We start from the raw sequence: 288,358 nt of genomic DNA on the forward strand, positions 1-288,358 counted from the left end.
TACAGATCGGAGCGTCGAATGTCAGATCCCTTAATCGGGGAGGTCGGTTAGAAAATTTAAAAAGGGAAATGGATAGGTTAAAGTTAGATATAGTGAGAACTTGCGAAGTTCGGTGGCAAGAGGAACAAGACTTTTGGTCAGGTGAATACATGGTTATAAATACAAAATCAAATAGGGGTAATGCAGGAGTTGGTTTAATGATGAATAAAAAAAATAGGAGTGCGAGTAAGCTACTACAAACAGCATAGTGAACACATTTTTGTGGCCAAGATAGACACGAAGCCCATGCCTACTACAGTAGTACAAGTTTATATGCCAACTAGCTCTGCGGATGATGAAGAAATTGATGAAATGTATGATGAGATAAAAGAAATTATTCAGGTAGTTAAGGGAGACGAAAATTTAATAGTCATAAGTGACTGGCATTTGATGATAAGAAAAGGGAGATAAGCAAACGTAGTAGGTGAATATGGATTGAGGCTAAGAAATGAAAGAGGAAGCCATCTGGTAGAATTCTGCACAGAGCACAACTTAATCATAGCTAACACTTGGTTCAAGAATCATGAAAGAAGGTTGTATACATGGAAAAAGCCTGGAGATGCTGACAGGTTTTAGACAGGTTATATAAGGATTTAGGAACCAGGTTTTAATTTGTAAGACATTTCCAGGGGCTCATGTGGACTCTGACAACAATCTATAGGTTATGAACTGTAGATTAAAACTGAAGAAACTGCAAACAGGTGGGAATTTAAGGAGATGGGACCTGGATAAACTAACAGAACCAGAGGTTGTACAGAGTTTCAGGAAGAGCATAAGGGAATGATTGACAAGAATGGGGGAAAGAAATACAGTAGAAGAGGAATGGGTAGCTTTGAGGGATCAAGTAGTGAAGGCAGCAGAGAATCAATTGGGTAAAAAGACGAGGGCTAGTAGAAATCCTTGAGTAACAGATGAGATACTGAATTTAATTGATGAAAGGAGAAAATATAAAAATGCAGTAAGTGAAACAGGCAAAAAGGAATACAAACGTCTCAAAAATGAGATCGACAGGAAGTGCAGAATGGCTAAGCAGGGATGGCTAGAGGACAAATGTAAGGATGTACAGACTTATCTCACTAGGGGTAAGATAGATACTGCCTACAGGAAAATTAAAGAGACCCTTGGAGAAAGGAGAACCACTTGCATGAGTATCAAGAGCTCAGATGGAAACCCAGTTCTAAGCAAAGAAGGAAAGGCAGAAAGGTGGAAGGTGTATATAGAGGGTCTATACAAGGGTGATGTACTTGAGGACAATATTATGGAAATGGTAGAGGAGGTAGATGAAGATGAAATGGGAGATATGATACTGTGTGAAGAGTTTGACAGAGCACTGAAAGACCTGAGTCGAAACAAGGCCCCGGGAGCAGACAACATTCCATTAGAACTACTGACAGCCTTGGGAGAGCCAGTTCTGACAAAACTCTACCATCTGGTGAGCAAAATGTATGAGACAGGTGAAATACCCTCACACTTCAAGAAGAATATAATTGGGAAGAAGAAGAGTTTGTGGCACAACATGACTAGAAGAAGGGATTGGTTTGTAGGTCATGTCCTGAGGCATCAAGGGATCACCACTTTCGTATTGGAGGGCAGCGTGGAGGGTAAAAATCGTAGAGGGAGACCAAGAGATGAATACACTAAGCAGATTCAGAAGGATGTAAGTTGCAGTAGGTACTGGGAGATAAAGAAGCTTGCACAGGATAGATTAGCATGGAGAGCTGCATCAAACCAGTCTAAGGACCGAAGACCACAACAACAACATGGACAAAGAACAATACATCACAAAAACCAAGGAATACATAATTAATCCAACAATACGATTCCAGGTAAACCTGAAACGAACACTGAAAAATATTGAACACACACTCACAGATGAATGGAAATACTACATAACACAGAAAAATCCACAACTACCAATACTCCACAGCCACACAAAGATATATAAAGATGGTATGCCAATGAGAGCCGTTATAAACTTCAGGAAAGCCCCAAGTACCATATAGCCAAACGTCTCCAAAATTTGATCACAAAACACTATAAAATTGAAAACAATAGAACAGTGACAAACACAGGAAACCTAATAGAACACCTATCCAGAACATACAGGTACCACACGCACCATCGCCACGTAAAGTTTTCCGATATGATAAACGTGTTCAATGTGGAAAACATTGATAAGAGAGAGAGAGTATGAAAACTGGATCAGGAACAGATGATGTAAGTATTTATTTTCCTTAGATTTGTCTGTTATAATGATTGTATTTACTAGCAATATAAATTGCTGCTTGTTCTTATAGTATTTACTAACGAAATAAATAAATCACTGCACCATTTTTTAAGGTGTACACACGAAGTTTACGGTATTTTAAAAAATGATATTCGTGGAGTAACATTATGTGCCACGGAGAACGAAGGCAACTGAGGTGCCTTTCATGGCAATTCCCCACAATTTTCAGGTTTGTATAAGTTTAGTTTTTAGAGTGTAGTGTTTGTAAATGTCGTCTCGTTGCAGTTGGTGGCGTCCTCTGGTGGTCTGTGTACGGCCCGCGTGTGATGTGGTGTATTGGGTTCATTTCGGTGTCGGTGCCTGAAGTGTGCATTCATCGGTCGTGGCTATAGAAGAACAGAAATTGGTTTCCGTGAGTTAACAATTAAGTTTCTGTTGTGTTTATGTTATTGCGGTGTCGTTTGATGTCATTGGTTTGCTTGTTTGTCACGAAGTAAGTCGCTTAATTCAGTTTGTAGCTTCTTTTGTTAAGTACGGATATGACTTCTAAGTTTAATAGTGCACGTCTGCGGGCTGAAATAGGGGACAACATGTTGTCCGTCATAAAGGTTCTGCAACTTTTTGTGCTTGTGGTGGTGATAGTGAAATGCGGCATATGCAAACAGAATATTCGGCCGGCTAGAGTTCCGGCATCTCGGACCAGGGAGTGTTGGTGGATATTTGTTTATCCCTTTACGCCCCTACGCCCACGATCGTTAGGGTCTGGACGACTTCCTACTTTTGGAGCTAGAATGTAATTGCAGCCGTAAACGAACGATCATGAGGGTACTTTGGTTCGTGTAGTACCGCCGAACGTCAATAGATCGCAGCTCTGTCCACTCCGCTGTTTTGGCGGGCTTCTTTGTCTTCCAGTGTCATTGCGTGACGTGTAGTGCCTTTGTCTTGTCTGTAGCAGTTGTGTTTTTGTGTAATTCAGAGGAATTGTTTGGATTCAGTCTGTTTTTAGACATCTCAAAGAATTTGTGTATTATCGAAATATCCATTTTGCGTGATTATTGTGGCTGTGGTGCTCGAAATTGTCTCCACCGTCACAATCGTGAGGGTTAGGCATTGCTGCAGTTTTCACTTATTGAGGTTAGTTTTACTCAAATACTTTTTTTTGCATTCTTGCATGCTGATTAATGCAATGTATATGGTGTAATGAACCATGGACCTTGCCGTTGGTGGGGAGGCTTGCGTGCCTCAGCGATACAGATAGCCGTACCGTAGGTGCAACTACAACGGAGGGGTATCTGTTGAGAGGCCAGACAAACGTGTGGTTCCTGAAGAGGGGCAGCAGCCTTTTCAGTAGTTGCAAGGGCAACAGTCTGGATGATTGACTGATCTGGCCTTGTAACAATAACCAAAACGGCCTTGCTGTGCTGGTACTGCGAACGGTTGAAAGCAAGGGGAAACTACAGCCGTAATTTTTCCCGAGGGCATGCAGCTTTACTGTATGATTACATGATGATGGCGTCCTCTTGGGTAAAATATTCCGGAGGTAAAATAGTCCCCCATTCGGATCTCCGGGCGGGGACTGCTCAAGAGGATGTCGTTATCAGGCGAAAGAAAACTGGCGTTCTACGGATCGGAGCGTGGAATGTCAGATCCCTTAATCGGGCAGGTAGGTTAGAAAATTTAAAAAGGGAAATGGATAGGTTGAAGTTGGATATAGTGGGAATTAGTGAAGTTCGGTGGCAGGAGGAACAAGACTTCTGGTCAGGTGACTACAGGGTTATAAACACAAAATCAAATAGGGGTAATGCAGGAGTAGGTTTAATAATGAATAGGGAAATAGGAATGCGGGTAAGCTACTACAAACAGCATAGTGAACGCATTATTGTGGCCAAGATAGATACGAAGCCCACACCTACTACAGTAGTACAAGTTTATATGCCGACTAGCTCTGCAGATGACGAAGAAATTGAAGAAATGTATGATGAAATAAAAGAAATTATTCAGATTGTGAAGGGAGACGAAAATTTAATAGTCATGGGTGACTGGAATTCGAGTGTAGGAAAAGGGAGAGAAGGAAACATAGTAGGTGAATATGGATTGGGGGACAGAAATGAAAGAGGAAGCCGCCTGGTCGAATTTTGCACAGAGCACAACATAATCATAACTAACACTTGGTTTAAGAATCATGAAAGAAGGTTGTATACATGGAAGAACCCTGGAGATACTAAAAGGTATCAGATAGATTATATAATGGTAAGACAGAGATTTAGGAACCAGGTTTTAAATTGTAAGACATTTCCAGGGGCAGATGTGGACTCTGACCACAATCTATTGGTTATGACCTGTAGATTAAAACTGAAGAAACTGCAAAAAGGTGGGAATTTAAGGAGATGGGACCTGGATAAACTAAAAGAACCAGAGGTTGTACAGAGATTCAGGGAGAGCATAAGGGAGCAATTGACAGGAATGGGGGAAATAAATACAGTAGAAGAAGAATGGGTAGCTTTGAGGGATGAAGTAGTGAAGGCAGCAGAGGATCAAGTAGGTAAAAAGACGAGGGCTAGTAGAAATCCTTGGGTAACAGAAGAAATATTGAATTCAATTGATGAAAGGAGAAAATATAAAAATGAAGTAAGTGAAACAGGCAAAAAGGAATACAAACGTCTCAAAAATGAGATCGACAGGAAGTGCAAAATGGCTAAGCAGGGATGGCTAGAGGACAAATGCAAGGATGTAGAGGCCTATCTCACTAGGGGTAAGATAGATACCGCCTACAGGAAAATTAAAGAGACCTTTGGAGATAAGAGAACGACTTGTATGAATATCAAGAGCTCAGATGGAAACCCAGTTCTAAGCAAAGAAGGGAAAGCAGAAAGGTGGAAGGAGTATATAGAGGGTCTATACAAGGGCGATGTACTTGAGGACAATATTATGGAAATGGAAGAGGATGTAGATGAAGATGAAATGGGAGATATGATACTGCGTGAAGAGTTTGACAGAGCACTGAAAGACCTGAGTCGAAACAAGGCCCCCAGAGTAGACAATATTCCATTGGAACTACTGACGGCCGTGGGAGAGCCAGTCCTGACAAAACTCTACCATCTGGTGAGCAAGATGTATGAGACAGGTGAAATACCCTCAGACTTCAAGAAGAATATAATAATTCCAATCCCAAAGAAAGCAGGTGTTGACAGATGTGAAAATTACCGAACTATCAGCTTAATAAGTCACAGCTGCAAAATACTAACACGAATTCTTTACAGACGAATGGAAAAACTAGTAGAAGCCAACCTCGGAGAAGATCAGTTTGGATTCCGTAGAAACACTGGAACACGTGAGGCAGTACTGACCTTACGACTTATCTTAGAAGAAAAATTAAGGAAAGGCAAACCCACATTTCTAGCATTTGTAGACTTAGAGAAAGCTTTTGACAATGTTGACTGGAATACTCTCTTTCAAATTCTAAAGGTGGCAGGGGTAAAATACAGGGAGCGAAAGGCTATTTACAATTTGTACAGAAACCAGATGGCAGTTATAAGAGTCGAGGGACTTGAAAGGGAAGCAGTGGTTGGGAAGGGAGTAAGACAGTGTTGTAGCCTCTCCCCGATGTTGTTCAATCTGTATATTGAGCAAGCAGTAAAGGAAACAAAAGAAAAATTCGGAGTAGGTATTAAAATTCATGGAGAAGAAATAAAAACTTTGAGGTTCGCCGATGACATTGTAATTCTGTCAGAGACAGCAAAGGACTTGGAAGAGCAGTTGAATGGAATGGACAGTGTCTTGAAAGGAGGATATAAGATGAACATCAACAAAAGCAAAACAAGGATAATGGAATGTAGTCGAATTAAGTCGGGTGATGCTGAGGGAATTAGATTAGGAAATGAGGCACTTAAAGTAGTAAAGGAGTTTTGCTATTTGGGGAGCAAAATAACTGATGATGGTCGAAGTAGAGAGGATATAAAATGTAGGCTGGCAATGGCAAGGAAAGCGTTTCTGAAGAAGAGAAATTTCTTAACATCCAGTATTGATTTAAGTGTCAGGAAGTCGTTTCTGAAAGTATTTGTATGGAGTGTAGCCATGTATGGAAGTGAAACATGGACGATAAATAGTTTGGACAAGAAGAGAATAGAAGCTTTCGAAATGTGGTGCTACAGAAGAATGCTGAAGATTAGATGGGTAGATCACATAACTAATGAGGAAGTATTGAATAGGATTGGGGAGAAGAGAAGTTTGTGGCACAACTTGACCAGAAGAAGGGATCGGTTGGTAGGACATGTTCTGAGGCATCAAGGGATCACCAATTTAGTATTGGAGGGGAGCGTGGAGGGTAAAAATCGTAGAGGGAGACCAAGAGATGAATACACTAAGCAGATTCAGAAGGATGTAGGTTGCAGTAGGTACTGGGAGATGAAAAAGCTTGCACAGGATAGAGTAGCATGGAGAGCTGCATCAAACCAGTCTCAGGACTGAAGACCACAACAACAACAACAACATATGGTGTAATGTATTGGAACATTTTTAGATAATGAAGGGCCTTACTGAGGAAGATATTTTGAAGTTGCTTGATGCATCAGACTTAGAAGTAAGGGATGAAGAAGATTCTGAAGATTTGTTTGTGCCAGAAAATATTGGTGCATTCAGTTCTGATTCTGATACAGATGAAATACCAGTTCAAACTGCATCAGAATCGTCAAGGAATAATAATCAACCGAAAGCAGACACTCTCAGTTCAACCACAAGTTATAAAGAAGAAAAACCTATTAGGCAGAAAATATCTGTGGAATAAGAAATTATTTAAATCTACGCATCACCCAGGACCATTGGACTTTTCTAGAATGCAGGTGAAATATACACCTTCTCTCTGGGTTACTGTAATATATTTTGTTCTGTAAATGAAAATTTGGTCCATTGTAAGCTGTTTGTTCTGTTTTCAAATCAATTTTCTTTTCAGTTTCCGGATCCATTGCATACTCCTCTCCAGTATTTTACCACATATTTTACAGATGAATTCTTTAAGATTGCTGAAGACCATAAGAATCAGTATACTGTGTGGAAGCATGGAAAAACCATTAAAACAGATGCAACAGAACTTTTTAGCTGTCAACCTGATTATGGGTTGCATCAAACTTCCTCGACTGAGATTATACTGGAGCACTGAGTATGGCTATACTCCAGTTTCGAGAATCATGTCAACAGACAGGTTTCTGGCACTCAGAAATGCTTTTCACATGGTTGATGCTTCCTCTGCCCCAGATAATAATAGTAAAGCATGGAAAGTACAGCCAGTTCTTGATGGAGTAAGAAATGTGTGCCCGAGTCTTCCACGGGATCACGTTACTTATTCAGTTGACGAACAAATGATACCATTTACTGGTGCTGCCCACTGAGGCAGTTTGTAAAAAACAAACCTCGACCAGTTGGATTAAAGAACTTTGTACTTACTACATCAGCTGGTCTTGTATTCGACTTTGAAATATATCAAGCTGATTCAACTCTTCCACAAACTTTACCTCAAGAAAGCTTCATCTACTTTGATAGATATTTTATATCATTGCCTTTACTGGAGAAATTGACTGAAATGAAGCTCTATGGAAATGGAACAATAATGGCCAACGGACTAAAGGGCTCGCCTCTCACCGACGCAAGCAAGATGGTTCGAGGAAAGAGTACAGAACATGTTGCTGAAAACTGTGATTTAGTAGTTGTAGAGTGGAAAGACAGCAAAAAAGTAATCACAGCTTCAAACTGCTGTGGCTCCACACCAACTGAACCTGTGCAGCGTTGGTCCAAAAGTGATAACAAACACATTGAAGTCGATTGTCCTTCTGTGGTACGCAAATATAATCAAAACATGGGTGGAGTTGACCAACAGATGGAATGCAACAGAGCCTGGTTCAGTGGTATGGAATGGGCATGGAAAGTAATTTTGCACTTTGTGGACCTTGCTGTGGTAAATGCATAGAACGAATACATGAGAAGCATGAAAGGGAATAATATTCCAAGAAAAGAACAGAAAGATTTGCTAGACTTCAAATTAGAGGTAATGGATAATTTGCAATACCACATTATTTTATGTTTACATTGATGTTATTTGATACAGATATTTGAAATTATGTTATTTGATACTATTATATGTTTCTAGGTAGCAGAAAGACTGCTTGCAGTTCCACCTGAGGATAGAAGGGTATTAAGTGACAGTGAAACTTAACAAGAAGGAGATGCACTTCCTGTGGCCAAAAGGTCTAAATTCGTTAATCAACCTGCAAAGCTTCCATGCAGTGACAAGCGCTACGATAGATATGAACATTTTCCAATTGCAGATACGAGCCATGCAAAAGCCGCAGCAAAATGCGGTGTGAAAAGTGTAACGTATACTTGTGCTTGTCTAAGGACAAGACATGTTTTTAAGGACTTTCATGTTCCTCCCAAATAGAAACAAAGCAGACAAACATTCATTTAAAACAGCTACAACAAGAGTTTTGTGCATTTTTGTATAGTTATACAAGCACAATAAATGTTGCGTTCTCTAAAGTATTTTGTATTAGTATTTACCTGATTCCCTCGGGAGAGCCTGTAACTCCTAGAGGGCGCGTCCCCAGGTGGCGGATCGGGGAACGCCTCCCAGATATGGGTGGTAGGAGGGAAATCAAATACCTCCCGCGGACCAACAGGCCGGGCAGAGCAAGTTCGTTAGCTGAAGTGAAAGCAACTGCTCTAGGGGTAGGCATCCCCGAAATCAAGACCCTGGTCCTCCAGGTTGGGGGTTATGCTTAGGGCCAGCGACCCTATCACAGGATCCTGTAGGAGAAAATGGATTGCTACGAATCAGAATGACAAGAATGCTGGGCCACCAAACTTGATGACGAACTTGCAAAATTTAAAGGTTATGAATATGGGAACATGGAATGTATTAAGTCTCTATAGATCAGGATCACTGATAAATGTCATACAGGAACTTGAAAGGTATAAAATGGATTTAGTTGCAGTACAAGAAACCAGATGGACGGGTAATGGAAGTATAAACAAAAATAAGTATACAATAATGTATGGGGGAAATGATACACAAATACATGCACTAGGGACAGGATTTATAATAAACAACAAATTGTTACCTTTTATTAGGAAATTTGAGGCAGTGAATGAAAGGATATCTCACATTACGATTCAATGCAAATATAAGACTTTAAATGTTATAAATTGCCATGCTCCAACAGAGGATAAAGAGGACAATATTAAAGAAGAATTTTACAACAAATTGGAACAGGTATATGATACATTCTCGAAAAATTCAATTAAAATAATTCTAGGAGATTTCAATGCCAAGTTAGGACATGAAAATCATTATAAACCTACAATTGGACCTCATAGTCTACATCAGCAGAGTAATGAAAACGGAACAAAACTTATTAGCTTTGCCACTTCCAAAAACATGTTGATCAAAAGTACATATTTTGCACATAAAGATATACATAAACAAACATGGGCTTCAAGAGATGGCATCACAAAAAATCAAATTGATCATGTATTAATCGAAAAACAACATCATAAATGCATACATGATATCAGAAGTCAAAGGGGAGCAGACTGTGATTCGGATCACTTTCTTGTAAAAGCCAAGTTCAAGATCTCACTCTCAAGACATAAATGGTCTAAATTAAATGGTGTTCCTAGGTTTAATACAATGAAACTGAAAAACCCAAACATTCTCAACCAGTACATTAGAGAATTAGAAACACACAAACCTGAAGTGGAAAGTAAAATTAACAATGATGATACTAATCAAGCCTGGAACGCTCTGAAAGAAAGTATCACACGAGCAACTACCTCAGTTTTGGGACATTTTACTACAACTAAGAACCCCTGGTTTGATGCCGAGTGCTCGAACGCTATCGAAGATAGAAAATTAGCAAGGGAAAAATTCCTACAAAAACCAATAACACAAAACAAACTTATTTTTGAAGAGAAACAGAAACTTGCCAGGAAACTCATTAGGAAAAAGAAAAGGGATTTTATGAATTACAAATTAAAAAGAGCTGAGAATGATAATAATAATAATAATAATAATAATAATAATAATAATAATAATAATAATAATAATAATAATAATTTACCTGATTCTTATACATATATTTTAACAACGCGTTTCAAGAGACAATGCTCTCATCATCAGGTTGTAAAGTCTATGTCATGAAATGAAACGGACTAAAAAGACAAAATGCCATATTGGCGAGAAGAGAAATAAGTTTGAAAGATCGGGAGTTTATAAGATTCAGTGCAGAACTTGTGATGCAAAATATATAGGGCAGACAGGAAGATCATTCGCGATCCGGTATGAAGAACATAAAGATGCATTCAGGTTACGAAATTATGACAAATCAGCTGTTGCGAACCATATATATGAAACAGGCCATCCCCTTAATAGCATAGAAGACAACGTAGAAATATTGCACGTAGAAAAGAAAGGGAGGAAACTTGATTTACTAGAGGAATTCGAGATAGCTATCCATGAAAAGAAACAAAACAATATTCTAAATACACAAGATAATTTTAAAGAAATGAGACTTTTTAGCAGGTTTTTAGAATTATTTTAGGGTAGGTATGCGACTTTAAAACTCGTAGCATGTCACTGACGGAGTTGCGAGAGGCTGACGATGGCAGACCAATGCAATAAGGAAATAAAGCGCCCAATAGCATAGCGCTACCGTCAAGCACACGGCTGTAACCACGCCACAACACCTAGGCACGTCAGCCCACAACAGCTCCCGAGCCGGCACAGTGCGACAGCTGTTTGGTAGCTATGGGACGGCCATCGACTTGTGTCAACAACTTCAATGTAAGACGAGGACCCACAGTCCAATATACTTTTAATTCTATTTTACTCTATGGACTTCCCAACTATTTCTGATTGTATTTTGTCTTTTTAGTCCGTTTAATTTCATGACATAGACTTTACAACCTGATGATGAGAGCATTGTCTCTTGAAACGCGTTGTTAAAACATATGTATAAGAATCGCGGTTGAATGCTAACAGTGATGACCAGTATAACGACAACTGCTACCCCGACTCCATAATGGATTATATTAAATTATTTTATCGCCAGTAGGCTACGCACGCACCTGGAAACTACCGGCTTGAAGGGTTAAGCTTTAGGCCTACAACTTTTTTTTTTTTTTGCACGAACTTTGCTAGGATCGAGTGAGGATTTCTCTGTGATTAATGTATCACCCATCAGCTTCCACGGCGTAAAGTGTTCACAAATGTACACATTATGAGCTATCAGCCTCTCTATGCGCACATTTTAAAATGACTGAGTGAGGCGATCTGAAGAAAACATCCCATGAAATGGCAAGGACAGTGGACACTGCATCAAGACAATGCCGCCTCCCACACAATGCCGACTGTGGGGGGACAGCTCGCAGAACCTCTTGACAAATTGCATATTGTTTTCCCGATCACTTCTTGTTCCTCGCTCGGGAACTGCGTCGGAACATCTCAGCTACGACAAAAGTTGAGCAGAGTGGTTCTGTTACAACACATTGACTGACAAAAAGCTCAGGACTGACGTTCTGGATTTGATGTCACACAAAAGGAGATACCTTTCTAGGTTAAGCTGTGATTGGCAACGAGACCTAGATGTGTCACATCACCGAGGGGAACCAGTGCAGATCCCTCTAGAAACATCATCCCTCGTAAGCAAAATCCGAGAAAATTCAGACTGACGCTCTCACCACGGAAGGTCACGACAACCATCTTTCGGGACTATAAAGGTGTTCTTTTGGTGCCTTTCTTGCCAAAAGGCATTGCCACTAATACAAATAGTTATTGTGAGACTAAGAAAATGATGGCAAGCCATCCAAAATGGGAGGTGAGGAATGCCTTCTAGAGGAATTGTGCATCTTCACAACAGTGCCTTCTCTCACACTGCTGCTGCTACTGATGAACTGTTTGATCAATTCAAATGCAAACTTATTCGTGCAGCCTATAGTGTGGGTCTTGCAACTAGCCATTAGTTCTGTAGCGTACATGAAGCCTGTTTCATTTCTCTACATAACCATCTAGTTTTCCAGTGAATGTATTGTTTTTCATTTTGTATAACTAAATGGTCTTTTTTCTGCATGACCATCTCCATACTGTCTGGATGTAGCAGAAATGGCATATCACCTTCCCAGACACATAACCAGTTTGAAAATGGGAGTGTGATCACTGGATACAGCATGTTCTTGTGCCAATGAAATCAAAGATGATTTTAGACAAGTTGAAAGTGAAAACACACTAAGAAAGTCGGGAATACAAACAGTAACAAGTTTACCCAAACTCATACAAGGATAGCAGTAAGGAAAATCTGCACTACGTAAGTTTTCAAGTTTTTACAAATCAACACTTATTATTTCACGCAATTGGGTACTATTGCTAGTAATACATAGATCTAAGAGCAAGTAGAGCGAGTTTCAGAATTATTGCTGGACAGAGACAGCTGGAAAACTAAAAACAAGAGAAAGTTGATGGAAATTAGGTCTACTGATAGAGAGGTGATGTTATCTGCAGAATCAGAGGAAAAAAAATATCTGCAACATAATTAAAAGAAGGGATATGATGCAGAATTCAGCTGAATTAAATTTGTGAATTTCCTCATGAACCTTAGTGGTGCAAAAATTTCTGTCCCCCTCATTGCCCATAAATGAACAAAGGTGTGTACAACTAATTTTATTATACTTTTAATTGCAATTGAATGGGACCAAGAGATCATTTGTATGTAAATGATATCCTAGAAATGTTGAAATATTTGCTTTGTATTTCATAGCTGGTTTGAGGTACTGCTTGCGCAACGTGTGACAGAGTTTGTCAAGCATAAATCCCAATATGACAGCAGGTGCTGCATGGAGCTACCAAAGTCGTGCCAAGTGTCAACAAGGACCTCAGAATACTACGCCATAATGCGCTTCAATGAATGAACACACACACACACACACACACACACACACACACACACACACACACACACACAGCATGTAACACCAAACTAGATCTTGAAAAACAAAGGTGCATTAATGACAGAAACAAGGTAACGAAAGAGGTGTGAATTTTATATCCATTGTATGGTTATTGGCTTCAGAAATTCAGCTCTAACACTGGCAAAATTTCATCTTTCAATAGGGCACGTAAAGACAACGGTGAATAACTTCTATAGTACTAGAGGGAGCTATAAAGGTAAAAAGTTTAGGGGAACAAGAATACTGGAATATGTCCAACAAAGTTGCCCAGAGCACACGATCTGTTCTCTCCGTATCCCTCCAAAGCTCGATTCTGAATTGCCAAAAATGGAATTATATATTAAAAAGACCACCTAAAAATATGTAGATATACATATACACATATATAAAATATTGAAAACAAAGAGTAAGAAAGCTATAGTACACGCTTCATGGTTAATACTTATAGTCCTCAGAAGCTTACATACTTTTCATACTGCAATATTATTAGACACACAATACACACAAGTATCACGCCCCTTTTCTATGTGAAGATTTCTATGACATCACTTAACTTGTTGCAACCAACAGTCTGCTAATATTTGCCACGACTGCACAGGGCAACGCCACGTGTTCACAGTACAGCATGCAATTCACAGTGCTAATTGCACAGTAAAATTTAATTACTCACAAGTTGGCACCATTAACCTCTGCTTTTATTCTGTAGCAGCAAACTCAAAACTGGAGGCTCAACATTGAAAACTGGTCTCTAATGAATGTTACTGTGCCAATGAGACTGTGAGTTACATATCACAACAAATGTTCAGTTACACACACCGTGTGTGGAGTCTTACAGAGGTTTTTCTAAAGTCTTCCCCGAAAATAGAAACAAAAAAGCTCTCTCAACTAAGTACAATGTATACACCCGGAATCATATGACGTAAGGCAATCTAAACGCCACGCCAGACACCTCGCACGAGCGGGCGAGGCCTCACACTCCCAGCACGCCGCTGTTAGCAGCTGCACATTTGCTTTCTCACAATACAAATGACAATTGGCACGTCACCCCACAGGTGTGCGAGACTGTACGTGCCCGATTACAACGGCGGCAGTGTAGGGTTTGAGGACACTCGGACACGTGCTCGGTACACATTACGAATACTTCTTCCGTCTTCGCGAGGTATTGTCCGAGTTTCGTACTCTTCTGACTCACGAGATTCCGGTGCAGCACTCGACAACAGCACACGTCATTCTCCGAGCTGTTACCGCTACCCGTCTCCACGTCAGTGGCGAAACGTATTCCTCACGTAGCTCCCGGGCTTTTGCGAGTTGTCTTCTTCGTGTAGCTCCAGGGCCTCGTGTTGACCTGTGGGATTGAAAACAAATTGAAGCGAGGGGAAGAAAAAGTATTACACAATATAGAATGTCTGCAAAAAATGACAATTCCCCAAAATTGGGACAAAGGTTTACTACTTATGCTTCACAATAAGTAGGACACACCATACATCTTGCAGAAGTTTTTTTAAGCCACCTCTCTGAATTCTTACATTTAGTTCCTAACACCTGTCCTCCTTAATAGTTCTCACTATTGCTGATGGAACAGTTCAATGTAACTCCGAATTATACAATCGCAATAAGAGATAAAAGTTCTTTAACAACAGTGGAAATTCATGGCTGGAGCAAAATGTAAAATAAGGGAAAAGCAACCACTCACCTACAGGAGACTCATGCGTGTAGCACAGAATGTCTGACTGTGTGAACACTGTCTAGAAATAGAGCTAGTGTCAAAGCTGTTTACTGTTAAATGTTTGTGTTCCACCCATCATTCTCCACAGAAAAGAACAAGGTAGTTATAATTAAGCTTTTAAGATTGTAGGACAATGAAACTCTGTGGAAACATCTGGAAGAACATGTGGATGACATATAACAACTAAACAGGAATCATTTATTAATGCTCCATGTGACCACAACCCACATTGTCGACAATCTGAAACCACAGTAGAGGTTGCACAATTACTGTCCACAGCACTTTTTGAACGGAGGACCGTGGAAAGTTCGGCTGTCAGGACGGTTCGTGCACTGCTCGAAGATTGCACATTGCAGCCAGTTATCTCAGCTGTGGCAACAAAAACCTATTCAACAATATGTGGCACAATTGGCCATCAGCCTCTCCCACGAGCAATTCTCACACCGTCAGTTAATACCGACTTCTGAATTGCGTTCTTCCACCACAGTGTGGAAAGAGGACCTTTCCGTATTCTTTTAATGTGTCGATACTCTAAGAACAGCAGCACTACTGCTGCTGTAATAAAACAGCTTTACGAGTAAAGCTCTGCTTGCCTGGTCCAGGTCCGTGTTGACTGTCTGCAGCTGTAATGTACGAGGCGTGTTTTTTAAGTAAGGTCAGTTTCATTGTAGACACTAGTAGTTTACACGCATACCGCAACGAGTGTGTGGGTCGTGTACCGGCACGTCTCGTGAACAGCTGTGTTCAGTTTCAGCTCTGTAGCTAACCTGTACAGTTCTGTTCTGTGCTTTCAAAATGTTTAAGACTATCAAATCACCCGTCACGTGTGAGGTTCACTCGGTGATACGGTGTTTGTCAGCAAGGAACCTGTCTGCTGCAGAAATTCATCGACAGATTTGCGAAGTATACAGTGCTACTGTTACGAGTGAAAGCAAAGTGCGTAAGTGGGTACAAGAATTCAAAGATGGCCATCACAATGTCCACGGCAAGAACTGGTCACCCTACTTTGATTACAGACAATTTGGTGGCTTCGACTGAAGCGAGGTTTCGTGAGAACAGGCGCTTCACAATAACAAGTCTCTCGAACGAATTTCCTGACATGTCGAGATCAGTGCTTTACAACATTGTTTCTGAATACCTTAAGTTTAGGAAACTGTGCTCACGTCGGATCCCTAAACTCCTTACAGAGGAGCACAAAAACCGAAGATTTGAATGTGCGATGAAGTTCTCGACTAATTATCACGACGAAGGCGACGGCTTCTCGAGTTAGATCGTAACTGGAGACAAAATACGGGTTTCGCATGTCACGCCCGAATCGAAGCAACAGAACACGGAATGGATACACACATACTCACCTGTAAAGGTGAAGGCCAAACAGACCCTGTCACAGCACAGAATCGTGGCATCCACGTTTTGGGATAGGCACAGTGTTTTGTTGGTCAACTTCATGGAATGAGGAACCACTCCAATGCAGAAGCATATTACCAAACCCTCAGAAAGCTACGCAGAGCAATTCAAAGCAAAAGACGTGGCATGCTGACAAAGACAATTGTCGTCCTTTGTGACAATGCAAGACCTCACAGTGCAGGTCACACGCGCGATTTATTGGCCAGTCGTGTCTGGGAAGTTTTAGACCACCCACCCTACAGTCACGTTCTCGCGCCGAGCAATTACCATCTGTTCCGCCACCTCGAACGACACGTCAGTGGCAACTGTTACAATGATGACGACTCGAAAACGGCAGTTACCTCTCGGTTATCAGAGCAGGTGGCAATTTTTTATGAAAAGAGTATTTTAAAATTGGTTGGAGATATGATACATATTTCAACAAACTTAACAACTATGTCAAAAAATAGAGTGAAGTACGTAATTTCTGAAAATAAATTTACATTTTTTGAAATAACCCTTCGTTGTGTACTTATGTTCAAACAGATCTTACTTAAAAAACACACCTCGTACACTCATTTTCACGATTCAACCCTACATTGCCATACCGGTACCAGCACCTAACAGTAACTCGCGGCACTAACATTGCTGAAAACACAAATCTTGCAGTGCACAGTCTCTCATTGCTATAAAGTTGGGTATCCAAACGGGAAACAGTTTTCCGTCTGCACCGGTTCGAGTAGCGAAAGTTTAATCGTAACCACCCTGTACTTGGGCAAATAGAAAACAACAGGTTTTATATTAATTAATTCGTACTTCATTTCTTAAAACTGCCAAAAGCTATTACATTAACTATTAGTTTCCTGCCGTTATGTAGACAGGAGTGATACCATCAGAAGTTGACCAGTGGTGTAAATGCGCAGAAGATGGCCCGTATGTCCGGTTGAAACCGGTTGGCGGTATTTTAACGATAATAAATGCGATTAAGACTGTTTTAGAATTACTGATTAATCACACTATTAATAATTTTGATCTTAAATCATCCATCTCATCGACATTATTTTTTAGCCGGTTTGCAGCACGCCCTAATTGTATTACGTATAACATATACATATGTTACACATTGCCTCATATCATACTATGTACGTAGATAAGTACGAGGGGTGTTTGAAAAGTCCGAGAGATGGCACCACTGGCACATATCGAGGTCATGTTTAGTTAGTAGCATCTTTGGAAAGAACGCACACCGAGTTTCAGCCATATTGGTGTATTTCTTTGTGTTTGGCATTCATGTGAATCAAGGAAGTCGAGTGATTTTCAAAAAATGGACGAACAAGAATTTCGTCTGGTGATTAAACATTACTTTCTGAATGGCAGAACACCTCAGGAGACTAAAGAGAAGCTAGATAAACATTACGGCGACTCTGCACCTTCGATTAGAACAGTTTATAAGTGGTTTAAAATTTCTGAAGTGGCCATATGGGCCCAAGTGATGCTGAATGTTCTGGACGACCTGTGGAGGTTACGACTCCAGAAATCATTGATAAAATTCCTGATATGGTTATGTATGACAGAAGAGTTAAGGTGCGTGAGATTGCTAGTGCTGTGGGCATCTCGAATGAAGGGGTACATAATATTTTGCATAAACAGTTGGACACGAGAAAGCTATCCGCAAGATGGGTTCCGCAGTTGCTCACACTTGACCAAAACCGGAATCATGTGAAGTCTTGCAAGGATGGCTTGCAGCTGTTCAGGAAGAATCCGCAGGACTTTAAGCATCATTTCGTCACTGTGGATGAAACATGGATACGGTACTTTACTCCTGAGACCAAACAACAATCTAAACAATGGGTTACCAAGGGAAAATCTGCACCAAAAAAGGCGAATACCACTCCTTCAGCCAGAAAGGTTATGGTGACTGTCTTGGGATTCACGAGGGATAATCCTCATCGACTATTTGGAAAAGGGTAAAACTATTACAGGTGCATATTATTCATCGTTACTGTACCGTTTGAAAACCGAGCTGCGAGAAAAACGCCGGTGATTGGACCGCAAAAAAGTCCTTTTCCATCACGACAATGCACCAGCACACACCTCAGCAGTTGTGGTCGCAAAATTAATGGAAATAGGATTCCAACTCATTTCACATCCCCCCTATTCTCCAGACTCGGCTCCCTCGGACTACTATTTGTTCCCCAATTTGAAGAAATGTCTGGCGGGACAAAGATTTTATTCAAACAAGGAGGTGATTGCAGCAACTAATAGCTCTATTATTCTGAAGGGATCAACAAATTAGAACAGTGTTGGACACACTGCATATGTCTAAAAGGGGACTGTCGAAAAATAAAAAAGTTTTACCTCAAACACGTAAGTAGTTTTTATTTTTCCATGGACTTTTCAAACGCCCCTTGTAAGTGTGTGTGTGTGTGTGTGTGTGTGTGTGTGTGTGTGTGTGTACATACTTCATACAGGCTGCACAACATCATGAATACAAAGCAGTGGAGTTCAGTTTGTTGACATCAAATGAACTAGTGACATTTTCCAAGTTTATTACGCAAAGTTGGCTGTGCATGAATGAAACTATTAAGCCATGGTTCTGGACAGTGTAAAGCTCATATCACTAGGAAAAGCAAACTTGTCCTTGGCCAGCACTCCTTGCACTCACATCAATCTTTTCAACACGTCCACTGCCTGCAGTAGTTATGTGGTCCAACTAAATTTGGCATCATACCTTGTAGTGTGAACAGAAATGAATTTAACTGCAATACGAATGACCGAACCTCGTCCAGCTCGCTTGAATACTTCCAACAGACACGGTCTTTGACTTTGCTGAACAAAACTGAACCACTAAGTGTCAGACTGGACGAATACGAAGACCAATCTGTGCTCGCACCGTTCAATTTAGGATAGCCCGACGCAATGACTATTTCCGAAATATTTGTCTGTTCTGTGTGATGCGGTCAGGCCCCATCTCACACTCAGTGTCTAGTCAATCTCTGAACACATGCTGTGGTGGCGAACTGTTCCAAAATTGCTGTGCAACATTCACCGGTCCTCTCATAGCAAAAAGGAGCCGACAATGGATCTGTCGCATATCAAAGCCCAAACGACAACTTTGGAAGAACGAAGTTGTTTTGTTTGACACAAATGTGGATTTTCAAAATCCCAATACTACCAGATTTTCTTGTTCACAAATCCATTCATTTAGAAGTGTGCTTCATCTGTGAACCAAATGCAGCCAACTTCAAATCCTCATTACCATTCATTACGAGAACCTGGATTGCAAAACCAGCTGTTTGCCACACAGCAGGTGTGAGCGCAACCTGGTGACTTTGGATTTTGAATGGAAGCATTTAGACTGTTTCCCTGAACTGTATTTGTGTTGAAGCACTTCAATCCAGTCTCTGCTGCAATTCTTTGTATGAATTTCCTTGAATGTTGCTAATTATCCAGAAACAGTGATAACATTTTCTGCAGTAAGTGCAGTTGTCCTGGGGCCAACCTCACTAAGTAGATCATCGCTGCCCGCCCATTCTAATTTATCGAAAGCTTGAGAGTTGTTTTGATGTAGAGTCCTTTTGTAGCATTAAACTGTGTCTGAATATGGCACCTCATTGCCATAGTACTTTGTTCTAAAGTGTGATTTACCAGTATCATAAACACACACTGTATAATGAAATACAATATTCGCCCAAAAAATTTTATTTTATTCCCAGTGTATAAGCCCCAAACACAGTTCGACACAGCTGCGTCACTGTTTGTGAAACAAAGGGGACGGCAGCTAGCTGCAGGCCTGTAAAACTGTGTCAAATCCACTTCACCTCAGGGCTGGTTTTCAGGGATAACCTGTGGTGTGAAAACTTTTTACATTCAACTGCATTATTTCATGCCAGTATTTAATATTCCCAGTATAATCCACTAGATCCAGATTTGCAGTGCAGTGACACCGGTTTGGTATGTATACCAATCAAAAATTTATCAAGCCAAATATCAGCTCAGGAAGAGGAACAATAAACTAGCCGTAACATTCCTCTGTGTCAGCCATATTTCTTTTTTCCACAAATGTGATAGTATTCATTCGAGTATGTGGATACTTGAGTATGTCGGGAACCCAAGTTTCTCAGAAAACAAATTAAAGTAAGCGCAATATAATCCACACAAGAAGTTTATTAACACTGAACATAAATTTAAGTGTTTTCTGGAGGTATTTGCATGGAGTGTTGTCTTTTATGGAAATGATTTGTGGGCAATAGGCAGGTCAGACTAAGAACTGTGGTGCTACAGAAGAATATTGAAGACTAAAGACTACATTGGTAGATCAAGTAATTATGAAGAGGTATTTAAGAGAATTGGGATGGGGATGAAGATATTTACAGCAGAGGTTGACCAATGATGGGGTTCGTTGATAGGACACATTGGGAGTTATCTAGAAATCGTCAGTTTGATAATGGAGTGGAAGAATGGGTGGATGAGTGAGTGAGCGAGTCGTTTAGGTTAGGTTAGGATGGTGGGTGAGTGAGTGAGTGAGGGATCAAGTGGATGTACACTGTTATGCTGACATGAAGAGGACAGAGTAAGGGGGAGAGCTGTACCAAACCAGCCTTCAGACTGAAGGCAATGACAACTCTTTACTCGTGTGATTCTTTGACTCCTCCTGACATAATTCATGATTAAAGTTCACAGGTGGACTGAAGGATGTCAGATATTTTGAAGAGCAGCCACATCTCTCTCATCAAGTGGCGTGGTGACCTGATTACCTAGGAGCTAGTGAGCGACTCGACGAACTGTATCACCGCAGGAGCCGTTTGTAGGCAATCAGTTCACCAGTGCACTTCATGATGGAAATGTGGTCAGCTCACTGAAATACTGTGCCCGGGAACTATTTCATTAACTGAAACTTCCTGACAGATTAAAACTGTGTGCCGGACCGAGACTCGAACTCGGGACCTTTGCCTTTCGCAGGCAAGTGCTCTACCAACTGAGCTACTCAAGCACGACTCACGACCTGTTCTCACAATTTTACTTCCACCAGTACCTCGTCTCCTACTTTCCAAACTTCACAGAAGTTCTCCTGTGAAACTAGCAGGACTAGCACTCCTGGAAGAAAGGATATTGCGGAGACATGGCTTAACCACAGCCTGGGGGATGTTTTCAGAATGAAATTTTCACTCTGCAGCGGAGTGTGCGCCGATATTCTTCCAGGAGTGCTAGTTCTGCAGGTTGGCAGAAGAGCTTCTGTGAAGTTTGGAAGGTAGGAGACGAGGTACTAGCAGAAGTAAAATTGTGAGGACGGGTCGTGAGTCGTGCTCAGGTAGCTCAGATAGTAGAGCACTTGCCCGCGAAAGCAAAAAGTCCCGAGTTCGAGTCTCGGTCTGGCACACAGTTTTAATCTGTCAGGAAGTTTCATATCAGCGCACACTCCATTGCGGAATGAAAATCTCATTACATTTCATTAACTGCTCACTACTTCTGATGTGGTGTACAACTTGTTGGATGAAAACTTACTGGATTGAGTCTGACTCATTAAAACACCGTAAATGGTTGTAAATACATACCTGTCTCTTCTGCCTTGCTCAATCTGTCTGCCATGCTACAGTCACTACTACCAGCAGGTCTGCAAGAATTCAGAAATGGGATTATATAATAATTAGCCGAAAAGTTGAACGGTGCAACTAATTACAAATTCAAGTTTGCCAGAGAGAGGGAGAGAGAGAGAGAGAGAGAGAGAGAGAGAGAGAGAGAGAGAGAGAGAGAGAAGGGGGCAGCCAGAAACTGGCCATACGAGTGCTTATTTGGCCTCCAGATGAAAATATAAAATTTAAGAGTAGCACAAACCTCGAGTTCATTTTCGAACTGAAGGCAGATCACCCATAGCTTTTCTCTCGGTATTATCATTGGACAGACTAATCAAGTTTAACAGCTTATAATGCAAGAGTTTTTATTTCTTGATTAATAATGCTGTTAATTACAAGTGTTCTGCTCAATTAACCCTTTTGATATAAAAACAATATGCAAGAGAATGAAAAACTGTGTTGGCCATAAGTGGCAAAGATTTACATCAAAAGCACTGAAACACTATACCGAGATGGCTAAAGTCACGGGATACCTCCCAATACCATGTCGGACTTCCTTTTGCCCAGCACAATACAGCAACTCAACGTGGCACGACTCGACGAGTTGCGGGAAGTCCCCTGCAGAAATATTGAACCATTCAGCCTCTACAGCCGTCCAGAATTGTGAAAATGTTGCCAGTGTAGAACTTTATGCACGAACTGATCTCTCGATTACATCCTACGAGATTCCTATCCGACAACCTGGGTGGCCGAATCATTCGCTCGAACTGTCCAGAATGTTCTTAAAACCTATTACGAACACACTGTCATCCGTTAAAATTCAATCATCATTTGAGAAGGAGAAGTCCTCGAATGGCTTCAAATGGTCTTCAAGTACCCAAATAGAAATATTTCGAGCCATAGATCGGTTCAGTCGGACCACAGGACCCGGTCCTTCATATGTAAACACAGCCCACACCATTACGGAGCCACTACCAGCTCGGAAAGTGCCTCGTCGACAACACGGTTCTGTGGCTTCGTGAAGTCTGCACCCCACACCAACTCTACCATCAGCTCTTACCAACTAAAATCGGGACTCACCTCGCCAGGCCACAGTTTTCCAGTCATCTAGCATCCGACCGATATAGTCATGAGCCCTGGAGAGGCGTTGCAGGGGAAATTGTGTCGTTAGCAAAAGCACTCTTGTCGGCTGTCTGCCGCCACAGCTCTCATTAACGGCAACTTTCACCACAATGTACTGGTGGCATTGTCGTCATACATTCCACACTGATTTCTGTGATTATTTCAAGCAGTATTACTTGTCTGTTAGCACTGACAACCTCTATGCAAAAGCACCTACTCTCTAGTGAACGCCGTCGGCCACTGCATTGTCCACTGTGAGAGGTAGCGCCCGAAATTTGGCACACTCTCGACAATGTGGATCTTGTAACATTCAATTTCCAAAGGATTTCCGAAATGTGCCACGCGTCTGGCTCCAACTGTCGTTCTTCATTCAGAGTCTGTTAATTCCCAGTGGGGCCATAATCACGTCAGAAATCTTTTCACGTGGATCACCACAGTGCAAATGACAGCTCCGCCCTTTTATACCTCGTGGATACGATACTACCACCATTTGTATTCGTACATATGACTACCCCATAACTTTTTTCATCTCAGTGTGTAAAGGGTGAACCAGAACTCCACCAAAAAGCTTTGAGAGGTTGTTCAGGAATACCTTCAGAGTATTTTGGTATATGGGACCTACGGTCGCCAATGGACCATTACACAGTAATTCTGCAATATTCCTCCGGATCTCCTTTTCCAGGATTTCAATGCCTCCTCTAGGTAGATCTTAAAGAGTGTAGGAGTGAGGGTGCATCCCTGGCGTACTCCCTTTTTCACCTCAAAATCTTGAGATAGTCGATTTCTCACTATAACCATTGCTGTACAACCTCATTAGAGGAGTCTGACTGCTTTCACACAGCTCAGTGACACGCCGTTATCAATTAGACTTGTCTGTAGCTTGTTCTGTGGAACTGTGTCACAAACTTTCTGGAGGTGTACAAAGTCAAGGTGGGTCATAAAGCCCCTTGCTGTCCTCCTCTCCACTAGGTTTCTGAGGGTGAATACTCCATCAGTACAGGAGCGACTGGATTTGAATCCATTTTGTTTTTCTGATTCAGTTATTTCTTCTTCTATCCTCTTTTTTTAGGATACGGCCATATACTCTCACTGTGTACGGCATCACACAATACCACAATAGTCTGCACAAGTTCTCCTGTTGCCCTTCTTAGATACTGATGTAATTACTGCCTTTTTCCACTCCTTTGCGGCTTCGTCACCTCGAAGGGACTTGTCAAACATCACTGCCAAAATCTCAAGAAGTTTTGACGGAGCCACTTCAACCAGTTCTATATAAATTAATCCCGAACCTGGTGACTTTCAGTTTTTTTTTGTGGCATTAATTGCATTTTGGACTTCCTTTGGGTTATCGGTGATATATTATCATTACTTATTATTATCATTACTTATTTCAATGTCTGGGGGTTCTCAGTGACAATGAGATCTTGTTCACTTTATTTTTTGCTGACGACCAAGTGTTAGTAGCTGAAGATGAGGAAGATGCAAATTATATGCTCCACAAATTAAAAGAAGAATATGATATTGTTATAAACATATCTAAAACAGAAAATCTGAAAGTGGAAGAAAATGCTTTTAATGACTTACAACTCGGTGCTGATACTGTTGAAGGGTGTCATAATTTTAAGTATCTAGGAGTGACACTGTTGTCCAATGGTAGAAGTAGGGATGATATAAACAATAAAATTGGCCAGGGCAAATGAGCCATAAAACACCAAATGGTATTCTCTGGAACAAAAACAGAATGCTCAGAACAAAACGTACCATCTACCATACAATTATTGAAATCATCGCAACATATGGTGCAGAGTTGTGGGAACTAACTCAGAGGCAGAAAGATCTGCCTGCTAAATGTCGACATGGATTTCTGAAGACAGAGCTGTGGACATTCAAGGCTTGATCGTATTAGAAATGATAGGATCAGAGAGGTTATGAATGTCGAAAGCACAATCCTAGACTACATAGTAAGGAAACGCCTACTCTGGTACAGTCACTTACAGACACAAGACGGCCAAAACGTGTATGGCAATGGACTCCACATCAAAGAAGAAAGCAAGGTAGTCCTGCAAGATTCTGGAAAGACGACATCAATGAAACAATGGTGGCGAGAGGTCTTAATAAAGGAGACTGGAATGACCGTGAACGATGGAGATTGGGATGCGAGTGAAGACGCCGGCAATATGCGACGACCCTCAGACTAAACACCTCATTACAATAATGTGTGGCTGCCGCTGCTGCAGGAACAGCCCGGCACAGCATCACTGTGCCTTCCCCATAAACACACACACAGTACTGCTGTACCACTGTCAATCCACAATTGACACTGTTGGAAAGCGAAAGCCTAGACAGAACCGATCAGCACTGAATGCTAACTTCAGGGCAATGCTCTTAACAGTAAGTAACATTGGCAAATGGAAACCAATCTCACAGCGTGCAATGTTGATGTTTACACTGTTGTGCACTATTTTCAGTGGAATGCAGATACAACACTAACTGAGACACAAAACCGAACTAAATGCAATAAGTCTGTAACGAGCTGCCAGAGACTGTGGGTCCCTAATATCAAAACACTCAGAAGGTACCTGAACAACCTCAAAGTTTGTTGTGGGGCTCTTCATCATCCTGTATACATGCACACATACATTCAAATATAACACGATATAGTACACAATGGTTATAACTACACTCTCAATTTTACAGTCAACTAGATTCTGAAATAGTTCAAAAATAATTAAAGTTCACCATCCCAGGTCAGTGCCTCAGTAGGTGTCAGGTGACACATTTGAATGTCTCACGTTCAACTGCCAGTCAAAGATTTTCATCGCTCATTCATAACTTCTTTCACCTTTGTCAATGATTTGTCAATCTGAAAAACCCTAAAATGTACAAAAGGTCAGAGTTCCGTGTCAAACTGCAGGTCTGCTGTAAATGGCTGACTAAGTCATTATGAGGGTTGGTGAAAGGCATTCTGGGAATCAAACCTAGGTCCTTCTGTACCAAAGGAAGCAAGGAAGCAATGCTAACCATTCGACTACAGAGTCCGTGCGATATATGACCTGCCTAAGTTATTGATTACAAGCTGATAATTGCAATATTATTGGTGTCAATAAATGAAAATCTCGGCTGTAAACCGTGATAATGGCCAATCAATGAGAAACATTGTAAGAGACGTGCTTTATTCATACCAGTTAATAATTCAACTATAAACCGAGAGGTCGCAATACTACCTCCAATTTCAGGTTCTCACTATTCAAAACTATATCAGGATTACGCAAGTAAATAGCGGTAACTGCCAAATGCATGGCCGACAGCAGTAGTAACGCAACTTGTGTTTGTGGCAGAAATATGATCTCCAGGGACTTAATTCAACTATCTTCTGAGATTTTATTGAAATTTTACTGTGCACTTTCTTGAAACAAGCATCTTGTCCCCCACCATCATTTACTGCTAAGATCTCCAAATATGAAAAGTTTTCAAGCCAACCACTGTAGTGTTGTGTGATCATTTAAAAACCTGTCACTAAACCAAACAACTGCAGGAAGCTTGGCACCTAAGAGAGTCAGCACTACTACTGAGGTAACATTGCCAACTGTTCCCAGCAAAACACTGCAGTGTTATTCTAGAGAGGTGTGTACGAGAACTTGTGTCAGGTTTAGAAGGCAGCAAATGAAGTACTGGTGGGAGTGAGGGTGTGTCACGAGATGTGGCTCGACAGTCAGTCGGTAAAGCAACTGTTCGCGAAAGGCAAAGGCAGGTTCAGCCCAGGTTCGGCACACGGTTATTCATTTGACGGGAAGTTCCAAATTGGCACACAGTCCGGTGCAGAGTGGAAATTCATTCTTGAAGTAATAAATAAGATTATGAGGAAGCTTTGAATATTTACCACCAAATTCTGCAACTCTGAGCAATTTATTTATGACAGCAAACTTATATAAATTAACTGGAAGAGCTGCTAGTTACAAAGAAAGAGTTGGGCCTTCTAAATTTAATGCAATAGACTGACGTATGATCAACATTAACTGATGATTTTTGAATAAACTAAAAAAGGTGAATCATTTTTCTGACCTCTTGTTATTCTGAATTTCCTTCTTCAAATGGTACAGAAATTTGGCATGCAATCACAGTTATTCAGGCTGCGTGGTCACAAAAAGTGATGTACAATTAAGCCCCCCCCCCCCCCAATTAACTTGCCACATGCCTAAAATTTTGATGAATTCTAATAGCAAAAATTGATAGCGAGTATAAAACACATAATACATCACTTCCCAGCAAAACTGAGAATTTACAGGGTATGAACAACTTTTAGAATTTCAGAACTGCTCACTTCCACACTCCATAATTCAAACCTTACTTATGACAGTTTCATTGTAGGTATTCTAGACTATCAGTTACAACTCTGATGGGAGTTTGTGAGCTGACCAGATTAACAGTCTTTTTCATGTAGTTCAACAACTGAGGGATTTGACAAAATGACTTCAGTTTAATGTGCTATCGTTGGTTATCTTTTAGGAACATCGTAACCGGAGATTTCAGCAACCGTTTAAGTCTCACTTATATGTTTGTCAAGGGCTCAAAAGTATGTCACTGACCGATTGGTTACCTCTACTCCATCTACTGTTTGTATCCTGCCACGAGCATTTCCGTATTAGACGAGAGATTATTGCCGAACATCGAGGCAACATCGAGGTCATTAAAGACGGAGCACAACCTCGGATTAGGGAAGGCTGGAGAAAGAAAAAGACCGTGCCCTTTCGAAGGAAGCATCCTGACATTTACATCGAGTGATTTAGGGAAATCACGGAAAACCTACATCAGGACAGCTGGACGTGGGTTTGAAACATTGTCCTCCCAAATGAGAGTCCAGCGCCATTTCTGTATTGTACAAGTAGCTCAGTTTAGGGAAGGATGCAGAAAGAAAGCAGCCTAACCCTTTCAAAGGAACCATTCCGACATTTGCCTCATGCGACTTAGGGAAACCACAGGAAACCTAAATTGGGACGGCCGAACAACGTTTTGAGTTGTCATCCTCCCAAATGATAGCCCAGTGTCATTTCAGTATTTTATAAGTAGCAACATAACCTCATTAGATATTATCTATCTTACCTCTTCTGAAAAGCTGAGTGGATCGGTGTAATCATCACAGTCCTGCAACAAATATGCAAAAATTATGTAAAACACACGAGTCAACTATAAAAAGTATCGAATTCACAGATCACCTGGCAGAAAGGAACAGAAACTCAACCAGAATCAAAAGGCAATACTGATCAGGGCATTAAAACCACTAAGCATACACATACTAGCTCATCAACATTATTCAGACATCTATTAATGTACTTCAATATGTGGTTTGAACTTCGGTAAAGGCACTTTCAATAATGTGATTCAACACTTTCCAGTTGGGCCACAGGAACTGCTGAAATCCCTTAGAAGTCTTACACTTTTGCACCTTTTTTGCATGGCTCCTGACCAAAACATAATGATGACAAGCAAAACCTTTTAACTGATGTTTGGATTATCATTCTATATCTCAACATTTGTTTAAAGTTTTTGAAAGATATCACATATTCCCAGAATCATTATTTTTGAAAATTAGAAGATTCAGAGGCAGAAAAAAATTGTAATTGCAATAAACCAGAATTTGTTATAAAATAAATGTAAAAACTATTTCATTGAATTTATACAACTCTTTTCATTGAACAAAATATTTCTTGGCGTGAAGATTTTTCAAGCAATATCACACAACCATTTGGTCTCCCTTCCCATTCGTCTGCCAGTACTGCGTGCGTCTTTCTCAGAGCAAACAATGCAGTACCCTGTTTGCTGCTGAACCCTGCTTTTCATCTTCATTGAAACCTTCACCCGATTTCTCGAGTACCGTATTAGTTTTCCCAGGTTCACCATAAAAGTAAACAAGCTGGTTTGTATGTGAAAGACAGGCCGAAGTTTCTTGTACAGAATTGACCACGCACATCACAAATACATGAAAAAAAATACCTTTTTCCACCATTTCATTGTTCGTCGTTGAAAATAATAGGAGGTCACTAGCTGATCTCCATAATCAACACCAGTTTTATTTTTATTATAATCAAGTATGAGATCAGGGTTCAGTTTTTCTACCATCCCAGCCTTGCATTTTGTCTTTGTAACACTACTTGTCATTCTATGCTTGTACAAAGGGCAATCATATCCCTAGTATCTTTCCAGTGAAGTGCTAGCATGGAATTTTTTCTTTCTAATACTATTTCACCCGTTCTGAGCTTATTATGTTTGAATTCCTGTGCTAGGCCTCTTCTGTTTCTCATTACTGTGCCAACAGCAGATGTGCTCTCATCAAACAATCTTCCAAATAATTTTACAAAAGTATAAAACCTGTCCACATCCAGTGTAAGACCCGAATGTACACTGTTGCACAAACGTAGCACCACTTAATCTGCAGTGTTGTCTTTTTCAGCTGCACCAGTGTACACTTCACAGTTCAAAACATATTCTGTTGCTGATAATCACTTAGAATGAAAATTTTTTATCTCAGTTTGTTCTCGATATATACTCGAAATCGAATTCTCCCTCCGAATGGACACATACCTTCAACTGCGAGATTCTTGCCAGGATAAAAACTGTTCTTGCTTTTCAGTACAAAGTTATAAAAAAAAAGGTCAGATTTTGTGTATAGGATCACAGTTTGGTTAACCCCTTTGTACGTAATTCTCATTGTTATTCACCCGAAGCATAAAGTAAATTGATCTAAATCTGTCTCTTTTTCACGATTTTTGGAGGTAAAGAGGAATCTAGCATTAGCTCATTGCTCCAATAGTCCGTAACATTTGGTTTGTGTACAAGCCACATGTGAATAATTATAGCAAAAAGCTGATACATCTCACGTAGTGTCATAACAGACCAATTGGCTCAAAGCAACCTGGAAGTTATCTTATTTTGCCTCCACAATTTGGAAATTGTTGCTCCAACGTAGCGGTTTGTTTCTGTCTTTATGTTTTTTATGACATTTGCATCAATAAAGATGCTCCAATTGTCAAATTAAGTATCACTGAAAATACAAGAAGGCAGTACTTGCCTTAAAGAGGCAAAATTCCATGTATCACTGATAGACACACAAACATACAAAAAACTGTCTCAGCTTTCAGAAGTGTCAGTTTGATCCTCGACAAGGACAGGAGGACACCTGACGATGACCCACCCGTTGTCGCGGCAAGAGGGACAAAGATAAAAGAGGAGCATCACAAATAGGTTAAATGCAGACCGACAGTAAGCACTGTGATGAATGCGCTTGTATACACCAAATTTTGGTGAACTTCCATAATTTCAAAGCCCCCTTCCCCGATATTTCACCCCAGTAAGAAACTGATGGCTACTTCACATTGCAGGACGTGTGTTGCCAACTAAGCTGATACGCATCACCGTAAGAGTGTGTGTGTGTGTGTGTGTGTGTGTGTGTGTGTGTGTGTGTGTGCGCGCGCGCGCGCGCGCGCGGTGCGGGGTGGGCAGTCACCTGCGCTTACTGACAAATGATAACTCATAACTGAACATTATAAACGAGATTTTGTAGGTAAAAGTACAGATATTGTGCAAGGTGGTTGCTCCTTATTTGCACGTAGCAGTTCACATCAAGGGATGATGCACGGCCAATCGGATGGCAAATGCACTAACTTCACAAGATGGCATACCTGTTTAGGGGGAGACTGGAAGCTGTGAGGACTGCTGGCCTGCTTTCGTGAGGCACAGAGTTCCGAAGATGAGACACACAAATGAACAACAGAGAATAAGATTTTCAAACAAATGATGTGTTTTTCTGGTTTCCTCCTTTGATTGATCTCGAGAATTGAAAGAAGGTACAGATAATGTATACTAGGGAAGTCAATAAATGGTAAAAAATAATTAGTTTTTATATTATTTGACGGAAGCTTCGAAAGATGTGTTGTGGATTATCTAAACAGCAACAGAAATACAGTCAGAGTCCGTGAAAAGGCTTACAAACTAACACGGTTGAGAATGAAAAAGGAAAGGAAGACATAAAGTACTAATATTCCACAACACCGTCCACCAAAACACCACACAACCAGCTCCTTCTTTTAGTTACATCGTGCCACGGATATGCTTTTTTCCCCAATTCAATTCATAATCTCCTCATTAGTCATTCGATCTACACAACGAATCTTCAGCTTTCTTCTGTTGCACCACATTTAAAAAGTGTCTAGTCTCTTCCTGCTTTAACTGCTTATTGTCTATATTTATTTCACTTCCATTAAAGATTACATTCCAGAAAATAGTTTTAGAGAACACCTAGTACACTCGAATTTATATTACATGTTCATCAATTTGTAATTTTCAGAAACACTTTTCTTCCCAGTGCCAGTCCGCATTTTATCCTGTTTACTTCAGACGTGGTCAGTTATCTCGCTGCCTAAAGAAACAAAACTCCGTTACTCAATTTAATGTAATTTCTTATTGAAATACCCCACAGTATCGCCCGTTTTCTTCTAATCCGTCACGCTACAGCGAAAAGCATCAGTGGCCAGATTGCGTACTGGCTACACCGTTTTCCAGTGATTACTCACTGCAAACAACCCATAAACACTTCTCAGCCCACATCCGAGTCAACATTTCCACGAGACTCCTACTGAGAGACTTCTCTATCGACCACAACAAACACCTGCACCCCACGATTAGCGTAGAGGTGCAAAGCTGTGGAAATTGCGAGTTGAAGCAGTGAAACCCACGGCAGAGGTAGAGGTAGTCCAACTAGGAAACACAGTGGTGACAAAAACCAGTAGGACAGCCAAACATTAAAATAGAACAAAGTTATTAGTAACAAAGTCTATTAAACCATTAAGTGTTGTCCACAACATAAGTTTTTCTCTAGACGAAGTTAAAAAGTTTGTCAGTTTTGTACGTGTACGAGACAGCTACACACTTATCTCATTACCCTGTTAGAGTTCTAATCTATTGCCTTCCCGTAACCTCATTAAAATGAGTACACACGCTTAGCACAAGTCGCAGTAACCCTTCAGACTATCTGCTCCCCATCTGACAACTGGGTTACTTAGCAGTCTGCGTATTTCGCCAGTGGTACGAGCTCAGGTGCCGTCTACTGGTCGATCTGAAAGCTCCACTTGCAACCTCCTCCTGAGCTATTATCAGCTGTGTCCGGACTCTGGATGTAGTGCACCACGTGCCAAAACAGTGCGTGTCTATTCGCACCTGTCATCTTCCGAGCCCTAGGTAACGGTGCCGGGTCATTTTACTGGAACTGCTATGACGCACGGTCGATAGCACCACATTGAGACGGCAAGCTGCACGGGACTTCAGAGCAACCCAACAGAGGCCAGATGTGGCCGACACCGTCTCGGCAGAGGGTACGTCCAGCTTACCTGCTGCAGGTCACACGTAGACACGATCTCTAGACCCGGATGCCACAGACATCTCTCAGGGTGTGTACGTGGACAAGAAAAACAAATTCCCAGATTTCCCAGTTGAAAATACACTTTCTCCCAGATGAAAATACAATTTTTCCGTGTTAAGTGACAGTATATTTTTCCTCGGCACTGTAAAACTTAGCAGTCCTTTCGATGTTTATGGTTTTATACACCGACGTAGAATTTCCCGGCACTTAAAGAAAGGAATCTCGGGGGGGCGGGGGGTTCCCAGATCTCCCGGTTGTACCGGGTCGTATACACCCTGATATATTATCATGGGTTTTCCCACGAATGTTTTCATCCGGGAAAAACCCGGGAATTTTTCATCGTTTTAGTTTTCAGTTAAATTTTTGTGATTTTTACTGCCTTTGAAGCCTGACATGTGTCACATGACTCTGTCCTTCCTCTAATCAGTGTGCCTCACACAGTTCTTTCCTCACTTCCACCTAGCCTACTTTATTTTTCAGCAGCGTTCTGTATGTCGCATCTCAAATTGTTTAATTCTCTTCTTTCTCGGTATCTCCACAGACCACGATTCACTTCCACAAAATGCTGTGTTCCAAATGTTTATTTTCAGAAATTTCATTCTCAAACTGAGGTCTCTGTTTGATGCCAGTGAACTACTTTAGGCTTCTTATGGTCACATTAAAAGAAAGATGGGTTTATAAATAACACACTGACTTGCGTGACAAACAGAATGACATCACAGCACAATGTAAAATAGCTGCACTACCGTACATTATTTGAACACTGTGTACACCAGGAGAAAGTCTGGCATACAAAAGCACATTGTATGCCTCTCCGTATCAATAGATTGCCCATATATTCTATACTGGTACTGTTAGGTAGACGCTAATGAATTTCTTTGAAGAAGATAGTCAACAAATTTGGCCAATGTATACTTACAATTTCTTCTTTGATGATAACTGGCAGTTCCTGATCATGACCCACTTGTTCACATGACTGAAAACATACAAACAAACAATGATACACAATACCAGTAATAGTATTACTACTACTACCACTACTACTACAGCTGCAGTCTACAAGCCACCACATAACATGAAAGTGCGCAAAAAGTCAATGGGATCATTTTCATCCAAAGCTGTTTCATTAGCAAAGTAGTAAAATTTCAGTACATCTCCATAAAAATGCCAACTTCTCTGACGCAAAGAAGTCCCCAGGTGTGGGATCAACTTTTAGAAACCACCTACACAGTAGTGTAGGGTAGGGTCACAGGTAACACATCCTGCAGCCATTCACCCTAGTTGGCTCTCATTTGTGAGTAATTGATGAAAAACAATTTTGCGTGATACTCTAAGAGCCTTCGAAGTAATAGTAATTTCCAGAGCAGTGGTGTAGGATAGTGGTTGAGATATATACCTGATGCACTGGAAGCTATGCGTTGAATGCCATCACGAGGGTTTTACTTTCAAATTCTTATTGAAATGACTGACAAATTTTATTTAGTTAATTGGTTTAAATGAATTTTTTTTAAATTTCTAATCCTTTCCAACATCATTTTAATCTCACTTTTTTCCGTTGGAAATCATTGTACATATGATTCTAATTATTTTTATATTTTAACTTCAATTTAATTTCTTCCCAAGTTGTTATATGTTTTCTTCTATGTTCATTATTTTCATTCCTCAATTTGCTTGAATTCCATTTTATCTATAATCCTGTCTTTCATTCAAATCCTCATCTGCATCATTTTGTCCACTATGCAACAAGAAATTATGTTTTAAAAGCTTGCATGAAGATTTAATGTAGAAAAATGTACACATTTTAACACACACATATTTGGCACCACTTCTCAGCCAGTATAAATAAGTTATTTTGTATTTTGTTTTTAATGAAAGCACAATTTTCAGACATTTAAATATTATCATAGATCAATAAAAATAATTACAGTTATATGCATAAATATGCCAAATAAAAAAAATAGGAAGGAAACAAAGAAATTAAACAAATTTAAAACAACAATTAAAGTGACGTGCAAAGGATTAGAAATAACATGTTAATGAATTAATTCAAAAAATAATGACTACATAATTTTCATAAAGATTTTATAATCTTAATGCATTCACTTCTATATGTCACTGTGGCTCCGAGTATTACATTATTTTGAAGGGGTGTAACTCATCACACAAAATACTTTTTGTCGATACTTGGAAACGAGAGACCACTTGGGTGAATGGCTGCAGAATGTGACATCTGTGACCCTAACCTAGACCACCACCAAGAAGTTCATCCCTCCCCTGGGCACCTCCCTTTATGAATGTATCACTCCAGACGTATGAACAAGAGATCAATATGTTCATTGAATTGCTTTAGGAACTGCACTATTTGAAGATAATGTCACTATAGTGCACAGTATCTTTTGTAATAACTCTTGCTGCTGCAAGTTGTTGATTATATCAACCCACACACTTATATCCCCCCCCCCTCCCTCCCTCTCCCCCTCCCTCTCTCATGCACATGTTTCTGTAATTTATTTCACACACAATACCATTATAAATGATATCAATATAATGGAAGGAAACATTCCACGTGGGAAAAATTATATATAAAAACAAAGATGAGGTGACTTACCGAACAAAAGCACTGGCAGGTCGATAGACACACAAACAAACACAAACATACACACAAAATTCAAGCTTTCGCAACAAACTGTTGCCTCATCAGGAAAGAGGGAAGGAGAGGGGAAGACGAAAGGAAGTGGGTTTTAAGGGAGAGGGTAAGGAGTCATTCCAATCCCGGGAGCGGAAAGACTTACCTTAGGGGGAAAAAAGGACAGGTATACACTCGCACACACGCACATATCCATCCACACATACAGACACAAGCAGACATATTTAAAGACTGTCTGCTTGTGTCTGTATGTGTGGATGGATATGTGCGTGTGTGCGAGTGTATACCTGTCCTTTTTTCCCCCTAAGGTAAGCCTTTCCGCTCCCGGGATTGGAATGACTCCTTACCCTCTCCCTTAAAACCCACTTCCTTTCGTCTTCCCCTCTCCTTCCCTCTTTCCTGATGAGGCAACAGTTTGTTGCGAAAGCTTGAATTTTGTGTGTATGTTTGTGTTTGTTTGTGTGTCTATCGACCTGCCAGTGCTTTTGTTCGGTAAGTCACCTCATCTTTGTTTTTATATATAACAATACCATTATACAATCACAACAATCAAATTTAGCAAGTGCTCACAAAGTGATGAACAATACTCAGTAGCAAGCTCCATGACAATTCTTCCATTGAATATCTGCATGTGATTTCCCTTTTTTACACCTGTAATTGATTAGAGTGTGCCTGTGTTTATGACAAGGCAAACAAAACAAGAACAATAAATACATAAAGGAAGGGCCCCATTGTCAGAATCAATGCAATTAGGCTTTAGGATTATGAATACCTTGGAACACCATGCAAAGATGAGTTGGAGCATCTTCAAAACAATAAAACAAAAACCAAGAAAATATACCTCTTTGAAAAATCAAACAAATTATATTCTTAAAGTCACTGAATTAACATATGAAATAAACAAACATACCAATATTTCCATAACAATAAGAAATAAATAAGCAGATCAACGATATTAAAAAAAACCTAGAAGAAATGAAAATTTTCTTAGTAGTAAATAATGACAGAAGATACTGTAGCAATCAGTTTGAAAGAGTGTCTTTAATTATTTATAAATACTGAAAAAGTAGTTGTAGGCATGTAATAATGAAGATGAAGTTCAACTTGGATACACATTATATAGTAGTTTGTTTGTTTTGTTTGCAAATTCAGAAAGGAAAAGAGCTTTAAAAGCAAATACAAATGATTTTCTTCTCAATTCCTCACTGTATGTAGTCTTGCCTTTCAAGCTGCTGACAGAATCAAAGAAGTGTATGTTGAATGAAACCCTAAAGCATAGATACAAAAAGCTCAATTATTTGGTATGATAACAGACAAATGAGTGTCACAGGGAGCTTAAACTGTTGAAGTTGTAGATGTTATCACAAATCACTGCTCGGTCAACAGGAGAACATCATGCGCAAATGCTAAAATACACACAAAACAAAGGCAAGCGAGAGAGAGATATTGTGTCAAATGGCTGTATGATGGTAGGAGTTACCGGAGTAACAACACAGACAAATTCCATTGTGGTCACACTTTCGAACTATTGTCTGCATATTTATGGAGTTCTCATGATGAATGAGAAATGAGATGCTGACACAGTTTGCTTGTTGAAATCTGGCAGCCTTCCCTAATGTTCTGAATGGAATGCTGCTACGTCAAGCCTCAACTATCAGCCTAGAGATCGGATGCACCTATCGTGGAAACACAAACAATCTTGTTCACGGAGGTCCAAGTGAGAGTCAGTTTTCAATTTCATTTTACTTTTTTCCATTCTCAACTCTTGAGAGCAGTGTGGGCAGTCATGGGACTTCACAATTTTGAGCCAAATACCTCAGAATGCATGGAGTGTGACAGTTTACAACCTCAAATACTCCATCCATCATCTAACCACTGCTCCATGCGAATTTTCCATTGCTCAAAGGAGTGTTTGAAGTTATCTTCTGATAGCTCGTCTATGGTCTAATCACTTTTTCTTTCACAGCTTCAGCTGCCTCAAATCTCGCTCATTTCAGTGTAGATTTCACTTTTGGGAACAGAAGAAAGACACTTGGAGCAAGATCTGGTGAGCACGATAGATGTTGCAACATCGGGAACCCACACTTGACCAAAAGTGATTTAACAACCCACGCAGTATGTGTCCTGGCCTCGTGCAGAATCCAGACTTGTTTTGGCACAATTAAGGTTGTTTCCTTCTGACACACTGACAGAGCATGGATTTACAGTTTGAGCTTCAGGTACCTGATTAAAATACACTGTCTCATGTGCAAGGAAAAACAACAATCATTCCTTTGAATTACAATCTGACATTCCAGCATTCTTTAGTTTTAGTAAAGTGGGGGTCTTTATGTGCTAATCAGTGCACTAGGTTTCGAAATTGTACGAGGGTGGTTTGAAAAGGTCTCGGAACAGAATAGAAAAAAAGTACTTACATCACTGAAACTTTTTTATTTTTCAATGTAGTCTCCTTGTAGATTAATGCACTCGGTCCAACGGTGTTCCAATGCCTTGATCCCATCTCGAAAATGAGTTTCCTCCAGGCCTTCAAAATAGTTGTCAATTCCAGCAATCAATTCTTCATTCAAAGTGAATCTTCAACCACCAAGAAAAATTTCCAGTTTTCGGAAGACATGGAAGTCTGACATAGGTGTATCAGGTGAATAAGGTAGGTGTGGCAACAATTCATACCTCAGTTTGTGTAATTTTGCCATGGTGACGACACGTGTCCAGGCAAGCATCAAAGAGTTGCGACACTCATCTTGCAGAAAATTTTTTCATTTCTAATTCTTCAGTTAAAATGTGATATATAGATGACATGTGGCCAGTGTGAGCAATTTCATGCACTTTCAATCGGCGATCTTCCGTGACCATTTTGTGCACTTCTGCGACGATTTCTGGAGTAGTGACACATCTTGGCCGACTGCGGATCACCATCTAAGCTCTCCCGACCAAATTTAAATTCATTTGTCCACCTGCCAACAGTCGAATATGAAGGAGCAGAGTGCCCCAGTGTATTCCAGAAATCGGCACGAATGCCCTTAGCTTTCATGCCGTCCTTTACGGAGCACTTAATCACTGCTCAAATCTAGATTTTTTCCCCATCTTCACAAATCACTACACGGGAAAAACAACAGAGCTACGTCACTGCCACAGCTCTCTTCCAAGATCACTGACGTAGCACGTGTTTACAGCCAGCAGTCCAACGAATATCGTGTGAACAACTCGTTATGCTGGCACTGATCTCTCGTGGCGATTCAGAGAGAGCTTTTCAAACCACCCTTTCAAGTTAAAAATGACAATTCATTGCATGTTATTACTATTTCAAAAAATTTACAGTCATTTTTGATGGTTTTCAGAGAGTCAGCACAAATGTTCACAAGAAAATCTTTTTGTTCAGGCATCAGGCTCTTGGACACTATTTTTGAACAAACTTCCATCACATAGAAATATGCATGCAAGATGTGCGTAACTGTTAGTCAATAACTGCGATATAAGCAACCACACGAATCCTGAACTAACGTTTTTTTTTTTTTTTTTCCCCGATTAAATCTCCGATTTTTCAATGCTTCAGTACATTGCTGATCTTCAGGGTTACCAGGGACGTGACTCGTCTTTAATCTCATCTCTACCCTCTTTGAATCACTTGAACCACTCAGAAACCTGTGCAGAAAAACAAATGGGCCTCTGTGGCAGACTTCAAATGTTTCACTAAAAATTTCACCGTACTCTGTTACTCTTAAGACACTAAGCATTTTTTCAATTGGCTGCAACAATCCGACACAAACAAAGTCCTCTGGCCGGCTGAGGGGTCGGCAGGTGAACACGTAAGGGGAATGAGGAGGGGAGACGTCACGCGCCTCGGCATTTGACTTTGAGGTCTGTGGTACTTTTCTATTTTAAAAAATGTTTTATTTTTAGCCAAACCTTGCATCTCCTAAAGATAGAGTTACGATCCACATCTGACTTGGTCCGAACACCAAAAAATGTTATAAAACTGATACTACTTTTTATGTGCCTTTTCGGCAATTTTGGAATAACCCTTCTGAGATGTGAATTACCGGGCACAGCTTCTTTCAATATTTAACTTTCCCTCACAGGCGTGTCCGTGCGCATCCAAGTGCTCAACTTTCTACATACTCAGTTTTAATGGAAGCTACAATCTTGGTAACAATTACCAATTTTTTTTAAATTTAACTGAATATTGACTCACAAAAAAGCTGACAAAAATATCTCTGTATCCACTTATCATCACTATCTACTTACCATCAAGACAGCCACTTTGAAGCAAAGATAAACTGACATGCTGATCTTTCTAATTATTAATTACCAAAGTTTCTGTTTTAATTTTTAGGCTCAACTGTTTTATTTCCTTTAGGCTAATTAATTTTACATTTTTATCACCATCTCCTCAAGGGTGTGTCACTGCTATGAGACTCAGAACAAGTAAAATGATATTAAAAATGTGTAGTTCTCACCTCTTCATTTGCTGACAACGTGGATTCGTCAGGGTCTTCTAATGGTTCCTCCCTGACTGACAAGTATTCAAAATCCTGAAAAACACGAGTTTGACTTGCTAAGCTAGAACCACAGGCAGTTACAGTAACGACAAATCTTTAGCAATTCTGAGAAATGTAATTCCAAATTAACATCAATGATATATATTAATCGTACAGCCACTGGTATTCATTTACAGACAAGATACACTATCAGTACTATCCTACGGCATAATATTCTGAGGGAAATGCAGCTAAGACCAAAAACTATTCTAGGCCCAAAAAAAAATTCTTTGAAGTGTTCAGAACGGGTATTGCATTATCCAATAGCCAGACCTATTGTAGAGCCTTCTTTAGGAACCTTGGAACCCTCACATTCGTGTGCTGAAGTACTTTTGCATACTCAATTCGTTGTTAATAACAAGAATAAATTTAAGATAAACTATGAAATTCACAGCCGCAAGACAAGAATAAAAAGGAAGATTAGGGTTTAACAACCCCATCAGCACCGTGACATACACACCAAATGCTCGGATTCTGGTAGATTGTGACTAGAAATCAAACTACTTGTTCTCAAAGGAACCCTCCCAGGATTTTCCTTATGCAATTCAAGAAAACTATTTGAAGTCTGCCGAGTGACTGCGCCAGGTTCCGGACACTTCCGACAGACAGCGTAGCGGAAGGACAGCTTCAAAATGGTGTCTGTACGTAATGTACATTGCAAGCGACATGCCGTCATTGAATTTCTCACTGCAGAGAAAATAAACTATGGGGAATATTCACAAATGCTCGTACGAAGTCTACGGAGCATCTGCTGTTGAGAGAAGTTTACTTGCTGTGCACAGAGGGTGGGGTCATCAGAAGGCGGTTCGGCGGAGCTCGACGATTTGCAATGGTCAGGGAAACCACCCGTGGCTGTCACACCTGACAAGTTGCAGCAAGCTTCAACTCGTTTGGCCCTTTAACCCTTTGACTGCCAGGGACACGATAACTCGCCACGCCTCGCCCTTCCCCTGGTGGACCTGATGTGTTTATGTGTGGCCCTTTGGCTCTCCCTACAGCGCTAAGGACGTGTTGATGTGCACCGTGCGCCGGCCTTTTCACTGCTAGGGGCGAGTTTACACGTGCTGAGTCACAGCTACCAGAGCGCGACAGACGAGTAAACGTCCAGCGCTGTCTTTCCACCCTGCTCTTCCAGTAGCTGTTCAGTGATCTTACTGTATAGTTCGAGAGTGCGTACATTTGTTGCTGTGTTCCCTCTTTGCAAAATTCAACTTTACTTCCCGCGTTTTTGTCAGTTTTCTTGTTTTCTACAGGAGAAATGTTACGTCACCGTGGTTCCACAGATAAAGAGATCCTGGATACGCTCACTGGGGGCGACAGTGAGTGTGAATTATCTGACGTTGCTAGCAGTGACGAGTCTTTGACAGAATCTCGAAGCTGTAGTCCTTGGCCCTATACATCAGAGTGGAGAGCAAGAATTACAGTCAACAGTTTCTCTGAATCCAAGGAATCAGGAAGTGACATGTTTGACAGGAAAGAAACAGATTTTCAGCTATTAAAACCATTACTTTGATGCCTCAAGTTCAGGACACAAATGTCAACTAGATACTGACCCCAACCATTCTTTCATTTTTTCAGATATTTATTCCTGAAGAAGTGTTGCAATTTATTACAGATGAAACAAATTGTTTTTATGTTTGCATGAGAGAAAATACTACAGAATCTGTGAATTCTCAACTGCTAAAGTGGAAAGACACTGGATCTGAGAACATGTATTGTTTTGTTGCTATTTGCCTTCTAATGGTGCAAGTTAAGAAGTTCTAATTAAGTGATTATTGGTCCAGAGACACACTCTTGAACACACCAGTTTTCAGAGAAATTATATCCCGAGACCGTTTTTGTCTACTTCTGAGAACGCTACACTTCAGTGAAAACTCTTTTGAGTACTGGAGGAGACGGTCTATTTAAAATTAGAACAATTGTTGACAAAGCTCCCAAGACATTTCTTAGTTCATTTCGTCCACATCACAAGCTTTGTATAGATGAAAGTGTCTTGCTGTTCATAGGACTATTATCTTTTAAGCAACTGATTCCAACAAAGCAGATTCAGAATAAAGCCATTTGTACTTTGTGACTGTCAGAGTGGGCATATTTAGGATTTTACTGTATATACATGAACAGAAATTGGGTTCCACAATTTAGGGAAAAGTTGTGGCGTACTGGCTACTCTTATGGGACAGCATTTAGAACAGGGTCATATTCTGTATGTTCATAACTGGTACTCCAGCCCAGACCTCCTCTTCTGGCTTCACAACCACGGAACAGCCACACATGGCACTGTTCGTAAGAATAGGCGCAACATGCCAAAACTGCAGAAGAAATTAAAACGAGCAGACACAGTAAGTCCACTGACAAGATCCTTACCATCGAGTGTTGCGATAAGAAAGAGGCGACACAAATGGTTGAAACAGAGAAGATTGACACAAATACTGGTAAAAAAAAAAGAGAAACCACAATGAATTGTAGATTACAAATAGAGTATGGGTGCAGTTGACCATTGTGACATGTTACTGAGCTCAGTGACATCAGTGCGTAACACTGTGAAAAGGTACAAGAAATATTTTTTTCACATTCTGGATTTGTGCATTCTGAATGCTCATGTTATCTACCAGTCGCTAACAGGGCAAAAAACGGCACACTCAGAGTTTTATCTTTCTCTTGTAAGGGAGACTGTCGAAAAACATGCTACAGAACAGAAAAAAGCTGGTAGGGGAAGGAGCTACGATGACGAGAATCCTCTGCAATTGACAGGGAGACATATTCTGGCTCTTATTGTGAGTGAACATTTGCAGAAAAGTGTGCAAATGCGTGGTTTGCACACTAACACCAGCCTGTCAGAACTCCGGAGATGGGAACTTGCCCTTCAGTATATCCTCTCTTCTCGTTATCCGCCAGGCCTCAACCTCCACTAATTTCAAGTTGCCGCCGCTCATACCTCACCTGTCTTTCAACAACATCTTTGCCTCTGTACTTCCGCCTCGACTGACATCTCTGCCCAAACTCTTTGCCTTTACAAATGTCTGCTTGAGTCTGTGTATGTGTGGATGGATGTGTGTGTGTGCGCGCGCGCGAGTGTATACCTGTCCTTTTCTCCCCCTAAGGTAAGTCTTTCCGCTCCCGGGATTGGAATGACTCTTTACCCTCTCCCTTAAAACCCACGCCCTTTCGTCTTTCCCTCTCCTTCCCTCTTTCATGATGAGGCAACAGTTTGTTGCGAAAGCTTGAATTTCGTGTGTATGTTTGTGTGTCTATCGACCTGCCAGCACTTTCGTTCGGTGAGTCACATCATCTTTGTTTTTAGATATATTTTTCCCACGTGGAATGTTTCCCTCTTATTCACATCATTAGTTTGAACCCAACAATTACGTTTGTTATTGTCACTGTTACATTCCGAAATCTTTCCTGTCATCTTATTTTCTCTTTCTGTTTTTGCAAGTAGTTTCACTTTTTATTCACCCTTCTCCTCTTTACCGAATCTACCATACAATTTTATCCCGCCTATATATACTCAATAATACGTAACCCACTTCCAAACCATAACCAAAAAAATTTTTTTTCCGCTTTCAACACTACCGCTGCTACAAAATCCACCGTTTCCAGTTCACAAACAGTTCCTTTCAGCTATTAAACAGCCATTTCAGCTAGTTCTAATAACTTTCGCTTTTTTTCCATTTCCGTTTTTCCCACATCACGATCTTTTTTAGCCGCTTCCCACAGGTTTTAACGTCATTATTTCTTAGTCAGACAATTGTTAGCCTCATTTTCACAATCTGCCACCACAAAACCACTCCTTTTAATACATTTACACGCAGTTTTATCGAAATTTTCCTGAATTGCTACACCCTTTAACGTGTTTTGGCGGCAACACAACCACATAACCTTTGTGCACATCGTTGTCTACCAACCCAAGTTCACCACAGGATCAACATAGCCCAGCTATAACCAACACTTTTTCGCCTTTTTTCACACCAGATCTCCAGTTGCTTTCTAGTTCACCTTTATCTCTCGCCATATATTTTTATTTCCATTTTCATTTCAGCCTCATGTTACACTTTCCACCTTATAATACCATGTCACCCTCACAACATCCCCACAACGACCCACTTCTTTCAGGAGTGCTAGTTCTGCAAGGTTCGCAGGAGAGCTTCTGTAAAGTTTGGAAGGTAGGAGACAAGATACTGGCAGAAGTAAATCTGTGAGTACCGGGTGTGAGTCGTGCTTCGGTAGCTCAGATGGTAGAGCACTTGCCCATGAAAGGCAAAGGTCCCGAGTTCGAGTCTCGGTCGGGCACAAAGTTTAATCTGCCAGGAAGTTTCAAATAAAAGATTACTCAGTTACCCACTCCTAGTCATCTATGCTGCTGCTGCTGCTATGTTATTAACAAAAATCTTGAAAGTTGTTAACTTCAGATATTTACCAGATACTCTAATATACATTTGCATTGACACTGGTTACATATTTTTTAACATAGAAGGTGCAACAAAGTAATGAGACTTATTTTCCTTGCAAGATGTGGCAACCCTGCAGGCTTGCGTAGACACAATATCCTTGACCTCGGTCTATAAGCTGCTTCTAGTCCAAGCAGCACATCGATGCAACTGCTCAGTCGTGAGTTGTGCTGTAGTAAGTTAACACGTGTTTGTGTCTCTCATCATGGAAATGGAACTGCATAATATTGCGCGAGGGTACGCCATTTCTTTTTGCATTAAATTGGGTGAAAATGCGGCGACAACTTACGGTAAGCTTCAGAAGGCTTTTGGAGAGAAGGTTATGTCAAGAGCTAAAGTTTTTCGTTGGCATAAAATGTTTAGTGAAGGCAGAAAAAATGTTGAAGATGAAGACCACTGTGGACAACCATCAACCTCACGGACGGATGTCAACTTGGCCAGGGTGCGTGAACTCGTACGATCTGATCGAAGATTATCCGTGAAAATAATTGCAGAAGAACTGAACATCAATCTAGAAACGGTTCGTCTAATAATAACTGAAGATCTTGGCATGAGAAAGATTTGTGCAAAAATGGTCCCCAAAAATCTCGCACCACAACAGCGAGAAACACGGAAAGATGTGGCAGCCGACCTGTTAGAGCAAACGGAAATCAATCCAGAATTGTTGAGCCATGTTATCACTGGTGATGAAAGTTGGTTTTTTTAGTATGCTCCAGAGACAAAACGCCAAAGTTCGCAACGGTGCTCAAAGGGATCACGCAGACCAAAAAAACCTCGCATGTCGAAGTCAAAAGTGAAATGCATGCTTGTGTGCTTCTTTGATTCCAAGGGTATTGTTCATAAAGAGTGGGTGCCTCCTGGACAAACAGTTAACCAATGTTACTACAAAGAAATTTTAGAAAGATTTCGTAAAATAGTTCTGTGTGTCCATGCCAAAACATTACTAATAATTGGATTCTGCATCACGATAATGTGCCATCCCATACTGCTCTGTCAGTACAGCAATATTTAACCTCAAAACAAATTTCAGTACTACCACAGCCACCTTATTCACCAGATATTGCTGCGTGGGACTTTTCTTCTATTTCCAAGAGTCAAAACGGCGGTCAAGGGACACCATCTTCAAACAACACAAGATGTCCAAAAAGCTGTGATGAGGGTCTTTGAGGATATTATGGAAGATTAGTTCCGGAAATATTACCATCAATCGCAGAAGCACTGGAATAAGTGTGTGTGATCAGAAGGGAACTACTTTGAAGGATCCAGAACGAGATTTTCACTCTGCAGCAGAGTGTGCGCTGATATGAAACTTTCTGGCAGATTTTTTCATATCAGCCTCATTACTTTATTGTCGGATCTTGTACATGGTATACATAATGTTGAAATCATGACTGGTGCCAAACAATGAAAATGCCATGTTCCCCTTCCCATTTCCTCATCAGTTGTTCGTTGCCACTTTTCTCTACACGTGTCTAATTTAGTTGACTTTGTGTCACGAATATATCAAAGTCATGCAGAAAAGTTCAGTTTGTTGTGTTATGCAGTGTTTATTCTTATCCTCCCTTCTATTGTGTGGACCGAGAGAACAATACTGCTGGGCTATAACACTGGTTTTATTTGCAGTTAATCTATTTAGAAAGGACAGACATCAAAAGAGACAAACTGCCTTACAGGTCAGCATGGACCAGAAAGAAGTGGCTCATACTTTTAAAAAGACAATATTGGAACAACTGAAGTGTAGAACGTATGTCGATGTGAACATATTAAACAATGTAAAGTAAAGAAGCTAAATAACAAGATGTCTGCACAAGTAGGTGATACGAGTTTTAAGATTGTCTTTATCTCATTCACTCAATTTCAACAAGGACTTTTTCATGCATGCTGACAAATGTGACTTGGAGCCCAAAAGAAGAAAATTGCTCCAAAAAATGCTGTGCAATGGTAAGCTTATTCTCCACATCTACATCTATATCAACATCACTACTCTACAAATCACAATGCCTGACAGAGGACACTGAAACATAGTTTGCTTGAGAAAGCAGACACACTCAGTGGTGATTACAGTAGGGAGGTTCCCAAACATATTGGCAGTGTTTTGGAATCAGTGGCAGAAGCTCATTATGATCGAGACTGGTACGCTAAATTACTGTTGAAACCCTCCTCTGCTCAAGAAAGGAGCCTCCCTCGTGACACCCATTTTGATGCTGCTTTCCAATAAACATGCACTTCTGCAGATTTTTCAGAGAAATGTCAATTTTCACTGCACTATTTACTGCTGAAAGTCAATGTATGTCTTCCCGAAGCAGATACGATGACCATAAAAACTCTAAAAATGGAACTGACCGAACACTATACGGTGGTTGAGTACTGTTTTATTTGCTCAACAGATATTGCAATATTTTAGTTGTGTAGGTGTTGTACATAAGGATTGCTAAAATATTAAAAGAAAGTAATTGCTGATTAACTTTCATTGCAAATTATTTTGATTCCAATGTAAATGTTAAGGTGTGTAACACTGAACAAAAAAACTGTATAATAGGACTGTTCTGAATTAATATATGTCATTTTTAAAAGGACATTCTTTTTCTTCCATCAGATTTTAATAGTAACATTCATGTGCCACACAAATGAGTCTATATGCATAAAAAGCAAGTAGCTGTAGAGAAAAAGAAAGAAATGTTTAAATGAATTCTTATCAAGGCTGAAAATTATGCATCAAAGGCTAATGCGTTTTTTATCTTCTAGATAGAATACCTCGAAAACTAGTTATCTTGCTTAGACAGGCATATGATCCCCTTTGAATAGAACTTCACTAGAAACATTTTTTGTCACTGTTTGTACTGTCTCCAGCCGGGTGCAGTCGTTTTGAAACCACGATATTTCGACAGCGTTCCTTGCCATCATCTTCAGGTGATACCTGCAGACGGAGCCTCTATTGAATCTCCTCCCCTTTATACCCTTGCCAACATGTTTTCAGCACTCCCATTTGCTGAATAGCTGGGATTATCTGGTATTTCAAACCCGTAGTTATCCTCATGCGGTCAAGCTCTATGATTAGCTCGAATATGCTAGGTCAGCTTAAAATAGTAAACTCATTGCTCCCTTCACTTTTGACGTCCAACAAATTATTACGAATGTTAAAGACAGTCGATATATCTTTGTTCCTTGGGAGGATAACGTATACATCAATTTCATTAGTCACACCTGGTTATTTGTAAAATTTTAAGTTTAGGAGTACATGTTGGTACCAGTGTTAACAAGCGCGCGTGAGACACTATCGCGCACGGGCTCTCGAGGCTATAGCGAGTTCCAGTACAACATCCGTTTCCGCCGTACTGTGGTTGCGAAGTGGGGCCGAGGCTGTTTCCCAGATAAGTTATTGCAATACGATGATGTATTACTATATTATAGTTTTTAGTTTTTGATGTTGTCCATTATGGACAAATCTTAGTTCCTTTTTTCTGAAGGAGGTTGGGTTATCCCGACTGAAACCTAGGTAAATCTAGGTAAACATTGCAACTGAGGCTGTTGTTAACATAAAATTAACAAGTATAATTATTCTTTATGGAACACTATCTTCATTCCACCTTACCTGTTGTCTACCTGTGTCCACCACATCTTCAGAATCAGACTCGACTTCTCTCTTTACAATTATTTCGTCTTTTACGATCACATCCTGATGGTTCTGCAAGCAAAAATACGACCACCTCGGTGAATGGTGAGAACAACTACATAAAGCACCCGTGTAATATTTTTTAAAGATGTGAATAGTAAAATTACTTACAGTAACATTCGTCCTTGACAGCTATCCGACACAAAATGACAAAACAGCAGAGACACATTCAGCTCACAATTTTTTCAGGGCAGACGCAACAGGAAGTAAATTCTTTGCTCCCAAGTAAACTGCTAATTAGATAACGATTTCTCCCAACCACGTATCACGAGGCTCACATACTGTGTGTTACAATTCCAGTCCTACGTTTTATTACAAGAAGGCTAAATATAGATAAAATTAAACTGAGAGTGAACAGGAATGTTGCAATAAGTAGTAGCTGCATGCAGATGAGAAACAGGAAAGAAGAAAGATAGGTGCAGAGGAAATCATCTAATCAAAGTGGAAATGGGCCACAATTTAGCGAAGTGAACTGAACACAGAATACACAATTTCTTTTCTGGATTTCATATACTTAAAGAGCCAACATAAAAGATGAATATACTGATGTAGAAAACTGAACATATGTGGGAATAAACAGATGCAAAAACTGCAAGTTTGTAATATGGGGAAACATTTTAAGGGCACAGAGTCGAAAAAATTTTTCGATGATGAACACCTACACAAATTTGACACACAAATTGTAAGTCCCTCTATTACAAAACAGTGCTCCCCTCATAAGCTGTAATCACCTTTGTTATGTATCTTACACCCTGATCCACTGCACTTGAAACTGTAGTCTATCATGCTGCTCTTGTGTGAAAGAATTCTAAATCGAGTAACTCACCACTGGTATTTTGTGTACAACAGCATCCACGTTGTTGTTGTCACTGTCATCGTAATCACAGCGACGTAGCTTCTTTCTTCTGCGTCCTCCTCTCTGAAATTTTAAATTCATTTCTGTTAGCTCAGTCACTAGGCTTTTGCAATGTCTAAGCAGTCATCAATTTAATAAGGAAGTTTAACTCCCACTTTTCAATAACTTTTTCACACGTACAGGATATCATTCATCAAAATTCGTCCCCCACCACCATCACCACACCAACAAAAATGTCAGCAACACGTAGCACTGTTGGAGGATCCACAAACCAAGTACGAGAGGCTTTCAAGAAGATGATGGAGAGGCTTATGTTCCCCAAACAGACCTGTCCAGAGGCTGGAAACTGTCCAGGATGATGATGATGATGATGATGATTGAATTGCCTCATTTTCCAGTGGAGGGGGAAAAAAAATAAAAATAAAAAAAAATAAATATGAAGTGCAGGAGACTTTCTTCAGTGGTAATACCGTGGGAGGCAGTTGTGCAAATGCTGTGAATATTTTTCCCACCAGCAGAGATTGTCAATCAGCCTGTGAATGAGGATGTGTGGCAAGTGTTCACTGGATTCCATTTAAGAGCAGCAATATAGCATGAAACGTGCCAAAACATTTATGATGCATCTATATCTACTCCCTGCAAACAACTGAAGTGCATGGCAGAGGATACTTCCCACTGTACCAGTTATTAGGGCTTCTTCCCCATTTCATTCACATACAGAGCACAGGGAGAATGATTGAAAGCCTCTGTATGTGCTGTATTATTCTAATCTTGCCCTCTCGATCCCTATACAAGTGATACATGAGGGGTTATAACATTTTCCTAAGAGTCAACAGTTAACATCAGTTCCTTGAAGTTCACACTTAGGATTTTCTCAGGAAAGTTTGTGTTTACCATCTGAGTGTGTGTCAGCTCAGTTTCCTCACTCTCCCATAGGTCCAACAAACCTCTGACCATTCACACTGCCCTTCACTGTGTAAGTTTAATATCCCCTGTTAATCCTACTGTTTCTGGTACCATATACATGAGTAATATTGTAGGATAGGTCGCACGAGTCTTTTTGTGTGCAGTTTCCTTTGAGGACAAATTGCCTTTCCCTAGTATTCTACCAATGAACTGAAGTTTCCACCTTATATTTTGCAGGACGATGCTCAAGCACGTACAGTGCAAGCTGTTACTGATTTGTTTGACTGTTGGGGCTGCTAAGTGCTGTACCACCTACAGCACTCCCCTGACTTCAGCCCTTGTGAGTTCAACTCGATTTCTAAACTGAAGGAAACACTTCTCAGCATTCGCTTCAGAACTGCTACAGATTCGTGTGGCGTCAGACCGTGGCGCTCGAACTGTCAACAGAATTGTCATTGCTAAGCATATCCTACGACTTCCACATCACTGGCAACGGGTTGTACTCAATGCTGGTGACTACTTTGAAGGCCAGTAAAACTTTGAAATAGGTATCTGTTTAGTACGAGCTGTAAATAAATAGTTGCCACTATTGAAGTTCCAACACTAAGACTTAAGCTCGAGTTCCATTTCTAATCCTTACCAAGTGTTACACCCACATATTTGTATAAGTTTACCGATTCCAACAGTGACTCATTGATACTGTAGTCATATTATGCAACTTTTTTTTTCCTTTTTGTAAAAAAAAAAAAAAAAGGGCAATTTTTAGACAACTCTGAATTCTTGTGAACACCTGACTGAACATTTGTGTGGCTTTTTTTGAGGTAATACTTTATTGTAGTGAACTACATCATCTACAAAAAGTCTGAGGTTACTATTAATATTGTATGTAAAGCCATTAATACACAACATGACCAGAAGGTGTATTAACACATTTCCCTATGGCACACCTGAAGCTATTTCTATATATGTCGATATCATTCCATCCGAGATAACATGCCTCGCCTTCTGTACCGAGATGTATTCAATCGAGTCACTCGATACTCCACGAGACCACACTTTTGACAATAATACTTCACGAAAGACACTGGAGTGCAAACCGTTCAAAACATTCAACTGCTCTAGGGAGTCAATGCTAAACATGAGCAACTCACAGATAAAGAAGTGGTAAAACAGTTTCAAAGATGGCCACAAAGCAGTGGACAGCCAAAAGTATCAGGGCAGTCCCTCGACAAGTCGAAATGACAACGCCACGCTGAGAAAGTGCCGACCTGTCACAGTGTAAGCACTAGAGATGGGCAAAACTGTTCTTTTCAGAGATCGGATCAGAACTGTTCACTCCCTGAAATGAACTAGCTCTTTTCCATGACTCACCACTCATTCACAACAGAAAATAAATGGAAGGCACATTGCCCTTTAAACTTGGTTTATTCCAGTACTATACCTGTATTTTGATCTTATTTGATCCTATTTTGAAGTAACACAGGTAATGAGTAAGAATTTTGTATTGTTTATTGAAATTCCCACGATATGACAAAGTTTTTGATTATTGATTTATTTTGCACTATCGTGGTTTTTTGGGTGATCGGAAAATATTGTAACTTGAGATTTACATTAACAATATATTTGGCTATAATGTATTAAAATTTCATTAACCTCGTACAAATACATCGCAAGCCATATATTTTTAAAGTGAACATTTCCTTCCGAAGACGCCTAAAATCGCAAAATCCGTACTAAAATAAGAAAAAAATATATAAATTTGACTGTAAGACCAAAGTGCTGCATATAGCCTTCCGCAGAATAAAACAAGGAAAATATTGGTGTATCACTTTTGCTATACGTTTATCGGTTCGCTCGTAATTAAAGTGTAAATTCGAGTGACTATAATAAAAAATCCTATAGTAAGAGGAGCCGTCAGGAACCTGATCTGATCAGTTTAAACAAATAAAAATAAAATAAAAACAAATGATGTATACATAACATAATTATGTAATATACGTAACGGTATTACTACGAAGAACAATATCCAGTAGAGACGAACTCCGATGCAGAGGCGCTGAGTCAAGCAGGTCGAGACACGAGCTGTATTACTGCGCGAGGTAAGACCGCAGAGACCAGAGTGACACCTGAGTTGCTATGCTCAACGCTCTGGCTAGAGTCGAGAACGGTGGGGTGAGCGTTGAGCGGGCGAGTTCCGAGGGTGGGGGGAGCGGTGAACGGCCACCACTCACCCGCTCGGAGACAAATCGTCCGTTCTCTTGCGAGCAGGTTGTTGCAAGTAGTTCTTATGTTCTCTGCTAGGAGGCTCTGTCCTGTTGCTCGCATCAACTGCCCAGAGGGCAGGACGTGCGACTGAAACGATCGCCGATGGAATGCTATGATAAAGTGCGCCAGACACTGCACGCGGCAGAGGAAGCACAGAGACGGCATGGCATATGTGAAACACAAAATCCAATGGGGCACTGCACAATGCAGGCAGCCAAGGCAGAAGCAGGGCAGAGGCCGGCGCTGGCTGTGTTGTGGGGCGTGCAGTGTGCTCTGACCAGCAGAGGCCCCACTGGTCTGCTCCGACTCTCTCTCTCTCTCTCTCTCTCTCTCTCTCTCTCTCTCTCTCTCTCTCTACTGTGGGAAACGTTTGGAGCTACCGTTCTTTTTTTCTGAATCACTGATTGTTCACTCCTTTGAAAGATTCAACTCTATGAATTAGTTCAGGAGCGGATCCCCCATCTCTAGTAAGCACACGCAAATGAGAAAGGGGTAAGCATTGGACTGGTACATTCAGTTTAGATGAACAATTGGTGCACCAGGAGAGTGTCTGCAAAATTCATACCAAAATCCCTGACACTGAAGCAGAAGCAACACTGCCTGAAAATCGAACAGGCCATTTTGGAAAATACAAACAGTAGCCCACAATTTTCCAAGCACTTTGATCACGGGTGATGAGACACGAGTTTATGGGTACGGCCCAGAAACTGAGAAGCAGCCATCAGAATAGAAACACCAGACATCCCTGAAGTTTGTGTAAAAAACAGCAGCCAATAACAAAGTCAATGTCACACTGAACATTCTTTTTGATTGTTGCCGGCTGGAGCAACAGAAGTATGCAGCCACAAGGACAAACCATCACAAAAGAATCATCATCATTTAACAGTTCCAGTTTCCTGGGTACTGGTAATGAGCCTCTTCCACTTCTTCCCGTCCAAATACATATGTTCATGGAAATCATCATCCACTGTCCATCCTCTGGTCATTACATCAGCCCGAATCAAGTTCATCCATTGGGTTCGAGGTCTTCCTTGAGATCTTTTCCCACCCACCTGTCTTTCCAAATATATTTTGGCCGTTCTAGTTGGCTCCATTCTCATCACGTGCCCTTACCGCCGAAGTCTAGATGTGCCAATTCGATCTAACAGGGATGTCTTTATTCCAGCTTTTTTCCTCATCTCCTCATTCCAGGACTTGTCCATCTCGGTATTTTGGCTGGTGGATTAAGAAATTTCATCTCTGATGCTTGCAGCCTTGATGATTCTCTTTTTGTGATGGTACATGTTTCAATATCAATGTCAATACTGGTTTGAAATAGCTATTAAACATCACTAGTTTGGCTGTTTTTGGAATCAAGTCATCCCATAAAAGTGATCTTACTTGCTGGTAGAAGACAGATCCTTTGTGCACTCTGTTGGTGATTTCATTTCTGACCAAATTATCACTGGAGGTTACACTTCCAAAGCAAGGAAAACTGTCCACACACTCTAGTTGGTGGTCTCCTAGTTTAACACTTGCTGCTTGTCCATCTCTTGACTGCTGTCTTGGTCTTGCTTATGCTGAGGTTATATTTCTGGAATTTAGATTCCCATTCATCGAGTCTGATCTGTATTTCCTCTTCAGTTTCACCCTATATCGTGATATCATCAGTGAATGCAAACGCATTTAGTTCACCTGACTTCTCCTTGATGTTCATCATTATAGTATCCGTAACAGTGACGAATAGTAGTGGAAACAGTGCACTTCCTTGCTGAAATCCACTATCGGTCTCAAACCGTAATGATCGTCCTTCCCCAATTTGTACACACTTGTGGAGTTTGCCGGTCTCCCATCGGGCGCCTCCGCAGGTGGCGGATAAGGGAATGCTCACCACATATAGGGGGTACCGAGGAAATAAAATACCTGTGGTGGACCAAAACCAGCAGCTACTGCCTTGTAGTATGATGTTGGCTTATCAAAGGCTGAGGGAGTTAACCCTGAAAGAAAATCCTCAATTACCTTAGGCCTAACAAGCCAGTAAAAAAGCTTATTTGTAGTCGCTTACAAGACACATAAGAGCCTCAGAACACAAAAGAATATTACCAGAAAGTCCTTCATCACCATTGTAATGCTGTGGGCATGAAAGATCTGAGCTACGCACAAAAAAAAAAGGGAGCTCCATTAAATACTGCAACCACCAACACTGTGCATCTGATTCAGACTTCCGTCACACCAAAGAGATCATTCCCTACACATCTGAAATGGCTTCATGTGACTTTTAGCTATTTCCCAAGCTTGAACTGCCCGTAAGAGGATCAGGAATTGATTCAAAGTAAAATACTGTGACGAATGTTATGGCCCAAGTGATCATAATTCCAAAAGAGTAGTTGCAGGAATGTTTCCAACAATCGCAGGAGCACCAGCAGACATGTGTGCATCGTCAGGGAGACTGCTTTGAAGGGGATTAGGGTTCTGTACCTGTAATTGATACATGTATTCCTGCTAACTAAAGGTTCAGTATCTTTCGAACAAACCTACTCTTACTTCACTAAATGAGGTTTTTTATGGCTTCGTGCCAAAAACAGAACAACACTATGACAAATTAGTCTGCAAACTTACAGATAAGAGACAGCAATAATAAAATAAGCAGCACGCTAGCAAATAATGTTAGAAGTGAAAATACGAGGGCGGTTCAGAAAGTAACCTCCGATTGGTCACAGTGCGGGTTGTGGGGGGAGTAGCGACGCCATCTGTGCGTTCACGCACTCAACAGGTCAGTCGGCATCAAGCCGTGGTCGAGTGAACGTCGTACCTGCGCTAGTTTAGTTTTTGTGGCAGTTTGAAATGTGTGCTGCAATAGAAAACCCCGCCAAATGTGAAGTGCGTGCTGTCATAAGGTTTTTTACAGCCAAAGGATATTCTGCAGCAGCTATTCATCGTGAGCTTTGTGCCGTGTACGGACCAAGAGTTATGAGTGAAGGAGTTGTCCGTGAATGGGTACGTTTATTTAAAAGTGGACGAGAAAACGTTCATGATGAAGAGAGGAGTGGAAGACCATCATTGGTGACTGACGAACTCCTTCAGACAGTTGATGCAAAAGTTCGTGAAAATCGACGTTTCTCAATGTCGGAGTTGTCTACTGGTTTTCCACAGATTTCTAAGACTGTCTTGTACGAGATAGTGACAGCAAGATTGGGTTACCGTAAGTTCTGTGCACGATGGGTGCCCAAAATTCTTACCGACCACCACAAAACTCAAAGAATGGCCTCTGCATTGAACTTTCTGTCACGTTATGAGGACGAAGGAGAACCATTGTTAAACAGAATCGTGACCGGTGACGAAACCTGGATTAAGTACGTGAACCCTGAGACAAAAGAACAATCAAAGATGTGGGCACATTCAAATTCGCCTACCAAACCAAGAAAAGCCTCGCAAGATTTTTCTGCCAGAAAACTGATGGCAACGGTGTTTTGGGATGCCAAAGGGGTGTTGTTGGTTGAATTCATGGAACGTGGTACGACCATTAATCAAGACGTGTACTGTGAAACAATAAAAAAGTTACGCCGGGCTATACAGAACAAACGCCGTGGTATGCTGACTTCCGGTATCGTTTTTTTGCACGATAACGCCCGTCCTCACTCTGCTCGCAGAACAACGGCCCTTCTTGAGTCCTTCAAGTGGGACGTTATCAACCATCCACCTTACAGCCCAGACCTGGCGCCAAGTGATTATCACCTCGTCATGCATTTGAAGAAATGGCTCGGGCACAGCGGTTTGATGACGACGAAGAGCTCAAAGATGCGGTCACAGGCTGGCTCCAGGCACAAGCGGGTGATTTTTATGCAGAAGGAATTTCAAAGCTTGTGAAGAGATACGATAAGTGCCTCAATCGCTATGGAGACTATGTAGAAAAATAGTGCAAAGATGTAGTTGTAAGATGTATATATTAAAATATTTTTATTTAACTTGGTGTATTTTTTTAAATCAACCGGAGGTTACTTTCTGAACGGCCCTCGTACTTGCCGAAGTTCAGCATAATGTATCCATATTCAGAGCCTCAAAAACAAAGTGTTAGATTTACAACAATATTTAAATAATTTTGTTGATACCTTCTTCATGCGTTTGTCTGAATGCTGAGGAAGGTTAGTAAATTAATACTTACCAACACAAACGATTTTAAATTAGCATCTCATTAATTCCTGAACGCTTTTTAAAATGGTGGCGTGTAGGTTTACACAGAAATAGCACAACAATTTAAAGCAAAAAGGAAAAGTGGACTAACGAAATAGATATAGAGCTTTCGAAGAGAACAATGAACAAGGAACTGAAATAGAAATTTGCGTGAATAATAATAATAATAATAATAATAATAATAATAATAATAGCCTAGAGCTGTATGTTTTTTTTTAAATATAAATGTACCACTGGCCACGAAAATTACAATCTCAGGAATGATGGCAAATAAGAAATTTTTACTTACTACCGACCCGCTCCGGTAGCACTAAACACATATGGCCAGAAGACTTATTCATAATACACAGCGACGAGCGATACAATGCATGACGCTCTCTATCAGAATTACGCCGGGTCTCACTTTGAGAAGACATTTCCAAAGAGCGAGTTCCAGCAACGCCACCTACAGAGAAGGCCTGTGCGCTGAGCAGCTCGCCTGCCAAGAGTAGTCATACAAGTTCCGTCCGTCCAAGAGCGGCTTCTACTGGCAGGAGCTTCTAGAAACGCTTTTCTCTGGCTACACGTTTTATTTCTAGTGTCGTACATCGCTATTTCAACAAAATTTCTCTTATATCAATTATTTCACACACTAATACATTAAAACTTACCTGTTTTTACACTGCAAATCCAAAACTTGTAACGGGATTGATGGCTTCATTAGGCCTATACACATGTTCTTAACTACACACAAATTAGCATTTTTAATAATGAAAACATCAAGATCTCTCAATGTGAAATCCATCAATACAAAATTTAATTTAACATTGATGATTTTATTCTATCAAAAGATGAAAAATCCAAAATTGAATATTTTTTGTGCTTTTTATTTTAAAGTTCTTAATTTTTAAAATGACCAAAATTCTGCCACTTTTGACTTGCTTTATAACCTTAAAAAGGTTCCAACCCCAAAACCATTTGACTTACAGACCTGAAATTTGTACCACTTTATTCAGTTTCTTCTACAGTTTAAAGATGTGTGCTACTTTACTACATTCACAAAGACGCTGAATTCTTCCAAACCCAATTTTTTAATCCTTAAAATTTAAAAATTAGAGTTTCTTGAAATAAATTTTATTTAACTGCAATTTCCTTTGCCAACTGTATCACAACTTTTGCAGACTGGTTCATGACAGTTATGTTAAAATGAAATAAACAAATTAATTGTGGTAGCAGTTTTTGCAGATGATGTATATAAATGGCAGTAGTTTAAAAGAAAAAGGCCTTTTGCAAGCTACACATGAAGTGTTTTCTATTTAACTTGTGCACACAGACCCATTTTGCCTTATTTACAAGGTGTCTTCAGTGGGTGTCAGATCAGCGTCTTAAAGCTGTTTGGCTTAAGAATTGTAACTAACACAACAGTAAATAAATACTATGGAATAAATAATAATAAAACAAAACCATTCAGTTTTATTGACACAATACTGAGCTTCAAGAGATATCAATTTTTGAAAGAAAATTAGCAAAGCACTAGAGGGAGAAAGGGGAGCAGGTTGCAGCAATGCAACACTTATAATGCACGAGTCAAGCATACATACAGCAGCCTTTTAAAATAGTAGTAGTGGCATTTTACACAGAATGCAATAAGATTCAGTACATTCTGAAAACTCCAGCACTAAACTTCACTGTCAGGCATTACTGTTTGAATAATGGTATCTCAAAAAAGTGTTGCTTTAAACTAACGAATTTTAAATTTTTATATCTCTTGTCTGTTTCATCTTTTTGATAATTGTGATTTATCCTTCTATGATTTCTTAAGAGGACAAACTGTGGATAAAAAAATGGTCAAAATTTTGTTGTAATCCATTCAAAAGAAACTTACACTGCACGAGTAAATGTTGTGGAAATGTAACTCATGGACGATCAATCTGAGCTTGCGTATTTAAGAAAGATTTCATGTAGAGTGAAATCATCTAATGAAAGAAAACCTGAACTACTGATCATTAAAAGCAAAAAATCTTATGGAAAGGTACAACTGAGTTGAAGTATGTCTAATGGCACTGAGTTTGTGGATGCTGAAAAAGGCTTGTATTTGTTGAAAGCATCTGCCTTCATTACAGAAATCCTCAGTAATAAAGAAATGTTTCGTCTCAAAAAATATTGTAAAGATAAAGCTGACAAAATAACATTGAAATTAAGAGAAACCTTCTTTCAGGAAGAAACTGGTGAAAATCAGGAAATACACTCCTGGAAATGGAAAAAAGAACACATTGACACCGGTGTGTCAGACCCACCATACTTGCTCCGGACACTGCGAGAGGGCTGTACAAGCAATGATCACACGCACGGCACAGCGGACACACCAGGAACCGCGGTGTTGGCCGTCGAATGGCGCTAGCTGCGCAGCATTTGTGCACCGCCGCCGTCAGTGTCAGCCAGTTTGCCGTGGCATACGGAGCTCCATCGCAGTCTTTAACACTGGTAGCATGCCGCGACAGCGTGGACGTGAACCGTATGTGCAGTTGACGGACTTTGAGCGAGGGCGTATAGTGGGTATGCGGGAGGCCGGGTGGACATACCGCCGAATTGCTCAACACGTGGGGCGTGAGGTCTCCACAGTACATCGATGTTGTCGCCAGTGGTCGGCGGAAGGTGCACGTGCCCGTCGACCTGGGACCGGACCGCAGCGATGCACGGATGCACGCCAAGACCGTAGGATCCTATGCAGTGCCGTAGGGGACCGCACCGCCACTTCCCAGCAACTTAGGGACACTGTTGCTCCTGGGGTATTGGTGAGGACCATTCGCAACCGTCTCCATGAAGCTGGGCTACGGCCCCGCACACCGTTAGGCCGTCTTCCGCTCACGCCCCAACATCGTGCAGCCCACCTCCAGTGGTGTCGCGACAGGCGTGAATGGAGGGACGAATGGAGACGTGTCGTCTTCAGCGATGAGAGTCGCTTCTGCCTTGGTGCCAATGATGGTCGTATGCGTGTTTGGCGCCGTGCAGGTGAGCGCCACAATCAGGACTGCATACGACCGAGGCACACAGGGCCAACACCCGGCATCATGGTGTGGGGAGCGATCTCCTACACTGGCCGCACACCACTGGTGATCGTCAAGGGGACACTGAATAGTGCACGGTACATCCAAACCGTCATCGAACCCATCGTTCTACCATTCCTAGACCGGCAAGGGAACATGCTGTTCCAACAGGACAATGCACGTCCGCATGTATCCCGTGCCACCTAACGTGCTCTAGAAGGTGTAAGTCAACTACCCTGGCCAGCAAGATCTCCGGATCTGTCCCCCATTGAGCATGTTTGGGACTGGATGAAGCGTAGTCTCACGCGGTCTGCACGTCCAGCACGAACGCTGGTCCAACTGAGGCGCCAGGTGGAAATGGCATGGCAAGCCGTTCCACAGGACTACATCCAGCATCTCTACGATCGTCTCCATGGGAGAATAGCAGCCTGCATTGCTGCGAAAGGTGGATATACACTGTACTAGTGCCGACATTGTGCATGCTCTGTTGTCTGTGTCTATGTGCCTGTGGTTCTGTCAGTGTGATCATGTGATGTATCTGACCCCAGGAATGTGTCAATAAAGTTTCCCCTTCCTGGGACAATGAATTCACGGTGTTCTTATTTCAATTTCCAGGAGTGTACTTGGCTGTGATGATACACAAACAGAAATGATTGCCAAGTTTAAACACAATTAGTAAAAATGAAAAATTTTCAGTGTTGACTTTCCTACCCAACTCATATAGAAAAAGAGTCTGGAGTAAGCAACTGCAGGGTGTGAAACAAAAGTAGTAGAAGAACAGGGCCTGCTCTTTACTTCTGACCCTAGACCTTGACAGTCTCTGTCTGCTAAAACTGTTCTGTTAGTGAAAAATTTCACTGTAATGATAATAGCAGGTGAACACCTGACTAACATGGTTACATTTCTATGGGAAAAGATGGTGACAGCAAGCCAATGTATGTTGAAAACAAATTAATTTTAGGACATCTAAGAGAAGTGTACAAACTTTTCAGATAAAATTGCATTCTCAAAACATGCTGTATTAAGGCCAAAAAATTGTATTATAGCTGGAGCTAGTGGGATACTTACTGTACAAAAATGTATGAAAATCTGAGGTTTCAAGAACCAGACCAATGGTTGATTTCACATTTACTGACCAATTAATCAGTATTCTTTTTTAAGTAAAAGCTTTATTAATCACAATATTTCAGAGAAATACAGGGTAGTAATGAATAAAAATATTCTTACAATGTGTGTGTGTACAGTATGTATTCAAACTGCATAAATTCAGCATTCTGTTTACAATTAATGTTCAATTCAGGCTTCACTTACTTCTGTTGAATATGTTTTTCTTTCTAGGGACAGCATCCTTCACAATGCTTTGATTTTTCTCTTTGGTAAAATTATTAAGAAATGCATTGGTTGATATCCATATTACTTTTTTGCAAGTATCTTGAGCACTGTGACTACCACATTCTCTTTCCCAGAGCAGTTCATTCATTAAAACTGAATTCCAAGCCAGGTGAAAAACCAGTTCTCTTTGGTTTGGTACTTTAAGGAACTCAGCTTCAAATTTATGACACAATTTCATAACAGTCAGGTAAGTAGTGACAACCACACTGATAATCTCAGAGCTAGGAATGAGTAGTTTTCCTCTACTTACATTCTGTATTAGGGAATACATTTCTTATCATCTAAAATGTTATCTAACACCAGAATATCTTTACAAAACTCACATTTAGTATTTTTCCAAACAGAGTAGCAACAATACCCTGCTATATATGTAAGAACAGGCAAATCTTCACTGGAATTTTCAGTAAGTTCTGATGGATTGACTACTATTTCATCATATATGGAAGGAATCTCAATGTCAGTATTTGGGTCATCTGAGAAAACATCCTGTATGGACTGTATACTTATTTCGCCAAAAGCAGTTGATTTTAAATTTAGCCTAATTATAGACTGCAAGCGAAGCTTCTTTTCTACCTCATACACCTGCCTGATACTGACATTGTACTGGCCTCCACATAACTGCCTATACTTTCCAAATCTCTCTTCGAGCAAATCAGTTTGAAATTTTCCAGGTAAAAAGTAGGAAAACTGCAACTCGTTAATACAATATTCAGACAATTTTATAATGGCCTGTGTTGTTTGAATTAATGCTGAACATGTTTCTTTTGTTAGTGAGCCCTCAGGATATCGGATGTTTATTTTTTTCCCATCTGCTTAGCCATTCTAACATTCCTGTAAGATATGCATACTTGGGGTCATCTATTGTACATTGTTTTAAAGGGCTCATGAATTCATCGTTTAACCTATTACCCTTAAATGGTGTTTTCACATTCGCTATTTTCCACCATTTGGTAAACAAACTAATGTAATTTGCTGTTTCCATACAGTGAACTAAGGAGTGTTTTGGACCCAATGTTTGAAGGGCATTAGCTGTGACATCAAAGAAAATTTGCAGAGCTAGTTTAGCATTTTGTTTTTCAAAGTTATTTGGTCTTGTGGCGACTATCGACCAAGTCGCGTGTAAAATCTTTGTTTTTGGCAAGCTCTTTGCCCCAGTCTGTGGTCGCGCGTGAAAGTGTACGGACGTGTACCGAGAATTCAGAATGTAAACAACTCTATATGTGTGCTTACGAGAAATAAAAATAGTGTTTATTACACGTGGTGTAGCGTGCATCATTGGATTCGGCAACCCTACCACGCTAAACCCATACTGGTGACCCCGAATTTTGTTCGCGAGTGCTACAACGAAATCTTATACCGTCGAGCAGTACACAATGGATCGCTTGCCGCCTGCTACACCGAACACGTGCCAACTAAGTGTTCCAACGGACGCTTCGGCATGGTTTTACAATTATCCACCGGGCGTCCGCAATAGTTCTACGCAGTTTCCGAACACATCGACTAGCTGTACTCAACAGGACAGTGTTTATACAATTTCACAGCCACGTGCGCCGGCATCAGGTACGAACAATAACTTTCCGTTACCGTACATGAGTCAGCCGTCGTGTGACAGTGTTCCGTACCATCAGAACGTTTTCCGCGCACAAAACTTTGAATATGAACGTATTACGTCCAATACGAACTTTCCACGTGTTCCGAGTGCTCAACAGCCGACACAATGTGCTCAAACCCCAGTGACTATGTTTACAGGTTTCCCAAGTGCAAGTGTGAATTTTCCACCCGAATCAGTGACTGTACAAATCGAGCCGGACGCTCAAGACAGGAGAGTTCATATTTCTGCCGGAACTCCGGATTTTGCACCAACCCCCCCTACACCACCAGCGTCCGCTTTACGAGTGTTTCCAACGGCACACGCCGTTCCTGCCACGTGTGTTCCACAAACATTAGGTGATTTTAACTATTTTAATGCACCTGTAGGGGAGGGGCCCGGAAACTGTATTCCGTCGTTCGCCGCACATCGGTCGACTACGGTCGATTGTACCGCGCCGGTCCATTCTACGCCCGTCGGCGTTACTCCGTCGACCGCTCGATTCGTTGATTTCTCGACCGAGGTCGAGCCAGCCGCGCCTACCGTGCCGCGTGCCACTGACAGTGGCGGAAGCTGGTGCACCGCTACTGCACCCGAGACAATTACGTTGCAGAACTATGGACAGGGAGAGAGAGTTTCTGATAAACATTTATGTCAAGACTTTCCCACCCGTTGGCCGAAGCTACCACCCCTTCGCAAGGATCACCCACGCACACGGTTTGCCTCGGTCGACCACGTCCTGCAGCTACACGGCGTCGCCGACGACAGTTCGAAGTTCCTATGCTTACTGTGTCACCTCCATGACGAACTGGATCTGATCTGCGACATTGTGGCTTCGCCCCCCGCTACGGACAAATATGCGTTCGCCCGACGCACCATCCTCGAGCGACTATCCACATCGACAGAGGAAGCTATCCGCCTCATCAGTCAGGAATCGCTGGGATCCAGGTCCCCGTCGCAACTCTGGCGTCATCTCCGCGCTATGATTGACACGCATCACATGCCGGACATTACACTTTGGACCATCTGGTTGCTGAAACTTCACCCGCAAGTTCAACTTCACCTTCTACATGTAACTTCGGCCCCACTAGATGCCAAACTGAAGATCGCAGACCAGGTTTACAACATTCTGGCCCCCCCGCATACCCTCCCAGGGTGCCCTCAGGCCTGAGGGGTTGGCACACCTGCGCGGCAGTTCCCATCCTGCAGTACAGAGTGCGCACGACTCGCTCCACGCATGCGCGCGGAGCCAACGCCGCCTGGCAACCGCCGCAGTAACTCCTCTCCTACCAGCACTACTGCAGCGTCGCCATCGGAGGGAACTACAAACAAGTCCCCCTCCACTGCCGCTTCGACCTCAACCAGCGCGACGGGCGACGCCACGCGCCGCCCCGCTCGGTGTTATTTCCACTCCCGCTCTGGCGACGCGGCTAAGAAATGTCGTTCTCCATGCGCGTTCCCAAACTAATAACGCGACCCAATTCAGGCGCTACGGGCCGCGTTGCACCGCACAGACGCCTATCACTAAATACTTCTTCTCCTCACGCGCCAGGACGCTTGTACGTGAAAGATGCAGTGTCTTGCCTTTCATTTCTAGTCGACACGGGGGCAGAGGTTAGTGTGATACCTTTGTCCGCAGGTATTAAATTCGAGCTTCAGCCTTGCGCCCCGCTTCGAGCCGCCAATAATTCCCTGATCCGCTCTCATGGAATAACGAATTTAAGCCTTAAACTGCAGGACATTAATACGCCCTTACAGTGGACTTTCGTTATCGCGGATGTGGATGAACCCGTGCTTGGGGTAGATTTTCTCTTAGCCCACGCACTGTCACCCAACCTACAACGAGGTACACTAACCTTTAACTCTGGAGACCGTACCACCAGTTCAGATATCTTACCCCTCTCATCCGAAAGCGCCATTCTGCTGTGTGAGCTAGCGGAAACTGCTGTTGCAGTGCTTTCTCTTAGATCACACAACGACGAACTTCGGGACAGCAATGGGGCCCTCCGCTTACGCATCGCCGCCGTGCAAGCCAAGCTCACGGACGCGCGTAAGCAGACCGCCCAGCTGTCGCACACGGCCACGCCCCCAACCCCCGCACCACTTCCTCGCACCTGCAGCCGACGCCGCGTGACATTTCTACTGCCGGACGGAAGCTGTACCCGCGACGCTACCAGGTACCCCACCGAGCTCTTCGACAGGGACTACCAGTGGATCACCGCCACTGCTGCTGAACTGCCGGCCTTGGACACACACACGTGTGCATTACAGGTTAGTCACAGTGCAACGGGTGCTGGTCCAGCATCCCCATCGGTGTTCGCGATCAATAACGGTACTGTCCACAGAATAAATACCACAGAAGGCCCACCGGTACGTGCAAAGGCTAGGCGTTTAAATCCGGAAAAACTTAAATACGCTAAAGCTATTGTTCAGGAACTTTTAGATAATAAGACTATCCGCCCTTCTTCTAGTTGTTGGTCGTCACCCATTCATTTGGTGCCCAAGAAAGATGACACTTTCCGCCTCTGCGGTGACTATCGGGCGCTTAACGCCAGAACAATTTTAGATAATTATCCCGTCCCAAATATTCAAGACTTTGCCTCCCAGCTGCATGGGGCACAAATTTTCAGTGTAGTCGATTGTCATAAGGCGTACCACCAACTGCCAATGGCACCTGAGGATGTTGAAAAGACCGCTATCATCACCCCGTTCGGGTTGTTCGAGTATTTGTTTATGCCATTCGGCCTTAAAAATGCTGCACAGACGTGGCAACGGTTCATCGACTCGCTGGTTGGAAAACTGGACTTTGCATATGCGTACCTGGACGACTTGTTAATTTTTTCTTCCTCCCTCGAGGAACATGAACAACATTTAAATACAGTGTTCCAACTATTAAAAGCAAACGGTATCGCAGTGAACAATACTAAGTCACAACTCCGCCGCACCAGTGTCACTTTTCTGGGCCACAGAGTTTCTGGCGACGGCATCCGCCCCCTAACTGAACGGGTGGAGGCCATTAGTACGGTGCCTTTGCCCAAAGATTTTCAGGGCCTCCGCCGCTTCCTTGGAACGGTAAATTACTACCGTAAACATATTCCCCGCGCCGCCGACATACAAGCCCCACTGACGGATGCCCTCGCAGGAAAAAACACATCAGGGTCTCGGGCGGTCACGTGGACTCAAGATATGCGTCGCGCATTTGATAATCTAAAGTCAGCCTTACAGACAGCTGTTACGCTTGCTCACCCCATTCCTGATGCTCCCATCTCGCTTACTACAGACGCAAGTGATACAGCAGTGGGGGCAGTACTTCAGCAATCCGTGGGTTCTGTTGTACAGCCGCTCAGATTTTTCTCCCACAAACTGACCGCTTCCCAACGTAAATGGTCGACCTTCGACCGGGAACTGTTTGCTATTTACGCTGCTATCAAATATTTCCAAGACGATATCGAAGGTCGCCATCTCGTGGTATTTACCGACCACGAGCCATTGGTTTACGCTTTCCGTAACCCAGGTAAGGACTCATCCCCGAGACGTTTTAGGCATATGGACCTTATATGTCAGTTTATGAATGACATACGTTACGTCAGAGGCGCAGACAATGTCGTCGCTGATTTTCTGTCTCGGGTGTCGGTTTTATCTTCACAACTGGACCTCAGTGAGCTCCCTAAATTGCAGACAGAGGATACTGAACTCGCAGCATTGCGTTCCGATATCAAAACAGGACTCAAACTAGAGTTACGGACACTTGCTGGGTTTTCATCACCCATCTGGTGCGACATTTCAACAGGACGCATACGCCCGGTGATTCCTGCACCTCTCTGCCGGGACATATTTAATAGTATCCACGACTTGGCACACCCTGGCATTCGCGCCTCCGCACGTCTGGTATCTGAACGTTTTGTTTGGCCCGGGGTGATAAAACAGTGTCGCAGTTGGGCACGAGCATGTGTGGCTTGTCAGCGCGCAAAAGTAGGACGTCATGCACAGCCCCCCATGGGTACGTTCGATGTGGCAAAAAGAAGATTCCAGCACATATACATCGATATCGTCGGGCCCTTACCCCCCTCAGGCCCCTTCCGTTACATACTGTCCGCAATTGACAGGTTTACCCGCTGGGTAGAGGTAATTCCTCTCACTACTATCACAGCCGATGCAGTGGCCCGAGCCCTGCTGTTAATGTGGATCTCGCGCTTCGGCTGCCCAGTCTCTGTCACCACCGACCAGGGCCGCCAGTTCGAGTCTGCCCTCTTCCGACAGCTTTGTGAACTGTGTGGGGTGAAACGATTTAGGACTACAGCATACCACCCCCAGAGCAATGGGCTTGTGGAACGCTGGCACCGAACGCTTAAACCTTCCCTGATGTGCCACGGAGGTGAGTGGGCCGATGCCTTACCGTGGGTAATGTTAGGCGTTCGGGCCGCGTACAAAGAGGACCTTGGCGCATCCCTGGCAGAGGTACTGTATGGAGAACCCCTCACACTCCCAGCAGAGTTAGTCGAGCCTTCACTTCCTCCAGATCAAATCTGCGACTCGACATTCGTCGGGCAGGTCAGGGAGCTAATTGCTAACATCCGCGTGCCGCCTCCTCGACCACACACGCCCCCTCCCGTATTTCTGCATAAGGACTTGGCGTCGTGCACTCGTGTCATGGTGCGTGATGACACCATCCGACCGGCACTCAGACCTCCATATACGGGCCCGCACAGAGTCATATCACGGCGTACCAACACGTTCGAAGTGCTCATTAACAGCACGCCTCAAACGGTATCCGTCTGCCGCCTCAAACCTGCATGGACTCTGGGAGAACTGCCCGATACCCCACCCAGTCAGACCCCATCCCCTGCTGCACCCACCTCGCATGAGGCATCAACCGACAGTCCGTGGATGAGCGACGCCCATTCCCACACGTGTGACGTTCCCCACTCCCAGTCGTGTGACAGAGCTACAGGTGCGTGTGACATTCCTATGCAGAGTGATGCGTGTGATGACTTACCCTCCTACAGGCAGCCCCTCGCCTCTCCCCTGTTAGGATTCAGTGATGTATCAGGGACCAGCCTCAGAGCGTGTGATGTCACCGATGACGACTCGTGTGGAGATTCTGTCAACCCGTATCAGGAAGTGGTAGTGAATGTCAACACAGATCTTATTTGCAGCTCTAATGTGTTTTTTGTTATGCAGCCGGGTAATGTGTACATCTTCTACGAACAAGCCAGCTTCCCCAGTGACAACTTAACTCACATTCATCTCCTCCAGTCTGTCCCCTTGCCTGTTGGTACTGACCCATCAACGGTCAAAGTCCTACGTACCGCCACAGGCATTCAGATCCGCTATCCTGGCCCCTCACAACCCACCATCCCCTCCCCAGATCCCTCAACTGCTGTACGAGGATTCACCCGGTCAGGCAGGACCATCCGCCCCCCTCGCTGGCTCGAAGACTTCAATTACTAATGTATCGTAATGTAAGGTATGGTTTCTGATTAAACATCCTCTCCTTGCCCCCTGGGTGTTCCCTTTACATGTATGCCCCAATATTTATGTTTGTGCTCCACACTCTAGGGGGGGGGGGGGGGGGGGGGTAATGTGGCGACTATTGACCAAGTCGCGTGTAATATCTTTGTTTTTGGCAAGCTCTTTGCCCCAGTCTGTGGTCGCGCGTGAAAGTGTACGGACGTGTACCGAGAATTCAGAATGTAAACAACTGTATATGTGTGCTTACGAGAAATAAAAATGGTGTTTATTACACGTGGTGTAGCGTGCATCATTGGATTCGGCAACCCTACCACGCTAAACCCATAGTCTCATAGCTTTCAAAGTCAGACCATAACAATATTTTGCCAGTTTTTCATGTTCAAGGTCATATAGCCTCAGTAAGGTATCAAAACAGGCATAATGTATGCAAGAATCATTTTTTTTGAAATGTGGGATAAATCATACAGGAAATATTTTTTTGCTTTAACCAATTATGCCAAATGCACTTCATAATGTGTACAGAGTCAATTACAAAAAACAATGGTCTCATTGAATCTTTAGGATGGTTATATACATAAGAGACTCAAGAGGGATTTGAAAATGATGACATTGCCCTTCTATTAATGGAATTATTATCTGAAATTACAGACAGTACTTTGAATCCTGTATCTTCAAGACCAATATTATTCCTTTGATCCACTGATGCAAATTATCACCTGTTAATTTCTTGACTGGTAAAATATGGTCAACATATCTAAAGTTACTCAGTATACTGCTGATCATGAAAACATATGCGGAATTTGCTGTCAAACATTCACCATTAACCATATCAACAACACTTCCTCCTTTATAGTCAAAATATTCTTTTAGATGTATCTCATCTATTAAAAGGTTGACATGATATTCATGTGGTTCAAGCAATTTAAATTTACCTTTTGTATATGATAAAAAATTATTTTCACATTGCTCTTTCTGGGGGCCTATGTTAATATTAGAACATACTCTTTGAATTGTTGATGGATGAGGGCCCACAAAAAAAACCATAATCTCTATTAAACCTATAAGCACATGGGGAAATACTGTAAGATAAACAAGAAAATATCATGAATGATGGAGTGTATGAAATTTTCTTTGATGATAGTAATTTCAACTGTTCAATGATAAAGTGTATGTATTTGCTCTTTTCATACTCATAAATTAAGTGTCTGCAGAATGTCACATACATAACTCAAAATTTGTTCAATATTATTTGGAACATTAATCTGCATGTCAGCTTTTTCCACACAGTCTAACAGATTACCTAATTCAACAATGCTTGAAACCCTTGTTAAAACTTTGTCCCCATTTAGTCCTATTTTGTTTCTTTGCTTGTTCAGGACAAATACTGATACATCAAGGCCTTCGCTAACAAGAACAGAATATTTTATTACAGGAGAAGGAACTGTCTCAACGTTTGCAAACAATACAGATGTAGGTTTTGTAATGATACTCCAGAAATCAGATAGCTTTAACATTGACAGTTTTGCCTTTAACTCACACAGTGATGCAATGGACTGAGCTTTTAAATATACAGGGTGATTCAAAAATGCATGTAAATATTTCAAGGGTGTATTTGTATTTGGACTAACAACGCAAACTGATAAATAAACGTGACGTAACAAACTGAAACAATTCCTCGCGAACACTGTATTAATTTAGGTCCTGTTGATTGAACTACAGCAATGCACAATAACTAAGGAAAATTGAAGCATTTTACAGACTGTACTGTACTGTACTGTATTTGCACAAATCTTAATGCAATGCATGTTCAAAATGCTATGTTCTATACAATTTTTTCCATACTTGGCTTATTACAGAGTTATGAACAAAACAGGATAATACATTCAATACAACGTAAGGTATTTAATTCCCAGAGTTCACAGTTTAATTACAGTGCATTTGGACTAACAACGCAAACTGATAAATAAACGTGACGTAACAAACTGAAACAATTCCTCGCGAACACTGTATTAATTTAGGTCCTGTTGATTGAACTACAGCAATGCACAATAACTAAGGAAAATTGAAGCATTTTACAGACTGTACTGTACTGTACTGTATTTGCACAAATCTTAATGCAATGCATGTTCAAAATGCTGTCCCTGAACTTGCAGACAGACCCGTGCTCGTCGCATCAATGATCTCTGCACATTACACAGTCCGTTCAACTCTCCACGAATAATTTCACAATCACCTTCAATTCTTTGTTGTAGCACTTCTCTGTTCGGTACTGCAGAAGAATACACCAATGTCTTTAGTCGGCCCCATAAATAAAAGTCTAAAGGGTTCAGGTCAGGTGATCTGGCTGGCCAAGCAATTGGTCCTCCGCGACCTATCCATCGATGTGGATACGCAGAATTGAGGTACGCCCTTACGTTGCGGCTGTAATGGGCGGGAGCACCATCGTGCATAAACCACATGGTGGCTCGTGTTGCAAGAGGGACATCCTGTAACAATCCAGGCAATTCTCCCTCCAAAAATTCGCAGTACGCGTGCCCATTCAGCCTTGGAGGCAGAACATGAGGTCCGAGTAAGTAATTCCCCACAATACCACACCAAATGTTTATGGAGAATTGATGTTGATATCCACGCACAATTCTCGCGCCAGGATTCTCGACAGCCCACTGGTGCATATTATGCGAATTGATTACACCCGCACGAGTAAACATGGCCTCATCTGTGAATAATATCCGCCGAATGAACATTGGATCATTCAAATGACGCTCTTGTAACCACTGGCAGAATTGCTGACGGCGAGGATAGTCTTCAGGTGTCAATTCGTGCACTTTTTGCACGTGAAATGGATGCAACTGTTGTCTCCGAAGCAGCCGCCATACAGTAGATTGTGGAAGTCGTACAGCTGCACTAATTTGTCTCGTACTGATAGATGGATCTTGGTCTACCAGGTCCAAAACATGTTCCTCGACGTTCACTGCATGCTCAAGTGGTCGACCTGAATGTGGCCCAGGACGAATGCCATACTCCCACATACGTCTGTCCACAGATACAAACGTCTGATGACTTGGTAACCGTCTTCCTGGAAACAGCTCACTGTACCTTCGTCTTGCTGCAAGTGCATTTCCATCTGCTGCACCATACACAAGGTGCATATCAGCATACTCACTGTTTGAGTACATCATGTGCACGAAACCTTTAGCCTTCCGACGATGAATGAACGACAGGACGTACTTTTCCGTTACCAACAACATCAGCGCCATCTTCCGTACAGTAGGAGTAAACATCACGTGCAAACAAAAACAAACACTATTCATGCAGTTTCGAATCAACTGTTGGGAGATACGTATGTGAATTACGTACCAGAATATGGCATCCTGCTGCTTGCACTGCCGTCGTTTTGATACGGACATGACTTTCGTATTTAACGATAACTCTGGAATTAAACGTTTATGGACAAACATTTATAGAACATTTTTGTCTTATATTTACCTCACAAATACACCCTTAAAATATTTACATGCATTTTTGAATCACCCTGTATTTCCGTTTCCTTCAGACTATCCTGAAGAGCTGCCTGAATATTTTTCTCTTCAAGTTTCTGTCTCTTTACCTCAGGGCCAATTCTGTAACTTGAAGGTTTGCTCAAATAGTGAGGGCAGTTTGGAAAAACAGAAGGAACTGCTGTTGAAAGCAAACTTGGTCTTGCAAGTGTGCGAGGAACGTCTCCATTTCTTCTGATATCTTGAGATGATGTTATAATTTCATGAGGGTGAAAATGCTGTTCACACACCTACAACCAATAATCCACATGACAATGCAGGACCAATTATAATGATCTTAGTAAATGAACTAATATTACTGAGGGACTAAATTAAAAAGAAACTTTCATATATATAAATACTGAATATTACATTTTATAACTATTTCTGGCAGATATTTAGGAACTATTAGTTGAGTTATCTTTGACCTCATTGTCTGACCATTCATATAAGGCTACCTGTTCTTTCCCGAGTCACGTTATTAAAAAAGCTGGTTGAGATCATCATTACTTTTTGCAAATATCTTGAGCACTGTGAGTACTGCATTCTCTTTCTAGAGCAGTCCATTCATTAAAACTAACCCAAAAAGTATTTAACATGGGAAATAATAAATTGACCTGCCCTAGCAAGTAGTACCACATGTCTCAACCACCAGAACTTGATCAGAGAAATGTATAAGCCTAACAAAGTCAGAGATATATTGGTCTTGGCAATGACAAAGAACATCAAAACATAGTACAAAAGACACACTAAAATTTAATAAAAAAAACTAGGCCCACTTCCTTGTTGTAGCAAAAATGAGCTAATTTTGTTACATGTAAATGTTCAATCCTTAAGTAGTATAGTTACTAAATTCCAGTACTGGCTGGATGAAATTAAGTGCAGCAATCTCTATTTGACTGATCATTGGATTAAAAGTACAGACAAAAACTTGTTTGTACAATTTGCCTATTCAGTGACAACAAGTTATGTTTTTGAAGCATCTGCTGTGGCATTTCACACTCACAAACTTCTTATTGCATCTATTTACCAAATGCCAGATACTGATGAAGAAACAGTCACAAGAAGGTTTTCCACTTTAAGTCTAATGACTCCAAAATATCATCATTACAAAATTTTTGTCACTGGGGATATTAACCCAGAAATAAAAAGTAAAGAGAAAAAATGGTATTTGCTGAATGTGGTAAGCTCAATGAATTTATGTTGCTTAAATAAAAAAACCAATCAGGATGGAAGCACGGCATGGCAATGAGCAGAAATAAGCAGAATGTGATACCATCGAATTAGGAATATATGACATGATGGCATATGGCTCGAAGATGGAAAACTGTCTACTGATAATTTCAAGATGTTACAGAATTCGCAATGAAGAGAGCACTGAAAGAATGATAAATGACTTCAAACTAATTGAATGGTCCATTATACTGACCAGCTTCTACACATTCATTTCCATCATGAAGCACACACTAGGCAGTAACAGCTCTCTTGTTTCTAAAGATGACACACTGGCAATACCATAATCACTAACCACACACTAAAAAATTTACCCACACCACAACTCAGTAAAATGAGGATATTGTACTGCTGGTGAAGAACGTAACTGCTGACAGTTGTAAGAACAACTCTGTAAGCTTGAGAGAAATGTACATATTTGAAATTAAAGCAGCAAAAATCAAAGCTAATGAGTACATTTTAAATTCTAAAAAGAAATGTAAACCATCCTGGAACGTGATAAAAAGTGAGATAAACATAGGAAGGGAAGAAATCACTGTCCCAATTAACTTGAATGAATATTTTGTGAATTCTGAAAGTTTCCTTGTATCACAAAGTGATGATGCATCTTATGTGGGGGCCTTCCTTTTGCAATTACAGGGTAAAACAAATAAAAGAATCACTTGGAGAAAAACTACTGCTACAGATCTTCCCAACTCCGAAAACAAGCTGAACAGCTCCAGAACAGAGAACTACCATGGGCACAGCAACTCTGTTCTAAAATGTATACTTATGGAAATTAGAAAACCAATGCTCCATATTGTAAATAAAATTATTGATAATAATCCTTTCCCTGAATGCCTTAAAATTATAGTTACACTTTCACTACACAAAAATGGTGACAGAGACATACAAGGTAACTATAGACCAATATCAGTTCTCCCTATAAGAGCCTATTTAAAATCACAGAGAGCTGCATACATATATAACATTAATTGATGAAGCTATGATAAACATGGTGAAAAGCTAACAGGCCTAAACGTCTAAACCTGCTAAACACAACGCCTTGTTAGATTTAGAAGAGCAGGTCTGCTGACATAGTAATGTAACTCCTCAAATGCAGTTCTCTAAATCAATAACAAAACAATCTCTTTAAACACATTACGTGGAAAACGCCGAACCACATAATGATTCGCTCTTATTCCATATTAGGCTTCACTTTCATGGAAAGCAAACACCTAAAATCGGACAGGAAATAAAAACAAGTAAGTAAATATTAGTGTTACGCTCATAACTCAACAGAAATTGGCGTTTAGTGTCCTTTAACTTCTGAGAATTCAGCGAGAACGTAGAAAATCAAAATTGCAATGGACACGCTTTTAGCTTTAATTTCCCCTTACAGAATTTAAGGTACATTAGTGGCGGTAATAATAATACAATACTCTCAAAAGATTAACACGGTAAGTGCCAGGGGATGTGTAAATTTAAGGTTATGGCTCACATTGTTTACTTTATATAACAGTATAATCGTAAATGAACTTAAATTAGTTACCTTTGTTGTTTTGCTGATTGTTAAATTTTCCCTTGGGATAGCCCGTTTCCACATTTCTAATAATTTTTCTTCCTTTGGAAATGAAAAAACTTGCACTTTTGGTCCCGTCGGGTAATTGCCTTTACACCCGGTCACACAACATCTGTACGGCATTTTGTCTGTCACTGACACAAATTCGAACTGTGCACCACATAAATAACGTTAAAAACGTTCTAAAACAGTTACGTTGTGCTGCATTCACATACTCCCATGCACAGCGCAACGTTATAACACACTTCTCGCTTCCTTTTGTTATGACTACTCTAGGCTACCCGTCATGCTGTTCGCAGGGAGCACCGCAGAGGGAGCACTCAGGCCTTCTCTCTAGATGGTGTTGACTCAGGCCTTCTCTAAAAAATGGTTCAAATGGCTCTGAGCACTATGGGACTCAACTGCTGAGGTCATAAGTCCCCTAGAACTTAGAACTACTTAAACCTAACTAACCTAAGGACAGCACACACATCCATGCCCGAGGCAGGATTCGAACCTGCTACCGTAGCGGTCGCGCGGTTCCAGACTGTAGCGCCAGAACCGCTCGGCCACCAGCGGCCGGCAGACCTTCTCTCTAGGTGGCGTTGGTTCCAGGCTGATGTTCCCGAGCAGCAGCAAGCCTCGTCTCACGATTTTCACATGATTCTTGAGATCGCATAGACGTCAGCCTTTTAGCCGTCCTAGTACACTCGACCGTTTTCTAGTCATTTTGGTTCGTAAATGAAACTAAATCAAAATGTAATACGTAGGTACTCAAATCACAAAGTCAACTCAATAATTCGTTTTTCCTAGTCAAGGAGCAAACTATAAATAAAACCTAACGAAAGAAACAAAGCAATTTCATTAAGTTTACAATACACAAAGCGAAATCAGTAAATCTATGTCTTTCCGCATTCGGGAAGGTAAGATTGCGGCGCTTAATTCTGTCAGTGATGTAAACTTCCGAAAATACTTATGTCACTGTGGTAAAAGAATAGAAATCCTGTATACAGAGAGACCACGGCCATAGGTGAAGTTGCCCGTGATTGGTTGATTAGCTTTGACGCCATTTTTCTGCCAAACGTCTCTCGAACTTCCTATGTTCGCCGTGCTTTTGAGTTGTATTGGTAACGATTAAAAAGTATTTGAATTATTGAGAGACTTGTTATGCGTTGTGCATGCATGTTAGATTTAGTTGTATATCGTTTTTAGTGCGTAATTAGCGTTTTCGATCTTAAGTACGAGTTGAAATCGCAGTCTAACATCTGTTAGACTGTGGTTGAAATAATGAAGCATTTTGTAGGCCTACATCTTTGAAGTAAACACGTTAGCATCTGTAATTCGTTCTGCAGACGTTCGTAAACGATGCCAGGTTGTGCTGCATTTGGTTGTTCCAATAGAGGCGAAGGTGGATTTCGCATGTTAGCATTTCCACGCAATGAAGAAAGACGAAAGCAGCGGGCAGTCGCAGTCAACAGGGCTGATGTGGTGTCACCGCCAGACACCACACTTGCTAGGTGGTAGCTTTAAATCGGCCGCGGTCCATTTAGTACATGTCGGACCCGCGTGTCGCCACTTTCAGTGATAGCAGACCGAGCGCCACCACACGGCAGGTCTAGAGAGACGTAATAGCACTCGCCCCAGTTGTACGGACGACGTAGCTAGCGATGCACACTGACGAAGCCTCGCTCATTTGCAGAGCAGATAGTTAGAATAGTCTTAGCTAAGTCAATGGCTACGACCTAGCAAGGCGCCATTAGTAACATTGCATGTATCTACAGAGTCTCACTTGTCTCATCAAGAACGATGTATACAAATGATGGATTAAAGTTAAGTATTCCAGAAGCTACGTACTTTTCTTTATAGCATTCATTACGTATCCTGTTGCAGACCTATCTCTATTCTGCGTGAGCTTATAGCGTGTATTTCGGTCTCCTCAAATCACACTGTGTCGGCACTTCTGTCGACACATCAGCTGACATAAATCAAACAAGAGCCTTGTGGAAATCAACCAAGTACTCTTATCTATGCGAAGTAGTTTTTGCTTTTTACTACATATAAAACAACTTGCAATATTAATAGTTAAATTGAAAACAGACCTGTAAATTGGCTATGCGAAATTATAACATATTCTTATAAACGTAGAATTAAAATGGGATTGTGTATCTAATGTGTAAGAATTTTGCTAAGCTGCAGACGTCATAATTACGCCCTTCAGTGTCATAAGGTGGTTTTAACAGTACTGTGTAGTGAAAATATAGGACTACATGTAGATTGTGTGACATCAGATATGGGTGCTGCAAATCAAAGTATGTGGAGACAATTTAGAATTGTCTGGAAAAAAAACTCTGTCATTCAGAATTATATTGTAAACCCTGAAGATCCATCAAGAAAAATATATTTCATTGCAGATGTGCCACACCTTTTAAAAACATTAGACAATGCTTGCAGTCAAACACTATTATAAACATTCCAGAGAGGATAAGAGAAAAGTATAAGCTGCCATCCACAGTTGTTGACTGTAATCACATTAAGGATCTACAACATTTTGACCAGGAAAATGACTTGAAACTTGCTCCAAAACTAACAATGGATGTAATAGAACCAAATAAATTTAGCAAAATGAAAGTTTCTGGGGCACGAAATTTTCTCTATCATGAAACCAGTTCTGGTCTGAAGTTCACAGCCTATCCTCAGAAACAGAAAAAGCAGATTACACAACAGCCTGGTTTGTGGAGATGGTTGATAAGTGGTTTTCCACAATGACTTCCAGACATCCAGTCACTGCCCTCAGCACATTCAACCCAGAAAAATAAGAAGAGGCTATTACTTTGCTGAATGAAGAGATGATATTATTTGAGCATATGGCAAATGGAAAATATGGTCACTGGAAACCAGTTCAAAGTGGTGTAAGACTGTCCACACAAAGTGTTCTTGATTTACAGGAACTCTTTTTGATCAACAAAAATTACAAATTTTTGCTTAGTGCTAGATTTACACAAGATTGTCTCGAAAATTTGTTTTCATGTGTTAAAGGCATTCAGAAGGTACCCTCAGCATTACAGTTCAAAAATAATTTGAAAGCAATTTGTGTTGCTCAGTATTTCACAGATGTAGATGACAAGTGTGATTCTGTTTACTTTTCTAGTTTTCTGGACCAATATTCAGATACACACACACAATCATCTGTTGTTCAGCCGCTGTTTAAGGTTCCAAAAGACTGGAATGAACATGTTATCAATTGTGAAGATGAATTAAGTAATGCTGAAAGAAATGTGTTATATCACATTGCTGGGTATGTTATAGGGAGAGCAAAGAAGTTTGACAAGTTGTGTGGTAAATGCCTGAATGCAGTAGCTTCTTGTAACAGGCAAAACAAAGACTATCGTAAATTTGACAGTTCAGCCAAGGCAAAGACAGCCTTATCTATGCATCAGAGGATTGTTTCTCTCTTTTTTAAATGGAAGTGATTTTTAAAAATATGGCCAGTACCCTTGAAAATACAAAGAATTTGAACTGAACTGCTTATAATTTGAAACTTCCTGGCAGATTATAACTGTGTGCCGGACCGAGACTCGAACTTGGGACCTTTGCCTTTCGCGGGTAAGTGATCTACCAACTGAGCTACCCAAGCAAGACTCTCACCCCATCCTCACAGCTTTGCTTCTGCCAGTCCCTCGTCTCCCACCTTCCAAACTTTACAGAAGCTCTCCTGCGAACCTTACAGAACTAGCACTCTTGAAACAAAGGATGTTGCAGAGACATGGCTTAGCCACAGCCTCAGATTTTTAATTGCTGAATATATGCAGTTGTGATGTAAATGTATGATTTCTGGGTAATATCATAGTCAGTGGGCAGCCGATCAGGCATCCTCTACCCAATTACCACCTTTTCTTTGAGATAGTGTAAATGATGTGGTGCAGTACGTGTACACACACACACACACACACACACACACACACACACACACACACACACACACACTTTCAATTTTTTTCATTTGTTTAAGTCCTGTATACCATTAACCTTTTTGACATAGTGTATTTGATGTGGCGCACTAGCTCGAAGATCAACTTTGGAGTATAGGTGTGCTAACACACACTCTTGTAAATGTATTTTACTTTTCTTGGTTAGTTTAAGCCATGTATATAGTGCACCGATTGACATAGTGTATGGTATCAGATGTGGGGCACTTGCTTGCAGATCTGCTTTAATGTGGAGGTGTGCTGACACACACACACACACACTCTAAATATATCATATGCCTTATTGACACATACTGATATGTGGCACTGTATCTTGTAAACCACCTGTTGTACAAACATTTATTAATAGTATACACACATGTAAACTGTACCTTTCTGGTTTTTGGTAATATTATGTGTATTTTACGCCCTGTATATCATTCATCTTTTTGACATACTGTTACTGGTATGGTGCACAAACTTGACATGAGCTTTTGTATATATGTGTTAACATATATCCACATTTCTGATTTTTGTTGTGTAGGTCATGCTATGTACTCGTATGTGGTGCACTAGCTTGTAAATTACCTTTTGTACAAAAGTGTGGTAATAACATACTTGATTATTGTAGCAATGTGTTGAATTTTGAATTTTTTAATAACCATATTGCACAGAAATTTCTGACACTCATTTGTGTTTGGAGCAGTAGCATATGAATCACATTTTGTTGATAGACTACAGTTCTTTAAGCCTCATTTTTATAGAATTTTATGGACATTATTCCATACAGGTACTGTTAATTGTGTTAACTGAAAATCAATTTAAGTTATTCTATCCAATAAATCTATTTTCTCTTATTTCCTACATTGTTACTGATATTGTAATGCTATATATAATTTTGTTATAATGAAGTGACAAATTTGAGCCATTCTGTGTTCTTAATACTTCTAAGAATCGTGTAACGTTTACAGGATTTTTTGTTGCCTAGGATACCTCTATTGCTGGATAGCTCAATTAAGTATTTCAGGTGCTTCGTCACACACTATTTATGAGTGGAAGGACTTTTCTTTCTGGTGACAGGGAACTTTCCTTATCTGTTTCTTCTCCATAATGTGGGCCTATGGCCTAATGAGTCGTATACTTCAGTGCTTATGGAAGAGGCCATGTGGCTAGCAAATTATTTAAGAGACAAGAAGAGAGAGATGACCAAAATTCCACGCCATCCTTTAGGTATTCAATGCATAGACTGGTTGCAGACTGCTACTCATTACTGATATATTAAACTTGAAATCTGATGGTTCATATTTGTGAGAAACAGAGGTTCCAAATATCTACTGTACTAGAAACAAGAATATTTTGAATTTGGTAATCTTTGGCAAAATTTGTAACTTCTTGATGCAGTATGAAATGCCCACTCAGGAAGGAATGAGTAACTCATAAAGTCGATGTACAACTTTCTTAATGGTATATATTATCCGAAATATTTATTTGGTTACACCTATAAAAATGTTTGGTTCTTCACTCTGCTCAGAGAACTCTGATTTTAAGGTGTCAGTTTTTTTTTTTTTTTTTTTTTTTTTTGAAAAATATTTTTAGTCATGCAAAACAGGTAGGCCTATTACAATTTACTGCATTTTTAAGATCTTATTTCTTTAACAGTCTGTGCATACTGGTAGCATCACAAGCTTTTCTGAAGCCAATATCTGACAGTCCTTGCTGGAAACGGCTGTAATTGTTGTGCCATGCTCATTCGACTTTATAGCGCCAAACTTTATTTAGTTCCGAATCAGAACACCCGGCATTATTTTGGTTTCAGTATTATTGCCTGACTTGATGCAGGCAAGTTGTAAGCACGTTTTCCGCAGTTGTCGTGGTTGCTAAAACATTATTCGTAGTCAATAAGTGTAGGTACTCTTGAAGACAGTTTTTAATAGGCCTACTTATTGTGGGTTAGAAGGAAAGAAAGTCGTAAGCAGTTGTTTACTTGTGACATGCAAAAAGTTTGAAGACGTGACAAGTAGTACTAATGTCTCACACTTTTTGCACGTCACAAGTAAACAACTGCTTACAACTTTCATTTATCTGACGTAATACAGGTACGTTAAATCTTTAGCGTTATGCACTTCCGATACAAAACAAATGCTATACACTATTTTTTTTATTTACGTTACTTTCATTACAATAAGTCTAGTAAACGAACTTATTAAAGGAGATAAATGCAAGTAACAAATAATTTTTACAGCCACTGTATCAAATTTCCCTGTGCTGTACGTAGTAGGCTATGAGTATATTATAGCTGTAAAGAAAGGCCTTTAACGAATGATTTCGCCATATTGTCTTGTGCTCTTGATTCGGTGAGTGTGTACTCCACTACTGGCCATTCAAAAGTCCCGCCCGCAGTTTGGCAGAAAAATGGCCGCCGTATCGTCCGGTTGGCCACTCTCTCTCTCTCTCCAGGCTCTCTAGTAAAAGAAGCTGTTTGTGTGCCACCTACCGGCTCTGCACTACGCCGTGTTCAGATATGACAGTTTTGAATAAAACCTTCAAGTACAATATCTTCTTTCTGTGATCCAATTTCGATGAGATCAAGCTTATATGTTGCCCAAACTACCCTAGAGTTGCCTGAGAAAACCCCATAAGTAATCGCCAAGTAGTTTGGAGAGTAGCGTGTTCAGACACACACACACACACAGGTCGGTTACACAGTTTTATTATTAGTATAGAAGGTGAATATTTTGAACAAATATGTTAGAATTCCTATATTATTTCAACGTAAATGTCAACTGTATGTATTCCACATAAAATACCTTTCTATAATTCATAATATTTGTATTTATGCAATTTGGTGTGCGGTACTGTGAAGGGTACACATAACGCTACATACAGCCTTGTATTTTCTGACGAAATCCATGCACTGTATATTGTCTCTGGATGAATATACAACAGTACTACTACCACCACCAAATCTACGATACATATTCATCCATGAGTACGTCCAGGGATTAAGAAAACGACCGCGCGGAAACAAGACAGAAAATAGACCCACATCAATGGACGGAGCGTTACACAGCTGCTCAATGCACGCACCGGTGAACATTAATAAGAACTCACACACGCCGAACATCTCTGCTGGCAGCCGGCCTACCAGCCAGCCTGTTCTCTCACCTCTGAACCTGTTACACCACCCATGGATTGTTTTGTCTGTCTGAGCTTTTATTTGATATTTATATTTGGTAGAAACTCTTCGCTGAACCGTCACAACTGACTCAGCGAATTCGAGGACACAAAACGCACGCATCGCTCCATTATACGTCATGTTTTTGACACGTCTGACATCTAGTTGCACACTCCGGAACTACACCATAGCGCATATTTCTAACCCGAACTTTGAGGAGAATCGACTCGTATGTGATTTTTCTGTCTCGTGCTTTTCGCGCAGTCGTCTGCGATGCGCCCGAAGTAAGGGTACTTACGAATAACACTGCATATACTCTAGGTTATTCGACAGCTATCAAGTTACCCTGACAGCAGGAACTAATCATAACTTTCTTGAAATCATTACACACACTGGTTACTTCCACGACCGACCTGGCAGCCTGAATATTGGAATGAAATTACATTGAAATCGAGACCATGAGCTGCTTACGGGCGACGATAAATATCAACGAGGGACAGTTGAAAATGTGTGCCCCGACCGGGACTCGAACCTGGGATCTCCTGCTTACATGGCAGAAGCTCTACCGACTGGGCCATCGAGGACACACAGGATAGTGCGACAGCAGGGGCTTATCTCTGGCACGCTCCCCGTGAGACCCACATTTCCTGCTTACTGTCCATACACTTCCATTTGCAGTGCCCCTGCCCACTATACTCATTACTCCCGGTCGGGGCACGCATTTTCAATTGTCCCCGTTGATATTTATCAACGCCTGTAAGCAACTAATGGTCTGGATTTCATTGTAATTCCATTCTTCGAGAGCTGCAAGATCGTATTATACGAGTATTGGAATGTGGACCTGCTATTATATCCTCCAACAAGTCATACGAAATGTGACCGTCTACTTTCGTTAATTGTCGAAACTGCTTGCCTCTCTGGGTAGAAAGGTTTTCAAGTAAGCCTTCAATAAAACAATGTCTTCATTCATATGGAGTCCATGATAAAGGACACACTATTGGGCATATGCGTATGATTTTGGGACCTGAAGTGAATGCAAGAGCAATATCGTGAGAATTCCATTTTAGCTATAGTCCCTGTTCGGACAGACGTATTTACGCTGGCATAAAACATTTGGACAGATCACTGTTGTGTAATGTGGCTCTACCTTCCGTGTCAATGCATTTTTGTCCCTCTAAAGATAAGACAAGACGAAGAGCATTTGTTTTGTTTCTAAATGCAATGTCACTTCATTCTGACGACCACACCAGAGGCTAAATCGTCTGTAACTGAGCAGTGTCCCGGGAAATGCTATTTATAGCAGCTGTGGCCGTTTATCTTTGTATTACCACGAATATCTGAAGAAGAAAAACTGAAATTTATTGATCTCATTACACAACTTTCTTCTTGGAAACTGTATGTATGTTACAGAATACATTGTATTTTTAGTTGAAGCCAATTGGATTGTGTAAATCTTTCCTGTGTGCCGATACAATTAGTTTTTCATTTATTAGCCCTCAATTCCTTTTTCATTTATCGATCTCGTTATTTTAACGTCACTGTTTTTCAATACCGAAGCATTTATAGATATGTCAATACCAGCACATTCGATTTCGGTAACACTTTTACATTCTGTGAGGGTCAGTTAAATTACATGAAACAAAGTGCGTGATTATAGCTGTTCATAAATTATCGATATATCTACGTATTACACAAAAATATCGATATACATCTGCGGTACATTTCCACCAACATATCGATATGGCAAAGACGATATCGAGAGTAGTTTTTTATATTTTTTCACAAATTTTGGAAAATAATTGAAACCGTTCTTTGGAAATTGTACAAGGACAGTTTTATTTTCACTGTGTGATGGAGTCTTACTACTTTTTGAGCTTTCACGAAGTTCAATCTTTCACTTTGGCTGTGTGAAGCAAGTATATGTGGCACAAAAGAAGAACTGAGATTGCACTGGGGGTGGCGATATGAATTGAATAACAAGATTTCAGATGCGAAGAAACAGCGCACCAGTTGCGTTAAAAAACAAGTTTTAACGCTATTACTATACTATTTCTTCACATAGACAATCTTCAAAAACAGTTGCTAAAAATAATGAGCAAAAATCTAAATGACAAGATAGGTCGTTACAACGGTCGGAGACTTGAGAGGGTAATTGCTGAGTTAGTCGGAGCTCGGTGTTACCAACACATACTGAAACAATTAGATTCACTACGTGACATATTCTGAGGCATCAAGAGATCACCAATTTAGTATTGGAGGGCAGCATGGAGGGTAAAAACCGTAGAGGAAGACCAAGAGATGAATACACTAAACAGATTCAGAAGGATGTAGGTTGCAGTAGGTACTGGGAGATGAAGCTTGCACAGGATAGAGTAGCATGGAGAGCTGCATCAAACCAGTCTCTGGACTGAAGACCACGACAACAACAACAACGCTATTTTGACATTACAACTGCCAGGTCGCTAGGGTTTTCAGAAAAGCGAAAGTAGGGAAGTCGACATGAAGTGTCCCAGGAAAACCCAATGTAGGACCCATCAGACATGTTTTATCGTGCCACTTACATGCAGTTACCATTGTTAGCGGACTAGTTATCGCTAAGAGTGCATGCAAGTGTGTCACTTACCTTTCAATTTTTGCTCTATGGGGGATAGGCAGGCCACTAGCATATTGAGTTAGAGAATATAAATCAATACTTAAATATGCAGCTCTACAACTGGCAGTATATTTACAAGGTGCAGTCAATACTTTTATAGACAAGTACCTAGATATTTATTTCGCCGATATATCGATAAATTATTTGAATAAATCGAGAGAGAAAAGTTACAGTTTTTTAAATATCGATATATCGGTATCCCGAAATTTTTAAAAATAGCAACAGTCCTATCCTAAGCCAGAGCCAGCTAAGATAATGCTGCACAGTATCTAAAGTGCGTCACAGGTGCGCGTATCTCAACCAGCGGGCAAATCAGAACAGCGACATCTGTGACTATACTTTGTTCATCATAAAAAAAAACCTGATGTAAACATTATGCCATGTATTCTTCCGCGTCTGCTTGAATCTCAACCTCATTGGATTTCGTTACACGTGGAGCGGAAGACAAGCTACACTACGTAATCAAAAGTATCCGGACACCTGGCGCCCTCCATCGGTAATGCTGGAATTCAGTGTGGTGTTGGGCCACCCTTAGCCTCGATGATAGCTTCCACTCTAGCAGGCATACGTACAATCAGGTGTTTGAAGGTTTCTTAGGTGTTGGCAGCCCATTCTTTACTGAGGAGAGGTATCGATGTCAGTCGGTGAGGCCTGCCATGAATTCGGCGTTCCAAAATATCCCAGAGCTGTTCTATAGGATTCAGGTCAGGACCCTGTGCAGGCCAGTCCATTACAGGGACGTTACTGTCTTGTAACCACTCCGCCACAGGCCGTGCATTATGAACAGGTGCTCGATCGTGTTGAAAGATGCAATCGCCGTCCCTGAATCACTCTTCAACAGTGGGAAGCAAGAAGGTGCTAAAAACATCAATGTAGGCCTGTGCTGTGATACTCTATGCAAAATAACAAGGGGTGCAAGACCCCCCCCACGAAAAACACTACCACACCATAATACAGCCGCCTCCGAATTTTACTGTTGGCACTACACACGCTGGCAGGTGACGTTCACCGGGTATTCCCCATACCCACACCCTGCCATCGGATCGCCACATTGTGTACCGTGATTCGTCACTCCACACAACGTTTTTCCACTGTTCAATGGTCCAATGTTTATGCTCCTTACACCAAGCGAGGCGTTGTTTGGCATTTACCGGCGTGATGTGTGGCTTATGAGCAGTAGCTCGACCATGAAATCAGAGTTTTCTCACCTCCCGCCTAACTGTCATAGTACTTGCAGTGGATCCTGATGCAGTCTGGAATTCCTGTGTGATGGTCTGGATAGATGTCTGCCTATTACACATTACAACCCTCTTCAACTGTCGGCAGTCTCTTTCAGTCAACAGATGAGGTCGGCCTGTACGCTTTCGTGCTGTACGTGCCCCTTCACGTTTCCACTTCACTATCACATCGGAAATAATGAACCTAGGAACGTTTAGGAGTGTGGAAATCTCGCGTACAGACGTATGACACAAGTGACACCCAATCACCTGACCACGTTCGAAGTCCGTGAGTTCTGCGGAGTGCCCCATTCTGCTCTCTCACGATGTCTAATGACTACTCAGGTCGCTGATACGGAATACCTGGCAGTAGGTGGCAGCACAATGCATCTATATGAACAATTGAATGTCCGGATACTTTTGATCACATAGTATATTTCTCTGCACGTCCGGACATACATACGAACGTGCTATGACATCAGAAACTCGGCACGCTCAACCCTGATAACGCTCCGATGCACGGTCCGTGTGCTGACGGTTTTAGCTCTACAAGGAAGACACAAAGGCCGCACGTGAACACGTCGGGCGCGACAGGGGAACTGCGAGGCATGAAAAGTTAACACATCCCGCACAGTCAAAGCGTATATTCCTCAAAGATAAAAATCACAAGGATTTACATCTGGAGAACGAGGAGGCCAGTCAACTATCCTACCATAAAAATCACTGCGTATTCCTGTCATGCGAGGGTGGTTTGAAAAGTTCTCTGTATCACCACGAGAGGTCAGCGCAAGAGCAACGAGTTGTTCACGTGATATTGATTGGACTGCTGCCTGCACACATGTGCCACGTCAGTGCTCTTGGAAGAGAGCTGTGGCGGTGATGGCGCTCTGTTGTTCCCACGTAGCAATTTGCGAAGATGGAAAAAAAATTGAGATTCGAGCTGTGATGAGGTACTTCGTAAAGAACGGTATGAAATCAAAGGATATTCATGCCGATTTCCAAAATACACTGCGGGACTGTTCCTTCATATTCAACCGTGCCAAGTGGAGAAATGAATTTAAAGTTGGTCGGGAGAGATCAGGTGACGACCCACGCAGTGGTCTTCCAAGATGTGACGCTACTCAAGAAATCATTCCGAAAGTGCACAAAATGGTTACGGAGGATCGCCGTTTAAAAGTGCGTGAAACTGCTCACGCTTGCCAGATGTCAGCTGAAAGGGTGTAAGACATTTTAACTGAAGAATTAGAAATGAAAAAATTATCTGAAGATGGGTGCCGCGACTCTTGACGCGCGCCCGCACGCGTGTACTGTTGCGATGGCAAAATTACACGAAATACGGTATGAATTGTTGCCACACCCGCCTTATTCACCTGATATGGCTCCGCCAGACTTCTGTCTCTTCCCAAAACTGAAAATTTTTCTTGGTGGATGAAGACTCCCTTCAAACGAAGAACTGATAGCCGGAGTTGACAACTATTTTGCAGGTCTGGAGGAAACTCATTTTCGAGATGGGATCAAGGCACTGAAACATCGTTGGACCAAGTGCAGTAATCTACAAGGAGCCTACATTGAAAAATAAAGTTTCAGTGATTTAAACACTTTTTTTCTATTCCGTTCTGAGAACTTTTCAAACTACCCATGTAGAATTGGCGACGCGTAGTTTTGCATTGTCCTCCACGAAATGACTGCTAATCTTTTCTTTAGGTCAGAGATCGGCAACATGCGGACCGCGGTCCGTATGGACCGCCAAATATTCTTAAATACAGTCCGACGCCCAATTAAGTATCCCGGCGTCTCTTTCGCACTAGGCTAGTAATTTAGTCTAATATTGAGCAATTTAGTAACTAAACGTGTCTGAAAAACAAAAATTTAGTCAAGTGGATTAGCAAATCATTTAGTCGAGTCGATCCATTTCATTCTACACTACCGGCCATTAAAATTGCTACACCAAGAAGAAATGCAGATGATAAACGGGTATTCATTCGACAAATGTATTATACTAGAACTGACATGTGATTACATTTTCACGCAATTTGGGTGCATAGATCCTAAGAAATCAGTACCCACAACAACCCCTTCTCGGCGTAATAACTGCCTCGATAGGCCTGGGCATTGAGTCAAACAGAGCTTGGATGGCGTGTACAGGTACAGCTGCCCATGCAGGTTCAACACGATACCACAGTTCATCAAGAGTAGTGACTGGCGTATTGTGACGAGCCAGTTGCTCGGCCACCATTGACCAGACGTTTTCAATTGGTGAGAGATCTGGGGAACGTGCTGGCCAGGGCAGCAGTCGAACATTTTCTGTATCCAGAAAGGCTCGTACAGGACCTGCAACATGCGGTCGTGCATTATCCTGCTGAAATGTAGGGTTTGGCAGGGATCGAATAAAGGGTAGAGCCACGGGTCGTAACACATCTGAAATGTAATGTCCACTGTTCAAAGTGCCGTCAATGCGAACAAGAGGTGACCGAGACGTGTAACCAATGCCACCCCATACCATCACGCCAGGTGATACGCCAGTATGGCGATGACGAATACACGCTTCCAATGTGCGTTCACCGCAATGTCACCAAACACGGATGCGACCATCGTGATGCTGTAAACAGAACCTGGATTCATCCGAAAAAAATGACGTTTTGCCATTCGTGCACCCAGGTTTGTCATCGAGTACACCATCGCAGGCGCTCCTGTCTGTGATGCAGCGTCAAGGGTAACCGCAGCCACCGTCTCCGAGCTGATAGTCCGTGCTGCTGCAACGTCGTCGAACTGTTCGTGCAGATGGTTGTTGTCTTGCAAACGTCCCCATCTGTTGACTCAGGGATCGAGACGTGGCTGCACGATCCGTTACAGTCATGCGGATAAGATGCCTGTCATCTCGACTGCTAGTGATACCAGGCCATTGGGATGCAGCACGGCGTTCCTTATTACCCTCCTGAACCCACCAATTCCATATTCTGCTAACAGTCATTGGATCAGCACGTTGTAGGTGTCGCGACCGGCGACAACCTTGTGTGAATGCTCTGAAAAGCTTATCATTTGCATATCACAGCATCTTCTTCCTGTCGGTTAAATTTCGCGTCTGTAGACGTCATCTTCGTGATGTAGCAATTTTAATGGCCAGTAGTGTATTTTTCTTGGCGAGTAGCGCCTCCCACCACGAGTCACTGCTCACTAGCGTTCATTTGTTAAACAAGTCCGAACCTGCCGTTTCAGTCAGAGAGAGCACAGTGGGCGGTCTGTCTTTACTTCGTTTCGTCAGTCGCCAGCAGGCCGCAGAGCAATTATTCATTTGTTTTACAATTTGTCGTGTGAAAAACCTTTTCGTACATACACACCTACATTAATAATGGGTCCTAAAAAGCGAAAAGTGGACACTGAAAATTGGAGATTTTTGACTGAATGAATTGAAAAATATTGTTTTACGGTGCCTGACAGTTTGCTTAATATGTAATAAAACTGTCGCTGTTATTAAAAGTGGCAATTTAAAGCGACACTATGAAACAACTCATCCGCAATTCCACAGAAACTTTTCTCTTGGCAGTGAGACTCGTAAAGAAAAACTACAGCTAATATAATTCTATTAGATAATGTAGAAATGTGATTTGTATAACTGCTTTCTAAACTTATCACGATAAAATTTAAATTACAGGAATATCTCACTTCTAACGAAAAAAAGCACGAAATTGCTGGTTCGCTGCACGAGTGAGCAAGAAAAATCGGCAGAAGCAGCGTTACGTGTGCGCTGGGCACTTTGTAAACACCAAAAACCATTTTCAGATTCTGAATTAAAGAATGTACGTCAGAAATAGCCTCAGCAATCTTTGGAAAAAAAAAAAAAAAAAAAAAAAAAAAAAAAGGGAGGAGGATGTTGTTGCCGCAATTCAAAGTATTCCAATGTCGGCAAGAAGTAATACAAGAAGAACGGAAATTTAGCTACTGATATTAAAAGCACTCTACTTGAACTTTTGGAGAAGGCATCATGATGCTACAGCATTGCACTTGACGAATCTTGTGACACTGTTGATGATGAACAAATATCTATTTTCATGATATTTTTCGACACTGAAAATAAGATATTCAGGGAAGAATTGCTCGCAATATTGCCTTTGAAAGGTAACACTCGAGGAGACGATTTATTCAAAGCTATCGACGAATTTATTAATAATTCCAACATTCGTTATGACAAAATAGTGTCGCTTTGAACTGACAGCGCCGCAGCGATGATTGGCGAAGAAAAAGGTGTAGTGAAGAAAATCAGGGATCTGAATCCATGTCTAATATCGTATCATTGTATAATTCATCAGCCTGCCCTTGGATACGCAGGGAGCAAAGAAGCACTTAGAGTTCTTAACAAACGAGCGCAATATGCTAGCTGTGGCTTGTGTGATGGATACTGTGAAATATTTAAATGCGCTCAACATATAGTTACAAGGGAATGGGAAATTAATATGTGATCTGATACAAAACGTTTCTGCTTTTCGTCCTAAGCTGGATATTTTTGAAAAAGATATTGCAAGGCACGAATTTCTTCACTTCCCAACAATTTTCGAGTACAAAAAAATAACTCTGAAGAAGAGATTGCAGTGTTTTTAAGATTTCCGTCCGATCTAAGAGACGAATTTGCTACAAGATTTCAAGACTTTTCCCAAAATTTCCTTATGAAGTTGATGCATCGCCAGAATGGACTGATGTGGCTGCTAAGTCGTTCAGCGTTTCAAAGTCTTCACTTCAAGAGGAGATAATCGACTTGCAAGAAGATATTTCTTTGCAAATGTATAAAACTGTATCCACTGAAGAATTTTGGGGTAAACATGTTTCAGAAAAATATGAAAATTATAAGAAAGTAGCTATCAATGTGGGCACTATGTTTGGTTCGACATATACAGGGTAGTCCATTGATCGTACCCGGGCCAAATATCTCACTAAATAAGCGTCAAACGAAAAAACTACGAATAACGATAACTCTTCTAGCTTGAAGGGGGAAACCATATAGCGCTATGGTTGGCCCGCTACATGGGGCTGCCATAGGTCAAACGGATATCAACTGCGTTTTTTTAAAAATAGGAACCCCCATTTTTTATTACATATTCGTGTAGTATGTAAAGAAATATGAATGTTTTAGTTGGACTACTTTTTTCGCTTCGTGTGAGATGGCGCTGTAACAGTCACAAACATATGGCTCACAATTTTAGACGAACAGTTGGTAACAGGTAGGTTTTTTAAATTAAAATACAGAACGCAGGTACGTTTGAACATTTTATTTCGGTTGTTCCAATGTGATACATGTACCTTTGTGAACTTACCATTTTTGAGAACGCATGCTGTTACAGCGTGATTACCTGTAAATACAACATTAATGCAATAAATGCTCAAAACGATGTCCGGCAACCTCAATGCATTTGGCAATATGTGTAACGACATTCCTCTCAACAGCGAGTAGTTCGCTATCCAAATTCACAACCTTATTCTCCATGCACAATATTGTAAGAAACAACACAAACAATAAATAAAGAATGTTTTAATATTATTGAATGTCTATTCAGTATGAAATGAAGCAAAACACTTGTCGGGTACACCAACATTGCACCTATCACAAATTTTTGATGTTTTTTCTTGCAGTAAACACATTTCTTCTGTTTTCCTTGGCACAATGAAATGATTTCCTGGATCTAGTCGTACATCTGTGCTCACCCGTCCTCCCATAAATTTGCTTCCTTGTGGTCCTCTGAGTTTTGGTACTGATCCTGTATTCTTTGATAGGTAAAACATCACTATTCTCTGTCGGACAACCAAAAGTGAGAGCTTGTCATTAGAGATAGCAACTTGGTATGCACGCCATGTGTTACCATGCAGATATCTATCTCATCTGTGTGAATAATGGCCACCACCATTTCTTTGACCTTATCCTCATCCTATAAAGTGATATCTACTTGTCCAGTAGATCTACGCCACTCATATGGGCATTGTATTCTTTAATTAGATGTGGCATTGTCACATATTTCCTTTTTCTTTGTCCGTGAGTATCTTTTAGTAGAACTCAGAGGAGTAATAGTACATCTTGTACAACAGACTCGCTGTTCAGTACATTTTCGTCAATGTCTTCTTCATCTGTTATTACATCTGCATCGGGTGGAATAATGACCAATTCTACGTCATCATCTTCGTCACTCTTGATGGTTCTTCAGTTCTACTAGAATTTCTTCAAGTGTACGTCCACGTGGCATTTTTTATCCCGTTGGAGTCGTAAAATTCGAATAGAATATGAAAAAAGCAGATATAAAGAACGTAAAATGCAATTCTTCTGTGTATAATACGTGCATACAAGAATAGGGCACATCAACAATAAATGATAGTGTAACATGCCATTGTCCCATTATTGGGACACACAAAATATATTGATATTGCTCTTACTTGAAAAAATCTGAAGTATACTTAATCTTACACGGACATCCATATGTTCATAACAAACACGACCAGACAACTAAATCACGGCTCATTGACGTCCAGGAACTACCAGCAGACAGTGTGCCAAGTGCGAGAACAAAAAAATCGGCAAGTTTATAATTTTCCTGACGTGAAGTACTTAGAAAAAAAGTTATTTATTTTACATTTACAGGCATCATAGCAGTTAGTTGAACCTACAGGTGCAACAATAAAGGCTAAAAGCTCCATTGCTTACGTGGAAATAAGTAAAATATACGTGTCCCAAAAAAGGGACAATGGCCAGTAATGGGTTAAGTTGCCATAGCATGAATATTGATCCACGGTTTTCATATACACTTTTCATAAATTTTTGGGTAGTTTTCCCACTTAGAAATTTACGGTATGTTATTCTTTATAGTAATACGATCGGAGAGGTTTTATATAATACATGACGCTCAGGACATCACCCCATTCCTTTCCGGTCGACACAGACATTGTACATAAATCGCTTCACAGCATTACCTCGACACACACACACACACACACACACACACACACACACACACACATGGTTACTAAATAATAAGGTTGGGCAGTAAGCGCTCTGCTTTGCCATTGGCTGGCCTAGTGACGTCAGCGTGGAAGCAAGCGCTCACAAGCAGACGACACGGTATGCGCGTTTACGTCAAGTTTTTGGCGGAAGATTTTGTTTATACCAGAAATGAGATGTCTAAACTGCTTTTCTGCTGCTAAAACATTACAGTTAAAACTGATGAGTTATATTCTTTCGCAGCTTATGCCTCACACATCCGTAAAATGTCAGATCACAACCACACTGACACACACTTGAAATTCGAAACCTAGCCTCAAATAAATCAGAAACTATTCATTTAATCGCATTGAGATGAATTTACTTAAGAGCTCGAAGCTGCACACATTTGTTTGTAAGAACAGCATTCCTTCTTTTTACAGCCGCTATAGTGTTCATCGAAGTAACTATCTGTGTCTGAAAAAAAACTGTCATCTGTACATGTGCTCTTATTATGATGATTCTTATTTGGTGACAGCTTTTCCAGAGATCTCTTATGTAGTTCTCGTTTCTTATACCGTTTGGTTCTGTCTTCTGTTGCGGGTGACACATTGACAGTCGCACTACTGCACGGCAAATTGCACGAAGGAACTGCATCTGGCTTGAGCACTCTTTTTCGGGGCAAATTAAGCAATTCAGACTGAAAATCCCTTAAGTAATCTGTTTCTGCGAAATGGCGAGAACATAGTCGTGCATGCGCAACTTTTACACTGTCTTTCCTACAACATTTCGACAACCATAGTTTTTGTAATGTTTCATTACGCGGGAAACTGTATCACATTACGTCAGTTCCCTTTGTGCTCCGGTTGTAGGAAAAACAGCCCGTAAAAGCAGAGCCTGGCATTGTAAAAATTAATTTTCTCACTCACTTGTAGATTCTCCAATAAGAATTTCACAATACGGACCATAAACTGTAGAGCTGGCGAACACAATGTTGATCCCGCTGTCCACTATCGCTAACTATTTCGGTTCCGAATCAAATATCACTTACAGCAAAAACCTTTAACACTCCCGAATTCCGAATGTTTCCGCTGTTGACTGAGTACCTCAGAAGAAAGAACTCAATCAAAATACTCCTTCAAACACAAAACAACGCAAGAAAAACAATCACAAAATTCGAACTGTATACTGTTTGGCACAGCTGCTTCCACCGTGACGTCATGCGCACAACTGAGAAAACACGTTGCTTTCCGCGCATAGCTTTCTGCGCCCACCTGCACACACGCAAGCCCCAGCTGTCTGTCGTCTGCAAAAAAGCGTAACTTAACGCATGGCCTACATTTCCAAGAAATAACGCATGCGCAAATGCGCTTGCGTATTAACAGTTGCGCCGTTGGAAATCGCTGCGCATGCGCAAAGTAGAACACAAAAAGGCATTGTGCGGACGCACCTTTTAACAGTGCGACGACACGAAACTATGTAGTCGTTAAGATAGGAGTGAGACAGTGATGTTGCCTATCCCCGATGTTATTCAGCCTGTACCTTGAGCCAGCACTAAAGGAAACCAAAGAAAAATTTGAAGAAGGATTTAAAATTCAGGGAGAAAAAATAAAAACTTTGCAGTTCGGCGAAGACGTTTTAATTCTGTCGCAGACGGTAAACGACGGTGTACGCAGTTAAACATAATGGAGAGGATGTGAGATCAACACCAACAAAAGCATAAAACAGATAAAGGAACGTAGTCTAATTAAATCAGGCGATACTGAGGGCATAAGATTAGGAAGCGAGACAAAGTAGATGAGATTTACTGGTCGGGCACCGAGGCCGTGAAGTTCAGCAGCGCAAGCGCGATAGGATTGATGCGGTTGTTTTTGACAACGATAAAAGGCAACACGAGAGGCTACCACATACGTATGCTTTTGAAAATAGACGGACAGAAGTGAGCACATTTCAGCAAAGGCCAAAGTCGCAGGATCTTTCATAGGAGCCAATTGCGACAACAACCGATACATTTGAGGTGAAATCCATGAAAGGGACCTACATGTTTGCTCGTCCGCGACACGAAATGACAAGAAGTGCTGTCGAAGACGTTTTTCGTAATCGGACCCGTTTTCCGCCGTCTCGTCGTAAGGAGGAAAATGAGGTAGAGACAACGACGAGAGATGCCGCGACGAAATCACGAATCGCATTTGTGAGAAGCGTTAGCTGTTCTATGAGACCTTGCAATAGTTGCTCTAAAGTAGCCACGGAAACACGTGGGTCAACGATGGAAAAGAAAAATCCCATCCTCGTCGGCAATCGTTATAACTTCAAGTCGAACAAATATATTTCAAGGAAGACGCAATACATGAAAGTCACAGATCAAGTAAACAGAGTAAGAGGTGTGTTCACTTTAACAGTCAAATCATAACTGAGTCGTAAGTCTAGCGGCCGCTGGCTGGCTGGCCGCTTAGGTGCCGCGGCTGCTGCACGGCTGGCAGACAGCGCCGCACGTAGAGGATGCACGTAACTGCGCGGCGGCACTTTGAAAGATCGCCGAGTCACAACAGCAGGCCTAGACGTTTCTACATTTCAGATACAGTTTGAAATTCACTGATGACAGAGGATGTGTTTACAGCTGGAATAACCGAATATTCGTTAACAGTAAGTCAATTTTATTGGAATTTTGCATTTCAATTTCATGTATGGTGAATTGAATGGCAATTTACCATTGACCTACTGCTCATGTAAATGAATGCAGACAATACACACATGCCCGCAGCTCGTTGTGTAGTGGCTAGCGTTGCTACCTCTGGATCACTAGGTCGCGGGTTCGATTCCCTACCGGGCTGGGATTTTCTCTGCCCGAGGACTGGGTGTTTCTGTTATCCTCATCATTTCATTCCCATCTTCTTCTTCATTTGTTACAGTGACTAGATTGGATTGTGAAAAAATTGCGACTTTGTATCGGCGGTGACGACCGTGCAGCTGTGTGCCCCACAAACCGAACATCATATATGGATTTGTGTTCATTTAACAATGTCTATAACCATTACAGAAATTACGGCCTTACTGAATAAAGATGAGCTTGCAGATACCATCAGGTGCACATTCATTCCACCAGATGTACGAAGATGATCTTACTGAGGAAGTGGAAGCAACTGATACCTACATTTTAAATATATGCACATAGTGAGCAAGACCCCCCGCCCCATCAACCATGGACCTTGCCATTGGTGGGGAGGCTTGTGTGTCTGAGTGATACAGATAGCCCTACTGTAGGAACAACCACAACGGGGGGTATCTGTTGAGAGGCCAGACAAACGTGGGGTTCCTGAAGAGGGGCAGCAGCCTTTTCAGTAGTTGCAGGGGCAACAGTCTGGATGATTGACTGATCTGGCCTTGTAACAATAACCAAAACGGCCTCGCTGTGCTGGTACTGCGAACGGCTGAAAGCAAGGGGAAACTACAGTCGTAATTTTTCCCGAGGGCATGCAGCTTTACTGTATGGTTAAATGATGATGGCGTCCTCTTGGGTAAAATATTCTGGAGGTAAAATAGTCCCCCATTCGGATCTCCGGGCGGGGACTACTCAAGAGGACGTTGTTATCAGGAGAAAGAAAACTGGCATTCTACGGATCGGAGCGTGGAATGTCAGATCCCTTAATAGCGCAGGTAGGTTAGAAAATTTAAAAAGGGAAATGGATGGGTTAAAGTTAGATATAGTGGGAATTAGTGAAGTTCGGTGGCAGGAGGAACGAGACTTTTGGTCAGGCGAATACAGGGTTATAAATACAAAATCAAATAGGGGTAATGCAGGAGTAGGTTTAATAATGAATGAAAAAATAGGAGTGCGGGTAAGCTACTACAAACAGCATAGTGAACGCATTATTCTGGCCAATATAGACACGAAGCCCACGCCTACCACAGTAGTACAAGCTTATATGACAACTAGCTCTGCAGATGACGAAGAAATTGAAGAAATGTATGATGTGATAAAAGAAATTATTCAGGTAGTGAAGGGAGACGAAAATTTAATAGTCATGGGTGACTGGAATTCGACAGTAGGAAAAGGGAGAGAAGGAAACGTAGTAGGTGAACATGGATTGGGGGTAAGAAATGAAAGAGGAAGCCGCCTCGTAGAATTTTGCACACAGCACAACTTAATCATAGCTAACACTTGGTTCAAGAATAATAAAAGAAGGTTGTATACATGCAAGAAGCCTGGAGATACTGACAGGTTTCAGATAGATTATATAATGGTAAGCCAGAGATTTAGGAACCAGGTTTTAAATTGTAAGACATTTCCAGGGGCAGATGTGGACTCTGACCACAATCTATTAATTATGAACTGTACATTAAAACTGAAGAAACTGCAAAAAGGTGGGAATTTAAGGAGATGGGACCTGGATAAACTAAAAGAACCAGAGGTTGTACAGAGTTTCAGGGAGCATAAGCGAACAATTGACAGGAATCAGGGAAAGAAATACAGTAGAAGAAGAATGGGTAGCTTTGAGGGATGAAGTAGTGAAGGCAGCAGAGGATCAAGTAGGTAAAAAGACGAGGGCTAATAGAAATCCTTGGGTAACAGAAGAAATATTGAATTTAATTGATGAAAGGAGAAAATATAAAAATGCAGTAAATGAAGCAGGCAAAAAGGAATACAAACGTCTCAAAAATGAGATCGACAGGAAGTGAAAAATGGCTAAGCAGGCATGGCTAGAGGACAAATGTAAGGATGTAGAGGCTTATCTCACTAGGGGTAAGATAGATACAGCCTACAGGAAAATTAAAGAGACCTTTGGAGAGAAGAGAACCACTTGTATGAATATCAAGAGCTCAGATGGAAACCCAGTTCTAAGCAAAGAAGGGAAAGCAGAAAGGTGGAAGCAGTATATAGAGGATCTATACAAGGGTGATGTACTTGAGGACAATATTATGGAAATGGAAGAGGATGTAGATGAAGATGAAATGGGAGACATGATACTGCGTGAAGAGTTTGACAGAGCACTGAAAGATGCAAGTCGAAACAAGGCCCCGGGAGTAGACAACATTCCATTAGAACTACTGACGGCCTTGGGAGAGCCAGTCCTGACAAAACTCTACCATCTGGTGGGCAAGATATATGAGACAGGCGAAATACCCTCAGACTTCAAGAAGAATATAATGATTCCAATCCTAAAGAAAGCAGGTGTTGACAGATGTGAAAATTACCGAACTATCAGTTTAATAAGTGACAGCTGCAAAATACTAACACGAATTATTTACAGACGAATGGAAAAACTGGTAGAAGCCGGGGAAGATCAGTTTGGATTCCGTAAAAATGTTGGAACACGCGAGGCAATACTGACCTTACGACTTATCTTAGAAGAACGATTACGGAAAGGCAAACCTACGTTTCTAGCATTTGTAGACTTATAGAAAGCTTTTGATAATGTTGACTGGAATACTCTCTTTCAGATTCTGAAGGTGGTAGGGGTAAAATACAGGGGGCAAAAGGGTATTTACAATTTGTACAGAAACCAGATGGCAGTTATAAGAGTCAAGGGGTATGAAAGGGAAGCAGAGGTTGGGAAGGGAGTGAGACAGGGTTGTAGCCGCTCCCCGATGTTATTCAATCTGTATATTGAGCAAGCAGTGAAGGAAACAAAAGAAAAATTCGGAGCAGGTATTAAATTCCATGAAGAAGAAATAAAAACTTTGAGGTTTGCTGATGACATTGCAATTCTGTCAGAGACAGCAAAGGACTTGGAAGAGCAGTTGAATGGAATGGACAGTGTCTTGAAAGGAGGATACAAGATGAACATCAATAAAAGCAAAACGAGGATAATGGAATGTAGTCGAATTAAGTCGGGTGATGCTGAGGGAATTAGATTAGGAAATGAGACACTTAAAGTAGCAAAGGAGTTTTCCTATTTGGGGAGGAAAATAACTGATGATGGTCAAAGTAGAGAGGATATAAAATGTAGACTGGCAATGGCAAGGAAAGCGTTTTTGAAGAAGAGAAATTTGTTAACAACGAGTATAGATTTAAGTGTCAGGAAGTCGTTTCTGAACGTATTTGTATGGAGTGTAGCCTTGTATGGAAGTGAAACATGGACGATAACTAGTTTGGACAAGAAGAGAATAGAAGCTTTCGAAATGTGGTGTTACAGAAGAATGCTGAAGATTAGATGGGTAGATCACATAACTAATGAGGAGGTATTGAATAGAATTGGGGAGAAGAGGAGTTTGTGGCACAACTTGACTAGAAGAAGAGATTGGTTGGTAGGACATGTTCTGAGGCATCAAGGGATCACCAGTTTAGTATTGGAGGGCAGCGTGGAGGGTAAAAATCGAAGAGGGAGACCAAGAGATGAATACACTAAGCAGATACAGAAGGATGTAGGTTGCAGTAGGTACTGGGAGATGATGAAGCTTGCACAGGGTCGAGTAGCATGGAGAGCTGCATCAAACCAGTCTCAGGACTGAAGACCACAACAACAACAGTGAGCAAGACTAAGTAAATACAGTTGTAGGGTCAAAAGCTAAGGCAACGGCTAATAAAAGAAAAATTCTGTGAATGTAACAAAATGGAATGAAGATGTTCTGAAGTAGAGAAGGTACCAACTTACACTCTTTCACCGACAACACAGGAGTTAACAAGGTCTAAAGAATAGAGCACAGGGTCTATTGCCTTATGAATTTTTTTCACTTTATTTTGACTCAGAAGTGTTTTCATGAATTACTAAATACACAAATAAAAATGCACACAATACTAATTTCCATTAATTTCAAATGACTCTTCGGGTGCTAAAGCAATTTAAAGGAATAATGATTCTTTCAGTACATCACACATTACCTGGAACAAAACTGTACTTGTCAAAGTATAAGGACAAAGGTTTACAAATTGTTAGGAAATGTGAGTTGTAATACATTCTTGTCAGTCAAACAAAACCTTCATTTTTCTGCTAATGCTACACTGGATGAAAATGATAGATCTTCTGAAGTGAGACTCATTTTAATATAATCAATTAACAATATCTTCAGTTTGGAGTATGTTCATACAATTCATCTGTTTGTGAAGAAATGGTCCTTATTTTGGGAGGCATTTATGTGAGTTGTCCATCAGAGGAAAACCTATCAGAATTCACTTCAAACGTGCCTACTTGTACAAATTCATTCCTTACGGTGGAAAGACGGCAGGTGGTGAAACATCTGAATTTCTTTGGGTGAACAAGTAAAATGTCATTTCAGGTGTTGAACACCCATCATTGTATATATTTTGATCATTTCTTTTCTTCTTAATCTGTATTTTGTACTTTAAAACTTTTCCAATGGCATTATTCATGAGACCTGCACTGCCAAGTCCCCTTTGCAATCCACCTCAACCACGAAGAATAAAGGGAGGAGTACGATTTTCTTTTTGATTATGAAGCTCAAGTCATGATGGTAAACGAGAATGACAGCTCCATTCTAACCAACAGCAGCACTGTGCAGCCTTTAGTGAATGTAGAAAGGTACATTTGAACAGAAAAGAAAAGTATTTCTGTCTCACCCCAAAGTGATGTTTTGGTTTGTGGGGTGCTCAACTGCGCGGTCATCAGCGCCTGTACGAAGTCCCAATTTTTTCACAGTCCAATCTAGCCTCTGTCACGAATGATGATGATGATCATGAAATAATGAGGACAACACAAACACCCAGTCCCCGGGCAGAGAAAATCCCCAACCCGACCGGGAACCAAACCCGGGACCCCGTGATCCAGAGGCAGCAACACTAGCCAATAGACCACAAGCTGCAGACCCACCTCAAGGGAGTATATCAGTATAATCGGCACACGCGTGGCATTGATTCACACAATAATGCTGTTGCTAATTACAGATTTTGAATAAGAGACAAAAAAGGGTGGTGGCCTCTCTTCACCAGCTTTATAGACAGTGTAACTGGCAATTCTTGGAAAATATGCCATCTTACGAATGATGAAAATTTGTCCCAACTCGAATTTTGATCATACTTACTTAAGACTCTAACGACATCTGAAGATACTGCGGTTGAGAATGAACAAAATAATGAAACTGCAGTCCCTCAGGGCAGAGAGAAATTCACTTATGTGCAACATTACAAAATTTCTCTTCTGAAGAAAGCGAGCTATTATGATTCAGCACATATAACAGAAGAGGGAAAACAAAGCAAGGGAAAATGTAGGTCGTGTAAAAGTACGCCAGTTTACTAATGTAAAACACGTAATGTGCGGCTCCATTCGAACTGACGAAACTGTACGGTTCCAGAGACCCTGACAAGTCTCTAACACGTATGACATATACATGTGTGCTGACAATGAATAAAAATTTGTACAAAGGCTAGAATTCGCCGTTCGCTTAGTGGTTAGTGCAACTGCCTAGCAAGCAGGAGACCTGGGTTCGAATCGTGGCGTTTGTACAAATTTTCATTCATGACTTCAGACTGCATATATACATTGATTCAAACTCTTTCTCAACAAGTTCATAAGAAACAAAATAAGGCTCCTTACATACCCAAAGCTGCATAAATGCAACATTTTGCTACAGTGTAATTATGACCTGTCTATTTCTTTTTTGTATAATTTTGACTGTATTAATGTACAATTAGATCAAATAAACATGTTTTAATCATTGTTTTAATGCTTGGCCATTAATGGGTTAATGACCTACAGAAATTGACATTTCCAACACCCAGCACAGTACTGACAGAGTTGCAGTATACCGGTCACCAGATTCCAGAAGAACAGCCCATTTGCTTGTGCACATCTTAAAATCAACATTAAGTCTGCACCTGTTCTGCCAAAGCTTAATGAGATTTCACCCACTCACGCAGTAGAAGGATTGTAGCAATGTATGAAGAGCACGGTCATGCTATACTGTAGTTGTACTCACCTAAACTTCACCTGTGGGCCCCACATAAAAAAAAAAAAAAAAAAATCTGCCCTCGATGCCTGGGGAAAATGGTGAAATATCGAGGCCGAAAATGTGTATGGGCCTTCTTAATAGGTGAGTGAACCTACATAAGATCCACTCAGAGTTCTCAGTTCTGTAGTCCAGTTGCCATGTCAACACAATAATGTGCCAAACCAGGGAGACAATGTACACTATGTGATCAAACATATCCGGACTTGTGCTGCCAGGTACTCCATGTATGCAACCTCAGTGGTCTACATCTACATCTACATTCTACATTTATACTCCGCAAGCCACCCAACGGTGTGTGGCGGAGGGCACTTTACGTGCCACTGTCATTACCTCCCTTTCCTGTTCCAGTCGCGTATGGTTTGCGGGAAGAACGACTGTCTGAAAGCCTCCGTGCGCGCTCTAATCTCTCTAATTTTACATTCGTGATCTCCTCGGGAGGTATAAGTAGGGGGAAGCAATATATTCGATACCTCGTCCAGAAACGCTTCCTCTCGAAACCTGGCGAGCAAGCTACACCGCGATGCAGAGCGCCTCTCTTGCAGTCTGCCACTTGAGTTCGTTAAACATCTCCGTAACGCTATCACGGTTACCAAATAACCCTGTGACGAAACGCGCCGCTCTTCTTTGGATCTTCTCTATCTCCTCCGTCAACCCGATCTGGAACGGATCCCACACTGATGAGCAATACTCAAGTATAGGTCGAACGAGTGTTTTGTAAGCCACCTCCTTTGTGATGGACTACATTTTCTAAGGACTCTCCCAATGAATCTCAACCTGGTATCCGCCTTACCAACAATTAATTTTATATGATTATTCCACTTCAAATCGTTCCGCACGCATACTCCCAGATATTTTACAGAAGTAACTGCTACCAGTGTTTGTTCCGCTATCATATAATCATACAATAAAGGATCCTTCTATCTATGTATTCGCAATACACTACATTTGTCTATGTTAAGGGTCAGTTGCCACTACCTGCACCAAGTGCCTATCCGCTGCAGATCTTCCTGCATTTCGCTACAATTTTCTAATGCTTTAACTTCTCTGTATACTACACCATCATCCGCGAAAAGCCGCATGGGACTTCCGACACTATCTACTAGGTCATTTACATACATTGTGAAAAGCAATGGTCCCATAACACTCCCCTGTGGCACGCCAGAGGTTACTTTAATGTCTGTAGACGTCTCTCCATTGATAACAACATGCTGTGTTCTGTTTTCTAAAAACTCTTCAATCCAGCCACACAGCTGGTCTGATATTCCGTAGGCTCTTACTTTGTTTATCAGGCGACAATGCGGAACTGTATCGAACGCCTTCCGGAAGTCAAGAAAAATAGCATCTACCTGGGAGCCCGTATCTAATATTTTCTGGGTCTCATGAACAAATAAAGCGAGTTGGGTCTCACACGATCACTGTTTCCGGAATCCATGTTGATTCCTACGTAGTAGATTCTGGGTTTCCAAAAACGACATGATACTCGAGCAAAAAACATGTTCTAAAATTCTACAACAGATCGACGTCAGAGATATAGGTCTATAGTTTTGCGCATCTGCTCAACGACCCTTCTTGAAGACTGGGACTACCTGTGCTCTTTTCCAATCATTTGGAACCTTCCGTTCCTCTAGAGACTTGCGGTACACGGCTGTTAGAAGGGGGGCAAGTTCTTTCGCGTACTCTGTGTAGAATCGAATTGGTATCCAGTCAGGTCCAGTGGACTTTCCTCTGTTGAGTGATTCCAGTTGCTTTTCTATTCCATGGACACTTATTTCGATGTCAGCCATTTTTTCGTTTGTGCGAGGATTTAGAGAAGGAACTGCAGTGCGGTCTTCCTCTGTGAAACAGCTTTGGAAAAAGGTGTTTAGTATTTCAGCTTTACACATGTCATCTGTGGTGTCACCGCCAGACACCACACTTGCTAGGTGGTAGCCTTTTAAATCGGCCGCGGTCCGCTAGTGTACGACGGACCCGCGTGTCGCCACTGTCAGTAATTGCAGACCGAGCGCCACCACACGGCAGGTCTAGAGAGACTTCCTAGCACTCGCCACAGTTGTTTGCCGACGTTGCTAGGAAAGGTTCACTGAGAATTACGCTCTCATTTGCCGAGACGATAGTTAGCATAGCCTTCAGCTAAGTCAATTGCTACAACCTAGCAAGGCGCCATTTATCCTTTGCTATGTATCTAATGAAGCACGTACAGTAACAAGACCAATGTTCACCAATTGAGGATTAAAGTTAAGTATTCCAGCAGCTACGTACTTTTCTTTATACCATTCATTACGTATCCTGTTTCAGACCTCACGCCATCCTGCGTGAGCTTATAACGTGCATTTCGGCTTCCTCAAACAACACGGTGTTGGCACTTCTGCCGAAATCTTCATCATCCTCTGTTTCAATGCCATCATCATCCCGGAGTGTCTGAATATGCTGTTTCGAGCCACTTACTGATTTAACGTAAGACTAGAACTTCCTAGGATTTTCTGTCAAGTCGGTACATAGAATTTTACTTTCGAATTCACTGAACGCTTCACGCACGGCCCTCCTTACGCTAACTTTGACATTGTTTAGCTTCTGTTTGTCTGAGAGGTTTTGGCTGTGTTTAAGCTTAGAGTGAAGCTCTCTTTGCTTTCGCAGTAGTTTCCTAACTTTGTTGTTGAACCACGGTGGGTTTTTCCCGTCCCTCACAGTTTTACTCGGCACGTATCTGTCTAAAACGCATTTTACGATTGTCTTGAACTTTTTCCATAAACACTCAACATTGTCAGTGTCGGAACAGAAATTTTCGTTTTGATCTGTTAGGTAGTCTGAAATCTGCCTTCTATTACTCTTGCTAAACAGATAAACCTTCTCCCTTTTTTTATATTCCTACTAACTTCCATATTCAGGGATGCTGCAACGGCCTTATGATCACTGAATCCCTGTTCTGTACATACAGAGTCGAAAAGTTCGGGTCTGTTTGTTATCAGTAGGTCCAAGATGTTATCTCCACGAGTCGGTTCTCTGTTTAATTGCTCGAGGTAATTTTCGGATAGTGCACTCAGTATAATGTCACTCGATGCTCTGTCCCTACCACCCGTCCTAAACATCTGAGTTCCCAGTCTATATCTCGTAAATTGAAATCTCCACCTAAGACTATAACATGCTGAGAAAATTTATGTGAAATGTATTCCAAATTTTCTCTCAGTTGTTCTGCCACTAATGCTGCCGAGTCGGGAGATCGGTAAAAGGAGACAATCATTAACCTAGCTCAGTTGTTGAGTGTAACCTCCACCCATAATAATTCACAGGAACTATCCACTTCTATTTCACTACAGCGACAAACACTCCACCACCGGTTGCAAGCAATCTATCCTTTCTAAACACCGTCTGTATCTTTGTAAAAATTTCGGCAGAATTTATCTCTGGCTTCAACCAGCTTTCTGTACCTATAACGATTTCAGCTTCGGTGCTTTCTATCAGCGCTTGAAGTTCCGGTACTTTACCAACGCAGCTTCGACAGTTTACAATTACAATACCGATTGCTGCTTGTTCCCCGCATGTCCTGACTTTGCCCCGCACCCGTTGAGGCTGTTGCCCTTTCTGTACTTGCCCAAGGCCATCTAACCTAAAAAACCGCCCAGCCCACGCCACACAACCCCTGCTACCCGTGTAGCCGCTTGTTGCGTGTAGTGGACTCCTGACCTGTCCAGCGGAACCCGAAACCCCACCACCCTATGGCGCAAGTCGAGGAATCTGCAGCCCACACGGTCGCAGGACCGTCTCCGCCTCTGATTCAGACCCTCCACTCGGCTCTGTACCAAAGGTCCGCAGTCAGTCCTGTCGACGATGCTGCAGATGGTGAGCTCTGCTTTCATCCCGCTAGCGAGACTGTCAGTCTTCACCAAATCAGATAGCCGCCGGAAGCCAGTAGGATTTCCTCCGATCCATAGCGACACACATCATTGGTGCCGACATGAGCGACCACCTGCAGATGGGTGCACCCTGTACCCTTCATGGCATCCGGAAGGACCCTTTCCACATCTGGAATGACTCCACACGGAGTGCACATTGGTTTTCTTCCCATCTCTTGCTGCCATATCCCTAAGGGGCCCCATTACACATTAGACATCGTGAGAGTAGAATTGTGGCACACGTATGTGCATGATATTTCCACACTCCTAAACATCTCCAGGTCCACTGTTTCCGGTGTGATAGTGAAGTGGAAAAGTGAAGGGACACGTACAGCACAAAACTGTACAGGCCGACCTCATCTGTTGACTGACAAGAGACTGCCGACAGTTGAAGATGGTCCTAATGTGTAATAGGCAGACATCTATCCAAACCATCACACAGGAATTCCAAACTGCATCAGGATCCACTGCGGGTACTGTGACAGGTAGGTGGGAAGTGAGAAAACTCTGATTTCATGGTCGAGCAGCTACACGTAAGCCACACGTCATACCGGTAAATGCCAAACGACACCTTGCCTTCTGCAAGGAGCGTAAACACTGGACGATTTAACAGTGGAAAAATGTTGTGTGGAGTTCGAATCATGGTACACAATCTGATGACAGGGTGTGGGTATGGCGAATGCCCGGTTAACGTCATCTGCCAGTGTGTATACTGCCAACAGTAAAATTCGGAGGCAGTGATATTATGGTGCGGTCGTGGTTTTCATGGAGGGGGCTTGCATCCTTTGTTGTTTTGGATAGCACTATCATGGCACAGGCCTACATTGATGTTTTAAGTGCCTTCTTCCTATTGTTTGAGAGCAATTTGGGGATGGCGATTGCAACACAATCGAGCACCTGTTCATAATGCACGGCCTGCGGCGGAGTGGTTACACGACAGTAACTTCCCTGTAATGGACTGGCCTGCACAGGGCCCTGACCTGAATGTTACAGAACACGTTTAGGATCTTTTCGGATGTCTCGGTGCAGCACTGCCATTTCCCAAGAAACCTTCTAACACCTGACTGAAAGTACAGTGTGTTAACTGTAAGACGGCAGAGTTGTGAGGGGAGTGCGGGGAGAGGAGGAAACAAGCATTGGCTGGCGAGGAGAGAGGAGCAATTGGGTAACGGGGGAAATGGGGGGGGACAAGGCACGCCTACCGGTTGCAGTGCTGGCACTACAAATTGCGCGTCATGCTTACACGAAAGCAGACGAAAGGCTTGGAATTAAAACTCGCTTTAAATGTTGTTCGTAAACGAAACTGAAATTGTCATGTACATTAAAATCTATATAAATAAAAATGAATGTATGTATGTTTGTCTACTATGTGCTCACAAACCATTTGGAAATGTACTGTAAATTGAATGTGTTTCGAAATAATACAGTAACCAGTGGTGTTTCCACACAAAGCAATATGGTAGCAAGGAAAAATGAAATATAAGGTAATTCGGACGAAATAGGGGGCTCCTTCAAAGTGATCGCGAACAAAATATCTGAAATGGGAACTCACCTTTTCTTGCCAGGCGTCTGTGGTGATACGCCAGGATGATTCTTGGAAAACTGTTTGAATCTTCCAATGCTACGCATGCTTTTTCCTGTGTAAGTAGCAGCTCTCACTGAAGATTTGTAAATGGGGCGAAGCAGTTTTTTCTGCTCCCTTTCCCTTTCGCAGCATTCAATCACACGCAATATAATTTTGCGAGCATCGCTACGTAATACTGGTTTCCTTCTAACCGTAGGCCTACCGGTAGGGGTTCTTGGCGACTCCCGAGATGGGCCAGCAACTGCCTCTTCACTCATTTTGATAATGTTTAGCACAACTGCACAATAAAAACACGCAGAACAGTACAGCGCAAAACAATAACGAAGCAGACGACAATGGCTACCTCGTACAACACAGTCGGCTATGTAATGTTGGCAGCAGTCGAAACTGCGTGCCTACCGAAGCCCCCCCCGACGTTTACCGCCTTCTACCGATTCAGGACTGGGGAGACGTCTGCCATCTAAAAGTTTACACACTGTATTCCTGCAAGAGTTGAAACTATCATCGAGGCTAAGGGTGGGGCAACACCACACTGAACTCCAGCATTACCGATGGAGGACGCCACGAACTTTTAAGTCATTTTCAGCCAGGTGTCTGGACACTTTCGATCACATGTAATACTTTGAAGAATTAGCTTAATTGTTAGTCTGCAAACAAAGTAAATACTGGTGTGATGATGTTCAGTAAACAGTACCTAGCCACAAATAAAAATATCTGCACTCTTACCCCTAAGAGACTGTAAAATCTATCTAGTATAAAGCGTAAAAAGCTCTCTAAGGCTACCGACAGATTATGTGGTTGTCTGCAAGAAGGTAGCAATGCCAGAAAATGTAGCGATTTGCAGAATGACCTGTAGAGGAGTGATGAATGGGGCAGATACTGTACTTCTACATTATTGATGACGAATTGCTGCAAACAGTATTGAACGTAAAATATTTAGGAATAACAATGCTGAGTGACCTAATGTGGAATGACCACATAAAACAAATAATTGGAAAAGCAAATGCCAGGCTGAAATTAATAGCGAGAATCTTAAGGAAAGTACAGGTCATTGACGAAAAAAGGTGGCTTGCAACACACTAGTTCTACAAATTCTGTACAACAATCTGGGACTGTTACTGAGTAGGACTGAAAGCAATGACAGAGAAGATCCAGTGAAGATCAATGCATTTTGTCACAGAATCGTTTGATTGGCACAAGAGCATTATGGAGATAATTGACGAACTGCAGGACAGACGCTACAAGAGGTGCGTTGTGCATCACAGAGGCTTACTGCTGAAATTCTGAGACAGTACGTTCTGAGAAGAGTCTGGCAACATATTCCTTTCCCCAACGTACATCTCACAAAATGTGACATCAAGAAAATCTGAGAGATTATAGCTCCTACGAATTTTTACTGACAATCATTCTTCCCGTGTACCATTTGTCAATGGAACAGGGAAGTGAGCATCAGATAGCACTACAAGAAGTACCCTCTGCCAAATATCACCTTCAGAGTATAGATGTAGCTGCCAAACTCTCATACTTTTTCACCATCCTTCTGAGAAATCGCAGTCCTTCTCTTTTTAACTATTGTGTACTGCGCGTGTGTCTATTAGACCTGAACTGAATCTGTTCATCAGTCCCTTTGGCACCTAAGGTATCTCTTAGCACCGTCAATCCTCTCATAAACACCTGGCGGCTTGACCTTTTTGATCAATGGACAAGGTCTGTGACAAACCTGGTCTTGCAACACTGTTCTGTACTCAGCAACTCCTGATTACACATGTTTTAGTCAGTTGGTGGGGCCACTCTCCTTTCCAGGTACAATGCCAGTTACCTATTGGTTACTTTAGCTTCTTCAATCTTCCCACAGCGACTCATCATATTCTCTGGCACATCCGTGACCATATACGAGGTGTGACAATAAAGTAATGAGACTTATTTTCTTTGCAAGATGTGGCAAGCCTGCAGGCTTGCGTAGGCCCAATATCTTTGACCTCGGTCTATAAGCTGCTTCTAGTCAAAGCGGCCCATAGACACAACTGCTCAGTCGTGAGTTGTGCTGTAATAAGTTAATGTGTGTTTGTATCTCTCGTCACGGAAATGGAACCGCACAATATTGCGCAATGGTATGCCACTTCTTTCTGCACTAAATTGGGTGAAAATGTGACGACAACTTATGGTGAGCTTCAGAAGGCTTTTGGAGAGGAAGTTATGTCAAGAGCTCAAGTTTTTGTTTGCATAAAATGTTTAGTGAAGGCAGAACGAATGTTGAAGATGAAAACCACTATGGACAAGCATCAGCCTCACGGATGGATGTCAACTTTGCCAGGGTGCATGAACTCGTACGATCTGATCGAAGATTATCCGTGAAAATGATTGCAGAAGAACTGAACATGAATCGAGAAACGGTTCGTCTAATAATAACTGAAGATCTTGGTATGAGAAAGATTTGTGCAAAAATGGTCCCCAAAAATCTCACACCACAACAGCGAGAAACACAAAGATGTGGCAGCCGATCTGTTAGACCAAACGGAAGTCAATCCAGAATTGTTGAACTGTGTTATCACTGGTGATGAAAGTTGTTTTTCTTTTTTTTTTTTTTTTTTTTTTTTTTCAGTACGATCCAGAGACAAAACACCAAAGTTCGCAATGGTGCTCAAAGGGATCACCCAGACCAAAAGAAGCTCGCATGTCAAAGTCAAAAGCAAAATGCATGCTTGTGTGCTTCTTTGATTCCACAGGAACTGTTCATGAAGAGTGGGTGCCTCCTGGAAAAACAGTTAACAAATATTACTACACAGAAATTTTACAAAGACTTTGTAAAAAAGAGTTCTTTGTGTCTATGCCAACATTGCTGATAATTGGATTATGCATCATGATAATGCGCCATTATACTGCTCTGTCAGTACAGCAATATTTAACCTCAAAACAAATTTCAGTACTACCACAGCCACCTTATTCGCCAGATATCACTCCATGGGACTTTTTTCTATTTCCAAGAGTCAAAACAGCAGTCAAGAGACAACATTTTCAAACAACACGAAACGTCCAAAAAGCTGTGACGAGGGTCTTGGAGGATATTACAGAAGATAAGTCCCAGAAATGTTATCATCAATGATAGAAGTGCTGGAAAAAGTGTGTGCAATCAGAAGGGAACTACTTTGAAGGAGACAACACCAAACTTGACTAAAACGGTAAGCACTCATTAGTTTATTGTCGCACCTCATATGTACTTGTTGCCTGGACTCAAACCAGACTCAACTATTGCCAGTCGTGTACCAATTTTTATAGCCGCATCAATTTTTATAGATGATTGAGAGTTTGAATCTCCCTTTTACGCTATCCAAATATCCAGAAAGATTCGTTCGACTCCTACAATACATAATAATCAGCATATTTCACTGACCAGTATTGTGTTGCAGACACTATGTTTCTGGGAGAGCTTAATTGTGCAGTCTAACAAAGTAAAGGTGAAGGAAAATTTAACAAACATGGATGAGATTTCAATTTAAAAAAGGCTTGGGTACAGTACTTTACTTATTAAAACCTCGATAGTCACCACATCCACCAGAGCTGGGAAATACTGAGAGACAGTGCTCCTTTCTCGGAATGTCAGTGAGAGATTTGAAAACCAGAAGAGCATAAAACAGTGTAGAGAGCACTAGGAGTTGGACTTAGCTATAAATAGCAGCATGAGACTGACAATATGCCATGTGCCGAGTCCAGGCAGCAAGAACATGTTAACAGCACAACTATCAGCAACTCGAGAACCCCACTGGGTTTGGCACTGAAATACTGTGCATGACATGGGAACAACAACTCACCCGAAAGTACACCATCAAAATGTAATTTAATTATTGGATTACTGGATGTGAGGATTCTCTATAGCCTCGGGTGAAAAGGCATCGCTGGTCAACGCTATAGCAAACAAATAATCAAGAACACACACTCTATGATGTCATGCAGACTGTTACAAATCTTTATCATTATAATATTCCCAGAAAGAACCTCCCAGTTAAGGGGACCACACTGTGACTCAGGGGAATAAAAATAAAAAAAAAAAAAATCGATTTTCGGTTTTCATCATATTTTGATAGATTAAGGTTTTATTTAAGTATTCTGAAAAGGATTTTACTGAAAAATTTTTTTTTGAGCATTTAAAGAGCATTTTCCTACCACGTGTGTTTATGTGCCACGCCCACTTTTTTGTCACCCACTTTTCTGCATATATTTTAGATCTTTATATCCCCTACATTGCACGTTAGGGATATTTTTTTACTCCTGAGTATGTTGGCTATCCTTGGAATGCAACGGTCAGTATTACATGTTTCTGCTGTTTGTAAACAACATGCTTTAGAACGTGCGGTTAGTTTGGTTTAAGTGAGATTGCGAGTTATTATATAAAACTTACAGGTATACTATGGGCAGGTAATTAGGAGAAATAAAGAAAATATGGAGACAATGAAGAGAGATGTTTGGGCCATATTCTTCCACAAGTCCTCTATTGATGATAAGCCATGTCATGGATTGTGTCCATCAGGAGAAAATTCGTGGTACAAATACAATAGGACTCAGGCAACTGGAGAATCTTATTCTCACCAGCACTCTCTTCCTGCTGCAGTTATTACATCAGTTAAACCTATTTTCAGAGACTTGGCTCATCCTGACCTTCTAAGGAAATGTCTGCACGGGCAGACACAGAACCCAAATGAATGTCAACAGCATAATTTGGAAACGCCTTCCTAAAATTGTAATTGTAGGCATGCAAACAATGATGCTGTTATTACATTCAGGTGTGGTAATATTGGAAAGTGTTGGGTACTGAAGAAGCTGGGACTTAATCCTGGTGAAAACATGATCAGTGGGCTGCAACATTGGGATAAAGTGGGGATAGCAGATGCCGATAGGTCTGCATCTAATATGGCCAAAAAATCAAGACAAACGTCCAGGAAGGTGAAAAAGAAGCTGGAAGACCTGCTAGAGGCCAAAGAAGGGCCATCATATGAAGCAGGACAGTTTTAATTAACTGTAAGTAACAAATTTCAAAACCTTTTTCTTTGAAGTCAGTTCCCTACAAACTAAAATTTTCAGTACATATGCCCCATTATATCAGAAACTATCATAGATAAATGAATGAAATTTTCAGAGACTGCATAACTTAAAAAGCCACCTCTGGTACTACATTCATTAACATTCCCACATTAGGAAGTTCACAAAAAAATGTTTTCTGCAGAAAAAACCTAATATTTTTTGTTAATAAATTTAAAAAAGTATTTCTTAGAAATGATAAAATGGATAAAGTAGATTGTAGTACAGTTGACTCTGTTAGCATCATGTAATATACAGTAAAAATATTAAGGTCCTGCATCAAATATTTTTTTCAGAAATGGGTCAAATACTTGCCTAAATTAACATGGGTTAGATAGGCAGGGTGTGGTCCCCTTAAGAGAAAACACACAGAAGCAAAGTGAGCAATATAAAGCTGAACCCATCGCTTAATCACTGCAGAATCGGTAAATTATGTTGGAATGAATTATGTGTACGAGACTTGGAACTTAAATAGTGGCAACTATTTATTCACAACCGATACCAAAGAGCTACATGTTTGCACCTGTTACTGTCCTTCAAAGTAGTCACCAGCATTAGGTAGAACCCGTTGCCAGCGATGTGGAGGGCATAGTATACTGTTAGCAGAGCCTGTCCTGTTGACGGTGCGAATGGAGCGGTCCAAAGTTATGGTGATTCTCGTGTACGACTGATGGTGTTATCCTAACGCATTACATTCCTCCATGGCAGACCACCAATGCACAGTATTTCTGTTCGTTTTTGGAGCATCACCTGCAACCAGCTTTGCAAAAGAAGCGGCGACACTTCCCGCACAACCCACCCATCATTTTGCACGACAATGTGCGGGCGCATACAACACAAGCTGTGGCTGCTCTGTTCAGTCTATGGGACTGAGAAGTACTGTACCATCCACCGTACTCCCCAGACTCGAGTCCTCGTGACTTTGATTTGATTCTGAAGATGAAGGAACCACTTCGTGGCATTCACTTCAGAACTGTTCCAGAGATTCGACAGGCAGTAAGTAGACCGCTCGATTCGCACCATCAACAGAACAGGCTCTGCTAACGGTATACTATGCCTTCCACATCGCTGGCAACGGGTCCTACGCAAGGCTGGTGACTACTTTGAAGGACAGTAACAGCTGCAACCATGTAACTCTTTTGTATAGGTTGTGAATAAATAGTTGCCATTATTTAAATTCCAACCCTCGTAGTTCAAATGTTGCATTTATTAACATTATTATAACAAAAGATATTCGCAAGGATCACCCTGGGATCAACACATTTTTGTTCTCAACTTATGCTGAGAGTCGTCTAAAGTAAAACATTGTTGTCGAATACATCGGTTTCTCGCCTGATGTTCACTTTCAGTTCATCAAAATTTGGTAATTACATGCAGAAGTAAGTAGCCCAAAGGTAACAACCAGAAGTCGATAACTTTGGAGAACACAGAAGCTACTGTCCACTGCATGAACGGATACAGTGAAATGTTTCGTGTGTGACACGTTGCCCCGTCTTATTGGAAGAAGCTGTGCTTTTTTTCCATTGTCAGTTAACTGTACACAGAATTCTTGGAAAGTAACAATGTACAAAATGTGCATTATCAGAAAATAGTTGTCCCACTATACATTACCGGAGATGACAGACCGTACACTAACTTTCTAACAGTGAAATGGAATGTTCGAATATCTCGTGAGGGTTCGTCACCGTCCAGCACCTGGCATTCAGTAAATTAACTTGAACAGGAAGGGGTTAGTAACTCTTCTTTGAACATCAGCAGTGCCATTTTGTTTTGCCTTTGAAACCAAACGCATCTTTAACTACATCTTATAAGCTACTCTTCACTGGGATACCGACAGTCAGAAATTTTTCTACCAATACTTTACGTGTTTCTTGAAACGACTGAGAACAAATGTAGGGTACAACTATAGCTATCTTTCCTGAATTGAATAAAACATTTTCCACGAGCAGAGCTGCGCTCCTCATACTGCACTGATGTGTAACCATCTGACAAAAGACAATCTACACCAGCTAGTCACTAGCTGAGCGAGAGTCTTTCATAAATAGTCGTGGGAAGTGGTAAGCTGTGAGTTTTGTTGTAGCTAACTCCGTATATACAGTTAGATATCAAAATATACAGCACCACAAAATATAGTTTTTGTGGTAATCACAAGCACAGCGTACCATAATTTGGTAAACCCTAACTAATTTATGCAAAACATTTTTAGCATTAATAATTTCAAACACTGACTTCTTACCTTTTTGCTCATATCCCTGCATTCCATAATTTCACCTTCGTCCCACCTCGGAATGTTCAGACTGGGTACTGCTGTGGGTACTAATTTCTTTCTCAAGGGTAATCCGAGAAGTTCGTTTCTCAAATCTCGTACGTAGTCCTCTGGCTGAAAATGTACAGAACACACCCGCGCAGTTCTCACGTTGATTACGTCGGGCCGCCTGCACCTCGCAATCCACTCGCGCCGCAAGTGTTCGTCTTTGGGGAAGGAGTGACACACGACACCTGGCATCTTGCGGGCATTGGTAACACATCGAAACACTGCACAGTGATACTGGCTGCAGGACGGACTCCGAGACGGCGGAGGGCCAGCGGATTGGCGAGCCCGCGGCAACCGGCTGGTGCAACTGCGGAGCCCGTCTCTCCCTCTCGTGACTTTGGATTTGCAGGCGGCGGAAACACTGTTGTCCTGTCAGTGCAAAAGATAACAAAATGTCACCATAAACAGTTTCTTGCACTACGTTCGACATTCACATACTGGCCTCGCTATACCAAAGGGGGGATGGGGGTGGGGTGGCAGAGGGGGTTTATTTTATGCCCAGCTTTTGTAAATATTGTACTCTAATCATATACCCTTCATTTTAAAAGTGTTGGTGAAAATACTTATTTTTTCAATGAAATCTTCTGCCAGACTGCAATTGCTTCAACTTTTTCAGCTAATCTTAGTCTAAGAACTGAAGCCCGATTGATATGTCTTAGTATATGAAACTTTCCACAAGAAATGTCATAGTCTATATTTTCAGGCTCTGGGCCCTAATTACACATAATTAAATCCTTCAAAAATATGTTGTTCAGAAAAATGACAAACAAATAACAAAATTTGTATTTTAAATTTTTTTTTGGATAAAGTACCACTTGTTGGCAGTACACATTATGTAAATGGCATTGGTATTGCTAGGGTTAAACATTAAGAGCTAGCAAAAACAAAAGGGATGGGGGCATCAAGTACAGGCCGATTCAGAGAAGAAGAAATTTTTAAAATTTGTGCTGATAACCTTGGGACATTCTAAGCATTGATTAACAAACAAAAACTAGTTCATGCCGAAGTGCCATTTAGTGACCAGCAGTAAACCTTCAACCTCACCACCACGACCCACCACCCCGCAACCCCTGTTATTTGAAGAATCAAACTCTAGTGTATAAAACAGCTTTAGACATCGGATTACTTTTTAAATAAGTAAAAATGCAGAATTTTTGACGATAAGCATGTAAGAAAGTTTAGAAAAGGTCTGAAACTATGTTTCAAATTTGTTGGAAATTACTCAAGTGTTCCCATTATCAAACAATGCATGAATTTTAGTGAGAGTAATTTTCACTCCATTTTATGCAAAAGCTAATTTTTAGTGCATCTCAATGTTTATGACATTATATTTCCTAAATTATGTGTCGTACAATGTTATAATTTTGGAAGCACGTTCCATGGTATATGTTGATAGTGTCGGTAAACAGAGTTGGTATGAAAGAAGTAAAAGTAAAACATAATGAATGATGCGGCAGTTTCACTGTAGGAACAGTGAAAATGTAGTGAGCAACATACATTTTTCCTTTCATCATTTGTTGTGTGTGTGTGTGTGTGTGTGTGTGTGTGTGTGTGTGTGTGTGTGTGTGTGTGTGTGTTTTGTGGAGGGGGGTGGGGGTGGAGATTGAAGTTAAATAAAGATCTGAAATATTATGTGAAGTTTCTTAGAAGCCACTAAATCACACTGCAACACATTACTATCATGCACTTCACATCTTGAGACAGGATTCTCTTGTACATGCAGTAAACTGAGATAATCTGTTTGTAATGCGACAGAATAATCTTTCATTATTCACCACGACTCTGAGTCCCCTAAGTAATCTTTAATCATTGCAAATATGTGCTATTAATGAATAATGTTTTAGCTGCCTTTTTGATGTCAAATACATAGTAATGTTTCCCTGGTATGCAACACAGATTTGTAGATGTACTTAGTTGATGCAGTAATTATTGTTTGTTATTTTTATTACTGATATTGTTATCATCATCATCATCATCATCATCATCATCATCTGGGTATGGACTCTGTTCGGTTTAGCCATGTTTTTCTTTCATTCCATATGGTTCTCACTCGCTCTCCATGGGCTAATCCCTCGAGTACACTTGGTTCGAGATCTTCGTTTTTAACTGCATTCTCTTCCTGTCCTACCAAACAGTTTATCTTTAGACAATGTTTTACTATCTACTACACACACTGCTTCCATCTGCATTACATAGGTCCTTTTTAGCTCGTTGCACCCATGGGACCTCAGTGAGCTGCCATGATAGAAATAAAATTTCCTGCCCAATCACCAAAGTTAAACGGTGTAGGGGCCACCGAGTACTCGGCTAGGTGACATGACTGAGTATGCTGGGTGCTTCATTGGCCGGGGAATTCAAGTCACTGAAATGGCGTACAATTGAAAGGTTCAAACTATGCCAGATGGCCATTTGGCATCATCATCATCATCATCATCATCAGCAGCAGCAGCAGCAGCAGCACCCGCATCCAATGCATATTCTTTAATTTTCCCATGTGTGTGAATCTTTTGTGTAAGCCTCTCTGTTTTGAGTCCCCAAACATCGTCACAAACTTTCAGTTTTTGTTTTCTAAAGTTGCTGTCGGGTCTGACAATTCCTTCATCGCTCTATGGGATTTCAGTCATATCTGTCCTTCGTATATCTTGAGCAGACAATTTTTTTTCCTAGATTTTATTCTTCCTTCAGGATGTTTTCCGGATGACCTTTGCTGTTGAGGATTTAAAGTTTTGCTTCCATACAGAGCTTCAGCTTTTGTTCACTGTGTTGTAATGTAACACCTGTATGCGTTAACTTATACTTGCCATTATGCTCTGTTGTGTTGCTGTAATCAAAAACTCTGTGCCTTCTTTCTGAGGACCGTCGGTTCTACGATATTAACGGAAGAGAGGGTGATTCGAGGAAACAGGGTATTGAAAATAAGACTTAGCTATCGTTACAAAAAACAAATTTGTCATCTAATATTAAAAACATCCAATTTAACAGAACACAAAAGCAAATTCATTTCTCAAACATGATATCTTGCAGGCAGGCTCAATTTTTGTGTAATCATACCTGCAATTTCTTCGATAAATTATGTACAGTTTGAAGTAACATTTCAACAGTAATTTCAGCGATTGCTCCTCAGATCTTAGCTTTCGACCAGTAAACTCCTGAATTCTTTAAAGAATTGAACTCCCTTATAACACAGCTTCAGGCTTTTGATTACTTTACAAATGAGTTGAATTGTTAAATATTCGACATTAAGGATGTAAGTGAGAAAAAGTTAAGAAAATATTTGAAATAACATTTAAAGTTTCTTGGAAGTCGCTAAGTGTTTCATTATGAAGTACTAAATGAGTATAGTCAGGGAAGTTGTGCTCCATTTTAAGCAAGAGCTAAGTTTTCACACATTGATATGTTCATGACATCACATCTTTTGAACTGCATGTTGTACAAAGATATAACTTTTCAAGGTTATAGGGATATTCAGTGGTATACGTGGGTGCTGTATGCTAACTGTGTTGCAAATAGTTTGAAGTAAAGAAATAATAAATTAGAATGGTTGCCTATTTAATGGTTTCCATGAGCACCAAAAACAGATTTTAGTGTCTCCTATAATTATTGGTAACAATAATAATGCACAAACTGGACTCTATGTGCTACCATTCTTAAATACTGGATTCAGTTCTGCCAAATGCCAGGATGGAATCACTCATGAATGCTAAGACTGATCACCTCTCCCCATCCTCAAACAGAGAGAGAGAGAGAGAGAGAGAGAGAGAGAGAGAGAGAGAGAGAGAGAGAGAGAGAGAGTGTGTGTGTGTGTGTGTGTGTGTGTGTGTGTCAGGGCTCGGGGGAGGAGGGACACTTTTCATTGTATGACCATTACAATTCCAATATCATTGTGAGAATCATTGGATGAAATAAACTAATAGTAAGACAAAAAGACCACTGACTTATTTTGGTAAATTAAAAATAAATAGACACCCAAATAAGGCATTAAGAGGAAATTTATTGAAAAAGAAATGTATCACAAGTGTTGAGAAAAAGATGACCGGAAGATACAACCTAGTTGTCTGCTACCGTAGCCGAGTGGACAGTGCGTTGGCTTGTCATGCCGGAGGGCCTGGGTTTGATTCTGTTGGGTTGGATATTTTCTCTGCTCAGGGACTGGGTGTTTGTGTCGTCGTCATCATCATCATCAAAGACTTGCAACAGGCGATCAGGTCTACCTGCTGGGAGGCTCCCACCACACGACATTCATTTACACAACATAGTTAACCAATTCTTCCATTGCTTCTTGGTAGAACAAGACAATACTAAATGAAAAGCAGTATACTATTATATTCTACAGGATTACTTTACTCAGGTTAACCAATTTTTGGCTTACAAAGCCATCTTCAGTCCAACTGGTTTAAGTTGTCAAAGAACTCAATCTTTTTACCTTGGAAAATGATTTTACTCATCTACACTGAGGCATAAACATACAGTAAATGCCATGTTCCAACACTGTGGTGGTAATGCAAATTAAAAGGTAAAGCTGAATACATATCTAAGGAGAAAACCAGGAAAGAGAGAACTCAAAAAATAGTATCTGCATGACTTTTACATTACATAACTGTTTTTTCGCATTTAGTGTTTTTTTCCATTTTCTCCATTTACATTTATTTTTCATTCAACTTTACCTTTTAACCTGCATTACTACCGCACTGTCAAAGATGATATGTATATGTGTGTGTGTGTGTGTGTGTGTGTGTGTGTGTGTGTGTGTGTGTGTGTGTGTGTATGTATGTGTGTGTGTGTGAGAGAGAGAGAGAGAGAGAGAGAGAGAGAGAGAGCACGCGCGAGTGTGCGTGCGTGCACTTGCTCCTCAGTCTAGATGAGTAACATCTTTTGCAATGTTGTTTACAAACATTGTAACTTCTCTGATGACAACAGTTAAAGACTAGCGACAGCATTTTAAGCTGAAAACTGGTTAACCTGAATAACTTAATCTTGTAGAATAGCAATATAGTGTTCTTCATTTCCTAAAAACAAAAGCGAACAGCTGAAAGAATACTGGAAGAAAACAAGAGAACAATAAATAAGGAACTGAAACTGAAATTTGAATCTAATTCTGAGATGGCCCGATGAAGAAAATAATACTACTAATACTAATAATAATACTGACATAGTGCAGTACGAAGACTACATGACTAATCTGCATGAGATTTGTGGCAACCCAGTGCACATTAAGTCTAAATAAGCTCGAGTAATATGAGTATATGAAAGCCAGTCTCTCAGGAACCTGTGACAGGTGTTTTCAGTGGGTGAGACATCCAGACAACGTGCCAACCACACTAGCAATCTAACATCGTCTGCATCAAAGTGGATCTCAGGATAGCAGATAAAACACGCAGTCTCGTATTGTGTTGTTAAAAGGTAACGTCACACACACCTCAAAGATAGGGTGCAGATAAAAGCCTTAGCACTTTAGAAATTTTAACGTGGGCTATCCAAGCCACGAGTTACTGTGTTGTGTAACTAATTCTATCACACACCAGCATGGCGCGTGCTGCTGCTGCTGCATAAACGTGCAATCTGCCAATGTTCATTCTCCCCTGAGACTCCACACAAATCTAGAGTTATACTCGGCAAGCCACATTACGCTTTGTAGCGGAAGATATTCTGTCATTGTCACTTCTCCCTTTCCTGTTCCAGTTGCGAACAGTTTGCTGGAAGAACGATAAGTGGTAGGCCTCCGTCTGATCTCTAAACACACTCAGTTTTTCCTTTGTGATCTTTTCGCAGGACATACAGATGACGAAGCAATATATTGTTTGACTCTTCTAGAAACATATGCCTTTGTAATTTTGACAATAAACAACACCAACGCCTCTCTTATAGTGTCTGCCGCTGGAGTTGGCTGAGCATCTGCGTGATATTTTTAGTGGTTTTTAAACAAACCTATAATGAAATACACTGCTCTTTTTTGAATCTTCTCCATTCCCCCTATTGTCACACTTTGTAAGGATCCCAGACTGACTAGCAATTGTGTGATCATGAAGTAATGAGTCTTTCTGGCTATTTACCCACAACAGAAGTAATTTGTTTACATTGTGGAGGGGGGGGGGGGGGTGCAATTCACTACAATTCTCAAGCCTCACATCTTCTCTCAAGGACTTCTAGACTGCAGTAAACAAAAGGGGGGAGATTCCTCTGTTACTGTCACTCTCATAGTATCCTTTTATCTTCCTTTTAACACCCTGTATACTGTGAAAAGAAATTATCCAAGAACATTCCCTTAGGGTACACGTAAGGTTACTTTTCCATTGAACACAGCTCTCGACTCACAATGGCATGCTATTTCCATTCTAATAAAGTATACAGATCCAGGACTCATCACAAGAGACCTATCCTGAGTCCAGTGCGGCAACTTTCTACAGAACTGATTTGGGTGTCTATGCCGTTTGGAATCTCCCCACCAAATTAAATGTTATGTCGACCAGGAGTCTAACCAGAAACGTCGACCAGTTCCTCACAGGAAACAACATTGTCACGCCTGAGCAGTTTCGTTTCCACTCTGACAGCTCCATCATTCAGCAATCGTTTCACTTGGTAGAACGTATCTGTATAGCCAGGATGAAGAAAAAATACACAGGAGCAATACTCCCGAATATAGAAAAAGTGTTCTACCAGATGCACAACGGACTCATTCACAAACTAGATCAAATAGAATGCCCAGATCATATAATCTGATCATCGATTCCTTTCTTAAGAGGCGATGGGTGGAGGTATGACAAGGTTTGGTCTTAGGTCCCCATCCTATACATAATTTACACACCGAGCGAGGTGGCGCAGTGGTTAGCACACTGGACTCGCATTCGGGAGGACGACGGGTTCAATCCCGTCTCCAGCCATCCTGATTTAGGTTTTCCGTGATTTCCCTAAATCGTTTCAGGCAAATGCCGGGATGGTTCCTTTGAAAGGGCATGGCCGATTTCCTTCCCAATCCTTCCCTAACCCGAGCTTGCGCTCCGTCTCTAATGACCTCGTTGTCGACGGGACGTTAAACACTAACCACCACCACCACCACCACCACCACCATAATTTACACCAAAGACACCACTAAGCAAGTCAGCAGAGAGACCGAGCACTCTATGCCGATGACACAGCTATCTAGAGGAAACTGTAACAAAATGCAGGAAAACTGGCATAGGATCGACGTTTCGTGCAGGGACTGGCAGTTGACCCTCAAACCAATGTAACATACTGTGCACTGTACGTTTACATGTCTGCAGAATGATCATTCCGAGGAGTTAGTTCCGTGAAACTACCTTCACTTCATAAAAAGACGACGACAACATGACAGGTTATGGCAGTGGTGGGCTACTGGGCAGTGGCAGGGTCCCACGGCCAACTCAAACGCAGCACTTTCTTTTCTTCACCCTCAGTACAGAACCTCTGTTTCTTATTTATACAGGCACCAATTGAAAAACAATTATGTGAGTCTCCCATAATATTATTAACATTGTGTCATTTATACTGCCCGTAATCTTTCGAGCTTCTTACCGTTGCTTTCTCAAAATTATCACTTTCTGCACCGTACGGCCTCCTGCACGAGGGTCCAGCTGTTGTCGTGTATCGGTGCAAATTTGGAAAAATCGACGGCACTGCATCTGGTTTTAGTTTTGGAACACTTCTTACAAATGTTTTTACTTCTCCGTCAACTACGAACTGCTGTGTTTTCACTATGCAGTCTTCACTAAAATGCTTTATGCATATTATAGGGTTCTTTAACTCTGAGAAGTCAGTCGGAATTTTTCTCAGCCACTTTTTCTTTAGTTCTTCATCACTGGGTAAAGTAAATGTGCTGACAGATTCATTTTGTGATTTGTAATTACTTTTACAGCCAGCCACACTACAGCACCTTGGCATTTTGGTATCTGAAAAAAGGACATTCAATATGGCAATAATTATGTAAATATACACAATCTTGCAAATTATCTGTACATATTTTGTTAATTTATACACTAACTTACGACATAGCCTCGAAGCAAAATCTGAGACTCCCTCGAAAATATTCACTGATGGCTAACAAATTATAAGAAATATCTGATGCCCAAGTTTTACAGCACAAAAAGTGAAAATGTACTAAATGATAAACATTTTTCCTTTTGTCATCTGTGGAGGATGGCAGTGAGAAAAAGTTTGGTGAATGTTTGAAATTGTGGGTAAAATTTGTCGGAAGTCGGTAAGTGATCTCATTCTATTTTATTTGTTTCCTCGAGTATAATTGACACGGCACCACATATCGTCAATTCTTCCTCTTCACTTGCAATAGTGTCGCTCTCAATGCAGATACACAATATTAAATGTCTGCTGCCAGATCAGCATAGCTGACAATACAAATACACTGGTGTTCAAAATTAAAGCAAAAAAGGAAATTTTGCAAGGTTGCATTTATTTTGTCGCAAAACAGTATAAACACGTGAGAGCAGCGTAGAAACAAAGTAAAAATTACAGAACGTAAACAACTCCAACGTGCATAACAAGAGACGAAAATGTTCTTAGTTTTTCCCAACTTTACAGATTTGTGCACACATTGCAAAAACTGGTTAATGTGCTCAGTGTGGGGTGTGACCACCTCTGGCAGCAATAGAGGCATGACAGTGATGGAGCTTGCTGTAAACAACGTCACCAATGTCACAATGCCGCCATTTTGCTGAGATTTCAACCTCCTCCCTCTTATTCTCTGAACCGCGAGCGCTACAATGCCGCCTTCACTACGAGGGAGCTGGATCGTGCTCTTATTTCATCCCGATCCACTGCTGCAGGGCCAGACGTGTTCACATTCACATGTTGCAGCACCTTTCTCTTGTGGGCAAGCACTTTCTGCATAATATGTACAACTGCATCTGCCCATACGGCATGCAGTTTCAATATAATGAATTTCCTTGAGACAGAGAAGTTGCTGTCCATGTATCAGCACAGCTTTATAAAAGCATCGCTCCTGCGAAACGCAACTCGCCCTTTTTCACACGATATCTTGCGAACCGTGGATGAAGGGTATCAGACGGATGACATATTCGTTGACTTCCAGAAAGCATTTGACTTGGTTCCCAAGTATGCGAGTGGCTCGAAGACTTCTCAAGTAATAGAACCCAGTACGTTGTCCTCGACGGTGAGTGTTCATCAGAGGTGAGGGTATCATCTGGAGTGCCCCAGGGAAGTGTGGTAGGTCCGCTGTTGTTTTCTATCTACGTAAATGATCTTTTGGATAGGATTGATAGCAATGTGCGGCTGTTTGCTGATGGTGCTGTGGTGTACGGGAAGGTGTCGTCGTTGAGTGACTGTAGGAGGATACGAGATGACTCGGACAGGATTTGTGATTGGTGTAAAGAATGGCAGCTAACTCTAAATATAGATAAATGTAAATTAATGCAGATGTATAGAAAAAAGAATCCCGTCATGTTTGAATACTCCATTAGTAGTCTAGCGCTTGACACAGTCACGTCGATTAAATATTTCGGCGTAATATTGCAGAGCGATATGAAGTGGGACAAGCGTGTAATGGCAGTTGTGGGGAAGGCGGAGAGTCGTCTTCGGTTCATTGGTAGAATTTTGGGAAGATGTGGTTCATCTGTAAAGGAGACCACTTATAAAACACTAATACGACCTATTCTCGAGTACTGCTCGAGCATTTGGGATCCCTATCAGGTCGGATTGAGGGGGGACACACAAGCAATTCAGAGGCGGGCTGCTAGATTTGTTACTGGTAGGTTTGATCATCAAGCGAGTGTTACGGAAATGCTTCAGGAACTCGGGTGGGAGTCTCTGGAGGAAAGGAGGTGTTCTTTTCGGGAATCGCTACTCAGGAAATTTAGAGAACCAGCATTTGAGGCTGACTGCAGTACAATTTTACTGCCACCAACTTACATTTAGCGGAAAGACCACAAAGATAAGCTAAGAGATTAGGGCTTGTACAGGAGGCATATAGGCAGTCATTTTTCCCTAGTTTTGTTTGGGAGTGGAACAGGGAGAGAAGATGTTAGTTGTTGTACGAAGTACCCTCCGCCACGCACCATATGGTGGATTGCGCAGTATGTATGTAGATGTAGATGTTTCCCGGACACTGGCATGAAGCCACAGTTGTACCCATACTGAAGCCCAATAAGGACAGAAACCTTCTTTCTAGCTACTGTCTCATTTCTCTCTCCAGCTGTGTTTTCAACATGACGGAATGTACTATTATTGTCTGGCTGGTACGGTGGCTCGAGTCTCGCAATTTACTGACGAATGCACAGTGTGGATTCGAGCGCGGCATTCTGCAGTTTGACACAAACATTCAATTGGGAATTTAAAATCTTCCAGTAAAAGAAAACAACTTGTCAGAGGCTACATATCGCTTCACGTCTTCGAACCCTTACGACACTTCAGGAGCTCCGACAGGCACTAGTGCAAGAATGGGAGGCTATACCCCACCAGCTGCTCGACTACCTGATCCAGAGTATGCCAACCCGTTGTGCGGCCTGTGTACGTGTGCACGGTGATCATACCCCATATTGATGTCGGGCTACATGTGCAGGAAACAGTGGCGTTTTGTAGCACATGTTTTGGGATGGTTTTCTCAACTTATCACCAATACCATGGACTTACAGATCTGTGCTGTGTGTGTTCCCTACGTGCCTATGCTATTAGCACCAGTTTTGTGTAGTGTCATGTTGTGTGGCACAACATTTTGCATTTATCCTTAATCTATGAGCACGAGTGTATTTTACTGCAGGCCTTAGTGATGGTTAAGATAGCTTCCAATCCAGCAAACTGAATCGTCTTTCCTGTCCTGGCCAGCCTACCAGCTTGTTCACTGCCGGGTTTCCCGAGTGACCGGGGACACCACAGCAGGTTTACCCTGTTGTTTCCCCATAGCCTCACAAGGTTACATGGCATTCTGCAACAATCTTTGACCCTGTTGCAGACGGTGGTGAAAACTTCAGAGTTGCTCGGATGTCCGAACGAATGTAGATGCCACAATTTTTGTAGAAAAGATGTAGATTTTCCTCCACACAAGCCAGGAGCAAATATTTCCACCTGGACTCCTGTGGCCAGCTTCTCTAGAGAAACTGCTCTCTCTAGTCTAGGCTGTACCCGTTTATCCCAGCCCCGGCACCCGAGTCTGCTTTCCATCTATCAATAAATCAGAGGTTTTCCGTACAGTACCGTGGTTCATTATTCTACTACACACTACTTTTGAGTGTTACTTAGAAAGATTTACTGAAGCAGCTGGAAGTTACTGTACAGTCATCCAACATTTCCTCGACCATACCCTATTTCTCACTACCACTATTTTATGAGAGATTCTGGATATCCTAAAGGTTTTCAGTTTTTAGCCTGTGTGCCAGTGCTGTTGCCTCCACTGTAACGATGGCGTAACAGGGACATGTCCGACCGGCACGGTGTCCGTCCCAGCAGTGGGTGTGCTGTGAATTCCACCTGTTACAGATGAGGAGGCCAGTCTCTGCATCTTCCCAAAATCCTTAGCAGGCACCTTTTGTTCTACTGTATTCCACCATACTATAGCCCCGTGAATTAACATAGGACACATTACAGATTTCAATATGTAGTACATGCTCCTGGTCTTTAGAAACCTGTTTTTACCACTTCCCAAAGAATTTAGACATTAAATGGACAACAGAAGATGATACTGAAGGATTTTACATGGACCAGCAACATTAATCCTCAAGCAGGTGCACCTATGTATAAAGTGTGTCAACTGCATATAAATTTTCTTTCCCATTCCTTTCTTGTTTTACATTTGTGAGCCCAAAGTTATTCCGTCAGAATTCCAAGTCAGCAGTGGTAACATAAAATAAACAGTGAGATAGGTGAGAGAAAAAAAAAAATTGCAATCTGTGCAAGAAAATAACCTAGATTACAAGCTAGCAGCGCAACTCCATAATGGTGCAGTTGTCTACAAGATAATTAGCAATCTAGTAAGTGGTTGGCTGGGATCTGATGCAACTGCACTGTTTAATGCTTCGAGTGGATCAGTGAGTGGTAGAACTTGCACATGCCAACAGAGTGATATAGTAAAAGTTTATTTTGTTTGTTTGTTGTTGTTGTAATTGTGATCTTCAGTCCAAAGATCAGTTAGATGCAGCTCTCCTCCATGTTACTCTATCCTGTGCAAGCCTCCATCTCTGAATAACTACTGCAACCTACATACTTTTGAATCTGTTTACCGTATTTATCTCTGTTTCCCTCTACGATTTTTAACCTCTGCACTTCCCTCCAGTACTAAACTGGTAATCCCTTGATGCCTCAGAACATGTCCTACCAACTGGTCCCTTCTTCTAGACAAGTTGTGCCACAAACTCCTCTTCTCCCCAATTCTATTCAATACCTCCTCATTAGTTATGTGATCTACCCATCTAATCTTCAGCATTCCTCTTGTCCAAACTATTTATCGTCCGTGTTTCACTTCCATACATGGCTACACTCCATACAAATACTTTCAGAAACGACTTCCTGACACTTAAATCTATACTCGATGTTAACAAATTTCTCTTCTTCAGAAACACATTCCTCGCCATTGCCAGTCTACATTTTATATCCTCTCTACTTCGACCCTCATCAGTTATTTTGCTTCCCAAACAGTAAAAATAATTTTCTACTTTAAGTGTGTCATTTCCTAATCTAATTCCCTCGGAATCACCAGATTTAAATGACTACGTTCCATTATCCTCATTTTGTTTTTGTTGATGTTCATCTTATATCCTCCTTTCCAGATACTGTCCGGCCCATTCAACTGTTCTTCCACGTCCTTTGCTGTCTCTGAAAGAATTACAATGTCACTGGCAAATCTTTAAGTTTTTATTTCTACTCCCTCAACTTTAATTCCTACTCCAAATTTTTCCTTTACTGCTTGCTCAATGTACAGACCGAATAGCATTGGGGATAGGTTACAACCCTGTCTCACTCCCTTCTCAACCACTGATTCCGTTTCGTACCCCTCGACTCTGATGACTGTCAGCTGGTTTCTGTACAAATTGTAAATAGCCTTTCGCTCCCTGTATTTTACCCTTGACAACTTTAGAATTTGAAAGAGAGTATTCCAGTTAACATTGTCAAAAGTTTTCTCTCAGTCTACAAATGCTAGAAACGTAGGTTTGCCTTTCCTTAATCTTTCTTCTAAGATAAGTCGTAAGGTCAGTATTGCCTCACGTGTTTCAAAATTTCCACGGAATCCAAACTGATCATCCCCGAGGTCGGCTTCTACCAGTTTTTCCATTCGTCTGTAAATAATTCGCGTTAGTATTTTGCAGCTGTGGCTTATTAAACTGATAGTTCGGTAATTTCCACATCTGACAACACCTGCTTTCTTTGGGATTGGAATTATTATATTCTTCTTGAAATCTGAGGGTATTCCACCTGTCTGATACATCTTGCTCACCAGATGGTAGAATTTTGTTGGGGCTGGTTCTCCCAAGGCTATCAGTAGTTCTAATGGAATGTTGTCTACTCCCGGGGCCTTGTTTCGACTCAGGTCTTTCAGTGCTCTGTCAAACTCTTCATGCAGTATCGTACCTCCCATTTCATCTTCATCTACATCCTCTTCCATTTCCATAATATTGTCCTCCATTACATCGCCCTTGTATACACCCCCTATATACTCCCTCCACCTTTCTGCTTTCCCTTCTTTGCTTATAACTGGGTTTCCATCTGAGCTCTTGATATTCACACAAGTGCCTCTCTTTTCTCCAAATCTCTTTAATTTTCTTATAGGCAGTATCTATCTCGCCCCTAGTGAGATAAGCCTCTACATCCTTACATTTGTCCTCTAGCCATGCCTGCTTAGCCATTTTGCACTTCCTGTCGATCTCATTTTTGAGACGTTTGTATTCCTTTTTGCCTGCTTCATTTACTGCATTTTTATAATTTCTCCTTTCATCAATTAAATTCAATATTTCTTCTGTTACCCAAGGATTTCTGCTAGCCGTCGTCTTTTTACCTACTTGATCCTCTGCTGCGTTCACTATTTCATTTCTCAGAGCTACCCATTTGTCGTCTACTGTATATCTATCCCCCATTCCTGTCAATTGTTCCCTTATGCTGTCCCTGAAACTCTGTACAACCTCTGGTTCTTTCAGTTTATCAAGGTCCCATCTCCTTAAATTCCCAACTTTTTGCAGTTTCTTCAGTTTTAATCCACAGTTCATAACCAATAGATTGTGGTCAGAGTCCACATCGGCCCCTGGAAATGTCCTACAATTTAAAACCTGGTTCCTGAATCTCTGTCTTACAATTATATGATGTATAAGTATGGATGTACATGTAGATATTTTATTATTGATAAATTAAACTAAGACTAAAGTGTGATTTGGCGATACATTTTTACCTCTGTAACATAAAGGTAGCTATTCTCTACACGTATATGAAGAACGCCATGCACCCACACTCGTTACAAAAATATGGCGCATCTGCTATAGGATTAATGTGACCACTGCCCATATTCAATAAAATAAAAAAAAATGGTGTGTGACGAGGGCCTCCCATCGGGTAGACCGCTCGCCTGGTGCAAGTCTTTCGATTTGACGGAACTTCGGCGACTTGCGAGTCGATGGGGATAAAATAATGATGATTAGGATAACACAACACCCAGTCCCTGAGCGGAGAAAATCTCCGACCCAGCCGGGAATCAAACCCAGGCCCTTAGGATTGACAGTCCGTCGCGCTGGCCACTTAGCTACCGGGGCAGAACCCATACTCAATGTCGGCGTGCAACAATACTCACAGATGGCAGATGACAGCGCTAGCAGTGGAGGGTATATGAAGTGTGTCGGGGGATGTGGAAAACAGTGCAGTAGTTGTCATAATGTGGAAACGGAACAGTTAGTCTGACACTGAAGAGAGAATGACCATTCGGTTTCAGGCCAAGATTGGAAGCATTTTTGAAATAGCTAAGTTTGCAATCTGGTTCCATGCCACCATGGTTAAAGTGTATTGTGCATGGCAAAATGGCACTTCCCAAAACCGGCATTTGATAACTGTGGTGCACCACAGACCACACGAATGAATAACGGCTGCGGGGATATGTACAAGTGAAACGATGTGCAACCGTTGAGCAACTAACCACCCAGGTGCACAAAGGGGCTACAGACAGTATTTCCTCAATGATTGTTCAGCGAACATTGCTGCACCTGAGTTGACTTCTGTTCATTGGTGATGAAGGCTGGAAATTCCACACCAATACCGTAATTGGATGTCCAATGAGAGGTGACAGGTGCCTCTTCAGATGAATCGCATTTTATGCTCCACTGGACATGGCATTGGGGTGTACGGCCCTCAGTAATCAGAAGGGTCCAGGCCAGAGGAAGGAGTGCTCTCTGGGTATGTTTTCAAGGCATTCCTTGGGTGATCTTGTCATTGTGGAAAGGACAATAGACAAACACAAGTACATTTCTATCACTGGGAACAATGTCTATCTGTACATGCAGTTTGTTTTTTCTCTGGCACAATGGCATCTACCAGCAGGACAATGCAACATGTCACACAGCTTATTGCACTGCAAATGTGTGGTTCAAAGAGCACCAGGTGAGTTTATCATATCCACCTGCTCACCCAACACTCACGATTTAAATACGGGGGAGCACCTCGATTGGGCCGTTTGAGCCGTGGAACCTCAACCGAGAAAGCTCGCACAGCTGGCTACGGCACTGGGGTCGGCATAACTCACACCCCCCTCAGTACATTGCACAACCTCACAGACCCTTCCTACAAGTCAGTGCTGCAGGAGGTGGTTATTCAGGCTTCCAACAGGCCGTCACAATAACGCGACCGGACCATTTATGTCTGTGATTAGACACTGAATATCCATCCGGTTTGTCTATATAACTGACAGTTACTCTGTGACTAGTCCATAAGTATATAGTAATAGAGACAATGTAAAAATAGTTCTGCATTCAAACTTTGGAGGACCAAATCTTATCTCAAGAACTTAAATGCATACTGAATGTATGCTACTCTGTCACATTGTTTATGTAATTTTGATCAGTTTGCTTCAATGTCAGGTAAACTGCAGTAACTGATTGTTAAAGGTAGCAGTAAGTGGGTAGTTCAAGCCGAGTTCTCTATGAGCACTGGACATGACTGGAAATGGACTTACAGCACAGCACCTATTATCGCAACATAGGCCAACCGAACAACTCAAATTGACCGAACTGCTACTTGGTTGTGTATATGTCCAAATCAGTTCAGAATTACAAATATTCTTCGTGTATTTGGGTAATAAGATGATTATGGCATCATTTGTCTAAGAGGAGCAATATGTGGTGTAATATCACTTTGAGAAAGGGAGATTTTATCCCTTTTTTACCTAACTGACGAATAGTGTTTGTGACATTTGGAAGTGTTTTTATTTGATAAGAGGTGAGTTTGGAAATGACTCCTGTTTGGAAGTTTATTCATATTTGAGGATGTACACAGGTCTGAATGGAAGCAGTAAGTTTGCAAGGTGGGACAACACTAGCACATTTTCCCCACTTTGCAATACCCGCTGGTTAGGTGGTTTATTCTGTGCTGCCACATCTCGGCTCAGATACGCACTATGCACCACAGAGCATCGAGTACTGTGACAATGTGGTGACATCACAGAAGATTGTCTATTATTAGCTTTCAGATTTTGTACCGTCTGTAAGGAGTGAACATCTTACAGATTATGTGTCAAGATCGATTAATGTTCACGTAGTTTATAAGAGGTAATTCCGTGTTGTAAAGGAAAGAGTAACATGCCAGTACCTATGAAGAAGTGCTTTCGTATCTTTAGTAGAGAGCTAGTTCAAGAAAACTTTACAGATTACAACACAGGAAAAGTTGCAGAAATGAGGAAGCCCATAGCACAAAGCAAAAATTTAACACTATTATCCTGAATGTTGAGTGAAGAAGTAATAGTTCAGGATATGTTTATGATGCTTGTAATCCAAACAATGCCTGCATGCACACACACACACACACACACACACACACACACACACACACACGGACACCATAATATAAACATATGGATCATTACAAGATCATTCCAAGGGATGATATGCACTTCAAAGTAAGACAGCAACTGCAGTGACTTCGCGAGAGAAGTATCTGTGCAGGGCCGTATCTGTGCAGATGGCCCTGTCAATCACTGGCCTACACTGGAGCAGCATATTAGCCAAAAAATAAATTAAGGCAAACATAAATAACTGTAATGAGTTTGAAAAACAAATTAACATTTTCTTGTACATTCTTCATCCTTCTGCACTCTTAACTAGTTGCTATATGAAGAATACTATGATTATTTTGAGAACAAATGAAACACATGTACAAGAAGTGTCAGTAAAATTACTGAAGGAAAGTAGAAATAGTTTTATGCCATTGCCTTCCAACATACGCTGCATGATAAGGAGAACATCTACAGTTACAGTCTACACAGAAGAGTGAGGTAAGCAGAATAATGAACGATTTCCACCAACTGAGATATGCAAACTATAAATTTCGAAATCTGCCAGGACCACTACACAACACTGGCTTAGCCATACACATTCACATCCTGGTAACTCTTGTTGCAAATATGCATTTTTTTCTGCTGTCTTTGCCAAGATCCTTACACTTCAAACCAAGCTACATGAACCAAAATGACAGTAACCTTAAGTTCTACCAGGTGTACAAGTACGAAATGCAGATTTTTGTTTGGTCTAAAATACATATTAAATTCAGAAGACTGATAAATAGTGCTCTATTCAAAGTGTGCTCTGTCGTTTGTTATACATTTTTCCCATCTTTTGGGCAACTTGTGAATAACCCAGCAGCAAAAATTTTCCCATTTTGCTGCAAACCAGTCATCGAGCCATTTTTCCAAATCTTGATATGAACCAAAGCTCTGCTCAGCAAGTGCGTGGCCCGACGATGCAAAAAAGTCTTATTCAGAAGGTGCCAAGTCTGGTGAGTAAGACATAAGCCGCATGGCGTAGAATTTTCCAGTCCAATGTTTCCGACGTGTCACAAACCCTTTTTGCCGTATGTGAAGGAGCACTGTCACAAAGAAAAATGACTGTTGCCTCTTCAGGTTCTGTGGCCTTTTTTCAAGCAGTGAACGGTTCAGATCAGTCACCTGTTGTTGGTAACGTTTAGTATTAATTGTTCACCAGGCTTTAACAGCTCATAATAGACCACGCCCCTCTGGTGCTACGACACACGAAGCATCGTCTTTCTGCCAAAGCGATTCGGTTCCTGTGGTCGATGTGGACGGTGTGGTCCTTTCACAATTTTTTGTGCTTGGGATTCTCATCGTAAACCCACTTTTCAACCCCTGAAGTATACAATGCCAAAATGACTTCCTTTTGTACTGCGCGATCAAAATCACTCAAGTTTTTGTGCTTTTCTATTTGCCTGTCGTTCAATCCATCTCTCGTACAAAATGGCAGAGTGTCAAATCTTTAATTGCATTGGTGCAGCATCTGTTGTCTGAAATTCACATTTAATATTTGTATTCTATGATGGATTGCTGTACTATTTTGAAACTCTTTGCCTTTGTAGAAAGGTTGCACTTTATCAAGATCCTACTGAAGACCTGAAATCTGGATCCTGCTTTAATTAGGACGGATCCCATGTGTTTTTCCACATTATATCCCCACCAATTATTACAATCAGTTATTTGTATGACTTTACTCTTACTGATGTTCTTTGCTGGATTGATAATTTTTATTTGCAGCTCTATATATAAAATGAGACCAAAATGTTATGCAGCAGTAACAACAGAAAGACAAAGCAGTTACAGAACACGTAACAGACAGAAAAGAAAAGCCGTAAGTTAGAGGTCATCAGGTAACTTTCAAATGAGAACTCACCTCATCTGCAAAATGCGGAGAATCCAAGTCGTTGACAGAACCGTTGTCAGTGTCACAATCCTGCAACAAACAATGTCTAAATACATCTAACAACAACCAAAATTTCAGGTGCTTCAAGAGAAACACACACTAGGTGAGACAGCAGATTGAAACAACTTAAGTGTTATGTATGGAGTGAAAATTTTAAGTGGGTTCAATATTATTCTTTCAATGGAAGCCGAGTTCTGCACCTTGGATGCATTTATGTTTAATTTTCTTCTGGCAAAGAACTGTAATTAAATTATGTGTCAAAATTCTGGTGAAACGTTAGTCTGACCTCACTTTTCCAGCGGTATGCTGGCCAGTATGTGTCACCACGATTTTGCTTTCTAGGAGTGTTTATCTTCAGCTCTACACGCAATAAATAAATGCAAACCATTTGTCGATTTAGCACACTGTTAGAAGAGTTATACTACTTCCCTCAGACAAGAACGGAAATGGTATCAAAATATAGCCATAAAAATCGGTTGACATAAGCGTAGTAAATACAGTTTGCATTTTTGATGACATTTTAAATCAAAGATGCATGTTACTTAGTTCAAAGTATGCACAGATCAACAGTTAAGAGGTTTCAGTGTAAATTATCACGATATTCACACACAACTACAACAAGTAACGTCCCACCACCCAAAAGACACAAGTAGGGAAGATGCCGAAAAAGATGAAAATTTGCAATAGTCCACAAATAGGCAGATAAAATTCTCATTTTGTTTTACTATTCCATTCGAGCAACTTCTCGAGTTAGTGTCAGAGACAGATTCAGTCGGCAAAAGTCCACATCACAACAGGTGCTGCACAAAGCTACTGACACCGTACGGAAAGCCGAGTGGGACATCGAAGTACTCTGATCTCCTCTCTGCCTCCATTTAGGTAATACAAATCACGGCTGCTTATTCTGCTCGGTGTCTGTTCTTTCACGTCCGAAGGACAGACATCGGGCGTTTATATAATCGATTTGCCTCTACGGGCCACGAATCCACCACCTTCAATGGGGAAGCATAATTCCGTTCGACCTCGGTAGGAATCTCAAACTAGTGAGTGTGGAGGACACTGAAGAGGACTGTGGATAAGTGGCATCCTGTGGAAACGTGGGTCGGCACCGAGGTGTGCCGAGACAGTGCACACAATTCTGATAGACACCGTGTCTGGATGCGACTACCTAGTAAGCAGGAGATATAGCGGCCAAGAGACAGTCTGGTACACACGTTCACTCGTCGCCACCACTTTCACGTAAAGTATTGGTGCAGCTGACAATAATTCCTGCCCTTTCCTTTCTCCCCCCTCCACCTTAATTTACATAATGTGTATTACAGGTGTGGATTCCTTGTGATGTCTGTTCTTTCGGACATGTCCAAAAGAACAGACACCGTGCAATTGTAAGGTTTCATTACAGAAACTTTGACATTAACTTACGAACTACTGTTCCCCTCGATGGCGTATTTTCACCCACACACTAATTTTTTTCTTTCCAATGACGTTACCAACTTCTCTGAGCTGTGCCAGCTTTTCAGCTATTGATATTCGTTCAGAGATGCTAACTTTTCGGCGCCTGTGGGTGTGTCGCGAGGCACGTCGAGATCAGAGGAAGTGACAGCAGAGAGCGATGGGGTTAACAGAGTCCTCAGGGCCACGTGAAAGGGCCAAACGAAGCTGCGGCCGAGGCGTACACCGTGGAGGCGTACGTGAACAGACCGCAAGTAGAGGTGGTAAAAGGAAGGACTCCAGTTCGGAGAGAAGGGACCGCAGGCGAATCGCAATCGTTAGGCCCAATCTGGGCCGCCGAAGCGGGAGACTGACTGCCGCGGGCGGGAAAAGGAGACGGTAATTTGGATGCTCGGGGGAACTATGAACCCCGAGAAAATGTAACGCTGAAGGCACTGCCGAAATATAAACCACACTCCCAAAGTCAATTCGGGATTGGAAAAGGGCTCTGTAGAGCTGCAGCGGTGTACAGCAATCTGCACCCCAATTGGTGTTGCTCAGGTAACGGAGGGCACTGAGGTGCTGCCAGCATTTCTGCTTAGGCTGACGAAGGTGAGGTAGCGAAGTCAATCGAGTGTCAAAAACCAGTCCTAGGAATCAATATGTCTACACTACAGTGAGTGGATCATCACTAAGGTAAAGTGTGGGTTTTGGGTGAACGTAACAACACCGACAGAAGTGCACGACACACGACTTTGCGGCTGAAAACTGGAAGCCGTGGGTTAGAGCCCATGACTGCACCTTGTGGATGGCTCCATGCAGGCAGGTCAGCAGCACCAGTACTGGAGCAGCAGTACGAAATGCAGAAGTCGTCTGCGTAGAGCGAAGGTGAGACGGAGGGCCCGACAGCTGCTGCTAGACCGTTAATGGCTCCTAAAAACAGAGAGGCACTCAATACAGAGCCCTGCAGGACTCCATTCTCCTGGCTATGGATGGAACTATGGGAGTCACCAACTTGGACTCGGAAAGTACGGTGCGACAGTAAGTTTTGGATAAAAATCTGGAGCGGTCCCCGGAGACCCCACTCGTACAATGTGGCAAGGATACGATGTCACCAAGTCCTGTCGTATGCTTTATGTAAGTCAAAAAGGACGGAAATCGGGTGTTGCCGTCTGGAAACGGCTGTAAGGATGGCAGACTCGATGGACACAAGATTATCAGTGGTAGAGCGACCCTGGCGGAAACCGCCCTGACACGGAGCCAGCAGGCAACGTGACTCCAGGACCCGACCCAACTGCCGACATACCGTATGTTCCAGTAGCTTACAAAGAACGTCGGTGAGGCTGGTGGGCCGATAGCCATCCACATCGAGCAGGTTTTTACTGAGTTTGAGCACCAGATTGATATAACTTTCCCGCCATTGCGATGGAAAGACGCCATCACAGATCCGGTTGAAGATGACGAGAAGGTGTCACTTGTAGTCAGATGAAAGATGTTTAATCATCTGGCTGTGGATGCGATCAGGCCCACGAGCTGTGTTGGGGCAATGTGCAAGGGCATTGAGGAGCTCCCACTCTGTAAATGGGGCGTTATAGGATTCACTGCAGTGTGTAGTGAATGAGAGGATGTTTCCTTCCAGTCGTCGTTTGAGTGTGCGAAAGGCCGAGGCATAATTCTCCGACGCAGAGGTTAAAATGGCTCTGAACACTATGGGACTTAACTTCTAAGGTCATCAGTCCCCTAGAACTTAGAACTACTTAAACCTAACTAATCTAAGGACATCACACACATCCATGCCCGAGGCAGGATTCAAACCTGCGATCGTAGCGGTCGCGCTGTTCCAGACTGGAGCGCCTAGAACCCCTCGGCCGGCTTAATTTATGTATATTTTAATACATATATTATATAAATACATATAATATATAAAATGGTAACCCTGTTATCAAAAATCTCAATATGTACTTCAAATCTTTACCAATTACTGTAATAAATGTTTAGATGCACAAACTAATATATGTCCATTTCCTCCAACCCCTGTGTCCATCTCCTGTCTCCACAGCCTCTCTCACCTCAAGCCTTGTTTGTTATTGCAAATCTAGATTCTGTAGTAGTATTTAAACCATAAATACAACTTTCCCGTTTGCTAACAGTGTTTCACTGTGTGTGTGTGTGTGTGTGTGTGTGTGTGTGTGTGTGTGTGTGTGAGAGAGAGAGAGAGAGAGAGAGAGAGAGAGAGAGAGAACAAGTGACTTTCATTTCACAAAATGTTGAAAGTTATCTTTGCCTGACAGCGACCTTTACTGAACGGTAGTCCAGTGGCGGCTAGCATGCTGAGAATAGTTGTAGCTCTGAAATGAGAGCACAAAGAAGATAATGTGACCTGTTGTTGAAATATGACAGGTGACCACTGCTGCTTTCACAGTAATTAAAAAATGACATTAGTGAGAATCTCATTCTAACTGCACCCCTTTTAAAATAAAAATTATTCTTTGAATACAGTTTGCCGTAAAATTAACCTCTTACTGCAATACATCACTATTCTTTTCCAATACCTGTTGCTGCTAGATAATTACAAGTTCAAACTAATTCAGATTGGTTATATCAATTAATATTTGGGATTTATTGTTAGCAAATTTCTAAATTTTGCATTTATTCCGTACTGTTAGCCATACTGTACCAACATTGCAGTAACAGTGAAGTTTAATGGTACTGCATACACAAACACACACTTTATGAAACTGAATGCTACTAAGAAAAAGTGTAAGGGAACTAATCTATTTAAGCCTGTTTCATCTGAGGCATGTATCCACTACTGTGTAACTTCCACAATCAACTTGTGCAACCATTTCCTGAAGTATTCACATTAAAACAAAAGCTTGCACAGGTTATGTTGCAGGAACTTGTTGGAAGTAATTGCAGAAGTGTTTTACTTAGTTGAATCACGGGTAGACAAGAGCAAGGATACTGTATCATGCTTAAGAACAGCAACACTGTTCGTGCAAAACAAATCTTGATGAAAAAGATTTCAGCAAATAAGGAAATGTCTGGGTGAAGAAACAGATACAGAGGGATACATATTTAAATTCTCAAGAAACAATATCGACAAACTAAAACTGGTGAGCGTTGCTCAGACTAAAACCTTTCTGAGAATGTCTTACACAAATTTTGAATGCCTCTTCTCTATTTTACAATTAAATAATTGGAAACAGGACACAAAAATGCAACAACCTACTGTATACCATCAATTGATCACCTTTCACTTCTCCACTTTTCGCAAACAGTACTAATTTCTTTTATTACAAACACAAATGCATTATGTCTGCGGTAACATTAAAAAACTCAGCTAAAATTTTAAGACACCCGTACTGCTATTCTGCTGCTTCTTGTAAAAAAAAAGTAATCAGCAGTGGCAAAGTCACTTCTCACTTCACTGGCTGAACTGGCCGTTATGTATGCTTCAGGGTTTCAATATTACATTCATTTTGGCCCATCCAACTTTATGCTTTTCTCCTTTTTGACACAGAGATGTTCAAACTGATACTGAACTCTCAAATCTTCTGGAAGTGTGAGGAAACTTCCAGCAACTGACAGGTACTTGCAGCAAGAAAACACTTCCACTAACTTGCAGAAGTTACTTCTGGGAGTCTTGCTGGAGGGGGGTACTTCAACATCAAAAAATTTGCAGAAGCAGCTTTTCTACAATTACCTTGTGGAAGTTTACTTGAAAGAGGTCACTTGCCTCTACAATGTGTTCCTGACAGATCTCTCTCTGGGGTAGTATTCTGATCTGCCACCAGTCAGTTTAACGACCTCACATTCAAAATGCATCATAAAAGGTAGTTCTGAGTTTTAAACTTTTAGTATATTGCCCTACCCCACCCTCCCTCTCTTGTACTTGGCTACGATTGAATCCACCGATGACCATACACAAAGTGGACCACTGGTATTAAAATGCAAGTTTTTACATTAGATGCCTGTAAATATTTAGCAAAATTTGCTGTACCACATAAAGTTAGAAGAATATTACAGTGAGCAGAATTTACGAAAATAAATAAATTGACTTTAATGAAATAAAAAATTTCAATGAGTAACAAACACAAAAGTACTTACAATTTCCTCTTTGATTATTATCTGTGCTGATTCATGATCATTCTGAAACGTAGAAACCTGTGAACAAAACAAATGAGTACATTAGCCTCCTCCTACAGAATTACAGCTGCTTTAACTGAAATGTAAGCAAATGCTAGAGTGTGATAATGGTCCCCATCCCCTGAAATATCTGTTGTGATGAAAGCCTGATCTGTGGTGTAGAGTGTTTGGGTTAAGTTAGCACGTAATAAGTTAGTTATGAGTTGGTGAAGCTACTGAATGTGAATGCCAAATAAAGGTTGTCAGGCTAAAGTCTAGATCAGAGACAGCACTGGTCACAACGGTCTTTCCCTACTGCTCATAGGTTGGCAATATGTCAGCTGCATGTACCCAATGGGATGATAGTTTCACATAACCAACGAGAGGTGAGAAAAGATAATATATTTGTACGAGCTGCTTTGAAATTTATAATCTCGGTTGTTTCTTCCAAGTACGTCACAATGTCTGAAGCGGTTGTTAGGATGGGACCTGGGAGCACAGATTCTTTTTCCGTAGTGGATTTCACATCACTATTGACTTGACAATATCGCAATACTCCTCCATACCTTGCTTGGAAAAATGTAGTCTGCCCATTGCCCTATCAGTGGTGGTACAGAGACAGCAGCTAACACAACTCCTTTACTTCCCCCGCCCCCCCCCCCCCCCCCAATACGACACTGCGAGTGTTGAGAATACTGCTGCATGCAGTAGGTACCAAGATAAATTGACATAACCTGTATTAGATAATTGGTAAGTCCCGAAGTGTACGAGGGTCACTCCAAAAGAAATGCACACTATTTTTTTTTTAATCCATCTTTTACTCTACATGTTTGAAAGTTTTACAGTGTGTAGATACATCCTTTAGGAACAATATTTTCATTTTCCACATAATTTCCATCCCTCTCAACTGCCTTACATCATCTCGGAACCAGCGCCTGCATACCCGCACGGTAAAATTCTGGACCAACCTGTTGGAGGCACTGTTTGGCGGAGTGCACAAGGGAGTCATCATCTTCAAACCTCGTTCCACGAAGAGAGTCTTTCAGTTTCCCAAAGAGATAATAGTCACACAGAGCCAGGTCAGAACTGTAGGGCGGGTGTTTCCGTGTTGTCCATCCGAGTTTTGTGATCACTTCCACGATTTTTTGACTGACACGTAGCCGTGCATAGTCGTGCAACAGCAAAACATCCTGCTTTTGCTGATGTGGTCAAACGCGACTCGATCGAGCTTTAAGTTTCTTAGCTGTCGTCACATATGCATCAGAATTTATGGTGGTTCCACTCGGTACGATGTCCACAAGCAAGAGTCCATCGGAATGGAAAAACACCATAGCCGTAACTTTTCCAGCAGAAGGAGTGGTTTTGAATTTTTTTTTTTCTCGGGTGAATTTGCATGATGCCACTCCACTGATTGCCTCTTCATCTCTGGTGAAAAATGATGGAGCCAAGTTTCATCACCTGTCACAATTCTTCTAAGAAATTCATCTCCACCAGTCTCGTACTGTTCCAAAAGTTCGCTGCATACTGTTTTTCTTGTTTCTTTGTGAGCCACTGTCAACATCCTGGGAACCCATCTGGCAGGAACCTTTTTTAACGCCAACACTTTCAGTATTCTGCGAACACTTCCTTCCCCCTATCCCAACGTAGCGTGACAATTCGTTCACTGTGATGCGTCTGCCAGCAGCCACCAATTCGTTAACTCCCCGCACATTGCCTGGAGTGTGTGCAGTACGAGGCCTGCCGCTGCGAGGACAATCCTCAATATTGCCGTGCCCGCTTTCATCACGTAACCTGCTTGCCCACCGACTAACTGTACTGCGATCGACAGCAGCATCTCCGTACACCTTTTTCAACCTCTTGTCGATGTTTCCCACTGTCTCGTTTTCACAGCACAGGAATTCTATGACAGCGTGTTGCTTCTGACGAACGTCAAGTGTAGCAGCCATCTTGAAGACGTGCTGTGACGGCGCCACTCACGGGAACAGGTTGAACTAAGTTTGAAAACAAGCGGGAAGGATGTATCTACAAACTGTAAAACTTTCACACATGCAGAATGAAAACTGTATTTTTACAAAAATAGTGTGCATTTCTTTTGGAGTGACCCTTGTACTTTTATGCGTATTATTTACATACATCATATGCAGACAATCGAAAATGGATGTGGGTGATAGTCCACTAAATAACTTCTGCCAAACCAATGTACAATTCACAACTTAATATCTTCCTTACACAGGGTGTTCATTTTATGTAAAGACAACGAAATTACTCGACAACTACAGATCAGATCAAAAAAAATTTTGATATGACGACAGAATACAACATTGTGGATGGGATTTCCAATTAGAAGTTATTGAATATTGTCCTGTACTACCCTCACAGCACAGAGGTGGGTCCATGTGCCACTGAATATTAAAGGGCTATTGAGTAACATGTTGCAAATTATGACTGCGTATCCATTTCTATTCCTCCAATTACAGTGCCTTCTGTGGCAAAATGAAGAAAATGCTTCAGGCCAAACATATGCAGATTTTGCTGCATAAATCTTAATCTGCAATTAAAAAAAACAGGGGTCCCCATTGAAGATTCCAAAACTTCTCCCCCCCACCCACATGCATGGTGGTGGTGGTGGTGGTGGTGGTGGTGGTGGTGGTGGGAATTGTGGTATCAGTGAAAGTCACCCTCCAAGATAAAGAAATTGGAACTGTAACTTTTTTTGATCTAATTTTTAGTTTGAGATATTTCAATGTCTTCAATTAAAATGAACACCCTATATATTACGTACTCAAGTACTGTATCTGGAAGGGACATAGCTTACCTTGGCACCATTTGTATCGGCTGATACACTTGTCAGACCCAAAAGCTCTATCACCTTATCCCCAAATTCCTGAAACAAAATGTCTTATCTTAGTAAAGGCTCAACCCTGACATTGGCTAGTATCTACAAATTGCACACCTTAAAACTGCACACCTTACGTGTGAAAGTTATGATAAATAGTACATTTATTCATTCATCTGAATAATATTTTGATCCCTAAACACACACTTGCAATCATTACTAGCAACACAGGTGTTTTTGCACAGAAAACAAATATTGGAAGAAATAAAATTAACTACAAACTAACACACAGCTACTTTTTCCCAGCACCACACCTTAAGTTGACAGTTACTTCTGAATAATGACATTAATCGGACGCTTATCACTGATTTCAGCTGTATTTTTACGTTTGTCAACAAATGCCTCTCTACTATGAAGAATACAGTTGGCTTCACTTCTTGCATTTTGTCCTCAGTCTAGAAGGAGTTCCACATACTGCAGCTGTCAGCAGTAGTCTACACTGTGCAAACCTCTATGTCTGCATGACTTCTGCAAAGCTACGACCACTTTACACCAGAGAAAACATACAACTTAAGAAAGTTAAAGACAAACTGGACTTCAATACCCCAAGACAGACTGACATACCGCAAACTCACATAAAATAACACGCTTAAAACTTTTTAGTAAATTTCCAATATCTGCTCAACACTTGCTATGTAATATTTTTAACTTTCTGAATTATGACTTGTTACTGAAAACCCATTTTACAAGATATCAGAACATTACCAATATTTCTTAAAGATGTGGAATTGAACTATAAGAACCTCACTGTAAAGCTGTTAACTGTACATTTAATGTCTAAACCTATTCTTCTATAAGAGGTCAATGGTGAATAAAGAATATAACTGAATTGGATGCATTGTCCAACAGGTGCTGCTATCTTCTTATATATAAATATATAGTGAAGTATATACCTTCATGCCAACAAATTTGTAAAATCATAAATACACTTTTAAGTTCCCAATACCACACCCTTGATGACTGGTATTGTTTACTGATAATGAGATTCACATTTTTATATTAGGTGGTCATAGAATTAATTTCAACAAAATTTGTCACAGAGTATTTAGTTGTGAGTGTTACATCACTTTACAGATACCTGAATTTCAGAAAGTAAATAAATAGAACATACAATACAAAAATTACAATGAAAAACACAGTAGTATTTACAGTTTCCTCTTTGATTATTATCTGTGCTGAATCTTGATCATTCTGGCGTGTCGAAATCTGCAAACAACAAAACAAGAGAGTATGGTAAGACTGACTCTACAGATTGGGAGCTTCTTTAACTGAACAAGAATCAATGGCAGGAGTGTGGTATTGGACATCAACCCCTCAAGTCCCGGTTTTGGTGACAGAACGATCTTTAGCATAACTGGTTGTCTAGGTTATGTTGGAAGGCAGCATTTGGTAGCCAGTTGGCGAAGCTGCAGATGTGAATATCACACTAACGTTCTCAGGCTAAAGTGTAGATCGGCACCAGAATCAGCCACAGTAGTGTTTCTTTACTGCTGACAAATTAGCAATCGTCAGCTTCACATACCCAATGGGACAACAATTTCACATAACCAAAGGGAGGCAAGAAAGGAGGCAACTTATTTCTATGAGCAGCATTGGAATCTATATACTTGGTAGCCACGAATACTTGATTGTTTCTTCCGAGTACGTCGTGATTGCTAAGGTGGTTGTCAACGGTGCAATTAGAGCTTAGCTGCTTTTTTCACATACACAGCAGATCTCACATCTGTATTGATGTGAGAATGTGCCACTTTGTCTCTTGTTTGGAAACACATCTGCCCACTGTTCCCTCATTGGCTGTGCAGAGCCAGCTACTGACACACCCCTTCCTTCTTCCCATCACACCTCTCAGCTAATGCTCACAACACTGTTGTGCAGAATACTCACGTACACCACTAACCTGAGCTATAAATTTCACCACTTTACATTGCAAAAACTTTTAAAGTCCTAGGTAAATTCAGCAAACCTATATCAGATATGGAAAAGTCTCTGACAAGTGTTTTGATACAGGTTTTGTACATGTATTGTATGTAAATTATAAAAATTGAAGTGTTCCACTACGTAATTCTTAATGAACCAATCTACAATTCCCAACTTAATATGCTTCTTACATATTACATACAGAAGTTTAAATCCGGAAGGGACATAGCTTACCTTGAGACTATTTGCATCAGCCGATACATTATCGAGACCAAACAGCTCTATCACCTTATCCCCAAATTCCTGAAACAAAATGTCTTTCCTTAGTAACACACACACACACACACACACACACACACACACACAGTTTGTTCTGCATGGAGTATGATCGATGAGGAATGACACTGAGCAAAAGCTCATTGGTGATTTCAGCCTCATTTACATGCTTGTCAACAAACTCCACCTCTACTGTGGAGTAACTAGTTAGCTTTACTCCTTATACTTTGTTCGCAGTCTGCATTTAATGCAGCTCTTCACACTAGCCTGTCATTTGCAAGCCTCTCCATCTCTGCACAACTCCTGTATGCCACACCAATTAGAAGCTGCTTAATGTATTCCAGTCTCAGTCTCCCTCTACAATTTCTACCCCTGCACTTCCTTCCACTATCAAATTAACGATTCCTCAGTATCTCAGAATGTGTCTTAGTGACCAATTGCTTCTTCTGGCCACATTGTGCTGTAATGTTGCTTTCTCCTCAGTTTGATTCATAACCTCTTCATCAATTGAATCGGTCGGTGGAGAAAGGAACTGTGTAACTTTTCCTTACTTTTCAGGAGAGACAAGAAACTTATTGATAAACTATTTGACAGACTGAATTGAAATTTTTGACATTTGTTGCTCGCTAATCATACATACTGTGAACGAAAATAATTTTCATGTCTTCTAAAAATATCTTATGGGGGGAAAAAAAAATATTTGTAACATAGTTCCCTTTCTCCAGTCGACAAGGGACTTTAGTACTTTTCATAAGTATATGTTCAAATTCACGGCCAAACTTTCAGGAAACATTCCTCACACACAAAGAAAGAAAATATGTTATGTGGACATGTGTCCGGAAACGCTTACTTTCCACGTTACAGCTCATTTTATTACTTCTCTTCAAATCACATTAATCATGGAATGGAAACACACAGCAACAGAACGTACCAGTGTGACTTCAAACACTTTGTTACAGGAAATGTTCAAAATGTCCTCCGTTAGCGAGGATACGTGCATCCACCCTCCGTCGCACGGAATCCCTGATGCGCTGATGCAGCCCTGGAGAATGGCGTATTGTATCACAGCCGTCCACAATACGAGCACGAAGAGTCTCTACATTTGGTACCAGGGTTGTGTAGACGAGAACTTTCAAACGCCCGCATAAATGAAAGTCAAGAGTGTTGAGGTCAGGAGAGCGTGGAGGCCACGGAATTGGTCCCCCTCTACCAATCCGTCGGTCACCGAATCTGTTGTTGAGAAGCGTGCAAACACTTCGACTGAAATGTGCAGGAGCTCCATCGTGCATGAACCACATGTTGTGTCGTACTTGTTAAGGCACATGTTCTAGCAGCACAGGTAGAGTATCCCGTATGAATTCATGGCGGTGAATCGAGGAAGTACAGTATATACTGACGAAACTAAAATGAGCTCTAAGATGGAAATTAAGCATTTCCGGACACATGTCGACATAACATCTTTTCTTTATTTGTGTGTGAGGAATGTTTCCTGAAAGTTTGGCCGTACCTTTTTTGTAACACCCTGTAGAATATTTCACAAAGTTACACACAGATCATCTACAGCATGCCTTACGAATCACCGGTGACACAGTGTCTAGATGTGCCTCGGAGGGGGGGGGGGGGGGACATTTATTTTGCATTAACAGTACATGAAATAAAAATATTAGTTACTAATAATACTGAAGCAAGAAACACGTACAGACAGAATCTACGCAAATCTCTGCATGCTGTTCCACCCTGCTACAGGGGAAATTGATTCTTAGTCATCCTGTACGGCAGCAGTTGCATCTCCTGGGAGAGGTGACTTCCTGTGCCACAAGCACTGCTTGCTATTTAGTTTACAGACAGTCTATACCTCCCCAGCATTTCTTGCCCAATTCTCTTATGAGAGTAAACAAATAAGTTCAGTAAGCTCATGTTTATCCAGAGGAGTTATTCTGAGATTATTAACTGAGTGTTTACTTGCACTCAATTGGATTTTATCTAAAATATGTGGCTATAAACAACAGCTGAGAAATGCTCAATTTGTACGTGTGATATCAGTGACTTACGTAGTTTTCTTGGGAAGGGGATTGGATCAGTACATGTAGCACCTTGCTGCTGTCTGTCATTGACAGCACATTTTCAAGCTGTGTAACCATGCTGTCACTTGACGATGAATTAATGAATGACCAGAAAGTTATTGCACTTCTCTCGCCATTTACTGTGTTACTGGTAGGCTGCACGAATCTCTTCCACTCAGGACTTTCTGGCACTCTTAGAGTAGGCTACACAGAGAGGGGTCACTTACCACACATCCACTGTACGTCTTCTGAGGTGGGTGCAAGTACATCTGAAGTTCTATAACATCTAGGTGACTTACATCTGTTACAGAGGGAGCCAACTTAGGCCTCTTCTTACGCTGGGAGAGTTAAGGCTGGGGTAATGCATTTGATACCATCAAGCTGTGAAAGTATTCCAGCCATTGATAGTGGAGACAATGAAATCAGTATTGTAAACATAGTGACAAAGTTATACTTGGGGGCATGCTCTTCAGTGCGGTAGACAACTGAAAGATCCAGCTGTTGAGCTTTTTACGTAACAGTTCATTCAACGGCTGCAAATAAACATTCAGTAATTTGAAAATAGCTCCACTACACAAGCAAAAGGACAGTGAAGTTATTCTGTCTATTCATATATGGGAACTGGACAGAAAATGCTCGGGACGTACGTATGTAAGCAGCACTCGTGGTGTGGGAAGCTGCCTTTCCTCAAAGAAGACTACAGCTGCCAAATGGGCTGAGATATAATCACTTTCCCCATAGGAGTGTAGAACAGTGTGCTGAGGTTCATGTAGATTCTGCCTGCATGCCTTTCTTGTACTTCTATTATTGGTAATTCATACCTGTAGTCTATGAAGCTTTACTACCCTCTGTGGAAAATAAACAATCCCAGGTAGGTCTGCACATTGTGTCACAAGTGATTCCTAAGGCAATCTCTGGAAGTGTTGCTATCATTTTGTCAAGTACCCCATTGTTACTTTTTGTGGTGAAATGTGGTAGAGAGGATGGGGAAGTGCCTGCTCACTCTTCATTTTGCAGACCTAAGGAATGGGGAGGTGCACAACCGCAATCTGGCAACTTACCTTCCCTCAACTTTTCACACTTCTAACATCCACCCCCATCTTCCCAGCCTGATACACCCCCAGAACACAATTTACCCCTCAATATCGTCTTACTGCACTCCGATGTGGTACAAAAATTTTGTTCTTAACCCGCATTATTTAAGAATATACATTAATTTTAAGGTGTTAAACCACTGTTTTTAATAAGCTGCAATTTTTCCAACCCCTGTGATGCTGAAACTATTAGCCCCAGAGAAAAATGAATGGGACCTTTCACATAGGAAATTTAATGTAGTTTTCCCTTGTTGTGGGAACCATTTTCAGCAGAAGCCATATTTTTTGAGACTCAAGAAAAATCTAAATCATTAGCTTTAAATGACCCACACCAATTCTCACACCCCATTACTCAGGTTTTTTGTACATTATTCGTAGAACCCCCCCCCCCCCCCCCCCCCCCCCCCCCCCGCCCCTCCACTGTAACTGTACACATTCTTTCCCCTTATCTTCGTTCACTGACTGAACTGCAGCTGCAGTGTAGTGTAAACCTGCACTTTATATGTACTTCACTTCTGTTGTCATCAGTTATTTGCTGCCCGAATAGCAAAACTCTTCTATTTTCAGTGTAGCATTACCCGATCTAATTGTTTCAGCATTGCGCGATTTAATTCAACAGGTTTTATAAAATTTCAGTAGTGTTTCTTTCTGTGTTTGGTTTCTCAGGCACCCATTTATTGTTCCACATATATTTGAGAATTCTGCCCGCTTCTTTGTATCAATGCACATGTAACATTTCACACCTTATATAGCAAAATATAAGAGCAAGTAAAATATTTTACCGACAACAATTGCACCCTGTTGGGGTCTTTTCACTTGAATGCCATTGCTTTTCACTTTCCTGTTGATATTTTTGGGTTTTATTCTTTACATACGGGGTGTTCAAGAAGACTCTCAGCAGTGCCGTATGATTGTTAGCCACGTGTGCCGTATGCCACAGTGAACGTACCGAAATGAAACTCAGTGAAATAGAAGTTATTAATTTATTGAATATTCATTTCTACTTACAAATTTTGACATCAAATGTTGAAAGTGTCCTTGTTGTTGAACACACAATTCAATTTGTCTGATCATGTTTCCAAACACAAGCAGTAACATTTCTTCTGTAACAGAAGCAGTGGAAGTGGATATTGCAGTTTTCAGTCCATCGGGATTCTGGACGGTTTTTGTAGCAGTTTCTTTTGCTGCACCCCAGAAGGAAAAGTCAGGTGGTGCTAGGTCAGGCAATCATTGACGCCAAAGTCCCTGTGAAATTATGCGATCACCAGAAACATCAGCAATCAGTGACACTGAAAATGCGAGCTGTATGGGTGGTTGCATCATCTTGTTGAAAGTAACTGTTCAGTATTTCACTTAATCAAGTTCTCCTATAAATGGGTACAGAATATCACTGCACTATCGTGGTGTGTGTATTGTTCTGTTGAAAAATATGGAACCCACAATACGATGTCTAGAAATTGCAATCCAAACTCCTATTTTCACAGAATGAAATGGTTCCTCATCAATACACAATGGATTTGCAGTACTCCACATACGAGAATTTTCCTAGTTCATGTACCCGGATAAATTAAACCACACCTCATCAGTGAAAAACATTTCATTAAGAATATCCCTGCCATCTTGTTGAACAAAATTTTTGAACCATTGACAATAATGCCGTCTCTTGCCATGATCAGTATGTTTCAGTTCTTGCACGACTGTCACTTTGTATGGGGAAAGTTCTAATTTTTTCCTTACAGCTGTGTGGGACATTCTGACACTAACATCGATTTCCTCGGCGAGTTTTCTTACTGACTTGTTCGGACTCGTGGACATTTTATCGGAAATACCGAGTAGTTTATCCTAAGACAAAATGCTAGGACGACCACTTCTCGGTGCATCTGTTACTGAAACCGTACTTCAAAATTTGTTAATCAAATCTCGCACAGTATCGCTATGTGGGAGTGCTGTCTCCGGGAAAACTGAATAAAATATTTGACAAACTGAAAGTGTGTATTTACCGCCAGCTTTGAACACTTGTTCGACTAAAAACAAACGTTCCTCAGTGGTTAGAATTTTAACAGTGACAAAAACGAAACAAACAAAGGAACTACACTTAAACATTCCCGTTACGTGTAACGACACACACCAACGATACTACTGATGCTGGCTGAGAAACGAAACAGTGGAATGTTGGGAGAGTCCACTTGAAGGGAAGTAATTCAGGCAGGAGAACAATCATACAGTACATGCGGTTAACAATCGTACAGCACTGCAGAGAGACCTTTTGAACACCCTGTATTTGAGAATTCTGCCCGTTTCTTTGTATCACATGCACATGTAACATCACACCTTATATAGCAAAATATAGGAGCAAACAAGATATTTTACTGACAACAATTGCACGCTGTTGGGGTCTTTTCACATAAATGCCATCGCTTTTCACTTTCCTGGTGATATCTTTGATTCATCAGGTTTCAAAGCACTGGTGATTAAGGAGTATACAACATACAAAGATGAATGATACATGAAGCAACAGATTGTTGTACATTCTACAAATGTTCAGTGTACATGCCCTCTATCACCCTTCACACGTCCAAATGGTAATCCAGGTCTGTCCATATGATCACTAACACATTTCTGTCAATATCCATCACAGGAGCAGTAATGCATTCAGCAATTCTTGCAGCATTAGGTATACATAAACTACGTCCTTAACGTAACTCCACGGGAAGAAATCTGGCCAGTGAATAGAAGCTCCGTCCTCTTGAAAGGTAAGAGTCTAGGAGGTAACAGTCAGTTGTTGCAAGAAACACAACTGCAACATATCCAGGTAGACAAAACCTGTCCCCATCTGGTCAGGGGGGGGGGGGGGGGGGGGGGGGAGGGAGGGGGGGTCCACACACCTCTGTCTCGGATACGGCACATGGCACCGAAGACGTCCACTTTTGGCAAATCCCTTTCCAACTTCGCATGGACCCACAACAATTCAGTATCCCACCCTCTCACATTGTGACGATTCACGTTTCCCGACAGATTGAATATCAGCTCTTTGCTAAATATCAAAAACACTTTTCTTGCACTGTCACCTCCTCATAGAGTGCCGTCTCAGGTCTACCGTCCAGTGTGCCAGGAGGAGGGTTTTCAAACTTTGTGAGCATCTCTTCACGTGTCACAGATTTTTTTTTTTTTTTTTTTTTTTTTTTTTTTTGTGGGGTTTAAGGGCGCTCAACTGCTGAGGTCATTAGTGCCCAGTCACTGGTGTTAGAGCACATGGAATCTAGTAAAACTCAAGGGGATGGGGGGACACCAGAAAGTCCTGACAAAGATGCAGATAAAATAAGTAAAAAAGTTAGATGTCTTTGGACAAGCCAGTCAAAGTTATAAAACGCAGAACACGAGCAGCTGCTCGAGCGTCATCAGCTAAAATATCCGGTAAAGCAGATGGCAGGGACAGGACAACACGAGATTGACTAAAGCGGGGACACGACAATAAAACATGGCACACTGTTAATGCCTGACCACAAGGGCACTGCGGGGCTGGGTCACCGGAGAGCAGGTAGCGGTGGCTAAACCGGCAATGCCCAATCCGCAACATGGTCAGAAGGACCTCTTCTCGCCGAGATGGTCGGGAGGAGGTTGTCCAAGCAGTTGGGAGCGGTTTTACTGCCCGGAGCTCGTTTCCTTGGAGGGATGACCAAACATCCCACCACAACGACACAAGCCTCTTACAAACATCCCCACGAACGTCAGATGACGGGACACAATGGGAGGCTGGCCGAAGCAGGGGGACTGCAGCCTTGGCTGCAGCATCCACAGCCTCATTCCCAGGCACTCCTACATGTCCGGGGACCCACAGAAGGCTGACAGGAGAACCATTATCAGCGAAACAATGGAGGGACTGCTGGATCCGTTGAACCAAGGGATGGACCGGATAGGGAGTCCCAAGGCTCTGAAGAGCACTGAGTGAGTCAGTGCAGAGTACATACGATGAAAGGCAGTGGCGGCGGGCATACTGAACGGCCTCATGGAGAGCAAAAAGCTCGGCCGTAAAGCTGGAACATTGGTCGAGGAGCCGGTATTTAAAGGTGGCAGCCCCGATGACAAAGGCACAGCCGACACCATCGTCAGTTTTGGAGCCATCGGCGTAAATAAAGGTGTGACCGGCAAGGCGAGCACGAAGTTCGACAAACCGTGAGCAATACACTGCAGTCGGAGTACCCTCCTTCGGGAGCGAGCTGAGGTCGAGATAAACATGAACCGGAACCTGGAGCCAAGGTGGTGTCAGGCTCTCACCCTCTCTGAAGGTGGTAGGGAGGGCAAAATCCAATTGTCGAAGCAGGCGATGGAAGCGGACTCCGGGGGGCAGCAGGGCAGACACATACAACCCGTACTGACGGTCGAGAGAATCGGCGAAGAAGGACTGGTAAGAGGGGTGGTCGGGCATAGACAACAGCCGGCAGGCATACCGACACAGCAGTACGTCGCGCCGGTAGGTCAATGGTAATTCGGCAGCTTCAGCATAAAGACTCTCGACAGGACTAGTGTAGAAGGCTCTGGTCGCAAGACGTAACCTCCGATCGTGGATGGAGTTGAGACGGCGTAAGAGGGATGGCCGAGCAGACGATGCTCCCATAATCCAGCTTCGATCGGACTATGGACCGATACAAGCGAAGCAGGACAGTGCGATCCACTCCCCAAGATGAACCACTAAGAACTCTGAGGACATTAAGGGAACGTGTACAACGGGCCGCCAAATAAGAGACGTGTGGAGACCAACACAGTTTCCTGTCCAACGTGAGCCCTAGAAACTTAGTTGTTTCCACGAATGGGAGAACAACGGGACCGAGATGTAAGGATGGCGGAAGGAACGCTTTATATCGCCAAAAGTTGATACAAACCGTCTTCTCTTCAGAGAACCGGAAGCCATTTGCCACGCTCCATGAGTAGAGGAGGCTGTCTAGACAACGCTGAAGGCAGCGCTCCAGGAGGCATGTTCTCTGGGCACTGCAGTAGATCGCGAAGTCATCGACAAAGAGAGAGCCTGAGACATTAGGTGGAATGCAATCCATAATTGGATCGATCGCGATGGCAAAAAGGGCTACGGTCAAGACGGAGCCCTGAGGCACTCCGTTCTCCTGGAGGAAGACGTCGGACAATACGGAACCCACACGTACCCTAAACTTTCGATCCGTTATAAAGGAATCGATAAAAAGGGGCAGGCGACCGCGTAGGCCCCACCTGTGCATAGTGCGGAGGATACCTCCTCTCCAACAGGTATCATAAGCCTTCTCCAAATCGAAGAACACGGCTACCGTTTGGCGCCTTCGCAAAAAGTTGTTCATGATGAATGTCGACAAGGTCACAAGGTGGTCAACAGCGGAGCGGGAGCGACGAAAGCCGCATTGGACATTGGTAAGTAGCCGTCGAGATTCAAGAATCCAAACTAACCGAGCATGAACCATGCGCTCCATCACCTTACAAACACAGCTTGTAAGAGAAATGGGGCGGTAACTAGAAGGAAGGTGTCTATCCTTCCCGGGTTTGGGTATAGGAACAACGACGGCGTCACGCCAACGCATGGGTACCTGACGTTCGGTCCAGACGCGATTGTAGGTACGAAGAAAGAAGCTTTTGCCCGCCGGAGAAAGGTGTGCCAGCATCTGAACGTGAATGGCATCTGGCCCCGGAGAAGAGGACCGGGACAGTGCAAGCGCACATTCGAGTTCCCGCATAGTAAAGGGAGCATTATAAGTTTCCAGATTCAGCGAGTGGAAGGTCGCCGAGCCTCTTCTGCCTCTTTCCTGGGAAGGAAGGCAGGGTGGCAATGGGCGGAGCTTGAAACCTCCGCGAAAAAGCGGCCGAAGGCGTTGGAGACAGCCACAGGATCAACGAGGACCTCACTACCTGAGATCAGGTCAGGTACCGAGGAATGGGCCTTAATGCCCGACAGCTGGCGCAGGCCACCCCATACGACAGGAGAGGGAGTAAAACTGTTAAAGGAGCTGGTGAAAGAGGCCCAACAAGCTTTTTTGCTGTCTTTGATGACTCTACGGCATTGCGCTCGCGTGTCACTGATCTCTGTATGCCGTGCACTTGTCAATAAACAGTGCTTTTCAGCCTGATTAATCTTTAAGGGTATCACTGTAATTACAGACTCATAGTTCAGTATCACACGTCAGCGCACGTCACCTTTCATACTGGGGAACACAGCTTTAAGTCTGACAGCATTTCACCTTCGTATATCATACATACAAGCTGGAACACTTATAACCGAGGTCTGTTCTCCCAAGAATCTTAACAATCCTGATCTCCAGACTTACCACCACCACCACCACCACCACCACCACCACCACCACCCACAGTGACAAAAGGAATATTGAGAGAATCTCCAGAAAGAAAACTAGGAATAAATAGATACTTAAAAAAAAGATGCACCACAAACCTGAATGACATGTTGGTAGATGTGATGTACATGTACAGAAAAACTAATGATTACAATTCCAGAAAAATTGGTTGATTTATTCAAGAGAAAGAGTTTCACAAGCTGAGCAAGTGAATAATGTGTTGGTCCACCACTGGCCCTTACGGAACCAGTTATTCAGATTGGCAGTGAGAGTTGGTGATCCTCGAGGTATATCGTGCCAAATTCTGTCCAATTAGTGCACTAGATCGTCAAAATTCTGAGCCGGTTGAAGGGCCCGGCCCCTAATGCTCCAAACATTTTCAACTGGAAAGAGATCCGGTGACCCTGCTGACCAAGGGGTAGGGTTTGGCAAGCACAAAAGCAAGCAGTAGAAACTATCACAGTGGGCAGGCATTATCTTGCTGAAATGTAAGCCCACAAGAGCTTGCCAAGAGGGGCAACAAAACGGGCCGCAGAATATCATCGACATAGTGTTGTGCTGTAAGTGTGCTGTGGATGACAACCGAAGTGGTCTCGCCACGAAATGAAATGCCACCCCAGACCACAACTCGCGGATGTCGGGCCTTACGGCGGGCAACAGTGAGGTCGATACCCCTCTGCTGTCTGGGATGCTCCAGACACGTTTTCACCGGTCGTCTAGGTTCAGTTCGAAGCAAGCTTCGTCACTGGAGACAATTCTACTTTCGTCAGTGATATTCCGGGCTGAATGGGCCACAAACCACTGCAGACGGGCTTTTCGGTGTACAGAGGCCGTCAGTGCAAGTGGCACTACGAGTTCAGCCTCCTTTCTGTGAGTTGCTCTTTAACTGTCCTTGTGGTCACTGAAACACCAATTGCACATCAGATAGACGATTATTTGTTTTGTTTTAAGGAGCTAAAACAACTACCGTCATGCACATCCGTGCCAAAACTGTAGAACACGAAGACAAAGGTGGGAGTTAAAAAAAAAAAAAAATACATGTCAATCCCAATCGACGGAAGAACGCAACTAAAAACAGGGACGTGCTGAAAGGTCTATAAAATATGCCATAGAGAAATGGAGGTCCAGAACTAAAAATTAAATGGCCTTCGTCAGACTGCTACGACAGATAAAAAGTGATTTCCACATAAAACTATTTGTGACACGGGTGGACAAAGTGACCAGACGGTCAACTGCAGAACCGCACGCTCGAAAGCCAAACTGCGCAATAGTTAGTAAACTGTGAGACTCGAGCCACCGTACCAGCCAGGCACGAAGAATACTTTCAATTGCCTTGCAAACACAGCCGGTGAGAGAAATTGTGTGGTAACTAGAAAGATAGTGTTTGTACTTACCAGGCTTAGGTACGGGTACGGCAGTGGGTCCACACCAGCATGTGCGAAATGTGCCCTCTGTCCAGATGTGGTTGTACGTATGAAGCAGAAAGTGCTTGCCCACAAGAGAAAGGTGCTGCAACATCTGAATGTGAACACGTCTGGCCCTGGGACGAAGGATCAGGATGAAGTAAGAGCATGATCTAGGTCCCTCATAGTAAAGGTGACATTGTAGCACTCACAATTCTGAGGAGAGTAGGGAATCGCCTGAGCCACCTCCACTCTTTTCCGGTTAGGAAGGCAGGGTGATAATGGGAGGACCTCAAAATGTCTGCAAATGGAGGCCCGAGGTGTTTCAGATAGCAATAGGGTCCACTATGGTATTGTCTGCTACCATCAGGACGGAAATTGGGGAACGGATCTCGGTCACGGGGAGCTGTCGGAGGTTGGTCCACAGGATGGAAGAGGGAGTGGAACCGTTGAAAGAACCAGAGGATGAAATTCATCTAGCTTTTTTCCTATACCGAAGAATGCGAAAATACTGTATACCAACTGTTTATAATAAATGCAGTTTGCCATCATAGAATGACGGTTAAAAACACTGAGAGCATCTCTCTGCACGTGTATTGCACTGCGGCTCGCCTCATTCCACCAACCGACCAGGACACAGTGTGGTAAAGAGGAACTGTGAGGAATGGAATGTACCGCGGCAGTGAGGATAATGTTTGTAAGATATTCTATGTGGTCATCACAACTGGGGAAATTTTGTTCATCAAAGGTTGCTAGAGAGGAGCAAAGCCTCCAGTCGGCTTTAGTAATCTGCCATTTGGGTATGCACATAGGTGAGGTAGGAGTCAGCAAACCGATACCACACGGGAAATGGTCACTAATATGTGTCAGAGACAACAGTGTGTGTGTGTGTGTGTGTGTGTGTGTGTGTGTGTGTGTGTGTGTAAGGAATGTGGGTGCTCCGGTGTTAAGGCGGAGGAGGTAAAGTTGATTGAAATGGTCAGCCAAGAGCGCACTTTTCTGACAGGTTCTGCATGAACCCCAAAGCGGATGGTGCACATCAAAGTCATCAAGCAGCAGGAAGGGGTGAGGTAGCTGTCCAATGAGTAGTAGTAGTAGTAGTAGTAGTAGAGGGGTTTTGTGGGCGCACGACAGCACGGTCTTCAGCGCCTGTGCAGTATGATAGTGAGACGGGTGTCAAGGAAAAAACTCCTCAGAACATTTACATAAAACGGAACATAAAACACAGGGAAGAATCATTGAAAAATATGTGCTCACCCACACCAAAGCGTGGGATCCCAGATCACGTAAGAAACAGATTGACCGTCCTTACGGCGGAACAGGCAACCGTAAAAATAGTTTTCCCGTCGGTCAACAGATGTCGCAGGCGACGCTACAATGCTAACTGACCTGTCCATGTCAGGGAATTGGCAACGCTGTATATTCGGTGACGTGAATTAGGCTGATTTGCGTTCAGCTAGAGCGTTGCGCGCGAAATGCATTCGTCACACAGCTGACTGTAGACTATGATCGGCTATGGTTTTTCCCGAGTTTTCAATCGAAGAATGTAGATTAGCTCCTGTAATTCTACAAACCAAGTTTATTTCTACTATAGGGATACTTCTCAAAATCATATGCGAAATTAAATAAATGAAAAGTAACACACAAATATTTCTCGTGAGTTACTGTTTAAATCCAGACTGTATTGCAGTCACATAGGTTTTACACTCGCCTTCCATGCCGTCTATTTCCTCTTTGTTACACAGCTCTTCTGATACGGATTATGGTGGTAAAAAAGATCTCCACGTGCAGGTTAACACTAGAAAATTTTCAAAATCTTTTCAACGTCTTTGAAATATAATCCGTTAATTTACTGACAAATATTGCAGTGAGCAGTGGGTTTCGCGTCCTGACATTACCGACATAATTATTTATTTTGCGTAGAGTATGTATAGGGATTAGGTGAGTTATAACTACAAGATATTTTTCACATTCAGACTGTAAATAAGTTTAAGAAACAGATTTTGCTTCCTTTCATGTACGCACTTAACAACGATATCTTCGAAAAAAAAAAAAAAAAAAAAAAAAATATTGTGAAATTTTAAATATCGTGAGTAAAAAAAAATTCTGTGATGGTAAACATCTTAACTTTGCGGTCAGCACATCTACTATTGTCACAAGCTGTACTGTTTTGCTCAGATTTAACACATTACATCTTTCCAGTTAAACGTGGTAGAGTGATCAAGGAAAGGCAACGAAACTTATTTGTGCAGCCTAACGGAGAGTCTTTATTTGGTACTTAAATACAATATGAATAAACTGCATATTTTTTTATAATTTTCAGTTTTGAGACAGTTCTACTACACTTGTCTTTGAACATTTAAAAAAGTCCAAATCGCAGCAAAGATTTCATTTAAAAATTATATGATATGATTCTTGTACAGGAAGGGCTGCCACATTATATCAGAATATAAGATCGACAAAATGTAGATAGGATCGAATGCTTAGGGCTCTTCATTAATTCTTACTCGTAACTAATTTATTGATTTACCTGAATTTAAAATCCACTCGCGTAACCTTTCTTTATCTTTGACGGGAAATCTGAACATTTTTAATTGAGGATTTGTTCGTCTACTCCTTCCACAGTTGATATACTCGCAGGCCCTCGGCATGACGACTCCATCGACTACCACTGGTATGTCAGAAACAGCTGTACTTCACAGACGCCAAATAGTGGAAAGCTGCACGCGTTCGGCCGATGTTGCCACATATTTCACAGAACGGAGTGCCATCTAGTGGTTGATTCCACAAGTAAGGGTGCGACGCTGTTGCCGCCTGGTGGCCGTTCCCTGACAAGGGTTACCTGCTAGACCAAGCAATCGGACAATTTGTTTCTTATGTGATCTGGGGTGGGATGAAGCAGGGCGTCAGCAGTAAAACATGGACAACACAGGAAGAAACTGGTAGAGGGAGCTAAAACAATGTAGCAGATGGAAGTGGCTGGCTGACCGCAAGGAATAAAGGGAGGAGTCAGCCACTCTGCAATACACTAAAACCTCCAGCCTAAAAGTTTAGGCCAGAGTCCAGACACATCACAAAACTTAAAAACCCTAGACACACACGTCTCATCGTTAGATAAAACACAAGGCAGATCCCCATCAACTCGTGCTTCTGCCCTCGCATCACGGTATAAAACGCAGTCTGTTAAAATGTGCCGGACAGAGATGTGCACACCACAAGCATCACAAAACGGAGGATCCTCCCGCCGTAATAAATAGCTATGCGTCAGAGGACAGTGCCCGATCCGCAGACGTGTGAGGGCCACCTCTTCCCGCCTAAGCAGCCGGCAGGAGGAACGCCACGGCCGAGTGGTGGACTTTACCGACCGCAGTTTATTGGCCGTCACCGCCAGCCATTCGTCCTCCCACAACTCCGTGCACTTCCTGTGGAGTGCAGCGATGACTGACTGCTAGGGGATAGGACACTGGAGCACATCCTGCTCCCTGCAGGCCTCCTTGGCAGCCCGATTGGCCTGTTCATTGCCCCATATGCCGACATGACAAGGCACCCAGCAGAAGGATACCTCTTTACCCCGCTGTTGGAGCAAGTACAGCTGGTCATGTATCAGCTGGACCATCTCCTCAGTCGGGTCTAGGTTCTGCAGTGATTGTAAGGCACTAAGAGAATCGGAGCAGAGAAGAAATCGATCACCCCGAACACGATTCATCTGCTCCAGTGCCTTCAGGATCGCGTGGAGCTCCGCTGCGAAAACGGTATATTCAGCAGGGAGGCGAATCCGGGTAACATGGTCAGGGAACACCACAGAACAGCCAAGGAAAGTCTCCTGTTTGGAGCCATCACAATGAGTAGGAGGAAGTCTGCCATGCTGAATGTCGAATGACGGAGGGATGTAAACGATACAAGTAAGGAAGGAAAAGGCGAAGGCGGACAGTCAGGAGACGGGTTGACTATTAACGTCATCCCATATGAGCAGTATGACTTCCCTATGAGGTGGAATGACATCCTGGGGGGGGGATGTCAAAATATAGACTGGGAAGAAATATGAAAGCTCAGAGGGGCCACAATTTTGTTTGCTGGAGGCAGAGAACTAATGGATGCTGCGATTCTAAGAGAAGCCGTACATCCTCGTTGAAGGCCACGAACGTTCCATTCAAGGAGTCATAATGAGGAAAGGAGAGGAAGGAAAAAATGAAGGAGTGTCACCTCGGCAGCTGCCAAGTGCCAGCCTTCAAAGATTCCCTGTTACATGGCACAGAGACTGGAGGATCTTGCTCCATCAGATCTACAGAGGTGTAGGCATTCTCCCTCTGTCAATATGCGAAGTCGAGGGCAGAGAAACGGTTGGCGGTGCACACCGGTGACACAGAGGTCAGCCAAGTGAGGGTATCACGTGGCGACACCGTCGAAGAGGCTCTCCGAGAAGACCGTTTGCATTTGTTTGACTCCTTGGAGCATTTTGGCTTGGCAGAGAAAGACTCAGATGTTTATTAGCCAGAGGGATGTAGAAGTCTTTGAGGGAGTATTCCTTCTGACCTTCCCAGCCTGCTGGTAAGTAGCAGGCGGCTTCACCCCGTGAGGTGGAAGTTTGTTGGGTTGCTGAACAGCTGGAGGAGGAGACGGGGATGCTGCCGTGACACTGGCCGATTTCGCAACTGCAGTGCTGAATTTGAGGTCGCACGTCTGCATGGGCACGTCCTTCGTGGAATGACATGTAGTAAGAACAGTACTGTAAGTGCCGGATGGTAGAACGCAAGGTTTGCGAATAGCTGACAACTTGTGAGCAACCGGGTAAGGCACTTTTTCTTTCACCCAGATGTCCCAGACAGCCCGCTCATCGAGATACAAAGTAAAATCTCAGAACAAGCCTGCACGGTCGCCGTTGCAGTTGATACAGCGGAGAGGAGGCGGACAATCGGCCTCGTGATCACCCCAACCACAGGTTACACATTTGGCCGGATGTCAATAGGACAAATCACCTGGTCTCACTACTTGTAGACCTATTAAACCTTCAGGTAACTAATGGAATGGTTCATCTGTTGAACTTATTGCAGGCCTATTTGTTATAATTGAGTTTGGTCTTATTGGTACAGGACAATGCAATGCAGCTATGGGCAAATACAGAAATCCAAATAAATATTGAAATTACCATTCTGCACCAAAAATAACGACATACAGTGTAAAGTGGACAAACGAGTTTGCTGGTGACAGAATAAACAGTATATTACAGAAGGTGATTAAATGGCAGATAGGCTGTATGCAAAATTATGTAACACCGCAACTACTGTAAGTCAATAACATAGGAGTTCCATGTAATGTGGATACAGTATTTCATAAACGATTGGAAGAGTCTGGACAAGGTCGATCGATATATATATATATATATATATATATATATATATATCACACACACACACACACACACACACACACACACACACGGCAATAGGCCAAAGGGAGGCATACTACAGTGGGCAGTAAATTTATCTACCAATATAGTCTTCTAGCTCTTAAGAAATTAGATGCTTTGGCTGGAGTGCAATTTTGAATTCCCTCCCTTCCATCAAAAGTTAGTTGTGATGACACACTGATCTGTAGCGTAGCCCGAGGTCTTGGTTCTACTGAAAGGCGATGATTTGTAACTTGTTTGTGAGTTGGTGAAGTCAACTACTGAATGCCAAACAAATGTTTTGACAGTCTGACCTGTGGCGTAATTTAATGTCCACATTTACGCCATATTTAAACGCACTTCACTACATTTAACGCAGTTTTTGTCATAAAAACTGAAACTACGGTAAATCCGGCAAACGCATATTACATAATGGTCAAGTCTCTTGAGTATTTTGGTGTTCATTAGGCTTATGTACATAAACTGTAAATGAACTGCGAAAAATTCAAGGGGGAGGGCACTACGTAACTTCGTACAATGTTGTTTTAGACAACATTAGACAGTTTAGATATACAAAACATATCTGCTTGAGCCAGGACTACACATTTCGTAGGGAAATGCACTAAGTGAATCCGGAGTTGGCGATTACACAAATGAGCCTTCGCCTTGGCACACTTCTGTCCCACATTTGGCAAATTTCTCGGCTTTTTTCGTTCCAACGCAAAAAAGGGCACTGCCGAATAATTGTTTGATGTCTACGTGGGCCTAAGTTCTGTTCTGTATAAGCGGAGCATCACGAGTATAAAGCCGGCGAGCTAAACATTCATTCGATATCTATAATCCTACGTCGTACGTACGTCGTACGAAAGATGACATGCCCTCAAAGGTAAGATACTACACGCGCAATCTTAGTTGACATAGGCGCTGTAGCTGATGGGAGCGACTGTAAATGCATTTCCCATGTAAGCGGGTAGTCTCTCCCACCTGCCACCTCGCGAGTGTCAACTTTGTTTGCGCAATTAATAAAATTTACGACTGACTGCGGCGGCGGCGTAGTGTACTGATCGGTAACGACCGGAGATAAACGATTAATGTCCTTGCTGCTCTACGGTTGACAGGTTCTTGTATTTACTATTGTCCGCTCAGTAAATTAATTATTCCGGTAAAGCGAACATTTCACAACAAAATGTTTGCGTTAATATGAAATGATTCCCAACATTCAACGGTCTTTACCAACATCAGCTGACTACGCTTATTACAACACGGATAATCCAACAAGGAGTCAAATCTTGGATAAAATGCACTTTTAGTGGCATTTGTCATTACTTACGTCGATATGATAGCAATGATATTCTACTAATTTCTTCAGTTGCAGTTGGACAGACGCATATACTAATTTTCGACGTTTTCCGCATAAGTTTCAGTTTCTGTTTATGTTAATGAAATACGGCTGCTGTGTATTCCATGGTATTGACATTCCATCGTCTGAGTAACACATTAAAAGCACTTCTCATTTACTGTCGCTCCCAACAGCCATCGGGCCGAGTGTCAACACAGTTTGTGCGTATAGTAAGCTGCGGCGGAAACTCGCGGTCTGCGTGTTTGTTTATCATCAACTGACGCCATCTTCCTTTTCTTCCATACCCAGCATTCCACGTGACATGCGCAGAACAAGAAGTTTGACTTGACTTCGGTAATTTCGAATTTGTTCCGGCAAGGCATCCAGCTGGCCTGGTGAAGTTGCCAACTGGCTTTCAAGAAATATATATTTTTTAAGAGTTCTTCGTGCGTATAGCACAGTTCTCTTTACAAGATCTGAATAGTTCTGCAAAATTTCGCGAAGAAAACAATAATAAATACTTGGTAAAATTTTAACCTTGTACAAAAAAGTTAATTGCCCGAATTGCGAATACAATAACCACTATTCTGAATAGCTCCTGGGGAGATAAATATATTTTTACATAGTTCTTGATACTTATGCTGTATTAAATGAAACAAGTAGTTTACTGTTACCACTCCCTGTTTGAAAGTGAAGTTGCTGTGTCGTCATTACGAGCTTTTCTGCACTGTTTTTGTGTTCGAAAATAGCCTTGATTGCCTGACTACGCAGATTAACTTTAAATGCGAACATGTTCGCATTTAACGTATGCTGTAGTTCTACAGTTCTCCATAAAACATTTTAACAGCGCTGCTGAATTTTTCAAAATTATGATGAAAATTTTGAATAGCTGATTTTTCGAGAAATACGCATTTTTTAAAGTTTTGTTATGGATATGCTACAGTTCTAGACTTTTCTGTGCTGAATTTGAATAGTCCTGCGGAATTTCGCGAAGGAAACACTTGTAATTGAGAAAATTTTAATCTTAAAAAAATTATTTTCCAATTTGCGAAAATAAATGTGTGATCACAATTCTGAAGAGGCCCACAAGAATTCTACAGGAAACCTTAATGACTTTTTTGCACAGATAATAGTTTTCGAGATAACTTCAATCATGAAGGATCCATTTTCACTGCATAAAATGTACACATTGCTCAAGACACACAGCAAAAGACACAAAGCGGCGACCCTAGGGGAACATTGTTCAATAGGGTGAAACAGGATCTTGGATATGCAGATGATATTAATTCGTCATCCAGGAGGAAACAGGACCTGGAAGAAAAGCTTGAAAAATTAGAAACATATGGAGTGAAGATGAGGTTTACAGTCAAAGTATATGTTAGCATCTAGGAAAATGTAGAGTGAAGGAGAAAGAAGGATCGGAAGAATTTGAATGCTGAGATAGCTTTAAATATCTTTGGTCACTGGTAACTGAATAATCATGAGAGGGAAGAGATACATACAAGGTTTACAGTTGGTAAAAGGACTTACTTCGCACTGATTAAAGTATTTAAAGCAAGAAGCCTTAGTAGCAATCTGAAACTGTCAGTGTATTCTAAAGTAGTGAGACCTGTAGTGATCTATGGTATGGAGACATGGACAGTGACACAAAATGATGAGTTGTTGCAGAGATGGGAAAGGAAGATAGTTAGGAAAATCTTCAGGCCAGTGAATTATAGGGGGGCTTTGGTGAATCGGAAATAATGAGATCAGAGAGTTGTACAACAAACCTGATATCGTGACAGAAATAAAGATTAATAGACTATGTTGGTTGGGATATGTAGAAAGAATGATGGAGAGCAGCACAATTAAGGAAGATTTCAAAGGAAAACCAGGTGGATGCCTTATTAAGGGGCAGACCGAGGACCATATAGCTAGACGACATGAAGGATGACTTTAGATGAAGGGAATTAGAAGATGGAGAGCCAGGGCAACCAGCAGAGGAGAATGGGCAGAGATTTTCCAGGGTGCCAAGATCCTACCTACATGAGCTGTAGCACCAAGCAGTAAGTAGTACAATATTGCGCTAGATTTCTGAGTTCTGGGTGGTGCCCCAAGAGTTTTAACGAAAAACCTAATGTAATTTCTTGTGAAGATATTTATAACTGCAATAATGTGGGACCCACTTCACCAACATATAGTTGTTTGATCGAAAGGTGAGTGTTGCTGCCCTAGTTGTGATCAGTGCATGTCGGTACAAGTGGGCACACATCGTGTTGAATGTCATTTATCCGACTGCGAACAACCTGAACAATCGACGGATAGTTGCCCTTTCTGGTCTGCTTATTGCGTTGCACTATGACAACTCGATCTTGTTGGTCCTGACAACAACTTTAATTTAATTTGATGTTCTTTGCTACACAAAATTAAGTACCGGATTTGAAGATAGCTGACTCTATAATGTGCTTTCACAAACTCTTGTTACTTCTGCGTTGGATACATTTTGGAATTTTCCACCATTTAGCAAGGCATATGCTATTTCTGTCACAGAGCAGTTCAGATGCTTCATACTATTCCAGCACCTTTTGGACCTTCACACATTCATTGTTGATGTTGGAAGACAAGGGCATATCTTGTGGAATTAGAGGAGGTAAAAGAATAACTGACTAATGAAATTAAATCAACTGATTTAAGTTAGTTAAAAGACACACCAGCTGGAGCACAAGACATTATCAGTTGGAAATCACAGTATGGGAACGGGATACGATTATCGGTTGAATGCAATAACTATCCCCATTAAATTCCACATAGAGATATATTTCGTAGTTAGTCATAAACATACACACAGCTTGAGATACAGAACAGAACTAAAAACTAACACGGAGGCTCGGCAGAGCAATCAGAGTCAAAAGATGGTGTTAATTGTGGACAATACGACCTGTCGACGCCACAATAGTTTTGACGAGAGGGTGAGTACTGTCGTGCTGCACTTATCAGATGTTGCAGAGTGTTGTTTGGTGAATATCACTAAGGGCCAGAGAGAGAGAGAGAGAGAGAGAGAGAGAGATATGAGTAGTCTAGTCCCAGCACATGAGTGTCTTCAGACAGAATTAACACTTTTAAATAGTTTAATTTACGTACAGGGTGATTATAATTAAAGGTAAACTTTCAAAACGCTGTAGAAATAACACCACTGGTCAGAATGATGTCAAATTGCAACAGAATGTTATCAAAGAAAGGGGAAAACAAATGGCATAAGAAAAAAAAGTGTGAAAATTGATCAATAGATGGTGCTGTGTGTGTCAGAATAGGTAAATGAAAACACCTGTCATGCGCACGACCCACTGAAGACCGTATAAACATGCCGGGTGCACGGCTTTTCCTCCTTTCGCATCTGCGACGTTCGCCGTGACTGTCTCAATGCAGGATCGCACACTGCTTAGAAAGCTGTATTACAGGAATGACGACTGCGCATTACAGGAATGACGACTGCGCACACTTCGCTCTGCAGAAGTTCCAGACACTGAAGGTTTGAAAAAAGGCGTCGGTCCGATGACTGCCGTGGATCTGTAGAAAATGATTCAGAATTTCGAAAAGATGGATTCTTTTGGCCTGCAACCTGGTAGAGTGAGGAAACGAATTGATTCGACGTCAGAAATGCAGGAGGAGATGAATAGTGGTGTGGAAACATGTAGTGCACAGAGAATTACCAAAACATTGGACATACCCATGAGCACAGTGCATAAAATCCTAAGAAACATGCTTCTTTGCTATCCACTCAAAATTACCCACGTGCACGAGTTGCTGCCTGTTGACCTGCCAGCAAAAGAGATTTTGTAGACAGACAAAGCCCACTTCCATCTGACAGAATATGTTGATGGACAGAATTGTCAAATATGGGGAACAGAAAATCCTCACACACAATCAACCGGAACTACTTCATCCTGAAAAGGTCACTGTGTGGTGCGGGTTTACGATATCATTTATCAGAGGGCCAAATTTTTTTGAAGCTCCTGTTACCTGTACCATCACTGGTAAGCGCTATGAGTGTCTTTTGTGCAACCACGTCATTCCATCTCTCCAACAGCATGTATGTGTGGATGGGATCATTTTACGCAAGATGGCACACCTCAACATATTGCAAATGCAGTTAAGCAGCAGCTGCTGAAGGGCCATTTCAGAAATGCTAGAATTATCAGCCGCCATTTCCCTACAGCCTGGCCGTTCCGATCACCCGATCTTAATCCGTGTGACTTCTCTGAGGCTATCTGAAAGACGTGTTCAGTGTTGTGACTGCAAACTTAGCTGCATTGAAGGCACGCATTGTGCAACACATTCTGAACGTGATCCGGAAACACTTTGATCAGTTGTGGAACAGGTTTCTCGGTTTCAACTTGTTGCAGAAAATGGTGGACAGTGTATTGAACATGTTTTGGGCCAGTCACACAGAAATTAATAATCCAATTAGATTTTTATTGATGCTTTTTAGTTTATGGCCTTAGGACAATTAAAAACCGATTTTTCCCATCCAATGTGATATGACCTTGCTGTGGTGGGTGGGCTTGCGTAACTAACAGTATTGCACCTGTACATCCATCCACACTGAGTAGTACAGTTTGTTTAACGTCAAACGTATGCCTTAGGGTTTGTCATATGATTCATTTGTCATTTGTAGTTGACCACTATTAAATTATGATGCTTACAGCGCCATCTATTGCTACATTTTGTAACTATTTATTTTTCTTCTGCCATGCATTCTGCCCCTTCTCCGATAATATTATGTTGCAGTTTGACATCATTCTGACCAGTGGCGTTGTTTCTACAGCAGTTTGCAAGTTTAACTTTAATTGTATTTATTTATAATTATAAACAACATCTGTTACAGCACAAGAACCTTACATACCATTAATTTGAGACTTTTATCCATGACGTTTGCCTTTAATAAATGTTATGGTTGAAAAGGTAGTGATCTGCATGTCATCTCAAAGAGACATAAGCTTATATAACTATGTACAAATGTTCTTGGCTTTAGGAAATGTTCACCGCATAATTAATGTAAGAAATTAATTATGACAGGATCATTCTGATATTTTTAAGAATGAAATTATTTTTAAATGAATCAGCTCTATTTCTGTGTTCCTGGGAATCTGCATTATATTTTGTTCAATGCCTAAAAATGGGTCTAAAACTTCAAATGACCCTTGCAATATTTAAGTTTTTCAGAATATTTGGTCACATTACTGTTATCCGCAGGACATTCACTCTGTTTTTTCAGGTATGAAAATTAATTCGAATCCTCATTTTATAACCAAGAGATGATTAGTTTTAATATAATTTTAAACCTTTGCCTTCAAGTTTTACATTTAGGCTTTGAGATGGCAACTAAATACAACTAAAAATGCCAAACAAAATTGCTAACTGTCATAGGTGGTGTTTTTTTTTTAAGAAATACTGCATCTCACAATGAAGGCCAAGTTCACCTTACTCCAAATCCAACAATGTACAATAACCTCAGAATTCTCATGCTGTGAATGCCATAGCTCTAGGTTTAGTCCCACATTTCAGAAACAGTGGCGTAGCACGCTGTATATTTCAGCCTTTAAGGTTTGTCCACACTGCGACTCTGCGTATAGTACAGTAATATTTTGGTATAGCATTTAGCAATGTTGCAGTGCTGTTGGTTTTACCCATCACTGATGGCTCTCCATCAGTACACACACTGATGACTTTTAGTATAATCTACTACTAAATTTTTGTAGTTTACTTTTTCAAATATTTCCGATCCTCTTGTTTTAGCATGCAGTGTCTCCAGACTGGCAAGATCTTCAAAGACATTAAAATTAACGCCAATTCCAGGTATAAATAGTAAACTGGGCATCATCATGTACATTAGTTGATCTATCCAAAGCTAGAAAACAAAGTACAGTAGCTGAGATATATTCTGAGAGCATTTGTTTCGTCTCTTAACTGGCTGCCTTCATATAGCAGTTTTCTTGCTTTCATTTCAATACCCTTACTACCAATATAGCAAGCAAATATTTGGAGACCAAGCATAACAGTACCTTCCCCATCAGAGAGAATTTATCTTATTTCACCAATGCTAATGAAGATTGATAAGTCACTTATGTCATTGCCAGCTCTACGGAACTTACTTTAGCAAATATAATGTGTCTTTTTCTGGTTCCTTCATTTTTCTAAGTCGCATACTCTTTCTGTACATGAGACCCAAGTGCAAGCTTATTTCTTCCTTGTTAGTCTGGTTTTGTGCTCTGTAGCATCTTCCACAGGGAGAGACTAATTTTATTATTATCATTTTAGTCAGTCGAGACATACACACGAATGATTACAAAATGTATGTATCCATACAGTGTCAAAAACTGTATACATCAGTGGTATTTGCGCATCCATTTTATAATATTTACAACAGCTGTAATCGTCAAAACAGTGTCTGTTTCTTAAGACATGCATGCGTGTCCGAAGGACATTGGAATGTAATATACAGACACTGTACAAATACTGGCATTATGTAAATCAAATATAATTTCTCTCAAGCATAATTCCTGGAATTGTGTGGTATTACAAACCACTCCAGAGGAGTGATACGTGATCCTTTCCTACAGTTGACTCATTTTTAGCTGCAAGGGGTGATCTGTGATAAGAGGTGAGAGAAGATAAGCTTCTTCGCCAAGATCGCTAATAATAACCTTTATTTTCGATAACCAGTTTTGGTAATTAGTGTTATCGTCTTCAGGTCTGGAAGGCATTTATATGTGTAACTATATACTAAGTAGTTGTAATAAACAGTTATCAATAATAAAGCTATTATTAGCGAGTTTGGCAAAGAAGTTTATCTTCTGTAATCTAGTATCCCTATCCATTATTATCGAGGAATGATGTGAATGACAGGCATAAAATAATTTATTGTAGAGGAGAGTACAAATACTGTGTGGATCTGTTAATTATTTGCATGTGTAGAGAACCATGTCAAGGGACAATATATGTCTTCGAGATCGGATGGTGATCGCAGTAACACAGAAAGGAAGTACCTGTACAGAGGTTAATACATCAGTTCCTAGCACTATCGGCCTAATCTGGATAACTATAAAGTCCTTGGAAAACACTTATTTTTGAAAAGAGTTAAATTGTTGATCTGAAAACTGAAATTTGCTTGAGATTATTCAGTCATCCTTGTATAGATGTGAATGTAGAGGTTTCATGTTGGACATTATGATTTGACAGAAGTTTGATGTTATCCATTTGATTTTGTACACATTTGAGTACAATATATATGGATTATAAATATGAAAGGCAGCCTTAGACAAGGCCGCTATTGAGCAACTAAGACATAATGAAAAAACAATATTAAATAAATCACGTCCCACATCCAACAAAATGGAACACTAAAATCACCAGAGTTCTTTCCCATATCTTCCAATGTTTCCACAGTTCATATCTAAATGTCGATATCATTCAAATCAGAGTCTGTGAAATTAACCAGCAAATCACATGCATGTAAACTTTTAGAAAAATTATGCAGTTTCCACTGGTGTCACATTTTTCACAATTTATCTTTGTAAGATTGAGATAGTTAACTGGATTTCACATTACTGTGGAAACTCCAGGACCTGCTCAAAGACAGTTCTTGTCAGCCATATATGAATGGAACACAATGAATATTAATTCGGATTTTTACTCCACCAATGTCATTTACAGGGTGTTTCAAAAATGACCGGTATATTTGAAACGGCAATAAAAACTAAACGAGCAGCGATAGAAATACACCGTTTGTTGCAATATGCTTGGGACAACAGTACATTTTCAGGCAGACAAACTTTCGAAATTACAGTAGTTACAATTTTCAACAACAGATGGCGCTGCGGTCTGGGAAACTCTATAGTACGATATTTTCCACATATCCACCATGCGTAGCAATAATATGGCGTAGTCTCTGAATGAAATTACCCGAAACCTTTGACAACGTGTCTGGCGGAATGGCTTCACATGCAGATGAGATGTACTGCTTCAGCTGTTCAATTGTTTCTGGATTCTGGCGGTACACCTGGTCTTTCAAGTGTCCCCACAGAAAGAAGTCACAGGGGTTCATGTCTGGCGAATAGGGAGGCCAATCCACGCCGCCTCCTGTATGTTTCCGACAGCCCAAAGCAATCACACGATCATCGAAATATTCGTTCAGGAAATTAAAGACGTCGGCCGTGCGATGTGGCCGGGCACCATCTTGCATAAACCACGAGGTGTTCGCAGTGTCGTCTAAGGCAGTTTGTACCGCCACAAATTCACGAAGAATGTCCAGATAGCGTGATGCAGTAATCGTTTCGGATCTGAAAAAATGGGCCAATGATTCCTTTGGAAGAAATGGCGGCCCAGACCAGTACTTTTTGAGGATGCAGGGACGATGGGACTGCAACATGGGGCTTTTTGGTTCCCCATATGCGCTAGTTCTGTTTATTGACGAATCCATCCGGGTAAAAATAAGCTTCGTCAGTAAACCAAATGCTGTCCACATGCATATCGCCGTCATCAATCCTGTGCACTATATCGTTAGCGAATGTCTCTCGTGCAGCAATGGTAGCGGCGCTGAGGGGTTGTCGCGTTTGAATTTTGTACGGATAGAGGTGTAAACTCTGGCGCAGGAGACGATACGTGGACGTTGGCGTCATTTGGACCGCAGCTGCAACACGGCGAACGGAAACCCGAGGCCGCTGCTGGATCGCCAGCTGCACTAGCTGCGCGTTGCCCTCTGTGGTTGCCGTACGCGGTCGCCCTACCTTTCCAGCACGTTCATCCGTCACGTTCCCAGTCCGTTGAAATTTTTCAAACAGACCCTTTATTGTATCGCTTTTCGGTCCTTTGGTTACATTAAACCTCCGTTGAAAACTTCGTCTTGTTGCAACAACACTGTGTTCTAGGCGGTGGAATTCCAACACCAGAAAAATCCTCTGTTCTAAGGAATAAACCATGTTGTCTACAGCACACTTGCACGTTGTGAACAGCACACGCTTACAGCAGAAAGACGACGTACAGAATGGCGCACCCACAGACTGCATTGTCTTCTATATCTTTCACATCACTTGCAGCGCCATCTGTTGTTGAAAATTGTAACTACTGTAATTTCGAAAGTTTGTCCGCCTGAAAATGTACTGTTGTCCCATGCATATTGCAACAAATGGTGTATTTCTATCGCTGCTCGTTTAGTTTTTATTGCCGTTTCAAATATACCAGTCATTTTTGAAACACCCTGCACCAGTACCACAAAAAGGACTGATAAGTATGTCCATCTCCAAGTTGTTAGCAGCCGTACAAAAAACTGAACCTTTATTCCCTTAATATTGTACAGTCACTGAAGAACAGATTTTAAGTTAAAAGACTACATGAATGAACCAAATTTTATTTTTGGTGTCAGAAATGAAGAGAGAGAAATGTACTGAAGGTATGTTACCCCTGTCCAACCCTGTGTAGTGTAATGGTAATGCTGACTGCGATGAATATAATGGATAAATTACTGCCTATGGGTTGATCATCGTAACACTAAAGGTGTCAATGAATGTGGAAAGGTGTTGCACTAACTACTGCACTGTGTTCGTCATTTAAAATCTTGTCATTACAACAAATTCCAGTAAGGTGGCAAACACCAGAAACCAGCAGAACTATCACTCAGGCATAACCTACGAGGGGTGTTTGAAAAGTCCGTGCAAAGTCCGAGAGATACACACCAAGTTTCAGCCTTATTGGTCTATTTCTTTGTGTTTGGCATTCGTGTGAATCAAGGAAGTTGAGTGATTGTCAAAAAATGGACAAAAAAGAATTTCATGTTGTGATTAAAAATTACTTTATGAAAGGCAAAACGCCTCAGGATACTAAAGAAAAGCTTGATAAACATTACGGTGACTCTGTACCTTTGATTACAACAGTTCATAAGTGGTATCAAAATTTTCGGAGTGATGCTGAACGTTCTGGACGCCCTGTGGAGGTTACGACTCCAGAAATCATTGATAAAATCCATGATATGGTGATGGATGACAGAAGAGTTATGCTGCGTGAGATTGCTAGTACTGTGGGCATCTCGTGTGAAGGGGTACATAATATTTTGCATAAACATTTGGACACGAGAAAGCAATCCGCAAGTTGGGTTCCATGACTGCTCACGCTTGACCAAATATGGAATCATGTGAAATGTTGCAAGGATGGTTTGCAGTTGTTCAGGAAGAATCCGCAGGACTTGAAGCATCATTTTGTCACTGTGGATGAAACATGGATACATTTCTATACTCCTGATACCAAACAACAATCTAAACAATGGGTTACCAAGGGAGAGTCTGCGCCAAATAAGACGAAGACCATTCCTTCAGCCGGAAAGATTATGGCGACTGTCTTTTGGGATTTGCAAGGGATAGTCCTCATCGACTATCTCTAAAAGAGATAAACTATTACAGGTGCATATTATTCATTGTTCTTGGACCACTTGAAAACCAAGCTGCAAGAAAAACGCCGGCGATTGGACCGCAAAAAAGTTCTTTTCTATCGCGACAATGCACCAGCACACACCTCAGCAGTTGTAGTCGCAAAATTAATGGAAGTAGGATTCCAGCTCATTTCACATCCCCCCTATTCTCCAGACTTTGCTCCCTCGGACTAGTATTTGTTCCCCAATTTGAAGAAATGGCTGGTGGGACAAAGATTTTATTCAAACGAGGAGGTGATTGCAGCAACTAATAGCTATTTTACACACTTGGACAATTCCTATTATTAGGAAGGGATCTACAAATTAGAACAGCATTGGACAAAGTGTATAAGTCTAAAAGGAGACTGTGTCGAAAAATAAAAAAGGTTTACCCTGAACACGTAAGTAGTGTTTATTTTTGCACGGACTTTTCAAACGCCCCTCATGCTACTGTAATAAGAGGAGGCACCACAACCCTGATTGCAAGTCAGATAAGACGTTGCTCTCCAGCTGAGGTTGCTAACACACGCTTGTTCAGTAGTGTCCCTCTTGGAAATAGCCGATTCCGTTCCTGGCGGGGGAAGAATGTTTGGTAAACTCTAAACACCAGCCCAATAAGAATGTTGGAGTAAGCTTTGACTACATGCCCCTCGTATGTTAGTCACCACCCATACTGTTCTTACCATCTAAGCACTCACAGGTCAGAAGACACCAAAATGTCTAATTTAGAATGAAGTTTTATGCACTGCACATAAATAATTTTATCTTGATGCAGTAAGTTATTCCATTGTAACTCGTGCTTTGTAAAAGTGTATTTCTTTCCAATTTGTGTGATATGTAAGGGCGACATTTGACAGTGCGTGTTACTGTACACACTACACTTTACAATACATGTGACAGTCAGTGATCACGAAAACATCCACCATTCAGTGATGCAGACAGTTCTATGCATTGTATGAAAAGGAAAATAATTGCATGTTCCTTGTCAGCAACATCTGGAGAAACAAGCAATATCAAATACGGAGTTCAAAACCCAAAAGTGAAAAGGTGTCAGGTACCTGCTGACAAGCTCCACAATTATCACCATCCTCAAACCTACACATCTGTGGTAATTACCGTGGCATATACTTGCTCTCTCTGTGTGGTAACATTGTCGCTAGAATTTAAACAATGCAAAGTTCAGGTTGGAATATCAACAATATTATGGCAGAGAGCTGCTCAAAAAGCAGGTGAGACGATGTGAAATGAGAGAAGGTGATATAGTTGGGTGCAGGGTGAGGGGGCTGTAGGTCACAATTGGTTGAGACCGAGATATTTTGGGAACAGAGACACTGTTGTAAAGATAACTCCCATCTGCGCAGTTCAGACAAGCTGGAGGGGAGGACACAGATGGGCCGGGTTGTGAAGGAGCCATAAAAATTAAGCATGTTGTGTTCAGCTGCATGTTGTGACACAGAGTAGTCAAATTTGCTCTTGGCCCCAGTTTGGCAGTGGCCATTCATCCTGGTGGACAGATGGTTGGTAATTGTACCAATATAAAAAGCTGCGCAATGATTGTAGCAGAGCTGTTGTGTGACACGACTGCCTTCAGAGGTGGCCCAGCTTTTAACGGAGTACGACTGGCCAGTGACAGGACGAACAGAAAATGTGTGGTAGGTGGATCGGTCAGGTCTCGCGCCAGGACATTCTGCAGGAATATGATCCCTGTAACAGGGGATTAGGATTGGCACAGGGACGGACTAGGTTGTTGTCGAGTTTGGATGCCCGACAGAAAACCACTTCGGGAGGGGCAGAAAGGATCTCGCATACGATGTCCATTTAAGGTCGTGGTGATAAATAAAGCCCTGATGAAAGATGTGGTTCAGTTGTTCGAGTCGAGGGTGGTACTGGGTGACAAAGGGGATGCTCACTTGCAGCTTATTATTGGGTGTGGTAGGAAGATTGAGGGCGTGTGTGAAAATTTACAGCTTATGTCCATCCAAATGTTGATTGAGTATTGTGTAAGAATTCGAAGTAGATTGTTCAGGAACTTTTCGAGAGTTTTGGTAAAAATGTTTCCCGTGCATGATTGTACATAAATACTTCTGTATCATATATATTAAAAAATATGTAACCTATGTCCATCCACGTGTATATCTGAGTACTGTGTAAAAATTGAAAGTAAATCAGTCAATAACTTCCTGAGATTTTTGGTAACAATATTTAACACTGTCCTTTCTTTGTATAATAGTAGAGATTTTAAATATATATTTATATACATGGTGGGGCAGATGAAAGTGGCCCAGAGAGCAGAGTTCCAGGGTGCAAAGAAACAAATCACTAATGAGACTATAGCAGAAAGTGCACACCATTCATCTCTTGGCACTTTGGAGCCCCGGTCAGCAAGTGGCTGAAGGCAGATTGAAGCTGGACCGCTGGAGTTGCTGCAGTTCTGGAAGACTTTGAGGGTTGTTGCAATACACCTCGGACCTGAGAGCTCTCTACACCAAGTAACCACACACTGACAGATTAGGTGACCAGGGTGGCCAGCCAGCTAGGGCCTCGACCAGAATGACCTCTTAACAACACTGCCAGATGTGAAGGCCGTGTAAATGTGCTCCAAAGTTCGGCCGGGTGCACGGGCAGTTGCTCCATCCTATTGGCTGTAACTGCAGGTCTTTTACTCCTCTGTTAACGGTGCGACAAATAGTTTCAAAATGTTGACAACATAATGCACCGAAGTCGGCACCTGACGAAAGGAGATGGGACCGCTAATGCGGCACGCAGGCACTGAACACCAGACACCAACATCCTGAGTGCAATAGTGTTTGTGAAATTTGTTAGCATTCTCCACTGCCCAGAACCTGTGATTCTGTAAGCTGACATAACTACCCTTATCTCAGTGAGCAGCCACTCACAAAGCTAGCGGCATTGAGGAGCATCTACTGATTGTAATGCACGAACAACACACACTCAAAAAGAGGGATGCACGTGCAGGTCCAGGTGGAGCATTTGTCCGCACGATCGACACGATATGCGAGTCTCTCGAGACGGGCATCGGGTCGATTTGGTAGTATTTTCTTGTGAACTGCAGCCACATTTTCTGGAGTTTGGGCATGCTTTGGAATGCTTTTTGACTCGCTCAGAACAGATCGTGTCTGATGCCGTTTTCAGACTAAGCATTGCAAGGCACTCTCTGCTGGCACTTAGACACGGAACAACTGATCGCACCACTTCCACTACTTTGCTGTCACATAACTTTCCATAACGAATGCCCACTGCTTAAGTGTGAGCACCGTCGTCCCCTTTGCACTGCTCCACTCACACTGACATAGCCGGCACTACGCTCTGAACCAGTGCGGATCGAGCGGCGGGCACACACACGGTGTGCGTATCGTGGGGTGTTGTTATATGCACACATTCGTGCTCCATCGTATACACTCCTCTGGCCCACTATGTAACATATATATTAAAACAAGATGTAGCCTATGTCTGTACAAATATTTATTACAGTATCATGTAAGGATTTGAAGTAAACTAGTCACAAACTCGTCGACGTTTTTGGTGAAAATGTTAAAGAACGACTTGTCTTCATGCAGTACTGTCGATGATTTTCTTCTTTTTAGTCTTGTGTGCGTGTAATTTTTCAATTCCTTTCAAACATTTTGATGAGATTACAACAAGGACATGTGGTACAGTGCAGTTTCTCTTCAACCGATATATTGCTTGCTTCTATGTATATCTCACAATAAGACTGTCATTATAAAAATTTAGAGGGATTCAGCTCACACAGAGGCTTTTCAGGAACATTCCTTTATGCGAACCATTCACGACTGAAACAGAGATGGCGGAAATGGTAGTGGTACACAAAGTACCCTCTGCCACACACCTCAAAATGAAGTGATTTAATATCGCATTGTCATCCAGTTCTGAACTATACTGAAAGTCAGAAGTCTCTAGTACATCTGAAAATTAGTTTAAAATCCACTGCAACATTCATACCAGACACACAACGAAGCACCGAATACAAACGTAAAATAAAAACTCTGATACGCTAATGTTCATATGTACAACGCCCCTTTGTTGGAAGAGAGCTGTTCGGAAAGCAAGTTTCAATGCTGTCTGGTGCATGAGGGAGACTGACTTCAGCACAACCGTGTCACTCTACTATGTACGAGTCTGGCAGTGCAGTGAAAATGTTATTCTACCGTCGTTAGCACCGTAACTGTGTTTTGCAGTACTTACTTTCCAAATAGCCCCCATGTGATATTTAGGACAAGAACCAAGAATCTACAAAGCCATGTAGAAGAACACTTCCAGAAAATTATTTCACTTATTTCAAATTTCACATAATTCATGACCAAATACTAGTAGTGTTTTGATTTGTGAATATTAAGTAATGGTGACAAAGAAAAACTAATAATTCATCAAATACACAGCACTAGCTATTCTGAATTATTTAGTATCTCTGAATTTCCTCTCTCAAAAAGAGAGAGAGAGAGAGAGAGAGAGAGAGAGAGAGAGAGAGAGAGAGAGATATGATGAAGGTACTATCTGAAAGAAGCTGCATAAATATTCAGTCAGATCTGGATAAGATTTCAAAGTGGTGCAATGATTGGAGACTTGCTCTAAATGTTCAGAAATTTAAAACCATACACATCACAAAACAAAAAAAAGCAGTATCCTATGACTATAATATCAATGAATCACTAATGCAATCGGCAAACTCTTACAAATACCTGGTTGTAACACTCTGTAGGGATACACACAGGTTCAGTCATGGGTGAAGCAGGTGGTAGACTTCGGTTTATTGGTAAAGTACTGGGGCAGGCTAATCAGTTTACAAAGGAGACTGCTTACAAATCACTTCTGCAACAGATTCTAAAATATTGCTCAAGTGTGTGGGACCTGTATCAAATAGTACTAACTAGGGATATTTAACGTATACAGAGCAGCGCAAATGGTTACAGGTTTGTTTAATCTGTGGGAGAGTGTCACAGAGATACTGAAGGAACTGAACTGGAGGACTCTTGAAAACAGATGTAAACTATCCCGAGAAAATCTATTAACCAGCTTTAAATGATTACTCCAGGAATATACAAAACCCCCTGTATATTGCTCACAGAGAGATCACGAGGACAGGATTAGAGTAATTACTGACACACACACACACACACACACACACACACACACACACACACACACACACACACACTTTCTTCCCGCTCCCCATATGTGAGTGGAACAGGAAGAAAACCTAATAACTGGGATGTATCCTCTACTGTGCACCTCACGGTGGTTGGCAGAGGAAAGGTGTAATGTACATGCAGGACAACATATATCTTATTAAAATCTCCAAACCATTAATACAAAAACATCTAAGCATTTAAAACAAACAGTTGTGAGCATACAGATTTTTTGTGGAATTAAATAGTATATTTTCCCTTTAAAAGTCAGAAAACTTCGAAATTCTATATCCTCATTTATAAATGAGTAAACAACTTGTTAATTAATGTTATTTTGAAAAATATAGCTTTCAATTAATGTGCAAGTGCATATTTTTATACATACGATATTATGTGGTAGGGCAAATATTTGATTTGCTTTCCATTATTTGCTTCGGATACACCTCGTGCGGTTTGGAGAAGTTTGAGTAAGCCAGCAGATGCTTCCCGTCACAGTAAGCACTTGCACATCACAGAACTTCCACCACTGCACAGTCTGGTTAAGGGGAGTGTCAGAATATGTGATATGAAGAGCCGTCAATTGAGAATACACTCGAGAATGTAAATATATAAACTCTTGCGAAAAATACGTCAGCTTGTTTTAGTGTAATGATACCTCTGCTCGGGGAATATACCTGTTGTGGTTGCATAATCCAAATGAAAGTTAATTCAAGAGTAAGGAAGAATAATGTGTAATTAATACTTCAAGATTAAAACTGAACTAATACATATAAATTAGTTTTTGCCACCCAGAACCCTCTCACAGTGAGTATGTATTTGTGGATTATGACCTGTTGTAACCTCTTAAATCACTACTCCACACACAGATGTACAAGAAAAGACATCTTTAAGCAAGTAAATACAATTATCAGGTGTAACAATACACTATGCAGCAATACAGTGCATTCACAAATGTCACAGAATAACTGTGACATATTACACATATGAAATGAAATGATACTTACAAATTCTGCAAAACAACTTGGCACCACAGGACTTCCACAGTGAGAGACTTTCTCATTAGGTCCTTTAGCTACAAGCTGGTGTCTTTCTGCTGTCCAACTTGGGCTAGGATCCGCAACATCTTCATCTTCATAATTTGTCTTCGTTTTGGAAGGACAAGACCGAGCGTAAGTGTGATCAGACAGGTAGAAGGCGTGCTCGTGTGCAGTTTCCTTCACATTGTCTACAATAAGAAAATTAAACATATAAATTTTTTTTTTTTTTTTTTTTTTTTTTTTGGGGGGGGGGGGGGGGGGGGGGGATCACCAAATAAAGTTTGTGGTTAATGAACTGGTGCTGTCAACTTGCGGAGATTCAAACCTTGAGGAATGAGCGAAGGATGACATAACTAAACAATACGAAATTATTACTGTACTGAAACAAAAACCAACAAACGGATGGGACTATAACTGTAACAGGTGGATATATTAATATTAAGGCCTTCAAAAAATCAAAAACAACCACACAACAAGAATAAAGACTAACTGGAGGACACGGGGATAACTACTGGATGCAGAATGCACTGTTGCACCACAACCTTCCCTAGCAGACCTCACAACCCGAGGCCAGGCAAAGCAGTCGGCTGCCTGCAAAATTCCTCTGTCAGGGACAGAATAATGGTGAAGCGGCCTGCTGCAAGACACAAGCCCAGTTGTTTTATATTTTTATTTTATATTTTTATTTTCATGGTAAGTGAAGTTCAGAACTCATACATTAAAGCTTCAAAACAGTTCTATGCAACTCTCAAATACTGTTGAGGAAACTGACATTGAAGAATTCAGAGTATCATTAAGACCCTAAAGGAAGAAGCCTGCTGCAGGATCCCTCCGTGGCTGTTTTCAGCTCAGCAACGATTTTGGGGTTATTGCTGTACACCTCGTCTTTAATATAGCCCCAGAAATAGGAGTCGCACGTGTTCAGATCCGGAGAATACGGCGGCCGATCTGGGTACCCAGAGCCGGAATGCAGTCCCCCGAAGTGCTCCTCCAGGACATCAAACACCCTCCTGCTTCGACGGATTCGAGCTCCGTCTTCCCTGAACCACATCTTGTCAAAATCGGGGTCACTCTGGATAATGGGGATGAAATCATCTTCCAAAACCTTCACGTACCACTCAGTAGTCATCATGCCGTGAAGGAATACCGGAATGAATATTCTGTGACTGAACATTGCACAACACAGAGTCACCCATTGAGGGTGAAGAGACTTCTCGATCATGAAATGTGGATTCTCAGTCCCCCAAATGCGCAAGTTTTGCTTGTTGACAAACCCCTCAGAATGAAAGTGGGCTTTGTCACTAAACCAAACCGTACAGCTCGTACTAATTTCCATCGTGCCCTGTAGCCAACCGTGCAATTCGAACGTTGTAACACAAACCGTTCAGAAGTTATGACAATTTTATTTCATATAGTTCAGAAACTGTCACCCCTGTATCTTTCTGCTTGTTTTGGTTTCCTTTGTGCTTTCGTGATCATTGTTGCCACAACTGTGCCTTGGTCACTGATACCAGTTTCAATGTGGACATCCTCAAAGAGGTGAGGTCTATTTGTTGTCATTAGATCCAATATGTTCCCACCACGAATAGGGTTCCTAACTATTTATTGTAGGTAGTTTTTTCGGAGAAGGCGTTTAGTAAAGTTTCACTGGTTATCATGTCCACTACCAACAAAGCAGTGATTTTCACAATTAATTGTTGGATTATTGAAGCCTCCACCAATGATTACAATATGAGTGGGGAACTTACATACAACTGTACTGAGGGTTATGTCTAAAGTTTTTGATTTCATCAGGAGTTGACTCCGGTGGGCGATAGAAGGTTCCAGTTATTTTATGCCCACACCTGATACTGACTCTTGCCCACACAATCTCACATGCAGCTTCAATTTCTATCTTGGTAGATCTGAGTTTTTTATCTACTGTGACAAATACATCACCTGCATTTCCCATTTGCCTATCCTTTTGGTATAAACTTGAATTTTCCCCAAATAAGCTCACTGCTATCCATTTCAGGTTCCAACCAGCTATTATGTGAGCTTCACTGCTTTTCAGGAGTGCTTCAAACTCTAGCACTTCGTTGCGAGTGTCCCGGCAGCTTACCATTATGATCATAATACTCTCACCCGTGAGAGGAATTTCTTCCAATCTTGCACTAATACTTCTGGATTTCCTACAGCTATCATTATCTGGATTGGATGGGGAGTTGCCTACGCTATAAAGCACTGTTGGGCACCCCACACACACTCAACTACAAGTAGCAGCCTCTGATGTGTAGTGCACACCTGACCTATTTAGGGGGACTCTACAGCTCTCAACCCTATGGTGCAAGTCTTGGAAGTCACAGCATAGCTTGTCACAAAACCTTCAAGGTATCCGATTCATTCCTTCCACTTGAATTGGAACCAAAGGGCCAGGATCAGTAATGGGGACATGCTGCATTTGTGAGCTACCAGGCATCTCGGAGTGAACCAAAGTGATGTTGTTCGGACACGGAGGAGATACAGAGACAGGAACTGACGATGCCATGCATTGCTACGGCCGCCCGAGGGCTACTACTGCAGTGGATGACCGCTACCTAAGGATTATGGCTCAGAGGAACCCTGACAGCAACGCCACCATGTTGAATAATGCTTTTCGTGCAGCCACAGGACGTCGTGTTACGACTCAAACAGTGCGCAATAGGCTGCATAATGAGCAGCGTCACTCCAGATGTCCGTGGGAAGGTCCACGTTTGCAACCACGACACCGTGCAGCACGGTACAGACGGGCACAACAACATGCCGAATGGACCGCTCAGGATTGGCATCGTGTTCACTTCACGGATGAGTGTCACATATGCCTTCAACCAAACAATCATTAGAGCAATGTTTGGAAGCAACCCAGTCAGTCATGCTGAACGCTTTAGACACACTGTCCAGCGAGTGCAGCGAGGTGGGGATTCCCTGATGTTTTGGGGTGGCATTATGTGGGGCCGACGTACACCGCTGGTCATCACGGAAGGCACCTTAACGGTTGTATGATGCACGAATGCCATCCTCCGACAGACAGTGCAACCGTATCGGCAGCATTTTGGTGAGGCATTCGTCTTCGTGGACGACAATTCACACTCTCATCGTACACATTTTGTCAATTCCTTCAGGATAACGACATCGCTCGACTAGAGCGGCCAGCATGTTCTCCAGACGTGAACCCTATCGACATGCCTGAGATAGATTAAAAAGGGCTGTTTATGGACAATGTGGCCCAACAACCACTCTGAGGTATCTACGCCGAATCACAGTTGAGGAGTGGGACAATCTGGAACGACAGTGCCTTGATGAACTCGTGGATAGTATGCCACGACGAATACAGGCATGCATCAGTGCAAGAGGACGTGCTACTGGGTATCAGAGGTACCGGGGTGTACAGCAGGTCTCGCTGTATGGTGGTGGTTGTTGTTGTGGTCTTCAGTCCTGAGACTGGTTTGATGCAGCTCTCCATGCTACTCTATCCTGTGCAAGCTTCATCCCCCAGTACCTACTGCAACCTACATCCTTCTGAATCTGCTTAGTGTATAAATCTCTTGGTCTCCCTCTACGATTTTTACCCTCCACGCTGCCCTCCAATGCTAAATTTGTGATCCCTTGATGCCTCAAAACATGTCCTACCAACCGATCCCTTCTTCTAGTCAAGTTGTGCCACAAACTTCTCTTCTCCCCAATCCTATTCAATACCTCCTCATTAGTTATGTGATCTACCCACCTTATTTTCAGCATTCTTCTGTAGCACCACATTTCGAAAGCTTCTATTCTCTTCTTGTCCATACTAGTTAACGTCCATGTTTCACTTCCATACATGGCTACACTCCATACAAATACTTTCAGAAACGACTTCCTGACACTTAAATCTATACTCGATGTTAACTAATTTCTCTTCTTCAGAAACGATTTCTTTGCCATTGCCAGTCTACATTTGATATCCTCTCTACTTCGACCATCATCAGTTATTTTACTCCCTAAATAGCAAAACTCCTTTACTACTTTAAGTGTCTCATTTCCTAATCGAATTCCCCCAGCATCACCCGAATTAATTTGACTACATTCCATTATCCTTGTTTTGCTTTTGTTGATGTTCATCTTATATCCTCCTTTCAAGACACTGTCCATTCTGTTCAACTGCTCTTCCAAGTCCTTTGCTGTCTCTGACAGAATTACAATGTCATCGGCGAACCTCAAAGTTTTTACTTCTTCTCCATGAATTTTAATACCTACTCCGAATTTTTCTTTTGTTTCCTTTACTGCTTGCTCAATATACAGATTGAATAACATCGGGGAGAGGCTACAACCCTGTCTCACTCCTTTCCCAACCACTGCTTCCCTTTCATGCCCCTCGACTCTTATAACTGCCATCTGGTTTCTGTACAAATTGTAAATAGCCTTTCGCTCCCTGTATGGTGGTACAACATGCAATGTGCGGTTTTCATGAGCAATAAAAAGAGTGGAAATGATGTTTATGTTGATCTCTATTCCAATTTTTTTTCATGTGTGTATTTCTATAACCATCACTTACAGGAAAATTTTGAAACTATGTCAACAGACTTTTACGAGATGGTTTATGTCATTGTCCGAGAGTCTGCCAGTTAAGTTCCTTCTGTATGTCCGTGACATTCTCGCATGAACCAAAAATGTAGTAAATGACAAACTTTTTTTTTTACTTTCATCATTTTGTGGGGAGTGCCAGCATGACAAAGATTCTTAAGGTTTGAAATCATCTGTGAAGTTTGTTGAAAGTTGCTAAGTCGTCTCATTCTGAAATACTGGATGAAGTAACTTCAGGTGTTTGTATAATGTCCACTACACTTCCCCATGATAAACACAGAGTACTAACTGTAATACTCATCTTATTGTGTTAAAATTTTAACATCAGATTATACATCTTAATGAGTAGGTTATCACAGCATTTAAAATCTCGACATTCAGTGAATAATTACACAAAACATTGAAAATTAAAATTTTCTTGCTCCCTACACTGTGACTGGTACCATTTATGAGACAGTGTTGCAGTTATGTAGTTACAACATGCCTGAAACTGTAGCCCCCCCCCCCCCCCCTCCTCTGTATTCCAGATAAGAATTATATCAACTTCATCTACATTCAAAAGAGCATTAACATCATAGATATCCAAAACAGAAAGTGTCTAGGAGAAAAGGGAAGCAGGTGTACGAATATGAAGAGCTTAGATGGAAAATCAGTACTAAGCAAGCAAAGGAAAACAAAGCTGAAAGAAAAATATGGAGGGGCTATAGAAGAAATTGAACTTTAAGTAGTCTTATAGATATGAAGAGGAAGTAGTCAATGAAGATGAGATGGGAGATGTGATGCTGTGAGAAGAATTTGACAGAGCACTGAAAGACCTAAATGGAAACAAGGTCCCTGGAGTAGACGAAATTCCCTCAAAATCAGCAATATCCCTAGGAGAGGCAGCCATGATAAAACTCTTCCATCTGGTGTGCAATGTGTATGAGACAGGGGAAACAGACTCAGACTTCAAGAACAATTTAATACTACCATTTCCAAAGAAAGCAGGTTCTGACAGGTGTGAAAATTTCTGTACTATCAGTTTAAAAAGCCATGGTTACAAAACAATAACACGAATTCTACACAGAAGGCTGGAAAAAAAATGGTAGAAGCCAACCTTGGGGAAGATCAGTTTGGATTTGGGAGAAATGTAGGAACAAGTGAAGCAATACAGACCCTACAACTTCTCTTAAAAGGTAGGTTAAATAAAGGCAAACTTATGTTTATAGCATCTGTATACTTAGAGAAAGCTTTTGACAATGTTGACTGGAATACTCTCTTTGAAATTCTGAAGGTAGGAGGGTAAAATACATAGAGCAATATGGTATTTACAACACGTAAAGAAACCAGATGGCAGTTACAGTCAAGGGAGGTGAAAGGGAAGCAATGGTTGAGAAGGGAGTGAGACAGGGTTGTAACCTATCCCCAGTGTTATTCACTCTGTACACTAAACAAGCAGTAAAGGAAAAAAAATTGGAGTAGGAATTGAAGTCCAGGGAGAAGAAATAAAAACTTTGAGGTATGCTGATGACATTATAATTCTCTGAGACAGTTAAGAACTTGGAAGAGCAGTTTAACGGAAAGGACAGGGTCTTGAAAGGAGAATAAAGATGAATGTCAGTAAAAGCTAAACAAGGATAAAGGAATGTAGTCAAACTAGATGAAATGAAGCTGAGGGAATTAGATCAAGAAATGAGATGCTTACAGTAGTAGATGAGTTATGTTATTTGGCTGTACAAAAATTGATGACAGTCTAACAAGAAAGGATATACAGGGTGTTTCATAAATGACCGGTATATTTGAAACGGCAATAAAAACTAAACGAGCAGCGATAGAAATACACCGTTTGTTGCAATATGCTTGGGACAACAGTACATTTTCAGGCGGACAAACTTTCGAAATTACAGTAGTTACAATTTTCAACAACAGATGGCGCTGCAAGTGATGTGAAAGATATAGAAGACAACGCAGTCTGTGGGTGCGCCATTCTGTACGTCGTCTTTCTGCTGTAAGCGTGTGCTGTTCACAACGTGCAAGTGTGCTGTAGACAACATGGTTTATTCCTTAGAACAGAGGATTTTTCTGGTGTTGGAATTCCACCGCCTAGAACACAGTGTTGCTGCAACAAGAGGAAGTTTTCAACGGAGGTTTAATGTAACCAAAGGACCGAAAAGCGATACAATAAAGGGTCTGTTTGAAAAATTTCAACGGACTGGGAACGTGACGGATGAACGTGCTGGAAAGGTAGGGCGACCGCGTACGGCAACCACAGAGGGCAACGCGCAGCTAGTGCAGCTGGCGATCCGACAGCGGCCTCGGGTTTCCGTTCGCCGTGTTGCAGCTGTGGTCCAAATGACGCCAACGTCCACGTATCGTCTCGTCCGCCAGAGTTTACACCTCTATCCGTACAAAATTCAAACGCGGCAACCCCTCAGCGCCGCTACCATTGCTGCACGAGAGACATTCGCTAACGATATAGTGCACAGGATTGATGACGGCGATATGCATGTGGGCAGCATTTGGTTTACTGGCGAAGCTTATTTTTACCCGGACGGCTTCGTCAATAAACAGAACTGGCGCATATGGGGAACCGAAAAACCCCATGTTGCAGTCCCATCATCCCTGCATCCTCAAAAAGTACTGGTCTGGGCCGCCATTTCTTCCAAAGGAATCATGGGCCCATTTTTCAGATCCGAAACGATTACTGCATCACGCTATCTGGACATTCTTCGTGAATTTGTGGCGGTACAAACTGCCTTAGACGACACTGCGAACACCTCGTGGTTTATGCAAGATGGTGCCCGGCCACATCGCACGGCCGACGTCTTTAATTTCCTGAATGAATATTTCGATGATCGTGTGATTGCTTTGGGCTATCCGAAACATACAGGAGGCGGCGTGGATTGGCCTCCCTATTCGCCAGACATGAACCCCTGTGACCCCTGTGACCAGGTGTACCGCCAGAATCCAGAAACAATTGAACAGCTGAAGCAGTACATCTCATCTGCATGTGAAGCCATTCCGCCAGACACGTTGTCAAAGGTTTCGGGTAATTTCATTCAGAGACTACGCCATATTATTGCTACACATGGTGGATATGTGGAAAATATCGTACTATAGAGTTTCCCAGACCGCAGCGCCATCTGTTGTTGAAAATTGTAACTACTGTAATTTCGAAAGTTTGTCTGCCTGAAAATGTACTGTTGTCCCAAGCATATTGCAACAAACGGTGTATTTCTATCGCTGCTCGTTTAGTTTTTATCGCCGTTTCAAATATACCGGTCATTTTTGAAACACCCTGTACAATGTAGACTGGCGAAAGCAAGAAACGCATTTCTGAAGAAGGGAAATTTGTTAACATCAAATATAGATTTAAATTGTTGGAATTTTTTATGAAGGTGTTTGTCTGCAGTTTAGTCTTCTATGGAACTGAAATGTAGACAATAAAGAGTTCAGGCAAGAAGCGAATAGAAGCTTTTGAAATAAGGTGCTACACAAGAATGCTGAAAATTAAATGGGTAGATCACATTAACAAATGAGGAGGTACTGAACAGAACAGAGAATAAACGAAATTTATGGAACAACTTGATTAAAAGAAGGGACTGGTTAATAAGACATGTCCTGAGACATCCACGAATCACCAGTTCAGTACTGGAGGGCAGGGAAGTATTGGGGGGGCATTCTAGAGGTAAACCAAGAGATGAATACAGTAAACAGATTCAGAAGGACATGGGCTGCAGTAGTTATGCAGAAATAATGAGGCTTGCACAGGATAGAGTAGAGTGGGGAGCTGCATCAAACCGGTCTTCACACTGAAGACAATGATGACAACCAAATACTGAAGTTTCTGTTTTATGTATGATGGGAAATTGCTTCTCTCAGATTCTTCCTGTAATAACTTTACATTAAATCTATTGCAGATTCTGTTTGGATGTGGCATTTTTACTAGTGAACTGCTATGTACAAACTTCTAAGCATGGAAATAATAATAATAATAATAATAATAATAATAATAATAATAATATAAAACAGTAAAGAAGAAAATATTTTTTGCCATTTATAAAAGTAATTTGTTCAGATATAAATTCAAGCAGTTACTTTTCACACTTGTCTATTTCATCTTCCAACGATCCTAAAATGTCTGTCACAACATTTGTGAGCAGGTAGAATATGACTGGGAAAATTCTTGCATACATTCACAGTTTTGTTGATATTATTTAACTCTTGTGGGAAGAAAGCTTTTCCTAATGTCTCAATTTCCAAATTTTTCTCAACAAACGATATATTTAAATTTTTGTCTATAAAAGAACGAGTATTCAATGGTGCTGGATTTCTCATCAGCTTCAGAAAATTACAGAAACTCACTCTTCCTTTCAACTGCACTCTACTCACAGGACAATTCCACTTCCTTGTTATGTAATAAAAACTCTTCCAAAGAACAAACTGAAAGCATCATCGTGGCCGTTTTGCAATGCTGTTGCTAGACGTTCGTTTTTGAGCCTCAGTTTTTTTCCCTGCTGGTCCTTCACGTCTGCTCTCTTTTCTCTAGAGGTAATGAGGACAGTTTGGAAATATCAGTGGAACTGCACCCAGCTTCAAATATGGTATTTTGAGGGGGGACACCTATACTTGGCCTCTCCTTTCATCACAAATTTGTGTTTCCCAAATAAAGTGAACATGGCATACCTGTAACTAAATATGAATAAAAAGTGGGAAATGCACAACCAGGTAATGTAAGCACGGTACTTATATTTCATTACAGATTTATCGTAACACTGTGAGACATGCCCATGGCAGACCTTTCCTTGTAATGTCAGTATTATCACTAGTCAATTGCTCTACGTACAGGATGTTCACTATTATTTAGGAAAGCCCTGGGGAATGTATACAGAACCTAAAAAGGGGCAATAAAAGCTGAGAGATAACTACGTATGGTCAATTTTTCTTAGTTACAGACTGTTTTATGTTACACGTTTGGTTCATTTCTGCCATTTTCTTTTCCGATTTCTAGTTTGGTTCTACAGCTTTTTTTTTTTTTTTTTTTTCTCTCTCTTTTCAAGTGTTGTCTTCTAATGGCTAAATGAAATGCTCAAAATGTCTACCATTAACTCTAACACATGTTTCTAAATGCTGTATCGTGGACTGTCTTACTCGTTCCCGTGTTCCTCGCATCTGCCATATCTGCTGAAATCCTCCTCGAACATACTGGCAAACAACGTCAACACTGGCAGTAAGTCTTGAATTGCCCATTAAATGCCTCCAAAAACAAAAATGCAGTGAATAAAGAACATAATGCACAGCAGGCAAAGATGTTGTTGCCCCTCAACAAATTCATTTGAGAAATGCTGATTTAATACTGTTCTTGCTTGCACAGCAAAATGTGGTGGTGGCTGACCATGCACGGAACACGTGTCCCACTGGAAGTGTAGTGGAACGTCTTCTAACAAAACATTTAAATGCTGCACTAAAAATTCACAGAATGATGCTTCAGTCAGTACTCCATGGGAAATGAAAGGTTCAGTTAATCTGTCTTCTACTATGCCAGCACTTACACTAATGCTAAACTGTTGTTGATCTCTAGTTATCAAAACTGCAATAAGGATCATCATCCTCCTATATGTACATGAAAATTCTGCACACCATTCGTAGTGAAATTTGTTTTGTCAGCCTAGTGTGGTAGACAGAAGTGTCAGTACTGACCACACACTGAAACTAACCAACTATAAAAAGCTTTTCTGGATTGAAAATCTGTTTCAGTAAGACCTTGCAGTCTCTGAAGAAGTTGTGGGTACAGGGGGTGCTCCCTTAACACTTTCACACAGTCACATGGCTCACATTCTCAGTTTCTGCAGTTTCTCTGGTACTGCTGCCACTATTGGCCTCAATACGATGTAGTTCTTGATCTTCTACATCAAGTATTCTAACACCTTCAGTCTTCCACAATGAAATGATTTTTTCACAAACGAGCCTGTCTTCAGAAGGCACTCGTGTATCCTGTGAAAGGTCGTATTGCTCAATAAATGTCTATTACAGTTGGAGTCACGAACATTGGCGGTCGAGTTTAGGCTCGTTCTGCTAACCTACGTCACACACTCTCCGACAGCCGATGAGCGTTCGGTAGTGTTCCGAGTGCTCTGCTCTGAATACCATAGCTAATGGATCGTCGTTTAGTGAATTTTTACTCCCTTTGTTGCAAGTTGTAATCGCTGATGGTGGTGATACGTGATTCATTCTGCATAAGCGAGGGAGGGACACAATTTGCAGGATATGCCCTTTCCTGAAGTGAAAAGCTGGCACACGTGCGTATGCACCTGTCGATTGGAATTGATAACAATGCACTCTTCGTCCGTGCCTCAACGTGTGCGAACCGCCATCGTCCGTGGATCTGACTATAGGAAATCTGACAGCACATAAGCATCTGGCTTCAGGCACATCGCAATCTGTGAGACCACAGATGGTGCATGTTCGTCATGCATTGATTAGAATGTATTTTAGCCAGAAATGTTCAGTGCATACGAGGGGCATTTGAAAAGTCCGTGCAAAGTCTGAGAGACGGCACCACTGGCACGTATCGAGGTCATGTTTAGTTAGTAGCATCTTTGGAAAGAATGCACACAAAGTTTTAGCCATATTGGTCTATTTCTTTGTGTTTGACATTCGCGTGAATCAAGAAAGTCGAGTGATCGTCAAAAAAATGTTGAGTTTTGCCATAGATCCAATGTTTTTATTGTTGTTGGTTACTATTGTCGAGTTGAATTTGACGTTCACTGTTGAGCTGACATTACACGAGTCAGTATTTCATCTGCAAGTAAGGATGTCCAAAGGACTTTCTAGCGAAGAGATCATGGAAATTCTATACAGTTCTGATGTCAGTGACGATGAAAATTAATGGAACATTGATAATGAATGAATATATGAACCCTCTTGATAAAGTCCATATCATAGCATCAGATGAAGCTGATGATGAAATATCAGAAGACACTACACATTCACATGAACAAGTAGAAGAAGAAGAAGAAGAAGAAGAAGAAGAAGAAGAAGAAAATTAAGAAGACACTGGAGATTTGTTTGTTTTCTAGAAGTGGACAACAATTTTCTAGTGAACCACCAAAAGGTGGGCGGTGTCGACGTCACAACATCTTGAATGTGACACCTGGCCCAGTGAATGATGGAAAAACAATCAAAACAATAACAGAGTCGTTTTTATTATTTATCTCACCAGAAATCGTGAGCATCATTCTAGAAGAAATGAACAGGGAAGCCAAACGAGTAATTTCTTTGTGGACTGCAGCTCATTCTTCAAACAAAACGGCATGCAACTGAAGTGTACACTGTATTAGCAATTCTAGTAGGAGCTGGTCGAACTCGTGGACTTCGCACAAGTGCTTCCAATCTGTGAGGCGGTAATGTTCCCTTTCGGCAACCACTCTTTTCTGCTGCCATTTCAAGAAACCGGTTTTTGTCTATATTGAAATTCTTGCAATTTGACAACAGAGACACAAGAGCACAGAGAATTGAAGAAACCAAGGACAAGCTACAAGCCATCAGGGTAGTGTTCGACAAATTTCAGTCTAACTTGTGCACAAACTTCTATTCTTATGAATATGTGACTATTGATGAACGATTAGCAATGTACCGAGGAAACTGCTCTTTTAGGGTTTATATGAAGAGCAAGCCTGCCAAGTATGGCATTAAAGTTTGGGTTTGTGCTGATGTGAAGACATCTTACTTATTAGGGATCCAAATTTACACAGGAATGGTGGACAATACTCGGGAAGTGAATCAAGGACAGAGAGTTGTTTTGGATCTGATGGAACCATTTCTGAATAATGGTCATGGCATAACAACTGATAATTTTTTCACCAGTTTTCCATTGGCTGCTGAACTACTAAAACGAAACACGACATCGGTTGGTACCTTGTGTTCCAATAAGAAAGAGATTCCGAAGGAATTCTTGCCAAACAGAAAGAGAGAAGTTCACTCTTTAATGTCTGGTTTCACAAATGACTTGACCTAGTTTCCTATGCTCCAAAGAGGGGAAAGGGAGTAATACTACTCTCTACTTAGCATAATGAGAGACAAGTGACTGGTGAAGAAAGTGAACACAAACCTGAAATCATACTGCACTAGAACAAAACCAAAGGTGCTGTAGATAATGGGGACAAAATGACAAGAGAATACAGTTGTGTTAGAGGAACGAGGTGGTGGCCACTAAGAATCTTCATGGAAATGATAGATATTGCACCACTGAATGCATATATTCTGTAGACTCAAATATTTCCTGAATGGCAGAAGAATAACCGAAGCCGACGTAAACTCTTCACGACTGAACTGGCAACGGTCTTCATAAAGATGTAAAAGATGCACTGAAAGCTAGTGGTATTGCAATTCCTACAGCAGTGATCTAGACCCAGTGTTCCAAGTTACCAATGCCACAATGATGTCAAGATTGCAAGAGAAACGAAGATCAGAAAAAAAGACTCTGTTGTGTAACGTGCAGGAAACGTGTTTGTAATATACGCAGAGAAGAAACTGTTACTGTGGAGTGCATGCAGTGCAATAATGCACTTGACTGAAAAGTTGAAAAAAGTCTTGTGTTATTTCACTGCAGTGACTTTTGAGGTACATAGATTATTAATTTTCCGTTTGTCGAGTACTGAATTTAGTGAAAGATACAAAAATTTTTTTGTACTTTGTATCTGTGATCTGATTAAATACTTCTAATAACCTGATAGGCTGTTTTTCAATACTAAATAACGAAATCTGAGAACAAATATTACAATGGAACACAAAACTCTTTTGGGGTAGTCCAAATACCCTGCTTGGTAAAATAGAGGTGTGAAAAAGCTTAGTAATGTTAGACTTAATGATCTGACTGTGGATCCGATCCGGCCCAGGAGCTGTGTCGGGGCAATGTGCAAATGTGATGAGGAGCTCTCACTCCATAAATGGGGCGTTATAGGGTTCACCGTGGCACGTAGTGAATGAGAGGACTTTTCTTTCCGTCTGCCGTTTGAGGGAGCGAAAGGCTGGGAGGTAGTTCTGCAATGCAGAGGCTCGAGCACAGTGCTCAACAAAGTACTCGGCAATCGTGTTTGCGTCGGTACATAGCACGCCATTGATGGTAATGCCGGAGACACCTGTTGGGGTCTGGTACCCAAAAAGATGTCTGATCTTCATCCAGGTTCGGGAAGGTGGCATGTGACACCCAATGGTCAATACTCCAGTTTCCGCCATTTTATAAGCTGGTGTACACAGGCACAGAGCCGCTTAAAGGCTATCAGGTGCTCTAGGAAAGGGTGCCGCTTACGTCACTGTAGAGCTCGCCAGCACTCTGTAATTGCCTCAGCGACTTCCAGCGACCACCGAGGGACTGCCTTTTGCCAAGGGTACCCTAAAGAGTGAGGGATTACGTATTCTGCCACAGACACGGTTGTGCTAGTCACCTGCTCAACCATCACATCGATGTTACCGTGGTGGGAGAGAGTCAGTGGTGACAGAGGTGAATGTTTCCCAGTCGGCCTTGTTTAAAGCCCATCTGGCCAGGCGTCTGTGGGCCTGATGCCGGGGCAGTGACGGGAAGATGGGGAAGTGGTCAGTACCACACAGGTCATCGTGTGCTCTCCAGTGGACAGATGGGAGAAGTCCTGGGCTGCAAATTGATAAATCAATGGCCGAGAAACTACCGTGAGCCACACTGAAATGTGTGGCGGCCCCAGTATTTAAGAGGCAGAGGTCGAATTGCGACAGTCGAGTTTCGACATCTCTGCCTCGGCCAGTAAGCACGGTACCACCCCACAATGAGTTATGGTCGTTAAAAATCACCCAGAAGTAGGAAAGGTTTAAGGAGCTGACCAATCAGTGCAGCTAATACATTCAGGGGTACTGCACCATCTCGAGGAATATATATATTGCAGACAGGTATTTGCTGCGTCGTCCTTATTCTGACAGCCACAGCTTCCAGAGGGTTCTGAAGGGGCACAGTTTCACTACAGACCGAGTTTAGGACATAAACGCAAACTCCAACTTACACTATTATAGTCGCTACAGTTCCTGTAATATCTTTTATAGCACAGAGGGCAGGGGTCCGCATTGCCGGGAACCAGGTTTTCTGGAGGGCAATGCAGGTAGCAAGTGTAAGGCTTAACAGTTGCCGTAGCTCAGCCAGGTGGTGGAAAAAAACTGCCGCAATTCCACTGGAGGATGACATCGTGAGACTGGGAAGGCACGTAACATTCAACGAGGCAATTTACGCCTCAGGGTCACCTGCTGCCACCGACTTATTGTCCGAGCAGTCTATATCCATTGTGTCTGAGGGACCGGCGAGATCCAGGTCCTCAGTTGACGTCAGAATCTCCACCCCATCCTCAGACGCAGAGCTTGCAGGTAGCGGTGGTGTGGGTGCCACCGCAGTTTCCTTGTTCTTGGGGGGTCTTCTTTTTCGATTTCTCTCGGGTTTCCCTGGCCGGGAGGACTTCACCGAATCACTCTCCGGGACGGAGGATGAGAGTGAAGCCCTACGACCAGCTGCTCTTGGGCTCTTCAGCCACTGGCGGGTGTCATCTTTCCCACTAGCAGAAACCTGTCAAAGGTGTGACCCGAGGGACCCGCTCCTTGCAAGAGGAACGATTTGGGGTCATACTTCTGTGCGTTGAATTGAGCTCGTGATCGCTTAGAGACTGGTAGTGTTTCGCCACCGGCAAGAGATGACGGACTACACTTCATCACGTGTCGTTCAACCTGATGCACCCACTCCGACCAAGGGCCCTCCCCAAGGGCACCAACTAGCCACAGCAAAGGACACCTGGCAGGACGGCCACTGCCGGGAGTCCCGATGCCCCAGGGTGACGGGCATCTACTCCTCGGCATACGTGGGAGTTAACGGCACAGGCATCAGCAGAGAGATCCCCGTGTAGTCAGGGGGCTACAACCGACAGGGTACACGACGGCCCCTCAACAACGGACTGGCTACCATGCTCGTTATCAGGTGCAAAGAAGTCCACGGTCACAGTCAGTGCAGAAAGCGACACAGCATAATGCGTGGTGGAAAACCCACCCAGGATGGCGTCCTCGCCCGAGAGGTGAAAAATGAGCCGGACTGCTACGAGATGACTAGAAAGTGGGCTAAAGATTTCGATGCACCGCGTAAGACGCCCTTTCCCAATCGGCTCGCTCTTTGGGAAAATTTTGAGGAATGAAGGTCAAACCCTACAGGGGACCATCACATAAAGGCCAAAATGTGCGAGACTCCTTTTAGTCACCCCTTAAGACAGACGGGAATACCTCGGGGCTATTCTGACCCCCGGACCCACAGGGGAATATCTGAAGAGACGGCCACAGAAGAGTGGCCAGAAGTGTGGAGCTCGACACGCTTTATCTGCAGAGCATCTGCCCTGTACCAGCCACCACGAGCTCACACCGCGGGCACCACCCGGCTGTAGTGAGGGCCACGTGGCACGGCAGTCGTCGTCAGGAGTTCCGACACCCCAGAAACACGAGCGACCACGCCTAGGCGTACGCGAGGCTGTGACAGCTCAGGTACCAGAAGTGTGATACCTGCGTTGTCAGGGGGCTCAGCCAGATGGGTACAGAACAGCCCCACAACACGGACTGGATGCGTGTGCTCGGTGACCTAGCAGGGGGGAAGGGGGGAGGTGTGGCAGAGAAACTCGCGCCAGATGTGCTAGCGAGCAAGTTCTTCCCCAAATGGCTCACACTACGGAAACAGTATTACGAAGAGGAGGTCTGACCCCAAATGGGACCAGAATAAGCCAGGGCTGTGGGGGAAGAGGGAGGGAGAGTGGAAATACTAAACACAAGATTGAAAAACCATAATGGAACCAAGGGAATAGCCAGTTTTTCTTGAAGGGAAAATCTGAGGAAGGAAGAGGGGTTACGGGGATGGGGGAGTGGGGAAGGAGGTGAAGCTAGGAGGGGAAGTAGTGGGTATGGGGAAGGGAATGCAGAATGGCAGAGAAGAAAGGCTGCAGTAACTCGAGGCCCTGTGCGTGCCACACAAGTACCCACAAAAGAACTGCGGGCCTCCTGGCCAAGAAGAAGAAGAACACAACTCCGGTCCAATGGTTTACAATGAGAGAGAAATACACATATGAAAACCTGTTAAATTCTGGGAATCTGATGATTACATCAACTTTCCATTGGTGGACAGTAAAACTTTTAAGAATTTGTTTAAAGTTACTTCATCCTTACGCCGAAAAAGAAGACACAAGTATGTTAGATTTATTCTCCTCTACTTCATCCTCTAATGACAGGTCATCAAAATACCAAAATGTGGGAACATATAGCCCACTTTGCCCAAGGAAGAACTGGAGAACGTAGTTTTTTTATTTCATTGCACTCCCACTTCTATGTTATGCACAGAATATTGATTTTCTTCTTAACCTCTTTGTGTGTAATATACGAGTGGAAAAGGTACGACACCACTAGTATTTTTGTAATTGTTAGTGCTATTTTATTTTTATACTTTATTGTAGTTTGCATAGCAATTGTGGACACTCACAATACAGTGAGATAAATTGCAATAAAATTATTTTTCCACTAAAAACGTGCAGTGAAACATCGACACTAACGATGTCCAACACATTGGCAAATTTTCCATCAAACAAAAATTTCGCGGCTTTGCCTTACTTTACGAGTGCACATACTTAGCGTAATACCGCAATCTTAAGTGCATTTGCTATAGATTAACTGATTAAATACATTCGTTAGTGTGCTCTTCAAGCTTGCCATTAAAAGGTTTTTCTTTTATTTGTGTATTCTTCCAGTAATTGCAAAAAGTTCGTTTTGGTTACATTCGGCTGCTTAGGTCTAATTTTTGAACGCGCATATTTAGTGCTATACCACAAATTTAAGTGCATTTGCTAATAGTTTACTTACACATTAGTTTCCAAAACATATTTAGTGTCCTTTTACATCTGTATTTAATACATTATTGTTATCACTTAGTAAAATCTCTTAACTAATTTCCAAACTACCATGGATACTAAGTGTGTGAGCTGCAGCAGGAAAGTTAGTTCAGGGGTTTTGTGCAGCTGTTATGACAGGTGGTTTCATTGGGGAAATTGTAGTGGCATGGGAATTGGGGAAGCAAACAAGACTCTTCCATTATTTTGCAGGGTTTGCTCAAGAGATAGGATTATAGCTGAACACGAGGAGAAAATTAGAGCCCTTCAGGATGATTTGGACAAAGCGAGGGAGGAACTGAAGAGGTTAAGGGGGGGAGGAGGATAAACAGCAGTGGGAAGTGGTAGCTGGGAACAGGGGCCACAGAAAGAGGACAGTGTCTGACAGTTTCCCAATTGGCACAACCAATAGATTTGCCTTGCTACCACAGTTAAGTAAGGAAGAGGCTCCAGTAGAAGTACATATAGTTAAGATGCAACAGAATTTCACTAGGAAACCAACTGTTTCAAAAAAAGTAGAAAGTAAGAGGAAAGTTCTGTTGCTATGTAGCAGCCATGGAAGAGGTGTGGGCCAGATTTTGCAGGAAAAATTAGATGACAGGTACCAGGTCACAAACTCTTTCAAGCCAAGGTGGTAGAGGATATAGGTTCCTTGTGCAAGGGTTTCTAAAAGCAGAATCACGTGATGATAGTGGGTGGAGTGGGAAACAGTATTGATAGGGATCAGGGCTACAGTATTGAGCGTGACCTGGTGAAAATAGCCTCTGCAACGACCCACACCAGTGTCGGGCTGGTACCTGCTTTTGTGCAGCATGGTCAGCCCCAGTTGAACCGCTCTGTCAGGAGGGTAAATATGGAGTTGGATCAGTTGCGTAGGGCGGCCACTCTGTTAGACATTGGATCGGTTCCTGTCGAGGCTATCGATGGGATTTCGCAAGGCATGGCCTACACCTCAATAGGAAAGGGAAGGGTAAACTGGCAGGGTTGTTAGCGAAATCCATAAAGGGGGGGGGGGGGGGGGGGGGGGGGGGGCACTAGTACTCATGGATGTACCTCTTTTTTAGACTAATATCAGTGTCCAATGAGAAGTTCGCCGGCAGGTGCTAAAGATGTCCAAAACTCACAAGATTCTCACAACAGTAAAGTAAATAATAATATTACCATATTTAACCAAAATATTGGTGGATTAAAGAAAAAAGTAGATTCTCACAAAAGTAAATTAAAAAATAATGTTACAATTTTTCACCAAAATATTCCAGCATTGAAGAATAAAGTGGATGAGCTCCTGGTTTGTTTAGATTACGCTGAATATGATAATGTAATAGATATACTATGGCGGTCTGAGCATCACACTGTGTCTGATATGGAATAGGTCAATATCAGTGGTTATAAACTAGCTGCACATATGAGTAGCGAGACTAAGGTGAGAGCAGAAGTTGCCATACATGTCAAAAGTTATCACTGTGTAAAAAGTTTAGATAAAAAAAAGTTTTGTCTAGAGCAACTTATAGAATCATGTGCCTGTCAAATTAAACTGAAGGAGGGCTCTTTTATAATTGTAACAGTATAGAGGTCCCCTTCAGGAAACTTACATTTATTCCTGGAAAACTTAGATGCCTTGTTGTGCTATCCATCAGATAGGGGAAAGCAAATTACTATTTGTGGGGACTTCAATGTTGATTCAATGAAAGAGTGTAATAGGAGGAATGACCTGAAAGTCTTGCTCGGTTCTTTCAATTTGACATCTGTCATTGATTTTCCTACTCAAGTAGTAAAGGACAGCAGCACATTGATAGATAACACTTTTATAGACCAAGTTAAGTTTAAAAACAAATTCTTGTCCTGTTGAGAATGGCCTTTCTGATCATGTTGCTCAGCTAGTTACAGTATATGACATAGCTCCATTCAGTAATTCAAAACTGCCCTCCAAAGTTGTGCATTCAATTAATGATTCAACAATTAGAAATTCCAGCGAAAATCTTCAGCAGTTAGACTGGGATGAGGTGTACAAGGAACCCAATGCTAATTTAAAATATAACTTATTTCATGATGCACTTGTAAGAGAATTTGAAAACTGTTTCCCCAAGAAAGTAGTTAAATCTAACTATAAGAAACCATGCAAAAAACCTTGGCTTACTGAAGGGATAAAAATACCTTTTAACCACAAAAGGGAACTGTATCTACCAACAAGGAAGAGTAATGACTCAGAAACATATTATAAAAACTACTGCGCTACATTAAGAAAGGTTATTAAAAAGTCCAGAAGCATGTCCATCATGTCTGAGATTAATACCTCGGATAACAAAATCAAAACAATTTGGAATATTATTACAAGGGAGACAGGGCAACTAAGAGTACAGGATGATGGCATTACCATAAAAGCGAATGGAAATTTGACACACAACAAGCCGGAAGTTGAAAACATTTTGAATAATCATTTTTTAAATGTTGTGGAGAAAACAGGATCTAAATGTTCATTAGAAGAAGCAAGGCAGTTAATGGAAGAGGCCTTACCCACACCATTTGATACAACTGAAATTCCACCCACCTCTCCTTCTGAAATTAGGAAGATAAACTCTCTCAAGAATAAAAGCCCATATGGAATTGATGGCATTTCCAGCAGGATAATAAAAGCTTGTTCCAAGAGATAAGTGGGATTCTTAGCCACATATGTAATAGTGGTCTGAACCAGGGTATTTTCCCAGATAGACTGAAGTATGCCATTGTTAAACCACTGCATAAAAAAGAGGATATGTCTGATGTCAACAACTACCATCCAATCTCTCTTCTGACTGCCTTATCCAAAATTCTTGAAAAGTAATGTATTGTAGAGTAGCTTCACACCTTTGTAAAAATAAAGTTTTAACAAAATGTCAATTAAGTTTCCAGAAGGGTTTTTCCAACGGAAAACGCTATATATACTTTCACTAATTAAATATTAAATGCTCTGAGTAACCGGAAGTCACCCGTTGGGATTTTTTGTGATCTCTCAAAAGCTTTTGATTGTGTAAATCACGGAATACTTCTAGATAAGCTCAAGTACTGTGGTATAAGTGGGACAGTGCTCAAATGGTTTAAATCATACCTAACTGGAAGAGTGCAGAAAGTTGAAATAAGCAGTTCACATAATATGCAAAATACTGGTGATTTCTCAAACTGGGGAACAATCAAGAATGGGGTGTCGCAAGGTTTGATCTTGGGTCCTCTGCTGTTCTTAATATATATTAATGACTTGCCGTTCTATATTCACCAAGATGCAAAGCTGGTAGGTACATTTTGCTGATGATACAAGTATAGCTATCACACCCAACAGACAATAATTCACTAATGAAATTGTAAACAATGTTTTTCAGAAAATCATTAAGTGGTTCTCTGCAAATGGGCTCTCATTAAACTTTGACAAAACACAGTATATACAGTTCCACACAGTAAATGGAATGACACCATTAATAAATATAGACTGCAATCAGAAAACGGTAGCTAAGGTAGAATATTAAAAATTTCTAGGGGAATGCATTGAGGTGGGGTTGAACTGGAAAAAACACATTGAGGATCTGCTGAAACGTTTGAGTTCAGCTACTTCTGCTATTAGGGTCATTGCAAATTTTGGCAACATACATCTCAGTTCTACGGATCGGAGCGTGGAATGTCAGATCCCTTAATCGGGCAGGTAGGTTAGAAAATTTAAAAAGGGAAATGGATAGGTTGAAGTTAGATATAGTGGGAATTAGTGAAGTTCGGTGGCAGGAGGAACAAGACTTCTGGTCAGGTGACTACAGGGTTATAAACACAAAATCAAATAGGGGTAATGCAGGAGTAGGTTTAATAATGAATAGGAAAATAGGAATGCGGGTAAGCTACTACAAACAGCATAGTGAACGCATTATTGTGGCCAAGATAGATACGAAGCCCACACCTACTATAGTAGTACAAGTTTATATGCCAACTAGCTCTGCAGATGACGAAGAAATTGAAGAAATGTATGATGAAATAAAAGAAATTATTCAGATTGTGAAGGGAGACGAAAATTTAATAGTCATGGGTGACTGGAATTCGAGTGTAGGGAAAGGGAGAGAAGGAAACATAGTAGGTGAATATGGATTGGGGGACAGAAATGAAAGAGGAAGCCGCCTGGTAGAATTTTGCACAGAGCACAACATAATCATAACTAACACTTGGTTCAAGAATCATGAAAGAAGGTTGTATACATAGAAGAACCCTGGAGATACTAAAAGGTATCAGATAGATTATATAATGGTAAGACAGAGATTTAGGAACCAGGTTTTAAATTGTAAGACATTTCCAGGGGCAGATGTGGACTCTGACCACAATCTATTGGTTATGACCTGTAGATTAAAACTGAAGAAACTGCAAAAAGGTGGGAATTTAAGGAGATGGGACCTGGATAAACTAAAAGAACCAGAGGTTGTACAGAGATTCAGGGAGAGCATAAGGGAGCAATTGACAGGAATGGGGGAAATAAATACAGTAGAAGAAGAATGGGTAGCTTTGAGGGATGAAGTAGTGAAGGCAGCAGAGGATCAAGTAGGTAAAAAGACGAGGGCTAGTAGAAATCCTTGGGTAACAGAAGAAATATTGAATTTAATTGATGAAAGGAGAAAATATAAAAATGCAGTAAGTGAAACAGGCAAAAAGGAATACAAATGTCTCAAAAATGAGATCGACAGGAAGTGCAAAATGGCTAAGCAGGGATGGCTAGAGGACAAATGTAAGGATGTAGAGGCCTATCTCACTAGGGGTAAGATAGATACCGCCTACAGGAAAATTAAAGAGACCTTTGGAGATAAGAGAACGACTTGTATGAATATCAAGAGCTCAGATGGAAACCCAGTTCTAAGCAAAGAAGGGAAAGCAGAAAGGTGGAAGGAGTATATAGAGGGTCTATACAAGGGCGATGTACTTGAGGACAATATTATGGAAATGGAAGAGGATGTAGATGAAGATTAAATGGGAGATGCGATACTGCGTGAAGAGTTTGACAGAGCACTGAAAGACCTAAGTCGAAACAAGGCCCCCGGAGTAGACAATATTCCATTGGAACTACTGACGGCCGTGGGAGAGCCAGTCCTGACAAAACTCTACCATCTGGTGAGCAAGATGTATGAAACAGGCGAAATACCCTCAGACTTCAAGAAGAATATAATAATTCCAATCCCAAAGAAAGCAGGTGTTGACAGATGTGAAAATTACCGAACTATCAGCTTAATAAGTCACAGCTGCAAAATACTAACACGAATTCTTTACAGACGAATGGAAAAACTAGTAGAAGCCAACCTCGGGGAGGATCAGTTTGGATTCCGTAGGAACACTGGAACACGTGAGGCAATACTGGCCTTACGACTTATCTTAGAAGAAAGATTAAGGAAAGGCAAACCTACGTTTCTAGCATTTGTAGACTTAGAGAAAGCTTTTGACAATGTTGACTGGAATACTCTCTTTCAAATTCTGAAGGTGGCAGGGGTAAAATACAGGGAGCGAAAGGCTATTTACAATTTGTACAGAAACCAGATGGCGGTTATAAGAGTCGAGGGACATGAAAGGGAAGCAGTGGTTGGGAAGGGAGTAAGACAGGGTTGTAGCCTCTCCCCGATGTTGTTCAATCTGTATATTGAGCAAGCAGTAAAGGAAACAAAAGAAAAATTCGGGGTAGGTATTAAAATTCATGGAGAAGAAATAAAAACTTTGAGGTTCGCCAATGACATTGTAATTCTGTCAGAGACAGCAAAGGACTTGGAAGAGCAGTTGAATGGAATGGACAGTGTCTTGAAAGGAAGATATAAGATGAACATCAACAAAAGCAAAACAAGGATAATGGAATGTAGTCGAATTAAGTCGGGTGATGCTGAGGGAATTAGATTAGGAAATGAGGCACTTAACGTAGTAAAGGAGTTTTGGTATTTGGGGAGCAAAATAACTGATGATGGTCGAAGTAGAGAGGATATAAAATGTAGGCTGGCAATGGCAAGGAAAGCGTTTCTGAAGAAGAGAAATTTGTTAACATCCAGTATTGATTTAAGTGTCAGGAAGTCATTTCTGAAAGCATTCGTATGGAGTGTAGCCATGTATGGAAGCGAAACATGGACGATAAATAGTTTGGACAAGAAGAGAATAGAAGCTTTCGAAATGTGGTGCTACAGAAGAATGCTGAAGATTAGATGGGTAGATCACATAACTAATGAGGAAGTATTGAATAGGATTGGGGAGAAGAGAAGTTTGTGGCACAACTTGACCAGAAGAAGGGATCGGTTGGTAGGACATGTTCTGAGGCATCAAGGGATCACCAATTTAGTATTGGAGGGCAGCGTGGAGGCTAAAAATCGTAGAGGGAGACCAAGAGATGAATACACTAAGCAGATTCAGAAGGATGTAGGTTGCAGTAGGTACTGGGAGATGAAAAAGCTTGCACAGGATAGAGTAGCATGGAGAGCTGCATCAAACCAGTCTCAGGACTGAAGACCACAGCAGCAGCACATCTCAGTAAATTAGCTTACCATGCCTATTTTCACTCTCTACTTTCATATGGCATCATGTTTTGGGGTAACTCATCATTGAGTAAAAGAGTGTTCATTGCACAAAAGTGTGTAATCAGAATAATTGCTGGAGCTCATCAAAGATCATCCTGCAGACACTTATTTATAGAGCTAGAGATCTTCACTGTAGCCTCACTTATGAAATTTGTTATTAACAATCCGAACGAATTCAAAAGTAATAGCAGTGTAAATAACTACAACACTAGGAGAAAGGATGATCTTCACTACTCAAGGTTAAGTCTAACTTTGGCTCAGAAGGTGGTAAATTATGCTACAACAAAAGTCTTTGGTCACTTACCTAATAGCATCAAAGGTCTGACAGATAGCCATACAGCATTTAAAAGGAAATTAAAAGAATGTCTGAATGGCAACTCCCACTCATTAGATGAATTTTTGGATATAGTAAGTGGGTAATTTCCCCAACGCCCAGAGGAAAAAAAAAATTGTAATTGATGAAAAACATTATTTAAAGGCAAGAAAACATTTTATTAGCTTTGTAATTACACCCTGGATACGAAAAAAAAACAAAACACATTTACTGTAAGAAAAAAACACACAGAAGTTACACACAAGCCAAGAATAAAGATATTGACAGCAGAGTCGTGGAGCAGCACATAAATATAGACGTCCAGGAATTTTTTCTTTTCTTTTAACACTTCCTCCAAAAGAAAAAAATCATGAAATTATTGCTTTGTCTCTTGCATGCCAATTTCTGAACATAGAAAATTAAATCAAACTCGTTCAAGAGGTTTCGTCAAAATATCTGCCAACTGATTGTGTCCATCAATGTGTTCCAAGAAAATCTCACCGTTCAGATATCTTTCACGAACATAGAAATGTCGGACCTCTATATGTTTAGAATGTCGATGATATTCTGGATTTTTTGCCAACTTCAATGCACTAGCATTGTCAATGTAAAAAACTGGAGGCTGCCCTGACATTTCCACTAATTCTGATAGCAGACGACGTAACTAAACTAACTGTTTTGCTCCTTCACTAGCTGCAATTATTTCCGCCTCGGTTGTGGATGTGGCCACTACTTTCTGCAACTGACTTGTCCATGACACTGCACCACCTGAGTACTTTGCAAGAATTCCAGTTGTTGAGCGCCTTGTCCGGTTATCACCTGCGAAATCTGCATCAGTGTAAATCTTTAACTCTTCTTTTTTATTATATACAATTCCAAAATTTAAGGTCCCTTTCAAATACCGGAAAATGCGCTTTACTCTATTCCAGTCTTCAGTGGCCGATTTCTCCATAGCTCGAGCAGCTTTATTGACTGCAAAAGTGATGTCTGGACGAGTTACTGTTGAAAGGTACATGAGACAACCAATTGCTTCACGGTAGGGTACAGATGACGAAACTTCTTCGTTTTGATTATTGTCCTCACGTCCAATAGGAGTTGAGATTGTATTGCATTCTGCCATTCGAAATCTTTGCAGAATTTCTTCTGTGTATTTCTCTTGACTTATCATTATTGCTCCATCTTCATATTGCTTTATTTTTATGCCAAGAAAATTGTCAAGACTGCCAGTTGTTATTTCGAATTCATGTTGTAAATCATCCATAAAAACAGCAATTTCTTTCTTGTTACTGCCGACAATCAGGCCATCATCAACGTAGATTGCCACATAAAGGCAATTTCCATTTTGTCTACGATAAAATAGGCATGGGTCTGCATCACTGTTTGAAAAACCAGCTTTCTTCATGAACTCAACAAAACGTTTGTTCCAGCAACGTGGAGCTTGCTTCAACCCATAAAGACCTTTTTTTAAGAAACATACTCGGCCTGTACCATCTTCGAAACCTTCTGGTTGTTCCATATATACTTCATCTTCAAGTATTCCATTCAAAAAAGCTGTCTTTACATCGAATTGTTCTAGCAGCATTTTCTTTGAAGCAGCTACAGCCAACAGAGTTCGTATGGTGTCATAACGTGCCACAGGGCTAAAGGCGTAGTCATAATCAATTCCTGCTTTCTGAATACAGCCTTTTGCAACCAATCTGGTTTTAAAGCGAGTACCTCCATTGACTGCGACCTTTCGCCGTAGAACCCAGCGGTTTTGCAATACTTTGGCATTCTTCGGACGGTCAACCAGCACCCAGGTATTGTTTTCCTTAAGTGATTGAAGTTCTTCACTAATAGCTTGCATCCATTCTTCCTTCTCATTTGACTGCAATATTTCTGAAAAACAGTTTGGATCTTTGTATCCAAGTGCATCAACTTTTGTTGCCAAACAAAATTCCCCACTTTCCATCCAGGTTGGTTTTCTTCGTTGTCTTTTATTCTTCTGTTTCTCTTCGTTAGAAGATTCAGCAGCTTCTGCTTTTAGAAATTCTGTTAATTCTTTATTTTCTTCAGATTCACTCGACTCTTGACTTTCTCTAGAATCGAGAGTGCCAATTTTTTCTTGAGTTTGGCTTCCTCCAGAAGTGTACAGCCTAGGAGATTTACATTGGTCATCTTTAGATGAATTCGGATCATTAAATTCTTCCCGAGGGACTTCAAATTCAACATGATCACTATGTAAATCACAAACAATTTCTGGCTTAAATTTTACATCGTGACTCAACACCACTTTTCTTTTAGATGGAATCCAAACTCTGAACCCATCTTTGTCATTAACATATCCAACAAGTCGTCCAAACACTGCCTTATCATCAAACTTGGAACGGAATTGTTTGTTAATGTGAACATAGCAGCCTGTACCAAAAATTCTGAGATGATCAAGTCGTCCTACTGGTCGATTAAACCATAGTTCATAAGGGGTTTTATTTTCAACTGAAGATTTTCCAGTACGATTTATTAGGTACACTGCTGTGTTACATGCCTCTGCCCACAACCCTTTAGGTAATTTACTCGGATTTAGCATTGACCTGGCAGCTTCAACAATGGTTCTATTTTCCCGTTCAGCCACACCATTTTGTTCAGGAGTGTAAGGAGGAGGAATCAGTAGCTCTATTCCCGTGTCTGCAAGCAGTTCACTGACATTCTTATTGTTAAATTCTTTGCCACCATCACATCTAAATTGTTTGACAACATGTCCATTAGTTCGTGCTTCATTTAAAAACTGCTTAAGCACAGTACACACTTCACTTTTGTGTCTTAAAAAGAAAATTCGACGAAATTTACTAAAATAATGCTTGCCTCCAAAAGATTTCGTGCTCATTGGTCCATTTACATCCGCGTGGATTAATTCACCAGTACCATCCGCGTGGATTAATTCACCAGTACTGGTAGCGCGTATTGTTCGTGTTTTGAATGGCAGCCTATGCATCTTTCCAACCGCACAGCCGTCACAAAATTCACTCTTGGCATCTTCCACATTAATGTTCATTCCTTTTAAAATATTCTTCACATGTTGTTTATTCTGATGACCAAACCTTTCATGGTACACTTGCAATGTTTCGGATGAAGTCATCAAGCTCATACGATTCATTTTTGCATTTCTAACAACACAGAAGTTACACACAAGCCAAGAAATAAGATACTGACAGCAGAGTCGTGGAGCAGCACATAAATATAGACGTCCAGGAATTTTTTCTTTTCTTTTAACACTTCCTCCAAAAGAAAAAAATCATGAAATTATTGCTTTGTCTCTTGCATGCCAATTTCTGAACATAGAAAATTAAATCAAACTCGTTCAAGAGGTTTCGTCAAAATATCTGCCAACTGATTGTGTCCATCAATGTGTTCCAAGAAAATCTCACCGTTCAGATATCTTTCACGAACATAGAAATGTCGGACCTCTATATGTTTAGAACGTCGATGATGTTCTGGATTTTTTGCCAACTTCAATGCACTAGCATTGTCAATGTAAAGAACTGCAGTAATGTAATATTTTGTGTAATGTAATATCTTGTATAGACACCTTTTATTAACCTGACACGTTCCACATAATTATGAAGTGTTGTATTCATGATCTATGGAACAAGTACTAATCTAATCTAATATAATCTCTAATATAATCTGGCAAACACATCAAATGACAAACCCATCAAACAGCACAGTACACAGTCCAGTATTTGGCAAACATAGTGAACTCTGACAAATTATTTAATAGTGTAGGGGGCCTTAAGGATCAAATGGTTTTGTGATCAAAGATGAAAATAAAAGAAATTTATACTACATCTTCTGTATCACTGTTGCATTCATGACTATATCACATATTACTTAACATTTTATTGATTGTCAAGCAACCAGGTTCTGCTTCTAAAATTGTGTGATGTAACAAGTATGCTGACTGCAACCCAAATACATGCATGTAATGGGTTATACTCTAAGTTATCTTTTTATTTTGTTGGCTATACAACCAATGGTTGCTTTAATTATGTCACATCTGATATGTTTTGCAGACACTTGGGAATGGCTACACAGGCAAAACTACATACTAATGAATTATATAAAAGGACACAGCTACGAAGTCTTTCGCAATGGAAACCTTCAATGAAAAGTTCTCAGTAACGTGCTGTGTCAGATTAGGATGTAATTCTAACCGTTTGACGATTCCCTTCATCATCGTCATCAGGGGCTAAGACTGACTACTGTTTAATTGGCTAGGCTCCCACTTTTATGACAAAAGGACGGCATCTGATTGGCTCATGTACACAGTGACATAACGACGGAAATAGTGCACACTTGGGGGCGCCCTCTATGCTTGTTTAAATTTGAGAATTCTACCAGTGTCACTTGCAGCACGATCTCCCACATCGGGTGGCGGTTTACCAGAAATCTTCCCCCGTGCTCTTTCTTTACCGAGTGCACACTTCTGTACATCACTAAGTGCATAGCTGGTGTGTCTATTGATGTTTTTATCACAGTCCGATCAACACTGTTTCTCCAATCTGGAGTCCCAACAGCTCAATGCACGGGCCGGAATACTGGTATGGTCGAACATAAACAGGTGTTTATTTACAGGACTGTGCTCAACCACCAACGATTTTTCAAAATTTTTTAACTTCAAATGACGCAGATGTTCAACAGGTCTATCGGCAACTGTCTGTATAAACTGCCCTGTGTAACTGCTGCCGCAGTCGTAAAACTCTTAAAAACTCTGTCCAAACAGTTGTTGTTGTTGTGGTCTTCAGTCCTGAAACTGGTTTGATGCAGCTCTCCATGCTACTCTATCCTGTGCAAGCTTTTTCATCTCCAAGTACCTACTGCAACCTACATCCTTCTGAATCTGCTTAGTGTATTCACCTCTTGGTCTCCCTCTACGATTTTTACCCTCCACGCTGCCCTCCAATACTAAATTGGTGATCCCTTGATGCCTCAGAACATGTCCTACCAACCGATCCCTTCTTCTGGTCAAGTTGCGCCACAAACTTCTCTTCTCCCCAATCCTATTCAATACTTCCTCATTAGTTATGTGATCTACCCATCTAATCTTCAGCATTCTTCTGTAGCACCACATTTCGAAAGCTTCTATTCTCTTCTTGTCCAAACTATTTATCGTCCATGTTTCGCTTCCATACATGGCTACACTCCATACGAATGCTTTCAGAAATGACTTCCTGACACTTAAATCAATACTGGATGTTAACAAATTTCTCTTCTTCAGAAACGCTTTCCTTGCCATTGCCAGCCTACATTTTATATCCTCTCTACTTCGACCATCATCAGTTATTTTGCTCCCCAAATACCAAAACTCCTTTACTACGTTAAGTGCCTCATTTCCTAATCTAATTCCCTCAGCATCACCCGACTTAATTCGACTACATTCCATTATCCTTATTTTGCTTTTGTTGATGTTCATCTTATATCTTCCTTTCAAGACACTGTCCATTCCATTCAACTGCTCTTCCAAGTCCTTTGCTGTCTCTGACAGAATTACAATGTCATTGGCGAACCTCAAAGTTTTTATTTCTTCTCCATGAATTTTAATACCTACCCCGAATTTTTCTTTTGTTTCCTTTACTGCTTGCTCAATATACAGATTGAACAACATCGGGGAGAGGCTACAACCCTGTCTTACTCCCTTCCCAACCACTGCTTCCCTTTCATGTCCCTCGACTCTTATAACCGCCATCTGGTTTCTGTACAAATTGTAAATAGCCTTTCGCTCCCTGTATTTTACCCCTGCCACCTTCAGAATTTGAAAGAGAGTATTCCAGTTAACGTTGTCAAAAGCTTTCTCTAAGTCTACAAATGCTAGAAACGTAGGTTTGCCTTTCCTTAATCTTTCTTCTAAGATAAGTCGTAAGGCCAGTATTGCCTCACGTGTTCCAGTGTTTCTACGGAATCCAAACTGATCTTCCCCGAGGTTGGCTTCTACTAGTTTTTCCATTCGTCTGTAAAGAATTCGTGTTAGTATTTTGCAGCTGTGACTTATTAAGCTGATAGTTCGGTAATTTTCACATCTGTCAACACCTGCTTTCTTTGGGATTGGAATTATTATATTCTTCTTGAAGTCTGAGGGTATTTCGCCTGTCTCATACATCTTCCTCACCAGATGGTAGAGTTTTGTCAGGACTGGCTCTCCCACGGCCGTCAGTAGTTCCAATGGAATATTGTCTACTCCGGGGGCTTTGTTTCGCCTCAAGTCTTTCAGTGCTCTGTCAAACTCTTCACGCAGTATCATATCTCCCATTTCATCTTCATCTACATCCTCTTCCATTTCCATAATATTGTCCTCAAGTACATCGCCCTTGTATAGACCCTCTATATACTCCTTCCACCTTTCTGCTTTCCCTTCTTTGCTTAGAACTGGGTTTCCATCTGAGCTCTTGATATTCATACAAGTGGTTCTCTTCTCTCCAAAGGTCTCTTTAATTTTCCTGTAGGCGGTATCTATCTTACCCCTAGTGAGATAGGCCTCTACATCCTTACATTTGTCCTCTAGCCATCCCTGCTTAGCCATTTTGCACTTCCTGTCGATCTCATTTTTGAGACATTTGTATTCCTTTTTGCCTGTTTCACTTACTGCATTTTTATATTTTCTCCTTTCATCAATTAAATTCAATATTTCTTCTGTTACCCAAGGATTTCTACTAGCCCTCGTCTTTTTACCTACTTGATCCTCTGCTGCCTTCACTACTTCATCCCTCAAAGCTACCCATTCTTCTTCTACTGTATTTATTTTCCCCATTCCTGTCAATTGCTCCCTTATGCTCCCTGAATCTCTGTACAACCTCTGGTTCTTTTAGTTTATCCAGGTCCCATCTCCTTAAATTCCCACCTTTTTGCAGTTTCTTCAGTTTTAATCTACAGGTCATAACCAATAGATTGTGGTCAGAGTCCACATCTGCCCCTGGAAATGTCTTACAATTTAAAAACTGGTTCCTAAATCTCTGTCTTACCATTATATAATCTATCTGATACCTTTTAGTATCTCCAGGGTTATTCCATGTATACAACCTTCTTTCATGATTCTTAAACCAAGTGTTAGTTATGATTATGTTGTGCTCCGTGCAAAATTCTACCAGGCGGCTTCCTCTTTCATTTCTGTCCCCCAATCCATATTCACCTACTATGTTTCCTTCTCTCCCTTTTCCTACACTCGAATTCCAGTCACCCATGACTATTAAATTTTCGTCTCCCTTCACAATCTGAATAATTTCTTTTATTTCATCATACATTTCTTCAAAAATGGCTCTGAGCACTATGGGACTCAACTGCTGTGGTCATAAGTCCCCTAGAACTTAGAACTACTTAAACCTAACTAACCTAAGGACAGCACACAACACCCAGCCATCATGAGGCAGAGAAAATCCCTGACCCCGCCGGGAATCGAACCCGGGAACCCGGGCTTGGGAAGCGAGAACGCTACCGCACGACCACGAGATGCGGGCTCATACATTTCTTCAATTTCTTCGTCATCTGCAGAGCTAGTTGGCATATAAACTTGTACTACTGTAGTAGGTGTGGGCTTCGTATCTATCTTTGCCACAATAATGCGTTCACTATGCTGTTTGTAGTAGCTTACCCGCATTCCTATTTTCCTATTCATTATTAAACCTACTCCTGCATTACCCCTATTTGATTTTGTGTTTATAACCCTGTAGTCACCTGACCAGAAGTCTTGTTCCTCCTGCCACCGAACTTCACTAATTCCCACTATATCTAACTTCAACCTATCCATTTCCCTTTTTAAATTTTCTAACCTACCTGCCCGATTAAGGGATCTGACATTCCACGCTCCGATCCGTAGAATGCCAGTTTTCTTTCTCCTGATAACGACATCCTCTTGAGTAGTCCCCGCCCGGAGATCCGAATGGGGGACTATTTTACCTCCGGAATATTTTACCCAAGAGGACGCCATCATCATGTAATCATACAGTAAAGCTGCATGCCCTCGGGATAAATTACGGCTGTAGTTTCCCCTTGCTTTCAGCCGTTCGCAGTACCGGCACGGCAAGGCCGTTTTGGTTATTGTTACAAGGCCAGCTCAGTCAATCATCCAGACTGTTGCCCTTGCAACTACTGAAAAGGCTGCTGCCCCTCTTCAGGAACCACACGTTTGTCTGGCCTCTCAACAGATACCCCTCCGTTGTGGTTGCACCTACGGTACGGCTATCTGTATCGCTGAGGCACGCAAGCCTCCCCACCAACGGCAAGGCTCATGGTTCATGGGGGTGAGGGGGGGTCCAAACAGTAGAGATAGGAAAAACCAACCAGTTAAAAATAGTACGGTTATTTCAGTTCAGAGTATATGGTATTTTTTTGTTTTTCTTTGGTATTGGTTATAACCTGTATTCTCTTTTTTTACTGACAACTGGGTAGAAAACTGGTAATCAATTTGCCATATCAATGGTGATAAAATTTTTGGTTTAGGATAAAACCTTTTTAAAAATTGAGTTTGGTAGGAAGTTCTGTGGCTTCCGAAAGTGTTGTCTCTGATCGATATTGCTTCTGATGAAAGAAGTCAACTTACAGATTGACACATTACAAATGAGTATTTACGAACAGACTGGACAATAATTATTTGCCATTGGATTAATTCTTTATTGAAATTTAAACTATTGTCATGTAACTGTTTCTGGCAAATGTTATATGTTGCATACCATGTAAACTGTTCATTCAAATTTTGTGAAAGAGAATCTTTGATTTTGCAAGTAAAAAATCAATTGTATTCAAATTCACACTAAAAACTAAAGACATGCATTTAAATAGTGAAACAGGTTTTCAAGCAGATATTTCTTTTGTATGCTGTATTTTGACACTACTGGGAACAGCTACAAATTCAGATAAAGCATTTCTAACATTGACTCTAGCACTGTGTAAGAAGAAGAAGAAGAAGAAGAAGAAGATTGGCTTGGTTTTTCATCCAGAGCAGTCAAAGAAAAAGAACATTACAAATTTTACACAGAAACTTTGTCTGCAATTTCTACAAAATGATAAAAGAAAAACCAAACACAGGACTATAGATAAGAGAGAAGCTGAATGAAATACATTTGGCCGTCAAGGGAGCAAAGCCTTCAATGAGTACCACAGAAGAATATTGTCACAGAAGAAGCTGAGTAGCAGCATGGTGTAGTTGTTATGACACTATACTGTTGCATGGAGAGCCACCTGGACTGTACAATTTGGATTTCTATATTTGGTTCGAGTACATTCTAGAAGTACCCACAAATTTCAAGAATCATTGTCCTGGAATTTTCTGTAGCTGTATATATATACTGTATGTGTTCTGGCCGAAGGAAGTTCGCTCCAAACTCTCGTATGTGCAAGTGCTGAAGAAATCTTTGTTAAGTGAAGTTAGTGCTTGTCATTCATCTACTTACACCTTCCTCTATGTGAAATATTGTTAAATAACCTTTCACAAAACCCCAAAAAATTTTGGCCATATGTAAAGGCTGATTCTGGTGCCAAAGTTAGTGTCCAGCCCGTAGCGAATCAGACAGGAACTGAAATTGGAGGTAGCAAAGCAAAGGCTGAAATGTTTAACTCTATCTTCCATTGTTCCTTTACAAAGAAAAACCCAGCAGAATTTCCCCCAATTAAATCCTCATACCACTCAAAAGATGAATGAAATCAGTATTGGTATCAGTGGTATTGAGAAACAGCTGAAATTGTTAAAATTCAACAAAGCTCCATGGCTCAACAGAATCCCTATCAGGTTTTATATTCATTTGCAGCTGAGTTAGCCCCTATTCAAACAGATCACATCTGTCTACAAGACAGGTAATAGAAGTGATCCACAAAACTTTCATCCAAATATCCTTCACACTGATTTGTTGTAGGATCTTTGAACACATTCTAAGCTCAAACATAATGAGGTATCTTTAACAGAATGGCATCTTCCATGCCAACCAGCATGGATTCCAAAAACATTGATCATGTGAAACCCAACTTACACTTTTCTCTCATGATATACTGAAAGCTTTGGATCAACATACTGAAAGCTTTGGATCAAGGCAACAGATAGATGCAGTATTTCCTGATTTCTGAAAAGCATTTGACTCAGTACCACACCCATGCTTATTGTAAAAAGTACGATCATGTGGGGGTACTGAGTGAATTTTGTGACTGGATTGAGGACTTTCTGGTAGGGAGGATGCAGCGTGTGTCTTGGATAGAGAGTCATCGTACGTAGAAGAGAGTAATCTATGACTACAACATCAATGGTAGCAGTTGGAATCTACTAACTTATACAAATACCTGGGTGTAATACTTTGTAGGGATATGAAGTGAAATGATCACATAGGGTCAGTTATGGATAAAGCTTGTCCAACTAGTTCTAGAATATTTCACAAGCATGTGGGATCCAAGCCAGTTAACAATAACAGGAATATTGAACATACAGAGAAGAGCAGCACAAATGGGCACATGTTTGTTTGATCCGTGTGTGTCACTGAGATGCTGAAGGAACTGAAATGGAAGACTCTAAAATAGTCAAACTATCCTGAGAAAGTCTATTAACAAAGTTTCAAGAACTGGCTTTAAATGATCACTCTAGGAATATACAACTACACACTATATGTCGCCCACATAGGGATTGTGGGGATAAGATTAGGATAATTACTGCACCTACAACAATCTTTCTTCCCACACTCTATACGTGAATCAACAGGAAGAAACATAGGCTGCGTTCACACTGCTGGCCGGGCCGGGCCGGGCTGACACGTACTGGCTCGGCTCGTGCCTAGCCAGTCAGGCCGACGTGTAGTGCATTCACATTGCGCGCCGCGCCGAGCTGGGATGGCGAAATGGGGGAAAATCCACTTCCCCAATTTTCGTGTTTTAAAAATTCTTAGCGGTATATAAGACTTCACCACATCGTTTTATGAACTTATTTTTTCCTTAAAAGCATTACTTACATTGTGAAAAAAGAAAAAGTCTACTTAGTTTCGTAACACTTTCCAACCGATTTTGAAGAAAGTATGCGGCTAAAAAATCTGATTTTTGTACACATGGTAGTGTAACATCTTAGCTTCGTATATAATCATTTATCTTTCCGTATTTCTTAACAGGTGAAATGATGCTATTTGTCAACATTGTGCACTTGATTTACAAATCTTGTAGTGAAAAAGTTATGTAGGGAGTAGCTTACTGTTAGATCCGTTTTAGACCATACATTGTTGGGAATAAAATGTAGCTAAAAGTACCAAAAAGTTTTTGAAATCATAATGATACTAATATCTGTCTCCGGTCACAAGTAATGCGAGCTATTCAGTGGCGTCAGTGCCGCGTCTGCAAGCCACGGAGTTCGCGTGGTTACAGCTTGGTTTAGTGTAGTCATATAATGCAGGACACAAAGAAACAAATTACTAGTGATCAGCGCAGACCTAGTGTCGGTCCCTCGTATTATTTTAATGGTCTCATTGTCTAGATAAATCCAAATGTATAAGAATTTTTCCCCTCTGCTACTGGACAATCATCTGCTATGCTTTTATAATTGGCCACACGTTGCATCACAAAAGACAAACAATTATTTGTCATCAACATCCTCAACATTCTACATGATTTCTTTCTAGTTGCATATAATAAACAGCAGATGTTAAAAAATATAAATACATTTACAGATGTTTCTATGTCTAAGTTTGACTAAGGCACAAAAAGTTCATTTTTTTGTATTATCGCTTTTCGTCATTCCGATTAGGAGTGTCCACTGTATCAGTGGTGGTGAAAGACGTTTGTATGGCCATATGGGAGTCACTTTCTCCCACTCATTTACCAACGCCAACTGTTTCTCGATTTAAAGAAATTGCCAGTGAAATGCATATGAGATAGGGATTTCCAAACTGTGTTGGATGTATAGACGGGAAGCACATACGTGTCCAATGTCCTAAACTTTCTGGAGGCATGTTTTACAATTACAAACAGTATTATTCGATTATACACCAAGCAGTTGCTGATGCAAATTACAAATTTATAGCTGTAGATGTTGGTGCCTACGGTAAACAGTCTGATGCAGGCGTGTTTAAAGAAAGTATGTAATATAAGAAACTTATAAATGGGGAGCTGTTATTACCGCCACCAACAAGACTTGAAAAGGAATGTGTCAGGAACTACCGTACGTCATTTTGGGAGATGAAACTTACCCCTTATTAGAGAATTTGACAATGAGAAGATTCTATACAATGATATGCATTCCAGAGCAAGGAAAGTTGTTGAATGTGCATTTGGTATAATGACCAATAAATGGAGACTACTCAGGAAGGAAATTGAAACCTCCACTGACGTAGCTGATCGCATAGTCAAGTGCATTTGTCTACTTCATAATATTGTCATTGACAGAGAAGGATGCAATGTTGAAGCTGGAAAGTTTTGTAACAATGCTGATATGCAGACAGCTGGTGCCACATTCAACAGTAATTCCACATTACGTTCGAAAACTGTCAGGAACACTTTTGTTGAATATTTCGTTAAAAATGCAACTTAAAATAATTTAAAAAAACTTTCAAAAATAAATTTTGGAATTGAAAGTACTTAGCTATTTACTGTATTTTTGAGTATCTCATTTCATTGTAAATAAAACAAATAAAATTATAAAGGAAAATAATTTGTATTTGTGTGTACTATCTGAAACACACTCCTTGGTTACTTCGTTCCATAATCTGGAAACTGCACCATTACTGTCATGCTAGCCGAATTTCTGATACCAAATTGATGGACACAAGTTAATGTCATATATATGTTATTCTGCATTCATTAAAGTAAGAACATCGCAAAAAGATGCCACAGACAACAGCTTATAGTAACGTGCCACAGCATGACTTTACAATGCATTGTCATCTGGTAGGGACACATTTCCGTCCCTCAGTGACACTCATATCTGCCTCCGTTTACAAGTAAATGCGAACTATTCAGTAGCGGCAATGCCGCCATCGCTGGCAAGCTATTGTTGTAAATGCATGTAAATACGGTAGATTAAATAAATGAAATAAATGTAATTTCGCATGTATCATTATAATAAATGTAATTTTCCCTCACTGACTGTGAAATGTGAGGTAACATCTTAAAATAAAAGACGTGTGCAGTCACACTTGAGATGAAAGCAGAAGAGAGACGTGTGATGGGTGTACCGCAGAAGCTGTAGTGCTCCTCCACAGGCTCGCGCCTGCGGTCGGCCCGCGCCAGCAATATTAACCACTCGGGATGTCGCCAGCTCGGCTCCGGGAGGCTCAAGCCGTGTCGGCACGGTCCGGCCGCCAGTGTGAACACCGCAATTCAAAACCATGTGTTTGATATCAAAGCGGGCGGCAGCACGGCCAGGCTCAGCTCGGCCCGGCCGGCAGTGTGAACGCAGCCTAATAACTGATACACTGGGACGTACCCTCTGCCATGCACCTCACAGTGGTTTGCATAATATAGATGCAGATGTAAAGTTGTAACAGTGGGTCATGAGTCGTGCAAGTGTTGATCAGTTGGTACAATACTTGAACACAAAAGGCAAAGGCCCAGGTTTGAGTTCCAGCCAGCGAGCAGTTTTAATCTGTGTCTACATGACTTGTCCCCCCCATGAACCATGGACATTGCCGTTGGTGAGGAGGCTTGCGTGCCTCAACAATACAGATAGCCGTAGCGTAGGTGCAACCACAACGGAGGGGTATCTGTTGAGAGGCCAAACAAACGTATGGTTCCTGAAGAGGGGCAGCAGCCTTTTCAGTAGTTGCAGGGGCAACAGTTGGGAAGGGAGTAAGACAGGGTGGTAGCCTCTCCCCAATGTTATTCGATCTGTATATTGAGCAAGCAGTAAAGGAAACAAAAGAAAAATTTGGAGTAGGTATTAAAATCCAGGGAGAAGAAATAAAAACTTTGAGGTTCGCCGATGACATTGTAATTCTGTCAGAGACAGCAAAGGACTTGGAAGAGCAGTTCAACGGAATGGACAGTGTCTTGAAAGGAGGATATAAGATGAACATCAACAAAAGCAAAACGAGGTTAATGGAATGTAGTCGAATTAAGTCGGGTGATGCTGAGGGAATTAGATTAGGAAATGGGACACTTAAAGTAGTAAAGGAGTTTTGCTATTTGGGGAGCAAAATAACTGATGATGGTCGAAGTAGAGAGGATATAAAATGTAGACTGGCAATGGCAAGGAAAGCGTTTCTGAAGAAGAGAAATTTGTTAACATCAAATAATATATTTGTAGGGAGTGAAACCATGTATGGAAGTGAAACATGGACGATAAATAGTTTAGACAAGAAGAGAATAGAAGCTTTCGAAATGTGGTGCTACAGAAGAATGTTGAAGATTAGGTGGGTAGATCACGTAACTAATGAGGAGGTATTGAAGAGGATTGGGGAGAAGAGAAGTTTGTGGCACAACTTGACTAGAAGAAGGGATCAGTTGGTAGGACATGTTCTGAGGCATCAAGGGATCAGAAATTTAGCATTGGAGGGCAGCGTGGAGGGTAAAAATCATAGAGGGAGACCAAGAGATGGATACACTAAGAAGATTCAGAAGGATGTAGGTTGCAGTAAGTACTGGGAGATGAAGAAGCTTGCACAGGATAGAGTAGCATGGAGAGCTACATCAAACCAGTCTCAGGACTGAAGACCACAACAACAACAACATGACTTGTCTGCAATTCACACTTCTGTGCCTGGGAGAACTTTCACTAACACCTTCAAGCTACTTCTCTACTGTTCCACTCTCCAACAGTGTGTGGGAAGCACAAATACTTAAATGTTTTTGTGTGACCTCCAATTTCTCTTATTTTACTAATATTATCATTTCTCCCTATCTAGGTTAGCAACAACAAAATATTTTCATATTCAGAGGTAAACATTGGTGATTAAAATTTTGTGAAAAGATCTTGCTGTGGCAAAAAATACTTTCATTCTAATGATTGCCACTGCCTACTCACATATGTGATCGAAAGTATCCGGACACCTGGCTTAAAATGACTTACAAGTTTGTGGCACCCAACCCTTGGCCTTCAGGACAGTTTCCACTCTTGCAGGCATACGTTCAGTCAGTTTGTTTGTTTGTTTGTTTGTTTTTTTATTTTTGTGGGGTTTAAGGGCGCTCAACTACTGAGGTCATTAGCGCCCAGTCACTGGTGTTAGAGTACATGGAATCTAGTAAAACTCAAGGGGAGGGGGGGACACCAGAAAGTCCCGACAAAGATGCAGATAAAATATGTAAAAAAGTTAGATGTCTTTGGACAAGCCAGTCAAAGTTATAAAACGCAGAATACATGCAGCTGCTCGAGCGTCATCAGCTAAAACATCTGGTAAAGTAGATGGCAGGGACAGGACAACACCGAGCGAGGTGGCGCAGTGGTTAGACACTGGACTCGCATTCGGGAGGACGACGGTTCAATCCCGCGTCCGGCCATCCTGATTTAGGTTTTCCGTGATTTCCCTAAATCACTCCAGGCAAATGCCGGGATGGTTCCTCTGAAAGGGCACGGCCGACTTCCTTCCCTAATCCGATGAGACCGATGACCACGCTGTCTGGTCTCCTTCCCCAAACTAACCAACCAACAGGACAACACGAGATTGACTGTAGCGGGGACACGACAATAAAACATGGCACACTGTTAATGCCTGACCACAAGGGCACTGCGGGGCTGGGTCACCGGAGAGCAGGTAGCGGTGGCTAAACCGGCAATGCCCAATCCGCAACCTGGTCAGAAGGACCTCCTCTCGCCGAGATGGTCGGGAGGAGGTTGTCCAAGCAGTTGGGAACGGTTTTACTGCCCGGAGCTTGTTTCCTTGAAGGGATGACCAAGCATCCCACCACAACGACACAAGCCTCTTCCAAAATATCCCACGAATGTCAGATGACAGGACACAATGGGAGGCTGGCCGAGGCAGGAGGACTGCAGCCTTGGCTGCAGCATCCGCAGCCTCATTCCCAGGCACTCCTACATGTCCGGGAACCCACAGAAAGCTGACAGGAGAACCATTATCAGCGAAAGAATGGAGGGACTGCTGTATCCGTTGAACCAAGGGATGGACCGGATAGGGAGCTCCAAGGCTCTGAAGAGCACTGAGTGAGTCAGAGCAGAGTACATACGATGAAAGGCAGTGGCGGCGGGCATACTGAACGGCCTGATGGAGAGCAAAAAGCTCGGCCGTAAAGCTGGAACATTGGTCGAGGAGCCGGTATTTAAAGGTGGCGGCCCCGACGACAAAGGCACAGCCGACACCATCGTCAGTTTTGGAGCCATCGGTGTAAATAAAGGTGTGACCGGCAAGGCGAGCACGAAGTTCGACAAACCGTGAGCAATACACTGCAGTCGGAGTACCCTCCTTCGGGAGCGAGCTGAGGTCGAGATAAACATGAACCGGAGCCTGGAGCCAAGGTGGTGTCGGGCTCTCACCCTCTCTGAAGGTGGTAGGGAGGGCAAAATCCAATTGTCGAAGAAGGCGACGGAAGCGGACTCCGGGGGGCAGCAGGGCAGACACATACAACCCGTACTGACGGTCGAGAGAATCGGCGAAGAAGGACTCGTACGACGGGTGGTCGGGCATAGCCAACAGCCGGCAGGCATACCGACACAGCAGTACGTCGCGCCGGTAGGTCAATGGTAATTCGGCAGCTTCAGCATAAAGACTCTCGACAGGACTAGTGTAGAAGGCTCCGGTCGCAAGATGTAACCCCCGATGGTGGATGGAGTTGAGACGGTGTAAGAGGGATGGCCGAGCAGACGAGTAGACGAAGCTCCCATAATCCAGCTTCGATCGGACAATGGACCGATACAAGCGAAGCAGGACAGTGCGATCCACTCCCCAAGATGAACCACTAAGAACTCTAAGGACATTAAGGGAACGTGTACAACGGGCCGCCAAATAAGAGACATGCGGAGACCAACAAAGTTTCCTGTCCAACATCAGCCCTAGAAACTTAGTTGTTTCCACGAATGGGAGAACAACGGGACCGAGATGTAAGGATGGCGGAAGGAACGCTTTATATCGCCAAAAGTTGATACAAACCGTCTTCTCTTCAGAGAACCGGAAGCCATTTGCCACGCTCCATGAGTAGAGGCTGTCTAGACAACGCTGAAGGCAGCGCTCCAGGAGGCATGTTCTCTGGGCACTGCAGTAGATCGCGAAGTCATTGACAAAGAGAGAGCCTGAGACATTAGGTGGAATGCAATCCATAATTGGATCGATCGCGATGGCAAAAAGGGCTACCCTCAGGACGGAGCCCTGAGGCACTCCGTTCTCCTGGAGGAAGACGTCGGACAATACGGAACCGACACGTACCCTAAACTTTCGATCCGTTATAAAGGAATCAATAAAAAGGGGCAGGCGACCGCGTAGGCCCCACCTGTGCATAGTGCGGAGGATACCTCCTCTCCAACAGGTATCATAAGCCTTCTCCAAGTCGAAGAACACGGCTACCGTTTGGTGCCTTTGCAAAAAGTTGTTCATGATGAATGTCGACAAGGTCACAAGGTGGTCAACAGCGGAGCAGCGGCGACGAAAGCCGCATTGGACATTGGTAAGTAGCCGTCGAGATTCAAGAATCCAGACTAACCGAGCGTTAACCATGCGCTCCATCACCTTACAGACACAGCTTGTAAGAGAAATGGGGCGATAACTAGAAGGAAGGTGTCTATCCTTCCCGGGTTTGGGTATAGGAACAACGACGGCGTCACGCCAACGCATCGGGACCTGACGTTCGGTCCAGACGCGATTGTAGGTACGAAGAAAGAAGCTTTTGCCCGCCGAAGAAAGGTGTGCCAGCATCTGAACGTGAATGGCATCTGGCCCCGGAGCAGAGGACCGGGACAGTGCAAGCGCACGTTCGAGTTCCCGCATAGTAAAGGGGGCATTATAAGTTTCCAGATTCAGCGAGTGGAAGGAAGGTCGCCGAGCCTCTTCTACCTCTTTCCTGGGAAGGAAGGCAGGGTGGTAATGGGCGGAGCTTGAAACCTCCGTGAAAAACCGGCCGAAGGCGTTGGAGACAGCCACAGGATCAACGAGGACCTCATTACCTGAGGTCAGGCCAGGTACCGAGGAGTGGGCCTTAATGCCCGACAGCCGGCGCAGGCCACCCCAAACGACAGAAGAGGGAGTAAAACTGTTAAAGGAGCTGGTGAAAGAGGCCCAACAAGCTTTTTTGCTGTCTTTGATGACTCTACGGCATTGCGCTCAGAGTCGTTTGTACCCAATACAATTCGCCAACATAGGATGGCGGCGAAACGTGCGTAAAGCACGTCGTCGAGCACGGATAGTGTCTCTACAAGCCTCATTCCACCAGGGGACAGAAACGCGACGTGAAAAAGAGGTAGTATGAGGAATGGAACGTTCGGCAGCATTGATGATAACAGCCGTGAGGTATTCGACCTGACTGTCACAACTGAGAAAATCGTGGTCCGGGAAGGTCGCCAGGGAGGAGTAAAGTCCCCAGTCAGCTTTCGGTATGTTCCAGCTCGAAGGACGTGGGGATGGGGTGTGGTGCAGGAGACGAACAACACAGGGGAAGTGGTCGCTCGAACAGGTGTCAGAAAGGACATACCACTCGAACCGACGGGCAAGAGTGGTAGAACAGATCGAGAGGTCCAAGTGGGAGTAGGTATGAGTAGAGTCCGAGAGGAAATTCGAGGCGCCGGTACTGAGGCAGACAAGATTGAGATGGTTGAAGACATCTGCCAAGAGGGAGCCTCTCTGACAGGATGCAGGAGAGCCCCAAAGGGGATGATGGGCATTGAAGTCGCCAAACAATAAAAACGGCGGGGGAAGCTGAACAATCAGGTACATCATGTCAGCCCGACTAACTGCGGATGACAATGGAGTGTAGATGGTACAAACTGAAAAAGTAAAAGCAGAAAGAGTAATACGGACAGCTATTGCTTGGAGTGGGGTGGTCAATGGGATGGGATGGTAATAGACATCGTCCCGAACGAGCAACATGACCCCACCATGAGCTGGGATACCGTCCACAGGGGTGAGGTCATACCGCTCCGAGGTATAGTGGGAAAAGGCAATACGGTCAGTCGGGCGCAACTTGGTTTCCTGGAGACCAAGGACGAGCGGACAGTGCAGGCGGAGGAGCAGTTGTAATTCCTCCCGATTAGATCGAATACCTCTTATGTTCCAATGTAACAAGGCCATCGCTAGTCAAAAAAGAGGGGGAACGAGACGGGGGAAGAGCTGGTCACCTCGACGGCCGCGGAGGGCCAGGTTTCGAGGGAACAATGCTAAAACCGGCGGGAGGCGGATCCTGTTCCATCGAGTCGTCGCCAGCTGCGGCTGCTGTCCCCGGTTGTGTAGGAGGGGCAGCATCGTTTGCCGACGAGAGGCCAGCTGAGTGCCTGGCAGCAGAGCGTCCCGGCGAAACTGAGGACGGCCGGGAGCAGCGACTCACGGATGGAGCGTCAGACGAAACGCGCCGGGGTGGAGAAGGGGATAGAGACTACTTCTTGGAAGTCCGAGGAGGCACAGGGATGGTGGGCTGGACCCGAAGAAGGTCCTCGCCTGCGGGGTCCGTTTTGGAACGCCGGACCTCGGAATCCGGGGTCCGGAACGTTTCCCCGATGGGCGCCTGAGAAGAGGATCGCTTCTCAGGCGGCGGGGGGGAGGAGGAGGAAGGGCGGCCCCTAGGGCAGAGGGGGCGGAGGCCGCGGGGGAGGAGGATTTGGAAGGGAGGGATTTGGGAGGCGGAGGCATAGACCCCGGATGGGGGGAGGATGTGGAGGGGGGACAGGATAGGGGTGAGGATACCGTGGAAGGAGTGGACACGACTGAGGCAAATGAAGTGGTCAACGTCACGGGATGGAGGCGGTCATACTTCTTCCTGGCCTCAGAATAAGAGAGATGATCCAAAGTTTTGAGTTCTTGTATCTTCTTCTCCTTCTGATAGGCGGGGCAGTCTGAGGATCTAGGCGAGTGGATGCCAGGACAATTAACGCACCGAGGTGGTGGGGTGAATGTACACTCCTGCAAATGGAAAAAAGAACACATTGACACCGGTGTGTCAGACCCACCATACTTGCTCCGGACATTGCGAGAGGGCTGTACAAGCAATGACCACACGCACGGCACAGCGGACACACCAGGAACCGCGGTGTTGGCCGTCGAATGGCGCTAGCTGCGCAGCATTTGTGCACCGCCGCCGTCAGTGTCAGCCAGTTTGCCGTGGCATACGGAGCTCCATCGCAGTCTTTAACACTGGTAGCATGCCGCGACAGCGTGGACGTGAACCGTATGTGCAGTTGACGGACTTTGAGCGAGGGCGTATAGTGGGCATGTGGGAGGCCGGGTGGACGTACCGCCGAATTGCTCAACACGTGGGGCGTGAGGTCTCCACAGTACATCGATGTTGTCGCCAGTGGTCGGCGGAAGGTGCACGTGCCCGTCGACCTGCGACCGGACCGCACCGACGCACGGATGCACGCCAAGACCATAGGATCCTACGCAGTGCCGTAGGGGACCACACCGCCACTTCCCAGCAAATTAGGGACACTGTTGCTCCTGGGGTATCGGCGAGGACCATTCGCAACTGTCTCCATGAAGCTGGGCTACGGTCCCGCACACCGTTAGGCCGTCTTCCGCTCACGCCCCAACATGGTGCAGCCCGCCTCCAGTGGTGTCGCGACAGGCGTGAATGGAGGGACGAATGGAGACGTGTCGTCTTCAGCGATGAGAGTCGCTTCTGCCTTGGTGCCAATGATGGTCGTATGCGTGTTTGGCGCCGTGCAGGTGAGCGCCACAATCAGGACTGCATACGACTGAGGCACACAGGGCCAACACCCGGCATCATGGTGTGGGGAGCGATCTCCTACACTGGCCGTACACCACTGGTGATCGTCGAGGGGACACTGAATAGTGCACGGTACATCCAAACCGTCATCGAACCCATCGTTCTACCATTCCTAGACCGGCAAGGGAACTTGCTGTTCCAACAGGACAATGCACGTCCGCATGTATCCCGTGCCACCCAACGTGCTCTAGAAGGTGTAAGTCAACTACCCTGGCCAGCAAGATCTCCGGATCTGTCCCCCATTGAGCATGTTTGGGACTGCATGAAGCGTCGTCTCACGCAGTCTGCACGTCCAGCACGAACGCTGGTCCAACTGAGGCGCCAGGTGGAAATGGCATGGCAAGCCGTTCCACAGGACTACATCCAGCATCTCTACGATCGTCTCCATGGGAGAATAGCAGCCTGCATTGCTGCGAAAGGTGGATGTACACTGTACTAGTGCCGACATTGTGCATGCTCTGTTGCCTGTGTCTATGTGCCTGTGGTTCTGTCAGTGTGATCATGTGATGTATCTGACCCCAGGAATGTGTCAATAAAGTTTCCCCTTCCTGGGACAATGAATTCACGGTGTTCGTATTTCAATTTCCAGGAGTGTATGTTCCTCACGAAGAGGACGTCCACAATCGCCACAAAGGGGCTCAGCCTCACACCGTGACGACATGTGCCCAAAGCGCAAATACCGAAAACAGCGCATAGGAGGCACGTCGCACCGGTAGCACATCACCTTTACCTTCTCCGGGAGAACGTCCCCCTCGAAGGCGAGGATAAAGGCCCTGGTGTCGATGCGACGGTCTTTGGGGCCGCGCTGGACTCGCCAGACGAAATGCACGCCTCGGCGCTCCAGGTTGGCCCTGAGCTCCTCATCAAATTGCGGCAGGAGGTCCCGATGAAAAATAACCCCCTGCGTCCTATTCAGTGCCAGATGCGGGACAATGGACACTGGGATGTCCCCTAGTCGGTCGCACGCCTGGAGCGCCGCCGACTGTGTGGCGGAGGTGGTCTTTATAAGAACGGACCCCGAACGCATCTTACTGAGAGCCTCGATTTCCCCGAAGATGTCCTCAATGTGCTGAACAAAGAACATGGGCTTGGAGGTAGTGAACGTCCCCCCATTGGTTCGAGAACAGACCAAATAGCGGGGGATGTACTTCGCCCCTAGCCGGCGGGCCTGTCCCTCCTCCCAGGGAGCGGCCAAGGGGGAAAGGGCAGGAGAACCAGAACCAGAGACAGTACCTTTCCTTTTGAAAGACTCAGCCGCAGAGCGACCTGATACGTGTTGACGTTTCATCTGCGAAACGTCCGCCTCGATACCACCGACCAGGGGCTCTCCCCACGGGCGCCACCCAGCCTCAGCAAGGGCCACCTGGCAGGATGACCGTTGCCGGGAGTCCTGATGCCCCAAGGAGACGGACATCTACTCCTTGGCCGACATGGGTAGGGTGCAGCTCAGGTATCGGCAGTACGATCCCTGTGTTGTCAGGGGCCTACAACCTAGAGGGTACATGACGACCCCACCACAACGGGCTGGCTACCGTACTGGATTTCTGGTGCCACGGAAAGTCCATCATGATCGTTGGTGCAGATGGGGACGCACTATGGGCGTAACTTGTACAACCCATCAGGCATTTAGGCCCAATTTGAGGAATAGTGGGTATGGTGACAATGCCGTTACAATGCTGAGTGCCAAGGTCTTAGTGCACTGAGGACCAGTGGTACACCACGTAAGGCGTCCTTCTCCAAAAGGCTCGTACTTCCGTAGAATTTTGAAAAATGGAGGTCAAACCCCAAGGGGGACCATCACATGGAAGGCCGAAACGGTTGAAGCTCCTTTTAGTCGCCTCTTACGACAGGCAGGAATACCTCGGGCCTATTCTTACCCCGGACCCGCAGGGGGGGTTCAGTCAGGTGTTGGAAGCTTTCTTGGGGAATGGCAGCCCATTCTTCACGGAGTGTTGCACTCAGGAGAGGAGTCGATGTCGGTCGGTGAGGCATCGCACGAAGTCGGCGTTCCAAAATAACCAAAAGGTGTTCTATAGGATTCAGGTCAGGACTCTGCGCAGGCCAGTCCATTACAGGGATGTTATTGCCGTGTAACTAGTCTGCCATAGATCATGTATTATGAACAGGAGCTCGATTGTGTTTAAAGATGCAATCGCCATCCCCCAATTGCTCTTCAACAGTGGGAAGCAAGAACGTGCTTGAAACACCAATGTAGGCGTGTAATGTGATTTTTTTTTTTTGTTGTGGTTTTAGGGCGCACAACTTCAATGGTCATTAGCGCCCTTACTATGTTAAGAATGCACCGCGAGGCACAAGTTTAAAACAACAACTAAAAGGGAAAACACGATAAAAGACAAACTGATAGGCATAGGATTAAAAAACAGCACAATCAAATGTCCTTAGAGAGGTGTGTCAAATTTATAAAACGAAGGACACGAGCAGCTGCTCGTGGGTCATCGGCTAAAATAGCTTCTAAAGTACATGGCAGGTTAAGATCGAGAACGGCGGGAGGAGGACGTCCAAGCCGTGGGAAGAGGTTTCAAGGCCCGAAGCTTGTTGTCTGTAAGTGCAGCCCAATCAGCATGCCACAGCGATGAAATGCGCCGACAAATTACCCTGCTACAATCCGACGAAGGGACACAACAAGAAGCTGTCCGAGGTTGGAGGACCGCAGCCTTGGCCGCGGCATCTGCAGCTTCGTTCCCAGGGATACCGACATGGCCAGGGACCCACATAAACCGGAGAACCGACGTCCACCAGCTGCTGAAGAGAGCGTTGGATCCAGTGCACGAAAGGGTGAACCGGATACGGATCACTGAGGCTCTGGATGGCGCTCAGGGAATCGGAGCAGATGACATAAGCAGAATGTCGGTGGCGGCAGATGTAAAGAACAGCCTGGTAGAGGGCAAAGAGCTCAGCTGTGAAGACCGAACAATGGCCATGGAGCCGGTATTTGAAACTTTGTGCCCCGACAATAAAGGAACACCCGACCCCGTCATTGGTCTTTGAGCCATCTGTATAAATGAAGGTCCTTTTGATGAACTTTGAACGAAGTTCAACAAAACGGGAGTGGTAGACTGAACTGGGGGTAACTTCTTTTGGGAGCGAGCTGAGGTCAAGGTGAACGCGGACCTGAGCCTGGAGCCAAGGTGGCGTGTGGCTCTCGCCCACTCGAAAGGTTGCAGGGAGTGAAAAATTAAGGTGGTGAAGGAGGCGACGAAAGCGAACTCCAGGGGGTAGCAGGGCAGAGACATACAACCCGTATTGACGGTCGAGAGAGTCGTCAAAAAAGGAGCGATAAGACGGGTGGTCGGGCATTGACAGTAGCCGGCAGGCATACCGACAAAGCAGTATATCGCGCCGGTAGGTGAGTGGCAATTCGCCAGCGTCAGCGTGAAGACTCTCTACGGGACTAGTATAAAATGCTCCAATCGCAAGTCGTAAACCCCGATGTTGTATGGAGTTGAGGCGGCGTAAGATGGATGGCCGTGCAGAGGAGTATACGAAGCTCCCATAATCCAGCTTGGAGCGGACGATCGACCGATATAGACGAAGCAGGACGGTTCGATCTGCTCCCCACGACATACCACTGAGAACACGGAGGACATTTAAAGAACGGGTACAACGGGCAGCCAAATATGCCACATGTGGAGACCAGCTAAGTGTCCTGTCAAATGTAAGACCTAAAAATTTTGTTCTCTCCACGATTGGGAGAGCAACGGGACCGAGTCGTAAGGACGGTGGGAGAAACTCTTTGTAGCGCCAGAAGTTAATACAGACCGTCTTCTCGGCAGAAAAACGGAAGCCATTGGCGACACTCCAGGAGTAAAGACGGTCAAGAGAACGCTGAAGACAGCGCTCCAGGACACGTGTACACTGCGCGCTGCAATAGATGGTAAAATCGTCCACGAAGAGGGAGCCTGATACATCAGCTGGGAGGCAATCCATTATTGGATTGATCGCGATGGCGAAGAGAGCGACGCTCAAAACTGAGCCCTGTGGCACCCCATTCTCCTGGCGAAAGGTGTCTGACAGGACAGAACCCACACGTACCCTGAACCGTCGATCCATTAAAAAAGAACGAATAAAAAGAGGGAGGCGACAGCGAAGGCCCCATGTATGCATGGTGCGGAGAATGCCCGCCCTCCAACAGGTGTCGTAAGCCTTCTCCAAATCAAAGAACACAGCCGCGGTCGGGCGCTTCCGCAGGAAGTTATTCATAATGAAGGTCGACAAGGTAACCAGATGGTCAACAGCAGAGCGGCGCCTACGAAATCCACATTGTACATTGGTAAGTAGGCGTCGAGACTCGAGCAGCCAAACCAATCGAGAGTTAACCATTCGCTCCATCACTTTACAGACACAGCTGGTAAGCGAGATGGGTAGATAACTGGAAGGCAAGTGCTTGTCCTTCCCCGGCTTAGGAATCGGGACAACAATAGACTCGCGCCAGCATGCGGGAACATGTCCCTCAATCCAGATGCGATTGTAAGTACGAAGAAGAAAACCTTTACCCGCAGGAGAAAGGTTCTTCAGCATCTGAATATGAATAGAATCAGGCCCTGGAGCGGAGGACCGTGATCGGCCAAGTGCGTTTTCGAGTTTCCGCATGGTGAATGGGGCATTATAACTTTCACGATTCGAGGAGCGGAAGTTAGGTGGCCTAGCCTCCTCTGCCTGTTTGCGGGGGAGGAAGGCAGGGTGGTAATGAGCGGAGCTCGAAACCTCGGCGAAAAAGTGGCCGAAAGCATTGGAGACATCCTCAGCGGCCACAAGGACGTCATTCGCGACCGTCAAGCCAGAAACTGGTGAGTGGACCTTAGTGCCAGATAGCCGGCGCAGGCCACCCCAGACAACAGAAGGAGGAGTAAAACTGTTGAAGGTGCTTGTGAAAGCAGCCCAGCTGGCTTTCTTGCTTTCTTTAATAATACGACGACACTGAGCACGTAATCGTTTATAATTGATACAATTCGCCACTGTAGGGTGGCGTTTAAAGGTGCGTAAAGCACGTCGACGAGCACGTAAAGCGTCTCTACATGCTGCAGTCCACCAGGGGACCGGTACGCGACGTGGAGAGGAAGTAGGGTGAGGGATGGAATATTCAGCAGCAGCGAGAATGACTTCCGTGAGGTGTGCGACCTGACGATCGCAGCTTGTGAAGGTTTGATCCTGAAAGGTCGCCCTGGAAGAGAAGAGCCCCCAGTCTGCCTTGGAGATGGTCCAACTAGAGGAGCACGGAGAGGGGGTATGCTGCAGGAGATGGATAACACACGGGAAGTGGTCGCTCGAATATGTATCAGAAAGTACACACCACTCAAACCGGCGTGCAAGTTGGGGAGTACATATAGAGAGGTCTAAATGGGAATAGGTGTGAGATGTGTCCGAAAGAAAAGTAGGGGCGCCAGTATTGAGGCAGACAAGGTTGAGCTGGTTGAAAAGGTCTGCTAACAGGGAGCCCCTCGGGCAGGATGCTGGAGAGCCCCAAAGGGGATGGTGGGCATTGAAGTCTCCAGTTAACAAAAATGGTGCAGGTAGCTGAGCAATAAGTTGCATCATGTCTGCCCTGGTAACGGCAGATGACGATGGAGTGTAAACGGTACAAATGGAAAATGTGAAAGTGGGGAGAGTAATGCGGATCGCAACTGCCTGCAGGCCGGTGTGCAACGTGATGGGATCATAGTAAATATCATCCCGGACCAGCAACCCCTCCATGAGCCGGGATTCCTACCACAGGGGGTAGGTCAAAACGCACAGAGGTGTAGTGTGCCAAGGCAATTTGATCGCATGGGCGTAGCTTCGTTTCCTGGAGGGCTACGACGAGCCGACGGTGCAAGCGGAGCAGCAACTTCAAGTCCTCTCGATTGGAGCGAAGGCTGCGAATATTCCAGTGAATAAGTGCCATCGTAAGAAAAGGAAGACGAAAGAAGGGGTCACCTCGAAGGCCGCGGAGGGCCTGGCTTCGAGCGAGCACTGCCGCCGCTATCAGTAGGCGGACAGTCATCGTCCATTGGGTCTATAGGTTCATCGGCCATCTTGGGAAGATGGCCGGGAGGGGGAGCTTCCTCCGCCAGTGAACGGCCAGATGTACGGCTACCAGCGGTGCAGCCAGGCGAAACGGATGATGGCCTGGGGCGGCAACTGCTGGGTGGCGCAGGAGAAGAAATGCGCCGTGGCGGGGAAGGAGAACTGTGCTTCCTATGAGCCTTCTTGGAAGTACGTTTGGTGGAAGTACCGGTCGAAGGCTGGGAGGTCGAGGTACGTAGGAAGTCTGCACGGGACGGTTCCTTCTTAAAGGCCCGTGCATCTGACTTCTGGGTCTTCGTCTTGGCAGAAGCTGATGAAGGTGCTTGTGTCTGAGGGGTGACGGGAGGAAGAGGAGACGTCGACCGGGCGATCTTAGCACTGGCCGAACGGACGACCGTGGTGCTGAAGGTCAGATCGCATGTCTGGGTTGCCACCTCCCTGGTAGTCCGAGGAGAGGCGAGGACAGTACTGTATTTCCCCGCTGGGAGGAGCGTGGGCTTCCTACTAGCAAATAGCTTGCGAGCAGCCGAGGTGGACACTTTCTCTTTGACCCGAATTTCTTGGATACAGCGTTCTTCCTTATAGACAGGACAGTCGCGGGAGGATGCGGCATGGTCACCCTGACAGTTCACACAACGAGGAGACGGAGCTGGACAGTCACCCTCATGGGCATCCCTGCCGCAAGTGACACATTTAGCCGCATTGGAACAAGACTGTCGAGTGTGATTGAAACGCTGACACTGGTAACAGCGCGTAGGTGTCGGGACATAGGGGCGAACAGAAATAACCTCATAGCCCGCCTTGATGCGCGATGGCAGCTTAACACTATCGAAGGTCAAGAAAAGTGTCCGGGTCGGTACAAGGTCACTGTTGACCTTTTTCATGACCCTATGGACAGCCGTCACGCCCTGCTCAGCGAGGAAAGATTGAATCTCCTCGTCAGTCAGTCCGTCGAGGGAGCTAGTATAGACCACACCACGAGACGAATTCAAAGTGCGGTGAGCCTCCACCCGCACAGGGAACGTGTACAGGAGTGTGGCCCGAAGCAGTTTTTGTGCCTGAAAGGCGCTCTCAGTTTCTAGTAATAAGGTACCGTTACGCAACCTGGTACAAGATTTGACAGATCCGGCTATGGCATCTACACCCTTCTGGATAACGAAAGGGTTGACAGAGGAAAAATCCTTTCCGTCCTCAGATCGAGAAATGACGAGGAACTGCGGGGCAGGCGGTAGTACTTTTGTCACTGATGGCTGGTCACGTTTCCGTTTTTGGGCAGAAGTCGAGACAGATGGAGTGAAATCCATTGCGGAGGAATCCCCCATGATTGCCAGCGTCTCCGATGGCGCGCTCCTTCCTTGTGGGGACCCTCTCAGAGGGCACTCCCGCCTTAGGTGAATGTTTACACCTCAGGTCACACCTCCCGAGAACCAGACGGAGGGACCAATCGGCATGGTCAGAAGGTATCAGCTCAGGCAATCACCCCTCCCCGGGCCTGGCCTTTACCAGGGGGTACGCGCGTGCCGTACATGTCTACCCAGGGCGGGGAATTACCCGTTACCCCGTCACCGGCTACGCGTGCGAACGCGTGGGTCGGCCTTCAGGCACGCACAGGGAGGAAGGAAGAAGAGGAAAAGGAGGAGAGAGAGGGAGAGAGAGGACAGACTGTCTCAAACGCCGAGGCGGAGACCAGAGAAGGCAAGGAGAAGAAGGCAATGAGAAGGCAAGGAGAAGAAGGCAATGAGAAGGCAAGGAGAAGAAGGCAATGAGAAGGCAAGGAGAAGAAGGCAATGAGAAGGCAAGGAGAAGAAGGCAAGGAAACAGTAAGGAAGACAGTGAGGTGGAAAAGAGCAAAGAAAGGAACCAACCAAAGGAAGGAAGAAACGAGAAGGGAAAAAGCAAAATGACCGCAAATAGAGGTCGTGGAACCGTCCGTCTCCGGACGCAGGCGCTAACGACCCCCTTGAGGGGGTGGGATTCCTTTTAGTCGCCTCTTACGACAGGCAGGAATACCTCGGGTCTATTCTAATCCCCGGACCCGCAGGGGGGGCGTGTAATGTGATAGTGCCACGCAAAACAACAAGGGGTGCAAGCCCCCTCCATCAAAAAAACACTGCCACACCATAACACCACCATCTCCGAATTTTACTGTTGGCACTACACACGCCGGCAGATGATGTTAACCGGGCATTCACCATACCCACACCCTGCCATCAGATCGCCACATTGAGTACTGTGATTTGTCACTCCACACAACATTTGCCCACTGTTCAATCGTCCAATGTTTAAGCTAGTGAGGCATCGTTTGGCATTTACCGGCATGATGTGTGGCTTACAAGCAGCTGCTCGACCATGAAGTCCAAGTTTTCTCACCTCCCACCTAACTGTCATAGTACTTGCAGTGGACCCTGATGCAGTTTGTAATTCCTGTGTGATGATCTGGATAGATGTCTGCCTATCACACATTAGGACCCTCTTCAACTGTCAGCGGCCTCTGTCAGTCAACAGACGAGGTCGGCCTGTACGCTTTAGTGCTGTACGTGTCCCTTCACGTTGCCACTTCACTATCACATTGGAAACAGTGGACCTAGGGATGTTTAGGAGTGTGGAAATCTCGTGTACAGACATGTGACACGAGTCACACCCAGTCACCTGCCCATGTTCGAAGTCCGTGAGTTCCGCAGAGTGCCCCATTCTGCTCTCTCACGATGTCTAATGAGGTCGCCGATATGGAGTACCTGTCAGAAGGTGGCAGCACAATTCACCTAATATGAAGAACGTATGTTTTTGGTGGTGTCTGTATACTTTTGATCACATATTGTATCTGCATTAGTCTCTCCCCTATTTTGAGACAATCCAACAAGATTATTTCATTTATGCTGGATCTTGTGAATTCCACAGCTGTTAATGACACAAGCAGCCACTAACACTTTTTGAATGCTTTAGTTCTGTACCATAACCAGTTGTGGGCTACCATGTCCACCTTCAGATGGCTAACATTTTCAGTTATATGAATGTTTTTTTTATCAACAATATGTCGTGTGCAGTTACAATAAGTCCCAATAGATGGTGATTTGTTTTGTTGTGGTACATGTAGTTTTCCAGATCAATGTGTATGTTTTTGAATTACAAACAATACACATGTTGTAAATAAATTACTGCGGCATACTTTGTAAGATTATTATTGTCAGTGTTGAGCATCACGCATGTGCTATACACTTTATGTTTCTGTTTACAGTGCAAAGATTATCATTACGCAAAGATACATTTGACAACATATACAGTGACCTGGAAAACCACCTGGACCACAACAAACAAATCATCATCTACTGGAACTTACTGTTGGAGTAGATGAAATGCTGTTGATTAAAAAAAAATAAGAATTAAAAAAAAAAATCTATTTAACTCAAAATGTTAGCCAATTCAAGATGGGAATGGCTGCCTGAAACAGGTTGTGGCACTGAAATAAAACATTTAAAAATTATTAGTGACTGGTTGTGTCATTTAAGAGACCAGTTGCTTCTTCACAGTTTTTACCAATAAAACGCCATTTTTGTCTCCCCTTTGCCACAACATCATCAAACACGGTCGTTGCAACTTAAATTGTGCATAATTGTTATCCCCATGTGTTTAAATGGGCTGACGCCTTTAGATTTCTGCGAGTTGTTCAGTAACCAAAATTTAACGGATTCCTTTCAGTATCCATGTGGATGATCTCACACTATTCATTCTTTAGAATCAATTACCATTTTTGGCACCATACAGTTATTGTGTCTAAATGACTTTGCAATTGGTTTTGATCTTCTTATGCTGTTACAAGATACTAAACAACAGCATTATCTGCAGCCTATCTAAGATGGCTGCTCAGACTCTCCTAAATCATTTACATAAAATTAGGAATGCAGGTAACCTACAATACTTCCTTGGGGAATGCCAGATATCACTTCCCTTCTACTGGATGACTTTCCATTCCTTACTATGAACTGTGACCCTTCTGACAGGAAATTGCAAATCCATTCGCACAACTGCAATTTGATTTGAAGCTGCTTATCTGCAATGGTAAGAAAAGATGTCTGAAAATGTATTTACCAGGCTGTTTTGTGCCACCTGTTTGCCACTTCTCTTCTCCCACATGCAAGAACTCACCATCCTGCTGCTTTCACTGCATTGCACAGAGGTGCTTTCTGGCACAATGCGAACTACACTGATCAAAGGGAACCGTGCAGCAGTAAATGAGTAATGGAATGATGTAACTGACAATATGAAAATATTACAAGAACAAAATATGCCAACTAATGGGGGTATACTTGGGAATATGAGGTTTTTAGCAGGGAAGAAAACAAAAACTGAAATTCAACACAATGTGTAAAAAATTGTGCCCACTGGAAAAGCAACAGAAATGAAAATAATAAACACTTTACAGATATGAACAAACAATATTACACTGCTTGGCATCTCCACCATACTTACATAGGTGTTATGAATAATGCAATGCACCCACAAACATTTTCTTAAAATAAATAGCACTAAATCTAAAAAAATAAAGTACTAACAGTGCTAAGAAAGTTAATTCTGCTCACAAAAAAGTCTATACTTTCCATACAATAATATACATGAAATATGCCCCCCCCCTCTCCCACAAAAATAATAAAGGAAAAAATTAAATATGTATTAAAGATCATTAAAGGGGAATACTGAAACACTTATCTAACATCATAAGAAATGAAATAAAAAATAACATGAGGGTGTGCCATGTGCCCTTTGCATTAACTGATTGAATTCAAATTCTGTACCAAGGGTGAAAGCCAGAGACCTCTTAGACAAAGAACTTTTAACATATCGAGCTCATGTCATCGAGGTGAGACAATGGTTACAGTAACTTCAGAATTGGAAGTACTTGTGCAGATGTGACTACAGAAACTCCTAGCATATCAGGCCATAGCTCTTGAGGATCATATACCTCTGACAATAATTGTGATTTTTATTCAAACAAATGATATGTTAATGAAATAACATTCAGACTGATTGTTTCAATAGACTTGTCTGAAGGGGGTGTCTCTCTCTCTCTCTCTCTCTCTCTCTCTCTCTCTCTCTCTCTCTCTCTCTCCCCCCCCCCCCACTCCCTCCCCCCCCCCTACACACACACACACACACACACACACACACACACACACACACACACACACACTAATAGACAATATATTGTGTTTGCGTATTCTTCAAGAGAAATTAGAGCAGGAGTAGTAAATTTCCTTACAACAATAACAGAGCAAAGAGGAGATGAAATCTTTTCGAACTGTGCCCCCCCCCCCCCCCCCCCCCGCCACACACACACTTAACAATATGTTCAGAATCAGTTACAAAAACAGTGGCCAAGCTGATGTAGGTGGGAGTGAGTAAACAATATCAAGTTCTGGATGCGAGCTATACAATTACTTACACTTCGTGGTTCCTCTATTGGGCCAGCACGCAAACACCGACGGGATGGCATCCTCTTGCAGTCTGGGTTTGTCAAGCCTGACTGCAAGTGTTCTGTTTCTCGCTTTGTCATAATATTTAGTATAACGGCGGATGTCGGATTCTGTGAAGTGACGATGGCATACCTACGAGAAAGTATATTATCAGTAAGTATAGCGTGCAGAACGATCTAAAGGAAAATGTGGGCCTACAGTATCCGAAGGCAACTTACGATTTAAAGGAAAATTGGTCTACAATATCTTAAGGCAAGCTACGATCTAAAGGAAAAGGTAGATCTACAATAGTCTACTATATTTCGGGCATGCAGCCACGCAAATAAAATTTCTTCCACTGTTATTTCGGCGGCATATCGTCAGGTCATCCTCAGAGTGCGTCGCAAGATTGACGAGAAGGTGCCGAGCGCAGCTTTATATGCTCCACCACGGTGGTACGCACCTGCGAGTCACAGAGGCTGGTCAGTGGCAAAGAGATACGAGGTCTGTCTAAAAAGCATCCGACCTCTGATTTTCCCGCACAAAATAGAGACGATAGCGTGGCACCACTGTACACAGTAGAGGAAGAGACCTTTATGTGCACACGTGAATTTTGTGCGCACCTTCCAGCGCGTCGGTTGCTGCCTGCCGGTCACCGAGTGAGGTGCTACACGACGTGCTCGTCGGATTACAGATTCTCTCCAGATGACTGAACGTGTTGAGCAAAGATACCGCATCAAATTTTGTCAAAAGCTTGGCGATTCTCAAAGCAAAGCAAAACAATGCAATAGCTGCAACACAAATTACGGAGTGGTTCAACCAATTCAAAAATGGCTGCACATCTGCGTAGAGTGACCGGTGTTCTGGCAGACTCCGAACTGTTCGGAGTGCAGCTGTTGCTGAGAGGGTGCAAAATTTCCTGACGGTAGATCGTCGTTTGACCGTGCAGGAGGTTGCCCGAGACATTCGAGTGATTGAAGATTCTGCACATGCAATTTTGTGTGACAATTTGAACGTGCACCGACTGGCTGCGAAATTTGTGCCCGAGTTGTCTCTGGAACAAAAAGATCTCCGTTTTGATGTTGCATGGGACCTTCTAGACACCACCCACATTGATGTTGGGTTTCTGAACACCGCGATAACTGAAGATGAGTCACGGGTGTACGGGTACAACCCAGAAACAAAGAGACAGTTGTCGCAATGGAAGGAAAGTGCGGCAGATGCAAAGCAAAATAGAGGTGATGCTGACTGTCTTCTTTGATGACCGTGGAATTGTGCATCACGAATATGCACCGAAAGGACAAACAGTGACAAAGGAGTACTATCAAGATGTTCTCCATGATGCAGTTCAGCACAAAAGACCAGACGTGTGGACAGCGAAAAACTGGCAACTGCATCACGACAACGGCCCTGCACATTCATCCCACTTAATCCAAAATTTCTCGGCCAAACACGGAATTACAGCCGTTCGCCAACCTCCCTACTCTCCAGACATGGCTCCTTGCGACTTCTGGTTGTTTCAAAAATTGGAGACGCCACTGAAAGGATCCTGTTGTGAGAGTAGATAAGAGATAATGCAGAACACGACAACGGAGCTGAACACCATTCCAAAAGAAGACTTCCAGAGGTGTTTCCAGCAGTGGAAGGATCAGTGGGCTAAGTGTGTGCAGCTACAAGCGGCCTACTTTGAAGGGGATTAGGTTCCCAATCCTGTCAGGTGTTCGAGATGCATTTTCCGGCCAAAGGTCAGATACTTTTTAGATAGGCCTAGTACACTTACACACAAACCGTCTGTGGTGAAGGAGTACAGACGTTCGATTCGCTAATCGATATATGTTCAGCGGCAATGACACCGTGACAACTTCTCTGCAGTTTAATTATCCCAAGAGCTGGATTCTATGCTTTGTCCAAATTAAGACCATTATCTCTATTTATTAAATTATTAGATAATCTAATTTCTATATTTGCAAGGTTGGTTCACTTTGTCAAGAACGCAGCAGTAAATAGAATTTTCCATAGGGTTAGTTGTGCTATTGTCAGAGAAAGAATTCATTTTACTCGTCGGAAGTTGGACGTTGTTTCCGCACACCTGTACCATCTGCATTTGAAGATGGCAGCTGTTTTACCTCCTGACTCACGGGACTGGATCGATGGCACGACATGGGCTAAGTCTGACTGGGTTCGTGAAGTGGCTACAAAAAGACAGATTGCCAAGTATAGCGGAGTAGACCAGCCTTCTCAGGTGCACTGGTTATTTGACACCCCGTCACAAATTTGACAGGATGTGGACGAAGCTATGTTACCCGTCTCAAGTGAAGGGCTGAATGTTGCCCCTGCTCCAAAGACTTTGCCGATGTAATCTTTCGTCAGTGCAATTGAAGAAGCTGTCCGACTGTTAACACAGGATTCAGGTGAAGAAATCAGAAGTGAAAGCGACCGAGCAATTACAAAACATCGTTCACAAAGATGTAATGTTTCCAAGGAAGAGAGATTTGCGATACAAAAGCTACACGAGGATAGTCGTCCTGCGTGCTGATAAAGGTAATGCTACCGTCCTTTTGCCTCGGGAAATCCGCAAGGAAAATATATGTGGTCTACTTAGTTCTGGCACATACCAGAAGATCAACAAAGATCCTACCAACAACATGACAGTAAGGACTGCTGCCTTGCTGAACACTTCATCACTACCAAATGAAGTCAGAAGAAGTTTAAAAGTGCGAGGTGCAATACCATCGCGATTTTATGGGCTTCCTAAAGTTCACAAGATGGGTAAGTATGAGTATCTAGAGGATCTGTCTAGGAGGCCTGTAACAAGCACTGTTGTTCACCAATGTATTTTTCTACCAAATATTTAGCTTCCTTATTAACACAATTGGTAGGAAAATGTAATCACCGCATTTGTAATACTATGGATTTTATTCAGATACTCAGTAATGTCACACTAAATAGTGCGGATGTGCTCGTTAGTTTTGACGTGTCATCATTATTTACCAAGGTTAAAGGACTCTTTGCGTCGTATCAGCCTACATTTTGATAAGAACATAACAGCCTTATTTGAACATGTGCTTGTGTCACCTTATTTTCAGTTTAATGGTGAATTTTATGAGAAGATTGATGGAGTTGCTATGGGAAGCCCATTCTCCCCTCTGGTAGCTAATTTATTCATGGAAGCCTTTGAGGACAAGGCACTGGAGACAGCAAATTTTAAACGAACGGTCTTCTGGATGTGCGTGGATGACACATTTGTAGTATGGCCACATGGGATGGATGAATTACATAGATTTTTTGAGCATTTTAATTCTATCCATGCTTGTATCAAATTTACTATGGAAATAGAAAAAGACTGCTGCTTCCCCTTTTAGGATGTTGTTGTTCACTGTAAAGTTGATGGCACATTAGGACATGCCATATATTGTAAACCTACACATACAAATCTATATCTTCATGCCAGTAGCTGCCATCACCCTTCACACACCGTAGGTGTCCTTAAGACCCAAGTTCATAGCGTGCACTGTATATCAAATAAAGATAATTTGCAAGAAGAGCTCACATACCTCAAGAGCATTTTTAAAGTGAATGGATTTTCTCTGCAACAGATTCGTTGAGAATTCAAGGTAAAAACTTAAAATGCAGGTATGTGATGGGGAAGAAGATAGTAATTCCTTCAGATCAACTGTGTTTTCACCCTATGTGGGTTCTCTTTCCTCGAAGATAGGCCGTATTCTCAAGAAACACTGTGTTAAGGTGATCTTCTGGCCTCCCACGAGGATTGAAGCTTTACTCGGCTCTGTAAAGGATGATTTATTGCTTTATAAAGCGGATGTTTATTAGATTGCAGAAATTGTGAGAAGTCATACATAGGTCAAACAACATACACCGTTCGTGAGAGATGTGCGGAACATCGAAGATACCCACGCTTTTCACAGCCAGACAAGTCAGCTGTGGCCGAACACTGTATTGATACAGGGCATTCCATGAACTATAGTGATTGAAGATTCTAAGGTCCACCTCTTCCTTTTGAGATTCTACCTTCAAGAAAGCTAGAGAGATTAGATCAGCTAATCATTTAATAAATAAAGATAATGGTTTTAAATTGGACAAAGCATGGAATACGGCTCTCGGTTTAATTAAACTGCAGAGAAGTCGTCACGGTGTCATTACCACTGAACATACACTGACAAGCGAAGCTAATGTCTGTACGCCTTGCCACAGGCGGTGTGTGTGTAAGTGTATCTCTTTGCTGCTGACCGGCGTCTGTGACTCGCAGGTGTGTACCACAACGGTGGAGCATTTAAGGCCACGCTTGGCACCTTCTCGTCAGTCTCTTGACTCAGTCTGAGGATAGACGGATGATACGTGACCGAATTATCAGTGGAAGAAATTTTATTTGCGTCGCTGCATGCCCGAAATTTAATGGACTAGTCACTATGCCGCAAAAAGTTGAAAATGCAGTTGGTGTCTACAATATCTTAAAGAAACCTACAATGCTTCCTCATTCGCTCGCTCTCCTCCAAAATGCACCGTCCATCCAAAATGTTTCGAGACTGCTTTTATTCCTGACATACAAGTTGGCGCCAATTGAACCTAGCATCCGTAAACAACGGGTGTACATTTAACCGATCGTTTGTTAAGTCATTTCAATGAAGATTTAAAAAATTTAATTACCTGGTAAGATACAAACCCACGACCTTTCACACAAGTCCTGTATCTTGACCATTACACTGCACAATCAGTCTATTTTCGTGTTCATTTCTCAAGCCAAAGTTATCAGGCAAAATTCCTAATTTTTGTTTTCATAAGTAACTCGCGAACGAGGGTCTACTAGGATGAATTGTTGCTAGGTGTGAAACCTACGTCACTGTATAGACGATAGCTGATCCCATTGTTTGGGACTGCTCCTTGTGAGCAAACTTTCATTCAGTTCTGTCCTGTGGCATTATCTGCTGGGTTGTTGCAGCTGATGTGAAGTAAGCATTTATTCTACAGATGCAAGCAATCAGAATACTGTGTAGAGTAGATAACCGAACTTCTAGCATAAGTCCTTTCAGAGACCTGAGAATTCTTACGCTTAGATCCCAGTACATGTTATCTTCAGTTAATAATAGTAGTGGATTTAGAATGAACTTCGTAATTCCCAAACACAACATTAGAAGTTATAATAATTTCCACTTACACTAAATACCCCTCTCTTGTTTTCAGGATGCAGTTTTATAGACTGATGCAAGTGCCTTTAACAGATTGCCAGTAGACATGAGGCAGCAAATGGATGATCAACCACTTAAACAAGTAAAATGAAAACTTCCATTAGCCACTCCTACAATGTATTGGAATATGCTGACTTGGAAATTTCAATTCCGTCTAATAAATATACGATTCAGATAGAACCCGATTGTGCTCCCACGGACCACGGACTTTGCTGAAGTCAGGTGACTCGTGCCTTAACGATGCAGCCAGCCATATCGTATGTGTGTGACCACAAAAGAAGTCTACCTGTGTAGAGGCCATAAAAACAGGTTGTTCCTGTCTTTTCAGTACTGACCACAAGTCAGCATGGCCTCGTTGTGCTGGTACTGTGAAGGGCTGAAAGCAAGGGAAACTACAGCCATTATATTTCCCGGGGACATGCAGCTGTACTGCACAGTTAAATGACGATGGCATCCTCTCGGATAAAATTTTCTGGAGGTAAAAATAGTTTGTCATTCAGATCTCCACGTGGGGGCTGCTTGGGAGGATACTGTCATTAGGAAAACCAGAACTCACATCCTACGGGTCAGAACGTGGAATGTTAGACCCCTTAATGAGATAGGTAGGTTGGAGAATTTAAAAAGAGAAAATGATAGATTGAAGAACTTAGAAACAGTGGGAATGGAACTTCTGGCCAGGTGAGTACAGGATTGTTGACAGAAAATCAAACAGATGTAATGCAGGAGTAACAGTGAACACATTATCATAGCCAAGAGAAATACAAAGCCAACACCCACCACAACAGTACAAGTCTATGTGCCAACTAGCTCTGCAGATGAAGAGATTGAAGAAATATGTGATCATGTTGAAGAAATTATTCAGATACCAGTAGACAGAGGAGACAAAAATTTAATTGTGATGGGTGACTAGAATTCAATGGTACAAAAAGGAGGGAAGGAAGCACAGTAAGTAAATACGAGGTGTGACAATAAAGTAATGAGACTCCTGTGAAAAAAAATGTTGCTTATTGTTTTAGTCAAGTTTAGTGTTGTCTCCTTCAGAGTAGTTCTCTTCTGATTGCACACACTTTTTCCAGTGCTTCTGCCACTGATGTTAACATTTCTGGAACACATCTTCTGTAATATCCTCCAAGACCCTCATCACAGCTTTTTGGACATCTTGTGTTACTTGAAAACGGTGTCCCTCGACTGCCGTTTTGACTCTCGGAAATAGAAAAAAGTTGCACAGAGCGATATCTGGTGAATAAGGTGGCTGTGGTAATAGTGAAAGTTGTTTTTAGCTTAAAAATTGCTGTACTGATAGAGCAGTATAGGATGGCGCATTATCGTTATGCAGATTCCCATTATTATTAGACGAACTGTTTCTTGATTGATGTTCAGTTCTTCTGCAATCATATTCATGGATAATCTTCGATCAGATCGTACGAGTTCCGCGAGGTTGATGGTCGTCCACTGCGGTCTTCATCTTCAACATTAGTTCTGCCTTCACGAAACATTTTATGCCAACAACAAACTTGAGCTCTTGGCATAACCTCCTCTCCAAAAGCCTTCTGAAGCTTAACGTAAGATGCCGTCACGTTTTCACCCAATTTCATGCAAAAAGAAATGGCATACTGTTGCTCAATATTATGCGGTTCCATTTCCATGACGAGAGACACAAACACGTGTTAACTTATTACAGCACAAGTCACGACTGAGCAGTTGCATCGATGTGCCGCTTGAACCAGAAGCAGCTTATAGACCGAGGTCAAAGATATTGTGCCTATGCAAGCCTACAGAGTTGTCACATCTTGCAAAGAAAATCAGTCTCTTTACTTTATTGTCACACCTCGTACGAATGGGAGGGGGCGGGGTGAGGGGAGAAGGAATGATAGAGGAACTTGCCTTATAGAATTTTACACAGAGCATAACTTAATCTTCTCTAACATTTGGTTTACTAATCATGAATGAAGGTTATCTAAAAGATTTCACACTGATTATATAATGGTAAGAAGGTAATTTGGGAACAGATTTTAAACCAAGGTATTTTCAGGGGAACATGTGGTTCTGAACAAAATTTAATGGTTATGGACTGTAGATTAAAACTGAAGAAACAGCAGAAAGGTGGGAAACTAAGGTGATGGGACTTGGATAAGCTGAAAAGAGAGACTTATGAGAGTTTCAAAGGGAGCATTAGAGGTAATAACTGACAACAGGAGAAAGGTAAACAGTAACAGTAAATGGATAGCTTTAAATGGTGAAACAGTGAAGGCAGAACAGAATAAAGTAAGTAGAAAGGCACGGTCTGGTAGAAATTACTGACTAACACGAGAGACAATGAATTTAACTGATACAAGTAGACAGGATAGAAGTGCAGCATCAGAAGCACATGAAAGGGAATAGATGCACCTAAAAACTGGTTGACAGGAAGTGCAAAATGGATAAGCAGGAATGGCTGCAGTACAAATATAAGAATTTAGTTTCATATATAACTAGTAGAAAGATAGATATAGGTTATAGGAAAAATAAAGAAGCCTTTGGAGAACAGAGAAGCAGCTGTATGAATATCACGAGCTCAGATAGAAAACCAGTCCTAAGCAAAGAAGGGAAAGCAGAAAGGTGGAAGGAGTATATAGGGTCATTCCATGTCAAAGGGACCAATAGTAAAAAGTGTCCCCACTCTACCATCTCCAAATCTAATGAAATTTTGCGTAAAGGTCCTCTATGGTGTTTGATGGTTATGTACCAAATTAGTATCTTCAGTGGCTGAATTTTAGGGGCTTCTAAAGAGAGGACACTCTCTTCGTATCATGTACAAAAGTGCAAATGTGCCAAGTTTGCTAGGCTTTTTTAAAAGTTACAGGAAACACTTGGTTGTTTGCTTTAATATACATAAACAACTTTTTACGCTGAATCACACCATAGCAAAAATTAGGGATTTAGCCACACGTAAATATAAATACAATCCTCTAAAGTGGCTACAAGATTCATCGCACTATTCTGAGGGCCAAGGTTTAACCGACAATTGTTACTTTTCATATGAACCAGTCACACCAAAACTTCAGGAAGTTATTCCTACATATGATAACATATGGATCAAATCCAGTTAACATTGGATGCCTAGATGAAACAATATGCATCTGCGAAGTTGGCCCAAGCTTTCTAAGAGCAAATTTTAGGTTTTTTTTTTTTTTTTGGGGGGGGGGGGGGAGGGGGCAATATTTCAACTGTTTTTTATTTAATCCTTTTTTTAATAGCAACAGCTGGAGAGAGCAGGCTTTAAGCTTTCACAGCTATAGTGTTTGATTTCTGCATCTTGCATTTTGATGACTTAAAATACCCATCAAATGTAAGAAAAATGGATTATCAATATATGCAAAAATTAATACAATTTGAACTTTTAAATCAAAATATGTGTAACTGTAGTGTATTTAATGGCAAAAGATTTGCCTGTGGTTTAGGGAATGTAACTGTACTAATAAGAAACGTTTACATTAATTTACAATGTAGAAGATAAAAAAGCCTCAGAAAATGGTCTTAAGATTATAAAATCTAGATCATAATGGAATTCCATGATGCTTTAGAACATTTTAACTCTACAATGCATGGTGGTGCATATATGCATTGCCACTCAGTTTCCATCAGCAATAGTTGCTTAAGGCCTTATCCTCGCAGCAGTGAGACATTGCTGAATCACAAATTTCACCTGTTGCTTTCATTATTGGCAATTTTCCCAGTGACAGTCTTCTGTGCGGTGTTATCTTTGGTGCTGACATTGTACAATCTTAGTGTTGAGAACTGAGCATCTGAATAACCAATAACCATTGTTGTAGCTGAAGGTAAGCACTATGTTTTGATTGTCTAATTTGTATATTTTACATACCAACAAAACTGAATTGGTTACAAGTAAATAACAAAAACTGTGAGATTTTAAGTGAACGTTTCATATGCATCACTATGTGTAACAGCATATTACATTGTGTTTCAAACCAGAATATTCATGAGCTTTCAAAATTGATTGTTATAGGTTAATAAATTATTGTATGGAATGAACCATGAGACTCTTGCACCCTGCTGCTTTGGTAGATCAGATAAAGCTGATTGTCGTAAGTCATCACCATTCTATTGTGGCAAAGTCAACTACAACCAGTTAAGGAAATGTCACCAAAGGACAAGGAGCTTCAACGATGTAGGTCTGGGTTGATTTAACTGAAGATGCTGAAATTTGTTCATACCATAACGCCTTTTTTATGACAAAATTTCAATTCATGCAAAAGGCATGCTGCAACCCATTTGGCAAAGAAAAATACATGAGCAAGAAGGCAGGCTGAAGTTACTGAATAATGAAGCTTTTAAAAGTGGTCAGAAAATTTGTACCCAATGTAGGCATGAAATGGCCCAAAAAAAATCGCCCCACCAGGATAAGCAAGAGTCACCATCCACTGGAGACGTGGATGTTGATGCTTGCTTTACTGCTAATACTTCATTATCATCACGTGGAGTGTCACAATTAGAGCTTCAACGGATCAGCAAAAGGGATTCAATGGGATATATAAAGCGCACAGTTCTGAAAGCCCAAGGCAGCATTAGTAAGGTGACTGCTACAGCTGCAGGTGTGAGCCCAGTAGATATTGCCCAAATACTAATGGAAGAGTGCCAAAAATGTAAGGATATGGCCATCTTAATTGAAGAACGTAAGATTAAGCTTCAGACTGCAAGCATAGCAGCAAAGTTCAAATTTTGACACTGGTCCCAAACAGCTCACCTACTGAGGGGGGAGGGGGGGGGGGGGGGGACTTAAAAATTCGCAATTTCAACTAAAATGGTGAAGAAGGCTATGGAACTTAAGATGGGATTTTGGTAACATCTGCTAACCGAAAAGGGAAAAACTCAATGATTAAGTAAAACAAAATGCCCTCACTTTTTTCCAAGATGTTGGGTTTTCTCGTTTATGTCCTGGTGTTGCAGTTGCAGTAAGAATAAATGGGGAAAAGATTCACAAGCAAAAAAGCCTGCTGCTTCTTTGTAACCTGAAAGAAATGTTCATTGCTTATGCAATATGGAAATCAACTGAGCTTCTTAAAATTTTGTGAGCTCAGGCCAAAATAGTGTATTACAGTTGGTGCTCCAGGATGTGCAATTCATCTTAATGTCAAATTAATGTTGGCTTCAGTAACATCCATCCAAGATGGCTGCAAGGATTTAATTAAAAAAAACTGTATGCAGTTTGGAATCAAAAGATTGTATGCTGCAACATTGTGAGGAATGTCCAGGAAAAATGCAACTAGAGGCTTTTCTTGAAGATGCTTTTAAAGGCTACGACCCTGAAGAAACAACAGAAGACAAGCAATGTGTCCATACTGACAGATGTACATTAGAGACAGATCAGAGAACTGTTTAAGATTTCATGGAAGCACTGATTCTGAAAATTATTGGTTTAAGAAGCCATCACTTTGAGTCAAAACACTGAAGTTTATACATTAAGCAGCTAAAAAGAAATCTTGCAAATATGAATTAATTGTAGTGATGGATTTTGCTGAGAATTATTCATTATTTATCCAACATGCTGTGCAAGGATTTCATTGGAAGAATAGTGAGGCCACATTACATCCATTTGTTGCCTATTTTGGGTGCACTGAATGTCAGAGTATTAGCATTTTTTATGATCAGCAACTGTCTCCATCACAATACCATTGCTGTCCATGCTTTCAAATATAGTTAATAACGCATTTTAAAGACAAAGATTGAAAACGTTAAGAAAATTTATTGCTGTAGTGATGGTTCAGCTGCTCAGTATAATAATTTCAAAAATTTCATTACTTTATGTCTGCATGGAACAGATTTTGGCATCATTTATCAAATAGATTATTTTTGGAACAAGCCACGATAAATTGCCTTGTGACACCATTAGGGTAACGGCAAAAACACTAACAGCCTGTGCTAGTATGCAGAGTAGTTGTTGTTGTGGTCTTCAGTCCTGAGACTGGTTTGATGCAGCTCTCCATGCTACTCTATCCTGTGCAAGCTTCTTCATCTCCCAGTACCCACTGCAACCTACATCCTTCTGAATCTGCTTAGTGTATTCATCTCTTGGTCTCCCTCTACGATTTTTACCCTCCACGCTCCCCTCCAATACTAAATTGGTGATCCCTTGATGCCTTAGAACATGTCCTACCAACCGATCCCTTCTTCTGGTCAAGTTGTGCCACAAACTTCTCTTCTCCCCAATCCTATTCAATACTTCCTCATTAGTTATGTGGTCTACCCCTCTAATCTTCAGCATTCTTCTGTAGCACCACATTTCGAAAGCTTCTATTCTCTTCTTGTCCAAACTATTTATCGTCCATGTTTCATTTCCATATATGGCTACATTCCATACAAATACTTTCAGAAATGACTTCCTGACACTTAAATCTATGCTTAATGTGTACAAATTCCTCTTCTTCAGAAACACTTTCCTTGCCATTGCCAGCCTACATTTTATATCCTCTCTACTTCAACCATCATCAGTTATTTTGCTCCCCAAATAACAAAACTCCTTTACTACTTTAAGCGCCTCATTTCCTAATCCAATTCCCTCAGCATCACCCTTTCGTGCCCCTTGACTCATACGACTGCCATCTGGTTTCTATACAAACTGTGAATAGCCTTTCGCTCCCTGTATTTTACCACGGCTACCTTCAGAATTTTAAACAGAGTATTCCAGCCAATATTGTCAAAACCTTTCTCTAAGTCTAAAAATACCAGAAATGTAAGTTTGCCTTTCCTTAACCTAAGTTGTAAGGTCAGTACTGCCTCACGTGTTCCAACATTTCTATGAAATCCAAATGGACCTCCCCCGAGGTCGGCTTCTACCAGTTTTTCCATTTGTCTGTACATAATTTGTGATAGTATTTCGCAACTGTAACTTATTAAACTGATATTTTGGTAATTTACACACCTGTCAACACCTGCTTTCTTTGGTATTGGAATTATTATATTCTTCTTGAAGTCTGAGGGTATTTCGCCTATCTCCTACATCTTGCTCACCAGATGGAAGAGTTTTGTCATGGCTGGTTCTCCCAAGGCTATCAGTAGTTCTAATGAAATGTTGTCTATTCCCGGGGCCGTGTTTCGACTTAGGTCTTTCGGTGCTCTGTCAAATTCTTCATGAAGTATCATATCTCCCATTTCATCTTCATCCACGTCCTCTTCCTTTTCCATAATATTGCCCTCAAATACATTGCCCTTGTATAGACCCTCTTTATACTCCTTCCACCTTTCTACTTATCCATCTTTGGCTTAGGACGGGTTTTGCAGCTGAGCTCTTGATATTCATAGGGTGTTCTCTTTTCTCCAAAGGTCTCTCTAATTTTCCTGTCAGCAGTATCTATCTTACATCTAGTGATACATGCTTCTAAATCCTCACATTTGTCCTCTAGCCATCCCTCCTTAGCCATTTTGCACTTTCTGTTGATCTCATTTTTAAGACTTTTGTATTTCTTTTCACCTGCTTCATTTACTGTTTTTTTTTTTTTATATTTTCTTCTTTCATCAATTAAATTCAATATATCTTCTGTTACCCAAGGATTTCTCCTAGCTCCCATCTTTTTACCTGCTTGATCCTCTGCTGCCTTTACTATTTCATCTCCCAAAGCTACTCATTCTTCTACTGTATTTCTTTCCCCCGCTCTTATCAATCGTTCCCTAATGCTCTCTCTGAAATGCTCTACAACCTCTGCTTCTTTCAATTTATCCAGGTTCCACCTCCTTGTATTCCTACCTTTTTGCAATTTCTTCAGTTTTAATCTACAGCTCATAACCAATAAACTGTGGTCAGAGTCCACATTTGCCCCTGGAAATGTCTTACAATATAAAACCTGATTCCTAAATCTCTGTCTTACAATTACGTAACTTACCTAAAACCTTCAGATGTCTCCAGGCCTCTTCTATGTATACAACATTCTTTCATGATTCTTAAAGCAAGTGTCAGCTATGATTAAGCTATGCTCTGTGGCTTCCTCTTTCATTCCTTATCCCCTGTCCATATTCACCTACTACTTTTCCTTCTCTTCCTTTTCCTACTATTGCATTCGTCCCCCACGACTACTGAATTTTCGTCTCCCTTAACTATCTGAATAATTTCTTTTATCGCACGATACATTTCTTGAATCTCTTCATCACTTGCAGAGCTAGTTGGCATATGAACTTTTACTACTGTGTTAGGCATGGGGCTTCATGTCTACCTTGGCTACAATAACGCGTTCACTATGCTGTTCGTAGTAGCTTATCCGCATTCCTGTTTTATTATTCATTATTAAACCCACACCTGCATTACCTGTATCCACCTGACCGGAAGTCTTGTTCCTCCTGCCACCGAACTTCACTAATTCTCACTACAACTAACTTCAACCTATCAATTTCCCTTTTTGAATTTTCTAACCTACCTGCCCGATTATGGGAATTGACATTCCACACTCCGATCCGTAGAACGCCAGTTTTTTTTTCTCCTGATAACGAAATCCTCTCGAGTAGTCCCTGCCCGGAGATCCGAATGGGGGACTATTTTACCTCCGGAATATTTTACCCAAGAGGACACCATCATCATTTAATCATACAGTAAAGCTGCATGCCCTCATGAAAAATTACGGCTGCAGTTTCAGCCGTTCGCAGTACCAGCACAGCAAGGCAATTTTGATTAATGTTACAATGCCAGACCAGTCAGTCAACTAGACTGTTGCCCCTGCAGCTACTGAAAAGGCTGCTGCCCCTCTTCAGGAACCACACGTTTGTCTGGCCTCTCAACAGACACCCCTCCATTGTGGTTGCACCTTCGGTATGGCTATCTGTAGACTGCAGAGGCACGCAAGCCTCCCCATCAACAGCAAGGGCCATAGTTCATGGAGAAGGAGGGGGGGGGGGGGGGGGGGGGGAGTAGAAAGCGAGTAGCCTCTCTTTAAAAATTTGGTATATAACCATCATAAACCATATTGAACCTTCACACCAAATTTCATTAGACTTCGAGATGGTCATGTGGGAACCCCTGGTGGAATGACCTATACAATTGAGATGTACTTGAAAGCAATATTGTAGAAAGGGGAGTTAACACAGATGAGGATGAGATGGGTGATATGATAATGCAAGAAGAATTTGGCAGAACAGTGAAAGAACTACGTCAATACAAGACCTCAGGAGTAGAAAACATTCTGTTAGGGCTACTGATAGCCTTGGGAGAGCCAGTCATGACATAACTCTTCTATCTGAAAACAGGTGGAATACACTCAGACTTCAAGGAGAGTGTAATAATTCTAATCAGGAAGTAAGCAGGTGCTGACTAGGTGTAAAAAATTACTGAAATACCAACGTAATAGATCATGGTTGGAACATACTAACTCAAATTCCTTGCAGAAAAATGGAGAAAAGCTTGGGAAGGTCAGTTTGAATTCCAGAGAAATGTAGGAACAAGCGAGGCAAAACCAGCCCTACAACTTCTCTTAGAAGGTAGGTTAAGGAAAGGCAAACCTATGTTTAGAGATTTGGATACTTTGAGACAGCTGATGACAATGTTAACTGGAATAACCACTTTGAAATTCTGAACGTAGCAGGCATAAAATACCGGGAGTAAAAGGCTATTTACCACTTGTACAGAAACCAGACGGCAGTGATAAGAGTTGAGGGGTGTGAAGAGCAGTAGTAGCTGAGAAGGGAGAGAGATAGGGTTGTAGGCTATCCTCAATGTTATTCAGTCTGTTCACTGAGCAAGTAGTAAAGGAAACCAAAGAAAAATATGGAGAAGAAATTAAAGTTCAGGGAGAAGAAATAAAAACTGTGAGGTTTGCTGGTGATACAGCAGTTCTGTCAGAGACCACAAAGGACTCTGAAGAGCTGTGGAATGGAATGGGCAGTGTCTCGTAAGGAGGAAATCACATGAATATCTATGAAAGCAAATGAAGTCAAATTAAATCTGGTAATACTCAAGAAATTAGATCAGGAAATGAGACACAAAAAGTAGTAGATGAGTTGAACAGGAAAATAACTGACGAAGCTGAAGCAGAGAGTATGTAAAATTAGGCTGGCAAAGGCAAGAAAAGCTTTTCTGAAGAAGAGAAATTTGTTAACATCAAATATAGACAAAACCTTTAGTGAAGGTATTCGTCTGAAGCGTAGCCTCAAACAGTAGCGAAATGTGGACAATATACAATTAAGATAAAGAGAAAATAGGAGCTTTTGGGTATGTGTTGCTGTGGAAGAGTGCTGAAAATTATGTGGGTAGACTGAATAACGAATGAGGTAATACTGAATCAAATCAAGGAAAAAGAAATTTGTAGTGAAGCTTGGACATAAGAAGGGGCTGGCTATCTCTTAATGTCTACCTCGAGTCAGTCCACATCCCTGAAGCTCTCCATAATGAAACTAATGAATTGTGATGTGTGACTGAATGAATGGTGCTAAAAGGTGACCACAGATTGTTTGAAATTGCACGAGTCTTGGTGTGATTAAGACTTGTGAATTACTTGCTGTTGTTTTGATTCAGTCTGTCATTAGCAGTGATGATCAGACAGAGGGTGTGTACTCTGAACGGAGGGAGTTTGAGCAGATGTTTCTTTCCTCTCAGCTGTAGTTTAACTGTAATTTATGAATATCAATAATGTATATGGACTAATATTCGAATAGGTAACACAGTTAGAAGCATTAACTCTTAAAATTTGTGACTTTTAAAGTTAAATAAAATTAAATTCCAATAAGTTGTTTAAAAAAAAAAACCTACAATTGTACAAAATTCTTGAACTTCCCTGAGATTTTCCCGAGTTTTCCAGACAGAATGTAATTCCCTGAGAATTCCACCCTGAGACATGCCCTGTAATTTGTTTCATACCTGACAGTCATCTGTTGCCTGACAAACTGCTTTACTATACCAATGTGACATACAGCTCTTGCACATACCATGGATTCTTCAAGAATACAGCTCTTTGCATTCGCACTGTACAGATTAATCTGCTAGCACAACCTTTATCTCATTAACATTCTTCTGCTTTCCCAACAAAGTTCCATCTTCTGCCCTAAGCTATATATCAAAACTATACTACGTTATACACCAAAAGCATGATTTCTGTTGGATTAGGGGAGCGGGAGGGTAATGTTACATTGAGATAGTGAAAGTAAATTTCTTACAGTAAGCAGCACGACTAAAGTTATGCTCATGTCTTTAGTTATTTATTGGAAATAAACTTATATGAAACACTTTTCTCTGGTTTACTAAATTCTCCTTTCTTTAAAGTACAGTAGGACTAGTTATCAAGGAAAATTTGAGCATGCTCACACATCCCACTGATGAATGTCAAAGGCTTTTGTCAAATATTGGACTCCAGTGTCATATGGATCCCCACTGCCAGGGGGAGAGTTTACGAGATCAACAAATATGGATACTAAATAAAGATTGCCATAATGGAGTGATCCATGGCACAGTTTAATGTTCACGTTCACCCTATATTTAAACATACTGCCACTTTTAACCAGAATTTCATCATACTCTATAACTAAAGCGTCGTTTGTCAGTCCTGACTGTGCTGGCTCTGTCAAAATTACGTAACCAATATTACAATTTGTAGTAATTTATAACATACAAATAAAATAAGTGCATGGAAACTAAAACAACGAGATAAATTCAAAAAACGTGCATTGGATAATGGACGTCACTGACGAGTATTTTGATGACTAGACAAATATATTGCACAGAATCTACGAAAAATGCGGAGAAAAGACATAGGAGGTGTGTCATCTACGTTATGTTTACTAAATTTTCCATCACGGGTGATAATGTGAACTGTATTTTGTTGCTGTTGGCGTCTGAGAACTGGCGTTGTTTTGGGGGTATAAAAAGGGCATTAGAAGTGTGCAGGAATGGGCCTGCAACAGTCTTGTCTGAATTTTAATGAGGACTGGGTCCACAGCCTTTGCGAAATATTCAAATGAAGTCATTCCACTTTAGGCGATTACGATTTCCACACATTGTTATTTTCAAGCATTGTGGGATGTCACCGCTTTACTTTTCTGAGTGGTTTACAACATCCCATAATGTCTGAAAATGACGATGTATCGAAATTGCAAGAACAATAAATAATAATTTAATGGCCTACAGCGGAATGAATTCATTTAAAAATGTTGTCTCAACTATGACGCGATAATGGTATATTTTCGTTTCCTGAGTTTTTCAATCTACTGCACACGTGTCCCAAACTACATCACCTTTGGAAAAATGAAAACAACAGAAAAATTAAATGAAGAAAAATATGCCGTAAGCCATATCTCACAGCTGAAACTTTGACAGTACCACGAAAGAAACAAACTGTCGCATACTGTCCGTATAGTTATAAAAACAAATGATTAAAAATGAATTACTCACCACAGAATATTTCGTAGGAATGAAACCATCCCTTTTAATCGCAGATAACCACTTCCTACGCATGTCGTTGTCTCTCGGGAATTTGAAAGTGTGAACTTTATTGTTCCAGTTGTAATTACCGGAACAACGGGGGACACAACACTTGTTCACCATTCTAAACATTAACATGAAACTGCTAAAATGGTATTTGCCTAAAGAGCTACTGCACAGCACAAAAGAACAAACACATATTCGCTACGCAAGCCTTTTGTAACCGTCGTTCGCGCGCCGCTACTTGTTCGCCTGATTTTCGTGACGTCACTCGCAGCTATTGGGTATATCCTCACGATGCCTCCTTCATCGTGCGCAATCGCAGACACGCGGAAATAAAAGGGCATCTACACAAACTTCTGGGAAGAACGAATGTACACATCGGCGTTCTCGTGTCCACACGTTGCCTCACTGCGCAAGCAGTCTGCTATTAATCCCCTTCTTTGTTTGGGAGATTACGTTACGTTTATTGTGATGAAAACGCTACAGAAACAAGAAACGCAAAAGTTACTGTAGGTAAGGAAGTATATAAACAACACAGGTACGAGGAATACAAATTGATGACATTTTGTCTGCAAATTTCAGAAGGAGGTCACAACTAGATTTTGGATTTTCTGCTCGGGAAATTGCAGCAATAAGGCAGGGAATTAAATTTTGCTAGCTAGTAACTATATACCCATTTGAAATATTTATTCCTTATTTTAAAACAAAGCATTTCAATTCCATCAAATTAGTAACTTGTAATGTAGAATAATTCTAACTTATTATTTATTATTTTATACCTCTTTTCACTGTAGAAAACGCGTAACCTTGAAATTATTATCATATTTTGTTCCTGTACAATACTAAAATTCGTATTTCTTAGCATCTGCAAGTACTATTCTCATTTATAATTATGACTCGTTCAATATCCATGCAATTCTCTTGTATATTGGTTCAATGGAACACAAATAAAGAAATAAAAATAAAAGTCATTGTTCCTGAAACTGGGAAAAAATGAAGGGAAGTTCTTAGTCGTTATGTGGAGGTTAATTTACTTTAAATATGTCATATGTATTTAATCATGAAATATGATCCGTAATATATCATACTCAGACCCAGCAAACTTGGGAATTTAATAGAATTTAGAATCCACTAGAACGGAGGTTGTGCTATTTCTAGTAGTATTTTGTTGAGCAGCTACACATACCCCATCACTTATTTTGTTCGTATATCAGATTCCTCAGTTGTCGTGCTTTAAAATCGCTATAGCATGAATATTCTTCCACAGTTTTCATAGATGTGCACTTATCATAATTTTTTGGATTATTCTTGTCAGTTTTCCTAATTCCACATATACAGTGTCCTATTCTTTACAGAAATATTATCGAAGACTTTTTATCTAATATGTGGCACTCAGGGCAACATATCTCGAATTTGTATACAAACAGTGTTCAGAAGCAGCATTCCACAAGAGTTTTGATGGGTTCAAGCTATATGTCATCTGCTAACAAGTGCAAAGATTCCCAGCAAAGGTGGGTAGCGATGCACATTATGCACGGCACACGGCCTCCATTTTCAAGAAATTATATTTAAAAAAAAAGAAAGTGGAGCCCCTCCACTCCCACACTGGTATGATGGCCAACACAGAAGGTCTACTGCTATCTCTGCATAAGGGTTATTTTTCACTAAAGTGATGTCTCACAGGATGTGGGTACTGCAATGTTTGCGTATGTCTGCTTAAGGTTAACCATTAATACGTGCTCATCTGGAGATAGATTGGGTCGAGAGTTGAACGAAGGGTAGCGGTTTGAAGGGCAGAGGGGAAATAAGTGCCAAGGCAAGAGCCAAGGGAAAAAAAACCTCTGCGACAGTTGGGTTGGGTTGTGGTTTTGTTGCTGCCTGCGACAGGTCATACATGAGTAGGTTTTGTTAGTAGTGGGTATCATGCAGATCGATACCTTTGACATTGATCGGTGGTGTTACTCGGAGGCTGCCGCTGGGTACCGGTGTTGATTTCTCAGTCAGTGTCAGCATACCTGTAACAGTTATATTCATCATAGTTTTGTGTCTAATAGGTCATATCAGATTTGCAGTGTAGGGTAATATTGGTGCTTTGTTTGTGTATCATTGTGCGATCTTGTCAGTTTCCCTACTATAGCTTGCTGGTTGGCTTTAATAGCAGCTGGCATATCCAGTCAACACTGCTGCTATGCAGGGGCTTGCCGACATTGTCGCTTGTGGGTGTATGTTAGCCTGCCATGGGTGTTTATGCCCTAACTATTAGAGTCTTTGACCACATATGCTTACACCTATGGTTGTGATCATAGTTTCCCAGAGTAAGGAAGAAAGGGTTGTTCGAGTGTGTCGAGCTTGTGTATAGTCATGTGGCGTGTTTTTTGAATACTTCCTTGAGGGTTTCAAGGTGGTATTCATTGTGAAGATCTACAATGCATGTGTAGTGTGGAGTGCATGGGCGTGTAGGAGCTCTGTATCCCTAGATGGGAACTGCGTACATCATCAGACATCTAATCAGTGTCATGTATATGGACCTTGACACCCTCCTATTCAGTGTACTTTCCCTGTTGAGCATTGGGTAGAGTTGTTTGAGCCTCACGTGCACTCTGTTTGCAACAAATTCAATGCAGTTCCCCCATGTAAAATTCCAGTCCAGCCAAACGCCGAGATAACTGAGTTTCTCTCGGAAACATATTGGGCATGTATGCAGTGTTACCTGTTGAAAGTATTGATGTTTGCGCAGTAGTTTCGGTCTGTGTGTGAGCAGAACTGCTTCACACTTGTCGACATTTACTTTAATGCCTCACCATTCCACCCAAGGCTCAGCATTTCTGATTGCCGTCTGTATTCCTGAATCTATGTTCGACGGTTTCCAATCTTGCACAAAGATGGCTGTTCATCCGCATAAATGGCTAATGTCATGTTTTGTGTTGCTGGTAAGTCATTAATGTACAGTTTGAACAAGTTGGGTCCCAGGATGCTTCCCTGGGGTACTCCAGCTGGGATACCTTGTTGTATCGATTGTTTGCCCTGCAAGTCAGTGTTAAAACATCTGTTCATGAGATGTGAATGTATGAGATGTATGAGTCCATCTGGGAAACCCGCATTGCTTAGTTTGTGTATAAGGTTGTTTTGTCAGAGATGGTCGAAAGCTTTTTAGATATCCAGGAACAGAGTCCCTGTGGCTTTGGTCATGTTGTAGCCATGTGTTATATTTTCGACTACATGGAGAAGTTGCTAGTGGCGATTCCTGAAGCCAAATTCCTCTGGTCTTATCGTGTCACTGGCGATGCAGTGCCTAGTGATGCGTTTTAGTATTACCTTCTCAACAATCTTGCTGAGCGGGCACAGCAGATTGATGGGTTGGTAATTTTATGGGAGAGTGGTCTTTTCCTGGCTTCCTGAACATCAGGACCATGGCTGACCTCCAAATGTAAGGGAAGTGTTGGTGTTATCAGGACCTTGGCTGCCTTCCAAAACTTAGAGAAATTATGTATGTCGGCCGCGGTGGCCGAGCGGTTCTAGGAGCTTCAGTCTGGAACTGCCTCTGGCATGGATGTGTGTGATGTCCTCAGGTCAGTTAGGTTTAAGTAGTTCTAAGTTCTAGGGGACTGATGACCTCAGATGTTAAGTCCCATAGTGCTCAGAGCCATTTGAACCATTTTTAAATTATGTATGAACAAATATGCATGCATAGTTGTGGTGATGCAAATTAATGCACATGCACAAAGTTATACCCAAAAAAAGGCATCCTGTGGACACACCTTGGGCAATGTCATCCGACACCTGTTTGATTACGTACGTACTTACTTAACCTTGAAAGATGTGTAGGAACAAAATCATTACTGTATGTTGCGGCAATCAAGAGATTCCTCAGTTTTGGAAAACAGGAAAATGCGAAATTTCACTCCTTGTTTGGATTTATAATTTCGCTGGCAACAGGGAATGCAGGAGTTAAATTCCATGTCGTGTACAAAACTGCAAGTGTATACTGTATGAATTATAGCACTTTCATCTGACAAACCCTTTCGGCATAATACACTAAAGAACTGAAACTTCATACATAATTGGCCACCTGCTACTGACTTCACGTTCTAATTGGCCACTTCGTTATCTCCACAGACAATGAAAACAAGCAAGTATTCATGCACAAATCCCAGGATGGTTCCTGCAGCAAGGCCATGGCCAACCACCTGCCTTGTTTTCGTAAGGCATACTTATTTATTACGTGTGTATACATATTTTCATCTGCTGATTTTTATTGTATTACCATGACAGTTACTAAATCATTGTGAGATGATCCATGGTTGACCAAGTATGTAAATAAATATTTATCAGCCATTGATCATTTACATGGTATATGTTTCGTTAGGTGTGTGGGAATCGCCGTCACCACACTGAGCATACAGTGCACATTGTTGTTCATTCTGTGAAAGAAAACAGAGACTGTTGTTTATTCTTTATTATATTTGTGCTCTTTGTTTATAAAAAGCTTCGCTCCTTGTATGGTACTGATTCAACCTTATGCAAGTAAAGTTATAACTTTCCTGAAACAGTATTTGTCGAAATTAATTACATGGATACTGAGGAGAGCTATAAAGTGGTGACCCAGCAACACAAGCGGAAATACGCAAGTGAAAATATAGAGTCGATCGATATCGTTGGGTCCGAGGACGACACGAACGTATATAGAGGAACAGTTAGTAGGCATTCGAGACAAGCAACAAATACAAATCAGGGAGTTGCAATCGGCGCTAGAAGAGCAAAATAGTCCAGCGATGAGTCCACAGACGAAAGTTACCGACGGATGAGCAAGCCACAGATGAAAGTAAGAATGCCGCAGTTACTGCTTGGAAAACCGGAACTTTGGTTCGCGATGCTTGAACTGTCATTCAAAAAATGGTTCAAATGGCTCTGCGCACTATGGGAATTAACTTCTGAGGTCATCAGTTCCCTAAAACTTAGAACTACTTAAACCTAACTAACCTAAGGACATCACACACATCCATGCCAGAGGCAGGATTCGAACCTGCGACCGTAGCAGCAGCGCGGTTCCGGACTGAAGCTCCTAGAACCGCATGGCCACATCGACCGGGGAACTGTCATTCAAGCAAAATGAAATAACTGAAGAAGACACTAGGTAATCGCATTGGACGCCAAAGCTGTTATTATAACCACAGACATAATATTTCGGCCCGAGTGGAATGACGATATACATTTTTAAAGAATTTCTAAACCACTTGAACAGCTCATGCAACAGATGTTGAAGAATTAACAGATGGTCGATAGGGCACTCTCCAAGTATTAGTGACACCTATATGGCATCGTCGGAAAAGAAGAGTTACCAGGCATGACACTGGCACATTTGGCTGGCACAGAAGCCCTCTGCAGCCAAGGCAGTGTGCAAAACACGGTGTCCAGACATGGGTAATGATAGCACACAAAGTTTCCACGACAATGGGCAGTACGCATATGGCATGTGTGGCACTGGTTGCAGAAGGTTGCGCACGACAAAAGACTGCAGCTATTTGGAAAAGACAGCATGGGGATTTGGCCTAGCACCTGCATGACCTTACAGGTCAAAGTGTCGTGTCAGAACAGCAAATGTTGCAGTTGTCACAGACCAGGAAGAGTTCATGTGGTCAAAATAAACATAACAACAGGACTAAAAGGGGCGCCCAGCAGGAGGAGATGTATTGGTACCACCGGCAGTTCGGTGACAAAGCAATGAGATGTCTAAGACTGTATGTGTACCAAAATGGCGACGGCAGCCGGCAGTAGTTGTGGCCAGCCACAAGAACCAATGGGAGCTCCTTCAGCAGAGAGGTGACCATGGTGAGTGACCCAGGACGCTGAGTGATTCACCCCTTCACAGAGGTTATACACTTAAGAGCCAAAGAAATTTGGACACCTGCCTAATATCATGTAGGGCCCCCAGGAACATGCAGAAGTGCTGCAACATGACGTGGCATGGACTTGACTAATGTCTGAAGTAGTGCTGGAGGGAACTGACATCATGAATACTGCAGGACTGCCCATAAATCCACAAGAGTACGAAGGTGTGGAGATCTCTTCTGAATGGTACATAACAAGGCATACTAAATATGCTCAATAATGTTCATGTCTGGGGAGTTTGGTGACCAGCAGAAGTGTTAAGCAATTCTGGACATGTGGAGTGTCACATTGTCCTGCTAGAATTGCCCAAGTTCGTCGGAATGCACAATGGACACGAATGGATGCAGGTGATCAGACAGGATGCTTACATAGTTCTCACCTGTCAGAGTCACTTCTAGACACATCAGAGGTCCCATATCACTCCAACTGCACACATCCCACACCATTACAGAGCCTCCACTAGCTTGAACAGTCCCCTGCTTACATGCAGGGTCTAGCATTCATGAGGTTCTCTCCATACCCGTACATGTCCATCTGCTCAATACAATTTGAAACGAGACTTGTCTGACCAGGCAACATGTTTCCAATCATCAACAATCTAATGTTGGTGTTGACAAGTCCAGGCGAGGCATAAAGCTTTGTGTTGTGCAGTCATCAAGAACATACGAGTGGGCCTTTGTATCGAAAAGACCATATCGATGATGTATCGTTGAATGGTTTACACACTGACACTTGTAGATGGTCCGGAATTGTAATTTCAGCAATTTGCGGAAGGGTTGCACTTCTGTCACGATGAACGATTCTCTTCACTCGTCGTTGGTCCTGTTCTTGCAGGATCTTTTTCCGGGTGCAGTGACGTCAGAGATTTGATGTCTTACCGGATTCCTGATATTCATGGCACACTCGTGAAATGGTCGTATGGGAAAATCCCCACTCCATTGCTGCCTCGGAGATGCCATGTCCCGCCGCTCGTATGCCAGCTGCAACACTGTGTTGAAACTCACTTAAACGTTGAGAACACGCCACTGTAGCAGCAGTAACTGATCTAACAACTGCACCAGACACTTGTTGTCTCATATAGGCATTGCGTATTTGAATATGTATGCCTATACCAGTTTCTTTGGTGCTTCAGTTTATGTTAGAGATGGGAGGTCGTGTCATTACTATCTGATTGACTTGAGTTCAGATGTCAGTGCACTGCCAGTCAAAGACTATCAGACTACAACCACAACCTCACAGGTGGACATCACAGTGGCAAATGTGTCACCGATAACAACTTATGGCACCTACAAAATGGAAGTGGACTGAGGATTTAGATAAAGTTTCCAGTGGAATTTTGTTCTTGGAGAAGTGTCAGAGGCGATATTAGTCGCCGACTTCCTGTGCAATGAGAATCGAGATAAATACCTGTACTACACAATTAAAAGAGATGATGAAGTCGTTATATGGTCGTCTGGATGAGACATACATTGCACCATAGGCTGCATGCACAAAGAGGTGGCACAGGGCGAAAATGGCAGCACAAGGGCACTTCAGCCAACGCTCTCACATAACACAGTGCACCACATTAGAGCGATGCCTGGTCAGCCAGTATCACTATGGTCTAAGGCGCTGCAGTCATGGTCTATGCAGCTGGTCCCGGCGAAGGTTCGAGTCCTCCCTCAGGCATGGGTGTGTCTGCTTTTCCTTAGGATAATTTAGGTTAGTTAGTGTGTAAGCTTAGGGACTGAAGACCTTAGCAGTTAAGTCCCATAAAATTTCACACACATTTGAACATCACTATGATCAAGAAGGTTAGCTCTAGATTGCTTTATAGTGGCAAAGGGCAAATTCGAGGATTTGTTACAACCAGGTGTGCTATGTAGTTCTGACAGCCCATGGGCAAGTCTGTTACACTTAGTAAAAAAGAAGGACGATACTTGGAGACATTGTGGTGACTATCGGAAGTTAAATCCCCGCACAGGTCCAGACAGTTATGGTACCCACACTCAGGAATTTTACTAATGTCTTCCCAGGATTGACAATCTTTAGTACGATTGACTGTAAGAAGGCATATCATCAGATATCAGTCTCAGCTGTGGATATACTAGGGACGCAGTCACAACACCTTTTGGGTTCTTGGAGTACGTCTGAATGCCTTTTGGCCTTAAAGCAGAGTGCAGACATGGCAGCAGTTGTTTGGACGAGATACTACAGGTTTTAAACTGTCGTTTCGTGTACATAGACGATATATTGGTGCACTCAGAGACGAAACAGTTGCATAAAGGATCCTTCAGGTCCATTACCGAAAGAATTAAACAATATGGAATAGTTATCAATGAGAAGAAATGCACCTTCTAATAGCGGCAGGTGACATTTTTGGGTCACAAAGTGTCGTCAGATGGAGTATGACCCCTGACAGATAAAATAGCCGTTACTAAAGAAATACTTCAACCAACAGATTACTAAGAAGTTAGAAGATTTTTAGGAACAGTAAATTTCTACTGTTGATAACTGCCACGGGCAGCTGAGGTTCAGGCACCATTGGCAGCAGGACACCTGGTATTGCATGCTCTGTTGACTACAGTGGTTGACACAAGCCAGCAGGCAATAGGGGCAGCCCTCTATCAATTGGCAGCCTCTGGGTTTCTTTTCACGAAAACTCACAGCAGTGCAGGTCAAATGGAGTACATATGACAGAGAACTTCTGGCAATGCATGAAGCTGTAAAGTATTTTTGTCCCTAATTGAGGCTAGAGCGTTATACAGACCACAAACCTATCACACTCATATTCAGAAAATCTAATGACGACTGCTCTCCATGACAAGCCGGAAAATTAGAGTTTCTTGGCAGTTCATGACAGGTTTGCGTCGTATAAAGGGAGCAGAAAACGTTGTGGCAGATTTCTGGTCAAGGATCAATATCGTCTCTCAGACAACAGACTATGAGTCATTGGCAACTGCACAGACCACAGACCCTCAACTACGAGAGTGCTGGCAGGACACCACTACTGAACTGAAACTCCAGAAAGTGAGGCCAGTGCGGATGAAGATTAGCATTTGGCACCACGTGTCATGAGACAAACCTGAAAAGCTGCAGAAGCCATCAGTAGCATCCACGAGCTAGAGCAACTCAGTGCGAACAGTAATGTAATACTGCTGATGGGCCGTTTTGTGTGGCCAAGCATTAAAAAAGATTGCTATAGGTGGGCAAAAACGTGTTGTGTGGCCAAGCATGGCATGCCAAAAATGCAAGCTCAGACGACATGTACACAAACCAGTACAAGAGTTTCTATCATCTACAGAGTGGTTAGCACACATTCAGCTAGACATTGCAGGACTGCTGCCACCCTCCGAAGGGTACCGTTATTTGTTTACTGCTGTAGACTAGTTCATGCAATGGCCAGAAGCAGTGCCATTGGCTAACATATTGACAGAGATGGTGGTGCAAGTGTTTTTGGCGACTTGGATTGCTCGTTTTGGTTGCCCCTTGCATGTGACCACAGATCAGGGCTGCCAGTCCGAATCGACCTTAGACTTAGAGCTGGCAAAATTGTGTGGATTCCAGCACCACCACGTGACAGCCTACCACCCACAAAGTAATGGCATTGGCGCAGGACCTTGAAGGCTGCCTTGATGTGCCATGCCAAGAATTGGAATGCAGGATTACCAGTGGTGTTGTTGGGATTCCAGACAATTTGCAATCCAAATTTAGGAGCTTTCACAGCAGAGTTGAAATATGGAATGACTTATGCCTGCCAGCAGAAATTTTTGCTGCACCTTCAAAAGCAATGGAGAGAGGGATGCCCTACATTCTGCACCATGTGCGAGAACACATTTCCGTACTGCATCTGGCTCCATGTTCTTAGCAAGGAGTGTGCACCCAGTTTGTATACAGAGACACAGGGTACTGTTCCCATGTTTGCTTACAGATAGATGCAATACAATCACCCCTACAACAACTTACTCTGGGCCATACAAGGTATTAGCGAGAGACAGAGTTTTATGGAAAGGAGCAAAGAGTCTCCATAGACTGAGGGAAACATGCCCATATGCTGCCTGAGAGAGAGGCAGGACAGCAAGGACTGATACAAATAGTCCTGTACCATTGGTATGGCAGGAAGAAGAGATGACATGGGTAGAGAACCCACTGCCCTCAACGTATCTGACAGCCTTGGAGGAGGAGCCACAGATGCATATGATACAAGTATCCCTACCTCCGTAGAGCTCCACTCTACCGCAGTGGGCAGTGTGCACAATGCACATTGTTGTTTATTCTGTGAAAGCAAACAGAGACTGTTTTTTATTATTTGTTATGTTTTCGTTCTTTATTTTTTTTTAAATCTCACTCCTTGGATGGGACATTTTCAGTCATTAGTGAATAAAGTTATAGCTTTCCGGAAACAGTATTTGTTGAAATCAATTCCATGAATACTAGGGAGACATTGGGTATATAAATATCTTGTTCATCATCTTTTCTACATATGCAGGATAAAGGCCAACTCACACTGGCCATCACATCACGTCATGTCACACCACGTACCCTCCCATCAAAACATTCTCCAATGCATATCAAGTCACAGCATTCACTTCGGTCATCCCGTCCCATCACAGCATTGTCAAGGTTTCTCAGGTGGAAAGTTTTAACAGCTGATGTCATCCATATATCATTGTTCACATGACTCACAAGCCCATTTCCTACCAATACATGGCATTCCTTGAGCTCCGTGTGTAATGTGTGAAATTCTCCTTCTGTATCACAGAATGACATATTCTGGGAGCACATTATTTTCTTATGTTGTTTTGCACTTCTATCTTCCTTATCTAACATACACTCCTGGAAATTGAAATAAGAACACCGTGAATTCATTGTCCCAGGAAGGGGAAACTTTATTGACACATTCCTGGGGTCAGATACATCACATGATCACACTGACAGAACCACAGGCACATAGACACAGGCAACAGAGCATGCACAATGTCGGCACTAGTACAGTGTATATCCACCTTTCGCAGCAATGCAGGCTGCTATTCTCCCATGGAGACGATCGTAGAGATGCTGGATGTAGTCCTGTGGAACGGCTTGCCATGCCATTTCCACCTGGCGCCTCAGTTGGACCAGCGTTCGTGCTGGATGTGCAGACCGCGTCAGACGACGCTTCATCCAGTCCCAAACATGCTCAATGGGGGACAGATCCGGAGATCTTGCTGGCCAGGGTAGTTGACTTACACCTTCTAGAGCACGTTGGGTGGCACGGGATACATGCGGACGTGCATTGTCCTGTTGGAACAGCAAGTTCCCTTGCCGGTCTAGGAATGGTAGAACGATGGGTTCGATGACGGTTTGGATGTACCGTGCACTATTCAGTGTCCCCTCGACGATCACCAGTGGTGTACGGCCAGTGTAGGAGATCGCTCCCCACACCATGATGCCGGGTGTTGGCCCTGTGTGCCCCGGTCGTATGCAGTCCTGATTGTGGCGCTCACCTGCACGGCGCCAAACACGCATACGACCATCATTGGCACCAAGGCAGAAGCGACTCTCATCGCTGAAGACGACACGTCTCCATTCGTCCCTCCATTCACGCCTGTCGCGACACCACTGGAGGCGGGCTGCACCATGTTGGGACGTGAGCGGAAGACGGCCTAACGGTGTGCGGGACCGTAGCCCAGCTTCATGGAGACGGTTGCGAATGGTCCTCGCCGATACCCCAGGAGCAACAGTGTCCCTAATTTGCTGGGAAGTGGCGGTGCGGTCCCCTACGGCACTGCGTAGGATCCTACGGTCTTGGCGTGCATCCGTGCATCGCTGCGGTCCGGTCGCAGGTCGACGGGCACGTGCACCTTCCGCCGACCACTGGCGACAACATCGATGTACTGTGGAGACCTCACGCCCCACGTGTTGAGCAATTCGGCGGTACGTCCACCCGGTCTCCCGCATGCCCACTATACGCCCTCGCTCAGAGTCCGTCAACTGCACATACGGTTCACGTCCACGCTGTCGCGGCATGCTACCAGTGTTAAAGACTGCGATGGAGCTCCGTATGCCACGGCAAACTGGCTGACACTGACGGCGGCGGTGCACAAATGCTGCGCAGCCAACACCGCGGTTCCTGGTGTGTCCGCTGTGCCGTGCATGTGATCATTGCTTGTACAGCCCTCTCGCAGTGTCCGAAGCAAGTATGGTGGGTCTGACACACCGGTGTCAATGTGTTCTTTTTTCCATTTCCAGGAGTGTACATGCTGCAAACCATTTGAGTCCAATAAAAATCATTTTCGTACAAATATGGACTTTTTTCTTTATTGTTATTTCAATTCCCCACAACAGGGCTGTGCTGGTGGTGGGAAAAACTGTTCTTCAGTCAAAGGTTACAAAATCTGTAATTAAAAATTGTTAAAACATGTAAAAAGTGATAATATTTGACGATTTTGTAAAAATACATAGGTGCATGATAGTGACCATTTTTACATTAAAAAAGTGACAATAAACAAGGATTTGTAAAATACACTTAGATGAAGAGACTGATGGTTTTTAAAAATCGTTTGATGGTTTCTTAATTCAGTTACAATAGTCACTCTTGAACATGAGTGATGCCATGGTGTAATAGTGATGCAAGATGACACAAGAAAAAATTACCATGATGAAGGTATGAGACGAATATGCCTATGGGAGCCTGTAGAACTGCAGGTAGCGACTGAAGGTCAGCAAGGCAGATGATGGGGGAAGGAAAAAATTGGAGAATGTTGTGTGCTGGAGCATTGTGATTAGGACTGGAGTGAGGGGTACATATTGGGACAGATTTCATCATTGGGGAATGGGAATTGGCTAATATTCCGGCAGGGGAGAATAGATAATGGATGGAGGTGCACGGAAGGTGGCATTTGGATGTAGTGACACAGCAGGATACTTGCACTGGTGATTATTGGGTGGAAAACGGGGTGCTGGGACTGGGTTTTGTGATTAATATATTGGATCCGAAGGTGCTCTAGGAAGAGAAGAAGGTGTGGGAAGTGGATGAATTGGTACAGGATGCGAGTTGGAGAAGGTAGGCAGATGCTGAAGGCAAGGCAGTGTGTGTGTGTGTGTGTGTGTGTGTGTCTTTCGAGGATTTCAGGGACTTATAGAGTTTAGGTGAGGCAGAGATCCAGGTAACCTTAGTGTAGGTTAGGATGAGGCAGATGAGGGATGTATCGGTGAGTATAATGGTAGACGGATGTAGATCCCATATGTGGCCTGTTAGTTTTAGTTTGTTTCGGGATTTGTGTTGGATGGTACGGAGATGTGCGTTCCATGTTAGTTTCCTGTTGAGAGTAAGTCCTGAATATTTTACTGTGTTAATCAGTGGGATAGGTTTCTTGTAGACAGAGATATGGAAATTCTGAACAGTGCAACCAGAGATGATGGCTTGGCTTTTCTGTGGGTTTACTTGAAGTTTCCATGAATTGCACCACTCAATTAGGACTCAGGTTGTGTTGGAGGGAGGCCAAGGAGAGTTGAAGGGTATGATGAGTGGCTAGATAGACGGTATTGTCAGCATGTTGCAGGAGGTATGCCACGCTGGCGTTTTGGGAATGTCTGCAGTGTACAGGTTGTAAAGGAGGGATGAGAGGACAGAGCCCTGAGGCGGACCGTCAGCACGGTGAAAGTTGTGCTAGCAGGCATGTCTGATGGTGACAAACGTTGGACGATGCTGAAGGAAGGATGCTTTAAGGCAGATGTAATTAATTGGGAGGGCATAGGTTTGTAGCTTGAAGATCAGTCCAGAATGCCATACCCAGTGGAAGGCTTTCTGGATATTAAGGAAGACAAATATGACGGACTTCGATTTATTCAGTTATTGGGAGATTAGGTGAGTAAGGTAAACCCGTTGGTTGTCAATGGAGTACCTAGGACGAAAGCCACATTGGGTATTCTGAATGGGTAGGTGGTTTGCAAGATGCTGATGGATCGTTGGGTAGGAATAGTTTCAAATATTTCGCTGTAAACTGACATGAGTCTGATAGATCGATATGATGATGTGTGCAAGTGTGGCTTATCAGGTTTCAGAAGCAGGAGGACTCTGGACGTTTTTCACTGCTCTTGGTAATAATCTGTGTACACGATGGTACTCTAAAGGATGACAAGGGTTTCGTAATAAGTTCTGGGACATTCCCTAAGGCGGCAGTAGGTAAGTGTATCTTGACCAGACACAGTGTTTCACTTTTTAGCAAGTGTTCATGTGATGTCATCAGCTGTTATTGGTATGTTTGGTACTGTTCGTGGACTGCTGTGTGAAGTACTGGAAGTTTGGTGTGTGAGTTGGGATAGTTGCATTAGTACATTCATTCACAGAAGGGTCCTGTGCGTAATCAGAGTTGGAACGAGTTGGATGGTGATTGTATCTTCCAGGTAGGATGTGAAGTGGTTGGCTTTGGTGATGTTGCCTGGAAGAGGTCTGTTGTTATGTAAGATGGAATAGGTGGGAATGGGGTTGTTTCTGGAGAGTCTGTGGAATGCTTTCCAATACTTCGTAAAGTTTACAGATGCTTTGTATAGTTTAGTGCATGTCATGCGCCAGTCCCAACATCGTTTGTCTAGTAAGTAACTGCAAATGTGTCACTGGAGCTGTCAGTGGCGTGTGAGCGTGTCTCAGTCATGAGTATGAAGGAATTCTCTGTATGTACGATGGGATTTCTGGAGCGGGGCAAGAGCACGTGGAGGAAGAGTAGGATGGTCGTAGTAGAAAATGGATATCGTGAGAAATGGAATCCGAGAAGTTGCAATGTGAGAAGTCAGCCTCCCTTTGGATATCATCAGGATTTTGAAGTTGGATTCATGGCTTTATATTATGGTATGAATTTGGGCATGGTATGCATTCGCGTTTGCATGGGAATAGTCCTGAATATATCAGGGTGGATGATTAGGAGTTGTGCGGGACATCTGGAGAAGGACAGGTAGGTTATCGCTCGCAGTTGGATCTAGGGCTTCTGCTGTAGTGCACCTCAAGAGGTTGGGGGAGACAGCAATGGCATCGGCGATAATATCTGTGTCAGGACAAGTGTGGACAGGGAGATAGATATTGTGGTCATAGAGAAGGTAAATTAACTGACGCTCCCTCCATTTTTCGGCCTGTATGCAGGAGTGAAGGTTAAGGTTGGCTGCTATTATGCACGTGGTGAAGGTTCGATCTGCAGGGGTCAGGAAATCGTAACAGGCGGTATGTTTAGGGCAGATGTAGATAGTGGCAAGGGTTAATGTGAGTTTTGGGATAAAGATGGTGAGCATGAGGTGCTCAGTTGCATCACTGAGTAGCGGTTTGGGAGTAGAGAGTACATTTCGGAGATGGGCGATGGCCACTCCACCACGGAAAGTAGAATGGGGATTATCAGTGTGATGTAAGACGCAAAGGGACATGCAGGTGGAATGGTGAGTTTGGAGAAAGGTTTTGTTGAGGAAGAGGGCGTGGATTTCATGTTGTTGAATGGTGTGGATAAAAAGATGTTTATTAGACCATAGGGAAAGGATATTTTGGAGTTTGATGAGCAGGTTAGACTAATGTTTCTAGACGATCGAAATTCAAATGGACTTGATTTTGGGAATATGTGGCATAGGTATTGAGATGTAAGATGGAGTAGGTCGTAAGGGTTAATGTTGTAGGATGTGGGATCTTTCATAATTATGGATATTTTTCAGGGTTAATGTTATGAAACGGATTATATCTCTAAACGCAGGTGGAGGATCGAGGGAGTTGCCCGCGTGGAGTGTTTTGTCAACCGTGCAAGTAGTAAGTGGGTCACTTGGGTGCAGTTGCAGGTTATTTTTTAATGATGTCCTTCATTCTCTTATAAACTGCGAGACTGCGCACACTAGCTACAAAATTTTTTATAAACGGATGCAACAACAAAAACTAAAAATTTTCAACTAAAATTCTATGCTGCAAATCATTTGTCAAATTCTTTTTACCATACATTACCACATACATAAGCGTATCTTTCAGAATTTTATCAGTAAAATTTGCACACAACTTCATTGTAGTTTTCTGTGTAGTTAATACATTCATTCTTCTAGACATATTTATAACATAAATAGGATAATTTTCAATAAAGTTGAATGGACTCACCATTCAATTGTGTAGTTCTCTCAATATCCAAGAAAGTATCATAAGCTTTTAAATAATTGTTTGGCGGATCTAGATTCAACATTTCTTGAGAAAAAATCTCGTTTCTGCCATTTTTAATATAGGTATTCTGTAATTTAACATGATCGAATAAGGAAGAGTCAATGAGCTGATTATTTTTCCTTTTTGTCTGGAAGATTAAATAAGGCATATCAAATTCTGCAGAGTTATAGAAATTTGTAATATCTAACTCAAAATTTCTTTTTCGTCTGATCCAGCAATCTCTACAGTCTGCAGTTCAAAGAAAGATATGGGAATTTTTAGTTTTTTTAAGTCTATCTTTATCTAATTCAAGCGAATATTCTGGTTCAAATTTAACAACAGGTACACGAATTTCCATTGATTCTACAACAATTTTACCTTCTTTTGGAAGTGTATCTTTTATTTCAACACCAGCATCATTTGTATCAGACCATCGAAGAATAGAATCTCCAGCACTTGATGACCATGTAAAAATAACTGTTAAATCTCCTTTCAACATTGTTTCTTTATAATCTTTAAAAAATCCACCAAATAATTCTAATGGATAAAGTACTTCATTTTTCTTACTTTTCATTTTTCCATTACTAAGAATATGGCCTTCCATGGTTAACTCATTGCCTATAGTTGAAATCAATCGAATAACAGCTGATGAAGAAATAAATGGAAATTCCATTCTAGACAAAATATTGTAACCTTTCTTTATGGTGATAACATTAAATAGTTTTGCTACATAATTATCGATTAATTTTGTATTGGATTTTCCATCATAAGTTGGATAATCTGTACCATCAGTTCCAATAATACTGAAATTCATGTACAATTGACCATGATTTGGATGAACCCAACCATCACCAATATTTATATTAATCTCCGTGCTCTTGTTGGGGAGATTCAAATTCTTTTTAGTCTTTATATTCACAGGGAATGAATAAAACTGATAACTTTCGACTTTGTTCATGATTTATTTAAGAATAAAAATATTAAGACATTTCTAAAATCGCTGTTACACAAGCACCATTAAAGTCAGTTAAATTATCGTTTTCATCAGTTACAGTAATTTCCAAGTCCTGAATTGGATCGAAAATAGTAATATTTACAGGATAATTTGGTTCATGAATTATTGGTCCACCAAATTCTGCATTAGGCTTGAATGAAGCAATAATATTAGTTTCTCTGTGAAAATGATCATTCTATTTTACATACATTCTACTAGCAAGACTGAAATTTATATTTATTAATTCAAATAATTTTAGGAACATCTTTAGCAATAGTTTTTTCTTCAGCTTGAACAACTTGATTACTAAATCCAAGCACACTACCAATACTATCTTTTATATCCATATACAATTTTACATCACTTTCAATAACAATACTGTTTAAAATTTCATCTGATTAGTTTTTCAAACTATACTTACATACAGGAATTTCTGTCGTTTCACCATCACAATAAAGTTTATTATTTCTCGATTTAATATTTGGAGTTAGGAAAGTTGAATAAAAATCAACTAATGAAACACCACTAAAACTGTCCCTTATTGGAACAGTTAATCTTTTTTGAGAACAGATGACTTACCACTTAACTGAAATAGGCAACTCATTTACTATTAAAAAATTTTATTATTAAATGAGTAAAACAGTTTGGGAACCAAAAATAAGACTTCCAGAAAAGAAGTCGAAAAATAAACAAGGTAATCTTTTACCAACTTCTATTAGATGTGCAATAATTGGACCAAGCGGTTGTGGAAAAACTACATTAATGATTGATAATTATATTTTAGCTCCAGGATGGTTGAACTGGAATAAAATTAATCATTTATATGTTTATTCAAAAAGCTTAGATCAAACAAAATAGTTGGAATTTATGAAAGGATGTGAAAAAATTGAAGAAAAAATAGCTACATTCATTGGAAATAATGAAGAAATTGTCCCATTAGACCAATGCCTAGACAATTTAGTTGTTGATTTTGATGACTTTATTCTTGAGAATCAGGATGTTGTTAGAGAATATTTCAGTAGAGGTAGACACAAAGGTATAGATTGTTTTTACTTAGGTCAAACTTATTCAAAAATACCAAAACAACTAGTAAGAGATAACCTAAACTTTAGACAAAATAACACAAATCTAAATCATTTTTATCATTTGTTTATTGGTGGAGATATAAAGTTTGATAATTTTAAAGAAATGTGTAGTAAATGTTGGAATGATGAGTTTGGATTCATCACAATAGATATGTCTAGAAAACCAAATGAAGGTAAATTTAGAAATAAAATACAACATTTCTTTTTTCATTAATTTTTTTGATTCTTAAATAAATGTTTGCAAAATACGAATCAGAAATCGTTGAAAAAGCCAGACAGAACAGGAGAGTAAAAGAACAGTTAAAAGAAGAGTTTAGAAAACGGAAAAAAACAACCAAGAACAATATGAAAAATTTAAAAAAGAAGATCAACCAGTTATTGATGCCATTGAACAAGTCAAACAAGGAATTGAAGGCGTATGTGACAATTTTTTGAAAGCAATTAATGAAGATAGAGAAGTTGAAAAACAAATGGTTTCTCATTGTTCTGATGAATTTAACGATGTTCAAGTAATTAAACATTATGAACGAGATAAAAGAGATTATACATTAAGCAAATCAGAAATAACAAAGTTGTTAGACATTTATGATGAAGAAAGAAAACAGAAAGATTTTTAAAAATAGTGAAAGAATGTTAGAATTCATTCATCATAGTGTAGATAAAGTTTTTGGATTAAAGCCTGGTGGTACATTTAAATTTGTTGGTAGATTGCATGTAAAATTTGAAGGCGATAAATTAACAATTGGTAATAGAACATATGAAGGAACTGATGGATTAATGAATCTTTTAACTAAAAAACAAATAACTGTGGATGATATGCACACACTATTCACAAGTTCTGATCTGTCAAATTATGCAGATATATTGATTGATTCAGGAGCATTATATTCTGACAATAATCCAAATGAAATAAAAGTCAAGTAAAGGTAATAAATACAAAAATTTGATAAAAGAGATTGTTGAATTTTATTTTTCCAAAAAAAAATGGCATCATCAGATTTAGATGAAAAAACTGGCGAAGGCTTAGTTAAAAAATATACAGAAAAGCCAATTGAATATGTTTGGATGAAAGACATTAGACAATTAATTGATAGATCAGCTGTAATTCATGGTGAAGAACTATCTGGAAATAAGAATTATCACAATGAAAAAGTTGGAATAATGCAAATGTTGACTAATAAATTTAGTGATTTAGTTGACAACAATCCAAAAGGAATTCCATACTTAATTCGAATTTTGAATAATCTTCCTCACACATTTTGGAAGAGCTAAAAACATGGTAAAGGACAAGTCAATTGGGTTTTAAATAATATTCCATTGCCTGACATGCATTTACCAGGATATAATTACTGTGGACTGTTTACTAAACTTGAAGAAAGATACGAACGTGGTGATCCAGGAATAACTCCATTAGATGAAGCTTGTAAACAGCATGATATCGCATACAGAGATCATAAAGATGTACAGTTTAGAATTGATGCAGATAAACAACTCCAGTTAACTGCAAAAGAAAGAATGCATGCAAGTGATGCTTCTTTAGGAGAAAAAGTCGCAGCAACAGCAGTTAGAGGAATAATGTATGGAAAACGAAAATTAGGAATGGGTTTAGGGGTGGATGACAATGGATGGGGAGTTTAATCTTTATTAAATTTTAAATCTATATAACTGAACAATTTTGCAATTGATTATATATTGCTACCTAGTGGCAAAACAAAACCAAAGTCAATTAAATTAAAGTTAAATAATGAACAATTAAATGCAATTGAATCATTTTAACAGATGTTCAAAAAAGGAAAAAAGAAAAGAAAGTTGGTGGAAATTTACTTATTACATTAAGTATTCCTGTTGTTAAAAAAATTATTGAATATCTAACAAAAAAGAAAGATGGTAAAGGATTAACAGAACATGAAGGCGGATTTTTACTATTATTATTAGCTGCATTACGATATTTAGCAACAGTTGGTTCTTTCACTGGTGGATTTGCAACAATTGCAAATGCAGTTATAAACAAGAAGAAAGCTGATAAAGAATTAGAAGAACAAAAAATATATATCTTAGAAATGGAAAAGAAAGCTGGAACTGGAATAAGGAAACAAAAAAAATTTCGAAAAGTAATTATTAAATGTCATAATGCAATAAGTAATTTTGATATAGAAGAACTTACTAAGCAATTAAAAATTAAAAACTTTCGTGGAATATATGTATGATTGATGAATTACCAAATAAGCCATTTAAAATTGAATGTGGTATAGTAAATTTAGATACATCTGATAAGCCTGGTACCCATTGGATTTGTTGTTATAAAAATAAAGATAAAAAATTTGTTTTTGATTCATTTGGTGGTAATATACCAAAACAATTAGTTAATTATTTAGGAAAAGATGAATTATATTACAGAAAGAATACAAAATTTTGATGAAGTAATATGTGGCCATTTGTGTCTTTTTACTTTAAAATTGCTTTGCGAAAATTATAATTTTAATGATATTTTAGATGTAATAATTGGACACTTTTGGAAATAAGTTACATTTATTTAAACAAAGTGAACATGTAGTTAATACATCTACATTCGATCTAGAAAAAATTGAAAATATGATTAAACATTTTGATCCAACGAAATCTAATGCAATTAAACAATTTGAAAAAGAAATTAATGCTATTTTTAAAGTAATTAAAGGTTATATTGGCTTTAAAGGTAGAAGATTTGCGAATGTAAATGATCCAATTGATGCAAAGGATGTTGTTATTTTGACAATGGACTATTTAATTTTGTTACAAAACCAGAATACACAAGTATTTTAACACAATTTAATAACTATGTTAATAAACAAGATACTCCCGCAAATGATTTTTCTTAATTAAAATAAATTCACTATGTTTATCTTGATTAATGGTTGGAGGAGAAGCATGATTTTACATAATTTCGTCTTTCTCTTGAATTATATCTCTAGCAACGTTGAATATAATTCTATTACTATTTTTCATACTTTCAACTTTATTTTCTAAATCTTTTTGATATTATTTTGTAGTTTGTATTCACCATATTTTCTTATTGAAGGTAAAAATTCATGTGTAACTCATCTTCTAAATGCTTTTGCATCTTCCTTTTGTGATTTAAAAATTAAAGAATATAAGCCAGATTCATTGATAAATATTGATGATTTTTTTTTTTACATTTCAACCCTGAGGAAGCTTCGAGGTTTAAATTTTCAAATATGATTTTGTCTTCTTTATCAACATGTTGTCTAATTGCACAGTCAGTGTCTTTATACTCTAATCTTTTGGCATCATCTTGACCTTTAAATAATGGATTATTGCCTTTATCAATTATCACAAAAACTTCTTTATTGTTGTATGTAAGCTTGTTATTCATAAGGTCTACAATTAACTCCATGTAATATAAAATAAAATACATTAGTAAATTAAAATTATACAGCAGGGACAGTTAAAATTTCATCATAAATATTTTTTTTTCAAAGGTCAAATTTTTGGCCACTGTATTTTCATACAAAACCTCAAGAATGTCGTTCGTGATCAACATGTTCTTCAAGGAATCCAAATGTCATTGAACCAACTTCCTAAACTTAATTCATAATTCCTTTCTTGAATGAACTCGAAAATGCTCAATTCTGAACTAGTGACAACGGCCATTTATACAGAAAGAAAATACATTAGTAAATTAAAATTTTTCATTACCTCTTAAGGTGAACGATTCATTCGGATTAAAATTTCAGCGTTAGATATTTCCATTTAATATAGAATAAAAATATATTAGTAAATTAAAATTTTTTAGGCATCTGCAACTTCCTTAAGAGTGTGTATTGCACTAAAAACTCATAAATAAAATAAAAAACAATCAGTAGAAATACTAGTGAGAGAAGGAAAATTATGAGTTTAGATATTTTATCTATACAGCTATCAATCCCACAGCAGCATCAAAAAGGACTCAGTTATTAAGAAAACAATTTAATTATTAATGAAAATTTATCTCAATAAATGGAAGCACGCAAGAAGTGTAAAAAATGTAAAGTAGATAAATCAATTGATAACTTTTAGCAACACAAATACTCAAAGGATGAGCTTTCATAAATGTGTAAAGAATGTCATAAAAAGATTACAAAAAATATATATGATAACAAAAAAGAATGTTTTGAACAGTTTATATCTAATTATTAGAGTTATTTGGCAATGCTTAAGGATATGACAGATTTTTTCATTTTTACATACAACAACAACAGGAGTTACAACGTTTTAAAAAATGTATTGGTTGTCAAGAAATTAAAGATCTTGGCTGTTTTTACGTAAGTCATACATCTAAGGACGAGCTCGCAAGTAGATGTAAGACTTGTCAACTAGAATATAGACAATAAAAGAAAAATAGTGTGTTAGTGTGGAAAGGAAATAGTTAAAAGTGATCTCAAAAACATTTACAAACAAATAGACACTTCAAAAATGAACTACATACTTAGAGTATTAAAAATTTATCTTAAATAAATTAGAACAATCTCCACAATTTTTCAAATCTATTAAAAATTTATCTTTAATAAATTAGAACTTTCATTGCTGCTGCTCTTCAGTTTTGCAAGTACACTAAAAATTATAATAAACAATTTATAAGTCATCTTTGTTGTTGATCTTCAATTTTTTCAAATCTATTAAAAATTTATCTTCAATAAATGAAAGCCTTTCACAGAAAGTTTGCAGCCACTCAACTTTGTGATTATTGTAGAAGGAATAATTTACGAGGAGATAGTAGACCTAGAAAGCATGGTCTTATCAACTTCATTGTTTCGAATAATTTACCACCACCACCACCCATATTTTCAAAAGCTAATGAAAATTTTTCTGTAATAAGGGATAGAAAGATGAAAGTCTCTCTGAGAGATTTTACAGTTGCTCAACTTCGTGATTATTGCAAAAGGAATAATTTACAAGGATATAGTGCACTTAGAAAGGATGGTCTTATCAACTTAAATATTTCAAATAATTCACAAGTTGCTACAAGAACTCTAGAAAATTTGAAAGTAAGTGAACTCAAAGATAAAGGTAAAGAGATTGGTATTAAAGGATACAATACATTAAAGAAATCAGAGTTAATTAATGCCTTTGTATTACAAGAGTTTAATTTTCATCCAGATGTATTTAAAAAATACTAGATTAAAACCAAAACGTGTACCAAATATAAATTAGCTTTAAAGATTTGGTGATGATATTACTGAAAAGCCTCGTCCACCAAGAGAGAGAAAATAGTAGGGTTAGATCAAATTTATCCATTTAGTAGTAAATTATTTGATAAATAAAAGGAAGTTGAGCCATCTGAAAAGAATTTATTTGAGATCAAAGAAATAAAAACGAAATTTAATGAAAAATTTGAAGCATGGTCTGTTGACCATAAAATTGTCTTTAACGATGCTAACATTGCCAAACTTGATACTGTTAGTGAGAAAACAGATTATATAACAAAAGCACTCAGTTCCATGATATATGTAGCTAAAAAGAGGACTAATTTCAGGAAAGGAGATAAGCTGAATATAACAACCAACAACCCAAAAATGTTTTATCCAATTTCTACAGGTTATAATGCATCGAATAATGCACAAGAGTCTGTTCAAATTTTGTGCAACAAAATGAGGGATATCTTAAAATCAGATGAAACTGTTGATATAGTAGAAACATCATTTAATATTCAGATGTTAGCAGTTCGTGTAGATAGTGGGCGTAAAAAAATAATAAATCTGCGTGAAGACAAAAAGACTAAGAGATGCATCACAAGAATTAATAACAATGATAATTTGTGTTGTCCTAGAGCTGTAATTGTGGCTTTGACATATCACACAAATAATATTTTGTGAAGAGAACTCAGTGATAATGAAATTAAGACAATTAGAGATAAATACTAATTACAGAAAGAGTTAACTAATATATTATGTAATCAGTTGGGCGAATACAAAGAAGAAGGATTTACTTTAGATGACATTAAAAATATTTGAAGAATTGTTCGATATCCAAATAAATGTAGTATGCGCTGGAAATTTTAATGCAATTATCTATAGTGGTCATGAGAAAGAAATCAAGATTTATCTGTACAAAGATCACAATCATTTTGATGTAATTAACAGTATGACTGCTTTCTTAGGATCATTATATTTCTGTGATAATTGCAAGAAACCATATCACAACAAGGAGAAACATAGATGTAAAATAGAGCGAAAAGTGTGTACATCATGCAAACGACCAGAACATGAAAGTGAAGAAAATAAGATTTATTGTGAGACGCGTAAGAGATACTGTTATAATGAAGAATGCTTAAACAATCACCAAGAAGTTTGTGATACAGCTTACAAGTGTGAAAGATGTAAAAAGATTTGTTTAACATCTAAAGAACATAAATGTGGCTTTGAAGTTTGCAGAAATTGTAATCAAGTAGTGGAAATTGGAAATCATAAATGTGATATGCAAGCTGTATTGCAAAAACGTGGTATCTGTGAAAGAAAATTTGGTGATGAATTTATAGTGCACGGTTGCCCAAATTGTAATAAAGTAGGTTGCTATGTTAATGGAGAATTCCACACCAGTGCTTCGTTTGTAATTAAATAAATGGTGGTAAAGAGTTTAAATGTTGTGAAAAAGGCTTTCCAAAGAAAGTGAATTGTACCTATACTGAAAGATGCTTGTGGTTTAATTATGAAGTAACTCAAGAAACTGGAACACACATTCCAAATCTTATAATTGTTCACAATTTTAAAGGTGATACTGTTTATAAATTTAAGACAAATGATGAATTCTGTAAGTGGATGATATCTCAAAAGAACAGTTATCACACATTCATAGCTCACTATGCAATAGGTTATGATTCCCAATTCATTTTGAAGTACTGTGTTGAAAACACAATAAGGCCACATACCATCTACACAGAAACTAAAATGTTATTGGTGATCAAACAATTATTCATAAAAATTATAGACAGCAGTAATTTTGTACAAGGTCCACTTCGTATTTTTCCAAAAACTTTTGATTTGAAAGAATTGAAGAAAGGCTACTTCCCACATTTATTCAATACTCCAGCAAATGAAAACTATATAGGACTGATTCCCGATACTGAATATTATTGTGTTGACAGTATTAAGCCAAAAGATAGAGAAGCATTTCTCAAATGGCACAGCTCTAGAGTTAAAGAAAGTTATCTGTTCAATATGAAGAAAGAAATTAACGAGTACTGTAATTGTGATGTTGATATATTAAGATGAGGTTGTTTAGAATTAAGAAAACAGTTTCTGGAAATTGCTAAAATTGATCCATTCTGTTATTTAACAATTGCTGACGTTTGCGTGGCAATTTACAGATCGAAATATTTACAGAAAAATACAATCGCTGTATTGGATAAAGAACAGAAGGAGAATTACAGTAAAAAATCGATAGCTTGGTTGAATAGTTTAAAAAATACGAATATCAAACATGCTCTTAATGGTGGAGAAGTCAGAATTGCAGGAGCAAAAGTAGATGGATTTGATAAAGCAACTAATACAGTTTATCAATATCATGGTTGCTTCTGGCATGTTTTAAAAATGTTTTAATAGTGAAACAATTAACAACAGAAATGAGGAAACTATGGGTGATATTTATCAAAAGTCTTTAAAAAGAAATGCAGAAATACGAGATGCTGGATACAATCTGGTGGAAATGAGGGAATGTGATTGGGTGAACTCGTAGAGTATAAAAATCTTAAACAGTTACCTAAAATTGTTGAACCATTAAATTCAAGAGATGCAATTTATGGTGGATGAACAAATGCAATAAAATTAAGAGCTAAAGCAGATGGTATTAGCTCAAAAATAAAATATATTGATGTATGTAGTCTTTATCCAACTGTGCAATATTATGATTATTATCATGAACAACATCCAAGGAAAATATATAGTCCAAGATGTTATTCTAAAATTTGGTATGGGTTAATAAAATGTGAAGTTTGGCTCCTAGAAGATTGTATCATCCAGTTTTACATGTACGCATGCAAATCGATAAAAATGAAAAACTATTGTTTCCTCTGTGTGTCAAATGTGCAGAAGAACAGCTATGTAAATGCAATCACTGTGATGAAGAAAGAAGTTTTATCGGAACTTGATCGACAGATGAAGTAAAGAAAGCTGTAGAAGAAGGATATAAAGTTTTAGAAGTTTATCAAGTATAGGACTTTAAAAATCAAAGCAATATGCTGTTTAAAAATTATGTGAAAGACTTCATGAAAATAAAATTAGAAACTAGTTCACATAATTTTGAAAGTGACGAAGAATACATCAAAACAGTTAAAGAGAAGTTGGATATTGACTTGGATCGTGATAGAATAAAAGAAAATCCTGGAAAACGAGCTGTTGCTAAGATCTGTCTGAATTCATTATGGGGCAAATTTGGACAAAGACAAAACATGAGTCAAACAGAATATGTGACAAATTTGCAATGATTTTATGAGATACTGTTGGATGGTCAATTAGATAACTTCGATGTAAATTTTATTACAGAGGAAATGGTCCAGATGAGGTATAATTTCAAAGATTATTACGTGAAAAACAATGCAGCTACGAATATCTTTATAGCTGCATTCACTGCATCAAATGCAAGACTTAGATTGTATGATATGTTAGATAAATTAGGAAAAAATGTTACATATATCGATACTCATTCTGTAGTATATATGGATGATGATAAAAATACTGCAGAAACAGCTTGTATGTTAGGTGAATGGACAGATGAATTGGGAAATAATTGGATTACAGATTGGGCTTCAACAGGTCCAAAAAGTTATTATTGTGAGAAAAATGATAAGAAGACAGAAATGAAGGTAGAAGGATTCACATTAAATTACAAGAATATTCAAAAGTTGAATGGCACATCTATGATCAGATTAATTGAGAGTGAAGTGAAAGAAAAGATACAATTCGAATACAATCAGATAACTAGAGATGTTGATAGTAAATATCTAGTAAACAAACAGGTTAAGAAAGAATTTTCATTTCAGTATGATTAAAAGAATTGTTCTAGATAACTATGATAAAGTGCCTTATGGATACTAAAAATTATCTATATCTTCTAATGAAAATAAAAAATTCATACCACATGCCTTAAAGAAACAGAATACATTAGTTAGTTGCGTTTTGTTGTATTCTAAGATGTCTAACTTTTTACTTATAGAATGATAAACTTTTTAAAATAACGAATAAGCTTTAATGTAATTTTGTAGGTAAATTATTAATTGGTAAATTAGAATCTGCTATTTGTTTTACTGTCATAGAAAAGAGAGAATTGGAATTTTTTATTTCCTCCCATATTTCTATATCTGTTTCCTCGTAGTTATCAAAGTACTTTTCGTATTCTTCTTTATAAATTCTCTTTAATGCACTAACATTTTTAGTATGCTTCTGACTTCTCAAGTGTTCTACAATTAATGATAGTTAAAAATATTCTGTTCAAGTATTACACTCAACTTGTTTCTCTCTTGGATTATTACTTCTCTTGACAAAGATGTCAAACTTAAATTCATCCCATACATTAGTCATATTTATATAAAATAAAAATTTGAAAGATTATTAAAATTTTATTCTATATAAATGGACAATCTACTGAAGAAGCTCAATATTGCTAGCAATTCTAATCTGTTTAAAAAGATTAGTGAACTTGTTGTAAATGAGCGTTATTACATTACTGACTGTGAATGTTTAAAAACTAGATATGGTGATGAAATCTGTCTAGTGCTGGATAGTAAATTTAAAATTATTTTGCCAGAAAGGTTCAATAAAATAATAGATAACTGGGATTTCCAATTTTTAAAGATGGTGAAATTAAACTAAAATATAAAGGAATGAAGAGAACTAAAAATAATGATAACGAATTTCATGATCTAGAGTTTGTTGTGTAGTATTTTTTAAAAATAATCTGCTCATTGACTCTTCCTTATTCGATCATGTTAAATTACAGAATATCTATATTAAAAATGGCAGAAACGAGATTTTTCCTCAAGAAATGAGGAATCTAGATCCACCAAATAATTATTTAAAAGTTTATGATGCTTTCTTAAATTTTAAGAGAACTACACAATTGAATGGTGATGGTAATGTGAGTCCATTCAGCTTTATTGAAAATTATCCTATTTATGTTATAAATATGTCTAGAAGAATGAATGTATTAACTACACAGAAAACTACAATGAAGTTGTGTGCAAATTTTACTGATTAAATTCTGGAAGATACGCTTATGTATGTGGTAATGTATGGTAAAAAGAATTTGACAAATGATTTGCAGCATAGAATTTTAGTTGAAAATTTTTAGTTTTTGTTGTTGCATCCGTTTATAAAAAATTTTGTAGCTAGTGTGCGCAGTCTCGCAGTTTATAAGAGAATGAAGGACATCATTAAAAAATTACCTGCAACTGCACCCAAGTGATCCACTTACTACTCGTGCATATGGGGACACTGAGTTCAGGCTCTTGGGAGAGAGCTTGGATGTGCGTTTGTGGAAGTAGATTGGGTGAGGTTGATCCCAGGTGTTGCAGGTAGGTGGGGAGTTTAGGTTGAGACATTGTTTGTGAAGGTGTTTTGCTTGCAATCAGGACAGGTGAATGGGTTCCTGCAGTGTCCTGTCAGATGATCATTGTATTGGAGGCATTGCTGACATTTGTATGCGTGTGTAGTCGATCGAGGTGCTTCTACAGGATGGTTCCTTTGCTAAACCCAGGCCCCAAGTTTTATAAATGTGTCACTGGTGTTGGGTGATTCTGAAGACACTCATACTAAGAAGTGAGGTCCATTATCACTTTGAATGCTGAGTGTCTTGTACATACTGATTCACACTTGCGAGTTGGGTTCATTTTCGATCTCTTTGGTGATCTACTCTAAGTTGACCTTTTTGATCACAACTGTGACTTGGGGGGGTCGACATGGAACTTGGGTTTCTCTAGGTACAGGGCTTTTAAGGGTTGTAATGGTAGCATTTCCACCAAAAGAGGGAATAGTTTGGAGGAGGGATGAATGGGAATGAGAAGTGATAGTTTTAATGATGGAATCTCTGCTAGGGTTGATTTGCTGGATTTGCATTGCTGTTATGTAGCACTGCTGAGTGTGAGTTAGGACTAAGTTTGGGTTGAGAAATTTGGAGTCACATCTGCTGAACAAAAAGAAGCAGGAATGTACTAGTTGCTGCTGTTCTGGGATGATTTTGACCTGCATGTTATTACTATCTGGAAGATTTACCTGGGTCCTTTTAGTTTCAGCCTGACAGTCACTGGCATTCGACGTTTGGTTATTTTTAGCGATAGGTTTTGGCTGGATGTGGAATGGAGGTTGTAGGATGACAGAGGTTAGGGAATATTTACCTGCTGATATCAGAATATACATTGTAGTTGGTGTCGTAGCTGGCAGCATTGGGGCTGCCTCTGGTGATGGTGTGGCTGCTGTTGTTGAGGTTCCTCCTGTGATGATGTGGCTGTTGCTATTGCTGACAATACTGAGCTGACGACTTTGTTGGCGATGATGTGGCTGGTGCTGTGAGACCTGCTGGTAATGGAGATGGTGCTGTGGTCTGGCTGGTCAGCCCATGTCGTTGTCTAGGAAGCAGGCGGCAATGTCTAGATTACGGCTGTACTTATTGCAGCAGCAGTTCCAGGTGATTTCCTCGTTCTGAAGCCTTGGTTATTGTACAGCAATCCAGTGATGGATGTAGCATCTATCCATAACAAGAAGCTGATCTCTTGGTGACGATTTTGTAAACACTGCTGATGATAGGTGTTGCGGCGACAGTGATAGCCTGAGGTGATAACAGGGTGGTTTCGACTAGCAGATTGTGAATCTAGAAGAGTAGGTTCTATCGTGTCAGTCACTGTGAGTCAAGAGGCTCCAATCCTTGGTACGTCTGTAAATGAGGACTCCAGCATCGACATATATAATCTACCGTGTTGTGTATGTGCACTGTGCACATGAAAACAGTTGAAAATCACGTTGTGAAGTTCGCAATTCCCGCGAAGTCAGCCATACGAATTGAGATCACCTGACCTGATTTGGCTTGACTTGCCATGTTGTGACAGACAGTGTGAATAAAGTTCGACTTGACAGTGTCAATGTGAATTGGCCTTAAACCAGACTTTCGCAGATCTACTTTCAGAGGTTGACTTATGGATCAACACAAAAACTATGTCCAGTGAACACTTGTTCATCTTCTCTACTGTGAAACACATCTCTTCTGCTGAACAAGTACTCATAACCCATCATCTGCTGCTCGAATGGTACCATGTGCTTCTAAACAGTGGTCACATAAAGCCTGCAGAAGATTATGTAAAGCACACTGCTATCCATATCTCAAGCAGACCAAAAAATGCAACAGAAAGTGAAGCATTTTTATGAAATTCTTCAAGGAGGTCCAACTAACTTAGGATCCAGTGCCACACAAACCATTATGTGTTCCTCCAAATTTCCCCATAGCACACTATAGCATCCACATTTAATAACTGCTCTATTTTGTTTTTACACTTAAATACCAGGATCCTAAACTATAAAACTCGTGAACTTAGCATTCCTTTGAACGACAGTAGAACGATGATATTATGCTTAAATGAACATTGGCTAAAAGAAGAAGACATAAACTTTTATTTTCCACCAGGTTTTCATCTAATTACAAGTTACTGGAGACCCACTGAAGGTTATAAGAGATCCTCCATATATACGAGTAATGATATAGACCTGATATGGACATTTACGACTTATTTATTAAAAGTGTTTTTGAAACAGCTGTTACGTTTCTACCAACAGTAAAGCTTTGTAACTGTTTCTGTGCATCAATCCCCTGAAAGTGATGCAGAGAAAATTTATTGAATGCTTAGAATAGCGTATTGTCTGTGTACAAAAATATACCAAATACAACATACTTATTTTTGGAGATTTCAACACTGATGTTAGAAAAAATACAGATAAAAGTATTAACTTATCAGTTATGTTAAGATCATATAATCTTTTCTTTACAAATGAAAGTTCTATAAGACTTTAATCCTGCCTTGATAATATCGTAATAAATGTCCATAAAAGTGAATTTGAACTAGGATTGTTTAATGTTGATCATCTATCAGGCCATAAAGGTATATGGGTGAAATTAATTACTAAGAAATTAAATGTAAGAATAAACTCAGTACTGGGATGTTAGATTATTAATTGATGAGAATATAACTAGTATGCTGGAGTACTTACATTCTTCCAAAAATATTGAGGAAGCCTTCAACACATCATGAACATTATCTCTGAAAGTTTTAATATCAGTTGCCCAAAGATCAAAAAACAATATAGTAATAAAGTCAGAAGATGCAAGCACCTGTCACAAAACAGAAACTAAGGCTCTTTGTAATTATTTGTTATGAAAAGCGGTATTGTGGATAAAGTCACTTATAGGAACCTCAAAGGACATTATAGATCACAAATTAGAATAGCTAAATGTACATTGAAAACTCAAACAACAGATGTAAGGCAGCATGGTGGATTATAAACACGTGCTGTTAATATCACAGCAGATGAAGCTAATCAACTTTTGGCAAGGCAGCAAACCGCACTACCACCCCAACTTCTGGTGAGCATATTTCCAATTCAACCTGCACTCCTAATCTAGACCCCATTTCTGGCAATGAGTTTCTTCAAAATTGTGCAAAGACTGCCAACTTTCAAGTGGCCACAAATACATGTATGTACAGTGGTTACATCAATAACAAAACTAGGCAATTCAAAATCTGAGGACATTTATGGTTTGTAAAATCTTGTGACTAAAAAATTAGTGGATATCATATCAAACACTTGTTGTATACAAATAAAATGGATGTATGCTGGCGGTCATTTTCCAGAGCGTCTAACAAGAACAGCTTTGATTTCTATTCATAAAAAGGGTAAAAAGTTATTCACAAATACCTATCGTCCAATTTCACTGGTAGTTTATATGTCCAAAATAGTAGAGTACTTCCACACAACAGGATAATTGCAGACATTAAATTTATCTGAAAACAACTTTCTGACTCAATCTCAAGATGGTTTTGGGTCCAAATTATCAATAGTGAAAGCAGTTGAAGATATCATTTATTTTATACAAACGTCACTTGAGTTAAAGTTATTTGCAGAAGCTATTCTAGTCGACCTAATCAAGGCATTTGATTTGTTGAGCCATACAATACTACAGCATTAACTTTGATGTTATGGAGAGTTATAATCTCCCTCAGAAACTTCTATCTCAGTGGCAAGAAATAAATTGTAGTTTACAATCACCAGAAGTCCCAATATTTAATGTAATGTGGGGTGTTCCTCAGGGTTCCATGCTTGGCCCTTGGCTTGAAACTGGAAAACAAAAAGCACCTTACCTGTCTAAATACATGGCTCAAAGCCAATGAGCTATCCATCAGCAATGAAAAGAATTGTGAACATTATTTTCATTTTATCAAGCAGTGAAATTGAGTGCTCAACCCTCAATCTACTTGGCATATACCTTGAGTCCCAATTAACTTGGGACAAACACACAGACCACATACACAGAAAGCTCTCTTCTGTTACCTTTTTACAGACTAAACTGCAGACATGTGTAACAACACCTTTTTTACTTAGCTCCTACTAAACCTTCATTAACTGCCATCTGCAATATAGTACCCTTTTTTGAAGTAATTCAACAGGGAGTAAAAAAATTCATTTGGCAAAAAAAGGCTATCAGGCTTATTTCTGGACCTATGAACACTGCCAGGCCACTTTTTAAATACTAAAACTATTGACAGCCACACTTTTCATGTACTGTTGCTTACTAAAGATTAAAGAAAACATAAACAATTACACCTTAAGGGAAGCTGTGAACAATATAAAACTAGGCAAATAAGACAGATAGATAAGCCCACAGTTAGATTACAGAAAACACAGTCTAATTATGAAAACCTGGCTTAAAATTATCTAATACTTCACCTTCACAGGTGCACAATGTCTCACTTATTTGATAGTCTATATAGTAAAGGAGTTTTGCTGTTTAGGGAGCAAAATAACTGATGATGGTCGAAGTAGAGAGGATATAAAATGTAGACTGGCAATGGCACGGAAAAGTTTCTGAAGAAGAGAAATTTTTTTAACATCAAGTATAGATTTAAGTGTCAGGACGTCGTTTCTGAAAGTATTTTTATGGAGTGTAGCCATGTATGGAAGTGAAACATGGACGATAAATAGTTTGGATAAGAAGAGAATAGAAGCTTTCGAAATGTGGTGCTACAGAAGAATGCTGCAGATTAGATGGGTAGATCACATAACTAATGAGGAGGTATTGAATAGAATTGGGGAGGAGTTTGTGGCACAACTTGACAAGAAGAAGGGACCGGTTGGTAGGACATGTTCTGAGGCATCAAGGGATAACAAATTTAGCATTGGAGGGCAGCGTGGAGGGTAAAAATCGTAGAGGGAGACCAAGAGATGAATACACTAAGCAGATTCAGAAGGATGTAGGTTGCAGTAAGTACTGGAAGATGAAGAAGCTTGAACAGGATAGAGTAGCATGGAGAGCTGCATCAAACCAGTCTCAGGACTGAAGACAATAGCAACAACAATATATTATTTTCTGTGTACTGTAAAGTTTGGAATTGTTCTCTAGTGTATATTTTATGTGCCTTGTATTATTGTTAGTATATGCACTGTAACTGTTAACAAAATGTATTTGTACAACATATGTAAACTCCCTATGACGACATCGATTGCATAAAAATGCTCAAAGATGGATCAAAATAATTAAATAAATAATTGAAATGTACCGGTACGTGTTTTGGAGCATATGTTTACTAGACACTTATGTAGTTCTTGTTTTGGTCCACATTGCTATCTTTATCAAATCAAATGAAATGCAGTTTTGGTTCACCCTGTATGAATTGAAGCTCCCTGCTCACTAATATCTGTATGTTACGATTAATCTCAGGCACTACTACAAGACTTTTGATATGGCTTTTACCAGTAAGTATTAATTTACAAGGAAGATTAGTGTGTATAATCATTTCGTACAAACTGGGTGAGCTATAACCACAGTCTAACATAACAGTCGCGACACTCACTGCTGGAAAAGTTGTTGCCGTTTGACAGAGTTTGTGTAGTATCAGAAGGCATATACGTTTCTAAAAATGATTCTAAAATATGCGCAATTATGGACAAAAACCATGAATAGAGTGGCAAGCTACAACACATTCGTGAAGAAACACTTGTGACATTGGATAGAATTGCAGCTTACCACGTTGATATCAAAAGAATATAAACACACAGATTCACATGTAAGAAGCACAGACACGTACCTCTACATGCAAAAGCGATCGACAGCTTGTTTATCGTTCTGTTGGCCTACTGTGTTTGTCATTGTCAATTGTTGCCACGACCTTAATCTCTATGTTATTCTAAGTGGGACAAGCAACTGACAAATAGTGGGAGAAATATGCTGAAAACATTATAATGAGCTGATTACATTACATTTTACGAAAAACCAAATATTTGAATAATTTTCAAACAATCTGCCTGTAGGCACTTTCCTTGTCCCGTAATAGTTTCGCTTCTGCACATTCTGACACTTCACACGCTTTTGTAAGACACGAACAGCTGCACTTAATTTAACCACTTCATCGTCAAAGCAGGTCTCTGTTGATGATTCACACGAATCTGGCACTGATACGTGGAGAGTCGAACTGGCTGCTTCTGTGTCATAGGACTGTTTTACAGCTTTAAATTGAATGACGAATCTACGTGGCAGTTTCTTCCTCATCATCAGTTGAGGGGCTTTATTTGGAATGGCAAGCAGTGTGGGTACTGCATTCCAAACGAGTTTGTTATTGTCTGCGTTCATGAACCGGTTTTGTTCGAAATGTAGCGAACAAAAGCTAATATTATTATGCATGTAAACTGGGTCTTTCTTCATAAGGTCCCCTCGTCTGCTATTAACTAGTCATTCTCTGCTCCTAAAACGAAACATTCATCATTTATACACATATAGTTTGCAAGTGAATCCTGACGATACAGTATAGTAACATGATGGTATATACCTCCCAGGATCCTTAGGAAACCTAAAAAAAGACAGCTGTGGTGTCTTATTCCTGTTGTTGCTGCAATTTCTTGCGCTACAAACGCTCCCGATGGTAAAAACCATTGTATAAATTAAAATAAACAATCACTATTCGCTTTCACGATCGCGCCGAACTCACAGTTCAACCTACCGACCGCTTGGGGCGCTGCTGGCGCTGTAGCAACAAAATAGAGACGAAGTGTCGCGACTGTTATGTTCATGGAGGTATTAGGATCTCCATGGTTATGTTAGACTGTGCTATAACACTCTGGAGCTGTGAAAAGGAGGATGCTAAGTTCACCGGACTTGGATACGATGTGACGTCATTATGACGTATACACGCTACATCGAAAACGATAGAAACCGTACATCAACTATTCGACTTTTGTGAACTTTCGAGAGGTTGTGACAGGGTAGCGCTGTGCTCTGCGCCATTCGTTTGTGAACAGTAGACTCCAAAGCTGAACTGAGTATATGATGACTAAACACATTGGTTCTCCGAGTAAGAGACCTTTACTGGTGCCATCTTCTGCAAGCTGCATCCAGCAAAAGTAACAAGACTTCTGCATAGTTTAAGGTATCCGCTCATGATGTGATGCAATTCGTATTTTGCATAATCTTCTCTTAGCAAATTATACTGCTGACATAAACCACATTGACATGGCCATGTAAATGCTAAAACTATTGTGGTTGTATACATGACATAATATACAGTACGTCTGGTTTATCGTGCCACCATGGAATGCTTTGACACTGCATTCAATCATTTCATATGTCAATGAGTACTAGACACTAACCTTTGGTTAAGATTACATTGAGAAATCCACTTCCCCTCGTATTTCATCTCCGGTCGACGATTTTTCTTCAACAATGCCTCATATTTTTCTTTTTAAGTTCGAAATTCAATCATTCTACACACCAGTCATTACTGGACACTAAGGTACCTGTCTCTGCGGTCCGAGTGTAAAATTACTTGGAATTATGGTTGATAAAAGACTATCTTGGGATGGACATATAAATTACTTAGCTAACAAACTTGCACGAGTTCTCTTTCAGCTATATAAATTAAGAAAAAAAAGTGAGTAAGAGTATGATGCTACAATCTAATATGTACTGACAAGACCAATTGTATGAAACCGTACTAAAATGTTGATAATAAATAAATATTATTTTCGGCGTAAGCATTCAGTACAACAATCACACAATCTAATGTGGTCGGGACATAAGAAGACTTCACTTTTTTACGAAACGTGTTGTCCGAGGTGTTTTCAAGGCCACGGTCAGGATTATTTCTATTAATATCCAGCTCTTTTACTTTTATTTTGGCGAAATACATATACGCTGCCACACTGAGCTGTTTTCAGAATCGCACGTCTCAAAATAAACCACTAGCTGACGACAGTTTAGATTCTCAGACGTTCGTAAAAGTCTATAGGTGCGTTAATCGACTAAAGCGTATATACGTCATAATGACGTCACATCATATCCAGGTTGGGTCTTCGACCATAGATATTGGTAGACTAGTCATGACGTATATTTCGTGGCACCAACATCTCTACTGCTATACCACGTGACTATTGGCGAAACAATGGTGGTATCCTGTTGTGCTTATGGTTGTACCGAGCGTTTTGTGAAGGGAAGTAACATTAAATTTCATGTGTAAGTATTATTAGTATAATTTAGCGGTATTTCTTGAATACTGATAAACTATTGTGTGTATCATATCCT

General features: G+C 41.5%; 1 protein-coding gene across 1 annotated transcript; it reads right to left on the reverse strand.

The window, feature by feature from the left end:
• Positions 1–13,749: 13,749 nt before the first annotated feature.
• Positions 13,750–177,339, reverse strand: LOC126426412 (uncharacterized). Its single transcript, XM_050088332.1, has 15 exons — positions 177,234–177,339; positions 142,974–143,042; positions 141,972–142,028; positions 140,742–140,810; positions 137,909–137,965; positions 132,338–132,397; positions 113,418–113,864; positions 71,063–71,242; positions 48,607–48,699; positions 47,700–47,792; positions 39,579–39,653; positions 33,394–33,450; positions 28,163–28,204; positions 21,923–21,981; positions 13,750–14,600 (listed from the first exon to the last, which is right to left on the reverse strand). The coding sequence occupies exons 7-14, from the start codon at positions 113,685–113,687 to the stop codon at positions 21,970–21,972; spliced, it is 822 nt and encodes a 273-aa protein (XP_049944289.1). The 5' UTR covers positions 113,688–113,864; positions 132,338–132,397; positions 137,909–137,965; positions 140,742–140,810; positions 141,972–142,028; positions 142,974–143,042; positions 177,234–177,339; the 3' UTR covers positions 13,750–14,600; positions 21,923–21,969.
• Positions 177,340–288,358: the final 111,019 nt, after the last annotated feature.

This window comes from Schistocerca serialis, chromosome 11 (genome assembly GCF_023864345.2).
Source record: "Schistocerca serialis cubense isolate TAMUIC-IGC-003099 chromosome 11, iqSchSeri2.2, whole genome shotgun sequence".
NCBI lineage: Eukaryota > Metazoa > Arthropoda > Insecta > Orthoptera > Acrididae > Schistocerca > Schistocerca serialis.

What these genes read in the sequence shown, in the direction of transcription:
- LOC126426412 (XM_050088332.1), bottom strand. Translation starts at nt 113,687, where the DNA reads ATGCCAGGTGTCGTGTGTCACTCCTTCCCCAAAGACGAACACTTGCGG. An exon ending in TGGACACAGGTAGACAACAG is followed by an intron (nt 39,654 to 47,699) that starts GTAAGGTGGAAT and finishes CGTGTTTTTCAG; the next exon opens with GATTTTGAATACTTGTCAGT. An exon ending in CGTTGTCAGCAAATGAAGAG is followed by an intron (nt 33,451 to 39,578) that starts GTGAGAACTACA and finishes GTATGTTTTCAG; the next exon opens with TCATGTGAACAAGTGGGTCA.